The sequence below is a fragment of the Ictalurus furcatus genome, chromosome 5, assembly GCF_023375685.1.
Source record: "Ictalurus furcatus strain D&B chromosome 5, Billie_1.0, whole genome shotgun sequence".
NCBI classification, from domain to species: domain Eukaryota; kingdom Metazoa; phylum Chordata; class Actinopteri; order Siluriformes; family Ictaluridae; genus Ictalurus; species Ictalurus furcatus.
Window position 1 is genome coordinate 2398046 of NC_071259.1, and position 267500 is coordinate 2665545.

The window sequence follows — 267500 nt, forward strand, 5'->3', positions numbered from 1 at the left end:
GAGCTTTAACCCGCTAGCTGACGTTAGTTGTTCACTGAGCTGCTACGTTCCCTTCACGATCCCTTCATTGTGGCCTGATCAGTGATTCCGCACACTGACTACAGATCGATCGTAGTTGTTGCAGAAGGAGGAGGAGCTGCACAAATGGACCAAGCCATGAGGAAAAGTGCGACGTGACTTCCATCTCCTTCATCCTTCGGCCAAAGACGTTAAGATCCTTTTGCAATACGCTCCTACAGATCGTCCAACACTGACTTATATTGCATCAGTCACTGAGATCGGACCGCGCTTGGTTTATCCGCAGATAAATCCAACTCAGGGAGTGACCTAAAAAGCTGTGATCCCAGATTTCAAACTGGAGTGTAGAGGAACATTATTACCGTGTGTCCTATAAAACATTCATACTGTGATATTTTGAAATGTTCCATGTTTTTGTCTATTTAAACGTTACTGATTTAGAAGGGTCATGAAGAAACTAAGACATATATATATATATATATATAAGTATGTATATTTTCGCCCCATGCTGTAAATATTGTCGATCTCTTAAACACTGCACTTTATTTGTAAATAATTTATTTGTTTTGATTTTTGTTCATATTGGTGACTATGTAGCGTATAAGCTGCCGTATCCAGGTGTCCATTAAAAGACTTTGTTAAATTACAAATATACGGTGTCTTTTATGGCCTACCGTCAGATATATTCACACACACACACACACACACACACACACACTATAACAGAATAAACACTCAAAGACAAAGACTATTAAACAAAAAACTGTAGTGACGAGTCAAAAAGTCCAGAGCGATTGTCTCATCAGATTATCCAATCACGATGGAGAGAAGAGAAGACAATATGAGACAGTGTGAGACAAGGTGAACTCTGGCCTCCTGGTAACCGCCTTGTAACTCAATATCACATCGAAGAAAACGTGAATGTAACCATTAAAAATGTGTGTAGTAATGATACTATATCATTTACTCTTAAAAGAGTAATAGATTTGAGGGGGGGAGGGGGTTTAGCATAGAATTAACAAATACACAAAACTATCATCCGTGCTAGCGACAAGAGGACATGAAGGACATTCTAATGATTAGCGTAAAAATATATATATATATATATATTTGATTGTTTTCCATCTAGAACATCATTACAAGTAAAGAAAAGACAATGTCAGGACTTTCTTTTCTTCTTCCCATGAAATATGAATGGGGTGAAAGTGTTCAGGTGACCGCATGGGGATAAACGTTTCAAGAACGAGACGCTGAATGGATTCACCCAAGTACTGTCACGACTGAAGTGCTGTAGCTTGTGTAGGTTTTTATCCGTGTTTGAAAAGGGATTTATCGGGAACATGCGTGAAGACTTTCCTGTGGTGGAAAACCTCCCCGCTGTGACAAAGTCCGCATACCGGAGAGCTTTCGGCTTTAGAATGAATGAATGAATGAATAAATAAATAAATAACAGCACATGTTTGAATCGGTTTATAATCGGTCTTAGTTTATGCTGCCGTATAAGTCCCTGTGAAACAATAACAGGATAAAGGGAACGGGAACGACCGACCATATAAGGAATCCGAGGAGGTAAAACGGGCCAGACGGTGGGTCAGTGTGGACAGAATGAGAGCAGACATGACCCATATGAATTGTATTCACTTATAACAAGGCAAGCTCTCAGAATGAGGGGAAAAGAGCCAGGTGGAAATCTAAACTATGGCCTATTGGTGTCACTGTTTACTTTGTACAAGTTCGTCTTTAATCAACAATCCATGTTTAATACACCATCGCAGCTCTAGCTGCTATTTAGCTGGCACAACTACCCAAATTAACTCCTGCTAACATTCTATAACCCTCTGATTTCCTTCCAAAAAGAATAAATCGTTATTATATCCTGAATATTTCGCTGTGCCACACCATTACGCTCGAGATGGTGAAAGAAGAGCGGCAGAAGTAGGTAAGATTTTTCTCATTCTTATCCATCCAGGACATTCCCAGGATATTCCCAGGACATTCCTATAATCCTATACTAGGATCTAGAGGAGCTCTTACGTATGGATGGTGGGTTATCTTCTCAGTTTAAAATGCTGTGTTTTGTAGCTTCTGTGTAAAACGAGTTAGTGCAGGGCTGAGTTTCCCAAAAGTATTGCAAAGTTATAATGATGTTAACTGGGAGAGAGAGAGAGAGAGAGAGAGAGAGAGAGAGAGAGAGAGCTCAAAGTGATGCTCGCTCTACCATTTAACAATGATCTTTGTGGCCCTTTTTTAACCCACTAAAATTTGAGATTTTTTTTTCTTCCGAATAATTTAATTTGTTAATTGATTAGTTTTGAATCCATTTAAGTACGTTTTATTGGTTTGAAGTTGTTTATTTTAATTTAATTGTAACGAATTTTTTTTTTTTCATTAACATTTTTCTTTGCTTGTTTATTTGTTTGTTTGTTCAATTTTTCTTTATCGACAACAAAATCCTCATTAAAAAAAAAAAGCATCCAGAACCTTACCGAGTCGGAGAACTCTCACAGGACACGAGTCACTCTGCGGTTTGTACTGTACGTCTCAGTTCCGGTCATTTGCGTCAAGGTTGTTTTGGTCCACTAGGTGACAGAACACACCACAGATTTCCCAGCTCACGCTCTGACTCACTGAACACACCTGATTCAAACCTTCACGGGCTACATTCGGCGTCAGAAGACGGAAAACGGGAATCTCGGTACGACCGTGATCCTCCGGGACGTGCGAATCCTCACACTATCCTCTATCCGCTCGACTATCTGATCCCTGGAAGGCACGCAGCGGTCTAAAATGAACCTGAGATGCGGTACCCATGCGGGACGTCACGACACGGCACCTCTGCAGGACAAACCTCCGCAGGAACAATCGCTCATTTTTTAAAAGCTCAAAATGTTCCCGCACCACAGCCTAGGCTGTAAAATGTGTCCAGGGTTCCACATTTCCTGTGGAATCATCATCCGGGTGCTAATAATACACCACAATACATACACCACTATTCACACTAGACGTATGCAGAGCAAGCGATTTGAGATGTCAGGAGGTGTGTATTAATGGCCTTGAGATCGTTCAGCCATTTAGATGTAGATATTTACATGATTTAACCTAACAACGGATAAACAGACGAACCATCACGCTGTTATTTAGCCAAGGAACGGTATAATCAAATAACGATGCGGTGAATGGTGAGGTTTTCTGTGAGGACACGTTTCTTTAACATGTCTGGAAGGAGTCTCCAGTGTCAGTGCTTTTGTAACAGTACTACCCCCCCCCCCCATCCCGCACCCCCCACCCCCCACCCCCCATGCACAAAATTGTTCTTATTTATCTTCACAAGAGAGAAAAAAGAGGCTAGTGAGGGACTGTTCTTCCTCTTCTTCTTCTTCTTCCTCTTATTATTATTATTATTATTGTTGTTGTTGTTATTATTGTTATTATAAATGGAAATAATTTCTTGTTAAAGGTTGCTATCGTTAGAATGCGTAGATGAAGTGGGGTTGTTGTAAATTTTTCCATGTTTCATGAAGGGCTGTTTCCTCGCATATGTTCAGGGGTCTGGTTTTTTGTTTTGTTTTGTTTGTAAAAGTGAACTTGTACTCCTACTGTGTGTTCTGTGTTTATATAAAGCTCTATACTGCTTTCACCAGTCGGTCACTTTCCCAGATATACAGCGTAATGACTCCAAATGTCATTCTTTTTGTTTTTTTTGCTGCACTTATCATCCTGTTGTGTTTGACCAGATCCATGACATGTTTGTCACTTTGAAATTCCCCCACAGCGTCACCGAGCCTCCTCGGAAATTCACACAAGCCTGCATGAAGGGTCAGTGTTTTTCCCAGCAGCTCTGCCTCTGACATGCTGGTGACGTTTTGGGTAAGGGAGGTAAAAAAAATATTTAAAAATAAATAAAAATCAACTTTGGACTGATTCTGCCCTTGTGTCGGACTTTATTGTGTTTAACACACAGCAATCTAATCTGATTCGTCTCTCTAATAATAAATAGCTTCAAATAAAAAGACCATTTTCACTCGGATTTCTACTGAACTTGGTGTCAGATTGTGAATAAACACTCGGCAAGATGTCCGTCTGTTTCGTAGGAAAATGATCATGGGTTATTGTTGTTGTTTTTGTTTGTTTGTTTGTTTGTTTTTATGGCTCTTCTGATATATGTTCTGTCCCAGATTTCCAAGCAATGTTTTTCAAGTACACGTTTGGCTGATTATGACCTGCTACACCATCTTCATGTCGGTCAGTGTGACCGTGTGTTAGTTCAGTCATTCGTAAAAGAACCCTGGGATTTGTAATTACACTCAAATCCACGTTTGTGTCCCATCACTAAAACCCATCACTGAGAGACCTGGTTTGGCTAATTAATGTGTCATTATAGGATGAATCAAACGTAATAACGGTGGTGGAACTGATCTAACTCGTAGAATAGCCATGCGACAATCATGTACTTTTCTCTGAAAGTGTTGATCATTTCGAGGAAGCTGCGAAAGAAAAGCTGACTTTTTTTACTGAGTGACTGTTAAACAGTGTTACAAAGTGTTACAGGAGCATCACACGAACCTCGCGCGTGAAAAGCGTACGCTCACACAACGTTTCACACGTTCTCACATGTACCGCACGTGTGCCTTTCATACGATTCTTTTATTTTCAAGTGATTCTCTTACACGATTCATTCATTCATTTATTTATTCATTTACAAATGATTCATTTATTCAACGCGATTCATTCATTTTCACCCGATTTATTTGTTTATTTGTCTATTTGACAGATTTTTTTTTTTCATTATTCATATTCACACCGTTTTTACACATCATTTATTAATATTCACGTACTATTTTTGCCACGATTCATTTGTTTTCACGTTATTTTTTTCAGGCATGACTCGTTCATTTTCGTACGAATTATTTTTCACAAGTGATCCGTTCAGGTCGAGGGCATGTGTCGTAACGCGCTTTCGCATGTGATCGCTCATTACTCACGGCATCGCTTGGTAAAACATACGCTCACTTTTTTTTTTTTTTGCGTTCATGTCTGTGGTTTTTGTGTAACTGACTAAACGGCGAGCGAGTTTTGAAATGCTGGAGCTTGAACAGACACTTTTGACTTTCGTGCGCCTTTACACATCACTATAACGTGACTCACCGTCGGGGCGTTTCGGCCATTTTATACTTTTGTCAGCTGAAGTGAGCACTAACGCACTTCATTCTTGGAGTCCTCCACACTTCCTGCCAGATTACGAGCCGCATCCCACCAACGCGGAATGTGACCTCTGACCTTTTATGTTCTACTACTGCAAACACATCTGCTTTTTAATTTGTACAAAACACAGTGCTATCCTCTTAGTGAGCAATTCTTAATATACATTTTTATTGGGTCTGCTGTGTGTGCAGAAATAATATAATAAGAAACTGAAGTGCATTCGCTCAGAAAATTACTCCTTCGCAGCAGTTACTGTATGAATTAACTCCTGCGGTGCTGACTTAGCTATTACAGGGATGAATTATACACTACTGAACTAAACTAAGCCGTACAGTGCCGAATTAACTCTAAAGTACTGAAGTAGCTCAGACAGTGCTAAATGTAACACGTACAGTGCTGAAATAGCACAGTCGTTACACTATCTTAATGTAATTACGGAATTAACAGTGCTGAATGCACTCATACCGTACTAAATTAACACACAGCGCTGAATTAACACCTACGAAGCTGAGCGAACATGAACCGTGCTGAATTAAGTTACTGTACTTAAGTACTGAATTAACCCGTATCGAAATAAGACCTAGCGTACTGAATACCTACAGTGCTGGATGAACTTTTTAGAGTCCTGAAGTAACATCGAGAGTAAGGAATTAACTCATGCAGTCCTGAATTAACACATGGAGTACAGTGCTGAAATAAGACCTAGGGTAACATCTGAATCAACATCTAAAGGGCCAGGTTAGCTTTTTTTGAGTACTGAATTAACACTTAGAACGCCCAGTTAATGCTTAGAGTGCTGAATCAATTCTTCCAGTGCTGAACTAACACATATAGCGCTGAAGTAACTTCATGAGAACTGAATTAACAACAATCTTATACACTTGCAATCCAAATTTTTCAACCCCCCTGAATAGAATCCCTCACAACAGCACAAATATGCAAAGCAGGTGTCACACACCTGATGCAACAAATCAAGGGCTTCATTAGTTGCACCAGATGTGCTTGAGCTGGAACACATGAAATAATTGAACTGGCTAGGGGAAGAAAATTAATTAAATACCTGGACGGGGCAGAAAAAGGAAGATATCAACAGCTGCGAGCAGATTTGTGAGAAGGCAGGTTGTGAAAAACCCTCGAGTGGCTGAAAAAGACCTGCAGCGAGACTCGGTGTAACAGGCACTGAGGTTCCAGTGAGCACAGTAAGGCGCGTACTAAATGCAGAAGGTTTCCATGCCAGAACTCCAAGACGTTCACCACTACTGACCCGAAAGCACAAGAAAAGTCGCTCAAAATCATAAATAATCCACAGGAGTTTTGGGATTCTGTTCTGTGGAGCGATGAAACAACACTGGAACTTTTCAGCACGATGGATCAGCGGTACGTCTGGAGGAAGAAGAATGAAGAAAGAACACTCTGTCCACAGTCGAGCATGGTGGAGGCTCGGTGACGCTCTGGGGCTGCTCTGCATCCTCTGGCACTGGGAACCTGCAGCGTGTGGAAGGCGAGACGGATTCAGTGAAGCATCAGGAAATCCTAGGAGAAAACATCACGCCGTCTGTGAGGAAGCTGAAGCTCAGGCGTCATCGGACCTTCCAACAGGACAACGATCCCAAGCGTACCTCAAATCCCACCAGGGATTGGTTGCAGAAGAATCCTGGAAGATTCTACAGGGCCGTCACAGTCACCTGACTTGAACCCCATAGAAAATCTCTGGTGGGATTTGAAGAAGGCGGTCGCAGCACGCAAACCCAAGAATATCACTGACCTGGAGGCCGTTGCTCATGAGGAACGGGAGAAGATTCCTCAGGAACGCTGCCAGAAGCTCTGCATCTCGTTTGCAGCAGGTCATAACGGCAAGAAGGTGCTATACTAAGTACTGAAGATGCTCGCCATGAAGGGGGTGAATAATTTTGAAACTGAAGTTCTGAATGAACTCTTGCACAGCAGAATTAAACCTTACAGTGAACATAATTGAACATCGTCAGACCTAAAGAACTTCTGTATTCATTGTATTAAGAGCTCATTCAGAAATTTCAGGGGAGAAAAAAGTATTGGACTGTTATATGTTTTTGTTGTTGTTGTTGTTGTTGTTGTCCAGCACTCAAACCCCAGCCTAAAACCAATAGATCTGCATTCTAAAACTGTAAATATGACTATCTGGCAACCCACACCAACATACAATTCTCTGTTGCGGTGGATTTTGATCTCAAACTGGCCACTCAGACTAAACACAATACAACCTTGCCAATCTAGATCAAACAACGAGGATCCGTTAGAGTGATCCACCCTGGCAACCGTGATCAGATTCAATCTGATCAATCTGAGCCAATCACAAAACCAAAGTCAATCTGATCAGCCTTAAAGAATCACAAAGCGAAATTCAATCTGATCAGTCTAATGTTTCGAACCCAAACATTACATACATAACTTGCCTGATGTGCAACACTGGCAACCCGCTCTAAACTCATTATGTTGGGGTTTAATAAAATAAAAAAAAATGTAAAAAAAACTCAACACAACCAATCTGGCAACCCGAGCAAACGCGCTGATATAAACGCCGGCGCTCCGGCGCGCGCGAGACGCGGAGGAACAGAACCGGAGAAACAGGCGGATCAAACCTTAACTTCAATTAGACTTGGACCAAAAAAAAAAAAAACAACAACAACAAAAACTGAACTACTTCACGCCTCTCTCTCCATCTCTCCATCCCTCCATCTCTCCATCTCTCTGAGTGAGATTTAACCCACCACAGGCGCCTTTCTGCAACACCGGGGCATTTCTACCTAATGCACGTTCTAGTTTTTTCTCTCTGGAGGACTGAGAAACAACACTGGACTTTTCATCCAGAACCTTTTTTTTTTTTTTTTTTTGGTGACATATAATTTCCTAACAGTGGGTACATTTTCAATATTTATATATTTTGAAGAAAAACAACAACAACAACAACAAAGTCTTAAGTATAATGTGGATTGGAAATCTCTACTCATTTATACTGCAATTTATTTATGCAGATTTAGGCTTTAATTGATATTGATTGTTCATATAGAGATTTTATACTTCAAGTCTTATAACGTTATATATATAGATATATATGTGTGTGTGTGTGTGTGTGCGTGTGTGCAAGACCATTTGAATATATCCAAATTTATTAGATGCAACTGTATAGTTATGAAATACTGAAAGTCATCAGATGATGAGAACTGACAGAATGCTTTGTGAAAGGTGGCAGGCAGTACAATTCTCTCTAGTCATTACTGAGATTTTCTGAGTATGTGGCCTCAGAGAGGCAATATTATGAACATGTTTTTAATGATATTTTGTTCAATATTATAGGCTACTCTAATAGAAATATCCCATAATCATGCCTGTTTTTATAAGCGACACAACAGCAGGCGAGTCTAAAGTATAAGCCGGTTTGGGGGTGTTTTTTTTTGTTTGTTTGTTTTTAACATTGTGAAGCTTCTTTTTTTTTTTTTAAACCCAAACGGAGAAATAGCTCGAAACGACGACGACAGAAAAAAGCGGATACATCGGTTATAAATCAAACGGCTGTGATCTGTATCTTGGAGTATTTTTAGGCGTGTGGAGGAAAAGAATGGACTTACGGGGAGTAGAGGAGAGAGAGAGAAAGAAATGCAAAGTTTCCAGGATATATGAACGCACCGACGGGACACGATTTTAGCCATGATCTCCGTGTGGCTCGATTTCATCTGTGTTTGTGTGCAGAGTTGACGCTACAAAAGCCAGTACCGGTTCTCAAAAAGACTTTCGTGAAAGGGCTGAAAAGGACCGCTCTTCAGAATCACTGAGCCGAGAAGATTTACGAGCGGAGCGACGACAGTCATGGCAAACCCGGGGACTTTAGGAATGGACCAAAACGTCAGCGGAACCACAGCATTTTTTACTTCAACCTCCAATCAGAGCATGAAATCAGCCCCGTATTCTCCTGAAGCGACGGCGGCCTTCGCCACGGCGATTACTCTGATGATTGTCTTCACCATCGTGGGAAACATACTAGTCATCATCGCCGTACTGACGAGTCGGTCTCTGAGGGGGCCGCAGAATCTGTTTCTGGTCTCGCTGGCTGCGGCGGACATCCTGGTGGCTACGTTGATCATCCCGTTCTCGCTGGCTAACGAGCTGATGGGCTTCTGGTACTTCCGCTCAGTGTGGTGCGAGATCTACCTGGCACTAGATGTGCTCTTCTGCACGTCCTCCATCGTCCACCTGTGCGCCATCAGCTTGGACCGCTACATGTCCATATCCCGAGCCGTGACATACGGATCCCAGAGGACGCCACGCCGAATCAAATGCGCCATCCTGGTCGTTTGGCTCATCTCAGCTGTCATCTCTTTCCCACCGCTGCTGTCCATGAACAAGAACCAGGGGAACGCCAGCTCCTCTGATGGACCTCAGTGCCAGCTCAACGACGAGCGCTGGTATATTCTCTACTCCACCATCGGCTCCTTCTTCGCCCCCTGCCTCATCATGATTCTCGTCTACATGCGCATTTATCAGATCGCCAAGCAGCGCACAAGATGCCCACCAGGAGAGCCGAGGAAAGAGATCCCCGCCAGCGCCACAACTCCGAACGATAGAGCTCTCCAAAATGGAAGAGGAGATGGCACGAATACGCCGTCTACACCACAGAGGAATCCGACCACTCCGAGGCCTCCCACTCTCACCGTACCTCAAGCCGAGGGAAAACAACATCCGGCAAGCACCGACAACCTGCATCCACCCCTTTCTCCCTCCAAAGAGATGACTCCCAGCACTCCTACCCCTCCTCAAGTCCAATCTCCTTCCCTTTCACCGTCCATCTCCTCCATGCAAAAGAAAGACTCAGCCCCTAACAAACCCAAACAAGCCAAGAAGGAGAAAAGGAGCGGAAAGAAACCCGACAACAACAACGGAGAGAGCTCGTGCTCCGATTCAGACACGGAGCACGGAGGGGTGGGTGTCGAGATTCCCGTGACTCCAGGTGCTGAACTTGACGCTAGTGTTCACTCTCCAGCCACCATCCAGAAGTACAGAGACATGGTCACTACAGCCAAGGGTACAAAGTTGGCTTCGGTGAAGCACAAGCAGGACGGGACGCCAAACTCGGCTCGCCGCAAGGCCATGGTGAACCGGGAGAAACGCTTCACCTTCGTACTGGCGGTGGTAATCGGCGTGTTCGTCGTCTGCTGGTTCCCTTTCTTCTTTTCCTACAGCCTGCAAGCCGTGTGTCCCGAAACGTGCACGCTTCCCAAGCCGGTCTTTACGTTCTTCTTCTGGATCGGCTACTGCAACAGCTGCCTCAACCCCGTCATCTACACCATTTTCAACAAGGACTTCCGCAGAGCCTTCAAGAAGATTCTTTGCAAAAACACCAAGGGTACGTTCTTTTAATGCGCATCTGGTGGAGAAAAAAAAACAACCCCAAACTATTTAAAATAGAGAAAAAGCACAACTTCTTTGTAAGAGTGTAAATAAGAGGCTCTTTGTATAGCTGCGCGATGACGAAGCACATTATATTGTTTTTGATAAATGTTGGTCGACAGAGTCAGACTGTGAATTCATGCGGACTCTTGCGGGTTTACAGTATTCCACTGCTCCTGCCACAAATGCACAATGGACAGCAGAGGGTGAACATGATTTCATCAAGACGAGAACAAAAAAAAAAAACAACGGGAGCACGACGCAATAGTGTCGCTCTTCTTCGCCTTTCCAAGAACACCTGCCCTCAGGGATAGTAAGTGCACGAGTTTCAATCCAAACAGTCTTATTTGATCCGCACATCACTCGCTCTTACACCCTAGACAACACAGTTAGAAGATTCTCCTCCTTAAAACCTGACAAGCTTTAATCCTGCAGGGGGGAGGAGAAAAAAAAAAAGAAAAGGAAAGGGAGAAGAGAAGAGAAGAGAAGCGCTCACGTAGAACACCTTCAGATTCGGCCTAAAAGCAGATAAGTTCCAGGTGACACCGGGCGGATTTGTGATTTCCCGATCATTTTAGTAACGCAGGCACGCTCGCTTGAATCCACAGAGGGAAGCTTGGTTATCGTACAGGAGCTTGGCCTGCTTTGGTAATGCAGTGAACATGGATGCGACTGCTTTGAGGTAGATAAGGATTAGTATGTGTGCCATGGACTCTGATTAGAACTGGACCATTTTTTTCACTTTTCTCTACAAGAACTCTGCCCTAAACGGCACTACCGCACCCTGACCGTTCAGCAGGGTGATACTTTGGGACTAAGGGCTGATGGCAATGACACTTCCTGTTTTATTTGTTATTTTATTTTGGGTTTTTTTTTCCCTGTCTTATTTGATGATCAAAGTGTCATGTGTGCGTGTGCGCGTGTGGGTATGCGCGAGTGCGTGCGAGTGAGTGAGCGAGCGCATGTTGTGTGCGACTGCCCCATGTGCGAATGCGAACGCGACTGCGAGTGCGTGCTGTGGGTGAATGCGTGTGCGCGTGTGGCGTGCAGGGAGGTTTGTGTTCGTGCCGTATGAAGAAACGTTCATCCCTCATCTTCATCATTGGCACTTAATAGAAAATTTGTGTTTTGATTTTTTCAAAAACAAACAAAACAACAACAACAAAAAAAAACAACAACATTCAAGCATGCCTTCTCTGCCAGCTTGTGCCAGTGCCTCCCATCCCATCCAGCTGCTTCATCGTGCCAGCGCTGTTACACCTGTGCTTATTATCCAAACAGCACAAATGTGGATTTCGGTGTATTGCGGTTCAGTCAGGGCCCGTGAACAATTTTGCTTTTGTATTATTTATTTATTTCCATGTCTTTTTTTTTTTTGTCTTTTTAAAAAAAATATATATATATATATTCCTGGCTTGTTATCATGCATTCTTCATTTTCTCTGTAAGCTGGATGGGGGAAATACAAAAAAAAAAAAATTGTTATGTAAAAAATAATTCATCAAGTGCTATATCTGGTATTTACATTGTTTCTCTGAATAGTCTTAAGTGGTTATTGCTTTCGGTTTTCCTCTGTAAGGACACTGCGTTTGGGCTGCACTCTACAAAGCTTTTGCAAATGCATCATCCTCCAGATCTTTATCCGTGTAGTCTGTTTGATTTCCTCCACTCTTTGGAAATAAAGCCACTGAAATATGAACACCACTCCCTCAGTCGCATTCTTATGGCTATACTGGGAGAACAGCAGCATCCGCCACTACGGCAGCTATGGGAGATGATCAGCATTTCCTTTCCTTAAAAATGTGTACAGGGATGTGACCCTGACACGCATTTCTCTTCGACAGGAAGCAACCTGTTACAAAACGGCTTTGGAACGGCGCTAATAAATACGTCGGCACGTTGTTTTTAAAAGCCGTGCATTCGGCTGTCACGCTCAGGCCGGGTATGTGAGAGCTTCACGTTCACACCGTGCTGCAGTTTTGTAGACACGGCGACTCCGATTTCCATATTTATGTCCGCGTTATGGATATACTGGCAGAGTAAGTTAGGAGTTTGCAGTGTGTGTATTTAAAAATAAATAAATAAATAAATAAATAAATAAATAAATAGAAACAAGGGGGAGAGCAATCTTATGATGTTTTTTTTCCGTATGAATTAAACATGAGCAACACTTTACGGTGCAGCTGAACGCTTTAATGTTATAGGGGTGCTGCGGTGGGTCAGGAGTGCCGAATGCTTTAACAAAACAAACAAGTAAGAGCAAATCAGAAAAAAAACAACAAAACCAAACAGGAAATCAGAAAAAAATCAACAAAACCAAACAGGAAATCAGAAAAAAGCAACAAAACCAAACAGCGAATCAGAAAAAAGCAACAAAACCAAACAGCGAATCAGAAAAAAGCAACAAAACCAAACAGCGAATCAGAAAAAAGCAACAAAACCAAACAGCGAATCAGAAAAAAGCAACAAAACCAAACAGCGAATCAGAAAAAAGCAACAAAAACAAAACAGCAAATCAGAAAAAAACACAGCAAATCAGAAAAAAGCAACAAAAACAAACAGTGAATCAGAAAAAAGCAATAAAACCAAACAGCAAATCAGAAAAAAGCAACAAAAACATACAGAAAATCAGAAAAAAAACAACAAAACCAAACAGCAAATCAGAAAAAAACAAAACCAAACAGGAAATCAGAAAAAAACAACAAAACCAAACAGGAAATCAGAAAAAAAAACAACAAAACCAAACAGGAAATCAGAAAAAAACAACAAAACCAAACAGGAAATCAGAAAAAAAACAACAAACTCAAACAGGAAATCAGAAAAAAAAACAACAAAACCAAACAGGAAATCAGAAAAAAGCAATAAAACCAAACAGCGAATCAGAAAAAAGCAACAAAACCAAACAGCGAATCAGAAAAAAGCAGTAAAACCAAACAGCGAATCAGAAAAAGCAACAAAACCAAACAGCAAATCAGAAAAAAACAAACAGCAAATCAGAAAAAAGCAATAAAACCAAACAGGAAATCAGAAAAAAACAACAAAACCAAACAGCAAATCAGAAAAAAAACAACAAAACCAAACAGCAAATCAGAAAAAAGCAATAAAACCAAACAGCGAATCAGAAAAAAGCAACAAAACCAAACAGCAAATCAGAAAAAAGCAACAAAACCAAACAGCGAATCAGAAAAAAGCAATAAAACCAAACAGCGAATCAGAAAAAAGCAACAAAACCAAACAGCAAATCAGAAAAAAACAAACAGCAAATCAGAAAAAAGCAACAAAACCAAACAGCAAATCAGAAAAAAGCAATAAAACCAAACAGCAAATCAGAAAAAAGCAACAAAACCAAACAGGAAATCAGAAAAAAACAACAAAACCAAACAGGAAATCAGAAAAAAACAACAAAACCAAACAGGAAATCAGAAAACACAAAACTAAAACCAAAAAACAGCACACAAAATACAACAAGACATCATTATTAAATGACACTGGAAAGGGGAGGTGCTTATTGAACACGATGTACGACGATCACGAGGAAAAAGAATTCCAATTTTTTTGTTTGTTGTCTAGTTTCTGTAGCAAAAATAATTGAATACAAAGCTATTAGAGTGATGTTATCATGGTGATGAGTAATTCTCTCTGGTGAATAACCCGGCTAACTTCAGGCTAGTGTTTAGCACCTGCGTACTCTATTAACGTTGTGGATCGGCAAGGCCTGTGATGCTTAGTAAGGACCCTTTCTGAGGACCTCCCCGTTTCATTTCGCGTCAGTTTTGCTGTGTTTCTGACTTTCCTGTCGTGTTTTTGCTTTGTCAATATGTTTTGCACGCACAGGCCACGATTTCCGAATACTGAAATTAAGTACTGCATGAACTCTTTACAGTTCTGAATTAACTCCTACAGTGCTGAACGAACTTTTAGAGCACACGAATTAACACCTAGAGCGCTGAATTAACCTCCGATGTGTCGACGTAACTTTTAGAGTGCCGAATTAAGACCTGTGCCGAATCAAGTCTTTATAGTTCCGAATTAACGCTTATGGTACTGAACAAACTCTTAAAGTTCTGAATTGCTGAAACAAAATGAAACCACTTAAATAAACATTCTCAGGCCTAATGCTAATGCAGAGCTGATTCAGTCATTTTCCACGCTCGCCCTCTAAACTAACTAACTATCATTTTAACAGTTTTTTTTTTTTTAATCAGTATTAATATCCATAAAGGTCTACTGTAACGCAAAACTAATCCCCTGAAGAGGATTATCTTAGGCTGTGATGCATGTGGGGTCTCCCAGCCTAAAACCAAAATAATTGGAACTGTGATAATAAAAAAAATACCACAATCTAGTACCACACACGAGCCTCCTACCCAGCAGATTTTGATCACAATTGGGTGGCTCTAAACACAATATAACCTGGCTAATCTGATCAGTTAGGGTGATCCATCATGGCAACCCTGATCAAATTCGACCTGATCAACCTCAGCCAATCACAACGCAGATTCGACCCGATCAGCCTAATGTGTGATCAGTTTGGAATTCCGTCTGATCTAATTAGACCGATCAGCACCACTGTCCCCATAACTCATTAAATTGTAAATCTGGCAACCCAAGCTGATGCGCTGATATAATAAACAATAACAATAAACAATCAAACAAAAAAAATAAATAAACTAAACCTGTCTTTTTCTCTCTCTGTAATCTATACCACCAAAGGAGCCGTTCTGCAACACCGGGACATTTTTACAACACAAATTCTAGGTTTTTTTCTCCGGAGGACGTTTCATCTAGAACCTTTTTTTGGTTCCATATAATTTTCTAACAGTGGGTACATTTTCATTATTTATATATTTCGAGGGGAAAAAAAAAACCCTGTGGCTACTAATTTATAGTGCCATTTATTTATAGAGATTTAGGTTTTAATTGATACTGATTATTCGGTATAGCTAGAGATTTATATTTAAAGTCTTATAACATATTGTATGTGTTCAGCAAGACAATATTTATTATTTATTATCTGCGATTTTATACACCATATGGCTAAAAGTATGTGGAAACCTGACCATCACACACATATGTGGTTCTTCCCCAGACTGTTGCCACAAAGTTTGACGCAAACAATCGTATAGAATGTCTTTGTATGCCGTAGCGTTACAATTTCCCTTCACTGGAACTAAGAGGCTCAGACCTGTTCCAGCATGAAGACATGGTGTGCCAAGGTTGGACTGGAAGAACTCGAGTGTCCTGTACAGAGCCCTGACCTCAACCAAACTGAACACTTTTAAGATGAACTGGAACGCCGGCTGCGCCCCAGACCTCCTCGCCGAACATCAGTGCCTGACCTCACCAACGCTCTTGTGGCTGAATGAACACGAATCCCCAACACCACACACAAATCTAGTGGAAAGTCTTCCCAGAAGAGTGGAGGTTATTATAACAGGTCAAATAAATCTGGAATGCGATGTTCAGCAAGCACATATGGTTGTGATGGTCAGGTGTCCACAAACTTCTGGCCATATAGTGTAGTGTAGTGTAAAATATTGAGAATAATCACACAGTGAAAAAATCGACGACACGCTCATGGTCGTATCCACCGTTGAGGTCACCGGGGTCCGGACCTCGGGATTTTTTCCGAGCTGTATATTAAAAGTCATAAAATAACTGCCTAAGATATTACAATGCAAAGATAACCGACCTTCTCAGGTGACTTTTCGGCCAGCATCCAGAAATACAGAGACATGGATTACGTTTACACGGACAGCAGTAATCTAATTATTGATCTTATTCTGAATAAGACGATATTCTGATTAAGGTGTTTACATGAGTCGCTTTTAGAATACTCCTTTCATGTTCCCGTGTTACGTGTTATAGAACATAGATCGATTAACGGCGCACGTCATTACGTCCCCGCGCCACGCCGTCCGACGTCCCTCCAGAATTTCACGTATCGATGTACAGTTGGTCTTCGTTATGGAACCGTATACAGTTTTGGGAGTTTTTATTTGTAATTTTACGAAAGCTTTAAGTGCGGTTAATTATTTGTCGTGCTGTACGTGCAAATAGACGACTGCTTGAAGCCTTGGGCTGCGTCCCAAACCGCGTACTTACCGTCTATATAGTAGCCGAGATACATGTATTTCTCCTACTACAGGCCTATAGTAGGCAAGTACGCGGTTTGGGACGCAGCCGTGCTCTCTTGTTTGCCGTCAAACGGTCGAGCGCTGCCGTGTGAGATCGTGTCCTGTCTCACAATGCGGTGAAAACTCCCACACGACGTTAATAGTGTGATTAAGGTGGGTACGTGTCTGTGATACACGTCGATAATGCGACTAAAACAGGAAAACTCCACACGTCTTAATTCCCTTCGTGTTTACTTCGAGTGTGACTTTAATCGGATTAAGGTCATCAATAATCTCTGTTTACATGCTAGTTTCTTAATCAGAGTATCGTCTTAATCGGGTTCATATCGGATTATCGTCGTCCATGTAAACGTACTGAGTGTCACTTCAGCCAACTCGGCTCGCCGCAAGGCCATGGTGAACCGGGAGAAACGCTTCACCTTCGTACTGGCGGTGGTAATCGGCGTGTTCGTCGTCTGCTGGTTCCCTTTCTTCTTTTCCTACAGCCTGCAAGCCGTGTGTCCCGAAACGTGCACGCTTCCCAAGCCGGTCTTTACGTTCTTCTTCTGGATCGGCTACTGCAACAGCTGCCTCAACCCCGTCATCTACACCATTTTCAACAAGGACTTCCGCAGAGCCTTCAAGAAGATTCTTTGCAAAAACACCAAGGGTACGTTCTTTTAATGCGCATCTGGTGGAGAAAAAAAAACAACCCCAAACTATTTAAAATAGAGAAAAAGCACAACTTCTTTGTAAGAGTGTAAATAAGAGGCTCTTTGTATAGCTGCGCGATGACGAAGCACATTATATTGTTTTTGATAAATGTTGGTCGACAGAGTCAGACTGTGAATTCATGCGGACTCTTGCGGGTTTACAGTATTCCACTGCTCCTGCCACAAATGCACAATGGACAGCAGAGGGTGAACATGATTTCATCAAGACGAGAACAAAAAAAAAGATTGCGCACCTGTGACGATCCCATAAAAACAACGGGAGCACGACGCAATAGTGTCGCTCTTCTTCGCCTTTCCAAGAACACCTGCCCTCAGGGATAGTAAGTGCACGAGTTTCAATCCAAACAGTCTTATTTGATATTTGATGCTGTGCGATATGCGAACGAACGTGTCCTGTGGGTGAATGCGTATGAGCATGCGACGTTCAGTGAGCTTTGTATTCGTGCCTTAGGCCCCGCCCCCTGCTTTTTTCCTGTCTTTTTTTTTGTACAAAATTGTTTCATTTTTAAATTGAGGTTGCATAACTCATAAGAATGTTGTTTGGTATAAGTAGGGTATTTTTCCATGAATTTAGACTCAGGTGTATCGGGACTGGGATCCTGCAGGACCCAGCACAAAAAATCTCGAGAGCAGGCGGGACAAAAAAATGAACATGTTCGTTAACATGGGAGCATATTTGCTGCTTGTTTACAAAGTTCCTTTATTCATTCTTAGTACATTTCTTTATCCTGTTGCCATCGAAATGGCTGATTTGTTATAACTGGCAACCCACCAATTAAGGGTGGCACTCTGGTACATTGCTGCGTCAAAGCACAAAGCTTCCTGAGCTTGGATTACTGTCTTTGTGCAGTTCCACCAAGTTCCTCCCTGAACCATACCAGTAGGTGGATTGGATATGTGAAAGTGTGTGCCGTGTGATGGAGTGGCGCCCCATCCAGGGTGTATTCCCACTGCACTGACGGAGTTGCTGGAACCCTGACCAGGAGAAAGTGCTTACTCATAAAGTGGGAGCAGATGGGAGTGAGATTAAAAAAATGGTCCGATATGTATTTTTACTCCAGTGCAAGACTAACAAAACAAAAGTCGGGTCCAAAACATCCATCCATCCATCCATCCATCCATCCATCCATCCATTTTCTATACCGCTTATCCTACATAGGGTCGCAGGGGAACCTGGAGCCTATCCCAGTGGAGGTCCCAAATATATCTCGACTATATTTGGGGTAACCATAAAGGTACGTTTTGTCAATCATTGAAGTCATTTTTTATTTATTTTTAACCACAGCGTTTCTTGAAACTCAAACAAAAGGAAACATCAGGCATCCAGTCGCTGGAAGAAGTGCCGACACTGCGTTTTTACTGCTCAGTGATGGAGGGCCAGACTCTGTTGATGTGGGGTCCAAATATTTCACTGACCTTTTCGTTTTTGATTCAGAGCACTCTCATGAAAAGGTACCGTGATTAAAAAAACTAACCGACAATAAACGGGACAAATGTGGCCTTTATGTGCACTTTGCTTTTATAAACAGAGCGCTGAGCCAAACAGCTCTGAACTTGAGCCAGGGGTCGGTTGAAGAGAGAGGAAGAGAGGGAGGGCGAGTTTGGTGTTTAGTAATTGCATGAAGCATTTTCCTTTAATTATTAATGAGCACTTTGCTCGGTGCCAGTAAACAGTTCCGTGTGAATATCTCGCCTAACATTTTGTGTATATATTTTTTTTGCTTTCCACGCAGATTTAGCCTTGTAATTGCTAAGCTGTGGCCTAGAGAGAAAGTGGATCAGGGGCATGTATTTATAAATGTGGAATCATCGCTCCGTGGGGATTTGTTGTCTTACTGAGACTCATCCCTCCGAGCTAGCTTATGTAATTTTTTTTTTTCTTAAATTCTTACAGCTTTCCAGCTTCTGTAATTCTCAGCTCTAAACACTTTCGTCGCGTCTTAGAGGAAAGTTGGCGAGTTGCGCGAAAGGTGTCGAGGGTGTTACAAAGGGTGGAAGATGAAAGAAAGGAAGAAAAAGAAAAAAGAAAAACGCAAACAACATTTTCAGAGTACTCTCGTAGATTCACTTTAAAGCAAGTTAATTACAGCTTCTGTGTAAGTACAGGAGATTGAAAAGGCCCCAAGACTCTTAGTAGAACGAGGTGAAGAGGTAGCTTACGGGAGAAAAACGGCACAAGTGCACACAAGTGCAAGAACGTGTTAGAGAATAAAGATAAGGAGTAAAGAAAAAAAAAAAAAACAGTCCTTAAATTATACGATTGTTCTCTCCGTCTCGCTCTTTCTCTCGCTCCAGTCTGTATCGATGACCATGAAGACTATCAACAGGTGTCACGGTTCAAAGGTAGAGACGGAAGCAAGCGCAGATTCTCGAACATTTAATAAACAAACAAACAACAAAACAAAGACATTAAGACAACTAGGCAAAATACCGTGGCTAAGCCTAAACATAAACAATGAAACAAAACATAGTACAGGGGCAAAGGTCAAGATAGACAATACGTAAGATGAGGAAGCAGTACAAACAGTGACTATATATATATATATATATATATATATATATATATATATGTATATATATAAACAGAAACGTGATACAGGTGCAGGTGGTCATGTGACAGTGATGTAGTATGGTGCAGTGTCTGCTGGGAAATGAAGTCCAGAGTTACCTCCTTGATACATGACAAAAGGTGTCTTGATTGATTAATTCATGAAGAAATGCGGATTTGGATTTTGATATTAATAAATAATGAACATAAGAGGACTCATTAAATTAATGAAGCCATGCCACAGTGAAATATTTCACTGCAATATTTGCAATATAATACAATATTACAGCGCGATATCCTGCATTGACTCTCTTGCATTTTTACCGCTAATGTATTTATAAAAAAATATCACATTCATTCCTTGTCACTATTATACTCTTTACCTGTTTGCTACTGCAATAACTGCGATGTCCTTATTTGCTATAAACTGATCTAATCTGAATACTCAGTCAACGCATGTCAGGTTTATATTTACACCTTTTAAATGAAAAATGCTCCTATCTTCTGCACTACCTGTTATATCGGACACTCCCACACTAAAACTGTGTACTGCTCGGCGCTACACTGCCGCTTACTGTGAATATTGTCCTGTCTTAGTAGTGCTGTACTGTCCTGTGTTGTTAGCACACGTCTTCACGTGCACTTTATGTAAAAAACGTGTAGATCTCGTTTAGTTCCGTGTCGTCCCGTGTGGTTAGCGTGCTGTTTTATGTAGCACCGTGGCCCTGGAGGAACGCTGTTTCATTTCGCTGTGTACTGTACCGACTGTGTATGGTTGAAATGACAATAAAATGAACTATTAAAGGTCTAGTAAAGGTATATTCAAAGCCGAATTGAGTCGGTCCATGTTTCACAGAAACATTCACAGAGTCAGGGGTGTCACAGAGACCCGAGTTTCTCCTCCGAGCTGATGTCTTGATGGATAACGAAAGTGTCCTTGTGATTGACGTTTTCGCCAGTAGCACACACGAGGAACGGAGCAGTGGAAGATACAATATCCCGTCATCGTGATATTATCTGGCTGTTGAATGATCCTCAGCACAACAGTGACACTGATATGGTTTTGTGCGTGTATGTGTGTGTGTGTGTGTGTGTGTGTGTGTGTGTGTGTGTGTGTGTGTGGTGCGTCACTATTTTATATTTTACACCTGATAATTTGCTCCAAGTGCTGTTTTTTTGTGTTTGTTTTTTTTCAAAATCCTTCATGTAAGCAGTTTATTGTGTCATCATTACAACAATAACGTGGACTACGGGTCACATGACGCGGATTAACCAATACAAATACAGCATTCTGTATTTAATAGACTTCACACGGTGACGTGACAGTCAGTGACTGCTATGTAAAAACTGTAGATGATAAACGCGTAGAAAAGGACTGCAAAGAACATTTTGAGTAGTAACGGAGTTCTAAATGATCATAGCACGGCGCTGTTGAGTTCTCGAATCTGATTGGTCAGAAATTTGTCGGCAGGTCTGACGGTAGTTCCGGCTACTTCACATTATTAATGCCCTCGTTCTAATATGTTATCGTTTCTATAGTAACAACTCATTCCCGGGGACTTATTATGAAAAGAATAATAATCAGATAAATAAACGTTTTTTGTTGTTGTTTTTTTAAGGAGAGAGAAATGTATTCGAAGAAAGTTATTGTGTAGCTTTTTGTAAGGAAACATTTATCATTCGCCATATTTTTTTTTTTTCGGTCACTGATTCTGTCATCCCTGAGTGTTTTATTCTTTTATTTTTCATGATTATTATTTTTTTCAACGCGTCAGTCTGCCGATGAACAGTGTCGATTGTGCGAGTATCATGTTTACAATAATCGCTGTAGAGGCTGAATAAAAATGACAGCTGTGCAGTCGAAACACCGAGTTACTGTATCTCCTCCAGCCACTTCTGCGTGTCACACTCTTTAATAAGGCTGTAATACGAGGAAATGCCTGCACGCACATCCAGCGTCTAAGCCACTTAGGATTTCGATCGCTGCACGTAATCTCCTCGGTTCCCTAGATTCCTTCCTAATATTTCTCCTGCTTGTTTGTTGTTGTGTTTATGCAAAATGCATACAGTATTCGCTCAGCTCTGGAGATGAGGGAGAGATGGAGGGAGAAGAGCAGATTTTGGCAGACGCACGGGGACAGGAAGTGCAAAGCGTGTTCAGTCACGGCCTCATCACGTACCACATATCAGCATCTCGCACAGCTCGGCCGGGTCCGTCCTAATCCACTGAGGGAAGCTTGTTTTAGCACACGTCCAAACCCCATGGTATCCATTGTCCATCTGGGTGAACAGCTAGGACGGCAAAAATCCCCAGCGTTGATTTAACCCTTACCGTGTTGGATTAACTCTTACAGAAGAGTTTAAAAAAACCAAAAAACCTAAGACGTACACGATCTTCCCCTTTATCCCCAATGTAGAATTTTTGCACTGAAAGCTAACGTAGCTAATAAATAAAAAACGGATATCTACCAGCTACCAACGCTCATGCGAACTGCGTAGCTAAATCGATACAATCTCCTCAAAACACACCGGTGGGCTTCCTTTGGACTCCGCGTTACAAAAGTTACATGAGCGGAACACTTTCTGAGGTAGTTCACTCGTACAGTAGAGCTGCATTAAGGCTCTCTTAGTTACATTATGGCTGTTAAGGCTTCGGTAAGTCAAATCACTACTCTTTATAAACGTGTTGAGCTGAAAAGCATGTCAGAATGCACAGCATGTTTAACCTTGAGGGGGAGGGGCTACACCAGCGGAAGACCATACTGGGTTCCGCTTCTGTCATCCAATAGCACAGGAATCTGAGGCTACAATGGGCACAGGCTCCGGTAATCTGCACAGTCGAAGAAGGAGAACATCGCCTGTTCTGATGAATCTCATTTTCTGCTGCGACATGCAGACGGTAGGGTCGGAATCTGACATTAACAGCATGAAACCCTTAGACTCAACCTTGCCTTGTGTCAAGACTTCAGAGTGGTGGTGGTGGTGGTGGTGTAATGGTGTGGGGAATTTTTTTTCTTGGGCCGTTAATAAGTACCAATCGTAGCCTATCTGAGAATTCTTGCTGAACACATGCAAGCCTTTATTATTTACCCATCGAATAATGGATGTCGCACAGCGTAACTCGTTTCTCATTCGGAGATGCTTTTCGAATTGTGAACATTGTCCGTCCCCCCCCCCCACACACACAAACTGTTTCTTTAAACTACCTCCCAAAGCGTGCCACGCTTATCACGTTTGTCTGTGTCCGGCTGGATTTATTGAAACACCGCATGTGATAATTCCACACAGCGCGGGGATTAAATCGACTCAGTGGGTTGCCGCATGAGTCACGGAGGATTTAATGGATTTGCCTAAATCTCATAAAATGAGCAAAGACTGAGTGTTTATTCATAAAAGGTGCCCTTACTGTACGTACACCATGCTTCTGCTATAGATACACCAGGTGACGGGTAAACATAGAGCGGTGGTCCCTGTCTGTAATCCCTTTTTTATAACAAACACTGTACTAAAATAGGTTTTACACACGTACAGAACATTGCTCATTTTGATTGTACTGACACCCAGACAAGTGCTGGGTTGCTAAAACAATAGCTTTATGTGCAAGACAAACACTAGCTCCATGTCCACGACGGAACGGTATTTACGAATTTATCTATTTATTTATTTATTTATTTATTTATTTCCGAGCAAATTCTGGCGACACGAGGCGAGCTTGAACATTCGTCCGTTTCCATGTTTATTTTTTTTTTTTTTTCTTTTCTTTTTTTTTTTTTTTCGGCTGCGACTCTGGGAAGATGGAACAGAAGCTCGGAGGCCTGAAAGAATGCCAAGAGGTCCCAGATCGCTCTGATCCTCAATTAGGAAGAAGCTGTGTGCTGCTGGAGCACATGCGCTCATTACGTGGAATGTGAGTTTATTTTTATTAAAAAAAAAAAAAAGAAAAAAAAAAAGGCAAGTATATAGCATGACACGGTGCTACATATACCGTATAAGCGCCTTTCGTATTTGCCGAGAGCTTTTGATTTAGCAACTCGATTCCTGTTAATACCGCACGCTAAGGTTTGAAACCTTTTTTTTAATTCCATTAGCTTTTATTTACGAGGGCTTCACTGCTTTAGAGTGAAGTGACTGTACTGTAGCTTTCGTTCCTCATGCTGTGCAAGAGCTTTAAATAACAGCGTTGATCATATCTCCCTCTCGCCACGGCTAAAAACCTTTTATCTGATCATACGGCTCAGCGGCATCTCATTATCCAGCAGAAATCATGTAGGTACTTTCAGAGCGTGTGGAAAAAAAGGTTCATGTGAGCAGCAGTTGCTAGCACATGTTAACCTTTGCTCTTGTAAAATGGCAGCTGTGGACCAAGAGGACAGACGTACTATAAATAAATCGCTAATATGGAAGGAAGTATGTTCTTTAATAAAATCTTGCTTTTGAGCTTGATTGGTAATATGATGGATATTACACGGTGGATTGACAAACTATTTATATATACATATATATATCAGCTGCTAATCAGCTATGAGCGTTTCATGCTAATCAGATTTTGCTCTGACTTGCACATCACTTTTAAGTTAGCATAACAATGTACGCAGCGGCTGTAGTCAGGGACAGATTAGTACAAATCCTGTGTCTTTGGTCAGGAATGTACCGACTGACCAGAGTACATTCGTTGTCTGTAGGGTGAGTGTGTGCGCGATTGAGTCCTGTGATGGGTGTCCCCCATCTTGTGCCCCGAGTGCCCTTAGATAGGCTCCCGGCTCCCCTGCATCCCTGTGTCGGATAAGCAGTACAGAAAATGGATGGATGGATGGATGGATGGTCCATTTTAGTTTGGAGTTTGTTTTTAACGCGACTCATGAGGTAAAGTGAACATTCTCTGGCTTCTCTCTGGCTTGTCTATCCCCCTTAAGTTTTCTCGTTGACAAACTTACATTTACGTCTACATTTATTCGTTTAGCGGACGCGTTTATCCAAAGCGACTTACAATTGTGGAAATACAAGCGAAGCGATATATCGAGCAGAGAACAATACAAGTCGTGCTACCGTACAAGATCCATTCATTGAGTTCCAGAAGAAGCAAAGTGCGCAGAGTCGAGGTGTAAGTGCAATTTGTTTATTTATATATATATATATATATTTGTATGGGTCGGTTAGGTGTTGACGGAAGAGGTGGGTCTTTAGCTGTTTTTTGAAGATGGTGAGAGATTCTGCGGTCCGGATTGAGGTCGGAAGTTCATTCCACCACTGAGGAACTGTTAGCATGAAGGTTCTGGAAAGGGACCTTGAGCCACGCTGAGTAGGCTCTACTAAGCGTCGGTCGTTAACCGATCGCAGATTGCGTGAGGGAACGTAAGCCTTCAGGAGAGAGTTGAGGTAGGAGGGTGCTGTTCCAGACAAGGTCTTGTAGGTGAGCATCAAAGCCTTGAATTTGATACGGGCGTCTACAGGAAGCCAGTGGAGCGAGATGAAGAGCGGTGTGACATGGGTTCTCTTGGGCTGGTTGAAGACGAGGCGTGCTGCTGCATTCTGAATCATCTGAAGGGGTTTGATGGAGCTGGCCGGGAGACCCGAGAGTAGTGAGTTGCAGTAGTCCAGTTTGAGATAACAAGAGCCTGGACTAGTATCTGTGTAGCCTGTTCGGTGAGGTACGGTCTGATTTTCTTGATGCTGTACAGGATGAACCTACACGACCGTGCAGTTGTTGAGATGTGGTCTGTAACTTAACTAAACTTACTGGAAGCCAGTGTTTCACATGATCTTTTCCATCATCTGGATGTCCGAATACATGTGCATCACTTACCTGGATGGACTATGGGAAGAAGGTAAGCTGATTGAGGAAGTGTGATGCTCTGGGCAATGTTCTGCTGGGAAACCTTGGGTCCTGGACATCTGTGGGATGTCCTGGACAAACAAGTCCAGTTCAAGGAGGCCCGACCTAAAGGATGCAAAGGACGTAAAGGATCAGCTGCTAATGTCTTGGTGCCAGATACCACAGCACACCTTCACAGGTCTTGTGGAGTCCATGCCATGTGTGATTGTTCCATGATGGGTTTTGCTTGACAGTATTCCTAGACCCCTAGTGGTTAGCACATGAACCACTAGGACCCTCACACCGCCAGGGTCGGGGTTCGATTCCCGCGGCTCTGTGTGGGCGGAGTTTGCATGTTCTCCCCGTGCTGCGGGGGTTTCCTCCGGGTACTCCGGTTTCCTCCCCCAGTCCAAAGACATGCATGGTAGGCTGATTGGCGTGTCTAAAGTGTCCGTAGTGTATGAATGGATGTGTGAGCGTGTATGTGATTGTGCCCTGCGATGGACTGGCACCCTGTCCAGGGTGTACCCCGATGCTCCCTGGGATAGGCTCCAGGCTCCCCTGCGACCCTGAAAAGGAGTAAGCGGTTGAAGATGGATGGATGGATGGATGGTTTTGCATGGGAACGTTGTTATTGTGAATGAAGTTGCACTGTAACCTAAGGTAACCTTTATTTTTCTACAGCACTGTCTGAAACTTGTACCGAATTTGCTCAAGCTAATGTGCAATCTGGGTGTATTTATTGCTTTTTCCCCTCAATTTACTCATTACTTGGATGTCTTTACCCTGTAATATGCTAACGCATCAGCAATCTGCAGGGCCAAAGGCTGACCGTGCCTTCTTCAGACATCTGCCATGTTTTTCTCGAGCCACTGGATTTCCTGCCAAATATCTGTGTACATGGAGGAGAGGGCTAAACACTTTTCACTCTCCGGCTTCTTCTCTAATGCTGATGAAGTGTCTAACTAATGGGCTTTTAACCTGCGGAGGCGCAGAGCGATGCAGCACGGCTGCTGATTTAAATAGCCGCTATGGCACAGGTCACAGGAGTGATCCATCAAATTATCATACCAGACCGGCAGAGGAGGAAGAGTCGAACAGCAGAGTCGCACGGCAACCTCACGGGAAAGAAAACACAACTCACATGTGAAATTCGCTTGTGGTTTTTAGACATGTTATGATTCGCTCTTTTTCACATGCAGTGCACGTTTCTATCGCACGTGATTTGTCTTTTTGCACATGATTAATTTCACGTGTTTTTTAATGCACGTGATTTATTTATTTATCGTCACGTGATTGTTTTTGTTGCGCGTGATTGTTTTCTTTCGTGTCACGTGTGATTTTATTGCACATGATTCACTTCTTGTCACGTGAATTTTTTGCACATGATTATTTTCTTTCTCGTCGCGTGCATTTTTTTGCACACGATTATTTTCTTTCTTGTCACGTGCATTTTTTTGCACGATTATTTTCTTTCTCGTCGCGTGCATTTTTTTGCACACGATTATTTTCTTTCTCGTCACGTGCATTTTTTTGCACACGATTATTTTCTTTCTTGTCACGTGCATTTTTTTGCACACGATTATTTTCTTTCTCGTCACGTGCATTTTTTTGCACACGATTATTTTCTTTCTCGTCGCGTGCATTTTTTTGCACACGATTATTTTCTTTCTCGTCGCGTGCATTTTTTTGCACACGATTATTTTCTTTCTCGTCGCGTGCATTTTTTTGCACACGATTATTTTCTTTCTCGTCACGTGCATTTTTTTGCACACGATTATTTTCTTTCTCGTCACGTGCATTTTTTTGCACACGATTATTTTCTTTCTCGTCACGTGCATTTTTTTGCACACGATTATTTTCTTTCTCGTCGCGTGCATTTTTTTGCACACGATTATTTTCTTTCTCGTCACGTGCATTTTTTTGCACGATTATTTTCTTTCTCGTCACGTGCATTTTTTTGCACGATTATTTTCTTTCTCGTCACGTGCATTTTTTTGCACATGATTATTCTCTTTCTCGTCACGTGCATTTTTTGCACATGATTATTCTCTTTCTCGTCACGTGCATTTTTTTGCACAATTATTTTCTTTCTCGTCACGTGCATTTTTTTGCACATGATTATTTTCTTTCTCGTCACGTGCATTTTTTTGCACACGGTTATTTTCTTTCTCGTCACGTGCATTTTTTTGCACATGATTATTTTCTTTCTCGTCACGTGCATTTTTTTGCACATGGTTATTTTCTTTCTCGTCACGTGCATTTTTTTGCACATGATTATTTTCTTTCTCGTCACGTGAATTTTTTTGCACGATTATTTTCTTTCTCGTCACGTGCATTTTTTTGCACGATTATTTTCTTTCTCGTCGCGTGCATTTTTTTGCACACGATTATTTTCTTTCTCGTCGCGTGCATTTTTTTGCACACGATTATTTTCTTTCTCGTCGCGTGCATTTTTTTGCACACGATTATTTTCTTTCTCGTCGCGTGCATTTTTTTGCACATGATTATTTTCTTTCTCGTCACGTGCATTTTTTTGCACACGATTATTTTCTTTCTCGTCACGTGCATTTTTTTGCACACGATTATTTTCTTTCTCGTCGCGTGCATTTTTTTGCACACGATTATTTTCTTTCTCGTCGCGTGCATTTTTTTGCACACGATTATTTTCTTTCTCGTCGCGTGCATTTTTTTGCACATGATTATTTTCTTTCTCGTCACGTGCATTTTTTTGCACGATTATTTTCTTTCTCGTCACATGCATTTTTTTGCACATGATTATTCTCTTTCTCGTCACGTGCATTTTTTTGCACATGATTATTCTCTTTCTCGTCACGTGCATTTTTTTGCACGATTATTTTCTTTCTCGTCACGTGCATTTTTTGCACATGATTATTCTCTTTCTCGTCACGTGCATTTTTTTGCACGATTATTTTCTTTCTCGTCACGTGCATTTTTTTGCACATGATTATTTTCTTTCTCGTCACGTGCATTTTTTTGCACATGGTTATTTTCTTTCTCGTCACGTGCATTTTTTTGCACATGATTATTTTCTTTCTCGTCACGTGCATTTTTTTGCACGATTATTTTCTTTCTCGTCACGTGCATTTTTTTTGCACACGATTAATTTCTTTCTCGTCACGTCAATTTTTTTTGCACACGATTATTTTCTTTCTCGCCACGTGAATTTTTTTGCACACGATTATTTTCTTTCTCGTCACGTGCATTTTTTTGCACACGATTATTTTCTTCCTCGTCACGTGCATTTTTTTGCACACGATTATTTTCTTTCTCTTCACGTGCATTTTTTTGCACACGATTATTTTCTTTCTCGTCACGTGCATTTTTTTGCACACGATTATTTTCTTTCTCGTCACGTGCATTTTTTTGCACACGATTATTTTCTTTCTCGTCACGTGCATTTTTTTGCACACGATTATTTTCTTTCTCGTCACGCGAATTTTTTTGCACGATTATTTTCTTCCTCATCACGTGATTTTTTTTTGCACATGATTATTTTCTTTCTCGTCACGTGAATTTTTTTGCACATGATTATTTTCTTTCTCGTCACGTGAATTTTTTTGCACGATTATTTTCTTTCTCGTCGCGTGCATTTTTTTTGCACATGATTATTTTCTTTCTCGTCACGTGATTCCCCCCCCCCGTACACTTCGCATGTGACTACATTTTTACATTTATTTCTTATTTATTTTGGAAAGGCTTTTGTGTGTAAAAATTTTTTTAAGCTTTCTAAACCAACCCAGTTGAATATATTTCTGGTCTTGCCCCCTGCTCACCTGTGACGTGTACTCTGTGTGTGGATTTGCCTTGGGTTAATGGTGTCTGCCCGTTTCAGCACCTCTTCTGTGGCTTCTAATAACAAGTCCTGGAAAGGCTTCAGTAAATATCCTCTCGGTTTGCGTCCTCTCACCTCACCTCAGGTGATACACCCACGTCCTCACAGCTTGCACCGCTCCACAGGAAACTCAATTACACTTACATTCTAAAGTGGGACAAAAAAAAAAGCAAGCCAAAATAATGAACAACTATTTTCTTTAATAAATCGCGTCGCTCGCGGTGGCAGAGAGGAGTCGTAGAGAGAGGCAGAGGTTCACCTGTCAACATGTCACGGGTTCAAATCAGAGAGGTAGTTAGGAGGAATATGTACAGAGAAAAACAACACTGAAATGTCAGAGCTCATAATAACAATACAAAAACGATGACAATAATACAAATCTGCTTTATTTATAGCGCAGCTTTCATACATTTAAAACTGCAGATCGAAGCGGTTTACAGTGTGAATAAAAAACAAACAAACAAAAAAACAGAAATAAAGAAACAAAAAGTGACCCCCAAAAAATTAGGCAATATGTAATAGCAGGAACAGAAAGCAAAGGATAGTAACATAAAATCTAAAAATAGAAAAATACACATAATGAAATGCATTTTAAAAAAACTTGATCGTTGTCATTCTTTTACAATAATTAAAATAATATAACATAGGCCTACTAAATAAACAAATAATGGCAATATACAGAATATATATATATATATAGTCAGTATCTGGTGTCTCCTCCAGCTGCTTTAAGTACTACGGTGCAGCTCGTCCTCATGGACTGCACCAGATTGGTCAGTTCTTGCTCTGAGATGTTCCCTCACTCTTCCACCAAGTTCTCGATCGCGTCTGGACGGACACACGGTCGGCTGTCCTTCCTGTCTCCCTGTAGCACCGTCTTAGGCGTCTTACATTACAGACATTGCAGTTTATCGCTCTGGACACATCTGCAGTCGTCATACCTCCCTGCAGCAGGTCTATGGCATGTTCACGCAGGTGAGCGGGAACCCTAGACATCTTTCTTCTGGTGTTTTTCAGAGTCAGTAGAAAGGGCTCTTTAGTGTCCTAACTTATTGTAACTGTGACCGTCATCTCCTCCCGCCTGTAAACTGTTCATGTCTTATGGACTGTTCCACAGGTCCATGTGCAATAACTGTTTATGGTTCATCGAAAAAACCAATGACCCCTTTCCGATAAAGATCTGTAAAGCTTATTCGGATTTTATAAAATGATCGTTAAAATACAGTGTCCTGAAAAAGGGGCGTTAACGGAAGCTATCATGTTGAATGCAAATTTGAAATTGATCTCTGCCTAACAAATTCATTTTCCCTTTAAACACCTTTGTAATGACATTATATTATGTAATGTGTTGAGTACTATTTTGTCATATTATGTCAATATGTACTGTGTTGTGTAGTATTATGTCAGATTATGTAATAATTATGCATAATAATAATAATAATAATAATAATAATAATTTTCTGTAAAATAAGCAGCCTCGTATTTAAGTCTAAAGGAGACATGTTTAGTGATTGGTTGAATTGTGTTTCTGGATTAAAGACATTTAAATCTGGTTTTCGCAGGTTATTAATAACTTTTATGAGTCAATGTGACGTTCAGCACAGGAAGGAGGGCGACACGGAGAGATTTAACTGACATCACATGACTCCATCCATTAACTATATAAACACCATAAAGACCAAATATTCAGTCATGTTCTCCTTCCTCGCCTCCCCTCCTCGTCTCTCTGAGAACGCACGGGAAGGACACCAGAAACATTTCCCTGAACACGTTTGCAGAATGACACTTCCTCTCATCATTTACTTTCCTCCCCTTTTTTTTTTTCCTTTTTCATCTCTTTTTCGCTTTGCTGAGCTGAAGAATGGACGATTGAGGAGTCAAGGAGGAGAGAGGGAGAGAGAGAGAGAGCGAGAGAGAGAGAGATGTGAGGATGCTGTAAATAAAAAAAAAACTCAGAGGAGGAGAGCTGAGAAACGAGTGATTCAGGAAGAGAGTGAAGAGGAGAGAAAGAAAACAGCCAGTCAAACAGCAACAAGAGTAGCCTGGTGTAATGGTTGGGGGGGGGGGACAGGACGTGAAAGAGGGATGGGCTATGATGGCAAATACACACAGTAACGGGGAGAAAAGGAGAGCAAGAGGAAAAGTTATTAATAGTTAGGGAGAGAGGAAAAAATGAGAGTGACGGGAAAAGGAAGAAAGATGAACGTGTGTGAGAGATGTAAAGAGAGTCAAGTTAAGATAAAGAAGACACAGAGAGAGACACAGAAAGACAGAGAGCGGGAGAGAGAGATGAGACAAAGAGAGAAAAAGAGAGGGAGAGACAGACCCAGAGAGAGAGAGAGATAAAGACAGATAAAGAGAGTCAAGTTAAGATAAAGACGACACACAGAGAGAGACACAGAAAGACAGAGAGAGAGAGAGAGAGAGAGAGAGAGAGAGAGAGAGAGAGAGAGATGAGCCAAAGAGAGAAAAAGAGAGGGAGAGACAGACCCAGAGAGAGAGAGAGATAAAGACAGATAAAGAGAGTCAAGTTAAGATAAAGACGACACACAGAGAGAGACACAGAAAGACACAGAGAGAGATGAAGAGGGAGACAAAGAGAGGAAAAGAGAAGGAGAGACAGACCCAGAGAGAGAGACAGATAAAGAGAGATAGAGAGACAGAGAGAGACGTTGACGGAGAGATAGACGTATGTAGAGCAAGACATAGAGAACGACAAAGACATGGACACAGAGAGACACAGAGAGAAAGAGACAGACAGAAAGTGAGACAACGTGAGAGACACAGGGAGACAGAGAGCGAGAAAGAGAGAGAGAGAGAGAGAGAGAGAGGATGCAGCAGGAGTGACAGACTGACGGATATAAAGCTCTTTAAGTCATTGAGTCTGTGTGTCATTACAGTGGAGGATTTTACTCACAGCCACTCAGAGGCAGAGGAACAGAGGGAGAGAGAGAACTGTGGGAAAGCAGAGCAGAGATATACAGAGAGACAAACGAGGGTGGAAATAGCAATAAAAGATGGAGGGGGGTGTGAATGATGGGAAGAAAGTTAACGTAACAGTTCAGCCTACAAACCCAATTCCGAAAAAGTTGGGACGGTATAGAAAATGCTAATAAAAACAAAGAGGAGTAATTTGTAAACGTACTTTGGTGACTTCTATTTAAACAAAGAACGTATAAAGACCAGCTGTTTGATGTTTTATCGAATCAACTGCATAGTTGTTGTTGTTTTTTTTTTTTTTTAAGATAAACGTTTATTTTGAAATTAATGCATGCAACACGTTCCAAAAAAAAGTTGGGGCAATTTCGGACTGATAGCGATGCGACAAGTTGAAAAATAGAAGGTGATGTGAAACAGGTGAGGAAATCGTGTAAGCACAGTATATAAAGCGCCTCCAAAAAAGGCAAGGACGGGTCGAGGCTCGCCGATCTGCCAACGGATGCGTCAGCGAATAATAATAATAATAATAATAATAATAATCTGACACTTTGAGAAGAACATTCCCCAAAGACAAATCGGTAGCAGTGCATCAGTGCACAATATAATTAAACGATCCAAGGAATCTGGTCGAATCTCGGTGCATACAGGGCAAGGCCAAAAACCACTTCTGAAAGCAGCCAAAATAAGGCAACGGAGGCCCCGTACAGTTACACAGCTGAACAAATGCATAATAGATGCATGAGGGAAAATTCCGATCGCTAAACTTAACCAACCGGTGTCTTCACTCAGCGTCCGAACGCTTAATACGTGTTATTGAAAGAATAGGTGACGTCACACGGCGGTAAACAGTCGACTGTCCCAACTTTTTTTGGAGTGTGTTCCGGTGCAGTCATCAGATTTGAAATGAGTGTATATTTTCAAAAAGGAATTAACTTCGCAAAGTGAAACATCAAATCATGTGTTAATAATGTGTTTTTAATGTAGTACAGGGTGAACTGAATATTCAAATGACTCTTTTTGTTAGGTTTTTTTTTTTTTTTTTAATTTTTTGCATTTTACATACTGTCCCAAGTTTTTCGGAATTGGAGTTGTACATTAGAGGACAGCAAATCTGTACATTTTAATTTTAGGCTAAACTGTTCCTTTAAGAAAGGGAGAGCAGTGTGGAGAGGTGATTTAGGATGAGAGGAGAGGGGGAGAGAGCGAGAGAAAGAGAGAGAGAGAGAGAGAGAGAGTATGAAAGGTGAAGTGGAACGGAGTAAAGACGTGAGAAAGTGAGCACTATAGATAAGAAAGTGATTGAAGACAATCTGGATGAGAGAGAAAGTTTTAGAGAGAGAGAGAGAGAGAGAGAGAGAGAATGAAAGGTGAAGTGGAATGGAGTAAAGATGAGAGAAAGAGAGCACTGTATAGAAGAAAGTGATTGAAGACAATCTGGATGAGAGAGAAATTTTAGAGAGAGAGAGAGAATGAGAGAAAGAGCGAGAGCGTGAGAGAGAAAGGCAGCAAATAACGCACAACTGGATCCGAGGCATTACAGATTCGAGTGAAGAGGCTCAGCGTTACGCACCACTCAACACCAAGCGGGGGTACGCATTGTATAATGCATAGAAAGCATGTGGAACGCAGGAAAATGAGGAATTAACACTGTGTAATCAGCACACACCGTGCAAAAACACACTCTCTCGCTCTCTCAAGCGCACACACACACACACACACACACACACACACACACACACACACACACATATAAGGTGACAGAGATAAAAACAATAAGATCCTTAACTCACCTTCAACACAAATCCATGTGCACTCGACAAATATTCAAAATGGCCGACTTTAGGAATGGAGTGAGGTGTTAAGTTCAGACTCTGATAACCATACAGCTTTTAGCACGTCATAATATCTGCACACAGTGTCACGTTTTCCAACAGCATGGCATGACTTGCTCTACCGGGTTTATTTATTGTGTTAGGGAACCCTTTTAAGAACTATTTCCCTCTTAGCCGTTAGCAAACCATTCTTGGCCCTCATTACCATTATGCAAACGTTTCGATGACATTTATGAAACAAATATAAAACGTTCATTAAGGCAAATGATGTCAACGATCATTTTTAAACCACTCCCTCCGCCAGCGCTTTGCTGCTTGACTGCAAGTCCCCCCCGGAGCGGAACAAAAAAAATAAATGGGGGTGGAGTCAGCCCTGATCCAGCTCCGCCTACCCGGGTGTAACATCTAGTAACATCTTAAACAGGGACTTATACACACACACACACACACAAACACACGTATAAATGGGTTTTGTTTTTTAAAAATGTGTACGTTTGTGTGTAAAGATATGTTTAATACTTTATCGAAGGAGTCAGTGCTTTGTAACAGCCAGAGGTAAAGCTATAACTTCACATGATCCAGATGAGTTCGTGCTTTTTTGGTTTCTCTGCAGAATGATAAGCCGATAATCTGAGTCAGAGGCTGGTGAGGGAACGCATGTTTATAGCTGCTATAACGTAAGTGATAACAGGATCTAACTTGTTTCTACAAACAGATACATTTTTTTAACATGCTGATTGGCGTGTCTAAAGTGTCCGTAGTATATGAATGTGTGTGTGAATGTGTATGTGATGCCCTGCGATGGACTGGCACCTGTCCAGGGTGTACCCCGCCTCGTTCCCGATGCTCCCTGGGATAGGCTCCAGGTTCCCCGTGACCCTGAAGGAAGGATAAGCGGTATAGAAGATGGATGGTTAGTGTTGGTACATTGCGGTAAATATGAATATAACCACCTGGACACTCAGCTTAAAACACTATAATTTTGAACATATTACTTTTTTTTCTAAAACCCCCCCCCCACGCACCCTTTGCATTAGTCGGCAGGATCGCGAGCGCTTACGCTGCACGATGTGCGCTGACTGGATGTCATCCACAGTTAACGAGGAAACACCGTAGCCGACGACAAAGCGCGTTCGCTCTACCACATGCCTTCTTTTAACAACGATAATTTGGCACCTGCTACTCCGATACGTTTAACGCGGCGCAGAAGTGTGCCGTGACTCACACGCAGTCATGCATGTCAGATCTACAGCTAAAGATAGCGTGTAATTACCAGGCAGCCAAATGATAGGGTCCGTAAATTGTAGCGGTGCCTTCAGACATTGACAGCAGCCAATGATGAGGCATTTGTGTGTTACATCTCAGAGATACAGAGGGGTTTAACAGCTCACACCAGTAAAGCTGCTGTGGAGGTGGACAGGAATGCTACTTCTGTGTGCTTCTCTTCCCTAAAACAGAGATTTTCCTGCAGCAGTAGGATGACAAAAGTGAGTAGGACGTAATGGTCCGTTGTTTTCAAATAGCACGCATGAGGTCGTGGTGTCGAGTCAAGCAATTACAAGCAAAAAAAAAAAATCATTCGCGAACTACACTCGCTGTCGGCTTTATTAGCAGCACGTGTATCCTGTCAGAAAAAATGCGATCCCAGTGAACGGCGGTTCTGTGGATGGAGAGCGGCGCCATGTTGATCAGAGAGTTCAGAGATGAATGGCCAGACTTGTTCAAGCTCACAGGAAGGCTAAGGTAACTCAAATAACCACTCTTTACAACCGTGGTGAGCAGAAAAGCATCTCAGAATGCACGACATGCTGGTCCTTAAGGGGGATGGACAACACCGGCAAAAGACCACGTCGGGTTAGGGAAGAACTTCAGCTGTCCAGTTTTAGTGAGCTTGTACCCACTGTAGCCTAAGATTCCACGTGACTGCACGAATGAACAGGTGTACACGTGTCCCTAATAAAGTGGTCGGTCAACGTATGTGTCAGTGTTTATAGAACCCAAACATAATGCTGATGCTGCTGGCCTGCTCTGTTAGCAAGTAAGTGTTGGTGTGTTCAGACAGGAAGTGGTGAGTTCATGATTTCAGAATAAAAAAATAAACATGCACGTAGGTACAGTTGTACGGCTGGGGAAAACGGATGCTAATGAACTTGCCATTAAGACTGATATACATATGCACAGTGCATACCCCAGCATGTCAGGAAGCTGGGGTCAGAGTGCAGGGTCAGCCATGATACACAGGGTTAAGGGCCTTGCTCAAGGGCCCAACAGGGGCAGCTTGGCAGTGCCGGGGCTTGAACCCCCGACCTTCCGGTCAGAACCCAGAGCCTAATAATATAAATAATTTTACAGGGCAACACAAGATTTTTCAAGACATTTGACATTTTCTCTCATTTCCCATGTGTTTTCCAGGACTGGAAAATTAGTCCTCAATTTTCCAGGTTTTCCAGGACCCTGATTCCGATGTAAAATATCACTGATGATGTTTTCTGGATCAATACCGGGGACATAATGCGGAAGACACGACAGCGAATTGCCACATAGAAAACTTTGTCAGGTGTACGGAGAAAACATATCGAGATAAACGTGAGCGTGTGTACACGGCGCCATGTGATGGACTTACTCAGCGGTTTCAGAGAACTCCAGAGACTCATTTCCATTAAAAAGGGCTTCAGAGTGAAAATTCTTTGAACGAGTTCATTGTCTCCTGTCTTTGTGCTCCCGGAGACATTTGGAGGCTTAACGCGTGGTGTGCTGCGGGCCGATAGTCGATCACAGCGGTCCATCATGTGGGATGGGATTGCAAAATGACGCATTCGCAGTAGGAGCCATGGAAACTGAGAGAGAGAGAACGAGTCCACGCAGAGAACTACAAAGTCAGGCGCCTGCGAGAAAAATAACTCCGATTAGACGCATCCCTGTAGGAGAGGAGAAACGGGAGCGACAAGAAGTGAGTGGCACAGACGGAGATGTGGGAGAGGTTGAGAAGAAACGCAGAGCACATCAATGAGAGCTGAAAACTATGGAGTGCCTTCATTGTACACCGCTTAATGAATAATATTCGAGACGTCCTTCTATCTGAATACTTCAGCGCACCAGACTAGATTACAGTACAATCTGCATACTTAGGTCTGGAGCAGGTTTTAAAGATCAAGCAGATGACATCAGCGAGACCCGATGTTTCCTTGCTCCTGCTCTCCATCCATCATTAGTCGTGCTCAACTTGCATTGGCTCTCGTGAGAGGGCTTTTAAAAGCTCGAGCAGATCCTCAAATCCACACCTGGCATGTGATACCTTTCTTCCTGAGAGATCGCAAAAGTGTGTCACTTGTCATGCGAGATTAAAAAGCACTCCTCGCCGTGCTTCGAGTGAGAAGCTAAAGCTTGTACTGGTGATTGTTTCCCATAAATCATTTCCTCTAGGATAAAACATTTCTTTGAAGCCGTATTTTCTCAATTTCTGCCAGAAGTGGATTTATTCTGCAAAATATAGCCTACAGTTTTGCAAAGAAAAGCATCCGATGCCCGTATATTATTTGGAAATGTACATATTACAAATATAGGAGTCCCTTTTTAGTGTGAGGTTTAACACCTTGTACGGTGTGAGGGTGGAAAGTTGGACACAACAGCTGTTCCTAATAATAAGCAGCGCAAGAAATTCTTACGGTTAAGCCTATTACTCATATTCTAATTACCATATGTTCTACTCCTTCTGCACGTTGGCACACGATAATAAAAAATGTCAATGTTAACATTGCAATAATTGCTTAAAAGACAGGCGGCTAAAGACTTATTAGTTAAGAATGACTAGGCATAAAAGCGCTGTCACATTAACTGAAAGGAACTGACATATAATTGATGCCTAGTAAAAGGGAGTCCTGCAAGGAGACTGTTACTCTTTGATTTCAGTCGAGTTCCGTGAAATTGTTTAAAAATCATCAAAAGCGAATGTTTATATAGGAATACAAGGCCAAGTAGTTAAAAAAAAATAAAATACATATAACATGCCGTTTTGTGAAGAAGAAAAAAAGCAGACAATTCTTTCTGCAGAACAATTGCAGCATGTTTTGGAAAGCTAGGGGGAAAAGAATCAGATGTCGTGCCAGACAGGATTCGTCAATAGTAATAGATTCAAAATGACAGTATTTTTCAAAAAGATAAAAACAGATGCCTCTATTTTTGACACACTGACACCAAGAAAGGGACCTGTAATGGGGATGCGTGTTAACCGTTGACATGGTGAAGCTTTCTGGGTGGAAACATTTAATTTTGCATTTATGGAAGGATCTCCAGTGTCAGTGCTTTGGTGCTTCGTGACGATCAGATGTAAAGCTGTAACGTTAAGTTTTCAGGACAGAAGGCTTTATCGTATAAATCTTGTAACTTGCGATTTCAGAACTCCGAATAGGAAAAAAACAAACAAAACAACCCCTGAAGTAATACTCAGAAACTTGAGATGGTCCCCTGCAGGGGGTGGGGGGGTGGGGTGGTCGGTGTGGTGGGAGGGAAGAAACCCTCATAGAATTTGCAATGGTTTTAATGGTTATAATGGGTATTGTATTGGTTTTACTGTAATGAAACTCCCTGTGGTTCTCTGCTGGAAATTTGTTGCCTTGTATTGGTGGCATGTTACGTCTAGTGGATACTATTATGGACCAATAATGCTAATGTTAATGGTTTTAATGGTTATCTGATGGTTTGTAATGGTATTTGAAATGGGAAAACATTAGAATTTCTATGATGGTTTCTATTGTTTTTTTTTTTTTAAATTATTATTATTATTATTCTTTTTTAGCAGGGCCTCCTCAACCCCAAGATTCAGCAAATGACATTTAATCAACATGGCTACATGAACAGTAAACAAAGTAGCACTTCTTATTTTAAATGAGTTATGCTGTATAAGTATTTGCTTTAGATCCATCAACATACAGACAAACATGGAGGCATTTGTGTTTTTCCCCACTACTTCGTAGCTTGAATGCACAGAGGTGGAAAATGACATAATTCCAAGTTTCGACTTCCCACTGCCGAGGAAAGTCGAACGCTGGATAAACGTCAAGAAAGAGGGGAAAAAACACCCTGTGTTCCACCCCTGCTGAAAAAAACCCCCAATAGAAACCATCGCAGAAATTCTAATCGTTTCCACTACAAATACCATTACGAACCATCAGCTAAGCATTAAAACCATTACCAAATGGTTTACATTACGTAATAGGACATATTAAGGACGTAAGTCCTCAATGGTATCCACTAGACATAACATGCCACCTAGAGAATGTACGAAATTACCAGTAGAGACCCACAGGGACCATTACAGCTTCTGTTAAAACCAGTACAATTACTGTTATAACCATTAAAATTCTATGAGGGTTTCTAGTGGTTTTTCCCCCATCAGGGACAACATTAACATAACTATAAACACATAAATAGTACAGTGTGTTGTTCTTAAAAGAATAAAACATTGTAATATTCGGCAAATTGTTGTGTAAGAGAAATAAATCCTCTTCAGGATGTGCTGTTATTGGAAAACAAACGACTGTATTTGATTGTTTTCCTATAACAGCACATATGCAAGTGTTTATTCCTTATATAAGCTAACAAACCACAAAAGGACGTGTAATATTTCCCAGGGAAAAAACAACAAAAATAATAACAACAACAACAACAACAACAACAACAACAACACAATTCTCTCCTTTTTCATCATCTGTGCCATTTGATACTTTTAAAACAAATGTCTAGTGGAGTTTTGCTCCCTTTGGCTTTCCACAAATGAGGCTCTCGACTGAATGTCAGGTGCTGGACGACTTTATTCCCCACTTTTAGCCGAGTCGGAATAAGAGATAACCTCCACACTGCTGAGGTAAGGTATATAAACTTTTCTCGAATGATTTTAGAACTTAAATTGGTAAAATATCAAAGTTTTGCTAGATAATTCTTGTACTATATTATAACCAAACAGTTAGCTAACGTGTCTGCTATAACACCTGCTTGGCTAGGTTGCTAGATTAGCCAAGAAGGTTGAGCACTTTTGTTTTATGGCTGACTTTTGAAATAAAAATAACATTAGTCGCTATTTATCCACTCACTAGAAATAATGTTATTGATTTTTTTTTTTTTTTATGTTAACATTTCCCGCCTAGCTCTTTCAGGTAACGGTCTCTATTAGCACCTAGCTAACTTTACAAACTTTTCCAGACAGCTTTTGTTCACTCAAATGACACTTTTCGGCGTTTTAAAAGCCGTTGCATTCGTTCCGTTATAGTGTTAAGGTCTTTATAATGTGAAAATATTAATATTTTACTATTTGTAGAAGCAATAAAGGAATGTTCAAAGAGAATCTGGTTAAGTATAAAGCAGTATTATTGGGTGATGACGTGAGCGCCGCCATTTTGTAGCGCCGCCATTTTGTGGATTAAATTAGTATGCGCTATTAGTGCTAGTGTTTATCATGCGCTCATGCTAATAAATGATCTTTTTTTTATATAGTAACATCTAATACACATAATCTAAGCCTAATAATACACAGACTACAAAGCGTGTTGTTATTGAACAAAGAAATGTGTATTATTAATTGTCGATTTAACACTTATGGAAGGAGTCTCCAGTGTCAGCGGTTTATAACCGACGGCGTTCCGACATCGGAAAGTCTTCAGGACAGTGCAGTTTGTGCTTTCCTGTAATTCTCTGTGCGTATTTTTACGTATTCATTTTAAGAAAGAAGGGGGGAAAAAAGAGAGGATGGTGAGGGAATGTCTGTTTATAATATTGTAAGTTTTATAACAGGTATTGTAAGTTTTATAACTAACCGGTCCCTCCAGGATTTTGCAGTCGCATAAAATCATGCAAAATCGAGCAAACTTGGTTTTTTAGGCGCTTGCAGTTTTTCAAAACGACCGCATTTGGTCCGAGACGCGTCATGTGACGTCATCACAATGCGCGTTCGGCCAAGGATTCACGTACGTCGAACATGAGTACAGCTAAAAGGTCTCGTTTACCAACAAACCTCACAAAAACCCCCACAAACTCCGCAAGTTGCAAAATCGAGAAAATTTAGACGGATTAAAAAGTACTGCTGGAAATTTGCTGTGGTTATAAAAGGAATAACATACTCGAGGGCGTGTTGTTATTAAAAAAAAATAATAAAAAAAAGCGATGTGATTACGCAGAATTACTGTTATCACTCTGAAGTTTATTTTCTTGTAGCGGCTTGCCCTGAAGTGTTTCATTCCTTTTATACTACAGCATGTATGCGCTTATTAAATTGTCTATTAATCATCGAATTGATACTTTTATATAGTTACGTTTAATGTTGTGAAACGTCCACGAAACAAGCGAGTTAGTTCCAGGTGTGACTCGGATCCTTCACGTGGACCGAGAACACAAACGGTCCTGACAGGCGTTTTTGCAGGACGTGTCAAACAGGAGCTCGCACTGGTACGAACTCGATTATCCATGTATTGAAAACTCCGTTTACGTTTCCGTAATGTATTGATGCATTTCTACGATGTCTGTGTTGTAGGTTTATCACTCTATGGAGCAGTAGCGAGGAAGAAGCACAGTGTATGTAGAGATTTTTCTCTTCACATAACGCTCAGTTGCGCTTTTCTTCTTAACGTTAAAATCATGTTACTGATTAAACCCCCGTCTGCTTCTTGTTTAACGCAAATCAGATTACCCGAAGCACTTACAGGTTTTAGCGGAAATGCTCCGCTGTTTCCGAGCTGCATTCGATTAGCAATACACCGTAACATGTGGTCCATTAACCCCCCCCAGCTGTGTGTGTGTGTTTTTTTTAATTTTTATTTAATTTTTAATTAATTTTTTTATGTGGCAAATCTGAGGAGCTGATTTGCATTTTTGGTGTAATACAGCAATCAGATTTCAATCTGGCTAACCATCACTTTCCGAGCTTTATTTAACTCGAAATGTTAATTAGGAAATCCAAATTCTCAGCAGTATTTGCGATTGCATTTCCGCTATGACGGCGCATAATCAGAGACCTCATTTCAATCCCGTAGCGAAACACGTATTTGCATTTGTATTTGTTGTTTGTATGAAGTCTTGTTTAATTTCATTTTCAGCATCTTAATTGGTAAGATTTGGCCATGTGGGGGAAAAAAAAAAAAAAAAAAAAAAGAATAATAGCCGGAGCATTTCCATCTCCATTACCATTTCCTGTTGAGCTTTCTCCACAAGCTCCACAAACAAAATGTCTGTGCAATCCTGTCAGAATTGTTGGGATGTTTGAGAGCTCGTTAATGAGGACGCGCCACTCGAAACTCGTACGGCCCAGCACAGCGCGGAGCTGATTATTTCATCCAAATGTTTTTATTCCTGTTATACCACAGCAGTTTGCCTACAATTGTTGCGGAACTTCTGCGAAACATGTTCGCTCCAAGGTCTGACACTGGAGACTCTTTCTTCCTATGAATGCTAAATAAACATCTTACAGAAAACGTCAGTCAGTACGTTTACATGGACAACGATAATCCCATATGAACCCGATTAAGAAACTAGCATGTAAACAGCGATTATTGAGGACCTTAATCCGATTAAAGTCGTACTCGAAGTAAACACAAATGGAATCAAGACGTGTGGAGTATTCCTGTTTTAGTCGCATTATCGACGTGTATTACAGACGTGTACACACCTGTGTTTCTTCGCGAAGCGCCTGCCGTACAAGTTAACGTGAACGAGCTGTTACTATACAGTCCTTGCAGGATTTCGCGGTCGCAGAGATGAACTCAAAATCCAGCAAACTCGCCGATATTCGGAGGAGCTTTCAGCTTTTTAAAATTACCGCGAAGATTGCGGAGTGGGCCATGTGACGTCACGACACGCGTTCCGCTAAAGCCCTCGTCGACTCGCGCGCGTCGAACACGTGTACAGCTAGAAGGTTTCCCGATCAGTCTGATTCGAGAGTTCAGCGGCGCTGTAGGATAAACGAGTATATAAGAAAGTACCGTATGTGTTCTCGGGGCGGGATGTTCGACAGTGACACCCGGTTTGTGATTATTAATTGGGATTAAAGAAGATGCACCGTGAATGTGTGTGTGTGTGTGCGAGAGAGAGCGCGCGCGACAGACCGTGAGCCTGCTGGGTCTCGTTATGATATCAGTTTGACATTGGTGTGTTCACGCTGCTGTTGAACTTAATCCTTCCGTCGGTCATTAGAGCTCATTTACACAGCGACGTCGTTAACTACTCGGCGCTGATTGATTCCGATGCAGCGGCCATATGACTAAATTAAATCTATTAATTGCTGACTGTTGTGAACAGCTTATTGCAGAGGTCAGATGTTAATTAACTTATGATAAATTGAGTGAAGCCGTTGATGGGAGGCATCTGGATACAGCAGTGTTCTGTGTGCGTGTTAGATTTATGTACTTGGAAGTGGTGTGTGAAATTAATTGAAATGTCTCTTCATGCATATATATATGTGTGTGTGTGTGAGAGAGAGAGCGAGTGTACACTCTGTCAGTATGTGTAAGTATTTGTGATTATGCTGCGGTTTGTGAACTTAATTGAAATGTCTATTAAGCCACATGAGCGAAAGAGTGGAAGTGTGTGTGTGTGTGTGTGTATACACATGTACATATGGGCATGCATTTACCTCTCTGTAGACACCATGATGATATGAACACACACCATTTTTGACCACACGGAGCGTTGTTTTAAAACTGAAAGATAAAATGTTTTTGTCTGAGCGCTGAGGTTAGGTTTGTGTCGAAACGTCCAAACTCAAAGAGAAACGTTTCTTAAACAAATTGTCTTGGTATTCCCGTGAATACGTTTGATAAATTCCAGTCACTCGTAAACGACCAAGTACGGTCATGGCACCGGTGAGTCACTTTTAGCTCCACCCACAAATCTCCATAAAAGGTAAAGCGCATAGAAAGGCCGACGAGGACAAAACGACAACTAAACGGTGAAAGAGCGCCACCCGAACACAGTGTTTGACGAATGTTCCAGTGATACAGCTCACACACACACACACACACACGCACACACTTCCTCATATTAAAAGCCGCTATTACTTTTGTCCTAATGCAGTGGCTCGGCTTATCCGTCTTAATTTATGGATTTGCTTCGGATCTTTTTGTATTTATTAATATGACATGATTGAATTCGACGTGTAAATTTGTGCGCGGAGTTTACAGTAAGTGATTTACAGCATCGTCTTTATTTAAATGTGTATTGTTTAACAGGTTGCCATCATAATTCTCCAATACCGTCTTTAAAAAAAAAAAAAAAAAAAGCCCGACCGCGTTTATCTCAGGCCCTGCGATAATGTTTATTTACAAGCAAGCCTGAACGAACGGGCTAAAACCATGATGTATTATTCCTCATAAACTCTGCTGCAAAACAAGGCCAGAAATCTTAAGTAAGTACACTGAAATACTAAAATAACGCGTAATCGGAGTAATTAGCCGTCAGCGGTGCCGTGCGCGTCTGCGTTTTCTCAGATAACGTGACCGTTTAGTGACACGTCCGGGGCTGTAAACTTTAACGATAACAGCAGTACATGCGTATCAGATTACATCGTTTCATTACAACGTTGTATTCGGAGGCAAGTTTCCCCTGCTGTGTGCATGGTGTGTGTGGGAATGGGTTTTACTCTTGTATATGGGTTTTACACGGTGGAGATATGATTATACAGTGATGAGGAACGCTAAAATTAACATTATACCGTAGCGGTGCAGGATGATGATGATGATGATGATTCCAAACCAGGAAATTTTCATGACAAATAAAATCTTCAGAATATGTCTACTTCCTTTCTTCAGTGTGAGGAAGGCCTGTCGCCATAACTACTACTTTTGTTGGACGATATATCGTCCCCAGAAATAATTGCGATAAACGATATTATTGTCATTTTAAGACCATATTATGCCACTGATATTATGATCGCATAATAATGCAAGTACACGCTTTCAAAGAGCGTGTTTTAGTGCGTTATGGAAAGAGCGTATACGCAGCGTGACTTACCGTCGTTCTACCTAGCGCCTTGCTTAAGTTCAAGTTGTGCATTCGTGTCGTTTCGTGCAGAAAGATTTGTACGTCTGTTCTTCTGTAAAAAAAACAACAAAAAAAAAACACTCGTGAACACAATGGGCGATATCGAGGTCGGCAGAAATGATCAAGGTCATGTGCACATCGTACGATTAGTCATAACATAATTATCGTGACAGGAGTTGGTTCTTAACCGAGTCAGGAGAAAACCTAGGCACGTTCCTTCTGAAGTTCAGTGACGAGTACGCACGAAGATGCAGAGATAACGTGCTGACGAATGTCCATACGACACGCCGCGTTATTCACTCACGACGTCAACATGGACTTGGACTGAAGGTTGGAAAAGTGAGCCGTATGTAACCTCAGATCCCCGTTCTTCTGCTGTTGTAGCCCCGCCCCCTCAAGGTCGTGCGTTCTGAGACGCTTTTCTGTTCAGCACGATTGTAAAGCGTGGCCATTCAAGTAAAGTTACCCCATGAAATCATTCTCCTCTGAACTTTCTCATCAGCGAGGTGTTTTTGCATCCTGATAACTGGCAGCTCCAAGCGACTTGGGAACGTTGCATATAATCGTGTGAAATAATTCTCACACCTCTCTCTCTCGCTCACACACACATACACATAAATATTAGATACCACGTGTGTGTTGGGTGTAAATGTGACAATTCCAAACAGATTGAGTCTCAGTGTGTAGGATATTGAGTCATGGCTATCGTGTCTGTCAGTTCCATTGAAGGAGGCGTGGCTACGGTTTCTGCTGATTCAGAGCAACGTTTAAACCAAGAGCAACACTTAAAGATTGTCTTAATCGCTATTCAGATGGGATTCGGTTCACAGGCTGACACGGAGCAAGCAGCTCTGCCGTTTCCAGGTGCAGGCAGGGCTTTACACGACTGCGTAGTGAATTTATTAATAACAGCTTCTTTTAGTTAAACAGCACCATTTTCAAAGATGCTTCCTAAAAATACAGGCCACCCGGGACATGTGTAAAACAGGGCTAAGAAGGATTAGATGTGCAAAAGCCGTTTGTGTCTGCTGGGTAATGTCATCTTTGGGTTAAGTAAGTGTGTGTGTGTGGGAAATGAGAAGAAGGAAATGAGTTTGTGTGTTGAGGCATTAATGTCACTTACATGAAAAGCATTGGAAAGATCATTATACAAACATCATTTGCTACAGAAGGAGGAAGGATGGAGTGGGGGGTCATTGCGGTTATGATTGAGTTAGGTGGGGACAGGTGGGTCGGGGGTTCGCTTCCTGCCTTCACGCTGCGTATATGGAGTTTGCATGTTCTCCCCGCCCCGTGCTTCAGCGGTTTCCTCCCAGTACTTCGGTTTCTTACCCCAGTCCAAAGATCCCAGTTCCCTGGGATAGGCTCCAGGATTCCCGTGACTCTGTGCAGGGTAAGCAGTACAGAAAACGGATGGACGGATTATGAGTTTGTGTGCATTTCATTTCAAGCCGTTATTTTCCTTTCTTGTGAGTTTATGTTAATGAGTATGTCTCAGCCTGTGATTAAATCAGATTCCTTCAATCAGCATTCTCAAATAAATAAGCATTCCCTCTGATTGTCTTTATGTGAACATACAGGTCTGAAAATATACCCATGATATACAGCGTGAAATCGTTGCAAGGGTCAAAACCGCCGATATGAGCGAGACTACTCCTTAATCAGTATCTTTTTTTAGAGCAGTGTGTTTAGCTCCCGATGAAACCGAGAGCGAGTTACAACTCTGACCTTCTCCTCACTAGCCATTCCATGGAAGATCTGCGTTCAAATAAAATCCTTCTAGTAAAGTCTGTACGCTCCGTAGCCGCACTTGGCAACGCTACCAGGCAGTTATTTTCAGACATACAACACCAGGCTCGTATCCGCTTAAACGGGAAGAGACCCGTATACCAAAAGACGGATCAAGAGGATGACCTTTCACACAGCGGCGCAACAGAAAAGCGCTCGTCCTGTCGTCGAGAGCAGAACTGGCTGTGCTGTCTGGGTGGGAGGGGCTTACTCATTTTCTTCTGTCAATCACAGTGACACTAGCCAATCTGTGAGCTTATGTATGAGGAAGAGGGCGGATAGCGAGTTCCACCGAATGTGTTACACTGCCCTGTGAGGCAGCATGAGTTTTTTATGATCATTGCGGCCCAAAATGCTTGATTTTGCTGCAGCTTTTTTTTCAAAATTTGCGATGCAGCTTGCTGATTTTTTTTTTTTTTTTTTTTTTCCCGGAAAGCTACTTGAATTGGTGAAACTTTCGCAGTGATGTTTGTTGATAAATGAGATCTTTTAGATGTACTCGTATTTGACGCACCTGAATCGAAGAGGGCTTTGGCTGAATGGCGTTCTGATAACGTCACATGACGTGTCTTGACCCAAATCTGCGGAAAGTCTGTGGTGGATTTTTAAAAATTGCGAGCTCCTCCGAATATTGCAGAGTCTGCTTGATTTTGCTTTAATTTCCGCATTCGCAAAATCCTGGAGGGACCGAATGAATGAACATTTCAGCGAACGCACTCTTACAAAATGCTGATAGCCATTTCTAGTTACTCTAGTTACACTCTAGGACTCGCTGATGGAGGCTACATCCGAATATCCCCACTACCCTACGATACAGTAGGTGAAATGTGGTACGCATGTCCGAATTCACGGTATTCATAAGACAGTAGTCGAGAAATTCCCGGATGACCTACTGACTCCTCCGAGATTCTGCAGTATGGAAGCAACAGACACTGCGCTATACCATAAGGCTACGGGACTGGCGCGGAAGAGCTGTCAGAATCCAAAATGGCGGAAGGGAGCGTGTCGGCTCTGTTTAAGTTGTAGGTCACGTGACCGTGCCAACATGGCGAATGTAGCATGTCCGGATTGTATTCATGCTACACACTCGTACTGAATCAACGGCCGAGCAGTGGGTACTGAATCGAATGCGGTAGGTACTGTCACAGTACCTGATTTCGAATGCTATCGTGATGTCTATCAAGAACAATACAAGAATCCAATAAGTATCTCTGCACACGTGTAGTTTATAATATCATTTAGCTAATAAATTGTTATGGTTGTTTACAGTCCTGACTTCAGTTTTGCAGGAATTTTAAAAAAGCAACGCAGAACTAATGGAGTTCCTTTTGCTGCGTCTATTCACATTATCCTTGATTTGGAGATTTAATGATGGATGTAATGTAATCAGTAGCTGATTGTTAATTTTAAAAACACATTCATAATCATGCTATGCTGCGGGTCCCTTTGCTCTCAGCATATCAATCTGTCTTTGGTTTCATTGCATACTAAAATCCAAGACAACTCAAGACTCACCAGCCCTGTCGTTTACTGTTGTTGTTTTTTTCCTCTGTTTTCTCCCAAAATTAATATAACCTCTTGGAATTCATACTTATATTACTAGAAGTTATTGATCATTGGTATTTGATAGGGATGTTCACGTATGTATGTGTATATTCTGTATACATCACCATACTGGTCCATTTTTAATTTTATTTTGTGCAGCTTCTTTCAGTTGTTGTTTGTTTCGGAGGGGTTTCTTCATTCAGTCTCTTCTTCAGGAGGTGAAGTGCTGCTCAACTTGGTTAGGGTGTGGTGATTGACTTGGCCAGTCGAAGACCTTCCACTCCTCCTGTGTTGGCAGTGCTTTTTTTTGTGTGTCGTTGTCTTGCCACATGATGAAGTTCCTCCCAATTCGACTGGATGCATTTCTCTGTAAATTGTAAGACGGATTCAGTTTCTGTAGACTTCTGAATTCATTCTGCTGTTCCTATCGTGAGTTACATCAATCATGAATAAGGATTACTGAGCCTGTTCCAGAAGCAGCCATCCGAGCCCAGGCCATGACGCTACCTCCACCATGCTCGACTGATGAACTTGTATGCTTTGGATCATGAGCAAGCAGACCCTTTCTTTTGCCTTTTCTAACTTTGTTAGAGGTTAATCTTGGGTCCAGAGTTTTTGTGGCTCGTCTCTGTATTTCTTTGCAAATTCCAATCTGGCTTTCCGATTCTTACGGCTGACGAGTGGTTTGCATCTTGTGGTATGGCCTTTCTGAAATGCCTCCAGAAACATTTCCAAAAGTGGATTTAACAATTTGTTTTTATATACAGATCAGTTGGAAGACCATCTGGTCCTGGCCTTTTTCCTGACTTTGTGTTATCAGTGGCGTGCCCTTTCTCTTCTTTGTTCATTTCCATCCCCAGGTCTTCTTTATGTTCATCTGGGAAATGAGGTATAGGTAGTTCATCTACAAACCTATTTCAATTTTGCAAATTAATCTAAATTCTTGTATCATATAATTCTTTATAGTAGACTCTAAAGGCATCATTACTTCCTGTGGGATCCACGACAACCTTCCCATTGGTTATAACAGTTGTGATTGATGTTTTGACCTCCAATTGTTTAATCTGCCATGCTAATAATTTACCCGATTTATCTCCTTGTTCAAAGAATGATTGCGTTAGTCTCATAGGACTGGAAGCGGCTCTGAAAGCAAACAGCTTATCATATTCATCCCTCGAAATCAGTAACTCACTTTCCATTTGTGGGTCACTTTTCTCATTAACTTTTCCCTGAAGAGTCTTTCTTTCGAGTTCCAACTGTACTCTCTCCTCACGTGCCTTTTTTATTTATTTATTTTGAGCCTGCATAACTACGCCTATGTCTTCTGAGGAAAACTTTAAATGCTTCCCACTTTGTAGACGCAGAAGTTTGTGCAGTATTCATTTCAAAGAACTGCTCTCACAAGTTCTTCATCTCGTAACCATTTATGCTGAAAACGCCATCTAGCTGGGTCTTTCTGGCAGTTTTTTTTATCCAAATATTCTGTACAACATGGCGCGTGATCTGAGATCGCGATAATAGCGTAGAAACGGTTATGAATTTTGGACTGTAATTCTGGAATAATTAAAAAAAAAAATTAAAGTAGAGCTGCAGGAACTAATCTATAATAATCGATTATGAAAATCGTTGTCAACGAATCTCATTACGGATTAGTCTGTCTGCACGGCACGGGGTACGTTTACTCATTACGTTACTTGTCTTCCGAAAACGCGCTTCAGAGAGTAAATACTAAAGTTGTTACCCAAATGACGCCCTGTACACTTACACTATGCACTATGTACCCCACCGTCTAGTGTATGTATTTTAGAAAGGTAATATCATCTCAAAAGGAACACGAACAATTTTTTTTTTTTTACTACCCGAAAGCATAAGCTGCTTCCTAGTCGACGGCGCATGACGTCATACTCGCGTAACGTGACGCCGTTAGCGTTAGCAGATACCCAGAGTCACCGACAATAACTTTCTTCACTTTATTGTTTGTCAATGTTACCTTTTATAAAAAGTAATGCATAAATATTATTATATAATATAAATTTATATTGGCTTATATTATATATAAGTATTTATGCATTATTTTTAAGGATGCATAAAAAGCACTGAATTAAACTACAGTCATAAATGAATAATATATATTCTGGTGTGTGTGTGTTTGTGTGTATTGGGTTCTTTTCAGTCTTATATATTTGGACGAACAGTTGTGTAAAGTTTTAGTCTGAAGTTTATATTTGTAACACTCAGTTTGTGGATGTTATTTTAAATAAACGAAAAAGGGTACTGAAAATTTGCGGCCCCCGTCCGATTAATCGGGAAAAAATAATCGGCCGACTAATCGATTATGAAAATAATGGTTGGTTGCAGTCCTAAATTCGAGAATACGTCTTGAATATGTTTGTGTATTTGCCTCCAGGTACGGAGCTTCCAATCTAATCGGCCTAACTTTTTATTTTATTTATTTAAAAAAAGAAAGTACAGCGTGTTGCATTTCTGCTCATGAGAGCGAATACAGTCGCACAGTTTGGCCTAAACATCTGCTAGCTCAGGTGTGTAATAGATCACGGTGCAGCATTTCTCTTTAATTCATTCAGCTGCAGGGAAATGGCCTCCACCGCCGCAGGACGAGCGAGGACACAGGTTGTGGGCGAAAAGGATTTTCCACCGTTCGGATCTGCTGGGAATTCGGGGGAGTTTAATTAACAGTCGAAAGTTGTTCTAAGCCCTGCATTTGCATTGCGGTATAATAAACACAGCGGTAAGTGACAGTTTGAAGATGAGCTCAGATTAGTCGCTGAGCACACGAGATCACTGGGTCGCTTGCATAACAACAATGTACTGATCCACACGCAGATCAGAGTCTGCAGCGATGGAGAGTAATACCCAGAGAGCACTTAAAAATATCAACGCTAATGCTACGTCTAATCGGAGGGGGGGGTAACAGGCAGCACTTTTTAAACAGCGTTAACATTCCTAACATCGAGGATTAGTTTTTCTAATTTGATTAAGCTTGAAGGCCCAATGCGCGTGCCATTATTCGTTCATTTATCTTCAGTAAGCGCTTTGTCCTGGTCTCAGGGTCACGCCGGATCCGGCATCTGTCCCAGAAACCGTAGGAGGTAGAAAAGAGGAGCAGAGGTGTGATGAAAATGTTTTCACTCCACCCGGTGAGCCGAATCCCATGTATTGGACCTGAGGAAACGATATAATAACGATGATGTAATAATACAGAAGGGAAACTATAATACCGTGACACGGCTCTGGAACGTGATCGTCTGGGATCGTGTGTAAGGAACGAAGCACACGTGGAGCGTGCCGTTATCGGAAAATAATCAACGTGATACCGCGCCGAAGTTGATTATTTTCCAGTAGCGCGTTCTGAAACGTTTTATTCCACTCATACCACACCGATTTTACAATTTTTTTTTTTATTAATGAATGACACGTCATACTTTTTATCCGTTTACAGTTACGCTTACTGCTGTGGAACGTCCAGGTTCGTTCCTGTTATCACTTAGACGCCGTAAACACTCGTTTCCTTCACCAGTCTCTGTTTTTTTTTTTCCCTCTCTTGTAGGTAATAAGACCAAAAAAAAAAAAAAAAAACCACCCCACAGCACTCTACAGTACGTCGTCAAGAAACCTGGGAAGTGCCGAAGAAAAAGAAAAGAAGTGCACTAGCGACTCCTCCTTACAGAACGCTTCACCAGGTAATCAGCGAGCTCGCACGCTTTTTTTTTTTTTCTTACTTGACATTCTTTTAATCCGTTAATTATTAGTCTTAGACGCTCATGGAGAGTGTATAGAGTTATGAACGCTATACAAGTCCCTGAAACTGAGCTGTTGCTATTACAGCCAGCACGTTTGATATTAATCAGTGGTTTGAAATACTTGAAACCGTCACAGCTGCTGTTCTGGAACATCAGTCAACATCAATCTGATCTTACCCATCAGATTGGAGAATCGTAGTACAAGACGAGACTAACGAAGCGAATATATCCAGACCGTCCACCCGTCTTTGCTAATTTCTCAGTGAAATGTTTCCACCGTCGTTTTTTTTCCCTTCTCTTCTTTTATTGGTGCCATTTTTCAAACAGAGCTCATCACGTGGACGGTCGGAGACCATTAGCAGATCGACGAAGCCTCTGTGGAAGACGTTCGGAGATATTAAGAAGCGCGTTTGAACGACGAAGGCAGTGAACTAATGTGCGGAACGTTATTACAACCAATTAGGCTCGTAAGTGCATGGGGTTCACGAGGAACGCTCGTAAAAAGCCACGATTCTCGACACTCACTGACACCAGAGTAATAACCGCCACATTTTTATATGTTTCAGAATCACCACAGCGGTGCTGTTTGTCATGTATATGAATATCCGTCTTGCTGTTCCAGTTGAGACTACTGTGTTTGAGCGATGTTGCCGTTTTCTCACAGGGTTTCCTTCTGGAAGGGGAAAGAGGAGGATCATTGAGCAGCTAATGAGTGTATCCGTCAGGATATTAATTAAACTGGGATACCAGTTTAAATAAAAACGGCTCTGTCATTCTTTGTCCTGTTCACGTCTGACCTTTTAGAGCTTCTGTTTGTGCTTTTGTGTGCTGTAGGCTTTGGTTTGGTGACCACAAGTTGTTTAAAGGGTATGACTGATAACATTGATTTGAATCTCAGATCACGCTGGAAGATCGGAGAAGAGCGCACATGTTCTAAGCCTGACTGATCCTCACGAGTGCAGACGTGTAGATGAAACAAGGAAGACGAGGATATTTAATGTCTTAGGGTTCAAGGGTGGTGTCGCAATACACACACCATGTGACTATTTCTGTGAGACTTAAGATGATTATGGGGGGGGTGGAAAAACAAAACATAAACCTTTTCTGAACGTGCAGAGGTGGAGAACTCGCCAGCCCGTTGATGTAAACATGGTTTTCAGGTAACTTTGTGGAAAATAACAGCGGAAAACATGGTGGGGTTGACATCAAGATGAAGGCAAGATTAAAGTTTTTTGTTCTGAAAATGTGCATTTACAATTTAATTTGCTTTATCTATCTATCTATCTATCCATCCATCCATCCATCCATAACCACAAATTGTCATTACTGTTGCTCCTCGGTGGCGAAACAGAAAAGATGAATGATCGGACGAACGCGGTTAAACCACTGAGAATCAACCAAGATCCCTAGGGAAGGGAAATATGAACAAAAATATCATACCGTGATGCTTGAGGACGTTTCTGCGATACACTATTGCGCATCACGAAATATAATTTAGCTAACAAACTGTGTTTGATGATACTGTGACGATACTTTTCTTTAGTGCCTACGAAGATTACGTTTTGTTTTAACTGACGTCAAATCAACGGTACGTTCAGTACCGTTTCATTCGGAATGATTCAAAACGTTATATCGATATATATATATATATATATATATATATATATATATATATAATCACGCGTTATGACCGATTTAAGCTGCTTTCACACTTGCCTTCCAGAGCACACTTCTTGCTCACTCGAGGTGCACGCTGTAACCATGACAACGCACTTACAAGTCCTAGGTAGTATCTGGTAAGTCTTGCTTTCTTCTTGTTCGGATTAGGTTCATCGTCAGCAACGCAGATGAAGGTTGTTACTCTGGTGAGGTGGCTTCATTGACGCTTTGCGTACCGTTTTCGGAGATGTGGCACACCCAGAATCGGATCTTGACCCCGGACGGCGCACGTACACGCACTGCGTCCGTCAATCAAGGTGTTTTTAACCAGAAACAATGTGGTTATGGCTTCACATCTGGCGTATTCACATTCAGATCTCGCTGCTTGCTTCTCCTCCTCCTTCTTCTTCTTCATTCTTCAATCAAGGACTCGTTTTTGTTCCTGAAGGAGAAACGATTCGCCACCGTGGAAGAAAGCCAGAAAAAAATTCAGGAGGCTGTAGACATGATGACAAAAGATGAGTGCGGGAAATGTCCAGGAATGGAAGAAACGCCTGGGACAAAGCATATCGCTTCACAAGGAGAGTGCGGATTAAAGGAGGAGTGCTCTTTTATAACACTAGTTCTGGGATTCTTTGGGTCCCCCCTCGTAAATCTCCTCATATTACCTTGCTAAGATGTCCACCGTGCTTGTTTTTCTTGTTCAGCTGCCTAACTTGTAACCCGATTTGCTCAGGAGGTAAAACTTTCTCGACATCACCTGGAGCCTTTCTAAAAAAAAACGTTTTGTTTTTTTCCCCCCCTCCTCCAAATTCAGAAGTTGCACTGTGACCAGGAAAAAATTGCTGATGGCAAATTTTTATTTAAAAAGCACCTACAGTACAGTACATTCCTTCCACCTGACACTTCTTATAGGATTTCATGGGAACCCGAGCCGGTGTTTAAGTGTTAAAGCAGCCGTATAGCGTACGTACAGCAGTCCCAGTACGAGCAAGCTTCTGTGTGTTACAGCACACGAACACTAACTAGGCTCATATTCCTTGTTTTCTCACACGTGATGGACTCCGTAGAACACAGCAGCGTTTCCCTGCTGTTCGAGCTGAGAAAATGCTCAAATATGCAACACAGTGAGACTAAAGGGCTGCTTTTAAAGCAGAGCGTCTGTTGCATCACAATCAAAGCTTACTGCACAGGAAAAAAAACAACAAACATTTAAAACGGTCCCGCAGCCATCTGTTGTGTATGCTCTTCCCGATCGATACTCTTGAATAGACAACATTCCTACCATCTGGCAAAAGTACAAGCGTTTTATTATTTTTTTTCCTTCGTTTTTTTTTCTTCCAATCACGCAGCTTGATTTTAATCCGCGTCACATGGAAATGTGAAGTGTGCTCCGGCATATCTCGGTGTAATCACACCGTAACATTTTACCCACATCAGACAACACAAGTACAGAGAGAGAGAAGATGAAATGGAGAGAAAGAGACTGAAAAACGAACAAGAAGTGTCTCTACTTCAGTTACTGCTTACAAAATTGTATAAGGGATCTCGCAGTGTGGGGAGAAATGAAATGGATGTGCTTTTTCTCTCGCCAGAAATATTTGATCTGTGCTGAAGCTACGAGGGTAACGTGGCTAACAAATAAGGTAAAGCTTCTAGCCAGCAGTTTAAAATTTTGCAAGCTAAAAGGTGACGGAAATACGTTTTAGCGGGTGGTCTGGGGTTCTTTTCGGGTTACTTACTGTTTCAAGTCTGGTGATGTTAGGGAAAGGGTTGTGTTCGGCAGAGGAGAAGGAATGCCTTCGTGATCTATAAAACCAGATGTTCATAAGACTGGAGCACTGTAGTTAGCTCAGCTGCGAAAAACGTTCACTTCACTCTGACCACCTTATACAAGATTGGCTCCTTGTTTCCTTGCGCTGGGAGACCCCAAATAAATTTCTAGTCCATCGCCTTAACCATTCGGCCATCACTGCGATTGTTTTACTGTACAGTGACATGCCGTGCATCCAAAAACACTATTATTTCCCGAGTGGATCAAAGGAAAAAGCTAGCAGAAAAGTAAATAACAACTGTATGAGCCTAATCGTTTTGCGGACCTGCATGCACAGAAGTGACATATGGAATAGCACAAGGTTTGGAAGGAGTTCTTCCACGTGAAAGCAAATGAGTCCTCTCTCTAAAACGAGCCCAGAACCGGTCCCGGGTGAGGCTCCGAGTATTCAGGTCAAGCCTGAAAGCCAAGAACCTGAATCTGAGGCGAGAGTGGAGCATGGACTCTAGTCAGTTGAAGAAAAACATCACCTGGGCCACCCTTTTCCAATCTTTGGCCGTCCAGTTTGGGTGAGTCTGTGCCCTTGATAGCCTCCCGTCCTTGTCTGACGGGTGTGAAACAGGATGTGGTCTTGTGCTGCTGTAGCTCATCCGCGTCAGGGTTTGATGTGCATTCGGAGATGCTTTTCTGCTCACTACGGTTGTAAAGAGTGGCTATTTGAGTCACCGTAACTTTCCCGTGAGTGCAGAATAGTCTGGATGTTTTTTTTGTTTTACACACCATTCTGTGTAAACTCTACAGGGTGTCCCAAAAGTCTCCCTACGTTTTGGGGGACTGTTTGGCAGCACTACGTCGGTTGTGCCTTCATCAGCGGATGCTCGTGGACCAACTTCTTCTCGGTTGGTCTACAACACTTCTGCTCTTTTTGAATCCCTTAATAAGTTTGACAGCAGTGTCATGTGCGATGTGCTCGCCATGTTTCCTGTTGAAGTCCGTCCCAACCTTACGACAGCTTCCCGATCCAGCCATGAGAACGATTTCAGTACGTTCTTCTTTTGTCAGAAGTGTTCTTAAAGGCTATCTGGATATAAACTAAGTATAAAAGATCTTTGAAGACATATTGCTAAAAAGTGCTACATTTCCCCTATGTATGGAGACTTTTGGGACACCCTGTAGACCAGCAGTTTCTTAACGACTCAGTCCAGCCCTTCTGCCACCACCACAAAGTCACCAGCGTCAGTCTTTTTTGATGCAAACTTTAACCAATTAACTCTTGACCTCTTGACCTGTCTCTGCATGATGTTATTGGACAATTGCACGAATGAGCAGGTGTACCGCGGGTCCTAATAAAGTGATTGATTTGTGAGTGTATGTTCCACGGCCCGCGTTCCTTTACTCCGTTCATCATTCGTTACATGGCTCCGTTTTGAACCGACAGCTCGACACTGGCGTGCTCTAAACGCGAGACGGTGTGTTTCATACGGAATGAAAACGAGAGGAAAGGTAGACGCTTCGCTGCACCTGCGAGTGCAGTGTTCAATATTTGTACCTTAATGACAGTCGTGATATACCTGGGGAAACGTGGCGTGTCGAATATATGAAAGATGAGAGAAACGTTGCAGTTTTTATAATGAGCACTGGTGCATCCCAGTCCAACTTTTTATATCGTACAGATAGAGAGAGGAAAAGAGAAGTCGTGGGAGAGCAACGAGCTGGAAATTATAAATACATTTCGTGGGAGTGCGGCCCTGGCACGTCCAGTATAACACAATTACTGCAATAGGTAAACATTTAGAATGCTGCTCTATGGACATAGAGTGGACTGTCACGGTCTGGAGTGAACAGTAAGACTAGAAAATGACATTTTACCACTTCAAGCCTGCAGTTTGATGAGTAAAACAGTGCTCTTCTGTGTTTGTCTTGGAGGAAAAACTGTAACTTGAAGTACAAGTACCGAAGAATGTTGGCAGGTAGCACTTTTCCTTCTTTTCTTGCTAACCAAGAAGAGACAAAAATTACCCCATGTTCGTACTCGATAAGTCACTTGCAGTTTGTCTCTTGTGGACAGGTAGCCACAGTGTTGGTCAAACTTTGCAGGGGCTCGAGCCAGTTATCCCAGTTCTGCGCATCATCACGAATGAACTCATGCATCATGTTTTTAAGCGTTTGATTAAATCGTTCCACCAGCCCATCCGTTCGTGGAGGGTAAACGCTGGGATTTAATCCCCAGCAATTCGTAAGGCCTACGTAGTGTCCGTGACGTAAACAACGTGCCCTGATCCGTCAGGATCTTTTTCGGTGAACTCGACTCGGGAGTTATCACGGAAGAGGCACTGCTTCCGGGTATCACGTTGCGTAGTATACTTGCACTAACACGAAGCGATGCCCTCGTGCAGTCCGTCCTAATGGCCCGACGAGTTCCATACCTGTTCTTTCAAAGGGGACCTCGGTTAATGGTAAGGGGCGCAATGGTGCTTTTGGGCTGGCTGGCGGATTCACCAGCTGACATTCACGACATGCCCCACACCACCTGCGAACATCGCCGTGAATGCCCAGCCAATAAAAACGAGCCGTTGGACGGTTTAGTGTTTCATCCTGCCCTAAATGCCCAGACATGGGATTATAATGAGCCGCCTGGAGTAACATTTCCTAACGACTATTTGGGACCAACAATTGGGTCGTTTGAGTGTTCTGCATCACTCGATGCCTATCCTTAATAATCAAAAAATATGGGTGGGAAAGCGCAACATTAGGCTGAATTTGCTGACCAGTGCTGATTACTCTCACTTGGTCAAAGGTGTGCCTGAGGGTCTTGTTGTTGCGTGACTGCTCCAAGGGGAAATCCCAGAGGAAATCCCTGCCACAAAGGGAAGAGCGGGGCCCTCGGCACTCTCTGTACCCCCCTGACACGGAGCTGACATCAATGGGCTCGGCACTGCCTCCCCAGCCAATGCTGCACGCATTCCACTCCTTCTCTGCAGGACCCATCCACCAACATGTCTTTCTTCAGTAAGCGGGCGGCCCACTGGGACATGCTTCCGCCGCTCAAACAACTCCAGGAACACTTCCGGATCGGCTGTGGACGGTCCCATCTTCGCAACCGCGATGTACCCGCATGCCGGACCTGGCTCCGGAGCATCTGCCGGTCCTCCTCCTGGGCTTCCATAAGGGCCTGGATGCTCTGCTCCTGCTCTTTACATAGCTCGAGGAGGGCCTGACGTTGGGTCTAGGTGGAGGCTGGTGAGGGACCGGACGATCTGGGCCAGCGGTGAGGACTCCATGACGACACGCTTCCTCAATTCCCGGGTTTCGGCACCAGTGTAACACTTCACAAGTTCAGGGATAGAATGAGGAAGCTGGAGGCAGGCTTAGAACAATCCAAAAGGCTCTTTATTCTCCTACTTTCACTTTTCAGCACTTTTTATTTTGTACACATGCACACACACACACACACATTCGGTGCTGGTTGGCCTTCTCTCTCGCGCTCTCTCTCTCTCTCTCTCTCTCTCTCTCTCTCTCTCTCTCTCTCTCTCTCTCTGGCCTCTACAGGGGAGCCCTGAAAACCCAAAGAGGCACAAACAAATCAACTCTCACTAATTACACTCAGGTGAGAACCATTAAGCGCTACCTGCCGGTTTGACCTGCCGCCTCTTCGCTCCACAGACGCCGCCGCCACAATAATATTTAATAGTGTTTACATCTAGAAAATACCGCAAGCACGAATCGCTACAGCAGCACTGTTTCATCTGTACGGATGGCGTTGTTGAAAACCGATCCTCAACACAGACCCTGGCGATGTTTTCCATACCGGCTGCTTTACTATGGTCGGGTGTCCACATGTAGTGTACGACGATATGAAGGTTTAATATCAGCGTGCGCTTAATGTGTAAACACGCATACACACGCTTTAATTACAGAGCAGAAAGCGTCACTGTTTAAATAATTTCAGCACTCGCTGTTGTTTCCCTCCCGCTTTGTGTTCCACATGAAACAACCCGCCTCTCTCTTCACTCAGCAGCACGAGGGTGCCGCTTTTATCTCTGAGCGTTTTCATCTGCCAGCTCCGAGTCATATGGGCTTTTTGTAACCTAGTTATCTGAATTATCACTGGCGCGCGCGCACACACACTCGCACAATGTGACCTCGTACAACTCGAGTTCTAAGTCATACGGCGCTTCGCTCTTGCTGTAGGGTGTCAGGAGGGTTAGCCTTGTTTTCACAACGCACAAAATTCTAAAGGTTTTCAGATTTCCCTCCAAGGCTCAGAAGTGCAAAGAGCCGTTGTTGATCCGAATGAGTATAATCCTTTTTCTGTAATGTTAACCTTTACTGAGGCAATATCTGAGCTTTTTTTTTTTTATTATTTTTTAAAAAAAAAAACATGCCTTGTGTTCATATGTGTGAAGATTTTATGTTTTATGCAGCTGGTTTCCGCTGTGTGTGTGTGTGTGTGCGCTCAGCTCTCACCTTCATTTTCCTCAGTGCCCAGACCTCGACTTAAAATAAAACTGTGCGGAATTTATTATTAGCTAAAGCTCGGGAGCTCAAGGCCGGGCGTGTCCCAATTGCTTAAAAGAGCACTAGTTAAAGGAATCGTTTTGAAAAGGTGGTCAGAATTAAACAGCTCATCGAAGGTGATGTATTTAGCAAGATATCAGGTGTTCAGTCCTTTATCTCTGAGTCTTATACAGCTAGCAAGTAAGAAAGCAGGCCTGTGACTAGTGACGGTTAACTGAGTTACCATGGTAACGGCAATACCCAATCGAAAATAATTAAATCAAATAAAATTAAAAAAAGCATCACTACTGTTTCGCTCGCTGACGGTTACCACACTTACACGATACGCATCACAATATATATCATCAATATGATGACATGATTTTAGGTTTTTTTTTTGTCATCTCACCCACTTTCGGGTAAAAAATAAAAACAGCTGTGCACGTCTTTGGAGATTCTTCTGAGCTCAGGCTGTGTCGCTTGAACGATGTATTTAATAGAGAGAGTGAGCCAGCTGTCCCCCATCATACGACAGCTACTAACCAGGGAGGATGAAGGCTAACACCTGCTTTCTACAACACACCTCAGTGCCTCCAGGATTTTGCGATCTAGTAGCACAAACTCCAGCAAACTTTGCAGTATTCGGAGGAGCTTGCGATTTTTTTCATTTAATTTTATTTTTTTTTAAAAATTACAGCAGATTTTGCGGAGATTTGGGCCGAGACACGTCATGTGACCAAGCCCTCTTCGATTCACGCACGTCGAACATGAGCACAGCTGAAAGGTCTCATTTACCAACAAGCATCACTGCGAAAGAGCGCGCGGAACAATTCCGTGCAGTTGCGGTTTCGCCGATTCAAGTAGTTTTCGGCAAAAATAAAGCACAAAAAACTCGCAGATTTCGAACAAAGCCGCAACATTCGCAATCACACACTCAGAAAGCACTACGCATCGTCTTTCTCACGCGTGACCTCACGGAAGCCCATGATTGGCTGGTGTCACTGGGACCCCTCCCACCCAGAGACCATGGGCAGTTTTTTTTTTTCTTTCTTTCTTTTCCTTGGTTCCTGGGCACAGATGACCGTGTCATCATCGCGATTCAAACTCGCGGCCTCCGTAGGGCTCGTGAACCGTGTGCACACAGTGATAGTCGTGCGTGTGCAGAAACTGTCGCGTGAGAGCATTTCAGTTCAGCGAGGACGTAGACACGCGCACTTCCTTTCCTCTCGCTCACCACCATGGAGTCAGGTTTATCCAAATAAAAAGTAACAATTACACTGAAAGTCAGAGTTTCCGTGAGGGTTTCTCTGTTTCCTCTCCGCCGAACGTCCGTAAATGACGAACGCCTGTCTCGCCCGAAAACTTTCCCGTAAGTTTATACCCAGAATGTTATTACGCTTGCTTCAAACAACATTAAGATCTGTAATGTCATTTTTCAGACGAGTGTGTGCGCGGTAGACGAGAGTCCACATTTACATATTTACGAAATACAACTTCAAAGTCATCCATATAACTCGTGGCGTTCTGAGACAAATGGAAGGTGCGAGAGACTTCCATTACTACATTTAAGAAAAAAAAGAACGACGCCAAACCTGCTTCGGCTGATGAACTACATTTGAGATCAGAGGGAAAATGTATTAGTTTTTTTTTTCCACCGCTATTTTACTTTAAGGCAGGTGGCACAGTGGAGTAGCAGGTAGTATTATCGCTGCAGGGTCTACGGTTCAATCCTGAGCTCCGGTTTCTGTCTGCGGAGTTTCCAGGCGTCCTCACTGGGCCATCGATCGTTTGTTAGCAGCCTGCAGCAGTTTTTTGTTTTTTTTAGCGTTCTCCCCAGCCTTAGGCTGCACGGGGGAGAGCGAGAACGCGCTGCAGTTCAACACAAGATGGTAAAATAAAACAGTTTTGAGAAACAAATAATTTTTTTTGGACAACTCTCTTGCAGGTAGTGCAGTCTGTACATGTTTGAGCCAGGATGAAGATTTTGGAGCTCAGACACTTAAAGGGATTGGTTGGGAGGAGAATAACAACATGCAGGACGCCGGGTGACCCGTGTTTGACGCTAATCAGCTCGAGTTGGGTACGGGGGTGGGATTTGGGTGTTCTTGAGAGCATTTGATTGGACACAAATTGGACTAGTCACTTTTATTTATGTAGCACAAGAAAGAATTAAAAGCATAAAAGACAAAGAAAGGGGTGGGGGGGGGGTTTGGAAGAGCAGTCCCACTTTTTTTTTTTTTTTTTTTTTCCAATTTTGCGCCTCGCAGCTGTAATTAAAATTTAATCCAACGCAGATTTGACCCCGTGTGCCACTTACTTCTCCGAGCTCATCTGCTGGGACGATCCGAGAAGCGTCTCGGTTTGTTCAGGCATGGAAGAAAAACGATCTCGGTCTCGCAGTGCTGAACGTTTATGCGTCTGCCGTGCCACCGGGCGAAAATACCGTTCGCTGTGAAGTCATAGCACACCGCTTTCTTTCGTAAAAGGTCATCCGGAACAAACACAAACAAACAAACGCAACTGTTGATCAGCTTTCAGACGTGCAGCGAGTTCATGGTGAGTGAAGAGCAAACCGCTGTGCAGAGCTACTAAGGGACGGGACACTTTCCCCTTAACCGTGAAGTAAACCCTCCATGTGGGACTGTCGTGTGAAAATGATCAACGACAGGGCTCTGTCTCGGAGCGGCGTTCCACTCGGCGTCCTGAAGGGAGTTGTTTTCCGAGCACAGCGCTTCATGAACTGTTTTGTTCCTCGTATACGGAAGCAGTCTACCAATGCGTAAAATTTGCAATCGATTTTATCCGTTTACAGTTACGTTCGCGGAACCATATCACGCGAGCCCTTCTGCGCTGTCGTACGTTTGTTTACGTTGTTTTGTTTTGGTCCTGTCTCCACCCACGTCCCATCACTGCTCGCATCCCTGATGTATCTCGATTCTCACGGCGGTTTTCAGTTTGCCCTTTAATTAGTTTTAAACCCTCGTTTTTCTTTGTCCAAGTGCGAAGTACTGTTTAGTGTGCACCCGCTTGGCTTCGCCGAGCCGTTTTCGTTCCGTGCAGCGATATTCTCGTTATCGGCCCTGTTCCGGCTCTTGGTTCGTGTATTTTGAAGATTCCCGAGTTATCGCTGTTCGAACGTCGCCCGAACCCTGCCTGTTTCCAATTTGATTCTGACTCATGTTTTTGGATTTGTCCACCTGCCTCTCTGATAAACGCTTCAACTGCAATCGCATCCGTTTTCCGCCTCCCTTCTATACGACGCACTTGTGCTAATCAGGCGTTCCCTCACCAGCCCCCCCCCCCACACACACACACACATACTTTTCCCCCAGTTTTTCTGAAGACTTTCCCGTAGCAGAAAATGTCGAAATGGCTTTGTGGTGTTATTTACCGGAGCTACCGACCGTCACAGATGTGTCCATAAAGAAGCCTAAACTAGCACGCATTCATTCATTCATTCATTCGATATGACTCCCAGCAACATCCGAACATATCAGCACGCAAAACCCGTCTCTTTTTCAAATATTAATTTGTCAAATAATCGAGCTGAATCGAGTTTCTCTCACGAGTCCGTTTTTAGATCAAGTGACCCCGCACGTGTGACCGCGACCTGTAGTGTTTTTTTTTTTTGAAGCACCGATCTACGACGTTAGCAAAGCTTGGGTACGTTTTTAGTTTCTGCAGTTTTTATTATGAAAAGGGGTTTATTGTTTGTCAACCTCTTTTTTGTGTGTTTGCGCCACATCGCAGCAAACCTGCTGTCTTTCAGTTTGGGTGTTTTGGAAAGGTTTAAATCACACTAGCTCATCTCTCACGCTCTCTCTCTCTCTCTCTCTCTCTCTCTCTCTCTCTCTCTCACTCACACACACACATACACACACAAACATAATTACAAGAGACAAACGGTACGCACTCTCCTAAATTGCATTCCTACAACTCGCTCACACACATTCTCTCTCTCACACACACACACACACACACACACACGCACACTGTCTCTCTGTAAAACAAACTGACACTGGAGTCCCCTGAGCCTTTTAGCCCCCCCCAACCCTTTTGCCATTTTCTAATGCATTGTTCATTAGCATAATGAACAACGAGAACGACGAGAATTTCATCACCTGGATGTGTATTGTTTGTTTATTTATTTATTTATTTATTTTTTTGTCTCCAGCTCTCTATTTGTTTTCAATTCTCAAACATGCACTTCATCCTCACAGCAGCTCCTTACTAGCTCTGTAGGCGGATAGATGTGATTGCATCAACACTGTGGACGTCTGGGAATCTCACACACACACTCACACACACACACACACACACACGCATGCCGAGTGGACATCTGGGATTAGAAACTCTCACTCGGCTCTCATGTTCATATCCTGTCTTCAGCGAGCCCGCTTAGGAGTGGACTGTAAGTGGGCGTCTTCCCGTTTGTTTACTGATTGATGTGTGAAGCTTAAGACGAGAGTAAAGCAGCATTTCCCAAACCGCCAGGCCCGGATCCGCCACCCACATGCTCTCAGGCTCGAACGCGTACACTCGTCTGAATACGTGTTTCATCATGGGAAATACGAAAGCATGGTGGGAAATACGAAAGCATGGTGGGAAAATCGAGCGGCGTAAATCCCGGTCAGTGGGGGAGGAGCGCCGAGACGGGCGTTCATCCCACCGAAACCATTTTCAGTACATGACGGTGTTAATCGTATCTTCAAGAAGAAAACACGAAGCGAAAAGGAGAGCAGTGACGTTGAGTTGTCCGACCAGCGATCGTCCGGGATTCTGGATTTCTCCTGCTCTCCATAAACAATGTTTCAGTGGAAGAAACGGTGAGATTTGCCTTGTACGTGATGATATTGTGCTGCTCTGCACAATGAGATTACTGATTCTCCACAAGGCACCTGGCTGTTGATGAAAATTGCCATCCAGGACTGTCAGTGTTAATAATGTGCTCTACGTTCACGTCCTGATTGCAGAGGACGGATCACTATTGTAGAGCACAAGAGTGTCTGATTATGGATGAATGAACTGATAGACTGATACAAGTTTCTGCTAAATCATGATCCCATGATGTAAATATCATCGCGACAGCACTGGTGAATTCTCCATTCTGACTAGTCGGAAGGCGTTTATTTATTTATTTATTTATTTTTTTAGTAGGTCCAGCCTCGAGGCAAATCACATCCTAGCATATCCCAAATATCAGCTAGACACGAAACAGTCACGGAAATTAGCCATCTGTCTTCTAAAGCCAATTGTGAAAACTTCCATCTTGAAATCTTCTTCTAAAAGGCGACTCTGAAAGAGAAAAATAGCCTCCCCGTCACGGATTGTTAGCCGGGAAGATCAGTTTATCCACTTGATCTAGTTTAGAGCTGCCTTTTGGCATTTTACGTTATTGCCACCTGTGATAAACACATTTGGCGGTTGGAATGCACGAATAGGCGGCTATCCTGAAGATGTACTTGGCATCGTCGTTGCGGCGGTGGAACCACTTCACCGTCTGCATTTGCATTTTTGAGAGCGTCTGCATTATTGGCTCTTTCACAGATGGAGGAACAGATGTGGGAGCAGTTTAAACACCTGATGATTTAGAGAGAACCTAGCTGCTGATCTCCTGTGGGGTTTTTTTTGTCGTTGTTGTTTTTTTTTCTTTTCTTCCTTATACTGTGACCCAGTTTAAATTTTTTTTAAAAATTTTTTTATTGTGTCCATTCTTTCTTTAATGTACCGATAGTCGACCGGACCAACTCCATAACCAGCAGAACATCTGCAGTGGGACGTTGATATTCTTCATTAGGACAATCAAGAGAGGTTAAATTCCGCCCATCCATCCATCCATCCATCCATTTTCTGTACTGCTTACACTACACAGGGTCACGGGTAACCTGGAGCCTATACCTGGGGACTTGGGGCACAAGGTGGGGGACACCCTGGATAGGGTGCCAACCCATCACAGGGCGCAGTCGTACACTCGGACACCCATTCGCAGACAATTTGGAAATGCCACTCAGCCTACATGTATTTGGAGGAAACAGGATGGAGGCAGGAATCGAACCCTGAGCCACCCTGCCCACCGCCCCCCCCTAGTTTATTTTCAGGTTTTCTCATTTTAATTGATGTGGTGCCATGGGAAGCACCCCCCCCCCTTCCTTTGATCTACCCTTTAATCAGAAACACACCATGCTTGTATCCTCCCCTGCTTGTGTCCATGTATTTCTCCATGTGTGTATACATCCTGGAATTTGAACTGGGAATCAACAAGAGAAGCCGAAAGCTTCCTTGAGCTTTGAGAAGAAGGTATCGGGAATCACAAATATATTCCATGTGTCCCGAGTGCTGTTAAATCGGAGTTTTACAGTTTAAATTAGGCTTTTCAGGTCAGAATCCCTGCCAAGCACAGTCCGTGATGCACAGAGGTGCCAGCATTTACGGTGAACTGGGAGCTACTTGAAAACGATGCTTTTTCTGCCTTTTCAGTTAAAGCAGCAGTTAGTCCAATAAAAGCCGAATCACTGAAGGGGAAAGGACATGGAATGTGAAAGATTCATTTGCTCCCGGTAGCCATTACTTTCTCTTTGTGCGACTTCATTTAGGTGAAATTGTAGCTGTGAAGTCGTGAATCTAGAGGGTGGAGCTGTGGTCTCCGATTTGGTCAAACCCCTACGGTTGAAAGTTTTATCGTTTACACTGTTAGCACGAAGCTATCGCGTCCAGAGCTATACGTTAGGGTTTTTTGTGGTTAAATCCAGTTTGTTCAGTCTGCCTGCTAGGATTAGTAACGTTAGTAAGGTATCATTATTGGTAACTCTGCATACGACAGATGAAAAACTACTTGTCATTATAATGATACACACTTAGAAAGAACCCTTAAAGGTCTTTTTAGTTGTCGCTCTGAAGGAACCCCTAAAAGGATCAATGGGAACTCGGTGCCAGTGTTCCCTTTTATTAAATGGTTCCAAGTCGAACCATCTTTATAAGGTAAGAACCCTTAATTAACCCTTAAAGAACCCTTGAAGAAGGGTTTTTTTTTTCCTGTCCATTATCAGTGCGCTGCACTCGTGACGTATTCAAGCGCAGTCACTGGCCAGTGCCATAATTAGGAGGAAGTCATTCGATCCAGCATACTTAGTTATTGGTCACAACAACAACAACAAAAAAGAAGCGGAACTGTGGTGCTGTTTTTGGAAATGATTGCACAAGTGCACATATTGAAGAATCAACGCTGTTCTTGAACCGAATTGCATTTGGGAAACGGATTTTAAAACCATTTTTATTCCACTCTGATATATATATTTATCTATCATTTAGCTCCGAGCAGTGACATGGGCGCAGATATGACTGTAATTACGGTAGCTGATGGTTTGCTTTTCAAGATCTCCCCCCCCCCCCTGGTTTTATTTATTTATTTATTTATTTATTTTAGTGCCTCAGAGCTCCATGTGGTCGAGCTTTTTGAAGCTGTATTTCACATGTCTGCAATGCCTGAAGATGCATCTTTGAAGTCTCTTAGTGGACTCAAGGCCTTGTTTACAGGCTGCACTACTCCTTGCCATAATGGTGACGGCTTGCTTTTTCCTTGAGCACTTACTGTCTACGGCTCGAGCCACTGCAGCACACACTTTCTTCGGGAAGTAATATATTTAGAAGAGGAAGTGAATTAATTAAACTGGAACTTTTTACTATTCAGACATGCCCACGCTCATAAAAGCACTTCACTAGTTTATTCTGCTTGCTTTGTCTATATCAATAGAAGTAAATTGGTCAGGGGTTATAACTTATTATTTTTTGTGTGAGCGTGCTAGCCATGTTTCACATGATGGATAGCCCAAAGCGCTGCATGCAGATCCCCTTGTTTAATTCCAAGGTCTTCACTGTGTTCCCAGTCATATTTTCTTCCCACAGACACCGACACTCGTGCGTCCCTCTCGGATCCCGTGCGATCACTTTCCCACTACGTTCTTCAGGCAAGTAATTTGTTTGCAGGCAGGCACTGCGTGGCTTGTAGTCGTAAATGAAATGGATGGTGACACTCAAATAGTGATGCTGTGTATGACTTGACCATAAATTGCTTGGTATAGATAAAAAGTTTACTTTCTGAAATTGTACCCAGAAACTTCACGTAGACGTTGATGCACATTTGCGGAGTGAGGTTTTGTCATTTTATACCACGATCTTCCGAAACTCTGGCTGCTTCTCAGCCATTATGCTGGGATAATGTATTCAGCTAAGAATAAAAAAATGATTGCTGGATCTATCACCAGCCTCTTCTGAAGTCATATTATGGAGTCATATGCTCTCAACATCTGTGGTAAAACAATTTTAATGACTTACTGAAAGCAGTGATAGGTTGTCAACTGTCAGTAAAATTGCTCTCGCTCATTAGAATAAGTGCTCTTTTCAGAGAGAATGAATGTGTTAAATGTAAACATTGCAAAGCTAAATCCTGCAAATGACACCAGTGGTTGATTTGTTTATGGCTGGATTTGTCAGATCCAAACTAGTTTTTTATATCCAGTTATTTTTTTATAGAATAGAGTACAGTATAGAATCGAATAGAGTACAATACAGTATAGAATAGAGTACAGTATAGAATCGAAGAGAGTACAGTACAGTATAGAATAGAGTACAGTACAGTGTAGAATAGAGTACAGTATATAATCGGATAGAGTACAGTATAGAATCGGATAGAGTACAATACAGTATAGAATAGAGTACAGTATAGAATTGGATAGAGTACAATACAGTATAGAATAGAGTACAGTGTAGAATAGAGTACAGTATAGAATCGAAGAGAGTACAATACAGTATAGAATAGAGTACAGTACAGTGTAGAATAGAGTACAGTATAGAATCGGATAGAGTACAGTATAGAATCGGATAGAGTACAATACAGTGTAGAATAGAGTACAGTGTAGAATCGGATAGAGTACAGTATAGAATAGAGTACAGTATAGAATCGGATACAGTACAATACAGTATAGAATAGAGTACAGTATAGAATCGGATAGAGTACAATACAGTATAGAATAGAGTACAGTGTAGAATAGAGTACAGTATAGAATCGAATAGAGTACAATACAGTATAGAATAGAGTACAGTGTAGAATAGAGTACAGTATAGGATTGAATAGAGTACAATACAGTATAGAATAGAGTACAGTGTAGAATAGAGTACAGTGTAGAATAGAGTACAGTGTAGAATAGAGTATAGTGTAGAATTGAATAGAGTACAATACAGTATAGAATAGAGTACAGTGTAGAATAGAGTACAGTGTAGAATCGGATAGAGTACAGTATAGAATAGAGTACAGTGTAGGATCAAATAGAGTACAATACAGTGTAGAATAGAGTACAGTATAGAATCGAATAGAGTACAATACAGTGTAGAATACGGTACAGTGTAGAATAGAGTACAGTATAATACAGTGTAGAATAGAGTACAGTATAGAATCGAATAGAGTACAATACAGTATAGAATAGAGTACAGTGTAGAATAGAGTACAGTATAGAATCGAATAGAGTACAATACAGTATAGAATAGAGTACAGTGTAGAATAGAGTACAGCGTAGGATTGAATAGAGTACAGTATAGAATCGAATAGAGTACAGTGTAGAATAGAGTACAGTATAGAATCGAATAGAGTACAATACAGTATAGAATAGAGTACAGTGTAGAATAGAGTACAGTATAGAATCGAATAGAGTACAATAGTGTAGAATAGAGTACAGTGTAGAATTGAGTACAGTATAGAATCGAATAGAGTACAATACAGTGTAGAATAGAGTACAGTGTAGAATAGAGTACAGTGTAGGATTGAATAGAGTACAGTATAGAATCGAATAGAGTACAGTGTAGAATAGAGTACAGTATAGAATCGAATAGAGTACAATACAGTATAGAATAGAGTACAGTGTAGAATAGAGTACAGTATAGAATCGAATAGAGTACAATAGTGTAGAATAGAGTACAGTGTAGAATTGAGTACAGTATAGAATCGAATAGAGTACAATACAGTGTAGAATAGAGTACAGTGTAGAATAGAGTACAGTGTAGAATAGAGTACAGTGTAGAATTGAGTACAGTGTAGAATAGAGTATAGTATAATACAGTGTAGAATACAGTACAGTGTAGAATAGAGTACGGTATAGAATCGAATAGAGTACAATAGTGTAGAATAGAGTACAGTGTAGAATAGAGTACAGTGTAGAATTGAGTACAGTGTAGAATAGAGTATAGTATAATACAGTGTAGAATACAGTACAGTGTAGAATGGAGTACGGTATAGAATAGAGTGTGTGTGTGTGTGTGTGTGCTTGTGTGTGTGGACTTTCTCTAGGGACTTGGCCACTTTATAAATATCCTTTAGGGGAAGTTTCCCCCCCAGCCAACCCTGTTTGTGATTCACAAGGCCTCCGAGTATGTGTGTATATTCCAGTATTCAGTAGTGTATGTGCGTGTGTGCGTGTGTGTGAATTCTCAGAGCGGGCCAGTTTCTCTTCACACGTGCCCTCACGTTTCTGAAGGAAGCATAAGAGCGAGTCCAGAGCTGACGCACGCACAGATTTGGCGATGATCACGCAGCATTAAAATGCATCAGAGAGAACTAAATCTTTGTTTAGTTACTGAATGTACACGGAGAGTTAAAATAATGATTTATGGAATAAAGACGGTGTTTAATTGCATGTCTTTCTTTTCAGTCCGAACACTTCAAGGTCCACGTCACGTGCAGACGTTCTAGCGGCCGCTACGGGGTAGCTGGATCTCTAAAGCCGCGTGCGTGTGATCTTTAAATGCTTTAAAGGAAAAACGGATTCTCACCCACATGACCTCCCACAGCAGCTTTGAGCAGAGTTGTCGACGCTCCCAGGGAATCTCTGACGGATGACTTCTTTTTCAGGGAATACTTTCATAGTGCTGGGATGCGTTCGTTCGGACTAGTCTTTTATTTATTGTAAATACAAGATTTAAGCATTCACGATCTTTTTTTTCTGTTTTGTTTTGGCTCTTACGTCGACACGCTCTTATTGTTCTTATTACTTCCTGGTCCGGTCTCCGCCCCTGTTCTGTCATTTGCATGTCACACGATTGGTCCAGCTACTTTGCGCCAGTTTGTAATTAGTTAGTGTCTTTCTGAAGCCTCGTTCGTATTCATGTTATCATGTGCGCTTGTGTGGATTCATACTGTTTAACGGCGTATAACGGCAACCAAGTCCGTTCTGGTTTCGGGTCGTAAAGCTAGAAAATGCAGAAAAGTTCAAAACGGGGGTGAATACTTACGCACGGCACTGTATGTAGCTGTGGGCCTGTGAACAGAAGCACACGTTCTCCTTTAAATGCTCTTCGGTTTATCCCAAAATAAGGCACTTAAAAAAATAAATAAATAATAATAAAAAAAAAGCTTTTATTTCATAAACGATGCTGGCTGCCTCGGCCTCGTCCTGAATGGTCACGCCAGGCTCGATATAAACCGGGGTTCATGTATATACAGTGCTTTACGGTAACTATATTTGAGGTCATAGGGTTACATACACCTCGCAGAATCTACAAAATGTTTATAATAGAGCTGCAACAAGTAATCGGAAGCATCAATGATAAACATCGTTGTCGACGAATCCGATCAGGGATTAGACGGTCTGCGCACGGCACGGGGAACATTTACTCATCGCGTTACTGCCTTTTCAATCGACCGTCACGCTTCATTGCAAAGACCTTTTTTGGGGGGTTGTGTGTGTGTGTGTGTGTGCGCAGAAGAAAAACTTTGTGCAAGAGGATAGATATAGAAATAATGCTATAATCCGTGGGGACTTTATCACATGCATTTATCATTGCCATCATGCTTTTTGTTGTTTCTGCTTTTAGCCGTGTGTGTGTGTATGTGTGTGTGTGTGTGTGTGTGTGTGTGTGTGTGTGTGTGTGTGTGCGTGTGTGTTCTATAATGCCTGAAACAGATGCCTTTTTTTTTATTTTTTTAAAACATTTATATCGTACCCGTCCATCCATCAGTGTTTTGCCATCCCGAGTTCTGCTTTGCCTTGTTCATCACGCAGCATGTGATCACCGAGTGCGTGTTTCGGGAACATTTGTCATCGCAGTCACATAATAGGACTTCAAAACCCGATCCGCTCCTTTAATCTCTTTCCACAACAGACCCAGACGGGTGCGTCAGGACACCAGCGACCTCCGAGCGGCGTGAAAAATAATGAGGAGTTAATATAGCTAGTCTGATTTCGACATGTCGGTGATCAGTTATCCTGTACGGGGTTTTATCTTGATGTTCAACGTGTCGACGTCCCGTTCACGACAAAGCTGCCGCGAGTAGGCGCTGTTTTCAGGCTTAGCGTCTGTCCCGAGAACCAGGATGAGTCGCAGGAGAAAGGTCAAGCTCGTAATCCTGTAGTTTATTGGACGAGAGTCCCGCGAATTGTGATCAAGAGAGAGGCAGGTGAAGGAATGACAGCGCGATGCTTCTTTACCGTGAGTATTAAGCGGATGTTCCACCACGTTTAATGGACCAAAAGTGTATAATGTGCCTTTTCTTTACTTGATGAAAATCCACATCATTGTATCATCACTCCACTGATTATTTTCCTAAAAGAGCACGACCCCAAGTCTTTTATTCCTTACACGATGAACTGTAATATAGATAAAGCTGGTTAAAATGTTTGATATAATCGTGATGGAGCATTAAAGCTGCACTAGGTAAGATTAAGTTAAGTCGTCTTTTCTCTCTCAAAACGAGGCTTTTATCTTTTTGGTAGCTGGGTTTGACGTTTGAATGCTTTTTTTTTTTTCCTTCACCCTCACCGTCCATGTTCATAAAGCTCCACCTCCAGGATCTGCAGTGGCCCGTCGAGTGGAGTGTTTACAAAAAATGTCTGTCAGGACGCACATCCGAACATAAACAAGCATTCTGGACCGGATGTCAGTTTTCCAAGACGGTTTTCTCAGCAACTTCATACACTTTTGCAGAGGCCGTTGATTTAAAACTGTTTTAAAAAAAAATAAAAAATGTTTTAATCATACTCTACATATCTTCCAGGTTATTTATACAAGTAAAGAATTTTAATTATTCGCTTACTGCACCTTTAAAATCGTAAGTTTCATATGTCGTTAACTATTTAGCTGCGTGGTGCGGTTTATTTATTTACTCATTCTAAATAAATGACCACTAAATGAACGTGTAAATAACCGTATAGGGTCTGAGATGTTTACACTTGAACGTATAAAGGCTTATGTGAAGGAAAACGGCCTTTTCTGTTGATTTTTAAAAACGCTGAGCTGAAGCTTCGTCTCTCTCACGTCACCGTTCCCGTGCTGTATCTGAAACCGTCGGCCCGGGAGCTGTAAATTAAACGCTAGCTCGAACGGCCAGATGTTTTGACACGGACCTCGAAATCCCACCGGAGTTTACTTTTGCGATGTTGAAACGTCTCGCTCGTAAATCCAACGTGGCCGCTTTGACGGATTCCGTGGGTCAGTAGTACGAGTCACGACCACGTGACGGCCGAGCGAGATCCGGCTGTTCACGTTCACCGCGTGGGTTTGCGTGCGTGTGCGTGTGAATATTAATCAGGCTGTGGCGCGAGAAGAACATACAGTGCTGTGAAAAAGTATTTGTATTCCTCTGTTGTTGTGTACATCTCCTACTAAATCGTTTCAGATCTTCAAACGAAATGCAACATAAAACAGAGGCATCCTGAGTAAACACACAATACAGTTGTTATTTATTTATATTTTTTATTGAAGCCAAAAAAAAAAAAAAAAGTTTTCCAATACCTATCACCCGTGTGAAAAACTAATTGCCCCCTTAAACTTAAAATCTGTTCGTGCCACCTTTAGCAGCAATAACCACAACCGAACGCTTCCGATAATTGGAGATCAGAGACCGGACATTCTCCTTTAGGATTTTATGGTACAGAGCAGAATTCATGCTTCCCTCAATTACTGAAAGTTCCCCAGCCCCTGAAGCAGCGAAGCATCCCCACACCATCACACTACCTCCACCATGCTTGACCGTAGCTACGTTGTTCTTTTTGTGGATTTCTGTGTTTGCTTTACTAAATACAACGGGACCGCTGTCTTCCAAACAGTTCCACTTTCGACTCATCAATCCACAGAACATTCTCCCAAAAGGTTTGAGGATCGTCTCGTCGTGTTTTGGCAAAATTCAGACGAGCCTTAACGTTGTTCCGGGTTAGCAGTGGTTTTCACCTCGCCACTCTGCTCGAACAGAGCAGCTTCCAAAGCTTCAACGATCACGCGTCTCCGCCCTAACTTTGCACCTTGTAGCCGCATTTCATTCTGGGACTTTGAGTCCAGAGTTCTGCATCGACGTCTCTACTAGGTCTGCGCTGTCCTAGGTCTCCTTAATAGGACGTTGAAATGGAAAATGGTGAGTGAGAAAAGAAGAGGTGGTGTCGAGGGCAAAAATACTGCAGTGATCCATTATGTCCGAGATTGTTTACGTTCTTAAAATGACATTAAACCCGAACGTCTTGCAGGAATAACGGGAATGCAGCGACGAGCAGCACGTGTAGCACCAGAATCGCTGAAATGAAGCGTCACGAAAATTTTAATATAAATATATTTCACGTGTTTCAACACGGAGGTTTCCTTTGTGCAGACTTTCCTGTGCCTCGACATGATTATAAAGGTTTTAATTGAGTTGTCTGGCTACGCTGAGAAGCCCTGCGTGTGTGTAATGAAGCGCGAATGCAAGTTCACACCTGATGCAAGCGTGAGAGAATATTGAAATATCAAACGTGACGAGGTGCGTGTGAACTCGACACTGACAAAGCGAGAGTAAGAAATGTTGCTACAATAGAACTGCTGTAGTGATAGGGTATGTGTGTGTGTGTGTGTGTGTGTCCCCGGTGAGACAGGTCTAGGTTGTTTATGTGAAGAAGGTATTTATTGGCATGGAGGATAATGAATTAAATACACACAGTCAGGATTAGTTTAATTGGGGAAGCAGAGCGTGAGGTAGACTGACTCACTCCGCTCAGGAATTGCTCATGTGTTAATGTTTTACTCTATTTACTAAACTAAAAGCTACAAAAAGTCACACTTCCTGCCCTTTCGGAGCCGTGCGAGTGTGAGATTGCAGAATGATGGACAACGCGGCGTCTCTCCGGCAGCGTAAACAAACGAATCGTGTAAACGAGATACCGCGCGCATGATAATACCCGACAGCCTTTAGACTAACAGCGCGAAAGTCCCGTGACGCACAAAAGCATGAGGTGGTCCGTCCTACACTCGTTTCTATCTCTCACAGCAGGTGTGCGGTGGTGTTTTTGTCCTCCTGTCTTTCAGACAGTCCTTTCCCGAAAGGGCCGAGAGAGCGCTCGAGAATCCCTTCACCGGCCGAGACGCGTCAATCACCTGCGGAAAACCGCTTCACACAAGGTACCACGTTTACACGCGAGCGATCGATCCTGCTACCTTCAAACGCTCGAGGATCCTCGGTCGTACGTAATGAATTATTAAATGATGAGCACCGGCTGAGTAAAACACTTTTATCGCTGTTTGATGAATAACGAATGTGTCGATGCTCCTCGACTTTCGGACCCGACTGCGTTTCAGCACGGAACGTATGGAGTGTGTATGTTCCGTGTTTGTGTGTCAGGCTGCACGTGTAAACACATCTAACCAGCTAATCATGCACCATGCAGAGGCCAGAGCGTACAGTGCATCCCTTCCCTCGCAGCGTCGTCATCATAATAATAATAATAATAACAACAACAACAGTAATAATAATAATAAGAGGAATAGCTCTTGGGTCTAAGTATTTTTTAAAAAATGTATTATTCAAATCATTCATTAGCGATTCCTCAAGAGTAAATGCTTATTCCACTCAGTTCTTCCCTCATAGAAAAGTCCAATTACCAGCTCATCATATACAGGTGCATCTCAAAAAATCTGAACATGGTGGAAAAGTTAGTTTTTTTTCCCCCATAATTTAACTCAAAAAGTGGAACTTTCACGTACTCTACATTCCGTAAACATAAAGTGAAATATTTCGAGCCTTTTTTTTTTTTGTTTGTTTTACTCTCGATGATTACAGCATACAGCTCATGGAACTCAAAAATCCAGTATCTCAGAATATTCGAATAAAGAATTTATAATACAGAAATGTCTGATGACCTGAGAAGACTCTAATCAGCGAATTCACTCAAAACACCCGTGAAGGTTTCCCGAGCCTTTAATCTCTCAGTCTGGTTCAGTACACAAGCACAATCACGGGGAAGATGGAAGTCAATGTTGCGTTTCATTTGGAAATCAAGGTCCCAGAGTCTGGAGGAAGAGTGGAGGGGAACAGAACCTAAGCTACTTGAAGTCCAGTGTGAAGTTTCCACAGTCAGTGATGATTTGGGTTGCCGTGTCATCTGCTGCTGTTGGTCCAGTGTGTTTTCTCGAGTCGAGAGTCGATGCAGCGTCTACCAGGAGATTTTAGAGCACTTCATGCTTCCATCTGCTGACGAGCTTTATGGAGATGCTGATCTCCTTTTCCAGCAGGACTCTGCACCTGCCCACAGTGCCAAAACTTCTAGTAACTGGTTTGTAATCGTGGTGTAATCGTGCTCGATTGTCCAGCCGACTCGCCTGACCCGAACCCCATAGAGAATCTACGAGAGACACCAGACCCGACAATACGGACGAGCTGAAGACCGCCATCAAAGCAACCTGGACTTCCAGAACACCTCAGCAGTGCCACAGGCTGATCGCCTCCGTGCCACGCCGCACCGATGCAGCAATCCATGCAAAAGAATTAAAACCCCGACCAGATATCGAGTGCATAAATTAACACACTTTTCATCAGGTCGACATTTCTGTATTATAAACTCTTTACTGTAATATTTTGAGATACTGGATTTTTGATTTCCATGCCTCCCAGTATTTCACTTTATGTGTAATGACTCTGGGATATATTCAACTTCCACTTTTCGAATTAAATTACGGGAAAAAAACTCAACTTTTCCACCATATTCAAATTTTTTGAGATGCACCTGTATTCATCTAGACTGTGAAACTTGAGTTTGGATGAATGCTTTTTGAAGTTGCTTATGCAAATCTAATATTTAAATCTAATCCTACGGGAAGCAGCTGCAAGGCTTTTTAAAAAAGAGCTGACATCGACCTTTATTTTTGGTCACAGCGGAACATTCAATCCAAAGCTGAAGAAATTAACTGTACTGAAAAGCGCAGAATGGCAGCATGATTTAAAAAATTTTTTTTTTAAACTCGTGGACCAATCAGATCGCAAGTTGGGGGCGGTGCAAGTGCGGGTGAAACACTAATCTGGTTAGTGAGAGAAATTTCATTGCTTATATTGCTGCTAGTTTAAAGTGGAACTGAATACAAGATCTTGGTTGAAAGTGCGTTAGGATTCTAGCTTTAGAGAGTAGTTCTTATTTAGATTGATACCACAGCACTGTTGAATTCTCCTTTCTGATTGGTCAGAAGGTGTTTCTATAGTAACGGCTCATTCACAGGGACGCGTAAGCCGAACGTTCTACAATAAACAAAGAGTAACGTTTAATACATTTTTTGAAAAAACGTAACAACAGTCGTTTGATATGTGAGATTTATTTACCATTTATGGAAGGAGTCTCCAGTGTCAGCACTTTGTAACGGCGAGCGAGTTTTCCAACCTGTGCGAGTCTTCAGGACGGAGCGGTTTCTCCGTGACGTCACGAGCGTGTTTTCCTTCTTTCGACTTTCCTTTCGTCTTAGTAAATTCCAAGAGAGAGACACGAAAGATGACTGGAACTAACTTGCCTCATGGGCATCGGACGTAACTGCAAACGGATAAAAAGTACGGCGAGCAAGTTGCTGGGGTATCAAGGGAATAAAACACTTCGGGATGTGCCGCTATGAGAAAATAATCGACGTCGATCGATTATTTTCGTGCATCACCGCACCCCCGAGTGAGTTATTCCTTACATATTTTGCGAAGTAAGGCTTGTTGAGAAAATTAGCAAAGACAAGCTCATTCAGGACCTAGCTAATAAACGATGCTAGCTAACGATTCGTAAACTCCCGTTACGCTATCGTAGGAATGTTACGTTTCTCAGCGTGAAAACGGACATTAAAACTTAAGGGTGGAGCCGCATCACGGGTAATAGTCACATCATAATGCTGTATGAATATAAACAGGTCTTGATCGATAATTATTATTTATTTATTTATTTATTTATTTTGAAAAAGGAAGTGTTTGAGACAAAGCCTCGGTGTGCCTGGGTTCAAGAGCATCCGTCGCTCGTACCTCGTCGAGTGTTTCGTTTCAATTTGATCGAGCACGCCTTGTTAGCGAGAGGCGCCCGACGATCGCTCACGCACTCTGTGTTTGGACGATGAACCGCCGAACGGAAACAGGATCAAACGGCGAAGGAGGCGACGGCGCAGCTGCCGATGACCAAATCCATACACGGGTGATGATTAACATTCATCCGTCTCCGTTGATCTTGATGCGCTTTATATGATATTATTTATTTATTTCTGATCTTGTGCTGTGGCTCTGTTTTTGTGCTTTGATGTGTAATCAGTGGATGGATTAGTCCGGAACAACTGAAAGGAAGACAGAGACCGAGAGAGGCAGAGAGGCAGGTTCCATCAATTCAAAGCCAGCCTTGTCATTTTGCATCTATATTCCGTTTGCTCTTTTTGCCTGCGTTTTATCTGATTCATGTGCACAGATCCACCACCAAAATTTCATTATCACATCAGTTTATATTCCTCTGACAAGACCCCAGAACCGTGTGTGTGTGTGTGTGTGTGTGTGTGTGTGTGTGTGTGTTTAATCATCCATATATCTTTTGGCTCTGGAATAGTAGAGAAATTCAGAACAGGCTTTTGGTGAAAATGAATATTGTGCTTTTGAAATACACGGTAACACTTCATTCAAATCAAAATCGACGTTTCGTGGCTTTCGGTGTGAACACGGTAGCCGTAAGGCGATCGATCAGCTAGTGTGCTCCAAAACGACGACAAAACTCACGTTTGGTGTGTGTTCTACCAGTATGGATCATAAAAAAATTTTTACAAAAAATCCATTAAACAGTTACAGTTGCAATCGGAATGATTCGACCCCCGGTGCAAATCAGGTTTCAGCTGTTTGTAACGAACAAATCAAACAAAAGCAATTGAAATAGTCAATGCTAACTAAGCTAATGCTAACTAAGCGGTTCCCCCCCCACAACAGTGTGTCACGTTACTGAGAAACTGCAACGCTAAAAACGTGGCAGCGGAGTTACCGACTGTTACAACGCACTGACGCTGGAGACTCTTTCCACAGCTGTTAAATAAGTAAATGAAACATTTCTTTACTTCGTCAGTAGTCTTAGATGACGTGGAGCGTCCACATCACGAGTCCCCTGTGAATGAGCCGTTACTATAGAAACGATAACGTATTCGAACGAGCGCGTTAATCTCGAGCTGTGATTTCGTCTTGCAGCTGGAAGTACGGTCGAAGATGAATCAACTCCCCCTGACCAATCAGAAGCGAGAACCCAAGATCACCGTGGTGTCATAGTTATCATCCTCTACCTTACAGAACTCCAGACTTGTTCATTTTTGGAAACGCCTTAAACGCGCTATTAAAAATGATTCACTTTGAGGTGCCGATTCTTGGAGATACCCCGGATTCAGGCCACGTGTTGAGTTTGTGAAGGCCTTAGACATAAAATAGTGTTATTTATGTGCACTTTCGCACATGTGCCTGCACAGACACACACAGCTGGTGTTGCTTAATCTGCCACTATTTTAAGATGCTCACTTACCTAATCATGAGTGTATTTTGAGAGAGACTGGGAAAGAGAAATGCAGAACGACTGCGATAGAGAGAGACCGGGAGAGAGGCACACAAACAAATAGAGAGATGGAGACAGTGTGAGAGAGAGAGAGAGAGAGAGACAGACAGAAAGAGTGACCGAGGAAAAAATGAGAGAGCGTGACCGGGAGATGAGAGAGAGAGAGAGAGAGAGACAAGACGAGAGTAAGCGAGAGAGAAAGGAGAGGAAGAGAACCGTGGAATGAAAGTTTGTTAGGACTTGGTGCATGTAAATGAACAATAATTAAATGAAACTGAAATATGTTTAATATACAGTACACAATTAGAGCTGTGAAAAGCTTTCGAAAATCCCCCGTCACTTTATGAACCCAGTTTTAAACCGAACGCGTTCTGATGATTAATAATAAGCTGAAAGTGTCGAGTTATCAGTAATGGAATGAAATAATGCAATGAATCATCTTTTTGTTTTCCAAGGTCAACTTGAATATTTTTCGGGCTGATAGCCGCTTGTGAGAATGACAGTATGGCTCACCAAGGCCTGTTTGACTGACTCACACACACACACACACACACACACACACACGCACGCACGCACGCGCGCAGGGCTCACCTCAGTCTCGCTATCACTGACGTAAACATGGCACTTAAAGTTGAGAGGGCTTTAGATTTTCCACTACTTCACCGTGTGGTGTTGCGTAACGCAGACTCTGCTGTCTGTAATAAAATAAAATTATATCGTGTTGCAGTTTACTGCCGTATTTCAGCGTAACATCATCTAAATCGATACGTATTATTCAAGCCCTCCTAACCACCAGGGGCAGTGTGAAACACCTGAATGCCACCTTGTACATGTCTCCCAGCAGTCTTATATCTGAACATGTATCTTTTACAGGCGTTGAGGTAAATGTTTTTTGTTCACTTCTGTAAGCTGCTTCTGGGAGTTCATCGACACGGTGATGTAAGAGATTCCGGGAGTTCATTACCGTGGTGATGTAAGAGATTCTGGGAGTTCATTACCGAAGTGATGTAAGAGATTCTGGGAGTTCATCAACACGGTGATGTAAGAGATTCTGGGAGTTCATTACCGAAGTGATGTAAGAGATTCTGGGAGTTCATCAACACGGTGATGTAAGAGATTCTGGGAGTTCATCATCATGGTGATGTAAGAGATTCTGGGAGTTCATCAACACGGTGATGTAAGAGATTCTGGGAGTTCATCATCATGGTGATGTAAGAGATTCCGGGAGTTGTAGGTAGTGTGGAAGGTATTATGAGGTCAGAGATTCTGGGAGTTCAGAAGGTATTGGGAGGTCAGAGATTCTGGGAGTTCAGAAGGTATTGTGAGGTCAGAGATTCTGGGAGTTCATCATCATGGTGATGTAAGAGATTCTGGGAGTTCATTACCGTGGTGATGTAAGAGATTCTGGGAGTTCAGAAGGTATTGTGAGGTCAGAGATTCTGGGAGTTCATCATCATGGTGATGTAAGATTCTGGGAGTTCAGAAGGTATTGGGAGGTCAGAGATTCTGGGAGTTCAGAAGGTATTGTGAGGTCAGAGATTCTGGGAGTTCATCATCATGGTGATGTAAGAGATTCTGGGAGTTCATTACCGTGGTGATGTAAGAGATTCTGGGAGTTCAGAAGGTATTGTGAGGTCAGAGATTCTGGGAGTTCATCATCATGGTGATGTAAGATTCTGGGAGTTCAGAAGGTATTGGGAGGTCAGAGATTCTGGGAGTTCAGAAGGTATTGTGAGGTCAGAGATTCTGGGAGTTCATCATCATGGTGATGTAAGATTCTGGGAGTTCAGAAGGTATTGTGAGGTCAGAGATTCTGGGAGTTCAGAAGGTATTGTGAGGTCAGAGATTCTGGGAGTTCAGAAGGTATTGTGAGGTCAGAGATTCCGGGAGTTCATCATCATGGTGATGTAAGAGATTCTGGGAGTTCATTACCGTGGTGATGTAAGAGATTCTGGGAGTTCAGAAGGTATTGTGAGGTCAGAGATTCTGGGAGTTCAGAAGGTATTGTGAGGTCAGAGATTCTGGGAGTTCAGAAGGTATTGTGAGGTCAGAGATTCTGGGAGTTCATCATCATGGTGATGTAAGAGATTCTGGGAGTTCATTACCGTGGTGATGTAAGAGATTCTGGGAGTTCATTACCGTGGTGATGTAAGAGATTCTGGGAGTTCAGAAGGTATTGTGAGGTCAGAGATTCTGGGAGTTCATCATCATGGTGATGTAAGATTCTGGGAGTTCAGAAGGTATTGGGAGGTCAGAGATTCTGGGAGTTCAGAAGGTATTGTGAGGTCAGAGATTCTGGGAGTTCATCATCATGGTGATGTAAGATTCTGGGAGTTCAGAAGGTATTGTGAGGTCAGAGATTCTGGGAGTTCAGAAGGTATTGTGAGGTCAGAGATTCTGGGAGTTCAGAAGGTATTGTGAGGTCAGAGATTCCGGGAGTTCATCATCATGGTGATGTAAGAGATTCTGGGAGTTCATTACCGTGGTGATGTAAGAGATTCTGGGAGTTCAGAAGGTATTGTGAGGTCAGAGATTCTGGGAGTTCAGAAGGTATTGTGAGGTCAGAGATTCTGGGAGTTCAGAAGGTATTGTGAGGTCAGAGATTCTGGGAGTTCATCATCATGGTGATGTAAGAGATTCTGGGAGTTCATTACCGTGGTGATGTAAGAGATTCTGGGAGTTCAGAAGGTATTGTGAGGTCAGAGATTCTGGGAGTTCAGAAGGTATTGTGAGGTCAGAGATTCTGGGAGTTCAGAAGGTATTGTGAGGTCAGAGATTCTGGGAGTTCATTTGTATAAACTCTGCGGTAGAAATTTAGACAAACACCACTAGACTCGTCCTCTCAGGTGAAAAAGGTTTATTACAGAAGGTTGAACGCAGGATAGAAGATGAGAGCGCTCTGAAGCGCTCCTCTCTCACATGCCCTATATAAGTTTTAAGATAAGGAGAGCTGGACATCTGCGAGTCTCAAAAAGGGGGGTTTGAGCACGTTTGGTGGTTTTCAAGGTCTTAGCAGATGTGCAGACATTCCTGAAGACAATAACATGTTTGTGTCAGTGTAAGAGGAAAGAACGTCCTGTGCTCATCTCCATGACACGATCGCAAGTGGCATTAATGACTGATGAACATGAACAGAGCTTATTACAAAGTAAGAAATGAATCATTTCCCTCGCAACTCACTCGTCGTACATTATCACATTACATTAGCTGCCAGTTTTTAGCCTAGCCGATGTGGTTTCCAGGCAGCCAGGGATTGGTTACCTGCTGATGAATTTATGATTTGTCTCCCCCTGCACTTAATTATCTTGCCCACCAGTTGACATTTCTTTGAAATATTCAACATATCTGGTCAACGTTCTGCTGTGAACATTCTCTCTCGCCTTTTCACATTTCCCTACATCATCCGTCATCTCCCCGCGTCTACTCGGGTTTCCTAACCCTTCTCCAAAGACACGATGATCCCAGTGTTCCCGGCCCAGGCTCCGAATCCACTCGGATTCTGTCTCACGTCCGAGTTTGAGTCCGACGCCCCTGGCTTCTGAAAACAGAGTTTGACTTCGGTTTTAATCTGTGGTTGTTGGATCATTATTAGCCGTCTTGTCCTCCTGAGAAGACCTGTGTGTCACGGTGTTTGTCTTAATTATATACTTTTACTGAAACTTTTGGTTCGTTCTCAACTTTGAGCGTTCTAGCGCTCGTATATGCTAATGAATATTCGCCGAATCTGCCGAGAGTTGAGACTTCTCAGATGAGTCATTCGCAGCGAAGGGTTTCATTATGCATGCGATGCGCAATCAAGCCTATTTTTCCTCTTAAATTTTTTATTTAAAAAAGAAGCAATTTGTATTTGTTTTTTTTGTGTTTGACTTTTCAAATGGAAGAATCTTCAATTACTACCCACACAGCCCCTTTTACCACCTGCTTTGATAATGTAAGATGGATGGAGAGGAGTCTTACTTCTGCATTTCTTTACTTTTTTTTAATTTTTATTTGTTTGAACCAATTTTCTTTCTTCCGAGTTGCTCGTTGCGCAGTCTCAGCCCATTATCCACAGCGTGTGCAGAAGCTCTAATGTACAGCCCAGTCCAATTTCTGGGCTGCATCACAGAAATGGTGTTAAGGTTAGTGGTTAGCACGTTTGTCTCACACCTCCAGGGTCTATTCCCGCCACGGCCGTGTGTGTGTGTGTGTGTGTGTGTGTGTGTGTGTGTGTGTGTGTGTGTGTGTGGAGCTTTCATGTTCTCCCCGTGCTTTGGGGGCTTCCTCTGGGTACTCCGGTTTCCTCCCACCAATCCAAAGACATGCGTTGTAGGCTGATTGGCCTTTCCATAGTGTATGAATGGGTGTGTGACTGTGTGTGTGTGTGTGTGTGATTGTGCCCTGCGATGAATTGGCACAATCGTCCAGGTTGTCCTCTGTCTTATGCACCCTGGGATAGGCTCCAGGTTCCCCACGACCCAGTAAGGATAAGCGGTATAAACAATGGATGGGATGGATGCTCTTCTTCAAAGACCCAATGCTGTTTTAATGAACACGCACAAACATACGGACTGATTTCGTTTGTGGCATACAGACATCTTGCTTAGATATAACTGGAAGCCAAACGGAGACCAAAGCGAATGCTGGAGAACAGATTTTATCTTTGAATGATGGATCTGTGGCTTTTATTTGTCTCCAAAATGACAAATATTGGTTACAGCTTTTACATTTTACAAACTAGGTTTACGCCGATTATTCAACATACTATTTGTCAACACGGACGTTTTCGCCGTGGTTGCTGGGACTACGGTTACGGCGATGGCCTTGGGACTGCAATTACCACGTACAATTTTGCACTCAAGTCTCCTTTAGCGAACAGTGGACTAGTTCAACCAATCAGACTGCATATAAATTCGCACGCTTAAAATCTCTATCCTGTGTTTTAGAGCTTTCTGTAAAGCTGCTTTGAGACAACGGCCACTGTTAAAAGCGCTACACAAATAAAACGGAATTTACGTGAATAATTAACTGTTGAACTATTCATTTTTGCAGCCCTTTCTAGTTATTAAACTTCCTTGTTGTCTAGACTAATAGCTTAGAAATGAAATCTGCCTGTCCACTGTCCATGTACAGTCGGTAGCATTGAGGGTATTTTTGTAAAATCTGGCGCCTCTTGTGACAAGACTGTGACCGGGAGGCATCGTGTTCTCCATCATTCTTTCCTCACCCGCTCAAGTTTCTGTACGGAATCCATTAGCTTTGAAATAACTTTAAATTCACGTCCTCCCGTGGCTTTTACTCGGCTCTGTGCCGAGTGTGATATCTTAATAAATATTTCCATGGAGCGTGGGCAGGACTACTTTATCTGAAATTGGGTGGTGGTTGTTATTTTTTTTGGTCCCTGGGCTGCGAAAGACCACTGAACGTCCCTGTCAGCACCGTCTGAGCCGCGGCGCACAAATCTACAGTAAATTACAGCAGTAATGAGTTAATCTCGCCTTACCTGCAGTGCTCTGTCTCGGCTGTTTATTAAATTAATAGATCAATAATTTTATGCCTCAGCAGGCCTGGAGAGGACTGCAAATTGAGGTGTCGCTGATTAACAGGTGGAAAATTATTCATGAACATGGATTTATGGCGTGCAGGTTACCTCGCAGTTCGTCTCTGAAACACAGGCGGATTTTTATCGCATGTTACACCCAGAACCAGTTTGTAGGAAAGACAGGACAAGGACAATTTCTATAAGGATAGAACTTGCACCGGTACTCTGTAGGGACCGAAGGTGATTCCAGGCTTGGGGGTGCCATTTGTGTCCCACTGATATCATGTTTACAAATAACGTCAAAGATAATTCATTACGAGATGTGCCGATTTTCATCCATCGCGATTAATCAGTCACCGTTTTTGGCGGAGAAATTACCCCACAGAAGATCATTTAAAGTCGTCACGTTTCATTTCGATGGACTGTGTGGGGAAATTTATACTTCAGGATACAACCGTATTTACGTTACGACACGAGAAAAAGTGTCTCTCGGACGCTTACGGTATCTCCCGTGCTGTCTCCGTCGCGTTCGGACGATCGAGCGTGGTGTTTCCCCGCGTTTAGCCTACTGACGTATTGACGTATTTTATTTTCAGATCGACTGAGCAACGCGAGCTATTATCCCCCCCATTGAAGCGTAGTAGTATGTGGAAATGTAATGGTGACGTCCTTCAGGAGGACCTAGCCTTATTTGATCATGCTGTGCTGAAACGCTGTTTAAGAGCAGAACGGTTCAATTAGAAGAATAAAGTTGAATTTATTCATTACTACGAGGGTTAAATGGCACCACTCGGTATCTAGGGATATTACAGTATGCTCTACATTTCCCCGCAGTGACTGTGCAGCTTTCCCTGTACAAAACGTCTCGGTTTTGTTTAGCAGCAAATGGCACATGTACACAATCACTTAAATCCAATTTAGATCCGAATTCTCCACATGTTCATCCCTCCCAGGCCGAGCGTTCTCCGTAATCCATTTTGTATTTCGTCCAGCTGTAGCGTTTATTTCAGTTCCGAGAACGTTTTCAGCTTCGGGGGAGTGTTTTAAGGAAGGAATATTATTTCTGAAACTTTATTTATTTTATTTATTTATTTTTTGCAGGCAGCGAGCCCTTAAACTGTGAAATAAATTCCGCAGACTCGCTCAGCGCACTTCTTTTTACGGACCTAATCCAAATGTTCAAATTTAAAACGCGTACGGTGTTATTTAGTTTTTATTCGTGGCTTTTCCGCCAGCAGAACATGTTATAGGTGCAAGTTGACATTTGTAGGCTACATGTTTTTTTTTTTTTTTTTTTTTTTTTTTTTTTAAATGTATTAAATTTATTATTATTCAGATTTTGGATTAAACTCATGTGAGAAGTCAAAGAGGGTAAATTACCAGGGGCGTAGAATCCGCACTCTTTCTCTGGCCTTTGAAATCTTTGGTCTCTATACGTGTACGTGTCTAGAAGTCTTTACGTGACCCGACGTTGCCATGACAACCGGTCACTCGCGTCACGTGTCACGCCCACGTTCACTCCCTCGCCGAGCGCTCGGAGGCGGCGATGGAAACCATTCACTTCGAGCAGTGCAAGTGTAAGTTCTTTTGGCGCGTGGTATTCATGCTGTACGATGGCGATTAATTTGCAACATATTTCTATTTTCACTGTATTTCCATTCATGAATAATTAGCAAGATTTGCTGGTGATATTAGCCTACCCGCCGTCCCGCACTTATTCTCTAACTCTTCTGGAACGTCTTTTGTTTTTTTTGTTTTTATTACGGATGCGTTATCCGGGTCCTTCACATTATTAGAATAAGATGGCGAATTGTTAACGTCGAATTCGGATGTGCATGGCTTACGTACGTCTGGATGTCGACGCTAAATATCGGTAGAAAGATCATAGGATGGAGCACGTTTTCATTTTATAAACACAGTGACCGAGTCAGAACAGGCTGCTATAATAACTCTAATCCTTATGCGAGAGGTTTAAGTTAGGTTAGAAGTATAGGGAAAGCAGTCTGACCCTGCCATTTTTACATTACTGTATATAATTCGATAGAGAAGGGAGAGAACCGAAACAAAATCATCCATGAGATACAAGTGTATAGTATATACTGCGTGCTATGTGTACACTAAACACAGTTTACACTATTTAAATCATGCAGTGACACCGCCCCCCCCTTCACGTCTGAAACGATGGCGACGCCCATGGTAATATCTATAAGAACCGTATAACAAATATAAAGAAAATGTCTGAATTTGATCGCGTGAATGGCCGTGTTCATTTAGTTTTCAAACTTTAGCACTTTTGTTGTTGTTCTTGTCTTCGAAGCCGAGTTCCAGGCGATCGATGCCAGGATGAATAAATGATGTAGGAGTCTGTTGATATGAAACCGTCAGTCACTACGGGTTGATTCCCAAGCTCCACAACGTGAACAGGAGCTCATTAGTGTAGCTTTCTCATCGCTCCTTTCTGTTCGATCTGATCAAACGGCATACGAAATATACGTTACTATATATACCTGTACTGTAGTGGTAGTAGAAGCAGTAACACCATTACCGCAGGAGCATCTTACACTTAGCACCTATAGGACTAATTAGAGCTGTTCATATTGTAATTATCATGAGAGATCGTCCATTGTCTGAGGATATGGCAGGTTTCGTTACAACTTTTATAACCTCGGTGATCCATAATATTACAATAACAAGACGCCGGTTGAATTTATTTCTTAACATTTAATATCTTGTAAAATATTCATCTTATAACCATTAAGAATCAGTCGATGGGCCCAGATGTACCGTACGTTCCTCTACATAACTACATAACAGTTACTGTAGTGAATGCTGAATTACACTATATAACAATATACGTATCTATCTACGTGTGTGTGTGTGTGTGTATATAATTTACCCAGAACTTTAAACCTGTTTCACTTCACATCTATTTCTAACACCTTCGTAATAAAATGTGTTTTATTTATTCGCCGCCATTAGATTTTTAGCTTCTGTTCTGAGTTGCACCGTGGGCGGTCACGTCCGGAATTAGCGCTGTGTTACTCGTGAGTAATGACGAATGTTCTTTAACATGGCCCGGACACCCAGGATTAAAGGCTCCTGATGTTTAAGTTACATTTCAACAATCAAGACCCGACTGTGACCTCGTTTTCCACCGCTATCGGTAAGGAAGAGTTTCCGGCTTCCGGTATAGATAGGGAACTTAAAAGCTTAGACTTGCTCGCTGAGACGAGAACGCTACTGTCTCGATATATCAGAATCACTTCAGGGATGTATTTCAGGCACTGAATACAGTAGGCCCATTTCCTGTCTCCGCTCTTGACCATTCCACTTTTGTTCCATCGTTCGGTAAGTAATCACACAAAGGGAACATGACGTGTGCGTATGCGCCCGGAAGGTGAGTGTACGTGGGCGTACACGTTCTTGCTGTTTTTGCTGATTAGCTTAGACTTTTTTCTTCTTCTTCTTTTTTTTTTTTTTTTTTTTGCGCAGTTCAACAGTCCTCACTGGCATTATGAAATATAATGGCTCCGCAGCGTCACGCCACTTTTCATGTGTTTTCTAGTGCTCCGATCCGAAATCGTCGTTACGTCGGCTGTAGCGGTTGCTTCGCAAGCGAGCAATAATTTTCTGAAGCAGGAGGGGTTCGAGATGAGTCAACGAGTCAAAAATGGTACACGCACAATGCGGCGCTTCTTTATGATGTCCTCTGGAAAAAATGGTGCGAATTATCGCCATCGTGTAAAGAGGCCTAAAAAAGATAATGGCAGAATTGTAATTATTTCAGTGGAACATTTATTTGTAGGTTAAAAAATATATATATTATCTAACATGGGTCAGTTATATAAATATTACAGATTCATTCCAGGTTAAAATATATTCATTCATATATATATATATTTCAGATCTTTATTAACTCCCCATTTTGACATAAAAGCAAGAGAACACTCTAGAATGTATACTGATTTAACAGTATTAATTTTTCAAATATTTTTAGATTTGTGTCCATGTCGATCAGCCTTATTTCCTGAGACTGTTCAACTGTTTTATTATGCTCAGAATTTGCAATTACAGCGAGTGCCGTACTCTAAATGTTCAAGCGACTGACCTGATTAGGACTATCCTCACCAAATTTTGCATTTTAATCGTCTCTTCGATGTGCAGAAGTGATTCGTCTCATCGGTTTGTTTTTATAAGTGTCCAATACGTCGTTATAATTGAACTCGGATATAAAAAAACAAAACAAAAAAAAATCGTAAATCTCACTTGAATTGATATTTTAATTAAAATGCTGGACCGTTTCCAGATTAAAAAAAAAAAGGAAAGAAATCAATCCAGTGTTTTGGTTATTTTCTGAAGGCAGTCGTAAGCAGTTCTATTTGTCTTATTCTCCTGTTGAAAATTTAATGAAAACATAGTGAGGGATCGGCGCCTTCATATTTATCTAAAGGCTCGGTGATGGATTTGAGTTTTGGTGATTCACGAGGAGAAACTCTGTGGCTGTAGGGAAAGCTGAAAGAGCTTCACTTGATTAAATAGGTAATGGAGCTTCTTTCGAGTCAGAACTTTCTAAGCTGTCGTATTCACCTCCGTTACGCCTCGCTAGATGAGATAAAGGGCTGCTCGGTGTAGCTGGCTCATGCCCAAAACCTTAGAGTTTTCATGCTGCAATAATCAATAACAAACTTTCCCACAATCTGCCAAAGGAAAATCAGTCGGGTTAAATAGTTCAGAGTGAAAATAGTTTTAGAAATAACTTCAGTGTATTGTCTCGTCGTGCCGGCTTAATATTCATATTCTATATTCATACATCACGTCAGGTTAAATTCAGCCTATACCACAGCGCTGATGAATTCTCAGTTCTGATTGGTTCAGAAAGTTGATTCATTTTCTCCAGTTTCAAATGTGTGCGCTGTCGTTTCGGTTGTAATGGCTCATTTAAGGCGGACAATCCTTAAAGAATATTAATCAGTAGTCACGTTCACACGGACAGCAGTAATCTAATTATTGACCTTATTCTGAATAACACAATATTTTGATTAAGGTGTTTACACGGACAGCGGTAATCTAATTATTGACCTTATTCTGAGTAACACAGTATTCTGATTAAGGTGTTTACACGGACAGCGGTAATCTAATTATTGACCTTATTCTGAATAACACAGTATTCTGATTAAGGTGTTTACACGGACAGCGGTAATCTAATTATTGACCTTATTCTGAATAACACAGTATTCTGATTAAGGTGTTTACACTGACGGCAGTAATCTAATTATTGCCCTTATTCTGAATAAGTTAATATTCTGGTTAAGGTGTTTACACTGACAGCAGTAATCTAATTATTGCCCTTGTTCTGAGTAACACAATATTCTGATTAAGGTGTTTACACGGACAGCAGTAATCTAATTATTGACCTTATTCTGAATAACACAGTATTCTGATTAAGGTGTTTACACGGACAGCGGTAATCTAATTATTGACCTTATTCTGAATAACACAGTATTCTGATTAAGGTGTTTACACGGACAGCGGTAATCTAATTATTGACCTTATTCTGAATAACACAGTATTCTGATTAAGGTGTTTACACGGACAGCAGTAATCTAATTATTGACCTTATTCTGAATAACACAGTATTCTGATTAAGGTGTTTACACGGACAGCAGTAATCTAATTATTGACCTTATTCTGAATAAGTTAATATTCTGATTAAGGTGTTTACACTGACAGCAGTAATCTAATTATTGCCCTTATTCTGAGTAACACAATATTCTGATTAAGGTGTTTACACTGACAGCAGTAATCTAATTATTGCCCTTATTCTGAATAAGTTAATATTCTGCTTAAGGTGTTTACATGAATAAGTTAATATTCTGATTAAGGTGTTTACACTGACAGCAGTAATCTAATTATTGCCCTTATTCTGAGTAACACAATATTCTGATTAAGGTGTTTACACTGACAGCAGTAATCTAATTATTGCCCTTATTCTGAATAAGTTAATATTCTGCTTAAGGTGTTTACATGAATAAGTTAATATTCTGATTAAGGTGTTTACACTGACAGCAGTAATCTAATTATTGCCCTTATTCTGAATAAGTTAATATTCTGCTTAAGGTGTTTACATGAATAAGTTAATATTCTGATTAAGGTGTTTACACTGACAGCAGTAATCTAATTATTGCCCTTATTCTGAGTAACACAATATTCTGATTAAGGTGTTTACACTGACAGCAGTAATCTAATTATTGCCCTTATTCTGAATAAGTTAATATTCTGATTAAGGTGTTTACACTGACAGCAGTAATCTAATTATTGCCCTTATTCTGCGTAACACAATATTCTGATTAAGGTGTTTACACTGACAGCAGTAATCTAATTATTGCCCTTATTCTGAATAAGATAATATTCTGATTAAGGTGTTTACACTGACAGCAGTAATCTAATTATTGCCCTTATTCTGCGTAACACAATATTCTGATTAAGGTGTTTACACTGACAGCAGTAATCTAATTATTGCCCTTATTCTGAATAAGATAATATTCTGATTAAGGTGTTTACACTGACAGCAGTAATCTAATTATTGACCTTATTCTGAGTAACACAATATTCTGATTAAGGTGTTTACATCGACAGCAGTAATCTAATTATTGACCTTATTCTGAATAAGATAATATTCTGATTAAGGTGTTTACATGAGTCGCTTTTAGAATACTCCTTTCATGTTCAGGTTTTACGTGTTATAGAACATAGATCGATTAACGGCACACGTCATTACGTCCCCGCGCCACGCCGTCCGACGTTCCCTCCAGAATCATCGACATACAGTTGGTCTTCGTTATGGAACCGTATACAGTTTTGGGTGTTTCATTTTTCATTTTTACGGACGCTTTAAGTGCGGTTAATTATTTGTCACGCTGTACGTGCACCGTACGTAAGTTATAACCTGTCCTGTGGATATTCCACAAGATTCATCTCCTCTGTAAACGGATGGAAAGTCTGACGCCATTCTTTAATGGATAAAACTTTTATTGTAAATATTTCAGATTGCTGTGCGATAAGAGGAATAAAACACTTTGGGATGAGCTGGAAAACAAAACTGAGGGCAGTAACAGTAACGCGTCGTCGATTTATTTTTCCGATAACGGAATGCTCCGAAACGTTTCATCCTTTTTACTTTTTCACTTATCTGTCTAGAAGAGTTTACAATTGATGGTCTGATTTGTATTTAAACGGATAAATACACATCAGCACATCCTGAAACGGTACGATAAACCATTTGTTATAAGATTATTGTATCTGTAAACATAATTAAGTCAGGCTTGCGTAAAAATAATGATAACGACCGTGCAGATGTTATACGTGCTTGATTAACTACTAATCTACCTTCTTTTTTTTTTTTTTTTCAATTAAACGCCTCAATCATCAGAGCGGTGACGAACAACCGTGCTTGAATAAGAGGAAATGGAGTTGAAATAATACTCATATGACTGCCATTTTGGAGCCAGACTAATGAGTGTGAAACAGATGGTCATGGCAACACCAACCCTCGTTAGCATCAACAACAGCAGCACGTGTGTGCGCGTGACTCCTCTTTATTATTAGCACCGTGGTGTTATGAGACGGAACGTTCGATGTTTTGTCATTGCTCAGTATTAAGCATTTTATAGTAGAATGATTTTAAAAAGTAATGAACTATCATATATACATTCTCTCTGTGGTGTATTTCCCAAACAACATAACGCACAGGCGAACTAACCACCCACGTACGACCGTTCCCCGGCGCAACATAAACGCTCGCTTTGATACGCTATCATTTCTAACGTAACAGGGACTTGTCCGTCGGACGCTCCAGACCTTCTAAGAGTAATAATAAGTGGATTTGAAAGAAGAACGTGTTATTTAAGAGAGAATAAAGAATGCGGGGAGGTTTTCAGGACGGAGGAGTTTACTCAAGTTTATTCATCGTTTGCACAGTATGCCAGGAGATATGAACATTTGAAATGCTTGTGTCAGGCCATATGAGTGTCTCGGTGCGGAGGGAGCAGGTGAGGTCATCGGTGATGACGTCACGGACACATGGCGTCTATGGGAGCTTGTTGTCCACTCTGCGACTTCATGTAGTCCACCTGTAGTTTTGCTGAGGTTAAGAGAGTGTTACTGCGAATGCAGATTTTAATACACTGAAAAAGACACACTATTAGCATCACATATATATATAAAGGACCTTATATGGGCGTGGGCGTTGTTTCGACTCGGGACAGCTGTCATTTGCTGCTATTGTCAAGCAACAGAACAGCGCTTCGTCTTCGCGTGTCCGCTGAGAGTAGGCTAACGGTCGAGAGGCAGGAATTTGACCAATAGTTGCCACAAGCTTTTTATAATCGACCAGTTGGTGTGTGTGTGTGTGTGTGTGTGTGAGTGTGTGTGAAGGTGGGAATTACAGTGAGGGGTTAAAGCAATGCGAACATGTGCACACATCATGCAGCATTAGACCATAAGCACATCATAATGAAACTAAAGCCGAATCCCGGACGTTTCCTCAAATTTAGAACAATGTGTGTTCGTTTCTACCAAATGAACTCTTTTTTTTTTAAATTAAAATTTCTTAGCGCGTGCACCAGGAGGTTGCTCATGTGAGTCACGACAGCACTGTCAAACCGGATCAGTTCGTTTAACTCAAAAAATTTGAGGAAACGAATTACCTCAAAAATTTTTAAGTTGATAAATCAATTTCTTTAAGCCAAATACACTTAAATAGAACAAGTTTGAGTTCAGTTTTTGTTATATTTAAGTGTATTTGGATTAAAGAAATTGATTTACCAACTTAAAATTTTTGAGGTAATTAGTTTCAACAAATTTTTTGAGTTATATGAACTATCCGGGGCGCACGGTGGCTTAGTGGTCAGCACGTTCGCCTCACACCTCCAGGGTCGGGGGTTCGATTCCCACCGTGGCCCTGTGTGTGCGGAGTTCGCATGTTCTCCCCGTGCTGTGGCGGTTTCCTCCGGCTACTCTGGTTTCCTCCCCCAGTCCAAAGACATGCATGGTAGGCTGATCGGCGTGTCCGTAGTGTGTGAGTGTGTATGTGATTGTGCCCTGCGATGGACTGGCACCCTGTCCAGGGTGTACCCCGCCTTGTGCCCCATGCTCCCTGGGATAGGCTCCAGGTTCCCCCGTGACCCTGAAAAGGAGTAAGCGGTAGAGGATGGATGGATGAACTATCCGGTTTTACAATGTGGCAAGAGAGAACCAGAACTATTATGAAGCAGCTGTCTATATTGTCAAAAGATTCATTTCTTTGGTTTTAAATCGGGGAGGGGGGGGGGGGGCATGCTGTTTATTTGGCAGCTGTAGCTCCACTTGATGACACCACCTGTCGTTGATTACGTTCCGATAACAGCACGCCCTCGTGCTCGAGTCCTAGCATATTGTGGAATTTTAGGCCTTTTAGCCCACTGCTTTTATCGAACCCTCATTTCACACTGTTGTTGCTGTTTTGCAGAATTGTCTCGACATCCGGAAGTAACCTTAAATTCAGCACGTCTCATTATGTTCAATGCAGCTCAGTCCGGCTGGTTAAACAGATCCTGGTACACCCAAGGCTATTGTATATGAGTGATTGCTCGAAGAATATCATTATTCAGCCGTTTTCCAAGACAACAAACCCCACCAAGGTTTCTCATGCGCCTCGGTTCCTTTTCCTGTGAGTTATTAGATATAACTTGCGTGATGTATGACCTGCGTGCGTTCACGTGGACGCTCCTCCCGGTGCCGAATTATGAGCGCGGTGCTCGTATTATTTCCGTCCGTGTACTCGCGTGTAGTTGGGGAGCCTTTGTGCTGCTCTCCAGCACATTTGAATGAATTGCCATGAGAGCTGGGTTCGATTCATTCGGAGCTTTTGACTACTAACAAGCTGATTTAGAAGCGAGCTCGGGGAGCTGCACTGGCACCTAACGAGTCATTCTTGAGAAGGTTGAAGTTTGTTTCGAACATACTGTCGCCATATTTTCCTCCATAGCGTTGTCCGGTTGGTCAGAAGGTGTTAATCAGTTTTCTTTAACAGCAGCTCTGACTGTAGTTCCGACTGTAATCCAAATCCGTCTCTCCATCCATTTCCTGCAGCGCTTATCCTACACAGGGTCCTGGGGCCTATCCCAGGGGACTCGGGGCACATATCCTGGACCGGGTGCCAACCCATCCCAGAGCACACGCTCGCACACACTCACGGACCCATTCACACGCTACGGCAATTTAGAGATGCCAATCAGCCTACGAAGCTGAGGGGAGGAAACTAGAATAGTTTCATGATCGTCTTCTCCTCCTTCTTCTCCTCCTTCTTCTCCTCCTTCTCCATCTTCCCCTCCTACTTCTCCTCCTTCTTCTTCTCCTTCTCCTTTTTCTCCTTCTTCTCCTCCATCTTCCCCTCCTACTTCTCCTCCTTCTTCTTCTCCTCCTCCTCCTTCTCCTTTTTCTCCTTCTTCTCCTCCATCTTCCCCTCCTACTTCTCCTCCTCCTCCTCCTTCTTCTTCTTCTTCTTCTCCTCCTCCTTCCCCTTTTTCTCCTTCTTCTTCTCCTTCTCATCCTCCTCCTTCTTCTCCTCCTCCTTCTCCTACTTCTCCTCCTCCTTCTTCTCCTTCTTCTTCTTCTTCTTCTTCTCCTTCTCCTTCTCCTTCTTCTCCTCCTCCTTCTCCTTCTTCTCCTTCTTCTTCTCCTTCTCATCCTCCTCCTTCTTCTCCTCCTCCTCCTCCTTCTTCTCCTCCTTCTTCTCCTTCTCCTCCTCCTTCTTCTCCTCCTTCTTCTTCTTCTCCTCCTACTTCTCCTCCTTCTTCTCCTTCTTCTCCTCCTTCTTCTTTTTCTCCTTCTTCTTCTCCTCCTACTTCTCCTCCTTCTCGTCCTTCTCCTCCTACTTCTCCTCCTCCTGCTTCTCCTTCTTATTCTTCTTCTCCTCCTCCTCCTTTTTCTCCTTCTTCCCCTCCATCTTCCCCTCCATCTTCCCCTCCTACTTCTCCTTCTCCTTCTTCTTCTTCTCCTCCTCCTCCTTCTCCTTTTTCTCCTTCTCCTCCTCCTCCTTCTTCTCCTTCTCCTCCTCCTTCTCCTTCTCCTTTTTCTCCTCCTCCTTCTCCTCCTCCTCCTCCTTTTTCTCCTTCTTCTTCTCCACCACCACGTACCACAGTCAGTGCAATGAGGGCATGTAAAGAAGCATCTCCTTTCCTCCAGCATTAATGGAAGTGCTCCACGTTGAAGGACCATCGTTTTACAATGAATACTTCTCCCCGTGATAATTTAGTGGTGCTTATTGCACACAGCCCTCGTTTAAACAAGCAAAAAGAACCTTTCATAACATCCTAAACAGAACACTGAGAGCAATTTAACTCCTCGCGGCTCTTAACTAAAGAGCAGCCTTTTGTTTCAGCGCACCACACATACCATTACCGCTCTCGTCATTGATCAGCAGCCCTACCTGGAGTTCATCCACAGCTTTTGATGCGTTTACCAGATCCCGACCTCAATACGTGACTGTAAATAAAGGATGACGAGCGAGATGAGAGGAGGAAAAGAATACGGTGTTGTCGTGAGCGTGGAGCGTGGCATTGTTCCGCCGAGCACGTATGTCGCTAATGGGTTCGGGTGCAGAGGTGAGCTCAGTACAACAACATTGCAGAACTTTAATGGAGCCGGATGTGTCTCATTCCGCGAGCCGCGCATCAGCCTCTATTGTTTGCTGATGCGCGTGTTTTGGGATGAAAGTGTCGCACTTTACATCGAGTGGTTCACATTCAAGCGGCAGCATATATGCCATTTTCAAACAATAGCTGTATATAATGAGAAGTTTTAAAAATGAAGAGCACAGCCTCTAGGATTGCATTTACTTTGCAGCTGTTTTCTTTTTTATGCAAAGCAAGTGAAATGAGTCTTCAGTCTTACGGAACTTACAGAACGGAGCTGTCAAAGAAACCGTTGAAAAGTACTCTTTTAACTTTAGTTATGGAAACGCTATCACTAGCTTCATGTTCCCTCATTTCTTTGCTTGAGCATTTGCACGAGCTCTCGCGTGTTTGAAGTTGTGTGTGCCTTCGCATGTTGATGTCCTGTCTGTGAATAAAATTGCTATTCGAAATTTCAGCTGCTCATTTTTCACAGCCGTTTCTTCGCTTAGGAGAAATCAGTAATATCGCATTCTTGTGTGCGCACTCGCATGAGCTCTCGCATGTTTGAAATGTGGTTGTGCTCTTGCATAGCGATGCCCCGTCTGTCGGGGGTGGTGGGGGGGGAGGTGCGGGATCTTATTCGAGAATTCAGCTTTTCTGTTTTTCATAAATGCGGTCCTTTTGCTTGTCAGAAACAATTAACATACCGTTCGGATGTGTGCATTCGCGTGAGCTCTCGCGTGCTTGAAATTGTATACGCTCTCGCATGGTCGATGTCCTTGATGTAAATTGAATTTGCTGTTTAGAAATTTTCACTCGTTTCCCCCTTTCGAGTTTCCTTGTTCATGAGAGGTCATTAACATATCGTTGTTGCCGGTACATTCGCGTGAGCTCTCGCGTTTTTGAAAGTGTTCGGCGAAGTGTTTCCACCGGTTCCTTCTGTTCCCGACAGTCAAGACGGAGCTTTAATTACATCCTATCTGTGTATTTCTGTCAAATCTAAACAGCTGCTGCGAGTCAATGAGACAGAACGTCGTTAACCAGTCGACAGGACAGGAAGAATAAACGAGCTTTTGTTTCTCCAGCGGCTGATTAGCAGAGGGGACTTTCTCATCCTGTGTGAAGTTTCAGCTGATCTGCAGCGCCGGGCTCTTTTGTTTGTTCTCAAACAAAGCTGGTGCGCGAGAGTAATAAATCAGCGTCCGTAACAACGTGCTGTTCACCGGGTCGTGCTTTGTGACGTTACTGAAACAGACGTTCGTTTTCTCCCGGTTTATACCGTCGGAGCTTTTTGTCTGGAAACGGAGGCGTTTGTTTTGGATTTATCGCATTTTGTGAAATTCGCCTTGTGTCGTTCTGTGCAAAACCCCGTGCTTTCATTCTGATGGCGCTCCAGATTTGTCTCATGGATGTGTATCCGTTACCGGTGTTGCTCGTGGCCATGCACTGTCCAGATTTCCCATAAGAAGTTCCCACTAGGCAGGTTTTTTTTTTCATTTACGCACCCGTTTAAGGGTAAAATAATTCCCCAGGAGCCCCTTATACGTTATCATCAATTCATTTGAGCCATAAGAGCTTTTTTATTACAGCTGTTGTATTATTGGCAGCACTTCCTGGTTTTATTTCAATTGCAGTTAGTGTTAACGTAACCATGTTTATGTATTGTCATGTGCTTTCGCATTTTTTAATTCCTCTATGTCTTCTCTGTGTGTTCTCATGAGCTTTCTCATTTTATATCTCTATATGTGCTTTCACATTTTTTTTAAATCTCTATATGTATTGTCGTGTGCTTTCGCATTTTTGAAAAAGCTCTGTATGTATTGTCGTGCTTTCGCGTTTATCTCTATATGTATTGTGCTTTCGCATTTGTTTGATCACTACATGTATTGTCATGTGGTTTTCGCATTTTTAAAAATCTGTGTATTGTGCTTTCGCTTCTGTTTTATATCTACATGTATTGTCATGTGCTTTCGCATTTTTTAGATCTTTATATGTATTGTAAAGTGCTTTTGCAGGTTTGAAGTCCTATATATGCATTTTTCGTGTGCTTACGCGTTTTTGAAGTCCTCTGTGCTCTCATGTGCTTTCGCATTTTTGAAGTCCTCTGTGCTGTCATGCGCTTTCGCATTTTTGAAGTCCTCTGTGCTCTCATGTGCTTTCGCATTTTTGAAGTCCTCTGTGCTGTCATGCGCTTTCGCGTTTTTGAAGTCCTCTGTGCTCTCATGCGCTTTCGCAGTTTTTGAAGTCCTCTGTGCTCTCATGCGCTTTCGCATTTTTGAAGTCCTCTGTGCTGTCATGCGCTTTCGCGTTTTTGAAGTCCTCTGTGCTCTCATGCGCTTTCGCAGTTTTTGAAGTCCTCTGTGCTCTCATGCGCTTTCGCATTTTTGAAGTCCTCTGTGCTGTCATGCGCTTTCGCAGTTTTTGAAGTCCTCTGTGCTCTCATGCGCTTTCGCAGTTTTTGAAGTCCTCTATATGTATTGTCCTGTGCTCCTGGGTTTATGTAGTCCTGTATATGTATTTCGTATGCGCTCTCGCATGTTTGAAATTCTTTCCGCGTATTGTTCTCGCATGTTTGAAGTCGCGCCTGTGCTGTCGCATGTTTTGAAATCCGGTGCGTGTTTTCGCATTGTTTGAAGTCGCACCCGTGCATTCACACGCTTTCGCACGTTTGATGCCGTGTACATTTGTTCTCTCGCGTAGCTCAGATCCTGTGTATTCGCCGCCGTTGCACGATTCGCATGAGCTCGCGCATGTTTTTGAAATGGTGTATACTCTCGCATGGCTGCTGAATAAAATGACTGAATATAAATTGAATTATTAGGAAATTTGCAGGAGTCATAACTGTGGTTTGCTGATAAAAAAAAATTGTTCTCAAGCTGACTTTCTGGTTTAGTAGTCGGGTGTGTGTGTGTGTGTGTGTGTGTGTGTGTGTGCGTGCGCGTGTTTGGCTGTTAATTGTTGTGTGAACTGCTTTTGGAGTTACCCCAAGTGTGTGCGGCCCTGATAATGAAATTCGGCATCACAGTGCCAACACAGTGATGAACCGCCAATCATCTCTGCATGCTTGATTTCACCCTGACTGGCTAAAGCTGTTTTATGCGTTTGGGCATGTGTGCGTTTGTGTTTGTTTCAGAAAAACCCTTCACATAGTGAAATTTGGACGTTTCCTACTGTAAGAACTACAGACTTTCCTGAACGGAAACAAGTTTAGTTTAAGCTCTGGTTATCTGATTACTGAAAAAAAAAATAGACACATTTTCCCCCCAATAAAGATGACGAATCGAAACTCTCCGATATGAGCTGACCCGCTGGGAGCCCCGCCCCCTCCGCCCGTCTCAGATAAGTAATAACTCGGCCGGTGCTCTTGTCTCATCAGTTTTCCCGCTTGAAATATGTGGCCTTGCTTTTTCTTTTTTTTTTGCTCATGAAGGGGGCTGACTGGGGGAGCGTTTATTATTATCCGTGTATTAAAAAGGCAAAACAAAATGAAACATAACGGAGACTTGGCTGCTTTCCACACTCACGCCACGGCCCCACTGACTGAGGGAGAGGGGGGGAGAGAGAGAGAGAGGGGGAGAACATGTTAAATATCCAGTTACAAATAATAAGGTTTGGTGCATTCATTTGCTCACTCCTGCTAAACCACGCCCCTTCCCCCCCGCCACAGTGAAATAAAGTCTATTAATATGTGTGACTTTCCTAACGTTAGACAAATAATCTAATTAACTGACACACGTTTGTCTATCGTTACCCAAATCGAACGTACCCGGATATATTTTAGCTAACGTAAGACTAATAATATCGTTAATTGACACGTTCTTGTCTAACGGTAGTCGAGGTCGTAAGTTTACGTACGCCTCGCACAATCTGCAAAATGTTAATGATAGCTGTTCATGAGTCCCACTGTTCATCTAGTACCGCCCTTCAGGAGCTACATAAGATAGTTACATGTTTCCCAGAAGACAAAATAATAATTCATCCTGTTCAAAAGTTTACCCCCCCCCCCCCTCCTTTTTTTTTTTTTTGGTCCAAAAGAAGCAATGTATTTGGTTGAAAGATTGTAACTTCTTTTTACCAGAACAGGAGGAAAGAAAGTGTGCATGTTTTCATGTTTCAGGTTTTTTCCTCCCATGCGCCTGATGGTTACTGTAAAACCTCGTATTTACGCGCAGTCTGATTTCTACATCAGACGAGTCATTTGTGAGAAGACTATACTGAAAACTTTATTATTATTATTATTTTTTAAAGGGTTCCTCCCACGTTCTTCGACAGGCTACACGTTATTCCTCACTCGCCGGACTTTGTATTGAAGCTGTACAGTAGTCGTATGCAGTGTTTTAAGGGACTTGCCGAGGACATGAAAAATGTAGCTGTCCTTTTTTTAATCGTGTGAGCGCAGCGTGTGTCGGGATCGTTCACACTCCGACTGCTACAGCTGGACAAAAGTGCAGTTCTTAATCAAGCTCTGTTTAGACTTTAAAAACGGCTAACTTAAAAATAATGAAGAGGAGGAAGAATGTAGCGTCGAGGTCGACTTTAGGCCCCGACCCGGAGAGGAATTGATGGTATTGAATTATTGATTATGCCTGGTGAAGGTAGGGGGATGTGTGACTACAAGGTAAGTAGATGATTACTGATCTTATTTCTGCCCCTCACACACACGCGCACACACACACACACACACGGACACTTCGGTGTGGCGTAATTGGTGTTGAGGTGAGGCCAGCTCACGTTTCCTCGCCTCGCGCCGATTCTTGGTAGAGAAGATTTAATCAGGCTTTGTCTCCTTCATTGAGCAGAAGACAATTCTAGCGTGGTCTCAGGCCCTCCGGTGAACACGCTGTTTCTCATTACTCTAATTGTGATTCTGCGAGCACTCGAGTCCGGCGAGTGTCATCAAGTTAGCGAGGCTGTCCGTGTGCAGCGGAGAAGGCAGCCGGACGTGATCAGAGGCAGAAAGAGACAAGTAGCTGTTTAATTTTCTGACTGTCCGCACCTCCTCTTTTAAATGCCACCTTTAGAAGTGTGTGTGTGTGTGTGTGTGTGTGTGTGTGTGGTGAGATGGTGTCAGGACAGAATTATAAGAGAGTCTGGCAGCCCGACAGAGAAACCGTGTAGTATATTTTAGCATTAGTGTTGTCTCGCCCATTCGAATGACAGATTCACTTCTTGTTAAATGAGCTTTATTTTTCCTGGCGAAAGGGGGCGTGGCCTCGGTGTCTGAATCAACTCACTGAAGGAGGTGTGTCCACAATGTGTGTCTGTCTATCTCAGTGAAGGAGGTGTGGCCTCTGTGTCTCAGTCTCAGTGAAGGAGGTGCGGCCTCTGTGTCTGTCTCAGTGAAGGAGGTGTGGCCTCTGTGTCTCAGTCTCAGTGAAGGAGGTGTGGCCTCTGTCTCAGTCTCAGTGAAGGAGGTGTGGCCTCTGCGTCTCAGTCTCAGTGAAGGAGGTGTGGCCTCTGTGTCTCAGTCTCAGTGAAGGAGGTGTGGCCTCTGAGTCTCAGTCTCAGTGAAGGAGGTGTGGCCTCTGTGTCTCAGTGAAGGAGGTGTGGCCTCTGTGTCTCAGTGAAGGAGGTGTGGCCTCTGTCTCAGTCTCAGTGAAGGAGGAGTGGCCTCTGTGTCTCAGTCTCAGTGAAGGAGGAGTGGCCTCTGTGTCTCAGTCTCAGTGAAGGAGGTGTGGCCTCTGGGTCTCAGTGAAGGAGGTGTGGCCTCTGTGTCTCGGTGAAGGAGGTGTGGCCTCTGTGTCTCAGTGAAGGAGGTGTGGCCTCTGTCTCAGTCTCAGTGAAGGAGGTGTGGCCTCTGTGTCTCAGTCTCAGTGAAGGAGGTGTGGCCTCTGTGTCTCAGTCTCAGTGAAGGAGGTGTGGCCTCTGTGTCTCAGTCTCAGTGAAGGAGGTGTGGCCTCTGTGTCTCAGTCTCAGTGAAGGAGGTGTGGCCTCTGTGTCTCAGTCTCAGTGAAGGAGGTGTGGCCTCTGTCTCAGTCTCAGTGAAGGAGGAGTGGCCTCTGTGTCTCAGTCTCAGTGAAGGAGGTGTGGCCTCTGTGTCTCAGTCTCACTGAAGGAGGTGTGGCCTCTGTGTCTCAGTCTTGTGCTCTCGTCAACACATTTTCTCATTATCATAATCAGTTGATTATATAATCAACATGGTTAAATTGCTTTAATTGCATCTTGCACGTCTCAGATGTTCAGATCTACTGGACGCACAAGTGACTGTTCCTCATCAAGCACTAATCCGTTTGTGAAATCATCAGGCCCTTCATCTGTCCCGTCTCTTATTATGAGCAGCTTTTATTGCTGAAGTCAATAATTTTCAATAGAACTCAATAACTTTTCATTGCGGTAACTCAATATTTGTAAGCGTTAATAATACGCGTCGTTCTGGTTTTAATGATGGATGAGGTTCATAGCCGCTGCAGCCCCAGAGTTCAGCAGCGTCTCCTGCTTATAGTGGTAATGAGACCGATGGCTGAGAAGACACTTTATTACGCCTCAGTGGGATCTCGTTTAAAAAATGACACGGGCAAAGGAACCATTAGTATTTTATTAAAGCATCAAGGGAAGTAAAGTGGATTTTATTGTCATTCCTCCATGTAACTCGTATACATTCTTCAGCGCCGTGGTGCAGCACACAGTACAGCAGCACGGTACACAGGACTAAAGCGCAAATATATATATTTATATATTTATAAAATGTAAACTTGGGATTGTAAAGTGTCCATTTTTTTGTTTTTGTATCAAATGTTATTTGGATCATCTTTTCGTCCTCTCCTTTCGCCGTTACAACGCTCAGTCCATTCAGACTGAGCTCCGCCCCCCGGACCACAGCCAATGGGATGATTGCGTTATAAAACAGCGCCACCTTCAAGCACCTACGACTGTTATAAACATGCGAACAATCGCTTTTTCACATAAACACGTTAGTCTGTTCACAGTTTGCATTTGTATTCCGCTTCAGGTTTTTGTTTTTAAGCATTATTGCTTTCTTTCTTCCTCTTCCCCAAAGCTCTTGCTTCGTGATAGCAGTGCACAGTTTAATTAATAAGACCTACATATACTGTTAATACCCATTTATCATTTCTCAAGTGGGACAGATGCACTAGGCCACAAGAGAAGCCCACTACCGCTTTCTAACTCGGCTATGATTCATTCCCTCTGTGATTCATTATGAGAGAGCGGTATAAAGGAGTAGATAAAGAAATAGCAGTCGTTTTTGAAAAATTCTAAGGCGGATTAATCTGAACTTTATTCACCGAAGGGTCTCATCAGATCATTCAGTGGTCCATTAGACACCTGAAGCTTTAATAACTCTGAGGCGTGAATATGAGTATGTCAAAGTCTGTCACTTCTAATTAAAAAAAAAAACAAAAAAAAAACAGTAACCCTGAAGCAAACCATCCACGTAATCCGTTATTGTCCCTGCTTGGGTTAAAATGGCGTCTCCCGGCTCGTTGTGAAGAATCCGAACGAATGAATGAACGTGACCTTTAGCAGTGGCACTTCTCAGTGATTTGCACCCCAGAATACAGCAGCGGAATAATTAACGTAATAAATTCAACACACTGTAATCGCCGACTCCTTCGGCAGCCAGGCGAACAAACGAGTCGATTCCTTAGCGAACACACTTAAACGGAATCATGCGCTGCTTGTATATTAGGATATTGTAGCGTCGCGGTGCTGTGTTCATGCATTTTAATTTTTAGGAGCAGTGTTCACTTTCACATCGAGTCCTGTCTGCGTGGTGGTGGTGGGTTTTTTTTTTGTTTTTTTAAATTGTTCAAATTATTCTTATGATTTAAATCATCTAGCTTAACTCGGTACTTGGATTTTATTTGATTTCACATGAAAGAAAAGTTACAAACACCTGCACACGTTAAATATTCATACACTCGTCTCATCAAGTATGGAAGTACCTTCCCGCGGTACCGTTGCCGAGCCGCATGACTCGACGGAACGTTTTTTCAAACGAACAAACAAAAAACATCACGCTGAAATGGATGACTCGATTCAGCCGATGCTTCATTCGCGAAATGGTGTTTATTTTCTTGACGTAACCGGTGGAAACGTCTGACGTGACGGCGTTCTGATTAACCGCGCGCACGTGCAGCGTTTAGCTCGAGTCTAACGAACGTCTCGGCGGATGAAAGATTCCTACAGTGTGTTTTTCTTTGTTTACGTTCACGACTGAGTGATTACACCGCGGTCTATTCTTCTCTTTCTACTTCTTTTCCTTGGGGTTTTTTTTTTTTCTTTTTCTTTTCAAAAAATGCACCTTGTGGGAAATCCGAACACGCCAGCGTTGGAAAATTACATCGAGTTTTATGTTCCGGACCAGTTTGTGATGACCAAACAGAAACATCGGCAGGGATGTTAAAAAAATAAATAAATAAAAAGCCTGTTTCGCTGTACACTATACAGGATTAAAACTACATCCGTCGGGCTCTTCCCTTCATAAATTACCGAGCGGAGGCTTTCGGGTTCTAAAATACATTGAGATTGAACGCCGAGTTAACGGCAGCGTGTCCGGAAATGGATCTGTGCAGGACACACTTTGCCAAAAGCAGCACAGAGATGTACGAGATGAAATGAACAAGAAGAATTGCAACGTTCAGTCTTCTGTTGCCTCAACAACTAATCTGTACTGTACAGTTTCAGGCTTGAGGTTGAAAGGATTTTTTTTTTTTTTTACGACCAGGTCGTGGCAGACTAAATGAAACACCATCAACCATCGTGTCACCGGGAAAACGCTTCATGTGGTGAAAATTTCTATTATATATATATATAGAGAGAGAGAGAGAGAGAGAGAGTTCGTTCTGAAAACTACATGCTCTTCACAAGCAGAACGACTGTTAAAGCACCCCCCAACCCCATTTCCTCAAATTTGATTATCTGACCATTTTCACCCACTACCTACACCTTATATCCAAAAGTATGTGGACACCTGACCATCACACCCGCATGTGGATGACACAAGCGTATCCCTTGACTAGAACTAAGAGGCCCAAACCTGTGCACAAAGCGAGCTCCGTGAAAACATGGTGCGTCGAGGTTGGTGTAGAAGAGCTCGAGTGTCCTGCACAGAACCCTGACCTCAACCCCATCGAACATCTTTGGGATGAACCCTAAATGTGTGGGCCTGAGCTCAATTATGCTCTTGTGGCATGATGAGCACAAATCCCCGCAGCCACGCTTCAAACTGTAGTGGAAAGCCTTCTGAGAAGGGTGCAGGTTATTATAAGAGCAAAGGGGGAACTATTAAATATACGAGTGCGACGGTAAGGTGTCCACAAAACCCGTTGGCCATATTGTGTAGTTCTATATCATACGACGCCTACCCACTGGAGAGGGTGAACGTTAACTGCGAGATGCTTGATGCCAGCCAGTCGCGTCTTTTCAAACTGCCGCGTCACGGGGCTGAGGAAAGTGCTAGCCATCCTTTTCGACGTACGTGAGCTCGCAGGTGCCCGTGATTACCTAGTGTCGCTCTGATGGACTGGAGACAGAGTAATGCCGACGTTATCGGAGGAAAGCAAGACCCGCGGTTCCTCAGACGTCCGTCCGGTATTTTTTTTTTTGCGAGTCCTCAATGCGCACGCCGGTAGGCCGCCCACGTCTGGGAAGATTCAGCACTGTTCCAAGTTTCTCAGTTTTGGAGATCATCGCTCTCACTGTGGTTTGCTGGAGTCTTCGAGCATTAGAAATGGCTTCCCAGCGTAATCTGTTTCTGCAACCAACTTTCTCATCTCTTCAAGATGAGATTTTTTTGGATCGCGGCGTATGGAGATCTTTTAACTTGCTCCACATTGCTGGAAAGGGTCTATATAAGGGCTGGCAGTAATCAAGCCTGGGTGTGTCTGGTCTAATTGAACCCATTTAATCAATTAAATTTGCTTAATTGGTTGATTTGGAAGTAACTAAGTGGCCGGTTACTTTCTCCACACAGGACCAGTTGGTCTTGCCTTTCTAACGTTTGCCTTTAATGGATGAAATGAGCGTCTAAAAGCACTACTTTATGTTTACTCAGTTCTCTTCGTCTTTAAATCTACAACTAAATGCGATGAGTATGCAGAAATAGAAGAAATACTTTTTCCACAGCACTGCATTAGGATAATATTGTAAACCTTTTATTTTTTTTTTTTAATGCAGATGTAGAGTTATTGTACTTGAACACAAAACCCGGCTCGAATTGAAACGGAACCGTTGCCATCATGACTGTGTTCTGAATGCTTTACGGCTTTGCTCCGGCGTTATTTACATATCTATTGGAGAGAAACACAATGGACTCACAGCTCGTCCCTCCGTCTCCGGAGACCAAAGATAACTAGCCAAAGTAACATCCTGTCAGGTTTAATACTTCACTGCGTATCCTTTGCAAGCCATTCAGCTCATGCCTCACTAGTGTCTTGAATACATTTCTCTTCCTATAGCTTCATTCACACTGAGCATAGCTTCATAACTTCACATAGTAAACCGTCACGGGGGGAAAAATTCAGAGCGGATTATTTTAAATACCCCAGTGAATTAAAAAAAAAAAAGAAGCTGCAAATCAAAGTGATGGGGATCAGAAATGGTACATTCTTATCAAGAATAAGAGTGAGTAGGCTGGATATGTCCCCAGGCTAAATGTTTACCCAAAAACAAGCGCTCGATTTTGAACGGCGTATCGCCGCCGCCTTTCGTTCCACCCCGATGCGTCGTCTTTCGTTATCGCTCCCGGTCGTCGATCCGTGAGATTTTTCTTTTCTCTCTGCCGCACGTCAAGCAGGCCACGCAGCAGAAACGCGTAGCTGTACGTTACGATTCACGCTGAGGCCGGTGCTCCGCCGCTCTGCCGCTCTGCTCAAGGCTAAAGTGATAAAACGGTGATGGAGATATTGCAATAAAGGTATCGCTGAAGAAAGCTGATATAATCCTGTACTTCTTCAGAGAGCTGGAGAACAGCGTGTATGAGGAAAAACTTATGAAATTAAAGACTTTTATTTTCCGTGGGCCGGCAGTGAAGTACCGCAGAGTCATCACTACAAGTAGATTTTATAGTTTAATCCGTTTTATATTTAGGTTTTCTGTATTACGGGGTAGTCTTAAGATTTTGCAGTATTGAAGAATTCACAAATGTTTTGCATTGGGGTTTTTTTTTTACATCCATTACGGTTGACGGTTTTCCTTGTTGCGTTCCTGCCGTCTTTCTCCAAACCTTCTCCTTTCACAGATCCAGCGAGAGTGCGCGTCGTTAACGGCTGACGTTAACGAAAGGCGTATTAGTGTGCTTACCGTCGATTGTATTCCGAGGTCTCGGTGCGTGATGAGCTTTCACACACATGGCCCATGAGATATGGGGAAGCCATGCCATGCCAAGCCAAACAACAAACAGACCATCATTGCATTTTCTCCCCACAGAATCTTTAATACTCACGTGACGTAATCCTCTTTGATTGTATTCCGTATTAGTCATATTAGTAAACAGTACGCAAGAGGCTGAATTGAATTTAAAAATGAGTAATGGGGGGAGAAAAAAAAAAAAGAAGGATCCCAGAGGGGCTGAGCAGAAACACCGAGGGGGGAGGGGGGGTGGATTGAGAAAGAGGCTCGGACAGAAAGATTGAAAGTGAAGGACCGGGAATGAAGAGTGCATAGAGAGCGAAAAAGACTGCAAGAGATAATTAATGGAAGAAATAAGACTCTCGGCAGCAGAGGAAATATTACCAGTATCAATCTAAGTGTGTAGTGGCAGTGCAGCCGCCAGCGGAGGGTTTATGATATCCATCTACACCTTAAAGGGATAGTTTAACATTGTGGCATGTGGAACCTTTTTTTTAATTTTTTTTTTTTCTTACCCCAAGTCAAATGAATTCTTTGATGCCTTTCCTCCGTGCGTCGTGAAGTGTGTGTGTGTGTGGGAGCTACTTAGCATAATGAATGGAAGTGTATAGAAACGGCTCAGCTCGATCCTTTCAAGGCAGGAAATCTAAATAGCCTTCCTGCTCACTCAAAAGAAGGGCGCGTTCAGTCATTTTTCGGAGGTTATGAAGGAGTTTTGATAGCGTAATTAATTTCAGCCCTTCCTGCTGGCAGCCAGAGAGAGAGACTAATCGGAAATAACCTGGATGTCCCAGACGTAGACGAGTACTCGGCGGCTGCAAGTAATGAAGAGTCTTAGTGAGGCGCAGGCATGTGACTACTCAATATTAAAATTTCATTATTACAATTTCCAATCCTTTCTTCATGACTTGCTATATCGTGTATATATATATATAAAAAAAAAGACAGCGCCGTTATTATAAAATCGTGTTGATTAAAGCTGATCATAACGTACTGTATGGATAAAACTCATAATCCACTCTGCGGATGAGGTTAGAATTTGTTAGCGCTTTCGTTAAATCGATGCTTCAGAAGCGTGGTAGAGACGCGTCACGTGCAGCGTACGGTGGCGCTTGAAAGTTCCCGAACCCTTTCGAACGTTCTATATATCCGCATGAGTATATCCTAAGACGGGCCGCTCGGACGCGCCTGCTTGTCATCACGTTGACTGAAAACACCCGACCCTAATTTCGCCTTCAGATCAACTGCGGATCCTAGAGGAACTGAATTTGTGGCCAGAGTATCGAATGTGGCTTTTCATGAGACGTTTACGCTTTCAGAGTTTTCTCCACCGTTCTGGCACAAACCCCAACGTGTGGGCGGGGCTTAACAGCGATTTGCTCTCATTGGCTAGTGAGATTTGGATCCACGGCTCCCCGATCTGGAAGTAGAGACTTCGGCGGTGCGGATTTTGGAGAGCGTTCTGGATGCGGTTCTCTGTATAGTTCTAGTGACTGCACGTTGTAGTGGAAATCACTCGCTCGCGTAGTCAGTATGTTAGTTTGTAATTAATATCGGAGGCTTGGGGAGTCTCATACCACTGGTGTGTTTTTTTTTTTTCCGAGATGAGCGCTCAGGAGCGGCCCGGAGCGTCGTCGTCCTCCTCCTCCTCCTCCTCCTCCTCCTCCTCAGCTGGACCCTCGAGCTGTCGATCCAAACCTCACTAGCCAATGAGAGGAAATCGCTGTTAAGCCCCGCCTACACGTGAGATTTGTGAACGTAAACTCGGAAGACCGAGTGAAAACCCGAAACACCTGATTTGTGTCCAAGACTTTTAACGGAGTTATTAGTACTGGGCGTTTATTAGAAATGTCTCTCTGAGCCGCCCACTCCAGTGCGAAAGGGGAACGAGGAGTGGTACGAGTGCACTGTAGTGTAAGTGCTTTGATCAAAACGCTTTGCTCACATCATGACACTTGCTGAGGCGGCTTTCCTTTTTCAGGCTTTCTCCCGGACGAGTACCCGAGGAATCCTGGTATAGAGATACACATTCGTTCATCTTCAGTGATGGCTTTATCCTGGTCGGGGTCGCCGCGAGTCAGGAGTCTGTCCCGGGAACACCGGGTGCGAGGCGGGAATGCAGCCTGTTTAGCACGTGTATATATTTATTTATCTGATGTAGATTCAATGAGACGAGAGATTTTAACTTCCTGTTTACGTCCATACTGATGCCACACACACACACAAACACACAGAGTGAACAAGCTGATGTGCATCCCAGCCCCTGAAGCTCTATGACTCATTCATTAACCCTCTGACGTCATTTCCACACACACACACACACAGACACACACACACACACACACACACACACTGATGCTGGATCCACAGAATAAAAACTTCCAACAGGCAGACAGTGATGCCATTCCTTTTATCTTTTTTTTTTTTCCACCTCTCTCTCTTTCTCTGTCTTTCCAAGATCTGTTTATTTTCCCTGGTTCTCTCTCGCTCTCTCTCTCTCTCTCTCTCTCTCTCTCCCCCCCTCTCACGCACTCTTTCTCTCTCACACTCTGAATGTCTTTCTTTACGCTCCTCTGGCTTTTTGTGCATCTCAGTCTGTTGCTGTGGTTTTTGTCTCTCCTCTCCTTGTCTCTCTGTCTCGCTCGTGTCTCTGTATGTCTATCTTTGCCCTGTGTGCTTTCTTTATCTCTCTCTCTCTCTCTCTCTCTCGCAGAGATTAGGGTGATTCTCTCAGCCTTGGCCGTTGCAGCTAATCTTCTCACTTTCATTTCTCCGCTCTACGATCTCTTTCTACGCTCATTGTGAATCTGAACTCCTGAGTTGTTTGCTCTGATATGACAAAACTAAATCGAGCAGGGATCAGACAGTTCCTGCTAATGATGTCTGACTAGGTCTTTTCCCAAACAAGCCTCACACATCATCATCATCATCATCATCATCATCATCAGGGCTGTGATTGGATTACATCACGTTCACCTTCCACGCCGAACACAATCCGTCAGCCCACACCGTGATCGCTTTAGCTTCGAAGCTAAGAGGTTAATATATTGATAACGTATGGATGCTAGTGGAGCCGCGTGTCTCGTACGGACTTGTTGATGTCGTATCGGCCAGCTCTCCCCGATCATCCGACCGTTTCAAGCCAGAGGATGACGGTTAACACGTGCTTCCTCTGCTGCTCATGCCGCATCACAGAGCAGCGTAACGCACTCGGAGGAACGCGCTATCCGCCCTCTTCTACATACATGACACACACGATTGACTAGTGATTGACAGGAGAGAGACCGTATGCCCCTCCCACCCAGAAAGCATGGCAGATTTTGCTTTCTATACAGGTCTATACACTTTCATGCGTTATTAAAAATGATGTACGTATTATAACGTTTATATAACCGTTTTCCCTGATGTCAGATGTTACAGCATTGTAAGCAGATGCTTAACTGACACTCACCCTCGACACTAGCCCTCGACTGAAACGCACGTCTGTCTTCATTAGCCATTGCTTGATGTGCACAAGCACAGAGGAGGACGGCGTGGGATAATGGCTCCGTTTCATCACTAGCCCAGGCGTGTTCTCTCTGAGGGAATCAACTCAAAACCCATCTCAGGGGTCGTTTCAGTTCTCCGTTTCGTAAGCGCCGGCGTAATGCAGTCTCCATTCACGAGCTGAAGAAACCAGGCTACATCACTGTCGACGTCAGAGCTACAGACCGTCCCAAAGATCACATCAGACCGTCATATTTTCCATATTATAACAGTTCAGGAATCTGTTTACAAAAAAAAAAAAACCCCACAGACTTCCGCCAGGGGTGTGAGTGAAAATGCCAGGGTAAAACTGTTCATGTCGGGCTGCACGGTTCAACACTTTTTAAATGATGATTGAATGATGATGAAGTGAATTAATGTGCAATATCGGTGAGCTTCATATACCAGGATCAACAATCATATTATAACCCATGTTTATGTGAAATATTTAAAGATGCACTGAATTAATGTGAGTCGTATTTGGATATAGACCCGCTTTCGTCCCCCAGGCCAAAGACACGCGCTGTAGGTTGATTGACGTTTCCAAAATGTCCATAGCGTGTGCGATTGTGCCCTGCGATGGGTCGGTACCCCGTCCAGGGTGTCCCCTGCCTTGTGCCCCGAGTCCTCTGGGAAAGACTCCAGGCTCCCTGCGACCCTGTGTAGGATAAGTGGTACATAAGATGGATGTTTTGTAGATTGCCTGATATATCGGGTTGTTGTTGATCATGGATGTGTGATCTCGTCAGCCGTTTCCAGACGTTGTAGCGGAAAAGAGAACGCTGTAACGGCTCGGGTTACGAGCGGAACATAAACACCACGGGGTTCTTTGGTTGCTGGAGTGTTAATATCTTCCCGAGGACTGAATTGTGAAAGAGATGATTTTGAGATGATGTTATGTATTCAGCTCTTTTCAGAGTGAAGCGAGACAGAGAGCTGACACGGGCTGTGAGGCAGAGATATACCACTTTCTCCTGATGGACTGAACTGAAGGGTAGAACTGACGAGAAATTTCAGCCGAACGGTTCGGCCTTCACCAACCAAGACCTTGGCTTAAACGGCCTTGGATTTATTTTGTTAGTATAAAGGGAGCCCCGACTATGAAGACTTGTCTGTCTTATTAGTTTAACTCTGGCGTCTGCCGTATAAATCCGCTATACAAAAGCACTAGTTAGTGACGTCAGATGGTTTGAACGGTCTTGATTCTCTAGCGACCCTACAGCGATACGAGCACGTCTAACATAGAAGACATTGCTCAAAATGTACATCAAAGCGAAGACGATCAGAGAGGTGAGGAGGCGAGAGCGGGGCAAAATCCACGGCGTCCGCGTAGCGACTGCACGTCTGTGCTAACCGAGAGCGTTTGTTGTTCGAGGTCAGCGTATGGATTAAACTATCGTTTTATAAGGACGAAACGTATTCTAATGTCAGTCGTTTCAGAGACTATCCTGTTCAAAATCCGACGGCCCGCCAGTGCACCCTCACCAAATCTATGCCGTCCTGTGTACGAAGGCACTCGTATCTTCTAAAGATAAAGATTCTTGTGATTCGATCGACGTAAACGGTTTTGAGATACAATCAACGTCTCTGTCAGACCACCAACATACAAACAAACACTTACGAAACAGAGGTAACACGCCTCATGGTAATCCAGAGATCCGTAACATCTCGTTACACCGCCAAAGGTCCAAACGTAACCATGCACGTACTCCGAACGGTTCAGGGACAGCTTTAATTTGACTTTGGGTATGCCTTGGTTAGGCGTTCGAGGCTAGTTTTACAGGAGCTTCACGTTATGAGAACATACAGAAAAAACTCAGTAACAAGATGCTTACGGGTTTGAATATATTTACAGATATCCCCTGTATCACAGCACACAACAACTAGAAATTCTCTCTCTCTCTCTCTCTCTCTTTTTAAACATTTTTTTTTTTAATTTAAAGTGAGGAACGTATTTCACAGCGTATTTCAGTAGGAGAGGGCGATTATTGCGTGTTAAGGCCTACAAGCCTTCATAGTCGGGGTTCCTTTTAAGGCTTTTATTATGAGCTCGTGTCCTGTCTCGCGACTCGTTTTGGTGATGTCATTTCGGTTTAATTACAGAATCGTTCTTCTAATCTGTTTGAGAGTATCATTCAGCTTCAGGCACGTCGTTTGTTTGGTTGTTAACGCTCTTCCCCTCGCCTTTTTTCTTTCAAATCGGGGGGAAAAAATGCACTGTGCTCTCATATTATCTGGATGTGCGTGCATAATTAGATTGCGATTCTTTATGAGAATCATTAGTGTGATAGGTGCAGGATTGTTATGGCTTTATTTTATGCCCGTGATCCCGGGAGAGAGTCGGCGCTAATGCAAAAGAAATGAGACGATCACTCAAGCCCGGTCTCGGCCCTCTGCAGAGAACTGATGCCTTTTGTTTTTTGGTGGGTTTATTTATTTTATTGTATTTTTTTCCCCCTCTAAATGAAAATGGAATAAACAGATGATTGAAGAGATAAGCAAGTAAATGGATGGGTGAGTGGACAGAGTGAAATGTCAGATTGGGGTTTTGTATATATCAGTCGTCCTCATGGTTACAGGAAGACGTCGTGGACGTTGTGTTCGAAGCTAAAGGATCTTCTCTGGATGGCTCGGAAGCTCTTGATTCGATTCCGAATATCGACGCATTTCCTGTCCAAACAGGAAATCCTTTTGTCATGGTGACTTATTTACACAAAATAGCACACACCCCAGACAAATCTTACACTTGACATGAGCATAGTGAACTAGCTGAATGTGGAGAACAGCGAGGAGTTTAACGGCTGGTCCCCGAGAATCCCCGATGTTCTGTGAAGACTATTATATAAAGAAATTGCTTCCAGTTCTCAAACAAGCCATGTTTGGAAAAGGGACTAGCTTTCTGGACACCGCTACACCGTAGCATCTAATTACCAACACCTGTGGTGGTGTTTTTGTTTTGTCCGAGAGCCACGCCCAAGTACAGGACGCGTCATCAACGTTTTTAATCATTTTCAAACTAAACAAGTGTCAAAGTATATAATTAAAATGGGAACATCTCCAGTGTTGTTGTTGTTGTTGTTGTTTTCTTCTTATAGATATATCACATTTCTGTCCGTAACACTAAGGGACACGTACAAAACGTTCTCAATCGCCAGCTTTGATTTCTGGGCCACTTTCATTCATTAGAATGCTGCCTCTATACTTTGAGGTGGGGGTGGGGGGAGCGGTCGAATGAATTCATGAGAATCGAGACTTGTTTTGATTGAACGTTGTTCGCGTTATTTCCACCGAATCTGACGTTAGCTAGCGTGCTTCTTATTCCAGATACATCTTGTATAACGCTACTAACATTACCGTTTGGCCAACGAATACAACTTTAGTTGAGCGCTACTATACTACACTGGACTGTCATATAACCACAACGTAATTAAACAGATTCACACACACACACACGCACAGTCGGTATGAATATTAAATCTAGGCGAATTTCGGAGCACCTGCACATTTCTGGCTGACTTCAACACAACCGTCGCTAAGCGATAAATAAAGGCGCGCTGGTTTGTTTGCTTTGAAGGGAATAGTGCAGACCCAAGAAACGTAAACCCAGTGTGAAGAGGAAAGAAGCACCTAGCAATGACGAAGCACATCTGCCGGTTTTGAACAGACCCTGGCCTATCCTGTCTGTCTGTACTTTTTATGAGACCACCGGTTTGCTTTGTTCGAGGTGGTGTTTGATTTGCTTTGAATTTATTTGTCCACCTCAAAGGGCCCAGCTCTACACACTCTCCACTATTCTTTTTATTATTTCCAGTGCCCTGAACTGATGTCCCGTTACATTACTTTCTTACATCATTTCCTCTATATTATAACCTTACATTAAAGGGGATGAGCGGGGTTGAGTTTGCATCCCTGCTTTATATTCAGTTACATTGAAAACAGCTTTATTTATGCCGCAGAGCAATTTTGACAGCCCTTTGTAAAACAAACACTCAAGATAAACAGAGAGAGAGGGGGAGAGAGAGAGAGAGGGGGGGAGAGAGAGGGGGAGAGAGGGGGAGAAGGCCGCCAGTATGGCATAATAATACCTGGAGGTGCTCACAGTCTAATAAATATATTCACTTGTATATTCACTAAGCGTTTGCTGGATGAGAGAAATGTCATTAAGTAGCATTTACATCTAGTCCCAGTCTTTAAACTTAGGCTCTATTAGTTCCAGTCTTTAGTTCTTGGTCTCTGTTAGTTCCAGTCTTTAAACTTAGGCTCTATTAGTTCCAGTCTTTAGTTCTTGGTCTCTGTTAGTTCCAGTCTTTAGTTCTTGGTCTCTGTTAGTTCCAGTCTTTAGTTCTTGGTCTCTGTTAGTCCCAGTCTTTAAACTTAGGCTCTATTAGTTCCAGTCTTTAGTTCTTGGTCTCTGTTAGTCCCAGTCTTTAAACTTAGGCTCTATTAGTTCCAGTCTTTAGTTCTTGGTCTCTGTTAGTCCCAGTCTTTAAACTTAGGCTCTATTAGTTCCAGTCTTTAGTTCTTGGTCTCTGTTAGTCCCAGTCTTTAGTTCTTAGACTCTGTTAGTCCCAGTCTTTAGCTCTTGGTCTCTGTTAGTCCCAGTTGTTATACTGTAGCTTTAGCTCTGTTAGTTCCAGTCTTTAGTTCTTGGTCTCTGTTAGTTCCAGTCTTTAGTTCTTGGTCTCTGTTAGTTCCAGTCTTTAGTTCTTGGTCTCTATTAGTTCCAGTCTTTAGTTCTTGGTCTCTGTTAGTTCCAGTCTTTAGTTCTTGGTCTCTGTTAGTCCCAGTCTTTAGCTCTTGGTCTCTGTTAGTCCCAGTCTTTAGCTCTTGGTCTCTGTTAGTCCCAGTTGTTATACTGTAGCTTTAGCTCTGTTAGTCCCAGTCTTTAGTTCTTGGTCTCTGTTAGTCCCAGTCTTTAGTTCTTGGTCTCTGTTAGTTCCAGTCTTTAGTTCTTGGTCTCTGTTAGTCCCAGTCTTTAGCTCTTGGTCTCTGTTAGTCCCAGTCTTTAGTTCTTGGTCTCTGTTAGTTCCAGTCTTTAGTTCTTGGTCTCTGTTAGTCCCAGTCTTTAGTTCTTGGTCTCTGTTAGTCCCAGTCTTTAGTTCTTGGTCTCTGTTAGTTCCAGTCTTTAGTTCTTGGTCTCTGTTAGTCCCAGTCTTTAGTTCTTGGTCTCTGTTAGTTCCAGTCTTTAGTTCTTGGTCTCTGTTAGTCCCAGTCTTTAGCTCTTGGTCTCTGTTAGTCCCAGTCTTTAGTTCTTGGTCTCTGTTAGTCCCAGTCTTTAGTTCTTGGTCTCTGTTAGTCCCAGTCTTTAGTTCTTGGTCTCTGTTAGTTCCAGTCTTTAGTTCTTGGTCTCTGTTAGTCCCAGTCTTTAGCTCTTGGTCTCTGTTAGTCCCAGTCTTTAGTTCTTGGTCTCTGTTAGTTCCAGTCTTTAGTTCTTGGTCTCTGTTAGTCCCAGTCTTTAGTGCTTAGCCTCTGTTCGTTCCAGTCTTTAGTTCTTGGTCTCTGTTAGTTCCAGTCTTTAGTTCTTGGTCTCTGTTAGTTCCAGTCTTTAGTTCTTGGTCTCTGTTAGTCCCAGTCTTTAGTTCTTGGTCTCTGTTAGTCCCAGTCTTTAGCTCTTGGTCTCTGTTAGTCCCAGTCTTTAGCTCTTGGTCTCTGTTAGTCCCAGTCTTTAGTTCTTGGTCTCTGTTAGTTCCAGTCTTTAGTTCTTGGTCTCTGTTAGTCCCAGTCTTTAGTTCTTGGTCTCTGTTAGTTCCAGTCTTTAGTTCTTGGTCTCTGTTAGTTCCAGTCTTTAGTTCTTGGTCTCTGTTAGTTCCAGTTGTTATACTGTAGCTTTAGCTCTGTTCGTTCCAGTCTTCAGAGCTTAGGCCATGTTAATCCCAGTTGTTATAGCTTATCATTAGGCATTAGGTGTCTGATTCTCGGTTAGTCCAAGTCTGAAGGAGTCCTGAACACTCTAGGATTACTTCCTAGTAAGTGCTCGTTTTTCTTCTTCATTTGGATATTCAGATTCCGATCATGTTTTTCGTACGGTCGGTGTTAAACTCTAATAACTGTGCTGCTGTGAGATGGCGTTAGTGCTTTGTTGTGAAGCTGTGTGTTTGATAAGTCTCCTGTTGTTTAACAGTGTTATATCGGAGACAGCAGACACTTTGCTCTCTCTCTTTTTTTTTCCCCCCTCTTTGGTTTGACTGCTTGCCTTCACTCCGTAAAGGTTATTCTGTCTTGGCCCTCATGCTCTTTCATGTTGGCACAGCAGTCACACCTTTTCTCTGTATTCTTTCTCTTTCTAGTTTCTGAATGTGCCTTTCTTCTAAAAGGCTTACGGTCCCTCCCCTCTTGTTTCCACTGTAAGAGAATGACTGAAAGGTTAACAGCAGCCTATTAGACTGTAATAGACTCCATACCGGCTCCTTACGTAAGACACATGCACACAAGAGCTGTTCACATTTTATTTATGGTATGTTTGGTGTTTTTCAGGGCGCCGTGGCATACGGATTCCGTGGTCCACGAGACCAGTTTGATATTTCTTTACTTGTCCTTGAAGCTCTTCAGAGAGAGGCTGGCTGAATTATGGAGAATAATTCAAGCGGAGTTTGGATAAGTCTTCCTCATTTCTTTTAGTTATAACCTGTGGGAGTTGGGTCTAGACTCCCACACATTAAGAAGAAAAAAAAATAGCCTGGCTAAATATTTTGTAACTGTTAGCTGTTGGGATAAATTATGTGTATTTACTTTACAAAAAGGCCTTTAGGCTTTAGATTCAGAATCATATCGGATCGATTCTTTACCAGAAGAACTAAACGGACGTTGGACATTTGAAAAGAATGTAAAAAAGGTAAAGGAGGCGTGTCCTCTCTGCCTGTCAGTCCCTGTGAAGGAGGCGTGTCGTCTGTGCCGGTCAGTCCCGGTGAAGGAGGCGTGTCCTCTCTGCCTGTCAGTCCTGGTGAAGGAGGCGTGTCGTCTGTGCCGGTCAGTCCCGGTGAAGGAGGCGTGTCGTCTGTGCCGGTCAGTCCCGGTGAAGGAGGCGTGTCCTCTCTGCCTGTCAGTCCCGGTGAAGGAGGCGTGTCCTCTCTGCCTGTCAGTCCCGGTGAAGGAGGCGTGTCGTCTGTGCCGGTCAGTCCCGGTGAAGGAGGCGTGTCGTCTGTGCCGGTCAGTCCCGGTGAAGGAGGCGTGTCCTCTCTGCCTGACAGTCCCGGTGAAGGAGGCGTGTCGTCTGTGCCGGTCAGTCCCGGTGAAGGAGGCGTGTCCTCTCTGCCTGTCAGTCCTGGTGAAGGAGGCGTGTCGTCTGTGCCGGTCAGTCCTGGTGAAGGAGGCGTGTCCTCTCTGCCTGTCAGTCCTGGTGAAGGAGGCGTGTCGTCTGTGCCGGTCAGTCCGGGTAAAGGAGGCGTGTCCTCTCTGCCTGTCAGTCCCGGTGAAGGAGGCGTGTCGTCTGTGCCGGTCAGTCCCGGTGAAGGAGGCGTGTCGTCTGTGCCGGTCAGTCCGGGTGAAGGAGGCGTGTCGTCTGTGCCGGTCAGTCCCGGTGAAGGAGGCGTGTCGTCTGTGCCGGTCAGTCCCGGTGAAGGAGGCGTGTCGTCTGTGCCGGTCAGTCCCGGTGAAGGAGGCGTGTCCTCTCTGCCGGTCAGTCCCGGTGAAGGAGGCGTGTCCTCTCTGCCGGTCAGTCCCGGTGAAGGAGGCGTGTCGTCTGTGCCGGTCAGTCCCGGTGAAGGAGGCGTGTCGTCTGTGCCGGTCAGTCCCGGTGAAGGAGGCGTGTCGTCTGTGCCGGTCAGTCCCGGTGAAGGAGGCGTGTCCTCTCTGCCGGTCAGTCCCGGTGAAGGAGGCGTGTCGTCTGTGCCGTTCAGTCCCGGTGAAGAGGTGCAGCCTCCTACTCCGAAAAAAGCCCATGACATTAGAGCAAGTGAGGAATGTTGACGGGCCTCTTCATCAGTTATTTTTGCTGCCCGTTGAAGCAAAATTAAAGACTAAAAGCTGAATCTGAGCTACAAACACAAGCAGGCCTTTATTTGTTTGTGCATGGTTTTTCATCTCAACTTTGTAGATGAAATATGAAAAAGTAATGATGCCTGGTTGAAGTCCGACACTTTCAGACCGTCGAAAGTGTTACGCATTACAGCTTTTCTCCGCATACCCACGCAAAAGCTGAACCGTCCTTTATTTTGTAACCCTTGGGTTTCGTTTCAGCGTCTCATCTTTGAAGATGATCGATATTGAAAATAACGTTACCTCAGCAACCTTAAAGTAGCGCCAAAAGTTGCTCTCATTAAATCTCCGTTTGGAGTCGCTGCCTCGGTACTGTGCGAGAGGGGTTGGATGGATTGATCTGATGTGTGCTTATTATGAAAACGTGTCCATTTTTCACGGCAGCGAGGTGCTCGTAATGTGCGCCGGCAGTGAAATGGAGGGCATCCTGGGCCAATCGGTCTTTTAACAAGTCCAGAAACCAGTGTGGAAAGGTGAAGATCCATGCAGACAGGAAGTGAAAAATGGGAGGCAGCCAAATCAGTCCTTCTTCCTCTGCACTACTACGTACATCAATAACATCAAGAGAGGTGATTACGGAGAGGGAGAGAGAGAAGCCGAAGCCGGGGGAACCTGAATAACCGAACGCCGTGAGAAACGCTGAAAGGCTGCCGGCAAATATGTTGAAATAGAAACGTTGATGGAGCGTGAAGACAAGTGAGATGAGGGACTAAAGACATGAATGCGTGAGTTCTTCTTAAATGTCTTGCTTTAACGTTGTACAGATACAGGTTTAAAAATCGCTATAGCGCGTATACATTAATCCTTCTTTTTTGTTTTTTTTCCTGGAAACATCCAGTTTGAATTCCAGAACCAAGGGCACGGCGGCTTAGTGTTTTTAGAATGTTTGCCTCGCACCTGCGGGGTCGAGGATTCGAGTCCCGCCTCCGCCCTGTGTGCGCGGGTTTGCGCGTTCTCCCCGTGCTTCGGGGGTTCCCTCTGGGTACTCCGGTTTCCTTCCCCAGTCCACAGACGTGTCGCAGGCGGATTCGGCATTTCCAAATCGTCCGTAGCGTGTGCGATCGTACCCTGCAGTGGGTTCCAGGGTGTCGCTCACCTTGTACCACGAGTTGCCTGAGGTCTGGAGGCTCCAGGTCTCGCGTGACCCTGTGGAGGATAAACGGTGTGGAAAACGGAGGGAATTTGAAACATTCTGCGTTTACCCTGACAGAAAGCAAGGCCACACCAGTGCTGTCTTTCAAGTGGATAAATCAAGCTGACCCAGTAGGTTACTAATGTAAGATGAAGGAAGGAGGGGGGGCTTCCAAAGAGTGTCTGTTACCTGTTACCTGTCAGTCATTCCAGATGCATATCTCAATTGGCTCGGCTGCCGGTATTTTTGCATCTCACCAACGTAGTCCCATAAATATGAATTTTTTTTTGGTATTTTCTTTTCATCTCACCCCTCACCTGCACCCCGTACAATTCCCAGAAATCTTCTGGCTTAGTCTACGGCCCTCACGTCAATGCCGGTGTGTGCCAACTCGACCGTAACGGATTTTGAAGTTATGTGAAAACCTAACGTGTAAAACGGAATCCTTAATTTATTGTATGCAACATTTAAAACGCTAAAAAAAAGTCTCAGCCACCATTCAGTATGTGACTAACTCTTCAAAAATCTTCTTAAAATCTCACTTCTTTCCATCTTAAAGCCGACATTTACGGAAGGACACCTGCAAAGGGATGCAGTGTAATTAAGCTGAACTGCCTGGAGCGTAGAGTACTTAACAAAAGTGATGTGCTTTGATAAGCGATTCTTTAAACCTCTGTACTCTGCCTTCTCCACGCCTCCAGACGTTCTTTTTAATCATGTTTTCTAGGCGAAGACGCATTTTTAATCTTACAGGTTGGCTTTATAATGTTTGCATGCCTAAGATCCTTATATCAATTGCTCATTTTAATCGTGCGGACTTACAAACAATAAGGAAATAATCACTTGGGACCGTGCTGTCATGGGGAAGATGATCCATAACGAGGTGGTGTGATGCAGCGGGATGTGAAGTACCTCCCCGAAATGGAGTATCTTCCTGTAATAAGAGCACGTCTCATAAATAGGTGTTTTATTCCCCTTATACCACAACGATTTGCTCGATCGATCACAAGGTTGTATTTCATAACGAACGATATGCACTTTTTATCCGTTTATACTTACATTTGATCTTGAGGAACATGTGAAAAACAAGTTCGTTCCTGTTATTACTTATGTTTGAGCAGCTGTTAACGGTCTCCTTTCTCTGTCTCGCTCTCTCTTTGTCTCTTTCTCTTATAAGTCAAGTTAATAAGACAAAAAAAAAGTAGTTACGTAATTTATATAAAGACACACCCATGACTGAAAACACCGGAGTCTCCGTCCACAAATGTTAAAGCGCACCTATTATGGTTTTGAAACGTGCCTAATTTTGTCTTAGAGGTCTCGTGCAATAGACTTGCACGCATCCGAGGTCACAAAAACACTTTAACGTGCTCATCATTTAAACTGCAGGATTACCTTTTTCCCCCCACAGCGTCACAAACGACTCGTTAAATGATTCGTTCGAAACGATTCGTTCTAAACTCCTCCTTTCGGAGAGCATACTCTGCTCTGATCGGTCAGACGTCCCAGTCTGTCGTGATTGGTCTACCGTGTGCCGAAAAGGAAACGCCCACTATCGTAACGGGTTTCGGCTCCGTCTGTCAGCGAGCAGCCGATGAAGACGAGAGGCGGGGCTTTTTGTTTCAAACCTACGTAGGTCTGTACAGGAAGTAAAGTCTGGAATCACTAACGACTCGATTCAGCCGTTCAGAATCGGTTCCTTGTTTTGGGAGTCGACGACTCCGTTTGTCGTGCGCTTTGATTTTTAAAACCTTGCGGCCTTTTTACATTCACAAACAGCTCTGTATATAACACGCTTTAAGTAAACATCCCCTTAAAGAAATCTGATCATACACTGTATCACCGATTTAATATTTTTCTTTGTTGTCAGAACACTGATATACACTACGTTTGTTTTTTGTTTTTTTATGATAGAATTTCATTTGTTTCTTTTCTCTGCCTGAGCACGCATAATTACGCTCCAGCATAACTTAAGCCACTCGTACGTGCTCATAAAAGTTTCCCCACAGGCTCAGCGGCACACCCGCACCTCCTCGGTTGGTGCATTTTACAAATGTATTCGCTGGAGGTTATTCGTAATGGATGAGAGATCAGATGAGACATGGATCGAGGTTGGAGGAACACAGTGAGTTTTTCCCCAAACAGCACAAAATCCATGTTTCGAACACGGCATCGTAATGGGCTTTTTGATCCAAGACCGTAATCATGTTGACGTATAGATATAGATGAATATATTAGAGCTGAGCGAAGCGTAGGTCAAAACGCTGAGAGAATGAGAAATGCCGCCGCAGGATTTATGCTCCAGGTTTGCATGCGATGAAGAAAACAGTGCCACGTTGATTTAAAAACTTTTGATTAAAAGTATCTGCTTGGTTCAGTAAGTACAGTCCCCTCCGAAAGTATTGGAACAGCAAAGACGCATTCTTTTTTTTTCTTTTTTGGATCACGTGGAGGAAAAATGGGTGTGTTCAAACAAAATGTGCCATGTTCTAAATTGTAACACTTTGTAACATATTTATCTTTTGCCCTCAAACCCAAACGTCTTCACTATATATATGTGTGTGTATGGCGAAAACAATAGAATTGGCCTTTGCTGTTCCAATACTTTTGGAAGGGGCCGTAGATATTCATTTAAAAAAAATTTTTTTGCACCGGTCTCTACTTCAGCCCAGGAGTGCAATGAAATTAAAGACACACTCGTTTTTGATTCGGCGGAAAGAATGTTCCGTTTGGAACGGAGAGAATTATTTCTGTCTGTCTGTGTGTCTCATTTTTAAAATACGGGTTGGATATGAACGTGATTCCCTGCCAGCTTTGAGACACGTGCTTAGAACATCGTATTAACCAAAAGCTCTACCTTATTAGTTTCTGAAAGCTGTAATTTATTAGAGGATGTCTTTTTTGGAGAGCACTGGGCATGACATAGGAAATTGAGCTGGGGGATGTGACAAAAATACCATATATATATATACACACAGTATCTCACAAAAGTGAGTACACCCCTCACATTTTTGTAAATATTTGATGATATCTTTTCATGTGACAACACTGAAGGAATGACACTTTGCTGCAATGTAAAGTAGTGAGTGTACAGCTTGTGTAACAGTGTATAACTCAACACACAGCCATTAATGTCTAAACCGCTGGCAACAAATGTGAGTACACCCCTAAGTGAAAATGTCCAAATTTGGACCCAAAGTGTCAATATTTTGTGTGGCCACGGTTATTTTCCAGCACTGCCTTAACCCTCTTGGGCATGGAGTTCACCAGAGCTTCACAGGTTGCCACTGGAGTCCTCTTCCACTCCTCCATGATGACATCACGGAGCTGGTGGATGTTAGAGACCTTGTGCCGCTCCACCTTCCGTTTGAGGATGCCCCACAGATGCTCAATAGGGTTTAGATCTGGAGACATGCTCGGCCAGTCCATCACCTTCACCCTCAGCATCTTTAGCAAGGCAGTGGTCGTCTTGAAGGTGCGTTTGGGGTCGTTATCATGCTGGAATACTGTGAGGCAGCAGCGCTACCCATGGTACCTTGTGCCATACTTTCACACCTTATTTATTTATTTATTTTCTTGGAAACGAATGGCAATTCTCAAGCTTCGAGAAACAGAAAAATCTCATTTTGAGAATCTTCTTCTTCCCCCGGCCTTTTAATTCCTACCGTCTTTTGCGTTTCACTTCTTTTCACTCTCCTTCTTTTTCAGTTCCATTGTAACAAAGGACCCTTGATGTTTTTTTGATTCTGCAGCTTCAAACATCTCTTCTTCTTTTTTTTTTTTTTTTTGTGCTTTCCCTAATCCCTTTCCAGATGAAGCTTGGTGTGGAGGTATCCCGCTTTAATTAATCATCCATTTGACACAGACGCACGTCGCTCCATGGTGTGATGCAGATGTTACGACCAGGTCATTTAGCATGTGCCGCGAAAACCTTTTGAAAACTTCTCGTCTGTCAGTGAAACTTCTATTAAAGCAAGCGCACTGTCGTGGAGGGCCAGAGATCAGCACAGGTTACTGCTTTTATTTCTGCTTTAAAGCACCTTCTAAACCTGATAAGTAGTGAGCGTTCATAATGAATTAAACCCGTCAGCTCGCGTATAAGCTTATATACTGTACTAATATCCTCATCCTTAACTATGTATAGATGCAGCAGGAACGGGTGATAACATTGGACACGGGGTGCGATCCATCATTTTGTCGTTATGGTTACGCCGTGCATTAGGTTAGTTCTTCAAGAGAAAACGCGAGACAGTTGTTTAAAAGGATAGCAGTTAGCTGGAGAACCAGACCAGAACCAGCCACCAGCTCCTGCAGTCGGGGAAATTGTGGTGTTACTGATCTTTCTCCGTCTCGCTTGGTTCCTCTAAAGGCTGGAAATATTAATGAACACACCAAGTCTTATCGAGGGAACTGAACTTGCGCCATCTTGTCCCTCTTTTCCATGGACAGAGAGAGAGAGGAAAGAAAGAGACTAACCACTCAAGTTACGTCGGCGGTGAGCAGAAAAGCATCCCAACAGCATGTAGAACCTTGAGGCCAGTGTGCTATAACAGCACAGGACCACATCTGAGGATACAGTGGGCACAGGATCAACAAAACTGGACAGTTGAAGATTAGGAAAAGTCCAGGTAATGTGTCCCCGTCCCCCCCCCAGTTTGGGTGAGTCTGTGGCCATGATAGCCTCAGATTCCCGTTCTTGGCTGACAGGAGTAGAACCCGATGTGGTCTTCTGCTGTCGTAGCTCATCCACCTCAAGCCGAGATGATTTTCTGCGCAGCACGGCTGTAAAGAGCGCTTTATTTGAGTCACTGTAGACTTCCTGTCAGATCAGACCAGTCTGATCATTCTCCTCTGATCTCTCTCAACAACCTGGTGTTTCAGCCTGCAGACCCTCTGCTCAGGATGCTTTTTGCACCATTATGTGTAAACTCCAGAGACACGTGATCGTGCGTGTGAAAATCCTAGGAGATCAGCAGTTTATCAAATACTCCAGTCAGCCCATCTCTGTACCAACACCCGTGCCGTTTTTTTCTTCATTCTGATGTTTGATTACCTGAAGTTCTTGAACTGTGTCTGCATGATTATTATTATTATTATTTTATTACATTTTTTTGCGTTGCGCTGCTACCACATGATTGGCTGATGTAGAGAACGCCATGAACGTACAGGTGTTCCTAATAAAGTGGACGGTGGAAGAACCACTAGCAGCATGTTCATGCTAAACGGCCAGGGCCGTATCTGCCTGCAGTTCTCGCCTGGTTTCACATCGACGCTAAGCAGCATCGACTCCGGTCAGGACCTGGACGATAGACCTCCTGGGGAAAGCTAAGGTTGCTGCTTGGAGTGGTATTATTGAGGCCAGCAGGGGGCGCTCACCTTGTGATCTCTGTGGCGCTTAATGCCCCAGTATAGTGACGGGGACACTGTACTGTAAAAACAACACCGTCTTTCGGATGAGACGTTAAACCGAGGTCCTGACTCTCTGCGGTCATTAAAAATGCAATATGGCTGCCGTCACATCCTCCAGGCGGACGCCACACACTAGTTGTTGTAGAGGAGGCCCATCCCCATACAACGTAAAGCACTTTAAGTGTCTAGAAAAGCGCTATATAAATGCAACTCTAACTAACTAAACCCATTTTAAAGACGAAAAACGCACGTCTTAACGTTCTCCGCTGCACATTTTTCCACGCTTGTCCCCCACAGTAACGCTCTAATACAATAACAAACCTTCTGAAATGCATTATCTCGCGCACGCCACGATCTCTTTTCCTACAGTTCCTCCACGTCCTCAGCTTCTGTGTCCGTATGTCAGCGGTGTGATTTATCACCAGACCCTACAAGACGACGTGATCCAGGTCGCCACTGGCTATCGTTGTTTGGTCGGCAGCCAGTTCTTTATGGGTTTCCCCCCCTTTAATACGGCTGACTGCACAGAACCTACGCTCCATCAGTCATCTGCTAATTGGCCGCAAACAGCAGTTTGCAATTCAAAACCTCAGCGAGCAGAGAGACTGTGTGTGTGTGTGTGTGTGTGTGTTTTGGATCGTAAGATGAAGGTTGATGTTAGTTGATGAGACGCATGCTCAGAGCATGTATTACTCCATGACTGTTGTTGTTGTTGTTGTTGTTTATTCCGTCCTGTTCTTTGACAGCTGCCTTACACTAGTTTGTCGTCTTGCGGTGTCGGCGTCAGATTGGGTTTTGCCGTATAAATCAACATGATATAGATGTGATATAAATCTCCAGCACTGTGTAGGTTTATCCAGCCAAACTGTGAACCATGCCCGTTCTCGATTTTAAAGCGAGGAACTAAACACAGTCCGACCTGAACTAATTTCAGTTAGACGTTTATATAATTGGCTGAAATGGGCAAATTGACCAACTGGAACGATTCTGCGCCGATTCGATTGACTTTTTTAAGTTGAGATTGAGATTTAAGTACGGATTGTTATGTTAAAAACTCTGTTTTGTGCCACTCGCTGCCAATTTTCCAAAAGTTTCCCCTTGTCAAGTGCACCGGGCTCATGAATCGACCCCACGTTCCAGAGACGTCATCAGATACGACAAGAACACTTTCGCTCGTCAGCGAAACAGTGTCCCGTTCCCGTTTGACCCTTCGGCCCGGATCGATATTTAGCGACGAGGCAGCGAACGCCTCGGGATATCGGCAAAGAAATCAAACTACAGCTCCGCTTCGACTTAATCACACCACAGCAGGCGCTAAAAAATATATATATATATAAAAATATTCCAACCAGAGCACCATAAGCAACAGGGATCAATAATTAATTATATGTAAAAAAAAAAAAAAAAAACTTTAAAGCCTCCCCAGAATACACTGGAAACTCTTGAACTGAAAAAAATAAAATACAACGTGTCCGTAGACTTTGCCATACAGAATTTATAGCGTGAAGGCGTTCCTGACCAGACTGGTTCGGGCTAGACGGACGAAGATTGGAAAAAGATGATCTGGTCTTGCTGGATTTTTTATTTCCCATCCGCCTGTACCGTGTTGTGCGCTCTCGAGATGCTTTTCCGCTCACCGCGGTGGTAGAGAGAGGTTATTCGAGTTACAGCAGCCTTGGAGACACAAACTGTGGAAGTGCGAGCCAATAGACGAGGAGACGGACGGCTGTAGTCTATCCGTCGTTCCATCCGATGCTGATTATTATTAAAGCTCACACTAGATCTTTGTGTTTTCCTAATGTCGCTTAAGAAAAGTCACTCTCATGAACACGAGGACCTGCCACAGTCCACTGATGATGGGCGTCGCCCAAACGGATAAAACATCGATGCACTGTTCTTTATAATGCTGCAGTAGCAGCAGCGGCTGCAGGGTGTTCTGGTATCGGTGCGCACTGAAATGGTGATTATTTATATCTGTATTCATAGGGCACTCTGCTGTAACCACCATTCTCTCTCTCTCTCTCTCTCTCTCTCTCTCTTTATCTCTCTCCCTCTCTCTCTATCTCTCTCTCTCTCTCTCTCTCTCTCTCTCTCTCTCTCTCTTTATCTCTCTCTCTCTCTCTCTATCTCTCTCTCTCTCTCTCTCTTTATCTCTCTCCCTCTCTCTCTATCTCTCTCTCTCTCTATCTCTCTCTATCTCTCTCTCTCTCTCTCTTTATCTCTCTCTCTTTATCTCTCTCTCTCTATCTCTCTCTCTCTCTCTTTATCTCTCTCTCTCTCTCTCTCTCCCTCTCTCTCTATCTCTCTCTATCTCTCTCTATCTCTCTCTCCCTCTCTCTTTATCTCTCTCTCTCTTTATCTCTCTCTCTCTCTCTCTTTCTCTCTCTCTCTTTATCTCTCTCTCTCTATCTCTCTCTCTGTCTCTCTCTCTCTCTATCTCTCTCTCTCCCTCTCTCTTTATCTCTCTCTCTCTCTTTATCTCTCTCTCCCCTTATCTCTCTCTTTATCTCTCTCTCCCTCTCTCTTTATCTCTTTCTCTCTCTCTCCCTCTCTCTCTCTCTCTCTCCTTATCTCTCACTCTCTCTCTCCCTCTCTCTCTCTCTCGCTCTCCCTCTCTCTCTCTTTATCTCTCTCTCTCTCTCGCTCTCCCTCTCTCTCCCCCTCACTCGCTCTCCCTCTTTCTCTCTCTCCCTCTCCCTCTCTCTCTTTATTTCTCTCACTCTCTCTCTCCTTTCTCTTTATCTCTCTCCCTCTCTCTCTTTCTCGCTCTCCCTCTCTCTCTTTAGCTCTCTCTCCCTCTCTCTCTCCCTCACTCGCTCTCCCTCTTTCTCTCTCACTCTCTCTCTCCTTTCTCTCTCGCTCTCCCTCTCTCTCTCTCATCTCTCTCTCACTCTCTCTCTCCTTTCTCTCTCCCTCTCTCACGCTCTCGCTCCCTCTCTCTCTCGCTCTCCCTCTCTCCCTCTCTTTATCTCTCTCTCACTCTCTCTCTCCTTCTCTTTCTCTCTCGCTCCCGCTCTCTCTGTTTCAGTTGTTTTTTCTTCTTTTTCTGTTTGTTTCCATGTGCTGTATTGGCACATTAAAGCACATTTCATTGTACATTCGTATTGCTAAATCCAGTACAACAGAGTGGTAGTGTCTTTTTAGGGCCGATAGCGCTGCGTCTGTACTCTGTTGTCGTGTTTGGGTTTCATTCGTATTGTAATTCGGTCTAATCTGGTGTGTTTGACCTTGTCGTCGTCTGAAGCGTCGGCGTGGTGGGGGTTAGTAGGTGTTGATGTTTCAGGGCCGAAGCTTCGGACCAGCTGAGAGAGGGAACTGTTTGCTCTGATCAGCTTTTGGTATTGTAGGGCTCTCTCTCTCTCTCTCTCTCTCTCTCTCTCTCTCGCACACACACACACACGTTCTATCGAATGCTGTGCTGAACAGTGGCGACCGCATGCAGGAGTTCTCTCCTGATCCACCATCATCATTAATGAACGGTTGTTAATCGTCTCTTTTTATGACTGATTTTAAGCTTGGCTCCAAGCAGCAGGTGCACACAGAGAAAATGACGGCAGCGAGTCAACAGTCTCGTATTTCTAGCACGGAATACGCAGACGCTGGATTTTTTATTTTTTTCTTCACATTAATCGCTGAGGAAGATATCTGAAAGCTAGTAACGTGCTGAAATCGGGGGAAACGTAGTGAACAAGCGACTCGATTTCACATTAAAAAAAGAAGGAATCCAGAACCAGGACCGGGATTGGGAATCATCTGAAATTCTTTGGTACTGATCCGATACCGTGAATTTGATACGATACTGTATTTTTTCGATACCTTTCTTTTTTGAGACTCTACGATGATGTGTAGTCGCGAAACGTTTCAGTGGGATGCCTCCTTAAAATTCCTTTTTAAGGTGTAACCTTCATCTGAAAAAAAGAAAAAAACAACCCAGTCACTTAGAAAAACGAACGAACACACACACACTGTTGTGATAAGTGATAATCAACGTGCGTGACGATCTAACACTGACGATCTAGCTTGTTAGCTTGTGTACGTACAGTAACACGCTGCTTTGAAGTGAAGATCAGACCGCTCCGTGATGATTTACCTAATTACCTCCAACAACATGGAACATCTAACATCCTCTTCCTGTCTCATTAATGTTTACTCCTGTGTTTAGTTTGATGTTTTAACGTCCTCCGAACAAACCCTGTATTGCCGGTGTAAACAATAAGGTGAACCTTGAACCGTTGTACGTTTTATTCAGTATTTTAGTCTCGAGGTATCACGCACAAACGACGGTATCACACGGTATCACGCCGCGTGTGCGGCGTCGTAGGACAGCAGTCGAGGGCGGGGTGGTGCGGCGTGGCACAACGCGACGCGGACTCACCGGAACAGCACCGAAGTCGATTATTTGCCAGTAACAACGCGTTACAAAAGTGTCGCGCTGTCGTCTTTCCTGACGTCAGTCCAATCCAGCCCTATGCTGTACGTCTAGCCGGTTTCTTCCTAAACTGCCCCTGCCTTCTTCCTTTTCCTTTCCTTTTATATTTGCAGTGAACCTTAGAGCATCCTTTCGCGTGCCAAGCAGGTAAACCTATTTTCCACCTGGCACAAATCCATCTAATCTTCCTGATCGCTCAGCCGCTTCCTTATTCACTCGCTCGCTCCGACTCGTTCCGTTCCGCTCAGTCCTCACACCGAAGACCGAGCGCGAGTTATTTTCTACGTTTGTGTTCACGCCTTTTCAGCGCGGGGGCAACTGGCATGGGCTGGGCTTGACCTGGCCTGGCTTTCCTTCGCTTATTGAGCGTTTACTGAAGAGCCATGCTGATTCCCCGTCCACCCTCCGCCTTCATCTCCAACCCACCCCCCCCCCCCTCTCTCTCTCTCTCTCAGGGATATATTTATCTCTTGTTTGGTACCTCTGTTTAATGTTTGTGACTGCGGTGGATGAGACTCACATGTCTTGTTTGGCCTAATGGAGAATTATCAGGGTTTATAGGGCAAATCATGAGACCTGAAAGCCCAAGCTGACACGGAACGCACGACACGTCGATGTTCCACTAATTTTAGCCAAGCGTCCGATTCTACGATGGGCAAAGATGGGGAGAAATGACACCTGGAGTTTGTTTTTCTCTGACGTTTAGCTATCCAGGAATAAAGCGGGTTTAGCAGGTGCTGTGATCGCATCGCGGTGGTCAGGATGAATCAGTTCTCTTTAACGTCCTGAGGCGTCACACCACCGTAGCTGAATATTTCCCCATAACTGCACGTCCCGAAGTGTTTCACTCCTCACTTACGAAACGTCCCGTCTCATTCGGATCGGTCCTCACTCGCCGTTTTCATCGTCGGAAAGCTTCGTAAGAACGCCCCAGGGCGTGAGACGGCCGCGCGTTCCGAAAGGAAGACGCACGGAAAGCATGTGATGCGTTCTCTTTCGACCTCCAGCCATAACCGTTGGTGTGTTGGGATCTTTTGATGAAGTGTGACTCGGAAAGCGGAGATAAAATAAATTTAAAAATGGTTTCCGTGAAAAGTTTCTTTGTGTGTGTGTGTGGTGGAACAAGACAATCGTGCCTCTTCATGCACCACTCTTCTATCGCAGCTCATTATGCCGCTTTTCTTCTGAAGATGAATTTTAAGAGGATGTTTCTGTGGGGTTTTTTGTTCCCCCCCCCGTCCATGAAATCCAGCACAAATTGGTTCTAATTTGCAAGCTCTAAAGCGGCTTCTTGTTCCATAATGTGCATGATGAGCCCTGCTCGCCTCGGTAGCGACAGCAAACAAACCGATATTTTTAGCTCGGTGGATACTCTTAGCACAGAGCTGACGAACGCTAGAGAAGTCCTCATCTCCCTTTTCTCTATGGCGTAAAAGTGACGAGCGCGTTAAGGTGTAAGCATCCGCTCGGCCCGCGGCGCTTCTGGCAGATTTCTATAAACGAACGGATTTAAAGAGAGCACAGAGGCGTCCTCGTCGACGCTAGGACTTTCAGATACTTGGTCTCTCGCGGAATTTGATTGCGCCTCAGTGAAGAGGTGCAAATTCCAGAAATTTCCCTAATTCCCCAGCCGTCCTGTCACATGTCTACGCTTTGATGGCGCTCGGAAAAGAACTCTTAATCCAGTCGGGTGGAAACAAACCCACTCGGGTGGATTAGCGGAGTGGACAGACCTGGATGACCTCGTGTGACTCTTGTAATGATGAGAGAATAGATTTTCACCAGAGGATCGTGGTAGGATTCGTGTAGCAGACGCGGTGTGAATACAGCTCCGGGTCGCTCCGGGTCGTATTCAGAAAGACCCGTCGACAAAATACACCGGTCAGCCGTAACGTTAAAGAAACTGACGGGTGAAGCGAGTAACGTTTGATTATCTCGTTACAGCGGCACCGGTCAAGGCGTGGGATTTATTCATCAGGCAGCAAGTGAGCAGTCGGTTCTCGAAGTTGACGTGCTGGAAGCAGGGAAAATGGGTACGTTTGAGGATCCGAGCGACTCTGATAAGAGATAAATTGTGATGGCTGGACGACGGGTCAGAGCTTCTCCGAAACGTCGGATCTTGTGGGGTGTTCCTGATATACAGTGGTTAGTACCTATCTAAAGTGGTCCAAGGAAGGAGAACCGGTGAACTTTCGACAGGGTCACGGGCGCCCAAGGCTCATCGGAGTCCCTCACTGGTGCGAAGGTTAGCCCGTCTGGTCCGAGCCAACGGAAGATCTACTGTAGCACAAATAGCTGGAAAGGTCAACGCTGGCTCTGATGGAAAGATGTCAGAACACACAGTGCATCACAGCTTCACATCACAGGAGCGTAGACCGGTCAGAGTGTCCATGCTGACCCCGTCCACCGCCAAAAGCACCTACAGTCAAACCTACCAATGGACCATGGAGCACTGGAAGAAGGTGGCCGGGTCTGATGAATCGCGCTTACTTTTACATCATGTGGACGACCGAGTGTGTGTGTGTGTGCGTGTGTGTGTGGATTACCTGGAGAAGATATGGCACTATGGGAAGAAGGCGAGCCGGTGGAGGAAGTGTGACGGTCTGGGCGATGTTCTGCTGGGAAACCTTGTGTCCTGGCATTCATGTGGATGTTACGTTAGCACGTACCACCTACCTAAACACTGCCGCAGACCAAATACACCTCTTCATGGCAACGGCGTTCCCTCAACACGGTGGCCTCTTGCAGCAGGAGAATTCATTATTCATATTGAGCGTCGATTATATAGCGATACGAGCGCTTCAGATCATCGGTCGTGTAGAGAGACGTGCGTCGTACATCATACACGGAGGTGAGACGGAAGCCTCTACCGGAGCTGTCCGCTGCCTCACGCCAGTCGTTTCCCAGCATGACGATCCCACGATGCGAGCACGGACGGAGTAAATCGATGTCAAACGAACAGAGGCGAGAAGACGTATGGATTAAAGCGGCTTACTGTAGAGAGACGGGATTTCTCTCTAAATCTTATCGTCAAGTCAGTTATACCGAGTTCCAGCACCGTGTGTGTGTGTGTGTGTGTTTATACAGCTATATATCCAGCGCTCTGTGTGACAGGTGCGTATGAGCTCTGTGTTTGCCGGTGATGCACTGCGAAATGCGCAGTGCAGTGAGGAGACGTATAGCCCGCCAGCTCCGGTGAAAGAGTGCCTTCTCAAATTCATCATTCACGGCAAGCGCCAAAGTCAAGCTCCAGTGAGATTGTAGTCAGAACTGAAATCGACTGTGAGTGGCCTCAGTGAACTCTGAACCCAATCATCATAATAATAGTCGTAGGAATATACTCCTTTTGTAAAGTCCCACTGCTTTGGGACACCAGGTGTGCAGTTTTCAGCTCCGGGGTCGGGTCGGTACTGCCGAACTCGCGTTAAAACGTCCGCTCGAGCCACATTCCATCTGTTTTACGTGCTGTTGTAGTTTTTTCTCTCATGTTTCTCTCACACACACAATTCCTCTCGGGGGGGGGGGTGCCTTTTCCCCTCGAGTAATTTAACTGTCGTGTTAATGAACAGACAGGGAAACGACAGCGGTCTAGACCATTTTACGATGAACAGCTCCACTGGAATCTCACCGGGCTGCAAACTGCGCGCCGTGAAAATCTCCAGAGGAGAAACTCCGGCACTTTCCCACGATACGACCCTGAAGGTACGTCCACGCGTACGGCGACCGGAGGACGTTCGTTTTCAACGAGCGTGACACAGAGTGGGCGTGTCCGGATGCAGCGACCACCAACGAGAGTGAAGACGGACGTGATCGCTGATCCGCCACGCCGCCCGAGAGTCGTCACGTGGATCCAGACAGACGCCGTAATGGCAAAGAGCTCACGCTGCTTCTCCTTCATCTCGTAGGATGCGATGCATGTATATTCACACGATAGTGAATTGTATACACAAACGCGACCTGCAGTGATGAGAGCTATTTACACAGCTATTTAAATGATATCAGGAAGTAACTTACTTTCCGGAACGGTTCACGCCGTGATAAAAAAAAAAAAAAGGTCTCGTCAAGTTCACTCCGGACTTGTTATTCGCCTCCAAGATCGTCGTGTGAGAAATCGTACCGATGTTTCTGACCGCAATCCCGCTAATCCTCCACGCCATCGATCGTGTCAGTATGTTTATTAGGGATTAGTACGATCTAGATCTCTCGACTCACATCTCTCTCTCTCTGACTTACCTTCCTTTCTCTCCCACACACACACCGCACATTCTCTTTCAAACAGATGATGTGTGTGTTTATATTTTATCTTTGATCTCTCCCCCCCCCCCTGCCTGCTCTAACCTGAAACGATTAAAGTCCTGACCTGAAGTGTGACCCGTCTCCAGAAGGACTCACGCTGAACAGATTAACGCCGAACCGATGTGTCGAACCGGAGTAACTGTGCGATCGGAGCGCGGTCAATCACGGTCATGCTTCTAAAAGTTTCCCCGCAGCATAACTTCCGTCGGCGCTTCACTTTTGGCTGTACGCTAACCCCGTACCGCTCAACCCCCAACGAAATCGTTCTCTCTGTACGCGTTCCAGCCCACAGCTGTTAGCCAGCCTACGCGTCGATCATACACATGCTACGTACAGTATTTATAGCCCACTGGAGTTGGTTATATGATAATGGACTTGCATAAGCATCTTTTGCGGTTCGATTTCTGCGCTGCTCCAGGTGATGAAGCAGTTATGTCACCAGGAACTATTACTAAAACCCTCCCCAAGTACATGTTCGAGCCTTTACGAGACGCTCCCAGTCTGAATCAAGAGTTACCGTCGTAACGTTGCGTTTTATTCCTCTTCATACCGCGGCAGTTCTCCGACAGATCTGGCCACTTTTTTTTTTTTTATTCATTAAAGGATGGCAAGGCTCGACCTCTTTACCCATTTGTCCTGCGTTCACACTAGCGCGCGACGACGCGGCAGATCGTTTTCTACATTGGCTGCAGATTCATCAACAGCACGACAACTTTATGCTAATTAGGTATTATAATTAGGTAATTAGGTAAGTACGTTATAAATGTAGGGAATATTCCCAGAAATCCATTTGTTCTGACCTGACATCATTTTTTTTTTTTTCTTTTTTCCAATCCAGATGCATTCACAACGTCTTCACAGAATAACAGAGCAATTCTTCAGCGGCGTCATCCCCCAGTCACGTACGTCTGTTCGGTTGCCTGGTTACAGAGTGAAGCCTCGCACGTTATTAACGCACGATTCCCACCCTGAAATATTACCGCAGCGAGATCAAGGAGAATTTATCGATCTCGCCCGGCGCTGTGAGCTCTTCAGTGATGAGTACACATGGCGATGATGATGATGATGATGATGAATATTCATAAACGCAGAGTTTTGTTTGTTTGTTTGTTCATTTATTTATTTATTTCACCCTTTGCGCCACGGAAGCGATGTACGGCGCATGGAAATAGATCTTCGAGTCACGGTGTGTAATTCGACACTAGCGTTTTAACTCGACGCGGCATTAGCGACGCTCGTTTAAAAGCAACAGAGTTGACTCGAGTGCTTCGCAAACCAGAAACACCAAAGCACACCCACTCACACACCCACATACACACATCAACAGCACTACAAACTCCAACACAAGCTGCATATACAAAATCACAACGCACACCTCCAGTACTCAGGGGTCCCATCCCCCCCCCCGCCCCCCACCCCCAATTCACACGCCAAATTATAACAAAGCTGAGATTTAAACATCTCCTCCGATGGGGACAAGCGAATATAAAGAGGGGAAGATCGTTCCGTAATTTAGGAGCGAGTACAGAGAATCACCGCTCGGCTTTTGATTCGATCGAGGTACGGCCAATGACGTTTGATTTGTCAGACCTCAAAGGCCTTGATGAACTGTAAAGGTTTAGGAGATCTGTGATGTCACGTGGAGCCGAATTATCTCCAACGAGAAGTAATAAAATCTTCAAATCAATCCTGAATTGCAGCTGGCAGCCAGCCAGTGAAGAGACGATGACACGAGAGTAATACGCTCGCTCTTGGTATTCATCCTGTATAACGAGGATGGCCGTCGTCCAGTCTAGATGTAATAAAAACATGAAGAATTATGTCTCCATTTTTAAAACTAAGGAAAGGTTTTAGCTTAGAAATCACCCCGAGCCGACGGAAGCTACCTTTAACAGCAGAATTGATCCGTTTATCAAAGCGAAGGGTCGAGTCCGTTACGGCGTCCGAGATTTCTCACACTGTCTTTCGCAGTTATGGCGAAAGGAGCAAGAATACTGGCTGTCTTCTGTGTGTTTTGGTGGACCAAATATAATCGTCTCTGACTTTCTTTCATTTAGTGGTCAGACAGCCAGTTTTTCACAGCTTCTGAACGGTCCATCTGGGACTTTAGAGACCGACCGTTCGCAATTTTCCCAGGGAGATAGAACCGCGTGTCGTCTGCAGACGCGTGACGATAAACGCATAGGGAACGCGTGTATAACGAAAACGGAATAGGACCCAGAATAGAACCCTGAGGAAGACCATATTTGAAGGTGACCGTAGAGGAAGAATAGTTTCCAGTGTTCATGGAAAATAAGAATCGCACCATTTCAGTACGCTCCTTCGAATGCCGACTTCATACTCCACACGGTCTACGAGAATCCAGCCATCGACCGAGTGTCGAATGTGGCGGATCATTTACAACTTTTGTTGCCTGCGTGTAGAGACTCGGCGCAACAGTGCAGCAGCCGACGAAAGGGATGCAAGTCACGAGGATGACCAGATAATCTCTCTTGGATAAATCCTATTCCGATAAATGTCCATCATCATCGGATTTAGACGTCCTCAGGACCGTTTCCCCTTGTGCTAACGAATCCGCCCCTTCATATTTTGCCCTGACACCGTCTCCGTTCGGAGATCGGACTTTTCGAGATGAAAGGAGGTTCGCTAATACGATTAGCACGTTTCTTGTGTTTAGTCTCGTGAAACGTTTTAATGTCGAGCACCGATGCTGAGGACCTCTGGGAAATCGTTTCAGCCCAGTTTGGGTCGCGGCGTTCCGTCGGATAAAATCAGTTCAAACGGGACCTTTTTCGTTTCATCATGGCAGGTTCTCCGTGCTCGCAAAAAGTAACAAAGAACAAAGGCTTAGTACTGCACCGAGACTCACTAGTACATGAGCGGCATTTCTCAGAAAGAGTCCTTGCTTGTTCTTGCTCTTTTTTTTGTGCCAAGTGTAGAGCCAGCGCTGAAGAAAGGAAGGGGTAAAATACCCAGAAGTGTTCTTGGTTCTACGTTTATATCAAGGGTACATCTGTTGGTGCCTGGAGTACGAATGGAAAAAAAAATCCCGTAATCCAATGTAACGACGTGGCGATAGAATACGAAGTGTCTCGTAACGCTTTAATCAAATGCGTTAACATTTTGAACAAAGAGAGACCGTGCCAGAAATGGACCCTCCATCCAAAGAACGTTGGTTCAGAATCAGTCTGGAAGCCCGGGTTGGCAAAGTCGGGAACCTGTTCGAGCACTTTCAGGTAGCTAGCGTCGTCATTGAGCGAAATGTCAGCCAAAGCAGGAACCAATCATCTAACATAACTCGGCACATCCTAGACTGTTACAGGGACGTTCTCCGTCATCATTTCCTTGCAAGTTCATATACACGGTGGCTTGCGTAAATATTCACCACCCCCCCCCCCCTTCCTTGAGTAGACAGTGAGCAGAGTCCAACAATTTGTGGATTTGTGTGCGCTCTTGATGCCAGGAATGTTTCAAAATCCACAAATGAGTTGTGTTTGTGACATTTATTTGCAAATCTCATTTCATTTAATATCATTTTGTGAAACATATATATAATATAATATATAATATAATGTGGAGCTCATTCAGTGCATTTGTGAATTTGTTGAATGTTTGTAAATCTCCTTACGTTTATTCGTGGGTGGTGATGTATTTCTTGGGAATTATGAAACAGTCCGAACCCCCCCCGGTACGTCTGGCGCCAACAACCTCGCCGAAGTCAGTCTTCTATTTTATCCCTTAATCCACTTGACTGATTTGCTTTCATTTAATCTGTCTCACAGGAAAACTCATTTGTCTACGGTTCATTTCATCTCGGGGGGGGGCGGGAGGAGGGGGGGGAACATCAGACGTAAGCAGACGTGTTGGTAAATCCTTCTGATGTCCTCTGTTAAGGATTATGACTTTCTTTTTTTTAGTACTTTTGAAATTCATCATGTAGAGAAAAGATTGTTTTTTGTTGTGTTTTTTGTGGAAAGGCAAGCATGATTTATTTAAAGCCCTCAGTGTCTGAGTCACAGTAAATAAGTAAGTTCTCATCAGATGAAAGGAACGCTGGATGATGTAGAAAAGTTCACGAGTGATATCGGAGTAGCCCGATGCCGATCACGGGTTAGCGGAGGGAACTCGTGAGCGGTGTTCCGTACGCAAACGTGACTCCTGACTTAGTTCATGCGGGCGTATGAATTTTTTAAGACGACCCGCCGCGTGAACCCGTCAGTGCTTTTCATGTGCTGCGGGCGTGGACCGTCAGAACCGGGAGACGTGTCCGTGTGCCGCAGTGGAGAAGAGCAGGTGATGATGGCTCGGCCTGCGTGTGATGTCATTTTGGTTAAGCTAGTGTTCGCTGGATAGCTGGATTGATTTGTGTTGCCAGGAGCAGTGAGCGACTTTGAGGAAACGGTGGACTGTTGGAGTAAATGTTGGCGTACAGTCAGAAGGTCTCTGTCAGCTGCTTTAACAACAAACAGACTTCATGCTAAAACCACAATGGACTTTCTTTTACTTTCACACTCTCCGTCGTTACCTTTTTGAGTCCGGTTCCTCTCGAGGTTTCTTCCTCGTATCATCTCAGGGAGTTTTTCCTCATCACCGTCTCCACCGGCTCGCTCGATACGGATAAATTCACACGCTTCAAATCTCTACCCCGTGTTTATATGTTTCTGTAAAGCTGCTCTGAGACAACGACCATTGTTAAAAGCGCTACACAAATAAAGCTGGATTAACTACTAAACTCACTTTCTTATAGCCAGTGTGTACACGCAGACTCTCAGAATCTCTCTCTCTCTCTCTCTCTCTCTCTCTCTCTCTCTCTCTGTCTCTTTCTCTCTCTCTCTCCGTTTCTTTCTCTCTCTCTCTGTCTCTTTCTCTCTTTCTTTCTCTCTCTCTGTCTCTTTCTCTCTCTCTCTCTGTCTCTTTCTCTCTTTCTTTCTCTCTGTCTCTTTCTTTCTCTTTCTTTCTCTCTCTCTTTCTCTCCCTCTCTCTCTCTCTCTGTCTTTTTCTCTTTCTTTCTCTCCTTCTCTTTCTCTCCCTCTCTCTCTCTCGCCCTCTGTCTCTTTCTCTCTCTTTCTTTCTCTCTCTCTCTGTCTCTTTCTCTCTCTTTCTTTCTCTCCCTCTCTTTCTCTCCCTCTCTCTCTCTCGCCCTCTGTCTCTTTCTCTTTCTTTCTCTCTCTCGCCCTCTGTCTCTTTCTCTCTCTCTTTCTTTCTCTCTCTATCTCTCTCTCGCCCTCTCTATCTCTTTCTCTCTCTCTCTGTGTCTCTCTCTCTCTCTCTCTCTCTCTCTCTCTCTCTCTCTCATAACTTTCAGTCCGACTCCTCCCAGAGAAGCTTGATTATGTAGAGGAAAGCAGCAGTTCTGTCTATGATAAAATGCCCTGCCGAAATATACGAACATTATCCGTAATCCATAAATAGTTTATTATTATTATTATTATTATTATGATTATTATTATTATTATTATTGGTCGGTTGTTTTTTCCCCCGAAAAGGCAAGTTGTCCCCAGACGTTTGAAAAGCAGTGTATAGGAGTTAAATGCAGTCGTAGCACCCAGGTTTTATCATCCTGTTAAGAATGTCACTTTAAGGCATTATGTATAATTTATATTTCCGTGGAAAAGATGTCCTAGTCAGGGTTTGGCAGTGGCGGGGAAGGATATTAGGGGGGAAATGATTGCGTCAGCATGTGAAAATGCTGAAAATTGAAAAATAAAGTAGCAGTCAGAAGTTTGTACTGTTTTCTACTGGTTTAGAATAACAATGAAGATCTTAACACGTTTAAAAGTGACCCAGGAAAAGTGTTAAAGAAATTCAGACTGTTCTAGATTTTCGCGTAGGATTGTTTTTCTGTTTTTTGGTTAGTGGCTACTGTTTTCTTTTTTATTATTATTATTATTATTATTATTAATAATATTTTGGTTGAAGAGCTGAGGTCTGTGATGTCACCAGTGAGACCTTAAATATTGTTTAGTTATTTACAACAATTTACACATTGCCTAAGAATGAACAGATTAATTGGCGTAGATGTTTACTTTAAATCGGCGCAAAGAAAGATCGCAAAAATCCACTTTTAGCCTCGTAGCATAAACTAAAGATTTTTTTACAGTATTGGATTATAAACAAGGACGCCACGAATGTTTCTGAGCTTTTTACACAGTGTACTAAAGCCTTATTTGTGCTGGGGAAGAAATGTGTGTGTATATATATATATATGTATGTATGTATAAAACATAAATCTCTTTGAAATAGAGGCGATAGCCGCTTAGTCACGCACGTGCGAGTCACCCAGGGCCTGTGCGCGCTCGCCCGTGTGTGTCCATCCTGTCTGGCATCCCTAATAATCCAAAACTCTGCAGCGAGGATCAGTACATGCTCCAGATCAACCGGCCGTGTAACGCCTCTGCTCATCCAGCTTCACTGGCTTCCTGCTGCCTATCGAATTCAGTTCAAAACTCTGCTTCTCACATTTAACGCCCTACGTAATCCTGCTCCCACTTACCTCACTGACCTCTCGGAGAACTACACCCCTCCCCGCTTACCGCCATCCTCCTCAGCGGGTCTGAACTTTAGCACCACGGGTGGAAGAACCTTTAGTCACATCGCCCCTCAGCTCTGGAATTCCCTTCCCCATCACATCCGCAACTGTGAATCCATTTCAAGACTCAGAAGTTCTTTAAAAACTCGTCTCGTCAGGCTCGCGTATTCTCTGCGACACGGTTACGTCGTACGTAATGACAATGCGTTTGAGTGTTTTGTGAGTCGTATCTGTGAAGTGACCTTTGGTGTCATGAAAGTGTACTATTATTATTATTATTATTATTATTATTATTATTATTATTATTATTATTATCATCATCTAATGCTCTCTTCACTTCCCATATTCTGAAAGGTCAGACGTCTCATTGCTCAGAGGCCACGCCCACTCGAAGTTTAGATTCAGACATGGACGTTAAACAGTCCCATCCGCATACACTGAAGGTGAACCGTTACTTCTGATGGCGATTTGATTTACTATCTGAAACGCGCCGCGTTCAGCAGATGCTCGGTTCCAGATAATTGTGATCAGATCGTTGCTTTCCAGTCGCGTCACGGCGGAGCTGCTTTTACACGACGACGCCAGACATCCAGATGACAAATGACTGCGAGACGATAGATCAGAATTTCAGCTTTCATTTTGCTCACGTTTACAGCTAGATGTTTTAAACAAACTAAAACGTAGAACCTTTTGTATCGGACGACCTGATTTTTCGGTGAGCAAAAGTATAGGAACAGATAAGAAGTAAATGAGAGTAAATAACACTTAATATTTGGCTGCGTATCAATTGCATGCGGTGACTGTATCAAGCCTGCGACTCACTGACATCACCAAACTGTTGGTTTCTTCTTTCGTGAAGCTTTTCCAGGGTTTTACTGAAGCTTCTTTCGGGTTCTTGTTTGTTTTTGGGGCGGGGTGGGGGGGGTTCTCCCTTCAGTCTCCTGTTCAGGAGGTGAAATGCTGCTCATTCGGGTTAAGGTTGGCAGCGTGTTTTGGATCGTTGATGAAGTTCCTCCTTATTAATTTAAATGCATTTCTCTGTAAATTGCCACACAATGTTCCTGTGAACTTCTGAATTCATTCTGCTGCTACCATCATGAGTCACCACATCAATGAAGATCAGTGAGAATGTTCCAGAAGCAGCCGTGCAAGCCCAAGCCATGACGCTACCTCCACCATGTCTCACAGATGAGCTCGCATGTTTTAGATCCCCTTAAAAAGCGGGGCTTCCTTTCCGAAAAGAGTTCACGTACAACCCCATTAGGACGCTAGAAGCCGGAACCCGCTCGTCTCGCTTTATTCCCACTCTGCGCTGCGGCTTCCGACGTGACCCGTCTCGTCAGTTTAAAGAGAAAAACTCCCCGTTCGGATTGTAAATGTTGACTCGGGGTAGGACTGAGAAAAACATCTGCTCTTTGAGAACGCATCTCCTGTGTCGGGAGAGTGAACTCGAATAGTGAGGGAAGAAAAACAAGGCGGAGGACAACAAATTAACCTAATAATCGTTTCTGAGAAGCGTGTGTGTGTGTGTGTGTGTGTGTGTGTGTGTGTGTGTGTGAGATGTAGAGCGTATAAAACTCAGGAGAAGAGAGACAGAGGATGACAAGGCCACTGATGATGAAGGATATTCTTTTGTAAGGTGGAAAGGATGAGGGTCAATGGGCCGACTTGCATTCATGTCGAGTTCAGTAATTGGAGAGAGAAAGTACATCCTCGCGAGTCTCATGCCGCTGTTGTTGGTGGCGTTTTGTAGATCCTTCTAAAGAGAACAGCACGAACTGAACAGAGAACAGAGCTACTGATACCGAGGCTTAATCCGTCTGTCTCACAGCTGTCAGAGGTGTCCGTATCCTTACAGTGCTGTGAAAAAGTATTTGCCCCCATCCTGATTTCCTCTGTTCCTCTCAGTCATCCAATACCAGCTGGGCCTGTGCGAAAATGTATTTGCCCTCTTAGTTACTAATTCCTCAAATCTATGAGACTGCATTCATAACGGGGTTCAGCTGGGGACTAGACGCAAGCAGGCCTGATTACTGCAAACCAGGTTCAATCAAATCAACACTTCAATAGAACTCCTGCTTAAAAGTTGGTTAAAAGGTCTTACACAGTAACACACGCTGTGCCAAAGTTGAAAGAAATTCCAGAAACGATGAGGAAGAAGGTGACTGAAATACATCAGTCTGGGAAGGGTTACGAAGCTATTTCAGAGGCTCTGGGACTCCACAGGACCACAGTGAGAGCCGTTATCTCCAAATGGAAAAACCTGGCACTGTAGTGAACCTTCCCAGAATGACGACCTTCCAAAATTCCTCCAAGAGCACAGTGACGACTCGTCCAGGCAGTCACAAGAGAGTCAAGGACAACATCAAAGGAACTACAGGCCTCTCTTGCATCAATAAAGGTCACTGTTCGTGACTCCACTATCAGAAAGACGCGGGGCAAAAATGGCATCCATGGAAGAGTGGTGAGGTGAAAACCACTGCTAACCCAGAAGAACATTAAGGCTCGTCTGAATTTTGCCAAAACACAGCTTGATGATCCTCAAAACCTTTTGGGAGAACGTTCTGTGGATTGATGAGTTGAAAGTGGAACTGTTTGGAAGACAGGTGTCGCGTTACATCTGGCGTAAACCAAACACAGAATTCCACAAAAAGATCATCATAGCTACAGTCAAGCATGGTGGAGGCAGAGTGATGGTGTGGGGATGCTTTTCTGCTTCAGGACCTGGACAACTTGCAATAACTGAGGGAAACATGAATTCTGTTCTGTACCAGAAAATCCTAAAGGAGAATGTCCGGTCTCCAGTCCCAACGTTGAAATTGAAGCGCGGCTGGATTATGCAGCAAAACAACGATCCAAAGCACAGGAGGAAGTCCACCTCTGAATAGGTCAACAAAAGATAAATTAAAGTTTTGGAGTGACTTCATCAAAGTCCTGATTTGAACCAATTGAGATGCTGTGGCAGGTTCCTTAAACGCTCCAGTGCGGCTGAACTAAAGCAGTTCTGCAAAGAAGAGTGGGACAGAATTCCACCACCGCACCGTGAAAGACGGATCCCCGGTTATCGGAAGCGTTCGGTTGCAGCTATTGCTGCTAAATCGACGCAACCAGATTTTAAGTTCAAGGAGGCGATTAGTTTTTCACACGGGTGATTGTGATGTGTTGGATAACTTTTTTTTTTTTGCTTAAATAAAAAAATGAATAAATAAAAACTGTATTGTGTGTTCACTCAGATTTTTCTGGGTTTGTTTTTATAACCAAGTTTGAATTGCGCATCTAAAGCACCGTTCTTTCTTTCTTTTTTTTTCCCCAGACTCCTGTGTCGCGTAAACATGACTGAAGGGAACGGCGACCATTCCCGAGATGATTTCACTCCTCAGCCTCAACGTCCTGCTGTAAGTCCACTCTCCTTCCTGACTCGATGTTTCATTTCAGGAGAGCCGTTGGCTCTTCTGTACAGTGCCTTCTGGAGGTCGTCTTTAAGGGAACACTCTGCGCAACGTGCACTGTTATATCAGACCGACATGAGCACTGGCTCAGACCGATGTGCCGTACACAAACGTTTTAAAATCACAGTGAACGTGAGACCGCATTATAAACACAAACTGCACAGTCTAAAATAGATAACGTCCCAGTTACACCCACCGTTAAAGCAACGGTACTTTCCGGTATTCCGGAAATGAACAGTAAGTTAGACAGAGGGTGAAAATGAGAAGAACAGCAGGGTCCAGGTGAGGGTTTTTTAATAACTGCTGCAGTTTTAAGTGCTAGAGGGAGAGAAGCAGAAGCTACAGATCTGTTTATGAAGGGAGAAATAGGTGCGGGAATGACAGCGTGACCGCGTTTGAGGAGAAATGTAGGAGCAGGATCAAGGTGGGAAGATGAAGAACAGGATTTCGGGATTAATTAAACGACAGGAGGGGTTCGTAGGAGTAAAACTAGACAACCGTTGACGACAGTGTTCAGGCAGAGGCCTTGCCTATAGAGCACTGGCAGCCAGCATTCAACTTTTCCTGGTAGTAATTCAGGAAAGAGCTGCAGAACTCTTCAGATACATGGGGGTTGGGTGAGCTTATTTACCGTGTCAAACAAAACCTTAGGCCTATCGCTTGCTTTATTGATCATCATGGAAACATCGTTAGTTCAGATTGTGATGTCTTGTTGTGATCAATGAGAGCTAGATGGTAAGCGGTAAGACCAGTCTTCCTATAGAGCCGCTCGAACCGTCTACCGACGACTTATTTTAAGGCCCCGAGCTCAGGGGTATACCAGGGGGAAGTGTGGGAGGACGGGACAGGCCTGGTCTTAATAGGAGCGTGCTTATTTTGAGAGTGGTATCTTGAGAGTATCTTTGAAGATACAGGAGAAATCAAAAACCTCAGCAATTGTAGAGGAAGCGACGGAAGCACAGAGTAATGTGGCATCAGCAGATTTAAGGTCCCGATAGGACATCATCGTGTTACCGCGTGACTTTTGAGCAGGTAGACCGAGCGTAAATTCGATGAGCTTATGAGCAGAGATGCCGGTGTCAAAAGAGGAGATTGAAGCAATATCAAACCCAGATGCGCAGATTGAATCAAGAGTATGACCGTGGGTGTTTAGAAGTTCACTGATCGGCTACGTGGGAAATACGAATCTCCGCCTGCCACCTGTCTGACAGGTCCTGTCAGGGTTATGGCCTGATCTGTTTTTACTGGCTATGCTATGATTTATGTATAAATCAACATTTAAAACGTTTTACCATCACGTTTTAGGTGTATTAAACAATGAAGGAGGTTTGTTTTTGTTTTTTTTTTGACCTTTTCTCACCAGGCTTTGCTGGGGGCACTTGATCTCATCAACCCCGCAGTCAAGACCCAAACAACTTTTAGGTTACTTACGTAACCCCGGTCCCTCTGATAACATGAGTGAGCGGATGTTTGAACGAAAACCAAGTTAACCATGTAACAAGATGAAAAAGTACACAACTAGAGGATAAAATACCTTCATCTGCCACTTTAAGCGTTTTTTTTGTTTGTTTGTTTGGGGGGGGTGTTTACTAAAATTGACACCGTTACTATGGCAACGTTCACACGGCTAGACGCCACCATCGGTCACGGTCTTCAATCGAGAGACATCCCGTCTCCATCATAACAGTAGTCGGTGGAGGATTTCGTCTTCGGCGACGTCTGCGAGGCGTTTCGAGAGGAGATCTACGCCGCGGGGTTGGAGAGTCCTCTTTTAGAGCGTGCTCGTTTCACACCCGTGATCTCTACTGGATTTTTCTCCCTGTCCCGCTACACGTTTCTCGAGAGGAAGTCGTCTATATAACGGGTTACAATGTAACCGCGGTTGTACGTTTCCATTTTTGAGCCTCCGATTGACTGCAGGTAGGAACTAAAGTTGCGAGTGGTGTCCTGAAGACACGGCAGACCACACAGGAGGACCGAGCCAAGCTTTCGGATTCGTCGCCTGATTCCAGACCTGATTCGCTCGTTGCTTGCTAGCGTGAGTCAGCTGTGTATCATGCACCCTTACTCCGGCTTTATCTAAAGAAAGCACCGCGTCTGTTGTTCGTAGAGAAGAGCCATATAATTCTGCAAATCTCCACCGTTGTTCCTGTTCGAGTTGGCCAGAGAGTTGGCACATCAAACCCGTCCTCCGTTTACTTCATTCACTTACTACAAAACTAAGCACTAATCCATGGATTTGGTCCTGCGTGAGCGTATTACTCGTCGTACCACATGTTCCCCATGAATGTTTTGGCGAGTCTGATCACGATCGGCTTTTAGTGACACATTTGCACTATCCTAGGGGGAAAAAAACACGTGTTTTTGATTGGTTTTGTTGAGTTATAAGTCGATTATCATTGTGACCTTCGCTGAGTCCAATTAAAACTGAAGCACATGACAAACACACACACACACACAGACTTAGAGAGATCAGCTTTGTTTAATGGCAGTCAATTGGAAAATAGTGTGCTTTCTGTTGTCCACTCGGATTAGTGCTCTCTGTCCGTTTCCGCACGCCCTGGGACGGTCAATTTGAAGTGGACTGAGAGGCGTATTGGGAACTCTTGTAAAAAGTCCGGATGTAGTCCAGAGGATTAGTAGGGGATAATAAATATCCTGGACGAATTAATTATTTCCTAATAAATGCTGCATTCAGGACGAGGCCTCGGGGGGGAAAACAAGGGCTACAAGAATTTCCATGATGTTATTCAGTGTGGCATTATTCAGGATTCTTCCTAGTTATATAATAAATAAGGGTTATTTGTTGGGGGGGGGGTGCTGTTTCAGGAAAATATCCAACAGCAGGCCAGGCTTGTGCGATGAAGCAGAGTCACTGCTGAAACCACACAGTTGATTCTTTTCCAATAACTGCAGGTCCTGAAGTGTTTTATTCCTCTTATACCACAGCCGTGATGACAAACTTTTATTTTCCTCCATCAGCCTTTCTTTCTTTCTTTCTTTTTTTTCTTTTTTCTTCCTTCCCCGCTTTCTTGAAGTTCATAAAGCAAGCAGATAAAAAAAAAAAACTCCCTCCGTCACGAAGACTTTTCCATGGTGGAAACCCCACTCGCCGACACTGGAGACTCCTTCCGTCTTCACGTTAGGTTAGATGTGTCGCGTTCACTGTGTAAGTCGTTGCCATAGATACGGTAACGGGTTAAACCGAGCGCTTTGATGCGTCATTAAACCCGTGATTCGTTCGCCGCCGTTTATAGAAAACGAACCGGCCGCTTCTGACCAATCAGAACGGAGAATATAACAGTATAAATAATAATAATGATAATTGATCCTTGTCGTTTGAAGTACCAAAACATTCAACATATAAAAATGTAATGCTGTATTTGTCGTACAAAATGGATCGATAGATATTTTATCTTTCATGTCTGTATGGAATACGCCTCCAGCTGTAATGACGATTTGTAAAACGATTCCAGACGAAGTAATTATAATCAGACTAATCCCGCACAGTGACGGCACGTGGACACGGAGCTGTCGTTTTTGCGTTGTCATTGTGTTTGATGCCTGAGAGGGCTATCTTTCAGAACATCGTTTAAAAAAAAAACAAAAAAACTGGATTTCAGCGGTGAGAGATATTAAAAGAAAGGGTCTCATAGATCCTCATGCATTATGCACTCTTTTTGAATAATTGAGTACCATGATTGGAATTTCCCACACAGATTATCTGAAATGGCGTAACGCTGTCAGCTCCAGAGACGTTTCCAAAACGATAAATCAGCCCTGTCGTCTCCAGGCCAGCGTCGTCTGTGTCTGCACCCTAATGTGGAGATCGATATCAGCTCGAATCGATGGCATCCTGAATTGAAATTTGGCACAGGAAATGATACGGTGTGACGTGGCCTTCTCCCAGCGTGAGACCACTCTACACCCGAGGCTAATTTCTTCTGATTCGGTATTATCGTCGCCCGCTGTATTGACTCACGGGCGGGATGAGGAAGGAGCCGAGGACACGGATGATGGAGAGAGAGAAATGGAAGTCATTGTGCTTCAGTAAAGATCGCTGACTGCTCATTGCTTTGAGCGATGCATTTGATCTCTGACTGAAAAGTTTAGCAGTAAAGCCTGACCGAATCACATCAGTGCACCCGATTTCCATATTTACCATCAGCAAGCACCAGGGAGTGTGTGGCACGAGATGTGAGGTTAAATTGAAAAGAGGGGAAGTTGAAGATTGGAGGTTAAATTCACATGTGCAAGTGCTTGCACATGCCTCTAGATGCTGTGGCCTCTGTGTCTGTAAATCTCAGTGAGGGAGGCGTGGCATCTGTGTCTGTAAATTTCAGTGAGGGAGGCGTGGCATCTGTGTCTGTAAATTTCAGTGAGGGAGGCGTGGCATCTGTGTCTAAATCTCAGTGAGGGAGGGGTGGCATCTGTGTCCGTAAATTTCAGTGAGGGAGGCGTAGCTTCTGTGTCTGTAAATCTCAGTGAGGGAGGCGTGGCCTCTGTGTCTGTAAATCTCAGTGAGGGAGGCGTGGCCCTCTGTGTCTAAATGTCAGTGAGGGAGGCGTGGCATCTGTGTCCGTAAATTTTAGTGAGGGAGGCGTAGCTTCTGTGTCTGTAAATTTCAGTGAGGGAGGCGTGGCCTCTACCGGTCAGTCCCAGAGAAGGAGGCCTCCTACTTCTGAAAGCTAACACTTTGTTTTAAAGGAAGTTTTTGCTCAACACTGAACCGTATCATATGAAACAACTCAAAACGCAGCCACGTTGCTTCTCTATGGTAAGCGTGTATGTTGTACCCTGTAATACACCTCGTACACACTGGATTATTGCTCATGTTTCAAGATGCACATCGTATCGTCTCTGAAGCGGAAACGCACAGCACTACTTGACACGAGATTTTGACAGTTTTAGTTCACACTTCCTGTGTCATGTTCAGCGCGTAAAGTCATCACAGCTTTTATCCATCGCTGGCACTCGGGAAATTCTGACATGAGACGAGTGTCTGATGTTTATGTTTACATGTGTGTGTCTCTGTGTGTCTCTGTGTGTGTGTGTGTGTGTGTGTGTGTGTGTGTGTGTGTGTGTGTGTGTGTGTATAGGTATCCTGGGGAGTGAAGATCAGGAAGAAGCTGAAGCCCATGGCTCCGTTTCTTGGCACATTCAGGCCTCTGGTGGGACAGAGCTGCCATCAGTGCGCCCCGGAGAGTGTGGTGAGTGTGTGTGTGTGTGTGTGTGTGTTTGGTTGTTTGTCTCTCCTAAAAGCCAAAGAACTATTGATTACGAGTGCATTACGACGCCAAGGTTTGGCTCGATTATTCCGGCCGCAGGTTTTACGACGCGTCTTCGAGGGAGGATCTAAAAGAGATTTTGAACACAGTTCTAAGTGAGAGCAGCAGTTACAGGAGAAGGAAATAACATCACACACTCCGGAGGTTCACTGTCTCACTCGAGCGTGAAGGAGCAGATGACTAAGCTCAATTCTAGGAGCTTCAAATCCCAACGCAGGCATCACATATGTGCCGCTAGGAAGTGTAGGTAATGGAGCTGGAATTAGGTGGTTATTGGTTCAAATCCCCAGGTATGCGAGTGTTTTAATCGGAGCGAGCCGAGCACAGCTGGGGGATCTGAATTCTATCCCGGCCAGCACGTGTACCGGCTCCCGTTTACAGCCTCTAGTATCAGATTGGTTCCATGAAAAACAGCTGGTCCCTTCGGTTGGTCCCGAACATGTGGTCCTCATGACGGCCTGATGAAGAGGGCGAGTTGAGTTGAAGCCAGACGTGAATCTGAAATGAGCACACAGTGCCGTGATTGTGTGTGACCTTGATGTTTAACTCCTGATTTTTCAGGGTCGTCAGCTGCTGAAGAGCGCTCCGTTACTCGGCTTCCGGAACCTTCTGTTAGTGAAGGAAACACACACCAGGTAAGATCAACAGGCATGGGGCAAAATAAGCTCTAGACATAATTACAGTAAGCTTCAGTAGAGTTTCCGGCCATCACAAAAACATTGATATATCTAAGAACCTTATTGTTCTTAATGTTATTTCGTAACGTAAGGGGGTAGGATACGGATGCGAGTGCAGTTAAACAGTTTTATTAAAGGAGACAAAGGCAGACGAGTCCAAATCGTAATCCAAAAACGTAGTCAAGACAGGCAAAGGGTCAGGCGATCGGCAAACAGGCCAACGCTGGGCAAAGCGGAAATCACAACGAGGAAACGAGAAACAAGGTCATACACATGGGACATGAAACAAGAAACTAAGACTGGGAACTGGGAACTGGGAGCGGAAAACACCAGCGTGGGCAAAGTGAACTAATCTAACGTTAACCTAAATAATCTTTAGAACTCTTATCTAATACTCCGCGAGGTGTACAGGGAAGCGAGCGGCATATATCCCGAACATAATCAGCGTTAAGTGCTGGCAGCTGTTAACAATGAAGCCACACCCTCGAACAACAACAACCAATGACAAAACAATGAGGAGACAGAACAGAAACAAAACAATCGCACGTGTCCACAGTAAACAACGTCACGGTTATCAACATCCGAAGAGCACGCGCTCGCTGAGCTCTCGTGCACGTAGCTCGTGCATGCATGCGCGCCCTCCGTCTCTCCGAGCGCGCTGCCAGAAGGGGAGATCGTGACAGTGTGTGTGTGTGTGTGTGTGTACTATGTGTCCATCTATACAGATGACCTCATGTAGTTTAATCACTCATTATTAAAAAAAGAAGAAGAAGAATATTAAAAAAAGCCAAATATTTGCCGTTCCTGTTAGGAAATTTTCCCTGTGAATTCTGTTAGGACTCGTCTATCTCAGTGATTCTACGCGTGTGATGTTCTCTGTTTTTGTCACCGTTACTACGGAAACCTGGGTTCGACCGGAGCGTCTCTCTCGCAGCGGAGTGCGCCGACTTCATGCGCTCCATTAAAGAGGATTAATAAGATTTAGCTGCCGAACATCTGGACAAGAGGCTCTTTTTGTGCTGGATGTTTAATTTCTTCTCCGTTTCATTTCCTCTCCCTCGCTCTCCTCAAAGCTTGGAGAACTTTCATTTTCACGCCGCTTCACTGGCCCTCGTACCGTTCGGACGAGAGAGCTTCCTTCAAAAGCCTGTCTTGAAACACTTAATTTCTCACCCGGGTTCATTTTCACACCACTTCACAAAGCTCTTCTTAAACGTCCTGTCCAGGCTTGCTGATGTGATCTGACTTCAAAGGGGCCGATAGAACATTCGTTCATTTTCCGGTACTACAGACGGAACCGCTTCAGAGCTGCTCGTCGTCGACTCTACCAGTCTTCAGAAATGTACTCATGGGAAGTTTTCTAATTTCTTTTAGAAAGTATTGTCTGTCTAAAATGGCTTTTCAAGTATTTTTTTTTTCTGATTGCTTTTACATCCTTGTTATTCTCATCAAAACATTCAGCGAGGTCTTGCGCGGTGAGGGTGAGGGTGTGGGCGGGGTCTTCCTAAAGAGACCACGCCCATCCGGTAGAAATATCAACAAAGGTTGTTGGTGAAAAGAACTGCAGTGTTGATTTCCCGTGACGCACCTCTCATAGGGAACCAGCGGACCCAAACAACACCAGCAAACATAAATAAATGCCCCCCTACTTTCCCTTAATTTGTCACACACTTGTAGTTAATATTGCAAAAATAAAACCACAACTGCGAAATGATTTGTGCTACTTTCGCACGTTAGGCATGTTCTTCCGTGTGTGTGTGTGTGTGTGTGTGTATTTGTGTTGTAGGTACCGAGGATGGCTGGTAAGAAGAGTGTGTTGTGTGCTGTTTATCTGCGGCCGGAAGGTCGACTCGGGTCCTGCTGGAGACAGACTGCTTCGGATCTGCGGCACAGACGGGTAAAGAGAGGAATCTGCAGCCCCACGCCGGCTCTGTCTCCACTCTCGTGACACCATAAACAGACACTTGCTCGAAAACAAAGATAGCTTGGGCGTACAGAAAAGTCCACCAGGAGACTACGAGTTCGAAGCCAAGAGAGGACAGTCGTGTTGTGAGTGGGCGGGGCATGCATATTAGCGTGTGCTAAATGAATCAGCGTTAAACGTATGCGGAAGAGGACGGCTAGCGCTTTTGTCCAGGTGTGTTACGCTGCCCTGTGACGCAGTTCAACAGGGAAAATTATGGCCACGTGAAAACATTCCGCACTTTCTACAAGGGAGTATATCTATCTGAAATTTTCGTTATTCCTCTTTGGGGTTGGCAGGCCTGCTTTTGCCAACATTTTTTCGAACACACCTGCAGCTTGTTGTTTTTCCTCTGAGGTCCCGAAGCTGCCTCGATTAATGTCCGGCAGGTGAAAGTCGACTGGGCGTGTTGATTCGGTGTGTTAATTTGGGAGATGAAGCGAATGAGCTGGCAGTAAAAAGCCCTAGTGAATGGAGCATTTGGGACATTTTAAGTCCCATCGCTGTCCTTTCTTTTGTGTTTTTCCTAGCTCAGTTTTCCCAGGACATCGCCTCCTCTCCTTCCTCCTTTTTGCCGTAGGCCCTGACTTAATTTGTTCCTTAACATTTTACTAACCTTTCATACTCTGAAACAGTATTCTCACTTTGCAGTGTTGCTTCCTTCGAGGCCAGCAGCTGAGCTTCTTCGGGACACTGAGCGTGTTTGTGATGCTGCGCCCGAAAACAACGGGGCTTTGTGTGCAGAGCAGGCTGCTGTCCTGTGACTGTGTGTGTGTGTGTGTGTGTGTGTGTGTGTGTGTGTACAGGGTGAAGCGGGTCCTGACTCCACAGAGCGGTGCGGAAGAGTGTGGAGAAGACACCCGAGGCATTCTGGCTCTCGCTGAGGCATCTCAATCTCCGTCCTTGATCCGGTCTGAACATCCACACGAAACAATTAAAAACTCAATACAGCACAACGCATACAGTTTTAAAAAAGAGAGCGATTTGTTTCTCTCTCTCGTTCAGTATATTTACCCCACGAATGTCGGTTTACTTACAGAGTGATTTAGTTAGTGAACAGGCCAGTTTTAGGATTATATTATTATTTTATCCATTTAAAGACTGTAATGTGTTGCTTGAAAGCAGCCTTATAGTTGCCCTCACCCTGGGCAGTTTATCAGCTACACCTACTATACAGGTCACTTTCTAGGTGTACAGTTGCCGACTAAAATTCAGTAACTGTGTCGTTTCCCCTGATGGACTGCTCAGTAAGTGTAGTGTAGAGTCTTCGGGGTTTTGGCCGAGCTCGATTCGTTGCCTTCTCTCTCTCTCTCGGTCAGGTTGGTTGGCTGGTTGCTCTTGCGGATCTTCTCTCTGATGTTCTGCAGCGTGCAGGTGAACCTCAGACAGATGGTCGCTCTCCATCGAGCCACACAGCAGGTGAGCTTCTCATCACACTCCTCCCTTCACCCCTTTTCTCTCGTTTCTCCCCGTTCAGACCCGTATTCGGAGTCGGCGACTTAAGTTTAAAAGACATCTCCAGTCTCACGCTGACTAGAGAAAGAAATAGCATTTTTATTTCTTGGCTGTGAAATGTAATATGACGTAATGTATAGAGGTATGATGTAACGATCTAAGAGTTTAGTATATCGCCAGTTGGTTGCCGCATACAACACAATTTGGTTTGAAGGATAAGCTGACCAAGCACTCGTCTGCCACGCGTTAAGTATATTCGTCATTTTATCTGTAAATGATTTGCTGTACGAGATCGACATACTGTCAGACATATGGTGTCTCCTCCAATATGAGCAGAATGTAGAATATGAGCAGTATTTTTGTATTAGTTTGTGTTAGTGAAGTGTGTCTGGGGTGGAGATAGACGAAGCGATCGTGTGTTGGAGGGGGGGAGGGGGGGGGGGTCACTGCACTCGAGGACACACTCGGGTGAAACTCAAGTGCGCAGCCTGAGAGTCGCACTTCTCTATGCTCTTTGTTGCTTTTGAGTCCTTTTCATCTGTCCAGGTGCAGCACACTGAATTGTGATTTTGAAGTTCACAAGGAGGACTTTCTGTCCTCCAGACTTCTAGCAGTCAGATCTTACATCGTTATCATCATCGCATCCAGTGCTGTCACTCAAACTTTACCTGTTGAACCGTGTAAGACCGTGAACACGTCTTACTGGTGTTGCGCGGAGAGTCAGCGCATAAGCATGTGCCCATTGTCCGTTTTATCCAATCAGCGAATCGTGCGGAAGCATGCAGATTACAGGTCTTGAGTTAATGTTCACATTAAATATCACACTGGGGGAAATTGCGATCCTCGACCGTTGCATGGTGGCTGATTTGAGTAGTTCGGAAACCCCTTATTGATGAGAGCGGTCAGAGGACTGGTTTGACCTGACAGGACGGCTATCGGAGTTCACGTTGCCAGAGATGTATTCTCTGTAGTTCTCTGTAGTTCTCGCCTGGTTTCCCGCTGAAGCTAAGCAGGGTTGAGCCTGGACAGGACCTGGCTGGGAGACCTCATGGGGAAAAGGTAAGGTTGCTGAGGTGGTACTAGTGAGGCCAGCAGGGGGCGCTCACCCTGTGGGTGTTTGGGGCCTACTGAAACTCGAGTTCACTGTAAAAACAGCACCGTCTTTCAGATGAGACATTAAACCCAGGACCTGACTCTCTGAGGGCATTAAAAATCCGAAATTGGCCCTTCTCTATCATGGTAGCCATCCCTGAATTGGCTACATCACACTCCTCCAATACTATAGCGCTTTGAGTGTCTAGAACAGCGCTATATAAATGTAACTGAAAAGCATCTCAGAATGCAGGACATGTTGAACCTTGAGTCGGATAGGCTACAGAAGACCCCATGGGGTTCAACTCCTGTCAGCCAAGAACAGCCATCTGTGGCACTGAAACTGGGCGACCAGGAGACATTTGATCATCAAGTAGTGCTATTCCTTACTGTACATGATATGATGGATAGATAAACAGATCGGGTGTCACATCTGTGTTTATTTATCTGTCCCTCTGTCTCTCTATCTATCAATCAGACATCTCCAAACGAACTGTAAAAACATGTCTGCTGTTGTCCGTGCAGTTTGAAGTGTGTTTTTGAATGTGTACGTTCATCTACAGAGCTCTCACACTCAGCTATCAAGTGCCATTCGTGTGTGTGTGTGTGTGTGTGTGTGTGTTTTTGTGTGTGTGTGTGTGTGTGTGTGTGTGTGTGTTGCAGAACATCCCGCTGGTGTATGTGTACATTCGCCAGGGTGCTGTTGATCAGGCTTTGATCTCTCTGACTCTTCTCTGTCAAAACCTGAAAGTCCCTTACAGCGTCTATCCAGCTCGAGTTCACAACAGATTGATGAGGTAAACATTCTCTCGCGCTCTCTCTCTCTCTCTCTCTCTCTCTCTCTCTCTCTCTCGCGCACTCTCTCTCTGGCTTCACCATTTCACAAGGTATGTTGTGATAAAATGTGATAAAGTCCACATCACTCAAGAACTCAGGGAATGGGGAGTTTCTGGAGGGAAGGAAGGAATGATGGACAGATAGACAGTTAGATAAACAGACAAGGTAAGCAGGATTACCTCGGGTAAATATATGGACTGATGGATCGGTCAACGATCATGTTAGATAAGCAGGATTACGATATATGAACAGAAGAAGAACGAGAGAAAGAAGGAAAGTAAAAAAAATGGGAAATGTCTGGAGAGGACTAGATTAGCCATGTTAGAAAAAAAGATCTGTACATCTGTCTGTAGGTCTGTTTGTCCCTCCATCCATCTATCCATCTTTCTCTCTGTCTATCTATCTATCTGTGTTTCTATCTGTGTTATCTGCTCGTCCGTTTGTCTGTACATCCATCTAGTCGTCTCTGTCTGCCCAGCCTGTCCTCCCGTGATAGTGAGCTACCCACAGTGCATCATGGGTAATAATCACACTGCCTGAGAAAAATACCTTGTGTGTACTCAAAACCATTCGTCCAAAAGTCTCGGTACAGTGTATTCTACGCACTAAACCCACACATTAGGCTTTGTGCCATACGCGAGTCTTATATCGTCTCCCTTAGTGTAGAAACTAAAACTTTTATCACCTTACAGTCTCTGACCGTCTGAAAACGACTCGGGTAACCCGTTTGCAGGCCGTATCGTATTGGCAGCCACATCGGACAAGTCCGACTCAGCAAAGTTGTTCATTTCAGTGTGTTTGACTAAGAGCTCTCACGTCGAGCCAGTCAGGAGAACTGCACCAGCGTGCATTACTTTGCATATAAAACAGTGCACCGGTGTGTAAGGAGATAAAAGGAGGATGAAACATAAAGCGTGCGTGTTTATTGTAGGTTGTAAATGAGGGCCAGCTGCAGGGAGAAAGGAAGATGGAATGTGCTTTATTACACGAGGTCATAAGATTAATTAATAGCTACTTATTCAGATTGTACTGCGGAGAGTTCTTAACATATTTACAGTCTCAAAGGTGATGCGTAAACTTGGCTTAATGTGGTGCTCCTGTTGAGTCCACACACACACACACACACACACACACAGCGTGCGCTACAAGATATGTATGATCATCGAGCACTGATTACATAGAAGGCAGATTATAGCAGCGGACATGCATCAGTAATGAAGGCTTCATATACGTAATGTCCATAAAAGTCCAAAGTGTGTAAAGAGAGCTCTTAACCTTCAGTCTGTGAACACAGAGAGATGGGATAATTGGGTGAATGGATCACGTCAATAGACAAAGAGACGGAGAGAGATAGACCGGTGGACAAACAGACACGTAAGCAGGGTTATCTCTGATGGGTAAATATATGGACAGATGGAGTGGTAGATGTCTGATTAATAGACCGTTAAGTCAGGTAGATAAATAGGCAAATAGATGCACAGGTAGCTGGATGGATGGACAAGCAGACAGTGAAAACAGAGTTTAAACAGACAGAGGAAGAGAAGTTGTTCAATTAATGGACATCTATACAGGGGTAGACACATGATGGGTAGATGGAAGGATAGAAAGAGATCTGGGGATGGGCATGTGTTAAATTGATAGATGATGGATGGATTTATGGATTGGTATATATAAGATGGTTGGGTGGATGGGGATGAATGAATATATAAAATGGATGGATGGGGATGAATATATAAAATGGATGGGGATAAATGAATATATAAAACGGATGGATGGGGACGAATATATAAAATGGATGGGGATGAATGAATATATAAAATGGATGGATGGATGGGGATGAATGAATATATAAAATGGATGGATGGGGATGAATGAATATATAAATTGGATGGATGGGGATGAATGAATATATAAATTGGATGGATGGGGATGAATGAATATATAAATTGGATGGATGGATGGGGATGAATGAATATATAAAATGGATGGATGGGGATGAATGAATATATAAAATGGATGGATGGATGGATGGGGTTAAATGAATATATAAATTGGATGGATGGATGGATGGGGATGAATGAATATATAAATTGGATGGATGGATGGGGATGAATGAATATATAAATTGGATGGATGGATGGGGATGAATGAATATATAAAATGGATGGATGGATGGGGATGAATGAATATATAAAATGGATGGATGGATGAAAATATTGGACAAATGAGCTGATGGATGGTTATTTAAGATGGATAGATGGATTGATGAATATATAGGATGGATGGATTGCTGGAGTGATGGGTAGATGGATGAATAAATAAGATGGATGAATAGAGTGTATTGCTGGAGGGGGGATGGATGAATATATGAGAGTGATAAATGTTATATAGGCTATGTATGCTGGATTGATGAGAGATGAGAGGAACTCCGTGTCCTTGATATGAAGCAGTCTTGAAGAACAGAAGCATATCGTCATGTCATCAATTGTTAAGCGCGGTGTCAGTTTGCTTGACAGCACACTGCTGTAACTCTGCTTCTTCAGGGTCATCCTGCAGAAACTCGGCGTCATTTCTCTCCCTGATCACGCAGCCACGGAGCAGGAGGCAGAAACCCACAGCGTGTACTCTCCCGTCATGACCTCGGTAAGTCCTACAGACTCTACTCTGGCTAGGAAGCATCACGTCTCACCTGCAGCAGACGTTTTTGACAGTTGAGTGACCGACCGTGAAGGCCGAGGCCATACAAACACAACTACTTTTACCAAACTGGAGGTTAGCAAAAAAAAAACAAAAAAACCCTGCCTAGTTCTTTCTGCTGTTTCACAAACCGTGAATGGCGAATTTTGTTGATTGATGCTTTTCAAGGTGAGAAAGGCTTGCTGTTTGGGATCAGTGAATTGTAAAGAACAGCAAGTCGATGTTCAAGTTCGGCATGCCCTCACCTGCATCCCTGCAATACTTAATAATTAAATATATACGGAAAATAAACTCAAGCTTGAGCACATTAGGTATTATAGGCACTGGTCTGTTATCTTTAAAAGAGAATTGTTTTTAAAGAAAAGAACAACTCGCCCCAACTCAACTGACTTAATATTTACATTCATTCATTTATTCATTTTCGGTTTTCTGGTAGGGGATGTGCTGGTAATTAAATGTGAGAAGGTCACCCCAGATTTCTTTACCCCCCCCCAACCCCGAGCATATCCCAGGCATTCCCAAGCCAACTGTGAGATCCAGTCTCTCCAGTTGGTTCCTGAGATTTCCCCAGGCTCTCCACACACTCAGACATGTTCTACCATTAGCCAATCGTGAGGTCTCCTTGCGAGGTGCTCAAATCACCTCAGTGCGTCCCATCTCTATTCAGCGATGCAGCAGTTGTACTCCAAGGCGCTCCCGGTCTGTCAAGCTCCTCACCCGATCACCGAGAGTAAACCCAGCAACTCTGCAGAGGAACCTCGTTTCCGTCGCCTGTACGTGCGACCTTATGCTTTTGGTCACTACGCACAGCTCGTGACTAGAGATGACGATAGAGGTGTAGATCAGTAAACACAGAGCGTCGTCTGAAAACTCGCTTCCTTCTTCACCACCACAGAATAATACAGAGACTGTAACGCTGCTGCTGCTGCTGCTGCTGACACGACCCCAGGGTTCATACCAGGTGCTTGAATTTGGCTTTGTGAAATTGAAGTACTGGAAAACCTTGTAAATAGCCATTTTCTCTCTAGTGGTGCTTAAAAAGTGCTTGAATGATAAAAAGTCAATAAATGCAACATCGCTAAGAACTTTTTTTTTTTTTTTTTTTTTTTTTTTTTTTTTTTTTTTTTAAGTGTTTATTTTCGGTAGAACACGAATACAGTCCTTTCACTCATTAGATGAGTCCCCGCTGCAGCTCCGCCTCCTCATTTCCTCCCGCTATTCGCTTACACGTTTTGACAGAGACAGCGCCGGCCCACTTTTCAGTCCCTTTTAGCGACTTTTAGGGCAAACCTCAGCTACGTTCCGTAGAAGAGAGTGGCCAGTACTATGTTGGGTGGGGGCGAGCGCGAGGCCCTGCTTTCCCACCACAGGTACACCTGTTCAGTGACTGTCAGAGAGAGAGAGAGATAGTAGCACATTTAGTGTGAGAGAAGAAAAAAAAAACACGAAAAACATTCCGTCACTGCTAACATTCTCTCCGAGTGATTATTTTACATGTAAACATGGCCGACACCCAGTGTTTGGGAGTAGCTAAGTAAACGTAGCGACGCTACTAACTTAACTCCATTCGTCAGTGTCGTGACAATAGTGGTCATCTGTTGGACACGTAACGCGACCAACCGCAGTTTGATACGTGACGTTTGGGGCGGGTAAACGATAATACCGTAATAAATGAACGCTAGAGTGTATTTTCTGATACAGAGAATATTACTGGCGCTTTGTTGTTAATAAGCAACACGACACAGTGTTTACATCATTCAGTCAGTTGATCAGTGCCTGCCGAGGGAGTTCTTTTATGTTTCTGAATTTGACTGTATTCCTCAACGTCTCGTTTAAGGGAGCAGCAAGAGACATTTAGCGGCCTTCCGTTGAAAGTTGTTGGTATACTGACGTTATGGTGAAGACGAAGCAATGCAAATTTATAGTCCGCTTATACTTATAGCGCTTTTTTATTTATTTATTTATTTTAACCTTAGCGGTTCTACCAAGCACTTCACACTGTTTCTCATTCACACACACACACTCACACACACACCAATGGTAACAGAGCTGCCATGCAAGGCACTAGCTTGCCATCAGGAGCAACTCTGGGTGCTTTCCCAAGGACACTTCAGCATGTGGAGTCACGTGGGCCGGGAATCGAACCGCCGACCCTACGATTAGCGGACAACCCGCTCTACCACCGCCCAGTTTAGTTCAGCATGACTGGAAAAGGTGCCATATTGAAAATTCGTTGTGTTTTTTATTTATATTCATTTTATTTTGGAATTTTCAAAGTAGAACTAAACAATATGTTTGAATGACATCTCTTGTATAGTCCTTAAAAACAAAAAGAAAAAGTAGTGCTTGAAAAGTCCTGGAATTTTATTATGGAGCATGTGTACGAACCGTGTGACCTGTGTTGCACGTACACTCGATTTTCCCATCAATAATTATTAAGACCCCAAGATGAAAAAAAACTCCACCATCGCTGGAAGGTCTCTCCACTTACCTGAAGGAAGCGTCATACTCTCCGGGAGGGAAGCAGAGCTTCGGACTTGGAGGCACTGATTTTCATCCCATCTGTTTGAAACTCGGCATCAAAACATTGAAGCGCATGCAGGAGGTCTGGTTCGGGTGGTGTCGGGATCAATGTCTGCGAATAACAGCGGCGTCACCTCTACCCCCTCACGCTGGCTGTGTCCTGATTTCCTTTCCATGAAAACTACAAACAGGAATGGATTCAAGACGCACCCTTGACCGAGTCCTCCACCTTCAACGGTTTCAGCCTCATGCCAAGCAAGCCAACGCAACCCGTACAGAGACCGGATCACCGCCGGATACCCCGTACTCCTGGAGTACCTCCGACAACAAATGCCGAGCCACAAGATCAAACACCTTCTCCAAATCCACAGGACATGCAGACTGGATTAGCATACTCCCATGAGCCCTCACAAAGCTGTGCAAGACTGAAGAACTCACCTAAATCCTCTTCTCGAATCCTAGATCAGACGGCGTGTCCTCTCCAGGGGTCTCATTTATACAAGCGCGCACAGAACAAGCTCTAATTCGGAGACGGTGGACGTCGACGGATCCCACAGGTTCTAAAATTGCTCAGTGGCCTGCTTTCGATACTGCTCGTTGCAGACAGCACGGAGCATGACCGAAGGTCTGAGAAAATAACACTTGGCCGTGATGCAGTAGAGATGCTCTTGCACGAAGTACGGCGAAGCCGAAGCGGTTTATTTGACACTTTTATGAGCAGTTAATCTAAGAAATAATTACGACGTGACATAAGCCAGGCATCTCCGGTACCACCTCGCTGAAGACGGAGTGCTGTTCTGTACCGTGGAAGAGTCGTGGGTTTCACTGGGCCATGTTCAGCATGCAGTGCTTAGCATTTGATTCTGACCGAGAGAAGCGGGTTTAGCATCCGTAACATGGGGAAAAGGCAGGAATGCAAAGCACAACACAGAACATGACTGACAAGTTCCCTGTGTGTGTGTGTGTGTGTGTGTGTGTGTGTGTGTGAAAATTAGTTAACATGCTGAACAGCAGGAGTGTCTGCTGTTGTGCCTGTGTTCAGTTTTGGTTGCTGATTGATTCACACTACAGAACACAGATGGAGGCAGGACTTGACAGGGAGGATGTGTGTGTGTGTGTGTGTGTGTGTGTGAGAGAGAGAGAGAGAGAGTACCAAACAGTACTTGAGCTTATCGGCCTCTTAAAGATGGATTTAGGCAACATCTCACCGCACTACATGCGCACGTGTGTGTGCGCGCGCATATATTTTTGAGCACCAGATGGTGTTACCAGACTGATGATGCTTTTTGGTTGCGGTTTGTGTTTTGTTTTCCAGATTTGAATATGGATATTAGTTTCTTTCTCTCTCTCTCTCTCATCCCCGAGGAGACGAGAAACGGTTATGTTCATACCGGTCACGTTTACATGCGAAGATTTCCACCGTCCTGTATAAACTCATTCGGATGTTCCATCTCGACCTGCACATTCTTCACAGAAAAGCGTGCACGTCATTTGATGACCCGGTTACGCGCATGGGTGGAGCGAGGTTTTATGTCGGCGCTCAGAGCGTTTTAATTGTGCTGCTTGTGCTTTTAATGACTTTTAAATTATTTCCGGCAAGAGTCACCCGAGTGTGATTATTGAACGGACGGCGAGGTGAAGAACTTGCGACCGCGATGACGTTTCTCGGCGTTTCATTTTCGCCCCCAGATTCAGGAGCAGTAACACTCTGGTTGTCGAAAATAACATCAAATGCACGCATGTTGTGATACTGTTTGATGATGTATTTAGAAATGTAACATGTTTACATCATGTAAAATACCGATACAGCTAGCTCACCTACTAGCGTTCTTGTATCAGGTTTAGGCTAGTGAAAACTTTGCAGACTTAATCTTCTCATCGTAAAATGAACATTCATTGGTCCGTATGTTGTTTTTTTTTAATATATTTATTTTGATAAATATTCCATGAATTAGTTTATATGTAGCTAAATGTGATGCTGTTAAAAACTGTGAGCCTGAGAAACGGGATTTCTAGCTACATGGCTTCACATTAGATAGGAAAAAAATAGGAAAATAAAGAAAAAATAGCTTGTACATTTTTTTTCAAAATTCTTTTATGAAATGAAAACTCTGGAAAAACAAAATAATAATGCGGCATCTAGCCTTGCTGGCTGTAGCGATCTAAAAACTCTGTGAAACACATGAGGGAAGAGAATTCCTGTGTGAATGATGCTTCATTTTGAGTTCCACTTCCAGCAGCACCATCTCTACTGTAACACTTAGATGGGTAACACTGGGGAAGTACATCTCAGGGATGAGAACTGTAGCCAGACGCTCCTTATTCCCCTGTTCTCTGTGTGTTCCTCCATTCAACAGACTGTAAGCTTTCTGGGTTCTGTACTTGTAGCTCGGAGTCCACAAAGCTGTCGATGTAATTACGGCAAGCTTGTGAGGCTTTTTGTACACCGGGAGTGTGCTCGTGCATTCAGTAAAGAAACTCCGAAGCCCCCTTTGTCCTCTACCGTTATACCATTATCTATTTCATTATCTCCCTCTCTCTTGCACAATCATTTCCAGATCTTAATCTACTTTTTATGTCATGACCCTGAGTTATAAATGGGGGTGGTAACATAAAAGTGTAGATACCTAGAAAGGAACCTAGAAAGTACCAGTAAAGCGAGGAACTAAATGATACAGGCTCATCCTGCTCTCTTAGCTATCCATGTTAGGTGATGTTGGAGATGAGCGGTAACTAGTGGCAGTAACTGTGTGGCAGTAGCTATGTTGTAGTGGCAGTAACTAAGTGGCGTGGCAGGAAATAAGTGGCAGTAACTAGTGGCCATAACTAAGTAGCAGTGACAGTAAATAAGTGGCAGTAACTAAGTCGCAGTGACAGTACATAATGGCAGTAAATAAGTGGCAGTAACTAAGTGGCAGTGACAGTAAATAGGTGTCAGTAATTAAGTGGCAGTGACCATAAATAGGTGGCAGTAACTAAGTGGCAGTGACAGTAAATAGGTGGCAGTAATTAAGTGGCAGTGACCATAAATAGGTGGCAGTAAATAAGTGGCAGTGGCAGTAAATAAGTGGCAGTGACCGTAAATAAGTGGCAGTAAATAAGTGGCAGTGACCGTAAATAAGTGGCAGTGACAGTAAATAGTGGCAGTAAATAAGTGGCAGTGAATATAAATAGGTGGCAGTAATTAAGTGGCAGTGACCGTAAATACTGGCAGTGGCAATAAATAAGTGGCAGTGACCGTAAATAAGTGGCAGTGACAGTAAATAGTGGCAGTAAATAAGTGGCAGTGAATATAAATAGGTGGCAGTAATTAAGTGGCAGTGACAGTAAATAGGTGGCAGTAATTAAGTGGCAGTGACCGTAAATACTGGCAGTGGCAATAAATAAGTGGCAGTGACAGTAAATAAGTGGCAGTGACAATAAATAGTGGCAGTAACTAAGTGGCAATGACAGTAAATAGGTGGCAGTAATTAAGTGGCAGTGACAGTAAATAGTGGCAGTAACTAAGTGGCAGTGACTGTAAATAGGTGGCAGTAATTAAGTGGCAGTAACTAAGTGACAGTGATGGTAACTAAGTGGCAATGGCAGAAACAGAATGATAGTGGCAGTAACTGGTAGTAATAACCCAGTGTCAGTGGCAGTAACTACTGACAAAAACTCAGTGGCAGTAGATTTCAAAATGGGAACCTCATTGCCTACAGGAGGGCAGCAAGTGTAACCAATCATTGGTATATATTTTCAGTTGCCAGCAGAAAGGGGCATGACCGAGAACTAAGGCATACACATGGCAGGGTCTCTGGCACATGATTTTATAGGACTTACAGGTACTCCGCTGTAAATCTGCTGTAAATCCCATTGCCATCATAAAGCCTTCAAAATCCCTCACCTTTTATATCACTGCCTCCGGTTTAGTTCACTTTATTGCACTTAAACTTTCTCTTTTTTTTTTTTCTTTTTTTTTGTTTGTCTGTAGCTGGTTGGCGAGCTGCTGATGTCAGGGGAGAGTCTCAGCGTGGGTGTGTGTGAGGAGAGTGGTTATGGAGGGCAGTGGCTGGCACGGATTCGTCAGGCTGTGGCTGAGGGCCTGGTGCCAGACGTGAACGTGGTGCCAGTCGGAATCTCCTACGACTGTCCTCCTTCATGCCAGTCCACACGCCCTGGGGTACACATAAAGCCATCAATTATTTAGTTGGTTAATTTGGCCGTTTGTTAGTTAGTTTTGGGTGCTGAAAAAAAGCAAAACCCCCGATGTAACAAATTTTAATTTATTTATTTATTTTTGAGGGGTGTGGTTTGTTGTTTTTTTGTTTTTTGTTTTTTTTCGACACCCAAGATTTGCAAAAGAAAAAAATTAAAGCAGACAAAGTAGTACATACAGTCCAGCATGAATAATGCATACCCCAGGATGAAAAATCTAACTAAGAGATATATGCTAATGGGTATTAATTGTGTGGTGAATTTCTAGCAGCCAGGGGCACTTCAAACAGGGCAAAGACGAGAACGCTTCGTAGCCCTTTCAAATGATTCTGCCAAAATAGTACATGCAAACTGTACACACAGATCACGGTGCAGGCGTCTGTACTATCACACATTTTCTAGTTCATGAATAATCCAGCGCACGGTAGGTGAATTATAACAGGGAGTCTGTGCTTTTGATACACATCCACCACACTAAATCAGATGTTTAATGCTTAGACAAATGTGAGCTTATTAAAAGCAGTGCCCCGGCAGGACCAAGGCAAAGCAATAATAATTTCCATTCTGTCTGAGTGGCCATTATCCAGATCTGCTATCGACGAAAACATGATAGATGGCCATGTTCCTGTAGCCAATAACAGCGGCTACAGTAATTAAAACGGTATCATTTGTAGAGACGGAGATGTCGATATCTAAAGGAAGCAAGCACTTGCGTCTCAGCGACACCTCGTCTGCTCAGTCCGTCAGTGTAAAGCAGATGCTATTTGAGCCGTGGACCTTTTTTTAATCACGGAACCAACGATGACAGGTTGCTGGTACATCACCTGACCTGGGGGCATGCTGTTATAGTCATGAGTCATGTGATGCAGCTCAGCACAAAGCGCCGACACTGGAGACTCCTTCCAAAAGGCCGTTACGTTCACATCAAAGAATCCTTCGCCGATCAAAAATGATACGTTTTTTTCCTTTGTAAAATATCGACGCGTTTATTTTTTTATCCGTTTATATGGCGGGTCTTACCGTGCAAATCCTCGTGTACGCTGTTACCGTAGAAACGGTAACACGGTAGAACAAGCGCGTTGATGTAAGCGTTGGGTTTGAATTATAGCCAGAACTACGCTCGTATCTGCTGTTATCGAGAAGGAATCGACGCCTCCTGACCAATAAGAATGGAGATTTGTCCAACATGGTTTTCTCAACATGGTCAAGTCTCGATATGCGGTCCAAAGAGGTGTCGATGCAAGTGAAGGAGGCCATGGTTAGGCTGGAAAAACACAACGGTCCTGTCGGAGAGACGGCAGAAACTTTGCGGGAGTGGCCAAATCGACAATTTGGTACATTTTTAACTAGAAGGAAAGCAACATTGACAAAAATATCTAGCCAATTCAAGAACCTTCTGCAGGAGGTATGGGTAAAATACGTGTCTAGTCAGCAGACTCGTTCATAGCGTTGAGAGCTTGGTGCAGGCTCTGCGAGAAGCGGCCAGGACAGAGCTCTGGTGCTGTGACGGAAATGCACGTGGAAATCATTTCTAATCCAGTCTGCGTGAGATACTTTTTAACTGTCCGGCGCGACGAATCAATACGCCAACACCTCCCACCTCTCGACCTCAAACGAGTCATAATATGCGCAAATGTGTCAATGTGTTTAGCCCCGCCCCCTCCCTCCCTCCCTCCCTCCCCACACCAACGCGATCTAAAGTCTATACAACACTGCCGTATAGAGCGCTAACCATTTCTCCGTAGCCAAATTTAGTCCCGATTCTAATATCAGCCCTCGCAGATCTCTTAACCCAGGGAAAGTGCATGTAAACAGAAATAAACGCTCACTCGTACGCTAGCGCGCTGCGTTACATCTTGGATCGGGATTTAAATAACCCTCGAGCGCGTCATCGATTCATTCCGTGGTCGTTTTAACCAAGTCCGGTAGCCAGAGTTTGCAAACCAGGTTGCTGGAGGAAAGAAGAGAGGAAATAAAAGAACTTCTGAAACGGTCTCTGTGTTTCTCGGGGTCGAGCTCGCTCGTATTTTCCCGCCCACAGCCTCTCGTTGAAGATGAATAGGGGGCGAGTGATGATGACCTCTCGACTCAAAAGCTCTTTATAGTTCCGAAAATATAGTAATTAATTCCTAAATAAACAACGTTCAGAGCTATAATGTACAATTCCGTCTGCCTTTTGGAAATGACTGTTCTGGCTGTGTTTATTTTTCATTGAGTGTGTGTGTGTGTGTGAGAGAGCCTCAAACTGTCCTAATGTTCCTGGCTAATACAGTCAATGTCAGTTATTATGATGATTACACTCACTAATTTCTCCACTAATGGCTGCTCACCATTAGAGCCTTGTGAAGAATTGTTTTCTCTGAGCTCAGACTGAATAATCTGCCCCCTCTGTGTGTGTGTGTGTGTGTGTGTGTGTGTGTGTGTGTGTGTGTGTGTGTGTGTGTGCGCGCGCGCACTCGTGCACAGCCTGGCGTGCTGTCTGTACTGCGGTTTGTGCTTTCCCTTCTGAGTGCTGATGAAAGAGGAGGTGTGAGGATCCATTTCGCTCAGGCTTTCTCTCTGAAGGTATGACTCACACAGAAACACACACACACACACCACATAATCTCTCTCGTGTGCGCACACACACACACGCACGCACGCACGCGCGTTCACTCGCTCCCTCACACAGGCACGTATGTGTACACACTTTCACATGTAAACTGTTAGGTCCGGGTGCGAAGTGTGCAGGAGACTACTGGGATTTTAAAAAAAAAAAAAAGTTTTTCTTCTCTCGGTCTATCTCTTTTTTCCCTCCCCCTTCTCTTTCTCTCTCTTTCTCAGTCCCTCTGTCTCTCAGACACACACACACTCACTGGTCAGCCAGAACATTAATACCTCCTGCATAATATTGTGTAGGTCCTCCTTGCGCTGCTGAAACAGCTCGGACCCGTCGAGGCCTGGACTCCACGAGACCTCTGAAGGTGTGCTGTGGTATCAGGCACCAAGATGCTAGCTGCAGATCCTTTACGTCCTGTAAGATGTGAGGCGGGGCCTCCATGGATCGGACTTGTTTGTCCAGCACATCCCACAGACGCTCGATCGGATTGAGATCTGGGGAATTTGGAGGCCGAGTCAACACCTTGAACTCTTCATGTTCCTCAAACCGTTCCTGACGCATTCTCCTGCTGCAAGAGGCCACCGCATTAAGGGGACGCCGTTGCCATGAAGAGGTGTATTTGGTCTGCAGCAGTGTTTAGGTAGGTGGTACGTGCTAACGTAACATCCACATGAATGCCAGGACACAAGGTTTCCCAGCAGAACATCACCCAGACCGTCACACTTCCTCCACCGGCTCGCCTTCTTCCCATAGTGCCATATCTTCTCCAGGTAATCCACACACACGCGCACACACACACACTCGGTCGTCCACATGATGTAAAAGTAAGCGTGATTCATCAGACCCGGCCACCTTCTTCCAGTGCTCCATGGTCCATTGGTAGGTTTGACTGTAGGTGCTTTTGGCGGTGGACGGGGTCAGCATGGACACTCTGACCGGTCTACGCTCCTGTGATGTGAAGCTGTGATGCACTGTGTGTTCTGACATCTTTCCATCAGAGCCAGCGTTAACCTTTCCAGCTATTTGTGCTACAGTAGATCTTCCGTTGGCTCGGACCAGACGGGCTAACCTTCGCACCAGTGAGGGACTCCGATGAGCCTTGGGCGCCCGTGACCCTGTCGAAAGTTCACCGGTTCTCCTTCCTTGGACCACTTTAGATAGGTACTACCCACTGTATATCAGGAACACCCCACAAGATCTGACGTTTCGGAGAAGCTCTGACCCGGTCGTCCAGCCATCACAATTTATCCCTTGTCAGAGTCGCTCGGATCCTCAAACGTACCCATTTTCCCTGCTTCCAGCACGTCAACTTCGAGACCCGACTGCTCACTTGCTGCCTGATGAATAAATCCCACGCCTTGACCGGTGCCGCTGTAACGAGATAATCAAACGTTACTCGCTTCACCCGTCAGTGGTTTTAATGTTACAGATTTCTTAATGTTTTAATGCAGAATTATTTAGATGACAACCCGGACGTTCTGCTCTGAGCTGTGTGAGATGATCATGTGGATAGCTGCAAAATTACAGGACAGTACTACTACAGTTCAGTGTGTGTGTGTGTGTGTGTGTGTGTGTGTGTGTGTCAGTCCAGACTCTGAGTACTGAGGAGTCTGATGGCTTGGGGGAAGAAGCCGTTACACAGTCTGGCCATGAGGGCCCGGACGCTCCGGTACCTTTTTGTTCTGCTGCAGAGTTCACATCAGTTTTGTTAGCCTTGAATTGTTTTGGAATCTATTGACTCGGTTGCTGAGTGCTTTGAAGTGTGCTCTGAGAGTTTCTAGAGATTCTCTGATTAGTTTGGATTTGAGCTTTTTTCCGTGGTCAGGGTGTGAGATGGCTGGGCCGCCGAGGTCGCGCTCCTCTGCTGAAGAACGTTTGTCTGTTGTCAGTCGATTGCTTTGTTCTTGAAGGTTCTGATGGGAAGTTGTTGGACCGGCCGGCTCTCCAGATGTCCGGATGAATTTTTAATTATATAAGCTACTCTCAGACTATTGGCATCTTTATGGGCCACGAAGTCCTTTGTTTGGCCTAGAAGGCATCACGCTTTCCTCTTCACACCTCCGGAGAGAGGCGGTTGTTGTTGAGAAGGCAGGGACGCCTGGGTAGATCGGACTCGTATTATTGAAGATGTTTTTAGTAGTGAGAGAAGTCGTGATTAGTGGTCATTTTCTTCTGAAAGGTGCTGACTGTACACTGATACCAGTCTCTCTCTCTCTCTCTCTCTCTCTCTCTCTCTCTCTCTCTCTGCCGCCCCCCTCTCCACCGCCTCTCTGCCCCCTCTCCCCCCCATCTGTCCCCCGGCCCCCCGTCCCTTCTCTCTTCCCCCTCTCTGTTCCCCCCATCTTTCTTTCCCTCCCTGTCTCTCTCCCCCTCCTCTCTCTCTCTCTTCCCCCTCTCTGTTCCCCCTTCTCTTTCTCTTTCCCTTCCTCTCTCTGTCCCCCCCTCTCCCCCCCTCCGTTCCCCCCTTATCTCTCTCTCTCTTTCCCTCCCCACCTCTCTCCCCCCTCCCCCCCTCTCTGTTCCCCCCTTATCTCTCTCTCTCTTTCCCTCCCCGTCTCTCTCCCCCCTCCCCCTCCTCTCTGTTCCCCCCTTATCTCTCTCTCTCTTTCCCTCCCCGTCTCTCTCCCCCCTCTCCACTCTCTCTGTTCCCCCCTTATCTCCCTCTCTCTCTTTCCCTCCCCATCTCTCCCCCCCCCCTCTCTCTTCACCCTCTCTGTTCCCCCCTTCTCCCCCCCATAGGAGATGTGTGACAGTGGGAAATGGCGTGTGGACGGACGATGCCCCCTACAGGACCTCCTGCTGCCAACTGTCCTTCACAACAGGTTCGCCCTCTTTCTCTCAGTCCGTCCCTCTGAAGTCACGACTCTTGACTTCATCTCTTCATCTTTTTTTTTGTCTCCTGTTGACAGTCTTTTCCTCTTCCTCTTTCCTTTCCCTGTCTGCTTCATTAACCCGTGTCTTTCCTTCCCTCTCTCTGTGTGTTACTTTCTCTTACTTTTGATTTATGACTCTATTTCTCTAAAGTCTCTCTACCCTCTCTTTTCATCTGGCTCTCGCTATTCTCATTCTCTCCCTTCTTCCTTCTTTTCTCCCTGTCTCTCTCCTCTTATCTCTTTGTCTATTCATGCTTCTCACATCTCACTCTCTCTCGCTCTCTCTCTCTCTCACTCACTCACTCCCACACTGTCTGTCCTCCTGTCCCACCTCTCCGATCTCACTCCATCATGCCCTCCATCTTTTTCTCCTGTACTTTCTCTCTTTTTTTCCTCTCCATTTTTGCCTCACACTTCACCCATCTTCCTCTCTTTTTCATGATTTTTCCTCCTCTCTCTCTCACACTCTCTCTTTCTCTCATTACTCTCTTGTCTCTCTCCCTCGTCTTTTCCAGTTTCAGTCAATTTATGTCTTCATTTTGTCCCATCCCTCCTTCTCTTTCTTTTTTTTTTGTCTTTTCTGTTTGACAGCTAAATTTCTTTTCAGTCATCGCTCACCACATCTCATCTCATCTCTCCGTCTCTGTTTCTCTCCAAAATGCTATTAAAAATGATTCGCTCCATTTACACACACAACATTGTCTCTGACTGACTCTGTGCCTGTCATGCACTTTTCTCTCCCTCTCTCTCTCTCTCTCTCTCTCTCTCTCTCTCTCTCTCTCTGGCTGTCTGTCATACAGCTTCAGCTGCGGGAAAAGATCGAGCCTCACACACACACCTCATTTCTGCACACTAATATATATGTGTGTGTGTGTGTGTGTGTGTGGCTCTTTTGCGAGCTCGATCTTTTCCCGCAGCTGAAGCTGTCAGTCAGCTTTAGAACTCGGCTTTCAGGCGGAATGTCACGGAGAAAGGTCACGGTCCCCCCACAGCACCTCCGTCCCTGCCCCTCTCAGGCCCTGGAGCTGTGTGTGTCTGCGTGTGTGTGTCTGCGTGTGTGTGTGTGTGAGAAAGAGAAAAACTCCTGAGCTTTCAGAGTGTGTCTGAGGACCTCAGGCTTTTCTATTTAAACACACATCGACAATGCATCATTCTTAAACAGAGTTTGAGGGCGAAACACAGATGACCCTCTGAGATGATCAGTTTCAGCTTGGGTGTGAATTATAGTTGGAACAGTGTGATCAGTTCACACGGTGATAACCAATCAAATATCACAGCTTTTCTGTATATCACACTATCTGCCACTACTATTAGAAAAGAGAGAGAAAAAAGAATATATATATATATACACACACACATACAGTATCTCACAAAAGTGAGTACACCCCTCACATTTTTGTAAATATTTGATGATACCTTTTCATGTGACAGCACTGAAGGAATGACACTTTGCTACAATGTAAAGTATTGAGTGTACAGCTTGTGTAACACTGTAAATTCGCCGTCCCCTCAAAATAACTCAACACACAGCCATTAATGTCTAAACCGCTGGCAACGAAAGTGAGTACACCCCTAAGAGAAAATGTCCAGAGGGAAATCCACCTATTACATCAGCACAGAGAGTTAGAAGTGTACGAAAAGTGATTTAACATTATAAATGAAACAAATAAGAATAAATATGCACGTGTGTGTGTGTGTGTGTGTGTGTGTGAGAGAGAGAGAGAGAGAGTGGGGCCCTTTTGAAGTAGATGTATGACCGCATCATGGACACATACCTGTTGGCTTGTAAGCAAACTCGAGGGAGTCCAGAAAAGACTTGAGGTCTTAGAAGGAACAGCACCAGAGGTTCTGGAGGCGCCCACGCAGGGGGGTGAAGGGGGTAGGAAGAGATGTGAGTACTCTGAAGGAGGCTGTGTGTGTGATGGGTGGGGTGAATGATTGTGAGATGAGCAGGGAAGAATTGGGAAGAAGAGTGGTGGTGCAGAAGGGTAATGTGAGAGGGCCTCGTGCTAGACCTATTGAAGAACAAATTCAGCTCACTGGCGCGTTCTAGATTATCCCCCCCACCCCAAACAGGTTGTGGTTTTGCCTTGATGCCGGTGATCTGCCTTCGACTCCTTCTGCACCCTCCTCACATGTCCCCTGTCCTTCTTCCTGAAAGCCTGCTTCTTTCTGGTCAGTAGTTCCTTCAGGTCCTTGGTGATCCAGGGTTTCTTATTAGGAAATACATCATTATCTGTGTACGTTAGCTAGGTTAGCAGTGTTTTTAGTTGTAAAATCGGCTACATTAGTTATATCTTTTCCCTGTCTGCTATATATATTTATATAGAGAGAATAAGAGGTGTAGAAAGTGGATGGATGTATAGTCTGAAATATTTCTTTGAGACTAAAAAAGTACATTTAGCTGCGTTCTTACTGTCTCATCACGTTGCCCAGCCCTGTACGTGTCAGCTGTTATGGTGGGTCATTACTGCGTTAGAAAGGTCTTTGTTTCCTTCGTGTCTCACAGGAAGCACACCACATTTGGGCAAAAAGATGTTTCCTGGCTCCTTCCACCGACTTTTCTGCCTGAACTGTCCCACAGTGAGAGGCAGCTGAGCGCCGCTTTGACACTGCACCTGATGCATTGTGAGTCTCACACACACACACACACACACGGTTGTTCTACTGTCCTTGTGAGGACCGTCCATCGACATAATTATTAATGTCGCTAATTAATGCTATGCTGCATCATAATCTAACTCTAAGAAAACTTTAGTAATTTGCTCAATCGTAGTAGAAACATTATTAAAAAAGCTGGAATGTGACATCATCTAGCAGACATTTCTGTGTCTGAACAGGCCACGGCCGTGATGCCACAGTTTGTCGTCCACGGATAAACCCTTGATAAGCCTGTGGATTGTGCCGTGCAGCTGCACTTTGTACTTGGTGAGGCTTTAGCCCTTGATTTCCGTACCGCTCCGTGTGATATTTCAAACCAGGCGTGTACCAGACGTTAATTCGGAATATTCTCCCACCGTCACACGTCTCCTCCTGACCGCTGTCGAGAGAAACGAACAACCAGATTCATTCTTGTCCAGTTTTGGTTCGGTCATGTCAGAGAAACAGTGTTTCTCATTTTTGTTTAGCCATTTGTTTATTTACTTAATTATTTACATACTTTCATACTTTTATTTCATTTTTTTCTTACTTCATTTTTCTCTTTCTTTCTTTACGTACGTACGTTATTTACTTTTTGTGTATATACAGGTATACCTTCTTTTTATTTACAGTGCTTTGCAAAAGTATTCGGACCCCTTCAGACCCCCTTTTTTTCACATTTTGGTATGTAGCAGTCTAATGCTGAAATGCTTTTCTTTTTCTTTTCCATATCACTCTATACCCCATATTGACAAAGCATTAACCAGATTTTTTATAACTTTATTCATTCATTTTATTCAGCTTTATTCATTTATTAAAAAAGAAAAAACTGAAATATCACATTGCATACGTATTGAGTTGCTACGACGCTCGGGTGCATGCCATTTCTCTGGATCATCTCTGAGATGTTTCTACACTTTGATTGGAGTCGACCTGTGACAGATTCTATTGGTTGGGCGTGATTTGGAAAGGCACACTCTTGTGTATGTATATATAAGGTCTAACAGCTGAAAATGCGTATCAGACAAAAACCAAGCCGTGAGGTCAAAGGATCTGCCCGCAGAGCTCGGAGACAGGACTGTGTCGAGGCACAGAAGGCTACAGAAAGATTTCTGCTGCGTTGAAGGTTCCCAGGAGCACAGTGGCCTCCATAATTATTAAATGGAAGAGGTTTGGAACAACCAGGTCTCTTCTTAGTGCCGGATGCCCGGCCAAACTGAGCAATCAGGGGAGAAGGGCCTTGGTAAGAGAGATGGCCGAGAACCTGATGGTCACTCTGGTTGAGCTCGAGAGATCATGTGTGGAGATGGGAGAAACTTGCAGAAGGACAACCATCACTGCGACACTCCACGGATCTGGGCTTTATGGCAGAGTGGCCAGATAGAGGCCTTTCCTCAGTGCAAGACACAAAAGCTTGCTTGGAATTTGCACACACACACACACACACAAAAAACAAACAAACACCTAAAGGACTGTCAGATGGTGAGAAACAACATTCTCTGGTCTGATGAACCTCAGTTCCAAGCATCATATGTAGAGGAAACCAGGCACTGCGTAATCACCTGCATAATACCATCCCAACGGTGATGCGTGGTGGTGGTGGTGGTGGTTCTGTGGGGGTGTTTTTCAGCGGCAGGCAGTGGGGCACCGGTCAGGGTTAGAAGGTAAGCTGAACGCAGCAAAATGCAAAGATATCCATAATGAAAATTGGTCCATAACGCTCAGGACCTCAGACCGGGCCGAAGGTTCACCTTCCAACAGGACGATGACCCTAAGCACAAAGCTAGGACAATGCAAGAGTGACTCTGTGGATGTCCTTGAGCGGCCCAGCCAGAACCCGGACTTGAACCCAATCGAACATCTCTGGAGAGACCTGAAAATGGCTGTCCACCGACGGTCCCCATCCAACCTGACCGAGATCGAGAGGATCTGCAGAGAAGAATGGCAGAACATCCCCACGTCCAGGTGTGCAAACCCAGAAAGACTCGAGGCTGTAATCACTGCCGAAGGTGCTTCAACTACGCGCTGAGTTAAGGGTCTGAGTACTTCTCAATGTGATATTGCAGAATTTACTTTTTAATAAATTTGCAAATCTGTTTTTTGCGTCATTATTATGAGGTATGGCGCGTAGACTGATGTGAAAATAAACATCATTTAAAGCATTGTAGCATACGGCTGCGAGTGTGGGAGAAATGAGGGGGTCTGAATTCTTTCACAAGGCACCGTATTTATTTACTTACTTGCTTGCTTACTGAAATTTTTGTTTGTTTTTGTTGTTATTTAGTTTATGTACGTACTTTATTTGCGTACATAATTTTTGCTCGTATACATTTTTTTTTTATTATTTACTTGCAGGCTTACTTACTTTATTGACTTACTTAATTGCTTTGCTTACCTATATACGTTCTCATTTTACTGATCTGTTTGAATTTTACTTTGACAGATTCTCGGCTATTTCATAAACGTTTCCGGTTATCGTGTCAGTCTTCAGTAATTCGTGAGTTGGACGTAATTGGTCCGAAGCTGCGGAGGTTGTTTAGTGACATCACTCAGTGAGCTCGTGCGTAACTCCTCCTTCGTTCGGTTTTATACAGAAGTGCCGAGATAAATCCGCTGTTCTAAATTCACAAAGGATTACCAAAAAACAACACGTTTTTCACTGTAGGATTTTATTTGAATGTTAATAAGAGCGCATGGCAGATGTGTTATTTGTGTGTTGTTGTTGTTGTTGTTGTTTTTAAATTGCCTCTCAGCGGTGACCAGCAGCATGGCCGTGATGTCTACCGGTGTCATGTCCTGTTTGCTCCTCCATAAACACCGCAGGGTGAGGAAACACAGCTGAACACATTTATATCACACTGACTCTGTTTTTATGGATCTCTTAACGCCCCACATGCCTCATTGTGTTGCGTCTTAAATGATGCATTTATTGATCTGTTTAAAGCCCAGAACGCTTACACACGCGCACACACGCACGCACGCATGCAAACACACACTCGCGCACACACGCACAGTGTGGATAAACAAATATGATACAAATGGGATTTAGGAGATATCAAAGGTAAAGATGTACAATAACACGTGATGGATAGTCAGATAACACACACTTCTCCTTGTGGTTTAATTTATCCACTGTTCATATTTACTCTCTTTGTTTCTCTCTCTCTCTCTCTCTCTCTCTCTCTCTCTCTCTCTCTCTCTCCCATCCTTCCTTTCCTCTATTTCTCTGTGTGTGTGTGTGTCAGGGGGTGCGTATGTCTGTGTTGTGTAGAGATTTTTGTTGGCTGTTGGAGGAGCTGTTGATCAGGCGCTATGATGCTGGTTTTGGAGGCACTCTGCTCAGTGTGGTGTACCACGCTCTCTGTGTGCTGCGTCCCCACCTGCTGATTGCTACAGTGCCCGCTTTAGGAGAGCTGGTGGTGATAGCTCGGCCCGACCCACACACACTGCTCACACTTGGCCGGCACAGCCAGCAACTCACACACGTCTTCATCACAGAGGCTGTGGGAGGTCGGTTTAATAAACATGTACATCATACTATAGGCTGTGTGTGTGTGTGTGTGTGTGTGTGTGTGTGTGTGTGTGTGTGTGTGTTGGAATATTTTTTTCAAAATATTTTATTTTTGCCACCTCCTTCACTATGACTGAGACACAGAGACCACGCCTCCTTCACTATGACTGAGACAGAGACCACGCCTCCTTCACTATGACTGAGACACAGAGGCCACGCCTCCTTCACTATGATTGAGACAGAGGCCATGCCTCCTTCACTATGACTGAGACACAAAGATCACGCCTCCTTCACTATGACTGAGACACAGAGATCACGCCTCCTTCACTATGACTGAGACACAGAGATCACGCCTCCTTCACTATGACTGAGACACAGAGGCCACGCCTCCTTCACTATGACTGAGACACAGAGATCACGCCTCCTTCACTATGACTGCAACAAAGGTCACGCCTCCTTCACTATGACTGAGACACAGAGACCACGCCTCCTTCACTATGACTGAGACACAGAGGCCACGCCTCCTTCACTATGATTGAGACAGAGGCCATGCCTCCTTCACTATGACTGAGACACAGAGACCACGCCTCCTTCACTATGACTGAGACACAGAGGCCACGCCTCCTTCACTATGATTGAGACAGAGGCCATGCCTCCTTCACTATGACTGCAACAAAGGTCACGCCTCCTTCACTATGACTGAGACACAGAGGCCACGCCTCCTTCAGTATGACTGAGACACAGAGACCACGCCTCTTTCACTATGACTGCAACAAAGGCCGTGCCTCCTTCACTATGACTAAGACACAGGCCGTGCCTCCTTCACTATGACTGCAACAAAGGCCACGCCTCTTTCACTATGACCGAAATACAGAGACCACGCCTCCTTCACTATGACTGCAACAGAGGCCACGCCTCCTTCACTGGGACTGACTCATAAGCCACACCCCCTTCACTGGGAATGAGGGATGAACAGTGGTAAAGGAGTCATATTTGATAATGTAAGTAGTAATAATCAGAAGTGTGTGTGTGTGTGTGTGTGTGTGTGTGCGCGTGCAGCCTGTGCGGTCTCTGCCTTGCTGTGTGAGGTGGCAGGATGTGGAGGAAGAGAGATGGAGTTTGATGTTGCACTTGGTCAAGAGGAGCTGACTGAAAAAAGCCTACAGCTTACACACCTACTGCCAGCTGGGTATATACCGGTGAGTCAGACCGGGAGCTCCAAAAATATTGGCACCCATCGTGCAAATGCACACCACTTATTAAATCGTGTCATGATCTTAAACATATGGGGATTCTGTATAAAACAGTATTTTTCTTAAGGAGTGCTTTATTTCCTGCAAACGTATCGGCTCCACTACAGATAATATTAGTCAGGCCCAAAGCATCACTTTACAGATTTCACAATGGCTATCAGGTGCTTTTCCTCATATACAGTCCCCTTTTTTGATGATTTTCAAGGCTGTAAAGTTTAAACGGCCCACGGTGTACTTAATGCTGTTTTAAACTGCTTATCTAGCGTTCCTTCCGAAACTATTGGAACAGCCGATTCATTTGTTTGTGCTATACACCAGAAACATTTGGGTTTGAGATCAAACGATGGATATGAGACGAAAGTTCAGCTTTTATTTCCCGGTACCTACATCTAGATGTATTCAACAACATCAAATGTAGAACCTTTTGTGTCAGACCACCCAATTTTTAGGTGAGCAAAAGTATAGGAACAGATAAGTCTTGAAGTAAGTTAAAGTAAATAACACTTAATATTTGATGCATATCCCTTGCCTGCAGTAACTGCATCAAGTGGTATATGGCCTCTGTGTTTCTGCTCTCAGAGTCTTCGTGAGACCTTCACCCCTACCCTGTGGAGGCTGTTGATGATGTCACTAACTGTTGTTTTGTTGGGCTTCTTCACAGCTCTCACAATGTTTCTGTCATCAGCTGCTGCTGTTTTCCTTGGCCGATCCATTCGGTGTCTGCTGCTCAGTACACCAGGGGTTTCTTTCTTTTTCAGGATATTCCAAATTGTTGTAGAGGCTATGCTCCAGTGTTTGTACAATGACTCTGATTGGTTTTCCCTCTTTTCCCAGCTTCATTATGACTCGCTTTTCTCCCATAGACAGCTCTCTGATCTTCATGTCGGCTTATCCTTTTTAACAACAGATGCAGTCTTCACAGGTGAAACTGAAGGCCAAAACCAAAACCAAGAGCAGATGTTCAGTGCTATTTATTGTTTAAACACTCAATCTAACAGGACACACCTGGATAACAAGAAACACTTGTCAGTCGCATGTTCCAGTATTTTTGCTCGCCTCCAAATTGGCTGGTGTGATAGAAAACGTGTCATGTTCTATGTCGGTTATCACATCTACATGTGAATACCAGGGAATAAAAGCTGAAACTCTCTTCTCATATTCATCTTTTGATCTCAAACTCAAATGTCTTCAGTCTACAGCAAAAAAAAAAAAAGAAAGAAAGAATTAGCCTCGTCGTTCCAGTAGTTTCGGAGGGGAGTGTGTCTTTCTGTCCATTTAAAAGTTGTTCGTTAATAAGAATCTTTCTCGTTCGAGCAATGCCAAACAGTTCTGTAACAGTTCCACCGCTTCAGCAGTGGTGCTCTGATGGACGGGTTAGTCCGAGGGTGACGCGCTGCGTATACAAACAGATGAGCTACAGCGAGCGAGTGTAGCTGTACCTGTAAATCTACTCTGAAGAGCTGTTCACCGGAGAACAGTGTGTGTAATTACAGCCAACAAATCAACATCTGCAGGAAATGTCAACAAGAACAAACCACTCCACACACGGTTCCTCAGCTAATTCTCTCGCTCTCTTTCTCTCCCTCTTGCGTTCCCGCTCTCGTTCTCTCTCTCTTGCGTTCTCGCTCTCGTTCTCTCTTTCTCTCTCTTGTGCTCTCGCTTTCTCTTTTGCTCTCTCACTCTCTCTCTCTCATTCTCTCTTGCATTCTTGCTCTCACTCTCTCTCGCTCTTGTTCTCTCTCTCTCTCTCTTGTGCTCTCTCTCTCACTTTCTCTCGTGCTCTCTCATTCTCTTTCTCTCTTTCTCTCTCTTGCTGGTTGGCTGTGTGTGTGCATGTATGATTTTATATATATATATATATAAAACATACATACATACATACATACACACACACACACACGTCTCTCTACCTGTCTGTCTCTCAATCTCTGTCTCCATCTATGTGACTCTCTCTCTCTCTCTCTCTCTCTCTCTCAGCCATGCCAAACGGCGAACAGTTTTGCTCTGGATGCAGTGGACAGCATGGTGCGCTGTGGGATTCTTGTCATGGAGGAGGTGAGATCTAATATCTCTCTCTCACACACACACACACACACACACACTCTCATATCTCTCAGAGGTTCTTGGATTAAAATACAGCTGAAATAAAGCTTTTTTCCCTTCGTTTGTACTCCGTGTCCACTCCGAGCCCGAGTGGCGATACAAGTGTGTGTCCCCCTGCATAAGAACGAAGGGCGGGCCTTTGTGCTGGGATTTTTGCGCATGTGCCTCCACGGTGTTCATATTAATCGTCACCTCGATGTGTGTGTATTGGAAAGTAAAAGTTAGAGTTGTACTGGTGTAAAATGTGAACAGATGGTGTGAATAGAACAGTGCTGAGGATGGAGCAGAGCAGGAGGGACACGGTGGAGAACAGAACAGAAAAACAGTGCAGACTGGCTCCTAAAGTGCTTACACTGCAGATTAGTCTGCGCTGCAGCAGTGTTCAGCCCTGTGTGTGTGTGTGTGTGTGTGTGTGTGTGTGTGTGTGTGTGTGTGTGTGTGTGAGGAACGAGAATGAAACACCTCCATTTACAAACGTATCACACTCTGATTTTCCTGCACTTTGGTTTTTACTGATGGAATAAAACTAGTGAAGCGTTTAGGGTTCTAACACATAGGAGAAGATTAATGTTAATGTAACCTTGGTGTGTTTCAATAGAGTTACTGTGTGTGTGTGTGTGTGTGTGTGTGTGTGTGTAGGTGCAGCGGGATACTCCCCTGTGTGATTTCTGGAAAAAGCAGGGTGTTTTCTCATTTACTTCTTCAGATGACCCTGAACACTGCAGTGACTCAGAGTGTGAGGAACAGGACACACGCTCATACAAGGTACACACACACACACATATATATACTAGGGATGTAACTGATTACACGTACAATATTCGGATCGATCAGGAAGCTTGCCTGAGAGGTTCAGAGGGCATCTGGTTTTGAATAAGGCTCTGGGACGCAGCGAAAACTTGTGCGAGCAAGAGGTTTTCAGTTTGTAGACACGAGCTTGAAGGACGCAAACGTGGAGCTCACAGGACGAAAACCACGTTCATCGTCACGGTACAACTAGAAGGAGCGTTCTTAGTGTTTTGGTTTGTATCCCCATTATGTGTCCCAGCACCACTTCTCGGTTGTACCTCCGTCAGCGAACCTCCACTTCTCGGTTGGTCCGCATCACGTCCGGTCATTCTGAATTAGTTAAAGCACGCCTGTTATGGTTTTGAAACGTGCCTAATTTTGTCTTAAAGGTCTCATACAATAGACTTACACGCATCCGAGGTCACAAAAACAGTTTAACGTGCTCATCATGTAAACTGCAGGATTGGTGAGGGTGAGGAGTTGTATAAGATCCGGAGTTGAGTGAAGTGATGTTGTGCAAATGGCTATTTGGGTGTTATAACTTTTTTTCAGTGTCTTCCGGTAGAGTTAAATATCAGATAGAGATAGCGGCGTTGTGTTACAACACGAAGATACACACACACTCTCACAATTATGGTGTTTGAAGCTGAAACTGTGTTCTCCTTCTCTGTCTCCGTGTGTGTGTGTGTGTGTGTGTGTGTGTGTGTGTGTGTGTGTGTGTGTGTGTGTGTGTGTGTATAGCTGGGTCAGCCGTCTCAGTGTCCCGAGCTGTTGTTCTTTCTCTGTAGTTTACTGAGTGTCCAGCTGAGGGCGCTCTGCTGGGCTATAGAGAGCATGGACCTGCTGCCCTTTCCCCTCACAGGTTACTGCACACACACACACACACATTAATTTTGCACAGATGAGGTAAATCTAACTCGTACGGGTATCACCACAGGAAAATGAGTGGCTTTATGCTCTCCTGCCTCTACGCCAGTTCACTGCGCGTGTGTAATTAGTAGTGGAGGAGAGCGAGACGGCGGAGTCTGCGCTGACGGAGTGAACGGCTTTGTGTTGTTTTTGTGTCGTGTTTGTCGTATAGAGACGGCGTGTGTGACTCAACTCCACGCTCACCTGAGAAACAAAGCTCAGCTGGACAAAGTGCACCACGGTCAGACCCCCACACGCACACACACACACACACACACACACACACACACACACACACACACGACACATTGAGCTCTTCTCTAGTTAGTTCCGTTAGAACAAGACATTAAGCTGAGGCTATATATGGCTGGTTATCTCTCCCCGCTGACTCGGTGACATTTTACAGGACGGTTCTATAAATGAAAATTGGCATGGAGAAACGGTTTGGCTCGGGGACTAGCATCGCTGCTTTAAGCTGTTTAGCAACACTGATCAGCTGCACTAAGACTTAAGTTTGTCAGACGCTACAGAACACCACTCGCTGGTGCTTTCAAATTCCATTTCATAACACACACACACACACACACACACACACACACACACACATATATAGTGACTGACGAGCACAAAGAAGCATTGAGAGATTGACAGTGAGAGGAAAACTTGGCTAAAGGAAGTGCTTGTGATAACATTTCTGAATAAACCTTCACATGAACTTTTCACTGTAAATAATGCGCCTCTTAAGCTGAACCGTGTGTGTGTGTGTGTGTGTCTCATAGAGAGCTCCTCGATAAAGCTGGTGAGAACGGCCCTGCGAACCCTGACTGATTGTGGCGTGAGTTTTTATATTTATATATATATATATGTGACAAAGTGAAATTCACCTCTTCTCTCTCACTCTGTTTCTCTCTCTGCATCTCTGTCTTTCTGTTTAACTTTATTTTTTATCCAATTAATTGTCCAAATACTTTATGGGGCCACTGTGTGTGTGTATGTATGTATGTATGTATATATATATATATATATATATATATATATGAAGGCACCAGTGATAAAACGATCAGAGTCACATTGTGCTTGAATTCCGTAATTTGAATTTCTGATGTCATAATAGTTGAGAGCAGGGACAATCTTGATGATATGTTCTCTAGACCTGTTCATAGTCTTTATGAAGACACCAAAAGTTATCAGCCATCCTTGTTCACATCATGTTCATCGAAGCATGAGAAAATGCCCGCGCGGACTCGGATCTTTCCTTCGTGGCTATTCGCAGTAATGCAGTCATGGACTTGTACTAATTTATTCAACGGAGCATCATCGACATCACTTAAATACTGAAAACTCCCAGAGTATACATGATGCATCAGTCTCAGCTGGAATATTATTCATGATTATTATATTAATATTAGAGCAGGTACTAACGAGACGCGTTGAGGAAATTTGACAGTAGGTTAACGATGAAATTCACTCCGCTGGGCGTCCGCCGTCACTCGAAGCCTATTGGCTGATCTCGGTCATGTGACAGGACTGTGGTCATTTTTCCATAGCGTGGCTTTATATTAAATTGGAAAATTCCGTGACCCCGATCTTTCTATCATCCAGGTACATTTATGAGATCGTTCTTCAATGCTCAATCAACAGCCGTGGATGCAAACAAAACTCCAAAAATACGGTTTTGTGACTCGGATCATTTTTCCATTGTGGTCTTCATATACATATATATATATATATATGGGGGTGTGTGGAAGGTTTATATAAATATCTAATTATATAAATATCTCGGACTTCCAACCCACAAGCAGACAAAACATTTGATCAGTTCAAAAGAAGTCTGAGGCAAAACAGACTAACAGAGCAGGCATCACTGCAGTGTCGTGACGTCGTTTTGTCTCAGAGGTTTCTCAGAACCGCGGCGTTCCCCCCAACGCAGTGCAGAGGGCCCTACAAAAAATGTAAACTCAATTCTTTGTGTATACTGACGACTGAGTGTTCTTCAGACTGTTTTCCTCATTATTTAAGTGCATTTCCTAAGTATTCACCCCCCTTTCAACTTTCCGACATCCCCGCACTCTCCCCCAGCCCCCCCCCACACACACGTACACAGTTTGTAGTGCTACCACCACCATGCTTCACGATGGGGATGTTGTCCTCAGGGTGTTGGGTTTCTGCCAAATGGAGGACTTTGTCCCAATGTCAGAAAAGCTTTCCTCACACGTCTTCGAGTAAACTTCGCACAGGATATCGTACAAGTGTGCCATAAATATGTTTATCCTGTGAACAGCTCCTTCCACGGTTCCATTTTGCGATCTCAGAAACGAACGCAGAATCGAGCAGACGCCGCAACATTCGGAGCAGCTTGCAACGTTTCAAACTGACCGCAGATTTTCATCCATTTTCTGCAAACCTCGGCCAAGATTTCCTCTCCGGTTCACGTCCGTCGACACGAGTAACCGCTAAGAGGTCTCGCTTACCAACGAAAATCACCGCGAAAGAGCGCGCAAAACGGTCGCGCGCGAAAAACGTCGTCGATTTGAAAAAAGCCGCCGCAAAATCTTTGTGGCATTTTTGGCCGCAACAATCCCCAAAAGAATATATACATCAATATAAAAACCCTCTGAAATCCTGTACGGGCCGGGTTACAGCGTGTTTCTCTTGTACCAGGTGCTGACGGAGGACCGGCAGAGCGAGGCGGTGTACCTAGAGATCAGTCCTCTTTTCCTCCAGGCCGAGAACAAACGCAAGCTCTTCCAGTTCGTCTCGCGGTTCCTCAAGGGCTGACGCAGGAGAAGCGCACGTCTCTGCACCGCTCCAGGTTTAGTTTAGTTACAAAATATCGGTGTTTCTGGTAATCCGCTTGGAGCAAGATGTGGACTTGAACGTGGACCTTTTAAAAACTGCATTCGGTTTCTCTCTTACTTATAAATATGTAGTTTGGAAATGTTTGTTGTGGTTTTCAGTTTTGCACTGAAGCAGTGAGCCTGATGTGCTGTAGCTAACAAGTAAAGCTCATCTCTAGCAGTTTAGCATCATGACACCTAGAGCATTTAATCCTTTATTTGTACAGATAGATTACTAAACCAGGCACGTGTGTGACGATTTAAGCGTTCAGTTTCCACACTGCTGACAGTTTAGAGCCTCGTAGCTCTAGTGCAAAACTGAAGCCTGAGCCCTGAGCTACATGCTGTGTGTTGTGTGTGTTCGTGTCATTCGATATGATGCTGCTAGTAGGCTGTGAGTGAAAATATTAGTAGGATTTTGAGTTGAAAATTGTTGCTTTGTTTGATTTGAAGAAAGGAATACAGGTTTTTGTTTTGCACCGTCGCTCAATCCGGATCTTTCTTTTTCCACGTTCTCATACATGACGCTGTTAACGATGAGTGACGGAGCTCGTGACCCTCCAGTCAGCCCCTGATTCTCCGCTGTTTATGTCGCCAGTCCTCTCGGGACACCCTAGCAATCCCATAACCCCCTTCTTTCACCTCATACACGTACGTATATAGACAGACTCTTTACGCACGCGGCACGGCGAGAGAGAGAGAGAGATGCTGACGGACAGGGCTGATCGCTGTAGTGCACCAGGTGCTGAGTAAGATCTCAAGAGACACACACACACGCACAGGTGAACTGCACAGGGACCTCCTGCGCACTCACGGAGAAGGCGATCGATAATGTCGAGAGGGATTCGCAGATGAACAGAGGAGGAGAAGAAACGAGGTGAATACTTAAACAGGCAGGAAAGCCGAGAGGAGTAAGCGCAGCACTTTTTAGAAGAAGCAGTTGGGCTTTGAACGCGGAGCGCGCCGCAGTCTCGCACCGCGATAGATCACCTGCTTGGCAGGTTTACGCTCCCCCCGGCTCGTAAAACTCGGGTCAGTGAACTGACGGAGCAGATCCGGAGTGGTCTCGATGAAATAATGGACGTTCAGTCAGTTCTCTGATTTTAGTTACGCGATGCTATTTCAGTATTTTAATAGTTTCTCTGATAAGAAAACGTTATGTTTTATGGTCCATGCGCTGGTGCAGTGGAACTATAGGAAAACATTTTAGGAAAGCATACAGATATTTTCTGCATGGAATGAAGGTTCTGCGTCACGGTTATTAGACTTTCCATTGTCTTCCACACTAAAGCAGTCTCCCTAAAGGCATTTCATCACGCAGTCCGTTTTGAAAGATATTTAAAATGAACAACAAACAAGAACAATGAAAAATTCTGGGGGGGAAAAAATGTTTTATTTCACACGGGTGGGTGGGGCAGGGGGGATTGACAACCCACTAATACAGTAGTGTTTCTCCCTGAACATAATCAACAGAGCTCCATCTCCTGGAAGATCACAGCACCTGCACTGTGGACCAATCATTTCTAGTGCACACGACTCGGATTAGGATTTCAGAAACATCTAGACATTGAAGCATTTCAACGGTGGAAGTGATTTATTCTTTATTCATTTTTTTTCCATCCACCTAGCTCAGATAAAAGTCAGCCAGCCGTGCAGGAGTCACACCACTGTGTTTCGGATGGACCCGATCCCCTCGATCTGACACTCCAAGACGTCTCTTTTCAGTAACTCGGCATGGCTCAGATCGTTACAAAGCAATACTACTCTCTCAAATAGTTACATGAATTACGTGAAGGCTAAATCTGAACGATAATTAAGCTTGCGATTTTACGCACAAGACACAGCAGGGGGGAGAAAATTTACTTCAAATACTAGTCATGTTAGTGATGTAATTAAAACTGATTCGGGGGGGGTGTACTGAAATAATCAGCACTCACTGCATTTTGATGCGACTTAATTAGAATTGATTCATTTCTAATATTCGTTATGTATCACCGTACTTTTAAGAGCGTGGTCGTTATGTGCATTTCGGATTTCAGTGAACAGAACTATTAAAAACTACAATTCCCAGCTGAACAGCACGAGCTCTTTTGTGAAGGCTTTGTGAAGTGATCGTGGTTGCACCCCACGAAGGCTTACAGAGAACCCTGAAGGATCCCCTTCCGTAGAGGTCTAAAATAACGCACCGAGTCTTGAACAAGTAATCCTTTTCCCCTGCCATTTTCTCTCTTATTAGGTCCCACCGACCAGCCACCAGCCAGGGAGGGTGAAGGAGGACACGCGCTTCCTCCGAGACACGTGAAGCCAGCCGAGCGCATCTTTCCGAACTGCAAATCATGTAAGCTCACAGATGCCCGCAATGAAAAATCCCCCGTGCTTGTTATCAGATGCGTTTAATTTACAAACGCACAAACCGCACATTACTTGCAAACGCACACACCGAACACACAGCGCTAGGTTTAAGTTTGCTACTACAGAATGCTATGTTGATGTTTTCGTACTTGAACTTCGCAGGTGTTTATACAGAATCTCACCAGTTGCGATGGCGGTTTTAACAGCACAAAGAAACTTGGAAAGGAAAAGTGTCCACTTCATGTTTGGAATGGATCTATAAACGGTTGCCGTGGGCGTTTCCTCTTCAAGGTGCACTACGTAGGCTTCGGAGCGGATTTCAGAAGAGCAAAATGGTCTATCTGGGGGCGGAGCTGTGAGTCATCCGCATGTGTGTGGGTGTTGGTTGTGCATTGTTTTGGCTGGTCTGTAAGCTTGTGTTCCATCTTTAGTTCTCCGTTTACACCTTAGTTTATTAATCGTGGCTTATCGAAGGTTATCCAGCCTGTTTTCAGAAGGCAGATAATGTCACGTCGGTCTAGAAATAAATGCTTAAAAGTAGAAACATTATCTGCCAGTAGAACATGCTTTTATAATAGAACATATGTGGTTCTTCTCCAAACTGTTGCCGCACAGTTGGAAGCACACAACTGTATAGGACGTCTCTGTGTGCTGTAGGGTTATCATTTCCCTTCAGTGGAACCGAGAGGCTCAAACCTGTTCCAGTATGACGGTGCACCTGTTCACAAAGCGAGCTCCATGAAGACATGCTTTATGAAGGTTGGACTGGAAGAACTCGAGTGTCCTGGACAGAGCCCTGACCTCAACCCCACTGAACACCTCCGGGATGAACTGGAACGCCGACTGCAATCCAGACGTCCTCGCCTAACATCACTCACTAATGCACTTGTAACTGCGTGATCACAAACACCCCCCCCCCCCAGCCACGCTCCGAAATCCAGTGAAAAGCCTTCCCAGAAGAGTGGAGGTTGGGGGGGGGAGTTGGGGGACGACTCTAAATCTGGATTGGGATGTTCAAAAAGAACATACGGGTATGATGGTCAGGTGTCCACATACATTTGGCCACATAGTGTAGATAAATTTGAACTATATTCAAGATCTTTTCACTTAAAAAATGTCAGGGTCTAAACAAACTGAAATGCTCCGAGGCACATCAGTACTTTAATAGCAGTAATGTGGCATAATTTTAATTGGATTTTTAAGCGACACTGGGCTGTGCCTCAAGCGTGGTTTACAGTTGGCAGACGCTCTTATCCAGAGTGTTACCGGTCTTGCCAAAAGGCCCAGCGGTGGCAGGTTGGCAGTGACCTCATGCCCCGATCAGTAATTCACTCTCTTAACCACTGAGCCACCGCTTCCTATTTGTTAATCAGTTAAAATGAGTGGAGCACAGGATCGAACCCTGATGCATACCACAACAAACTCGCCAACTTTGATTATTCCTCAGCAGATGTTTTGTCTGTGATGAAAATCGCACACCGTAAAATAATTAATTGGTCGAGAGTCGTGATGCGATCACATATCTGTGCAGACATCCCATGGAGGATCAAAGCTCCTCACAAGGAAAATGTGTAACTGGTGTTAATAAGGTCTATAATTATACGTGAAGACCATTTTATAAGTCTTTGTTAAAATAGTTGTCCGTTAAAATGTCACCGTTGCCTTTCGTTTATGTCTGCAAGCCGCGTGTGATGATAGAGCTTCCGGTTTTTATTACGTCTACCACTTTTCCAAATAGAAAACTATTTCAGCTACTTTTCATAAACACTTGTGGCTTTTCAAGTGCTAGCTTTATGAGTAGAGATAAAACATGCTAATTGAACACATTCTTTAGTCATGTGCTCAAAATATAACTCTTGGGGCCTCACCGAAAATAATTTGCGCTTCACTGTTGTGTAAATTACGTTCCTAATGACTTGCGATTGATGTCAAAGTCATTTCGCAACAAGAAAATATCCGTTGCAAATGAAACATGCCACACGGTGGCTGCCTGCCACTCGAGCGAGCGTGTGCCAAGTCTCCACGGTGCTGAACGACAGCCAATGTTAAGAGCATCTAATTGGGGGAAATTAGTAGCGTGATGAAGGTTTGAATTTAATCACAGAGGAGGGACAGAACAGAAGCTGCTGTTCTCCCTTCAGGCTACGCTGCTGCATACCAATCTACTGTTAGAGACGAGAGAAGCAATCACGCTTTAGAATCCATCCACTATGCACTAGTACCAGTCTCGCAACGTGTTCGGTTTAGCTCTTCACTTTGTGTCCAACGCTGCAATTATTTCTCAATTTATCAGTGCTGTGCCAATTTATCTGTAATGCACATGTAGGATTAAAACACACCAGAGTTAAATTATCAAGTGTGCAAGATAACAAAGCTGCGCAGTACCTGTCGATAACCCATTAATCAAGCGGTAGTTTAAAACATTTCTACTGAATGAAAACCTAACACACACACACTGCTGCACTTTATTATGAAAATGTACTGCATTTTTAAAAACAAAAGTAAATATTAATATATTATATTAAAGTAAATAAAAGATACACATCCAAATCGAACCAAAAAGTAACACCCCAAATAACACAAAAAAAAAGACGTCCAAAATGAATCAAATAGCATAACAAAATTTGTCAGTGATAGTTTTTAATTTCGCCTCTAGAGGCCGCTCTCGTACTCGTACCGTATAACGACAAGAACAATTCGCAAAGCGGGTTTTCAGTGCCGATCAATCGGTCGACCTTTAATATAAAGCATGTTTTCCCATTTGGAGGCACTGCAACTTGAACCGATAGGAATATTTTATGGTTTTCGTGAAAGTACAATATTAGTATATGTAGCTTTGTGTGTGTGTTCATTTTTAAACAGTAGGTGTGCTGCTCCATGTAATAAATTAACACTACTGTGATCAGTGAATTTATAATCCCAAATACTGCATTATAGCAGTCTGCATAACGTCTGAATACCGTATTTTCTGAATTATTAAAAATCCCCCCCCCACCCCACACACACATTTGCAGGCGTTGACTTCTACTTGTAGGGACCTGTTTATTTTGGTTTTAGCCAAGCAGGTGTCTGATGGGTCATGTTTTAGAAGCAGTACAAAGAACTAATCAACTTTAGCACTCAGGTGTAGTCATGAGGTTTGTTTTGATGCCACATTTTATTCAAAAGCTAATTAATTAGAATTTCATGCAAAACATTACTTTTTTTTCGTGGGGAGGGGGGGTTTGTTGGCTTAAAAGAAATTAGCACTAAGGTGTGTTCAAATGTTGGTTATAAAAGGAACACTTCAGCCGGCAGGATGAAGATGCTAAGAGAAGAGCGAGTGTAATTAACTTCTGTTCATGTAGATGAGCATTTGAAATCTGAACTTGGACCCAAATTAATGAGAAACATAAGCACATGATTATGATTAACACATCGGTGTAAACACCAACACACTGTAAACACTCGTGGAACACTGCAAGGCCACGGACCTTAAAATCAACACGTTTTCGATGTGGCGCGTTAACGATGACGCCTAACCGAAAAGCTTTCTGACTTCGTATTAATTTTGAAGAATGTGCTGTACTTTGTTTCTCCTCTCTCCAAAAGTAATCTCAAAGGATACGTCTGTACAGATGTTCCTGCCTCAGTGGGAGATAACTCCGGAGCTGTTTTCTGACTCATTTCTGTAATCGCTTAGTTCCGCACGCTTTGGAACGTCATCAAACGCCAGACGTGATCAATGACTTTCTAAACCAGTCATCACCAAGGGCACCTCTTAATGTTACCGAGGATTTCGGCTCACCGAAACTTATCACACCCGTCTTTTATGTATATTTACTCAGGGGATTAAATAAGCCATGGTGTTTCTCTATCACCGTGACCAGGTCATATTAGTCTTTTAGAGATTCACAGGATTGGAAAATGGAGAACAAACCTACGCAGTGTAAGAAACTGGAAACTGCCATGGAGTGTCTAAAGGAAGGCATATTTTCATTATCTTCTGATGTCTGGTTGTTTGGAGCTACACTCTGAGATCCTGACACGCTGTGACCATCATCAAAGTCCACCTGTGGTCAGAAACCATTCCCCACCTCGATCTCTTCATGTTTTTTAATAATAATAATTGTGGAGAGCATTTGTTGTATATTATGCTTGTGTATAATATCTACTGAATAGTGTAATAATTGTTCACAATTTGATGTACTTGCTGTAGAAATATGTCGAGATGACAGGGAGGAACGTACCAGGTCACTTAATTATAAAAAAAATTGATCACCCTGTTGGAGGAAAACGGGCACTGGCTGTGCCCTCGCCCTCAAGGACTGTCCAGAGGAGGTAGTGTGAAACATTCAAATCACCGAAGCCTACTCTACTTATCATCTAAACACTGTACTAATTTAATGTCTTGCGCTAAATGTAGGTGTACGTGCTGATGGAGCAGTGCTGGGACCTCACACCGCAGCAGCGTCCAACATTTGAGTCCCTGGCCAAGGCTTGGGAGGAAATATTTTAGTCCTAACTAGTTTCTTAATCAAAGTATGGACTTAATCGGGTTAAGAGTAGATGTTTTTTGTCCATGTAAACGCAGCTAATGTTAAGTTGAATTGACCCAGAATGTATTGAAATGAGACTGTTCATTCTAGTTAAGACAATTCTGTCTACAGTATACTGTACTGAGGTTCCAGTAGAAACATTTCTTTTTTTCCTATAACAGCATGCCTGGAAGTGTCGTGTTCTTTACTTCACTGTAGATTATTTTCATTTTGTTGCATTACATCATATCATTGTATGATAGAACAATTTAAACAGTAAATATATTAAGTGTGCTAAATATACACCAATTCAGTTCCGTATGGAGTTTCACAAAAAGTCTGAGCCCCTGAAAGTCACACAAACACAGTATTAAATAAATACTAAGTATTAAAAACTACTAAGATATAAAAACATTTCAATCCACTGGAAAGAGAAGGTACCTGTGTTGGCAGATGATGAAAATGTGAGAAGGTTTACTAAAACGTGAAGTCTCTTCATGTTGCCTGTGTGCTCGTAACACTGAGAAGCTCTACAAAAAAAAAAAAGATTTGTTTTTGCTTTTGGGGGTTTCCCCCCCCCCCCACCGCAAATGCGGAAGGTGCATCAGTGCTGCAATCCAGGATGGTCAAAATTCCCCAGGTTTAGTCACTAGTAATGTCTTAACACTGATAATGCTGAAAATATTATTCTTTATAATAACACTTCCTTTACCATATATGAAACACTGCCATTTCAGATGTGTTATGATGGACCGTGTAATTTTACTACAATGCCAACCAGACGCTAATGTCTATTATGATCTAAAATGGAATTTGGCCAGACAAACAGACAATCAGAGCAGCTTCTGTTCAGGTCTGACAGGTTTAGTGGCAGGATCAGGTTAAGATGTTAACTTTAAAATCCAACACAATGGGTTAAGCAGGTAGCACAAAGACATGGCACATATTCGTCATCGGAAGTGGATTCTGAATTATCACACTTTTTTTTTTTGCCCTCTAGCAGGTGCAGTGACAGTGTGGTTAGATGGGGCAGGACTCAACGTGTGTTTTGTTAACGAAAAATCCAAGAATCGTTGTCAAAGTCCGTAGGTCAGAAAAACAGAAAACGAAAAAAAGAGCAAGAGTCAAAAGCAGGAAACACAAAAGAAGTGAAATGTGAGATAAGACTTGGCAAAAAATTATAAACAAACTAATCCAAGGCTTAACAGAGAACAGGTGAACACCTTAGGGTAACCAACCAATAGCAGGACAGGATGGAGACAGGGCTAGAATAGAAACAAAAGGCAGAGAGATAGGGAAATTTGTAACAGGTTCATTGGATAATTAAGGGTTCTTAGCTTCCAAAGAAGGCTGAGGATCTGAGTGACTTTGACAAGGGCCAAATTGTGATGGTTAGACAACTGGGTCAGAGCATCTCCAAAGCGACAGGTCTTGTGGGGCGTTCCCGTTATGCAGTGGTTATTACCTACCAAAAGAGCTCCAAGGAAAGACAACCAGTGAACCGGTGCAAAAGTTAATGCTGGCTATGACAGAAAGGTGTCAGAACACACAGTGCGCGTAGCCAGAGACCAGTCAGAGTGCCCATGCTGACCCCTGTCCATCACCGAAAGCAACTACAATGGTCACGTGAGCATCAGAACTAGACCGTGGAGCAATGAAAGAGGAAGGCCTGGTCTGATGATTCACGTTTTCTTTTATATAATGTTGACAGTCATATGTGCGTCACTTACCTGAGGAAGCCATAGCACCAGGATGCACTATAGGAAGAAGACAGTATGATGCTCTGGACAGTATTCTGTTGAGAAAACGTGGGTCCTGGTATTCACGTGGATGTTACTTTGTTACTTCGTACCACCTACATAAACATTGCAGACAGAGTACATGTCACGGTTTCCCCTTTTAGCAGCGCGCTGGAGAGCATGTGGGCGCGTGCACGAGCACCTGCTTCTCGTTTGGTGACAATCGTGACATTGGACACGTGCATTTTTGTTGTGTTTCAGTTATGTCTCCTCCCTGTTCTGGCTGTTATTTCACATGTGTCTAGATTGGTGTCAGCCATCAGCAATTAACACGCTGATTATGTTTGCATATATACTGCCATCTCCCAGCACACGGCGCGGAATATTAAAATAGATTAGATACGATAGTTTACCTCAATCATAGTCATGGTGTTTATCCATGTTATGTTCCATGTTAGTTTAGTTCATTGCTGGTTTTTCTGCTCCCAGTTCCTAGTCATTGTTTATGTTTCGTTTCTCGACCCTGTTTTCCGTGACCTTGAGTCCTGCTTTGCCCCGTTTATGCTGGTTTGCCGATCGCCTGACCTTTTGCATGTTTTGGATTATGTTTATGGATTACAATTTGGATTTATCTACCTGTGTCCCTCTTCAATAAAACTGTTGAACTGCACAGGCATCCATCCCTATCTGCGTTACGTCTCGAGACGTGACAGCACAGCCCTTCATGGCAACAGTATTCCCTAATGGCAGTGATCTCTTAAAGCAGGATAATGTCCCCTGCCACACTGTTCAGGAACAGTTTGAGGAACATAATATTTTGTTTATTTTATTTATTTAAATTTTATTTAGTCATTTATTTTTATCTTCTTTTTGTTTTATTGGGTATGCACGAATGTATGTTCTAATCGGTACAAAAAACAAGTTTGGCTCCCGATTTGTTGATTCACTGAGCTATACAAAATAATCTCCGTAACTTTTTTCTCCTTTTATAAATGTGGTCGTCAGTGTACTGAAGTAAGTTTGTTTTTTTCCAATGTGCCATGTCTTTCAATAAAAAAAGAAGAGAATTGAGTGTGTTTTGTCTAAAATGTTCAACATTACTGGTTGTGACCTGGCTCTTGTTTGGCAGGTGGATGTCATCGTAGGGGCCCGTGATGGAGGAGGGGAACTTGCTGAAGATGATGGGCTCAGTGGGGATGGGGGCGCTCTGCTCCAGGCAGTGGTCTCTGTAGTTCATACCCACACACACCACCTTGTCCAGGCTCTGAAACGGAGAAGCAGCTATGGAGTTAGAATCATGCCATTAGAGATCTGAATGTAAAAACACTTAAGGGTGTACAAGTGAATATTCGTGAACCTACAGGAGAGAAATACACCAAGCCTGTACACACCTGTGTGAGCGAGTGCATGTCTTGTGTTGCTGATGGCCGATAGTCGTTGTTTTTTTTTTAAGTTAAAAAAAAATCAGATACATATCCTGATATACAATAATTATAAGGTCAAAAATTGAACAGACGTTAACAGGTTTAATTAATGAGGATTTTTTTTTTTTTACTGTCAAAAGCTGAATCATCAATATAAATAAACATAAAAACTACTTATGAGACTTAAGTCGTCGAGACTTTTAACCAGAAGCAGATTTTACACTTTGCTGTAAAATTTTCACCTGTTCGTCAACAAATCGCAAGTTGTAGGCTGCCAAAAGTTGTTTTACACAAATAACCCACTTCCTGTGAGCGATTGGCTCCCTCTAGTGGCTCACTGTGGGTTTAGAGACATTACCAGTGTTTTAAAAGCATGATTTCCACCAATGCCAAGAACATTTTGTTGGCCAGCTGATATTGATTACTGGAGGTAAATTTTAACAGATAATATTGATCTTTAGAAAACAGGACAATGTTTTATCATGTTTTAGTCATTTAGTTGTTCGTTATAGACCAAATTTAATCAGCTAAACTTGATCTAAACCTTAAGGACTGAATTCTCAGTTTTGGATATCAGCCAAAAGATTACATATAAGTGACTCCATGAAGTCTGCCCCACCTCTGAGCACACTCTATACCCTTCTCTCCCAGCTCCAAGAACTCTCTCATGGTGGACGGGACGGTCTGATCAAACGCCTTCAGGTCGACGACGCCGTTCGCACTCTCCACACCAACCCTCGCACTTCCCTCGGCTCCCCGTCGGCAGAACTGGACCAGGCGCATGCTGGCTGAGGTGAGGGTGCGTGTGCCTGAGCCTACAGAAAACACATGACCGAGTCTCCTCAAACTGAGCCACGAGCCTTACACCACTCTCGTCTCCTCTCTCTCTCTCTCACACACACAGGGGTGAAGGGTCAGAGAGAGAAACAAGAGGACATTAGGGTCAGAAAAAAACAGAGAAAGATTTGAGACTTAGAAGTGTATAAACGATGTTTTGGATAAATAATTCTGTCATATTATCAATTTTTTATTCTAATCTTTTGAGATACTGGATCTTTGATTTCCAAGAGCTGTAAGCCGTATTAATCAAGATTAAAACAAAAAGGCTTACAATATTTCTAATAATAATCCTTACGATTACAATATGGTTTCAACCCTTCGGGCTGGAATCACTACTCTTGGATGTTCACCTGTTTTTTTTGGGGTTTTTTTACTCCGTAGCAAATAAACAATCACAGATATGACAAAACATTTTTTGTTTAATCTATTAGACAGTAGATATGCCTTTGGGGTAGAACATGATTTGGGGACAATTTGGAAACACGGGATCTTCCTGATGAGTTCAGGAACACACATAGCCCACCCCAAACTAGTCTCTGAGCTGCTGGACGCAGTCCTACCTGTAAAGCTATTGCAGTATGCAAATGTAATGCACACACTAACAAATTAGACCGTTTCCCTAGGTCACGCCCGAGCGGACCATGCAGCGAAACAAAAGCAGGCGGCGACAATGACATCCTTAACAGCACTACTCTGTGTACTATCCTCTGAGAAAATAATCACTCCTTCTTCACAGCTTTTAAACCTCCAAGCATGAGCTACGGTGGAGGAAAAGGTTGTGTGGCGCAAAGCAGGCTGCACGGTTGTTGAAGGAGTTTGGCGATGCCCCCAGGGCTGTCCTTGTCTTCAAAGCTGACGCATGGCAGGGACCAGGCATCAAAAGATAGCTGCAATAACAAAGCATTGGTTTCTCTAATTACTCTAAAAATAAAAATAAAAATTGTGGTTTACGCACAACTCATAACGTGGGTTGAGGTTTGAAGGTAGAGAAGGCCGTGTCCCTATGTCCAAACAGGACTCGGACGCGGTAGCAAAGGCGTTGCTTAGAAAAGTAATTCCTAGATGGGGAATTCCCACAAAAAATCTCCAGTGATAATGGCACACCTTTTGTGAGCCATGCCCTTAAGCAGGTGGGTGAATATTTGGGTATTGACTTAAAGCAGCACAGTGCATATCATCCAGCTAGTGGTGGGGTGGTAGAGAGAGAAAATGGGACACTAAAAAACAGATTGAGCAAATGCTGTTCTGAAACAGGCTTAGGATGGGCTTAGACTCTTTGGGATAGTGTTTGGGAGATCTCCACACACAGGAATTGGACCTGTGACGGCTCCTCTTCCCGACGCTGCAGCATGTGATGTAATGTTAAATTACTGTGCAGCCCTGTCCTCTGCTCTGCACTCTATCCACAAGCAGGTAAAGGCAGCACTTCCAGCCCCAGCCACGGGTCCGCTGCATGATCTGAAGCCTGGAGAGAGTCGTGATCAAGGACTTCCACAGGACCAGGTGGAACAAGCCACGGTGGTCTGGGCCATTCCAGGTTCTCGTTGTCACTCATTCAGCAGTGAAAGTCAACCAGAAAGCCACATGTGTGCATGCGAGCCACTGAAGGAGAGTGCCAGAGCTGAGCAATGAGCTGAAGAAGACAGGACTTCAATAGGAGAACAAGACCATAATCAAGAGGCCTCTAGGAGGACCTACGTTCACGAGCAACGAACTGCATATACACACCCACACACACGTGACACACTGCACGCAAACACCCATTCTCACACCAGTTCCTTGTGGTTACACAACACAAGATACCAAGTGGTATCTAGTAACCTGCGAAATCACGGACATGTAGTTTTTGGAGGAAATGTTGATGACACGGAAACTGTACTCTTAGGAGGACTGAACTTCATTAGTGCGTACTATATAGCCACGTGACCAGGACAGAGGTTAGACGACGTGACTTTGCTACCTCACCTCTTACGCCCCAAAGCTCCCTGACCACAGACTACTGTTGCAGACTAGACACAAATCATTAGATGTCGACCTGCACATCCACTCATACATACAAACCTATTCCTAATCGTACACCCTTCTCCTGGTATAGGTGGTATCTGTTAGCAAGTTCGGTCACAGAAATAAACTCACAAATCACTGGGACCGTTCCCGACAACACTGGGGGTCCAGGGGTAGACCCTTAAGCTAGAACGATAAACCAAAGCGCGATATTGAAGTTTATTGGGTGGAAGACTTAATGACCAATCACGCCAATCACATCGTTGCAGCAGAAAGAGTGCATGAAGCACACACTTTTACCCAAATTTGGTATTTAGCTGATGCGTCAAATCTGTTTTACCGAGATGTGTCGAGTCTCACACGTAATCTTCGCCCATGGCCTTGATGGACTGCATGAACTGAGGCACTTCGTAGTCGACTACTTGCAGCAGCATGCCGTCGCCCACGCCGTCTCGGTACACCACGATGCGTGACTGCAAACATTTGTTGTATTTGAAGAAGGCCTTCAGCGCAGCTGAGGAAAAGAAATCAAAACAAAAAGGGATGTCTTAATACACTTCTTAACTGAAGCGACAATTCTAAAATTGCTCGCTTTTTGTACCACGTTCCATCAGACTGCAGTGTCAGGATTTAATCCTGAGAGTAAAGTCGGAATTCAAAGAGACTGCAGTGTAACGAGGTCATTTATGAGCATGATGTTCCTCGCAGAGTGCATTACATACCCTGCACACTTTGAAAACCACCTGAGAGAAGGACGGTACTCTGTCATCGTTACAGAGCAGCGGCAAATACGCAATCGTATTTATCCTTACGGTTGGTCGACAGGATCACAACCACCTTACACACATGATTTAAAGTGAGTGCTTGAGAACAAGAAGTAATGGTAATCTGCAGACTGAGGCTGTTAATCTTAAATATTCCTATCCCGTATGCTTAGACCCATAAAAGGATATACTGTGACAAAAATCACATAGCAGCAGTTGCACTATACTGCGTGCGTCACATCACAAAAGGTGAAAGGACTTTAACAAAGAAGATCAAACAGCAATATCCTTAAACACTCTCTTTTTTTAAAAAATAAAGTTTCATTTGACTTATTTATTAGAAGTGTCATGATACTAGCTTTTATTTTCCTTAATCGAAACCTTGAGTATCAGCTGATAACCATCTGATATTGTTTTCTTTAATATCTACAACGCTCATTATTTTAACTGAAGCACTCGGTTTACCATTAAACTTTCATACAAAAAAAAAACCATACGTAAAGTATGAATATAATAAATTCAATCCTAGCGAAAGAACAGTCAAGTCTCTTTTACATGCATCAGTTATATGATTTGATTTCTGTTTTCTCTGATAGCTGATCCACCGTTTTTTTGTTTTTTTTTTGCTGCCATCAGGTTCTGGATCAGTGCCATCTATATTATTTACCCATATTAATGTGGGGTTTTTTTCTTCTACCCCCTCTTTTATTTTATTTTTTAATCAAAGTCGTTTCAATCATATATTTCATATCACATTCAAGCAGTTATCTAAATCAGCCAATCATGTGCCAGCAGCACATTGCATAAAATCATGCAGGTACAGGTCAAGAGCTTGGTGATTGGTACCAAATGGGCTGGTTTGAGTATTTCAGAAATAAGGCGTTTCCATCCACACACAACTGTTGCTCACTCAATGCTTTTCGCACCATTCTTAGTAAACTCTACAGACTGTTCTGCGTGAAAAGCCCAGGAGATCAGCAATTTCTGAAATACTCAAACCAGCCCATCTGATACAAACAACCATGCCACAGTAAAGGTCACAGAGATCACAATTTTCACCCATTGTGATGCTTCGTGCTGCTGCCCCATGATTCAACAACTACATGAATCTGAGGGTGTTTCTAATAAAATGGACAGCGAGTGCATTACCTATTCATTCAAATAATGAATATAATGTTCGTTACATTACTAGTTACATGTATGGTTTTTCTAAGCAATACAATACATTTTCTATACCTTAACTCCTAAAAAGTACAGATGCTAAACTGAACATTTCAGCATAATAATATACACAAACAAATCTACAACAAACATCACGCTTGATTCTACCCAGTGTGCGAGACCCACCATCTGAACCTGTTGCTCCACGTTCTGCTGCAGAGCTCTCAGCAGAGCCTCCTGTCGATCATCGTACTCGATCCTGCATACAGGAAGAAAAAAAATGAAGTGGGGGAGGGGATAAAAATTGTTAATGCTGCAATTAAGACATGATCCTTGCTCAACATCGCTTTGGTTAAAATAAAAAACACTACGCACAGTAACAACGGCCTTCCGCTATGAATGAAAGAAAAGCTGTCAAGTTGCTCTTCATTTTAGCGCGTGCAGTTCGGAAAACACGTTTGTTTGCCGAGACCATTGAAACGTTTGTGCCTAGCTGATCAACTGCAGCTGAATACAGACAATATTAGAGCAAAGTTGTACTCGTACCACACATACACACAAACTCGACTCAGCAAGAGTGCGACACATGTCACGTACAGTTCTGTTTTCTCTGTGTGTTCTGTGGTCCCCCGGTCCCCCTTACTGCTCTCGCTCCCTGTAGGATCCTTGGTGCAGATGTCAACAAAGCGTTGGTCTCCACACTGATGTCTCAGTTTGCCCATGAAGTCGAGAACAGTCTCGCTGCGCAAAACCTTATGGCTCACGTCAACACAGCATGATGCCGGACTCGTACTGCAGGATGCTGGTCACAAAGCCAGGCCAGATGGACAACCTGCAATGAAAAAAAACAGAATACGGGTCAAATGCTTCATACGTCCACATACACTCGTTTAAAAATATATATCATCATCAGTTTTGCCCCAGTGTTATTCTGCAACAACTACTTATTCCTGTTACAATACCCATTGTACACCCTGTGTTAAACCTGCAGGAGTGGAACTCCTGTATACACACACACAAAGAGCAAGTACTTGTGCTGAGGGATGTTCAGGGGTCCCCGGGGTTGTAGTAATGACAGCCGATCTGCTGCATGTTTAGAATCTTCAGAATCCTGAAAACAGCAGCTGAAGTTGAACAACCGGGGTGAAGGAAATAATCAGCTAAATTTACTGCTTAATAGAAGTATCTCCTCATACCTCTCGAAGACAATGTTGTAGAACTGCAGGCATACGGGAGAGGATGGAGGCAGTTCGTTGGTCAGCGTGACCGTGATCTGGATTTTCTCTCCCTTGTTGCTCTCAGTCCACAGCACCATCTCCTAGCGCAGGGGTTCCCAAACTTTTCAGTGTAAGGCCCCCCCAAATGGCATTAACATTTGACTGAGGCCCCCCTTTTGCAAGATGTCTTTAAAACACATTAAAAATACAGACTTCTGAATATATCCCCCTTATATAACATGTCATAGTAATAAAAATAACGTTATAGTAGTGCGCACATGTATATATATATACACGTACATACATTTCATTCATATATAGGTATTTATTTAATTTTTACACCAAATGGTTGAGGCCCCCCGGGCGCCCCCCAAGAGTGTCGCGGCCCCCACTTTGAAAACCACTATCCTAGAGAAACACTACTATCGTTAGCTCTCTAAACAAGTAGAGATCTCAAAGTAACGCCACAGCATTTTCTCTATCCGCTTGACGTGTATTTGTGATTACCGTGGACAGTAATGAACATGTTTCCCTGTACCAAAAACAGCAAAAACCCCTTTGACCTAAAAATTTGTCTAGAATGTTAAAAGTCTTAGCATGAAAATGTCTAAGTCTGTTCTTATGTATGGTAACGTTAATGTGCCACAATATAACAAGTAGGCATGAGAAAACTTGTGCTTAATGTAAAATTGATATTAAGTGCAACCCATAGTAATTAAACATTATTTCATCCATTCATCTTCTATACTGCTTATCCTTTTCAGGGTCACGGGGGGAACCTGGAGCCTATCCCAGGGAGCATCGGGCACAAGGCGGGGTACACCCTGGACAGGGTGCCAATCCATCGCAGGGCACACTCACACACCCACTCATACACTACGGACACTTTAGACATGCCAATCAGCCTACCATGCATTTAAGTAGATCTAGTTATTGTTAAATAGAGAATTGATTTGAATATTTTCTTTTACTGTAACAACTTTCCTTCTTTGATAAACAATCTCTTGAAAGTTGAGATTCTATAAAAAGACAAACTGTTGTTTAATGTAGTTAGAAAAATAGACAACTTTTAATTAGATGAATTGTGCATCCTCACCGTGCCTGGAGCTCCAACCTCTTGGCCATGTGCTCTGCCACGGGATCTGGATTGTCCAGACATGATGTCTACTTAATTCCACCCAAACTATAAATGAATACAAGATATATATCTACAAATATATACACTAAAAAAACAACAACAATGAATACAAACTTGTCCCAATATGTGCAGATCAAACACTAAGCACCCACATACCGGGCACGTGCTCCACACCTGACTGCCTCATACCGAGCACGTGCTCCACACCTGACTGCCCCGTGCAGTGACTGTTAGCGCTTTTTCTTGTTAACAAAAACATTGTTTTTAAATAAATTAGTGTCGATTAAATAGTATTTTTTGCATAAAGAAGAGTTAAGCTCGTCTTGGGAATACATTAAGAAGATTGAATACAAAAAGTTTGCCCAATATTGTGTGTGTTAAGACAAAAAAAATACATTATGACCTTTAAACCTTTATGCTAATCATGATGGGGGCGAAAAAAACGATTAGACTAGGCGTTTACGACCAAAAGGGTTGTTTTTTTAACGTAATTCATATAATTTCCATACTCAAAGCACTTTTAATACTTGTTTTTCTGTACAAAACTTGAACAAAAATTTTCTTCGAGTATTGTAATTTAGAGTAGGACGCAACGGCTAATTATCTGACTAAAACTGGCTGGCATTTGCTCGTTACTTACTACAAACTAGTTAACTAGCATTAGTTTAAAAACAAGAACACAATTCTAAATATAACTATTAAAATAAACACCATATTTGGCTTAAACATCCTTACCGTGACTGTACACTCCTGACGAGCAGTTCAATTGAACCGTCCGCCTCGCGCTGTCCTCGTCACCAACATGTATCAATCCGCGCCACGTTTATCACGTTTATTTTAACATCTAAATTATATATATTATTTATAGTTCCTGTTTTTTATTCTTTGTTTTGGTCATTATTCCATATTATATGGACTGATATTTAAAAAACAAAAGTCAAATTTTTTTTCAACATAAAACAAGGTACTATTTTCACTGGAAGAATACAAGTTCAATTTGGGTAGTGCGATGAACATCGGCACTACTTTTTGCTCGTTGACCTCAATTACAAGATGGCGGACGGAGTTTCAATTCAAAATGGCGTCTGTTCACCAGACGACGCCCAAACACAGACAAATACAGTATAAACATTTGTTATTGTGAATATTCTGGGGGAAAAAATGTTCACTATTATCACGCTGACGTTAAGTGATCCTGTTGGGGAAAAAGGAGAAAAAGAAACGGGCTGTTATGGGAATTGTCTTAATGGCTTCCAGTACATGGTACTTTTCATCAGATTCTTGAAGTTTGGTGATGAGCTCCTATTATAATGTCTGTTTGGAGTTTCCCATGTTTTCCCCAGCAGTTATGGAGGAACTCTACTAATACTCTAATACTTTTTCTAATAATTTCCCATGATAAATGAATTAATCCAAAGCGCTTTACACTGTGTCTCATTCACCCATTCACACACACACACAGGATCTAAGATCCTCTAGACAATATATTTTTATCTCCATCAGAAGATGCAGTAGGCCTAATCACAGGCCAGATAGATGTCATCTAGTCCAGATACCTTCTTGCACCAGTGACTTATGGTGAGGAGGGAGGGGAGGAGGGAGGTGAGCTGCCTTAGTGCCTTAGGTGGCTTGCTCAGTTGGGATAAATTCACACCTTTAATATCTGTATACCATGTTGATATTTCTGTAAAGCTGCTGTGAGACAATGTCTATTGTAAAAAACGCTATACAAATAAAATTGAATTGAATTTAACTTAGTTGTTTTCGTTTAAACGAACAAACAAGTAAACAAATACATAATATTTTATATTAATTTAAAATCTGTTGCACTTTTATTCATATCATTATATTATTCAACTGTTGGTTAATGGTGCAAAAAAGGAATCCACAATGCAATTAATAATTCATCAGTTTAAATCTAATACATTTATTTTCTAGTATTTCCCCCCACAGAATTTTTATGTAAACATAAATATAAATAAAAGCTTCTCATTGTTGCCAGATTGAACAATCGAGTGCAATTTGAAACATGTTTATTTTTCTCTTCTGTGGATTTATACTGTAGCCTATTAGTTCATTAATAATGAATTTAGTCACAGTTTGCTATGATTTATTACTAAAATATTTAACTCTTGCTTAAAGGAGGAAAAAATTTTTAAATCCAGTAGGCAATGATGTCAATAATTAATACATTTAACCTGGATAAAACTATTTTGTTGTTTTTTTCCCCGCAGATATTGTACAGTTTTTTTTTTTTAATGTAAAATAAACTGGGGAGGTTTTTTGTGTGGATGAACAGTCTACTGCAGAGGATTGACACCAGACAGAAGAGACACCAGCAGAGCTCCTGGAACCCCTCTTCCTTGAATCACTTGAGCAAGATTTCCCGAATCAGGGAATGGCGAGCCACCCAAACAATTGCATGCAGAAGATTTGAACATCTCAATCAGGATACCCGCCTATGCAGCAGTACTGACACGACTTGTGGGTAGGATTTGAAACAGAAAGAACCCTTTTGTAAGAAAACCAGAAAACTGTAAATCCATTTATTTCATTTACAGTTTAATGTGACTCTGTAGTATACTTTAATCAATAGTTCGTAAGTAAAGCCGGCTACTTAACTGTACTTACCTTGTTCGCTGGTCTCAATCCATTTAGTTAGTTATCAATACACCTCCCTCTGAATCTAGTACTGGTCCTCTCTCTCTCTCTCTCTCTCTCTCTCTCTATATATATATGTGTGTGTGTGTGTGTGTGTGTGTGTGGTTAACTGGTATCAAGGCTTGTTACATTTTACTTAACACACATATGTACAGTATTCACATACGTACTAGAAAATAATGTATGGATGACTTTTTAATGAATTTAGGGACGGATGGGGGAAAATATGTTTTAGTTACATTTGTTTCTGACAGGAGTTGGAAGGATCTAGTCATCAGTTATTTAGTTAACAGCTGGATGCATGTTGTCTAATGACTTCTTACTGATAGGTGGCATCTTCGAGCTAACAAAGTACACCCTGAAGTTGTTGCTCTTTCTGAAATACGCCTTTTTCTTCTCAGGAAAATGAAGTTTAGCCAAAACCAAAACTAGCCAGACTGAGTACATTTTACACCCGGTTTACCTCAGGAGTCAGATTGAGTATACTGACAGGAAACCCCTTGAAAATGAAACCCAGCCCAAATAGTTATTTTCAAGTTCAAGTCCAAGTTCAAGTGGTTTTATTGTCATTTCAGCCATATACAGTTGATACTGTACACAGTGAAACGAAACAACGTTCCTCTAGGACCATGGTGCCTACATAAAACAACACACTAACCACACGAGACACAGAACTAATAAGATCCACAAACATTCTACATAAAGTGCACGTGCAGACGTGTGCTAACAACACAGGACAGTACAGTACTACTAAGACAGGACAATAGGTACAGTAAGTGACAGTGTAATGCCGAGCAGTACACAGTTTTAGTGAGGAAGTGTCCGATATAACAGGTAGTGCAAAAGATAGGTGCCAAGGAGTAACAATATAACGTAAAAATGGTATAAATGTAAACATAACATGCTATGACTGAGTATTTAGCAAATTAGCTTATACCAAATATGAACATAGCAGTTATAGTGGTAGCAGCCAGGTAAAGTGTAAATAAAGTGTTTATAGTGACAATAAATTAGATACTATATTTTTAGAATACAGTAGCAGCAAAAAATGCAACAGTGTCAATGCAGGAATGGGCAAATATTTCAGTGGGAGTTGGATGGTGTTCCGTTCAGTGTGTGTGTTAGTATTAATGTTAGTATGAGGTCAAGAGTGTGACCACCATTATGAGTAGACCCGATTACGTTCTGATCGACGCCGATTATGATTACGATCCGATTACGTTCTGATCGACTGAATCTAAGATGGACACAACCGCTGTTCTCAGAGGGTCTTCTGGGTTCTCAAAATGAATATTAAAATCACCAACGATTAATGCTTTATCTACAGAAACAGCCAGGTTTGAGATAAAGTCTGCAAATTCACTAAGGAATTCAGTATATGGTCCTGGGGGTCTGTAAATAATAATTAGAGGAATTGACTTATTTTTTCTGGCTACATAAGTTATACTGGTATAAAGAACTTCAAAAGAGTTCAATTTATGATTAGGTTTTTGTGTCACGCCTAGATTGTGACTATGGATGAGACCAACACCTCCTCCTCTACCAGTTAAACCAGGCTGATGTACAGAACTGGTGTGAGAATGGGTGTTTGCGTGCAGTGTGTCACGTGTGTGTGGGTGTGTATATGCAGTTCGTTGCTCGCGAGCGTAGGTCCTCCTAGAGACCTCTTGATTACGGTCTAGTTCTCCTATTGAAGTCCCGTCTTCTTCAGCTCATTGCTCAGCTCTGGCACTCTACTGCAGTGGCTCGCATGCACACATGTGGCTTTCTGGTTGACTCACACTGCTGAATGAGTGACAACGAGAACCTGGAATGGCCCAGACCACCGTGGCTTGTTCCACCTGGTCCTGTGGAAGTCCTTGATCACGACTCTCTCCAGGCTTCAGATCATGCAGCGGACCCGTGGCTGGGGCTGGAAGTGCTGCCTTTACCTGCTTGTGGATAGAGTGCAGAGCAGAGGACAGGGCTGCACAGTAATTTAACATTACATCACATGCTGCAGCGTCGGGAAGAGGAGCTGTCACAGGTCCAATTCCTGTGTGTGGAGATCTCCCAAACACTATCCCAAAGTCTAAGCCCATCCTAAGCCTGTTTCAGAACAGCATTTGCTCAATGTGTTTTTTAGTGTCCCATTTTCTCTCTCTACTGCCCCACCACTAGCTGGATGATATGCACAGTGCTGCTTTAAGTCAATACCCCAATATTCACCCACCTGCTTAAGGGCATGGCTCACAAAAGGTGTGCCATTATCACTGGAGATTTTTTGTGGGAATTACTTTTCTAAGCAACGCCTTTGCTACCACGTCTGAGTCCTCTTTGGACGTAGGGACACGGCCTTCTCTACCTTCAAACCTCAACCCACGTTATGAGTTGTGCGTAAACAACAGCGTAAACAACAAAAAATTTTTTTTTAGAGTAATTAGAGAAACCAGTGCTTTGTTATTGCGGCTATCATTCCCCTTTTTGACGCCTGGTCCCTGCCATGCATCAACTTTGAAGACAAGGACAGCCCTAGGGGCATCACCAAACTCTGTCAACAAACGTTCAGCCTGCTTTGCGCCACACAGCCTTTTCCTCCACCGTAGCTCGTGCTTGGAGGTTTAAAAGCTGTGAAGGAGTGATTATTTTCTCAGATGATAGTATACAGAGGTATGGGACTGTAGATGCAGCTGCTTGCTTTGCCGCTCGAGCATTTCCTAGGGAAACAGGATCTAATTTGTTAGTGTGTGCATCACATTTGCATACTGCAATAGCTTTGGGGAGCAGGACAGCACCAACAACTCTGAGACTAGCTTGTGGTGGGCTATGTGTGTTCCTGAGCTCATCAGGAAGTTCCTATGTTTCCAAATTGTCCCAAAATCATGTTCTACCCCAAAAGCATATGCGATATCGCGTAATCTCTAGATAAAGGTGATTACTGCAGTTCCCTTTTCATTGATTTATCAAAGGCGTTCGACACAGTGGACCATGAAATATTGCCGCATAGATTAGAGTGTTGGTCTATCGAATCATTTAAAAATGATTGAAGTAATCTCAGACAGACTATTCAGGTTAAGTAAAGGTTAAATAAATAAAATATAAAATTGCTCTTTCCACAGGTGATCGCTAATTCCCTGTGTTTCTTGTAATACTTGATTTAATCTCGCACCCATTCACTTTTTTAATCCTAGTATAATGTACTTCTCTAATCAAAGGAATAACACTTCTGTAAAGGTGTCTTCTACTCTCATGTTTAGTTAATCTGTCAAAGAGTTCTAGTCTGTTGTCTGCAAAAATACAACCCCAAGCGGCAAAGATTCATTCTTCTCCATTCCTGAATTCCTTTCTTAATATCCTGTTGGTGAATGAAAAAAAATCCTTTAGTCTAGAACTATTTGTGATGCACCCTAACCTAACATGTTAATATCCCATCTATGCTAACGAGTGATAATCCCAATTGTAGTGCGGTACCGTACTGATGGGGTTTGGGCGCTGTCAAGTATCATTTATAATTTGGACATCAGTCAGTGAACGACACACAGTAGGCTACTCAAAATTCTCACAAAATAAGATTATTATTTCCAATTCTTGCACCAAATGTAAGAAAATACAGATCTCTTTTCATTTATAGAAACTGAAATAATAAAAATAAACAGGTTCCCATACGGGGGATTAATAGATGAAACGATAAGGAAACAAGCCTCTGTTCATAAAAGAAAAAATGCACACACAAAAGGCAGTAAAAAAAAAACAAACAAAAACTAGTTAACCCCAAAATAATTCTTAACCAAAGCAAAAAAGTTGTTCCCTTTACATTGAATGTGTAGAATTACACAAAAGGAAATGTACACCTGATGTAGCTGTCTACTTGTGAGTACTTTCCCTTTTAATTGTCATGATGTCATTGGTCTGTGCAATTTCCTGTTTTGGCTCCTCCTCTTCCGTTTCATGTTGTAATTGAATGGGAGAGAGCATAGTGTGAGGGACACAACGCAGACTACAACCAGTTCCACTTGCTGCAGGTCCATATTTGGTGTAGCTGTGTGGATCTCATTTCGGCCTGGGTTTGTGACGTCACAGTCAGGCCTCGGATAGAGTTAAGGCACTCAGTGCCTGAGGAGAAAAACAAACAAACATTTTGGTGGTTAAATAACTTAGGATGCTCTGGCTGTACTGTATTGTTTGATGTTTACTTATTTATTTTTTTAAACTATCTTTATAATGGTATGTGTGATGGCGATGAGAACATAACATCAGATGGTGTACTAGCAGCTAGCTAGCTAATTTAGTTATGTTAATGATACGTATAAGAGGCAGGAGGATGTGAAAACTGCCCAAATTGTGTATTCATTCATGCAGTAGTAGCTGATTTATTTATTGATTGATTGATTGATTGATTTTATTTGTACCTCAGGGTAGCTAACATGCTAATCCTCGAGCAGAAATGCTAAAGCAGCCGCAGTTCCTCAAGCCATTAGCATCCAGGTCCCTCCGTGCTAATGAAGTGTCCTTGACTGCTTCGGTGTCAGGCTGCTTTCTCTCTGTTCTGATTCTTTTCCCCCATGAATGTCTGGCTAGAACTTTCTGGAACTTGGTATCCACTAGACATAACATGCCACCAAAGCAACAAATTACCAGTAGAGACCGACAGGGACCATTACAGTTTCCATTAAAACCAATACAATTCCCATTTTTACCATTACAAATTCTATGATGGTTTCTGTTGTGTTTGGGGGTTTTTTTTTCAGTAGGGAAATTCCTGTTTCCCTTTTGGGAATAAATCAGAGCAAAGTGTAACCAAATTAATGAACTAATATAAATTATGTGTATATATATATATATATATATATATATATATATATATATATATATATATATATATATATTCCAATTTGCATTCAGTCTCTCAATCTGGCAACACTGAGAAGCTGTGTTTTTTTTCTTTGTTTATTTTACATTTTTTTTTAAAAAAAGTGTACAATATCTGCGGGGAAAAAAATACTACAAAACACTTTTATTCGATATAAATGTATTAATTATTGACATCATTGCCTACTGGATTTCTTTTTTTTCCTCCTTTAAGCAACAGTTGAATATTTTAGTAATAAATCATAGCAAACTGTGACTAAATTCAATATTAATGTACTAATAGGCTACAGTATAAATCCTCAGAAGAGAGAAAAAAAACATGTTTCAAAATGCACTTGATTGTTCAATCTGGCAACAGTGAGAAGCTTTTGTTTATATTTATGTTTACATAAAAATTCTGTGGGGGAAATACTAGAAAATAAATGTATTAGATTTAAATTGATTGATGATTAATTGCATTGTGGATTCCTTTTTTTGCACCTTTAACCAACAGTTGAATAAAATAATGATATGAATAAAAGTGCAACAGATTTTAAATTAATATAAAATATTGTTTGTTTGTTTGTTTAAGCGAAAACAACTAATGGCAGCTCACCTCCCTCCTCCCCTCCCTCCTCACCATAAGTCAACGGTGCAAGAAGGTATCTGGACTAGATGACATCTATCTGGCCTGTGATTAGGCCTACTGCATCTTCTGATGGAGATGAAAAATATATTGTATTGTTTAATTTGCACAGGAGGAACTTGGATCACACTTTAATTTGACTCATGGGATGGATTAGAACATTACATCTAAAGAAAACGATGTTGCTAAAACTGTCTGGAATTCATCAGACCCCTGCTGAAAAAAAAGCATTAAAGATTTCCAGTGGTTTCTTAAAAAAAAAAAAAAAGTAAAAAGAGTAACTCTGTACATCATCTGCTTCTCGCAACACTCTAATCTCGCAAACTGCCATCTTTTATTGATCCTGCAAAATGACCTGCACCTGCTCGTGTAGACACAGCGGTAAATGGATAATAATTTTAACGCTACAAGGTGGGTTTTAATTCAAACTTCTTTATTAAATAATTCCTCACCAATCATAATCAAGAGTAGCAACTGTAAAATAAAAAAGTGTACAGATGATGAAGTGACCACTAGGTGGTGGCATTACACACCAGCAGAGAGATATCTGTGATTTTGCCAGCTAAAGTGTGAATTATGCATCACACAACTGATATTCCATGGAATTGATCAATCTTCTGGATAGAGAACCAGCATGCATATTAGGGCAGCGGGAGCTCAGTGTTTAAGGCACTGGGCTACTGAGCCAAAGGATGTGTGTTCAAATCCCAGCGCGGCACCCAGCACCAGGTCCTTGGGCTTCGATTGCTCGGCTGTATCCTGTCTCAGTTGTAAGTCACTTTGGATAAAATGAGGTAAACGCATGTGGGGTGTTTACTCTTAGTGCTTTCAGAACTGTGTACATAACAGAGCCATAAGCTGTGTATATAAAAAATGAAATCATATCATATGTGCAAGCCTGAGGTTTACAATTTGTGCTGTGGGTAATGCTGGAAACCAGTAGCCAAAGTAAAACTAGACCAGAGAGAAGTTCATTAGAGAGACGCCACTGAGGATCACATGCAAATTCAGATTAATACACCAGGTGTTCAGGGTTCTTCTTTAAAACTCTACTCTACCAGGATTCTTAAAGGTAACTCGTTTAAAATGATTATCTGATCCTCATCTCTAGTTAATGGCATCCGAATTAGTCAGGATGCATGGAACCAGCATCTCTACTAGGACTTGTCTGAAACGCTAAATAAATGAATGAGCAGAAGGAATAAACTATGGAGATATTTTGTGGGTTATGGAAAGCTGTGATTGAGCATTTTCTTGATTATGCGTTCATCATGGTTGTAACTTTTGTTTACTTCTCAGGTATGCCATAGAGTGTCTAAAGGAAGGCATATTTTCATTTTCTTCTGATGTCTGGTCGTTTGGAGTGACGCTCTATGAGATCCTGACACGCTGTGACCATCGTCAAAGTCCACCTGTGGTCAGAAACCATTCCCCACCTCGGTCTCCATGTTTTTTTAATAATAATAATAATTGTGTATACAATGTATATTTTTTATAATTGTGGAGAGCATTTGTTGTATATTATGCTTGTGTATAATATCTACTGAATAGTGTAATAATTGTTCACAATTTGATGTACTTGCTATAGAAATATGTCGAGATGATGGGGATGGTAACAAGTCATTTGATTTTGGTTAAATTAATCAGCCTCTTGGAGGAAAACCGGTGGCTGCTGTGCCCTCGAGACTGTCCAGAGGAGGTAGTGTGAGACATTCAAATCACAGAAGCCTACTCTGCTTATCATCCCAAACACTGTACTAATTTAATGTCTTGCGCTAAATGTAGGTGTACGTGCTGATGGAGCAGTGCTGGGACCTCACACCGGTGCAGCGTCCAACATTCGAGTCCCTGGAAGAGTCTTCGGAGGAAATTCGGCGTAAGTACGAGTAACCTGCTGTGCGGCTTGCTCGTTAACCATCACTGACCACTTTTACAAATATATACCACTTCCTGCTGATGTGACCCCGTTGGCTGCATTGTTTATTAAAACAGATGTTGCTTCACTTTTACAGTAACAAATCGATCCACTCTGCTCCTCAAGTGCTCTTTGTTGCTATGTTTGTGTTAAAGACTTATTAACTAAAGTAAGAAAAGCGATGGGACTTTATTTCTTGGTCTGATTAAGTGTATTGTAAATAGATGTGTTGTTGGAATTTTACAAGTGCAAGTTTCATTATTTCACTGCTCGGCCATGAACATATTCAGTATTTACAGAATGCATTTTCCTTCTGGTTTTATTACTTTGTTGTCCTTCCCCTTTCTTTCATTTTTTTTATTTATTAGAAATGAAATGACTAGCAAATGTAAACCAGAGTCAGTTCTGAAAGGGCTTAATCTGCACCTTACTAGTTAGGAACTTGTAAAAATGTTAAACTATCCATGCATATTTTTAAAAATTGTATTTATTTATTTATTTTTTTATTTATTTATTTTTTTTTTAAATGAAATGTGTAATTCTACCCTTAATACTCAAAGGACTCAAGCATTAAATAGAATGCCCAGAGATTCATTTTGATGAATGAGAATGTAATTTTAGATGGATGGATGGATGGATGAATCCAGGGCTGTGGCGTACGCCCCAACAATGGCTTTAATAAAAATGTGTGCTTCAAACCATTGAAAACTTCAAGTTGTTTCCAGTCATGTATCTTATAACCCCATATGCATCATATTTGAACTATTTTTAAATACCATTTCAGGTTACTATTTTAGTCTGACCTGAAATCATCGATCGTACTTATCCAATAAATATAGTCATTGATATGCATTTCTCTTCAAAATTCATTAAAGACTAGGTCAAATCAAGCCTGATTACACTTTGGGACATCGTTTATTTTTTTTTTTACAGATATTTTTTTTTTTACTCAGTTAAAAGTGGAAGTATCGGGCCAAAAATATACTCCGGTATTAATCAGTAAATGTTTTTAACTGATGAAATCTCATGTTTTCGTGTGAAAAGTACTTGTCTAATATTGTTTGATTTTTTTGTTCTGTAGCAATGATGTCGTTTTTGCCTAAAAACCATCATTCAAATAAGTTTGCAATATTTACCACTAACTAGAATTGCCTTGCTGCCTAGTAGCTACTGGAATTGATGCTAATCTAACCTGGCATTAGCGAAATAAATTAGATAAACTTTCATCAACATGCTTTTTCAAATTCGATGGAGGTCAAGCCTTATCTTCCTTATACAGAGGAAAAGGAGATGCCTCATTTTATACAAATCTTAGCTTACTCCAGCATACTGAGACATTTTACTGGGGTTGGGCCAGTAGGGAGTCTGTTAAAAAAAAAAAAAAAAAAAAAAAGCAGACAGAAAAGCTAAGTGTAAATGAAATGAGAATGCTGAGATGGTCTGCAGGAGTGACACTCCTAGATTAGGTTCCAAACCGATATATCAGGGGCAGATTTAAAGTCCGATCACTACCTGAAAAATTGACTGAAGCACGGCTACGATGGTACGGACATGTGACGAGAAGACCAGAATACCACATGAGCAGAAAAGTGTTGGAGCTTGGTAGAGGAAAGAGAAGCCGTGGAAGACCTCGCCTAATGTGGATGGATGTTATAAATAAAGACCTCGCTAGAGACAATATAGACCCAACGACGACCCAGAACAGAGCAATCTGGAGACAAAAGATTAGGAGAGCCGACCCAAAGTAAATACGGTAAAAGGCCGGACAAAGAAGAGGGCCAGAGACACGCATCCAAAAGTTCCACACTGCAGTCTGGTGGATTATCTGTCTTCACCTGCTGAAAAACCAACACAATAGAAACGTTCATAAAATTTGTAATGGTTTTAATGGTAATTGTAATGGTCCCTGTGGGTCTCTACTGGTAATTTTTGTTGCCTTCTGTTGGTGGCAGGTTATGTCTAATTACCAATAATGGTAATGGTTTGTAACTGTATTTACTGTGGAAACCATTAGAATTTCTGTAATAGTTTCTATTATTTTTTCAACAAGGCAAACACACATGGATAGCAATAGTGCAAACTACTTTGTGTAGGTCACAACAAATGATGAATTGGAATGATTTTTCTTTAAATCATTTTATTCTACACTGATGAACTTTGGATGCTAAGTGATTAGATGCTAAACTAGGCACCATTTTACTGATGTTTAGCGTACTGTCACTGGCTGTATGAAAGAAGAAGAGGCCGTTGTGATTAGTACTCTTGAAAGTCTAAATAAAAAGGTAAGGAGTAAAACAGTTTTTTTTCTTGGAATTGTAACCGAGTAAAAGTATTCAATTTCAATAAAACTCTAAATCTATAAATGCATCAAAATATCCTGCTGGAACCTGCCAACCCTCGTAGAATTTGTAATGGTTTTAGTGGTTATAATGGGAATTGTATTAGTTCGCCTTGGTGATTTGTTGCCTTCTATAATTGGCATGTTATGTCTAGTGAATACCATTAAGGACCGGTAATGGTTTTACTGGTTAGCTAATGGTTTGTAATGGTACAGCGGGGGAAATAAGTATTGGACACGTCAACATTGTTTTCAGTAAATATATTTCCAATGAGGTTATTCACATGAAATTTTCACCAGACATCTGTATTAACTCAAGAAATCTGCACATATAAAGAATTCACAACACTAAAGTCCATAAATAAAGTTATGTGTAATAAAGTGGAATGACACGGGAAAAAAGTGTTAAACACGCTAAGAAAAAGCTGTTTTCCAAGGCAAGGTAAGGCAAGGAACGAGCTGAAATCCGTAAGTAATTATACCCCCTAACTGTGCAAATTAATATCAGCTGGGTTAGTGCATTGATGGTCTATAAAAAGGCTTTTCGTTAACAAGGTGTCACACAAGAAACATCTCATGATGGGTAAAAGCAAAGAGCTCTCCCAAGACCTCTTCGCGCAACATATTGATGGAATCAGATTCAGACGTATTTCAAAACTTCTGAGTCCTCCAGTAAGCACCATCAGGGTCATTATCCGCAAGTGGAAACAACATCACTCTGTCGTCAACCGGCCATGCACAGGAGCTCCTCGCAAGATTTCTGACCAGGGAGTCAGAAGAATAGTCAGAAGAGTAGCTCAAGAGCCAAGTACCAGTCGGAAAGAGCTCCAGAAACACTTGGAGGCAGCAGGTACCTGCTCTGCTGGTGTCTCTTCTATCTGGTGTCAATCCTCTGCAGTAGACTGTTTATCCACACAAAAAACCTCCCCAGTTTATTTTAGTTTAAAAAAAAAAAAAAGTGTACAATATCTGGGGGGAAAAATACTACAAAACAGTTTTATTCGATTTAAATGTATTAATTATTGACATCATTGCCTACTGGATTTCCTTTTTTTTCCTCCTTTAAGCAACAGTTGAATATTTTAGTAATAAATCATAGCAAACTGTGACTAAATTCATTATTAATGAACTAATAGGCTACAGTATAAATCCACAGAAGAGAGAAAAAAACATGTTTCAAAATGCACTCGATTGTTCAATCTGGCAACAATGAGAAGCTTTTATTTATATTTATGTTTACATAAAACAATTCTGTGGGGGAAATACTAGAAAATAAATGTATTAGATTTAAATTGATTGATGATTAATTGCATTGTGGATTCCTTTTTTTTTGGCACCTTTAACCAACAGTTGAATAATATAATGATATGAATAAAAGTGCAACAGATTTTAAATGAATATAAAATATGATGTATTTGTTTACTTGTTTGTTTGTTTAAACGAAAACAACTAACGGCAGCTCCACCTCCCTCCTCCCCTCCCTCCCTCCCTCCCGCCTCCCTACTCCGCGCGCTCATTCCGCCTTGCTCGCGTGAGCGGAGGTGTGTGTGCGGCGCGCGCTCACTCTGCCGGCAGGAAACATCACCGAGGCCGTTACTTTACATTTTACTGACTCCCTTTCGGAGTAACTGCGTCTTATAACGTTTTCCTGACTTTTATTTTCCCTTCTTCTTCTTCTTCTTTATTGATCTCCTGTCCGCCTGTTGATGAGTCACTCGGAGTCGGGATGGACTCGGGTGTTGTTATGGAAACAGACCGGAACTTCTTATTAGCAGGAAGATAACTTTTGTTCATTCAGAGTTTATTTTAAAAATGCGGGACCGTCTGGCTGAACTGAAATCTGTAAGTAGAGTAAGTTTGATCATAAATGCAACAGGGTAGTGTGTGTGTGTGTGTGTGTGTGTGTGTGTGTGTTTTCTAGCCCGGCTGTTAAACTGTTATTTCAGATGCTAACCTCAGGTCAGATAAATTGCGGGTGAAGTGTAAACGCGGTCATTTTGGATGTGTAGTGCACTAAGTAGTGTACACAGAGCGCTGTGTCCGTGCGTGGTGGACCGCGGTTATGTAGGAGTCAGAGAGGGGTTTGGGATTTGGACTTGGGTGTGTTCGAGTAGCGCGGCGTTTGCGCAGATCAGCGCAGCGCGTGCTTTACGCAGGTCTCAGCGAGGTCAACGACCTGTTTCACTACATGGGGGTTAAGTGACACACCCACATTTTCACATGCACGCTCGAAGAAGAGAGTTTTGTGCTCTGGTGATCTTGTTTGTACTTTATAGATTTGTATGTTTGTCTCCGCTCATTCTGTGACAACACTAAATGTTATGATTTGGATTGGGGTAAAATACTTTTCTCAAGTCCAAATGAATGACTGACCTACTGGCTGAATTTCTGACTGACTTTCCAACCGACTGACTGACTATTTCTCTGATCAGCTGAATTTCTGATTGAATTTCTGAATGTCTGACTGATTATCTCTCTGACCGACTGACTGACTGACTAGCAGACTGACTAACTGTCTGACTAACAGACTGACTGACTGACTGTCTGACTAACAGACTGACTGACTGACTGTCTGACTAACAGACTGACTGTCTGACTAACTGACTAACTGACTGTCTGACTAACAGACTGACTGTCTGACTAACAGACTGACTAACAGACTGACTGACTGACTGTCTGACTAACTGACTGTCTGACTAACTGACCAACTGACTGTCTGACTAACAGACTGACTAACAGACTGACTGACTGTCTAACAGACTGACTAACTGACTGTCTGAATGTCTGACTAACAGACTGACTGACTGTCCGACTAACTGACCAGCTGACTGTCTGACTAACTGACCAACTGACTGTCTGACTAACAGACTGACTAACTGACTGTCTGAATGTCTGACTAACAGACTGACTGACTGTCTGACTAACAGACTGACTGTCTGTCTAACTGACTGACTGACTGACCGACACTCTGACTAACAGCTTCACCGAATAGTTTATTTAGATTAGTTATTGCGAACGATTAAAAAAACCCATATTGCCACTATTTTTGTCTTGTTCGTTAGAAAAGTTCTCTTTTTAATAATGAAACGTTTTCATTTTATTTGAATACAACAGTAGTGTATTCCATATTTCCTGGATTTAGGGGAGGCCCAGCGATGAGGAAGATGGCAGCGTCGCGGTTCTTGTGGATCGAGGCGGCTTTATGGAGGGCTTTTTCAGAAAGGTACGTGTCTGACACTCCTTCATACGCATCTATCGCTAAAGACTCCTGCTCTGACCCTGCGTGTGTTTCAGGTAGAGGAGGTCAGGAGCATCGTTGATAAGATCTCCTCGCAGGTGAACGAGGTGAAGAAGAAGCACAGCATGATCCTCTCAGCTCCCAACCCTGACGAAAGTGCGTACACAATCAATCATACACCAAACACACACACACAGCACACACCGAACTCCATCTGACGTAGGTGTCTCTGGTCCCAGATCAGTTTGAATTGATTGAATATTCTTTGAAAAGCTTTGCACTGGAGCTAAAAATTATTAGTTTTTTTAATTGATGTTACGAGATTCAGACTTCTTGATTATTTCATGTCACCCGTAAGAACACCCACACAATCTCTGGAAATAATTCATTACATTCAGAACACCTGCTTGTTTGTGGACACGGCACTTTGTGTCGCGCTAGCTAATGCACGACACTCATTTTGCGTCACGGCGCTGGCTGAAGTCATTGTTTCAAATGCGCGCACACACACATGCACACTTGCGCAGCTCAGGCTAAATATAACACTGTCCTTGTGTACTGAGCACAGTAAAAGCAGGAAATCACACACACACACACACACTTCTACTGCATCCTCCAGGAAACACGCGAAGGAAACCTCACCTTTTCCGGCTTCAAATACACTCATTCATCTGCTTTAAATACACTTTTTTTTTCTTTTCTACACATCCTCAATTCACAGCACCTGTTAATTCTTTATTTCCTTTTTTCTACATCACTCACTCTCTCTCTTCCACTCTCTCTCTCTCTCTCTCTCTCTCTCTCTCTCTCTCTCTCTCTCTCTACTAAACTAATTATACACAACCTCAGCTCACCGTTAAGATATAACCGTTAAGTAAAAATTTCCTTCAGCCATCAGAACAATACATTAACTCTGACGTGTTTGACTGATAGCATTTCGCTTCCGTTCTTGCGGTTTTGTAAACGTCGGGTATACGGACGGTCCGATCGCAGGCTTGATGTCGTATAGCTCGTTCGTATACGCGCTTGGCCAAGTTGGCACGTGCGCTACACGGTGAACGAAACCTCCACTCGACTAGCGGCTCATTTCCGAGACCACAACCGAACAGAGCGTGCTGAATGTGAACGCACCTTATCGTGTATTCTGTTCAGCTAGCTAGCAAGCAAAATAGCTGACCTCGCTGCTTAACAACATTTGTTAGTCATGTTTGTTTATTTATTTTTCTTCTTTTGTTTATTGTTCCCTAGCAAGTAGTTTGTGTGCGTGCTTGTGCTATATTTAGATCTGTACAACAATGCTGGTGAATTCTCAATACTGATTGGCTCAGTTTTCTCGAACGGCAGCTCTGATAGTAGTTCCGGCTGCAAGGCGAATCCCAGGTTTACGTTAACGCGTGTGTCCGAATGGGTTATCGTTTCTATAGCAACAGCTCATTCACAGGGACTTGTATGGAGGACATGAACACAATCTAAGACTAATAACAAATGGGTTTTTGAAAAAGGCGTTATTTAACGGGGATACGGTTTCCCGTAGATAGATGTTTATTTAAAAGTTGCGGAAGGAGTCTCCAGTGTCAGCGGTAAAGCTGAAACGTTAAAGTTTTCAGACACGGCTCATTAACTTCAAGATAGAGGGAAAGAAGAGAGGTGGTGGAAAGACTGTTTATAGCTGCTGTAACGTAAGGGAAGACAGGAACTAACTTGTTTCATAGTTGTTCTGCACTGACTAAACTCTGATTTCTTCAATTAGGGACCAAAGAGGAGCTCGAGCAGCTGACGGTCGAAATCAAGAAAAATGCCAATGTGGTGCGGACCAAACTCAAATGTGAGTGTATGAGGGAGAGAGAGAGTGTGAGAGTGAGTGAGTGTGTGAGAGTGAGTGAGTGTGTGTGTGTGTGTGTGAGAGAGAGAGTGTGTGTGTGTGTGAGAGAGAGTGTGTGTGTGTGTGAGAGAGAGAGTGTGTGTGTGAGAGAGAGAGAGTGTGTGTGTGTGAGAGAGAGAGAGTGTGTGTGAGTGTGTGTGAGGGAGCGAGAGAGTGTGTGAGAGCGAGAGAGTGTGAGAGAGAGTGTGAGAGAGTGTGTGTGAGAGAGAGAGAGGGGAGAGAAAGAGAGATTGACAGAGTGTAAGAGAGAGGGGAGAGAGAGGCAGAGGGGGATAGAGGGAGAGAAAGAGAGACAGGAGGGGGAGAGGAAGAGAGAGAGACAGGGAGAGAGAGTGTGTGTGTGAGAGACAGGGGGAGAGGGGGGAGAGAGAGAGTGTGTGTGTGTGAGAGAGAGAGAGAGATGGGGAGAGAGAGAGACAGGGGGAGAGAGAGAGTGAGAGAGACAGAGGGGGAGAGAGTGAGAGAGAGATAGAGGGAGAGAGAGAAAGAGCTGTAACACAACCAGGGTTCAATAGAGGGAGAGAGCGAGGGAGAGAGAGAGAGAGAGAGAGAGAGAGAGCTGTAACACAACCAGGGTTCAAATCCATTCTTTGGAGTTTATCCACACAGTGAGTGTAGATCCATTCGAGAAGTCTTTCACGTCACTGACGCTGCCACAGGAGTCCATTAGACAGCTCCACAAGCCTAATGTGTGTTTCCTACAAATTGTGGGTGATGTTATTATTTCTCCTCTCTTCGTCCTCAGCTATGCAGCAGAGCTTGCCTCCCGAAGACCAAGCCAACCGTGCCTCAGTGGACGAGCGCATCCAGAGAACGCAGGTGGAGATCTTCTCAGAAGCGTTTTGGATCGGTTTTGTTTTTTAAGGTCCAAGAAACAGGGACTTGAGTTTAGGTCCTTGATTTGCTATTAATTAATCCCAGAACTCGGCTAATAAGAACGGTGGAAAACAAGAACGTCCGAGTTCAGTCCGTACAGGATTTCACACTACAGGAGTTTTTTTTTTTATATTGTTACGGCCAAAAATGCTCGATTTGGCTGCGGCTTTTTTTTCCCCCAGAATTTTGCAGTGATGTTTGTTGGCAAATGAGACCTTTTAGCTGTACTCATGTTCGACACACACGAATCAAAGAGGCTGCAAAGCGACGGACGGGCAGCACGGTGGGCCGAGACGGGTCATGTGACGTCATCATGTCGCGTCTCGGCCCACCTTGCTGCTCGTCCGTCGCTTTGGCTAAACGTAAAATATACTGTAGGTTTCCACTTCCTGAAAATATACAGGTCGGTGGAGTAGCTATGCTAAATTGCCCCTAGGTGTGAATATGTGTGTGTGTGGTGCCTTGCAATGGACTGGCGTCCCGTCCCGGGTGGGAGAGAGAGTATATATACTGGCGTCCCGTCCAGGGTGGGAGAGAGAGTATATATACTGGCGTCACGTCCAGGGTCTGAGAGAGAGTATATATACTGGCGTCCCGTCCAGGGTCTGAGAGAGAGTATATATACTGGCGTCCCGTCCAGGGTGGGAGAGAGAGTGTATATATACTGGCGTCCCGTCCAGGGTGGGAGAGAGAGTATATATACTGGCGTCCCGTCCAGGGTGGGAGAGAGAGTATATATACTGGCGTCCCGTCCAGGGTCTGAGAGAGAGTATATATACTGGCGTCCCGTCCAGGGTGGGAGAGAGAGTATATATACTGGCGTCCCGTCCAGGGTGGGAGAGAGAGTATATATACTGGCGTCACGTCCAGGGTGGGAGAGAGAGTATATATACTGGCGTCCCGTCCAGGGTGGGAGAGAGAGTATATATACTGGCGTCCCGTCCAGGGTCTGAGAGAGAGTATATATACTGGCGTCCCGTCCAGGGTGGGAGAGAGAGTATATATACTGGCGTCCCGTCCAGGGTGGGAGAGAGAGTATATATACTGGCGTCCCGTCCAGGGTCTGAGAGAGAGTATATATACTGGCGTCCCGTCCAGGGTGGGAGAGAGAGTATATATACTGGCGTCCCGTCCAGGGTCTGAGAGAGAGTATATATACTGGCGTCCCGTCCAGGGTGGGAGAGAGAGTATATATACTGGCGTCCCGTCCAGGGTGGGAGAGAGAGTATATATACTGGCGTCACGTCCAGGGTGGGAGAGAGAGTATATATACTGGCGTCCCGTCCAGGGTGGGAGAGAGAGTATATATACTGGCGTCCCGTCCAGGGTCTGAGAGAGAGTATATATACTGGCGTCCCGTCCAGGGTCTGAGAGAGAGTATATATACTGGCGTCCCGTCCAGGGTGGGAGAGAGAGTATATATACTGGCGTCCCGTCCAGGGTGGGAGAGAGAGTATATATACTGGCGTCCCGTCCAGGGTGTAATCCCCATGCCTTGTCCCCAGTGATGCAGAGATTCCGGATCCACCGCGAACCTGACCGGGATAAAGCGCTGGTTGAAGATGAATGAATAAATGAATATTGAAATGAAAGGGTTTTTCTGTAAAGCAATACCATCTGTTTCAGTGCTTATTTTGGTATGAACCTGAATGTGTTGTGTTTCGCACTCTCTCTCTCTCTCTCTCTCTCTCTCTCTCTCTCTCTCTCTCTCTCTAGTATTCAGTCTTGTCTCGGAAGTTTGTGGAGGTCATGACCGAGTACAACGACACGCAGGTCTCCTTCAGAGAGCGGAGCAAGGGCAGGATCCAGAGACAGCTGGAGATCAGTGAGATATATATATATATATATATATATATATATATATATATACACACGCACACACACACACGCATCCACACACACATTCTCTCCGAAGAGGTTATGATCTCACTCACATGCATGTACTTGTAACATTTTTCCTCATCAGGCATACCAACAATGTGTGTTGGTGTGTCTAAAGCTAGTAGCAATTGATGTGTATATATATGTATGTGTGTGTGTGTGTGTCTGTGTCTCTCTCTGTCTGTCTCCTCAAGCACATGCACATGCTTGAATTACTTCTCAAGTATTTATCATATTTCTCACTGTAAGTGCACACACACACACACACACACTCACAAAACTCATCACTGATTACTAGCATTAGCTGTTGATCAGCTTAGTAGACAGAGTATGTTAAAGACGGGATCGGCACTTACAAAGTCGATCCCGACCATGCCAGGAATCCGAAAAAGCAAAATTAGCTGTGCTTTCTTGGTGGGAGGGGCATACTCTGTCTCCCCTGTCAATCACAGCGACACTAGCCAATGGTCATGTATGAGGAAGAGGACCGATGGCGCTTTCTTCCGCGCGTTCAGCTGCCCTGTGAGTCAGCGCGAGCAGCCGTTTGAAAAGACAGTGAACCGCAGGCTTCACACGATACGATACGTTTCATAAACCACCGAATCTGTCACGGTACGATTAGATCGATACGTTGGCCTACTATTAATATTCAAATGATAATAGCATAGAGAAGGTCTAAGAGCATCATAGTTATGTGGGAAATGGCTTTGCTAGTGTATTCGACTATTTACACATCAGTGTAACCTCCTATAACTCGTTTTTTTTAAAAATACTGATTTTCAATATATTCATTTCAGACGATAAAATCTGAAAGTCAGTTGACTGACTATGAAGACGGGTCGACACAGGGACTACTTGTGAGTCAGTTGATGCGCGTGTCCCAGCAGGAGCTGCTTAATTAGGTCCTCGTTCGGCATGCGACACATGAGACTAGCCTCTCTGTCACCAGAGACCGTGTTGTAGGCGTTTCCTTGGTAACGCAAGACCGCCACAACGGGCCGAGAGAGGGGTTATGTGACTCAGGCTGTACTCATGCTCTAGGTCAGGTGTGTTGATTAATGCCAGATCCGTGAATACAGTATTGATCCTATAAGGTAAACTGCATTGTTATAGCAGATGAATTATATAATTCAAATCTACACGCAGCTGATGTGTAGTCGATATTCAGTCATTTGTGTGAACAATATACATATGACTTTTTTTTTATTATTATTCATTTTTTGGTGACACTTTTTTTTTTTTTTTTTTAAACCTCCCCCCAAAAAAAAAGACACTAAGTTTTGCTAAGTCTCGTGAAGTTGATGTGAAACCGGTATTTCCCGGTTGCCTAGCAACAGTGAACTCATGACGTGAACGGCGTCCCCGAGTTGAAAAGTGCAGCGTTTATGCTAGTCGTGCAAAGCTCAGGCTTCCCCGCGATACGATACGATACAAGTTCAATTCGTAACGTTTCACGGTACCACTGACTCTCTTGCGATACGATACGATTCGATTAGTAGCCTTTGATCGATATGTCGGCCTACTATCGATATTCAGATGTTTCAGACACCAGTATTCTGTTCAGTATTCAATATTATAATGATTTTTTTTTTTTAATCCAAATTTCTCCCAATTTAGTGAGTCAGTTTGCTACCCGTTAGCTAGGTGGTCTCTGTCACACGACAGATCCCCGTCACGGAGGTGAACGCCGGGACGTCCTATTGTCAAGAAGCCTTTTTTCAGATCAGGGTGTGTTCACCCTGTATATTTGGGGATGATGAGAAGGGGGGAGTTCATTGCTAAGTGACTTTTGTGAAATGATAAAATTTGGAATAACAAACTACTTCTGCAGTTGATCACCCAAAACTGTTGGATATCACAGGATGGTGTGTGTGTTATGTAGGTAAACAGGAGCTGTGAGCATCCTGGTCCCTCATGTCCCCACTGTTTCTCCCTGGAGTCCTCTCTCCCTCATTTCTCTTCCGTCCCTGGAGTGTAACAGAAAGCCTTCCCAGCAGGAGCAGTACGGAGCTTTAGCAAATAGTGTGTGTGTGTGTGTGTGCGTGTGCACATGGTCGTATACATACAGGTTTCAGTCATGCTATTGTTCTACCTCTTGACTTTCTGCTTCTCCCAGCTGAATAAACACGATTCCTGCAGGGTCATGTTTCTCTCTCTCTCTCTCACACACACACACACACACACACACACACACACATACAAAAATGAATATAAACATCAGCAGCACAATAGTATTACGTACGTTTTATATCACTTCGTTCTAAACACACAATGTGCATAAATATCAGAGATGGCATATAAATAAAATAGAGTTGTTATTGTGTGTGTTCTTGCAGCTGGAAAGAGGACCACCAATGAGGAACTGGAGGACATGCTGGAGAGCGGGAACCCCTCCATTTTTACCTCGGATGTGAGTCTGACTCAGTGTCCCGAGTAATCTTATAACAGACTCACGGCCATAAAATAATTCATTTGTTTATACGGATTGGAAATGTCCGATTAAGTCGAGTAAAACACCGAAAGGGTTTTAAAGTTTATGGAAGGAGTCTCCAGTGTCAGTGCTTTGTCAAGCTGGGAACTAACTCGTCTCACAGACGTAAAATCGAACGAGAAATGGATTAAAAAGACAATGCGACAAATTGTTGTAGTGTAAGACGAGTGATACACTTCAGAATATGCTTGTATAGGAAAATAATCAACCTGGGGACGGGGGGGGGACGGGGGGGACGGGGGTCTTCACACCACCCCGCCTCCATATTGTTAAGCTCAGTGTGCTTTTTTTTTTATTCCTGAGTTTACTGATACACCTCCTGTCTGTCCTCAGATCATCTTGGACTCGCAGATCACGCGGCAGGCGCTGAACGAGATCGAGTCACGTCACAGAGACATCATCCGCCTCGAGTCCAGCATCAAAGAGCTCCACGACATGTTCGTGGACATGGCTATGCTCGTCGAGACGCAGGTGGAGCCCCTGTTTAATCAGCGAAGATGCATGTTGATGTATTTATGTTTGTTTATCGATCCTGCCGTTTTTGAAGTACACAAAGCTCCGCCCTCAAAACTTATGGCGGTTCGACTAGAGTTAGCATGCTAACCAGAGTTACCATTAGCAACGACACTCGGACCTTCTGCTACTTCAGAACCAAGGGTGTGTCTCAACCAGCTCGGTTGTGTGTATTAAATGTCACAAGGTGTAATTTAAGGAACGTGTGTAACATCATGTGGCTAAACGTGTAGTATAGGTGGATTTTTGTTTTCTTTTTTTTTTTTTTGCGTTTAAACATCGTTACATTTTAATAACGTTCGTTCTGTGTTCTCTCTCTGTCTCTCGCACAAACACACACACACACACACACACACACGTGTCCTTACAGGGTGAGATGATCGACAACATAGAGAACAACGTGAGGAACGCCGTGGAGTATGTAGGCAAAGCTAATGAGGAGGTGAAGAAAGCTGTGAGGTACCAGAAGAGCGCCCGCCGGGTACGAAAACATAAACACACACACACACACACACACACACACACGTTCCCCTTCACTTCACAGTGCTTTCTGCTAATCTTTAATCACACAGGTTTAAACATGTCTGAACATACCTGCAGGCTGGCTTTTATTATCGTTTTTAACCTGCACTTAAACTGCCTTTACCTTCTTCTCCTCAGTTTAAAGCAAAAACGTATCAAAGATCACTGACTGGGCATGTGCTGTTAATCGTTTCTAACACACACACACACACTTATCACGGGCATAAGGTGGACAAACATGGAGGCTGAAATTCATATAATCCCATAATTCTATTCTTCAGATGAGTGCTGAACCATTGGGGTCTGTGTGCAGAGCTCAGACTCCAGAAAAGCCCATATATGGAAATGCTGCCTTGTCTCTGAGTCTGTATATGGAAATGTCAGTGGGCGTGGTCATGAACAGGGATGTGGGCGTGTCTTTGGATCCATATATGGAAGTCTTAGAATAAAAAGAAGGCATTCCTGTGTGTGTACATCTGCGCATTTGACAGCTAGCTAATATGCGCTAACCTGACAAAATTTAATAATTAAAGAATTCATGAATTTTAGGTAATAAATATTTATTATCCTTTCCTTCTAATGCTAACCAGCTAGCTAGGGTCTTTTTTTTTTTTTTTAAATTAAAGATATTTAAGTCATGCATGTTGATTAATCCTCACCGCCTGCATTTGCTTGCTAGCTAACATGAGCGAACCTGACAGACTTCCATAACTGAATAACATGTTTACATCTTATTCATAAATGTTCATAATCCTGACCGCTAATGCTGGTCAGCTAGCTAACCTGAGCAGAACCTGACAGGATTTCTGAACCATTTTGAGTCGTGTTCATGAACGCTGCTAATGCTAGCAAGCTAACATGTGGCGAGATGTCATGCTTAAAGAAGATTTTTAGGAAGTCATATGAAGTCATTATGAAGTGTTCATAATCCCCACCGCTAATGCGCGACAGCTCGCTAATAAAATGTAACCTGACAGGATTTCATAACTAATCTTCACAGCTAATGCTAGCTCGCTTGCTAACCCGACAGGATTTGTAAAATAACTTCGTATTGTCGTATTTATAAATGTGTACTCAGCTTTTACTGCTAACGCTTGAGAGCTGGATAACAAAACCTGACGGGATTTCTGTATGGTTTTTTTTAAAAACAAAAAAGTAACATACTGTTCATAAATTTAATGATCTTCACTGCTAACGCTAGCTAGCTAGTCAGCACGAGTATAGCTAATTATAGAGCATGTGTGAAAGATGTCATACAGCGCTTGTTGAGAAATATTAAAAGAGCGTGTTAGGCTATTTTAAATATGGACTTAAAGACACAACCATCCGTCGCAGTGAAGGACACGCCCACTGGTCTCCTAAACGGAATAATATCGTTTTTATTATCATGATAAGGAAATGTAATCGGCACATGCGTTCAGGCAGTGGAGACATCTTGTTGTTCTGTGTTCTGGACAGAAATACATCATTCTGGCTGTGATCCTGCTGGTGATAATCGGTGTCCTCGCGCTAATCATCGGCCTTTCCGTGGGCCTGTCGTCTAAATCGACTATAACCCCCGCCTCCTCCATTACTACATCGACTAATCCCGCTTAAGCGTGCCTCCATGTACTAAACCCACTGACCAATCAGAGTATGTATTTCATCGTGTAAGTTCATAATAATACCTGATTCACGGATGACTTATTTACAGCCTTTTCTCTTTCTCTCTCTCTTTTTTTTTTTCATCAGAAAATTGTGTACGTTGCCATTTGCGGATCGGTGTGCCTTCTTCTACTGCTCATCATTATCGTCGGAGTGTTTGCTAGTTAGCCGCCAAGACTCCAACCAAACTCCAACCAAGTCCAGAGCCTGAACTAAACGCTTTGTATTTGTATGAGTTGTTTTGCTACTACTGCGATTTTTTTCTAATCTTATGGCTCGTGTTTGTAGAGTTTCAAAAGTCGAAAAAGAAATATTCCACGTTTCTCCAGGAGCTGAGATTGAGCACTTTTGCTACCGACACTCGTGGCCAGGTTTGATTCTTCCTCTTCCTATGAAGAGATGAAAATATAAAGCTTTTCGTGAACTCTGGATTCCCGAAAAAGGCTACGTTGACGTTTCCTTGTCATCACCATAGACCGATCAGAATCCGCTCTCATCTCATCTCATCTCAGAATCTGCTCATCATGGGTTAAAAACAACATTTTGGCCAAAAATAAAACGGACACAATGTACACGAAGGTAGTCGATCAACCAAGACGTATTTGGTGGCTGAAGATTACTACGATCTAATGAAGCTTATAGCTGCCAGCTCCATATGAGCATCGGAGAAAGCCCGATGTTTGAAGGTATAATCATATACTTCAGCAGATGAAAATATACTGTACTTCCAGGTGTGTCAGTAAGGTGTTGGGCCGCCACAAGCCACCAGAACAGCTTCAGTGCTCCTTGGTATCGATTCTTCAAGTCTCCGGAACTCTACAGGAGCGATGAACACCAGATCATGGTGGAGAGCGCCGTTGCTTTCGAACCCGTCGGTCCAAAATGCTCAATGGGTCGAGATCTGATGAGTGTGAAGGCCATGGCATGTGATTTTAAATCCTCTTCAATCCATTCAGTCAGCCCTCATGCCTTGTGGATGTGGGCGGAGTCATCCTGGAAAAGGTCACACCCATCAGGAAAGAAACATCATTAAAGGGTCAGCGTGATCGGTCAGAAGAAGTTGATTTGCTTTCCTTGCCAAGTGGTCAAGTGGAGCCAAACCACTTGGCAAGGAAAATAAATAAATAAATGCCCCCCCCACAGCATAACAGAACCCTTGAGTCTGTCATACAATTTGTTACATGATTTCCCTCCCTAATATCTTGCACAGCTGGTGTCTGTAAACTTCCTGGAAAGATTCTCTGGAAACTTTGTGTAATTCGCCTCAAATTTTCTCGATTTAGTCTTGCACTTGCACTCTGTGCTAAACTTGTACCTGTAACCCTTTCTTTACCTGCTAACTACATTAGCAATTTAGCTCCAAAAAAATAAAAATAATGAAGGAAATTTCAGACACTTAAACCTTTCGGTAAGATCATATTTAGCCAGAACTATCAGTTTAACACTTTTTTTTGTGTGTGTGTGTGTGTCTTTTTATACTTAATGTAGCTTCCTGAAAGAAAAGAAACTTAAGATACTTAGCTCCTATAATAATTCCCTGTTCATGGAAACGTAATTGGTTTGCCTCTTCATCCTTCATCAAGTGAAACTCTGGCTAGTTTTGTCAAGCCTTCACTATTGTGATTTGTCGCGAAGTCTTGATCTTGGCGTCCGGTTTACATCTGCATCACGCTCATGAAGCTGAGCCATAATTGACTGCTTTGTGCATCTTCTATACACTGAATCCATGTCACGACCTCTGAACTCTGGATTCCCCATAAGGGTTCACGTGTTTACATTCTGTCCACTGTTCAACGTTTGCCTCTTGCCCTTCACGTGCGATGTCATCGACAACAGATGCGCGCTTCTCGTCGTCGCCGGTTGTCCTCACGTCACGTACGTCATCTCTTCTGCCTGAGAGTTGCACAGATGAGTAGCGTTCTTGCTCCGCAGCACTACGATGTGTAACGTCGCTCGCCGCCTTGTGAGGTCTGACCGAAGATGGCAGACGCCGATGCAATCCCGACAAGTGCACTTAATACTGTAGCACAGAATACACACATCAAGTGCACTTAATGTTCAGCCAAATGTTTAAGAAATAAGCCAGTGATCTAAAAAATAAATGAATATACTGCTTATCATGTCACTGCCCTTAACGATGAGATAAGTCACAGCTCACTTTAATTAATGCTGCCGTGTTGTAGCAGGTGTAGGAGATTTTCGTTTATTATCTGTTGTACACGTCAGATCAGGAGGGAAAATGGAAATTTTGGTAATGTAATGTCACTGACTGCTGGGTGTTTCAGGGATGGAAGGCTGATATCAGACCTTTTGAACATGTTTTGTTTGTCAGAATTTACTGAACGCTCCTATAACCATGTATGTAAAAGTACATTTCTGTAATTAAAATGGAATTGCGCAATATGTGTATTCGGTTCTTATATCAAAAACGAACGTCCACTAAATCATTATATACACTTGAGGTCATAAGTTTACATACGCCTTGCCGAAGCTGCGAAATGTTAATCATTTTAAATAGTAATAATAATAATAAGAGGGATTATTAAAAGTGCATTTTTTCAAATTTATTTACTAGTCCTGCCGTGAGGAAGCCATTTCACATGACAAATGTTTACATCTAGTCCACAAGACACATTGATAATAATAACATGAATTTACACACATGAACCTGCTCAAAAGTTTACACACGCTTGAGTATTAATCCCGTGTGTCGTTACGTGGATGATCACCGACATGATGTGTGTATGTTTTGTGAGAGTTCTTCACCAGTCCCTTGTTTGTCCTGAGCGGTTAAACCGCCCGCTGTTCTTCAGAAAAATCCTCCAGGTCCTGCACGTTCTTTGCTTTTCCAGAATCTTCTGCATATTCGAGCCCTTTCCAACAGCGGCTATATGATATTATCATGGGGGGGGGGGGTAAACTTTTTAACAGGATGATCGGTTTAAATTGTTATTATTTTGTTTAAAGATCTTCTTTTTTTCCATTTAGTACTGTCCTACGCAGGCTACATGATATATATACATTTTTCCCAGAAAACAAAATATGAATTTATGTACAAATTTATTATGATGAGCAACTCAGTGAGTGTGACAAAATGGAGGCAGGTGCAGGAACACATGAGGAACTCTCTGTCTCGCTGTCTCACACACAAACATGGCAGGATAAACACACACACACACACACACACACAGAACTCACCTGACCCATAAAGCTGATGGGAGAGCTGATGAGGCGTAAACAGGCGGCGCGGTTCCATCAGGACAGAGCACTTATACAACGTGAGTGAAATATTCTCGTACCTTCTTACTATTCCTAAGTACTCCAAAGCTTATATCTGTCATTTATAATGTATAAAGTGTGAACAGTGAGGGATGTGTAGATGGTGAAGGAATGTGTTGGTGGAAAACGGATATGCCTATCTTGTGGCATCTCTCCCAGCCCAGTACTGGACGTCTCACTCGAAAATTCTCTCAGGATTTCCCATTAACATAACGCACAGGACTCATAAGTATCGTTCATTCGCCTTATCCCTGGTCAAGATCACGGTGGCTTCGGAGCCTATCCCGGGAACACTGGACCGTGAGATGGGAACACGTTCACACGTGTCCCCGATCACACCTGGGAGCAATTTAGAATCTCCGATACACCCAACGGCATGTTTTCAGGAGGTGTGAGGAAACCGGAGAACCCAGAGGAAACCCGCATAGACGTAGATTTTACGTCGATGCAGGTTTTACAGGATCGTCGCAGCGTGATCGACTTTCCCTCTGTGTGTGTACTGCCATCTCATGGTCATGACCAAAATTTCAAGCTCTGTCTCATGACCGTTTCCCCTGCCTCCATCTTAAGCGTTGATTCATCACTTTACAGCTCTTACAGCGACGAAGTGAACAAAACTGCAGAGAACAGGAGAAGAATTTACCCAGAAGGCATTACAGCGAATATACATCACTGATGTAATGAGCGCACACATCCTGGTACACGATTCTCCAGCGTTTCTAAGATGTCTTAGGATATCTAGGAAAGACTACCGTTGTAGCCGTACTCAAGACTTCAAATTAGATCTGGACCAAAAGGGAAAGACCGAATCAAAGACCCACTTGAACCTCTTTTTATGGTATGACCTTTGGGAATCCCTGACACTGATCCATCTCTTCATGGGAAAACTACTTATTATGTGTTTTATTATCCCTGATTAGCGTCCTCCATTAGAGTCTATCGCCATTTTAGGAACCATAAAAGAATCCCTGCTGCCATTTTAAAGAGTTTAATACTTCAGCTCAGATGATCATCAGAATTAAGACATTTTATTATTTATTTATTTTTTTAAAGTAAAGGCACACATCAGGACCAGAATTTACCCAGAAGGCATTGCAGACAATGCAACAGTTTGGGCCAAGATTGTTTGCGCTAGAATACTTTTGCTGAGGTTGTCTCAGGCTAGTTTACTAGCAGTTAGCTAGCTAGCCTAGCTACTTCAAATGATGTTATCATCAAAGGTTAAATTTGTGCTTTTCCAAGTTGCCTATTCGTGCTTATTTATTGAAATAACAACGAGACATGTTCCTACATGTTTACATACAGTACATTATTTTAATATAGTTTTGTCAACCACCAAAAAAAAAAAGTATATGTTGCCATATTGAGTTGCTAGCATGGTAACTACTGCATACATTCTTAGCATGCTTAATAGCTACTCTGATAACAAGCTAGCAAATATTGTCAGTTGCCATAGAACAGTCAGCTAAATAAAACCAATTTTGGACAAAAAAAATGTTATATTTCTGAGAAATTCAACATTCTGTGGAATCATGAGATGTGGCATTAATGTCTATGGAATCCCTCTGGCCTCTATGGGCTCGTCTAACAAACTTCACTTGACCTAATAAAATATCTGCCTCGCCCTTAAAACCACACCGAGAGTCCTCCCGTGGGTAAATGGTAAAGGGAAGTCGATATGGGTGTGTGTAAAACAATCTTGCAACCCAGCCTTAATCTACATTCTTGATAGCCAGTGTAACCCAGCGTCCATACTTGCATAACAGCAAGGAAGTGCGGGGATTAATAATCTCACCCCCCTGTCATGTCGATGTTTCTCCACGACACACTACCCTCATGGACCCCCCTGTCCGTGGGGGTAGTCTAATGTGGGGATACATCAACGGATGGAGTTTGTCCGGTATCTGTCTGGAGCACAGTGAGAGAATAAGTATAGATTAAATGTAGGTTATGGATTAATGTACACATTGCTGCAGCACTCATCTGTGAGGATTAAGATTGTGTGTCGATTACAGGATTATGTTTCGAATGTATGACTTTGCTGTACGGTGTATGACGAGGGATGGTTTAAGGTTCGAGGACGCAGAGTGTTTTGTATTTCTTATTCGAATTATTTTTATTAATGCTTTCCAAAACGATTACAGCTAACGCTAGAAAATAGTCGGTATGTAGTCTGTCAGAATGCTGGATTAGACGCGTAACTATCTACCATGTGTAGTTTTTAATTCTTGTATTAGCTGGATCGCTTGTAATCAGTTAATTGCTCCTAATGTAGAAATATCTGTTTTTAAAGCTAGAGCTTGAACTGCATTCTGAAAGCAGAAGTAATTCCCAAATTCAGAACTTCTGGTCATGGCTCGGGCTATATGTCTAGGTCGCAGCTTAACCCTCATTGAAGTCGATCCCAGTCCAGAGGGAAAGCACCAGGAACTTAAAGAACTAGATTTCACCCACAGTGGAAATGAGGCTAGTTAGGAATGAACATGTGACTTCATGCAAGATGATGCTTCAGCTCTGGGTTTCTCCGAGTGAATGAAGTGTGTCTCGATGTTGCAGGAGATGATGGGGGCTGACAGACAGTCTAAAGTGGAGCTGATGCTTAAACAGTCGCAAAAGGAGCTACGCTGGATCCAGAAGCAGCTGTCACTCATCGCTAATGGGAGAAATGGACCAGTGAGGACAAACGAGAAGGTGAAGGTGGATCGCTACACGGAATACGTACAGAATGCAGGAAACATTTCCGGTATCAGGAGGTCCCTGACTGGCACTGCTTTTTAAAATCACATGACACTGGTGGAGATTAGGATCAACATGTGCCAGTGCTGTTATGGTTTATTATTTCATTAGAATAGTTGTAAGATCACTTGACTGGTTACTTGAAAAGAAAAGGGGTGCATCTGAAACTCAGTAATGTTACCTGCAATTATAATAAAACATTTTAAAGTGTGGAAATGTTTTCGAGGAAAAACGCTCGAAATATATAAGACAATAGAAAAACAGTGGATTTTTTTAATGCTAAGTGCTGTACATGTTGTTCGTGTGCAATACCAAATACAGCCACAAGGGTGCAGCAGCGTGTCGCGTGACTACTGCGGGTTTGTTGGGAAACCCGGAAGTTGACAAATAACCTCGTTAATACAGCGCAGCATCCGTGGCCTCTGATTGGACAGCTGCGCTCTCTCTCTCTCTCTCTCTCTCTCTCTCTCTCTCTCTCTCTGTGCGTGTGTGTGTGTGTGTGTGTGTGAGTGTGTGTGTTTTCTCCATATTTATATTTATATTGGTAACCATTTCAAAACTCAAGTGAAGAGATGAAAAGAACCGCAGGAGAGATGGATGGATGGATGGATAAATGAGTGGATGTTTGACGGTCGGATGAACAGAAGTATAGATAGATGGATGGAAAGATGGATTAATTGATCAATGAATATTTTAGATGGTTTGATGGATGGATAGATGGATGGACAAGTGCATGGACGGAAAGAGGGCAAGATGGAGAAATGGATGTATGGATAGAGGAACGGAGAGATGGATGGAAGAGTGCACTGAGGATGAATGGAAAGCTGGACATATAGATAGATTCATATAGGCCTATTGGATGGATGGATGGATGGATGGATGGACAAGTGCATGGATGGAGAAATGGATGGATTAGTGGATGGGTGGATGAATGGAGGGATGGGGGATAAATGATGGATGAATGGAAAGATGGACAGATAGATGGATGAACATAATTGGGTGGAGGAATGGATGGATAGATGATTGGATTAACGGATGGATGGATGGATGGATGGATTCTGAGGTGTGTAAGTAGAGAGAGAGACCCCCCCAAAAAAACAGCCCACGCGACCTTGTCAACTCCAATCACAGAGAGGAGAGAGAGAGAGAGAGAGAGAGAGATGGGGGCGCAATCTAGCGGCAGCAGCAGAGTGTCAGAGAGCGCGAGTGACCGAGACGCTGTGCGCTCTCTCTCTTTCTCTCTCTCGCTCTCTCTCTCTTTCTCTCTCTCTCGCGCGCGCGCTCTTCTCTCCTCCGCTCTCCGGTCCTCTCTGTGTCTCGTGCGCTCTCTCATTGGATCTCCTGCGTCTCGCGCTCACTGTTTCTGAGGCGCTGCTCCCAAAACCGACCAAACGACCAGCGGATATTTGCCCTTTTCCCTTCTACAACAACAATAACAACAACAAGAACAACAGGAGCGACAACATCCCAGTCCGGCGGCGCAGCAGGATACAGCAGCGCTCACGCGGAAAGGGGAGGTCGGGGGCCGCCGTTATTAACGGAGGAAGCCGCCGAGCAGACAGGTACGGCTACTTGGACGCGGACCGCATCCTACCGTACTAACCAGTATGGTAGAATAGTACCCTTGACACGGATAGGTTGGAAAACAGCACACTTCCGTACTAGATAGCGTGTCACATAGTATGAGTACTAATAACACGCGCGCTACCAATCCGGTGACAGCTATTTCCGGTCCGCTGCTGATTACTGACGGGTTTTAGAAGCTAGTTGATCATGTCCTCTGTCAACTTGTTTTTTTAAAAAAAAATTTTATTATTGTTTTTGTTGTGTGTGTGTGTGTGTGTGTGTTTTTTAAAAATATATAAATCAGTTGTTATTTATTGTGTAAATGTCGCCGAAGTTAGCATAACAAAAAAAAATGTTTGTGCTGCTATTACGTTGTCATGGTAACGTTGTGTACACGTCACGGCGTTAGGTACGACGTTAATTATATTAATTGGGTGATTTGATATTCTGTGTGTGTTTCCATGCAGTGTGTTGATGTGGTGTGTAGCCTTTTAACCCCGTCTGCACTCTCTCTCTCTGTGTGTGTGTGTGTGTGTGTGTGTGTGTGTGTGTGTGTGTGTGAGAGAGAGAGAGAGAGAGAGAGAGAGAGAGAACTCTAATAGCTATATACACGGTTAGTTAGGCCATCTTGTCAAACCAAAGCCATCTTTGCTGTGTGTGTGTGTGTGTGTGTGTGTGTGATATTATATGTGGAATCACTGCAGCTTTTTTGATGTGTCGCTGTGTCACACAGTTCGGAGAAATTACAGGCTTTTAGCTCTGCTCTTGTGTGTGTGTGTGTGTGTGTGTGTGTGTGTGTGTGTGTGTGTGTGTATGGGTGTGAGAGATGCTTTCTGCTGATCTTTGCTCAAGGTGGCGAGTTTTCAGCCTGTGTTGTACATGGCAGTGTATGTATCACATCCCATCATCTTCTGTGACACACACACACACACACACACACACACATCTCACTAGGTGGATTACCCCTTACTTTTACTGCAGAACCATTTTCTTTGGGGCGGAGTCAGACTTGATCTAAGTCCTCCCACATTGTGTTTTTTCATTGGTCTGTGTTTGTTTGTTTTTTGTGCTGTTTCTGCTGTACGCTGCTATTAGCTTTCACGATTAACGCAGATCTCATCACAGTTGTAAAAACAACATTTTCAACCCGGCACTAACAGTACCGTACCTTGTTGATACCCTTGAGTGTGCACTCTTAGTACCAGAAACGTGGCTATATTGCACCTTTTGCGGCCGTGATTAGTTTTTAGAGTAAACCGTGAAAGGCGCACCTGCATCCACGTTTCCAGGTAGAAATAAAGGTATGAATGGTGTACGCTTGACGGTACCACCCCAGCAGCAAGGAAGGGTACCGTTTTAGTACTCCTTTTTTTTTTTCAGAGCATTAACAAATCCTATAATTTCATCAGCTGTGATTCCACGAACACGTCTTAAGTCGATGGCGCAAACTCGTTGTTCATTGTTCAGGTTTTGAAAACGGGGGTCGGATACAGTCTGACCAATGAAAATACAGCATGAAGGATCACAGCTGTCCAATCAAACCGCTACCTTTTTGGCCTTTGTCCTAATTGTCATTTGTCCATCTGTCACCAGAGTTTGTCTTTGAACATGAATAACTTGTCCTGACCTGCTTTCATTCTGAAGCGTTCATACGAGCGGTGCTGTTTTTATGGTCGTCCTGATACTCCAGCACATACAGGAAGTAGATCTAAATCAGGGAAACACAAGGGAAACACTTATAAAGCGAAGTACAAGGCTTTAACGTCAAACATCGCAGATATTTTCCATTCCTTGGAGAAGGAACTAAGTGTGCAAGGAAACACTGTGTTTTGTATTTTTTTTCCCAGGAGTTATTATAACAAATGTAGTTGGCTCTGAAGTTCAATCCACGCTGTACTATATTGAGAACACAATATTAGATGTTTTACTTTGTTTAATATACACTCATTTCAAATCTGATGACTGCAACACATTCCAAAAAAGTTGGGACAGTCGACTGTTTACGACTGTGTATCGCCAGCTTTTCTTTCCATAACACGTATCAGGCGTTTGGACGCTGAGTGAAGACACCAGTTGGTTCAGATTAGTGAGTCGAATTTTCCCCCCATTCATCCATTATGCATTTCTTCAGCTGCACAATTGTACGGGGCCTTCGTCGTCTTATTTTGCGCTTCATAATGCGCTATACGTTCTTAATCGGAGACGGGTCAGGACTGCAGCAGGCCATGCTCGCACCCGAACTCTCTGCTTACGCAACCATGCGCTTGTAATCCGTGCAGAACGTGGTTTGGCGTTGTCTTTCTCTGGATGGCAGCGTATGTTGCTCCAAAATGTGTACTATCTTTCTGCGTTAATGCTGCCCTCACAGATGTGCAAGTTACCCATGACATGTGCACTGACACGCCACCATACCATGACAGACGCTGGCTTTTGGACCTGACACTGATAACAGCTCGGACGGTCCTTTTCCTCTTTAGTCCGGAGAACACGACGGCTGTTTTGTCCGAAAACTATTGAAATGTCGACTCGTCGGACCACGAAACACGATTTCACTGTGCGACTGTCCATCTCGGATGAGGCCGAGACCCAGAGAAGTGGGTGGAGCTTCTGGACAGTGTCGATGTACGGCTTCTGCTTTGCATAGTAAAGCCTTAACTTGCATCTGTGGATGCAGCGGCGAATGGTGTCGAGTGACAACATTTTACGGAAGTATTCCCGACCCCATGTCAGGATCTCCATTACAGACTCGTGACTGTTTTTATAACAAACGTGGTTGGTTCTGTGTTACAAAATATTACCAAAAGTGTCGTTTAAAATCGCACTGACCCCAAATACGCACTACACTCTATACGCTCTCATGGTAAAGCTAAGCATTTTATACATTTATACTCCTTTTGGCCTTCTCATGTTGTGTTTTGTTTTGTTTTGTTTCTTTTCTTCTTCTTCCCTCCAGCAAAAATACGGCGATGGGACGTTCGGTGTTTGGTTCAAAAGCTCAAACAAGAAAAACGCAAAGAAAATCGAAATTAACTTCCGTCTTGAAAATCAAAACCTCTGTGGAGTGCTCGTGTATAATCTAGACCATTTTTTTTTTTTTTTTTATAAATAAAAGTGGATTTCTGATTTCAAGCAAAACCAAATGATAGATGATAATAAATAGATTGTAAACTAGTTTTGTTCGTTCTGTAATATCCAGGACCTTGGATTGCGTCGTGTGTTATTAGTATGTGGGATCGTGAGGTGCTTTAGTGAAATAATAACGATAATGAGGATGATGCCATGTAGCGGTGGGATTTTAGTTTAGTGCATTATTCGGCTTAAGCAGGATTAGTTTTATTTACGGTTTATCCTGTGAGGCTAAATGGTAATAACCAGCGCTAGGAAGGACACGGCAGTGGTCTTTTCTTTGATCGGACTCTCTCTCCTCGTGTCCCTGTGACGAGCACGATGCTTTATAATTGGTTATTAGTATTATATATTAATGTTTAGCACAGAGCTCACACTTTAGGATGGGAGCGACTTTATAAACGATTCCTCAGTCGAGCATCACATCTTCTCCGCCCTCTTATTTTTTCAAATGGTCACGGTCTGGTGAACGGGATTATGGGATTTCCTCCACCCAGAGGAAAGACACGCTTTTTAAAAAAAAAAATTCGTCCAAAGTAAGGTCGCTTGGGCCACCTCTTAACGTGCTGTTATTGGAAAATAATCAGCGACGGAACGGTGGGATGAAGCGGAGTTACCGTCACCACCCTGACGTTGATTAGTTTCCACTAACAGCACGTCCCGGAAGTGTTTCATTCCTCTTACACCACAGCGATTTGTCAACGCGAATAAATATTTTCTTTTTACTACAGGCCTGTTTCGGGCGTGTCCGTGCTCAGCGCTCAGCGATGTCCTGCTCCATAGTAGTGGTTAATAGCTCGTATGAAAGTAGACCCTCAGGGCTTTAAGTATTTTCAGACTCCTAGCCCTGTATACGGTGTTTTATTATCAAAAGCTTAGTCGCACGTCCGTTTTATCTCTGTACCAGTGTTATTGTGGAGGTGTGTGAATTGTTTGCCCAGTAGGGGGCTCACACCCCTCGCCTCTCACATCGCCCTGCTCACCTGCAGCTACACAAAGAGGCCCTGTTTACATTAGTGCGTTTTGGTTTTAAAACAAAAACGATCCTCGTCCACGCTGGCGTTTCCGCCGCGTTTCAGAAACGATCTCCGTTCACGCTACACGACCGAAAACGCATGTCACGTGACCATTCGTGCACACCGGGAATATGCGGGCATACAAGCGTAAACAGGACGTCGGTTGCGAGTCCGAACCGGCGTTCCGTGTAGGGCTTACGCCGCTCGGAACGAGATTTGTCGGCGATCGTTCTAATCGTAGCTCGCCTCTCGCGCATGTAGACAGCCGCAGTGTTATAAAATCCAGAACTGAACGGCACAACGGCTGCTAAGAATGACGACAAAGCCGGCAAAGCTTGCGGTTCGGTCTCCGGGTCGTCGCGTATACGATGGAGGAAGCGTAACGCTCGTACGGTAGAGGTTTGACGGATCAGGGAAGGATACGCGATGATCCAGAAGACCCGATCCGGGAGCGAATGTGGGCGGAGCCACGCCTTCGTTTTCAAAAGCCCTCGTTTTGGTCCGTTTACACCGAAACCCGAGCTCAAGAGTTTTCAAACTAAAACGGGGTCTTTCGGCGTCTCCAAAAGTCCGATTCTCGAGAACGCCGGAGTAGCGTAGACGACAGGCGTAACCGTAGCAACAGTTATGCGTTTTAAAAACGAAAACGCAACTAGTGTAAACAGGGCCTGAGTCGCGATACTCTACACACATTAACCCAACAGTGTCCTGACTGATCTTATAACAGACTTGCGGCGATAAAATAATTAATTTGTTTATACGGATCGAAAACGTCCGATAAGCCGACCGGATGGAACGCCGGTGTACTGCGAGAAACACGTGTATCATCATATATATATATTTTTTTTTAAACACACACAAAAACAGTGGCTGATGTATACGTATATAAAATTGTCAAATGTATTTTTTTTTTTACAGAATTTCTTACTGCTCCTCTTTTTCTGTTTTATATCATTTATGTTTGTACATATGAATTCAAATTCAATAAAATAAAAAACAAAAAAACCTTTTTTGCTGGCAGTTTATTAACAAAAACCTACACGTACGTTATATTGTAGGAATGCCTTTAAGTGTCATGATATCATTTTTGTTTATGCAAGATCACAGGAAGTAATAATCTTCCTTTATTTGCAAATGCGACGCTAAAGAAAGAAAGACGCGAAACATCCAGACGCCAAACGTGTCCCGGCTGACGCTCTACGTCTGGGGTTATTCCAATTCCAAGCGCTGTTTTCGGTTGAAGTATTGCTTCGACAAGCAATCCCAAGAGAGATTTATAATATTATAAGAACGATAAAGCTGCTGAGATGTAAAAAAAAAAAAAAACCCCAAAATGAAATAAAATCTATGCTAGCAGTAAATACCCTCACGGACGCTGTAGTTAGCTTATATGTGAGGTCATAATCAGATATTATGATTGTATTGATGTTAGGGTTGTACAGTCATCATTCCAGCACAGCAAGGTTACTGTGTGAGTGTTTGTAAATGTGTGTGTGTGTGTGTGTGTAAGTGTGTGTGTAAGTGTGTGTGGTTGTCTGAATGACTTACATGTTAAGACAGCATGCCTGCTTTGGCATTAATTCAATAGCGCAGTGCTCTAACACTCTGTATTGAAGCCAGGTCTCTGCAGTGCACAGATGTGTGTGTGTGTGTGTGTGTGTGAGAGAGAGAGAGAAAGAGACTGCACTGTAGTAACATCTGGAGTCATGGCTGATGATGCGTTGTGTTGTGACCGGCTGAACAGGACACGCGTTTCTCTCTCTTTTTTTTTTTTTTTTTTTTTCCTCCCTCCATCGCTCCATCGCTGCACAGCTTCAGCTTCAGTAACAGAAACAGCTGAGGGCTAGCCGAGCGTCCGGATTATGTAACAGGACCTCCCTTGTTCCCCTCCTCCACTCCTCCCTTCCCCTCTTCCTCCCTTCAGCCTTCTCAGTCACAGAGTGTTGATGTGTAGGAGAGACGGGCGTGTTGAACATCATCATCATCATCATCATCATCGTTGTCTTAGCGCTGAAGCCATGTGTGACCACGCAAGTCTGACAAGGCAGATGATCTTTCTCACTGTGTGTGTGTGAGTGTGTGTTTCGTGATTTCTCCGATTCGAGTAGTTTTCCTCAAAAAAAACAAAAAAACTCTGCGAAATCCAGTACGGACTGATTTTATATATAAACCTGTTCTATTCTCTGTTGTCAAAGCTGCTGTTGTAGAAAATGAATCAGTAGCTCCTGACCAATCGGAATCGAGAATTCAATTCAACAGCGAATTCAGCAGCATCTCGGGATCAATCTCGCAGCAACTCTGTTTCCCGCAGTGCTTGACCGCCCAACAGTATTGACCTACTCTGGTATTTTTTGGTTAGAAGTCAGGATTTGGTGAGAGATGAGATCAGAACAGAACGACGGGAACCTAGAAACCAGCATGGAGCGAAAAGAACCTGACCTCGCAAAGCTTCGATTTCTGCTGCTAACTGGTAACTTGTAAACAAACAAACAAACAAAAATGACGTAATAGATCTCACACAAACATTTCCTAACCCATCCCAGCATCGCCCGAACCACAACTCCACCATTCCTCTGTCACACCCAATCCTAATCCCGGTTTATACCACAACCCCAGAACCCATGGGAAACCCTGTGCGGTCTGCGTAGAAATGAGATCCCACTGAAACCTAACACGAAATTGGAAAAGAACTTTACAGTTCCATGATTAATAAATCATGAGTCATCACTGGAAAAATACACTCTCTGACCATTATATGAAGAACGCCTGCTCATTCCTGCGCTCATGCAATCAGCCAGTCGCTATGGAAACCCAAATAACAACGCTTTACGACCGTGCCGAGCAGAAAAGCAGAAATCTTTAACGGTCCGTCTTCAGACTCCAGTTCTTGGCTGACAGGAGTGGACCTGGATGTGTTGTTCTGCTGCCGTAGCTCATCTGCCTCAAGGTTTCGACACGTGTGTTCTGAGATGCTTTTCCACTGGGTGATTGAGGGATTATTACAGCTCCATGATAAAAACGAAAAAGCCGTCACCACCATATGCATGACATCTCAAAAATGGAACCTAATTTATCCCAGTAGTGATATTCCATAGTGATATCACACAGCGCTAGTCTATTTCCGATTCATTGTTTAATACCGGACGTCATCTGATGCATTTTCAGAACTGTATCATATCCTCCTTGCAGTGAAGTGATGTGACACCCAGTCCTAGCGACTCTGCGCACAGGTGTGAAGACGATCTGTTTGCGTGTGTGTGTGTGTGTGTGTGTGTGTGTGTTTCCTTTCAGACAGTTTAATCAGACCGTAATTGGAACAAACCGAGCGCCCACACACCTAGCTTCTGACGCTCTGGTAGCGAGCAGATGCTTTTTATCGATCATTTAAATCGGCGTGCGGCGAAATGAACCGGAGGTTAAAATCAACTCGTGGATAAATAACGAGCGGCACGAGCGAACAGACTCTCTCTGCAAGCAGCTTGAAAGCAAGGATTCTTGGATAATTAAAAAGGAGTAGTCTGAAAATGCCTCGGAAAGAGAGATATATATCTCGACGCATGTATACGTGTATATAGTAGACACCGAGAATCAACAAAACACAGCTGAAGACTGGGAAGACATCACCTTCCGGTCTCCCGCTGCGTCAGGTTCTTGTCTGCCTGACAAGAGCGGGACCCGGTGTGACGATCTGCTGATGGAGCCCATCCACCTCAAGATTCGAGGATGTTCCGAGATGTTTTTCTGCGAGTGGTTATTTGAGTTTCTGTACTCTTCGTGTCAACTCGAACCCTCCCTCATCAACATGGCATCACTGGGTGTTTTTTTGTTTTTCGCACCATCCCGTGCCAACTCTAGAGAGTTGTATTTTTGTATAATTGCAACGGTCAAAGTCACGGATTTTCTGATGTTTGATGAGAACACATGATCGGCTGATTATACGATTGCGTAAATGTACAGGGGTACCGGTGTTCCTATTAAAGTGGCCAGTGAGTAAGTAAGCATAGAGACTTAAACGATGCTTTTATTTGAAGTCTACTAAATGATATTTAAAACAGAAAAGTGAGGAAAATGTAAAAAAAATAAAATAAAAAAAATTACTGACTTATTCCTTTACCCACGGTTGTCCATACAGTGCTAAAAAGTATTTACCCCCATCCTGATTTCTTCTGTTTTTGTGTATATGTCAAATGAACTGTTACAGAAACTGAAACAAAATCTAAGATAAAAAGGAAGACGACCAGAGTAAACACAAAATGCAGTTTTTAAATGATAGTTATTTATCGAAGCAAAAAAGTTATCCAATACCAGCTGGGCCTGTGTGAAAATGTATTTGCTCCCATAGTTACTAATTCCCCAAATGCATAATGGGGTTCAGCTGGACTATACGCAACCCCTGTTGGATCAAATCAACACTTAAATAGAACTTTTTCAACAGCAGGAAGTGGGTTAAAAGGTCTTACTCAGTAACACTCTATGCTAAAGCTTGAAAAACATTAAGGCTCGTCTGAGTTTTGGCAGTAACACTCCTTTTGGGAGAATGGCGATTGATGAGTCGAAAGTGGAACTGTTTGGAAGACGGGTCCCGTCACATCTGGAGTAAACCGAACACCGAATTCCACAAAAAGAACATCATACCTACGGTGAAGCATGGTGGAGGAAGTGTGATGCTGTGGGGATGCTTGGCTATGTCAGGTCCTGGGCAACTTGGAATAATATAATTGAGGGGAAACATGAATTCTGCTCTCTATCAGAAAATCCTAAAGGAGAACCTCCGGTTTTCAGTCCGTAAGCTGAAACTTTTTTTTTTTTTTTTTTTTTTTGCAGCAAGACAATGATCCAAAGCACAGGAGCAAGTCCTAGTCCTAGAAGTAAGTGAAAGACTGATCTCCAGTTATCAGAAGCATTCGGTTGCGGTTATTGCTGCTGAATGTGGCACAACCAGATTTTAAGTTTAAGGGGGTGATTAGTTTTTCACATGATAGGTGATAGGTGTTGGATACATTTTTTTGGCTTCAATAAAATAATAATAATAAAAACTGTGTAGCGTGTTTACTCGGGTTGCCTTTGTTTCATGTAGTATTTCATTTGAAGATCTAAAAGTATTTAGTATGAGATGTACACAACAACAGAAGAAATCAGGAAATGTTTATAGGCTGCTGTATTTCTATTCGCCTATAAAAGGCCTCTTTTGTGAAACGGATGGGAGAAACACGTTGATGTTCGGCGTGTTTCTTATCGCAGGATTTTTTTCGAGCGTCGTGCCAGACGGGATTTTGATCTCAGTGGGATTGCTAATGACCCGGGCATAGCGAGCGTGGGAGGCTTGTTGATCCAATCATGTAGGATTGCCATCACACTCCAATGGCGAAATTAACACCGCTCGTTCTGCTCGTGCTCGGGAACACGGCCCTGTTCATCGACGCCGGTGTTCCTGTTTTCGTATCACGTTTTCACGCGTTTAGGAACGGTCATCCAAGATACACGTACAGCACTAGTGTGTAGTGTTGTGTATAATACGAAGCGGCGCAAAATATCTCCTTAAAATATCACCTCATCATGGCCTGGTCATAGGAAATGACTTATTACACTTGAGGTATACGTTTACATACACCTTGCAGAATTTGCAAGATGCTAATAATTAAAAAAAAAATATTATCATAAAAATAGCATTTAGTTGTAAATTTAGTACTACCCCGCAGAAGCTACTTCACATAACAGATGTTTACATTGTAGTCCACGAGACACAATAATAATAACAGAATTTATACAAATCAACCCGCTCAAAAGTTTACACACGCTCGAGTATTTATCCCGTGTGCCGTGACCCGGATGATCACCGGCATGACGTGTGTATGTTTTGTGAGAGTTATTCACGAGTCCCCGGTTTGTCCTGAGCGGTTAAACCGCCCGCTGTTCTTCAGAAAAATCCTCCAGGTCCGGCACGTTCTTTACTTTCCCAGCATCTTCTACATATTCGAGCCCTTTCCGACTGCGACTATGATGTTATCGAGATCCGTCTTTTCACCCCGAGGACGACCGGGGGACTCGAACACGACTATTACAAAAGGCGCGAACGTTCACCGATGCTCGAGAACGCAACACGATGCGTTTAAATTGGGGCGGGGGGGTAAACTTTTGAACATGATGATCGGTGTAAATTGTTATTATTAGATAGTAGATTTCGCACAAACACAGACAGTCGCTATGGAAGCGCAAATAACAACTCTTTACAACGGTGGTGAGCAGAAAAGCAGAAAGCTGAGCAGAAAGCGCAGATGAGTGAAGTGTTTTAATTCTAACCTTATATAATCACCATACATTTGTACTTTGTAATTAGACCATGCTTGTTTCTGATTGGCCCACCTGAATTTCATCCTATTTTAATTGCTCCTGATGCTAACGCTGTGGATGCTAAGCGCAATTACAGTGTAAATCTAGAGTATGTTCTTAGTAATTTACCCACACATCCGAGTGGAACGTTGATATCCTGGGCAGGGTTGTCAAGGTTCATTTCTGCCGTCATAAGATGTTTTTGCTACGTAACGGCTAACTAAACGTTAGTCGTAGCCATTAGCTACAGTAGTTCGTGTTCGTCGGCTATATTTCCTTGAGCAAGCGTGCTGTGTTTGGCTGTGCATGACTAAAGCACGAATTCACATTCCATTGCAACACGCTAATTCGAAAAAATGTTGAACTGTAACCACAACAATTAGCTAAAAAGGTATATAAAACATTTACTGGGTTTTATTTATCGTAGAATATTAGCAAAGCGTGTGATGCGCTATCTATCTATCTCTATCTATCTATCTGTGTATTAAAAAAAGCTGTCTTAATATTCGCTTGTGTAAATATTGGCAGGGAAAAGCAGACCTCTGTTCAGCATGAAGGCTGCTGGAAGAGAGAAACCAAACCTGCGCTGTGTTTCTCTGGACCCTGAGGGGGAAAACAGTTAATGTCTCAGGTGGTTTGGGTTCTTTATTATTGTTTTGGACTCGTCGTAGGTGTCTATGCCGTTGACAGCCAGGAAAGCGGTACAGATGAGACGTGCGCTGAATATACTGGAAATATTTATGAGGTTTTAGTAGCATAATATCAGTGTGCGGAGATTATACGGCTATGATACCAGTTATAATAGCTGTAGTGGTACAGGTAATGCAGAAAAGTGTCCCAAGTAAGGATTAAAACACTTGGGGGCGGGGCATGCAGTGATAGGATAATAATGATCAACGATGGGGTGGCGTGACGTGTCCCGAAATTTCAATTCCAGTATATCCAGAAGAGTTTTATTCCTGTTATACCGCAGCACTTTGCTATAGACCTTAGACTTCTCCTTGGTGAAGGAGGTGTGGCCTGTTTTCTTCTACATAGTGAAGGAGGTGTGGCTTGTGTTCTTTTATATAGTGAAGGAGGTGTGGCTTGTGTTCTATATAGTGAAGGAGGTGTGGCTTGTGTTCTTCTACATAGTGAAGGAGGTGTGGCTTGTGTTCTTTTACATAGTGAAGGAGGTGTGGCTTGTGTTCTTCTATATAGTGAAGGAGGTGTGGCTTGTGTTCTATATAGTGAAGGAAGTGTGGCTTGTGTTCTTCATAGTGAAGGAGGTGTGGCTTGTGTTCTTCATAGTGAAGGAGGTGTGGCTTGTGTTCTTTTATATAGTGAAGGAAGTGTGGCTTGTGTTCTTTTATATAGTGAAGGAGGTGTGGCTTGTGTTCTTCTATATAGTGAAGGAGGTGTGGCTTGTGTTCTTCTACATAGTGAAGGAGGTGTGGCTTGTGTTCTTCTACATAGTGAAGGAGGTGTGGTTTGTGTTCTTCTACATAGTGAAGGAGGTGTGGCTTGTGTTCTTTTACATAGTGAAGGAGGTGTGGCTTGTGTTCTTCTACATAGTGAAAGAGGTGTGGCTTGTGTTCTTCATAGTGAAGGAGGTGTGGCTTGTGTTCTTTTACATAGTGAAGGAGGTGTGGTTTGTGTTCTTTTACATAGTGAAGGAGGTGTGGCTTGTGTTCTTCATAGTGAAGGAGGTGTGGCTTGTGTTCTTTTACATAGTGAAGGAGGTCTGGTTTGTGTTCTTTTACATAGTGAAGGAGGTGTGGCTTGTGTTCTTCTACATAGCGAAGGAGGTGTGGCTTGTGTTCTTCTATGTAGTGAAGGAGGTGTGGTTTGTGTTGTTCTACATAGTGAAGGAGGTGTGGCTTGTGTTCTTCTACATAGTGAAGGAGGTGTGGCTTGTGTTCTTCTACATAGTAAAGGAGGTGTGGCTTGTGTTCTTGGCAACTCAAATAACCACTCTTTACAACCATGCTGAGCAGAAAAGCATCATCATAAATGTTAAATAAATGTTACATTTCCATACAGAAAACTTCACCGTATCAGCGATTTTTTTTTTTCTTTGTTAAATAACATAGCATTTTTTATATAATTGTTAACCGTTAACTGACGATGGACGCATGTTCAGTGCTGAAAAGGGTGGACTGAGTTTCATCTGGAGTGTTTGTGTAACATTATATGTGTGTGTGTGGGTGGGTGACTTTGCTCTGGGCCATGGGTCCTGGCCTTTCTCCAGCACTGCCGTGATTACACCCCGGATTTAGCTTTGGATTGTGATGAAAAAAAAAGCTCATCAGTCCTCGGGTTTTTCAGCCGAGCGTCTGCTGCCTGGTCCGAAGTCTACTCTCGGCTACAATCTGCGCCCTCTCAAGTGCTCATCACGTCCCCTGAGAAGGCTAGTGAGAAAGCGTGCGAGTGAATCATTTTGACGCTTGTGCCACAATAGCTGTTTCTGGAATGCCATCCTTCTTCATTTTTTAGTTTATATCGCAGGTTTTTTTTGTCCATTTGTCAAGTTTTTTTTTTTTTTCCATTACAGCCAGCTTTCCTATTTTTGTGTCTGTGAATTTGATGATGAGCTCTTGGCTTGTTTGTTTGTTTATTTATTTATTTATTTTGACACACACACCATATGTCGTTGCAGGCTCGTTTGGTTCCTGCCAGTCTGAACGCCATGACACCGTCTGAGAGAGTGTTGCTTTGCGTGAAGGCTTCGGAAGTCGGGGCACCTCTGATTTCTCTAGTGATCAGACACAGACGAGGAACAGATGTTCAGAAGTTTGCTGAACCATGGTATCATAAGCTGAGTGACTGATAACACGATGTACGTGTCATCTTAAAAATATTCGGTGTAGAATGATTAATATGGTTAATATGGTTTTTAAGTCTCAAGATGCAGTGAAAATGGCCTTGTAATGTCTCTGTACATCTATTATCATAATATAGCCTCATGGTTCTTCTCCATAGTGAAGGAGGTGTGGCTTGTGTTCTTCTCTTAATGAAGGAGGTGTGGCTTGTGTTCTTCTCCATTGTGAAGGAGGTGTGGCTTGTGTTCTCCATATTTAAGGAGGTGTGGCTTATGTTCTTCTCCATATTTAAGAAGGTGTGGCTTGTGTTCTTCTCCATATTTAAGGAGGTGTGGCTTGTGTTCTTCTCCACATTTAAGAAGGTGTGGCTTGTGTTCTTCTCCATATTTAAGAAGGTGTGGCTTGTGTTCTTCTCCATATTTAAGAAGGTGTGGCTTGTGTTCTATATAGTGAAGGAGGTGTGGCTTGTGTTCTTCTCCATATTTAAGGAGGTGTGGCTTGTGTTCTTCTCCATATTTAAGAAGGTGTGGCTTGTGTTCTTCTCCATATTTAAGAAGGTGTGGCTTGTGTTCTTCTCCACATTTAAGAAGGTGTGGCTTGTGTTCTTCTCCATATTTAAGGAGGTGTGGCTTGTGTTCTTCTCCACATTTAAGAAGGTGTGGCTTGTGTTCTTCTCCATATTTAAGAAGGTGTGGCTTGTGTTCTTCTCCATATTTAAGGAGGTGTGGCTTGTGTTCTATATAGTGAAGGAGGTGTGGCTTGTGTTCTTCTCCATATTTAAGGAGGTGTGGCTTGTGTTCTTCTCCACATTTAAGAAGGTGTGGCTTGTGTTCTTCTCCATATTTAAGAAGGTGTGGGTTGTGTTCTTCTCCATATTTAAGGAGGTGTGGCTTGTGTTCTATATAGTGAAGGAGGTGTGGCTTGTGTTCTTTTACATAGTGAAGGAGGTGTGGCTTGTGTTCTTCTACATAGTGAAGGAGGTGTGGTTTGTGTTCTTCTACATTGTGAAGGAGGTGTGGCTTGTGTTCTTCTCCATATTTAAGAAGGTGTGGCTTGTGTTCTTCTCCATTGTGCAGGAGGTGTGGCCTGTGTTCTCCATATTTAAGGAGGTGTGGCTTGTGTTCTCCATTTTGAAGGAGGTTTGGCTTGCGTTCTTCTCCATATTTAAGGAGGTGTGGCTTGTGTTCTTCTCCATATTTAAGGAGGTGTGGCTTGTGTTCTTCTCCATATTTAAGGAGGTGTGGCTTGTGTTCTCCTCCATAGTGAAGGAGGTGTGGCTTGTGTTCTTCTCCATAGTGAAGGAGGTGTGGCTTGTGTTCTTCTCCATAGTGAAGGAGGTTGTGGCTTGTGTTCTTCTCCATAGTGAAGGAGGTGTGGCTTGTGTTCTTCTCCACTGTGAAGGACGTGTGGCATCTGCTCTCTATAGTGAAGGTGTGGCCTCTGTTCTTCTCTATAGTAAAGGAGGTGTGGCCTCTGTTCTTCTCTATAGTAAAGGAGGTGTGGCCTCTGTTCTTCTCTATAGTAAAGGAGGTGTGGCCTCTGTTCTTCTCTATAGTAAAGGAGGTGTGGCCTCTGTTCTTCTCTATAGTAAAGGAGGTGTGGCCTCTGTTCTTCTCTATAGTAAAGGAGGTGTGGCCTCTGTTTCCCAATGAAGGAGGTGTTTGTCTCTGTATCTATCAGTCCTAGTGAAGAAGGTGTGGCCGCTGTATTTCTCCATCATAATGAAAGAGGTGCAGCTTGTGTGTCTCTCCATCCCAGTAAAGGACTGTGTCCTTAGTGCCTCTTCTTCCCAGTGAAAAAGACGTGGCTTCTTTATCTGTTCGTCACAGTGAAGGAGGTGTAATTGTGAATTTGTGCTGTTCTGAAAAGGGTGATATTGGGCTGTACCGTTATTAACCCTGAATTTTTCACACCTCTCCTCTGGTCCAAAGAGTTAGGTAGTAAAGCGTTTGATTATTTCCTGTACGCAGGATAAACACAAGTTTTCATTCCATTGCATCATTTTCTTTCCCTCTGTTTTAGCTCTGTCTGGTCAGAGAGCAGTGAGGGCCTGAGTTTATGATTAAAATCTTACCGTTTCATCCCCGGGGCTAATTGATTCTCACGGCCGCTCTGATCAATCTCATTTCACATATCATTATGTCAGAATAAATATTGTCCCTCTGCGCCTCTAGAGAAGCGCATCTCGTTTTCTCACGTAAGCTTTTTCTTTTTTTTGGGTCTTGACCCGAGCCTCCTCTGCTGTTTGTCCTTGCAGCTTCACTCGGCTGCTACAGGGACTACAGCGTTAATGAGTCAGCCTTGTTTCCTCCTCTGCACATTTGACTTTATCTCCACTCGCCGCTGTTTGTCTTTATGCACGTCGTCCACAATGCACTGCTGCCGTATTTTTGAATATCATTCTCTTTGTCTCAGGGTCTCTGTTCTTTCCCTGCATCTCCATCTCTTTCTTCCAGATCACCCAGAGTAATAGAGACTAATCAAGTAGTGTAATCATAATGGGCCAGATTTAATTGACCCTGGCCTGATATTAAAAGCAATTAGGATGGAAAGACGAGCACACACTCCGTTCGAGTTTCTGGACGAAGAAATTTGACGTATGTTAAATCAGTGGATGGACAGAATATCAAATTGATACCTGATGTACTCGATCAGCCAGGACATGTTTGGTGATTTTTTCTTTTTTTCTTTTTTCATTTCTTTTTTTTTTTTTAAACAGTTTTGTCACTGGAGCTACTCGATAGTGGAAGTACATTCTCATCAGCATCACTCTCGGAAAGATTGCACCTTCAAACTTAGGAAGGGCCAGAAATAATTGTTGTATTGTCTGTATTGTTTGTGTTGCACTGTATTATTTGTATCGTTTAAAATATTTGCATTTGCGTTAGGGTTTTGTCTTATTTATATATTTATATATTTGTCAAGCTTTGCTACATCAACTCTACTGAGAGAAATTCGTAGTACATGCAAGTGTCCCTGGCCAATAAAGTGATTCTGATTCTTTTGATTCTGTTTTATCTATAATTTTGTTTCTGTTTTTTTTCATATTTTGTTTTAATTCTGATTCTGATCTGATTCTGTTTTTAGTCTGATTTTGTTTCTGTTCTGAATCGGTTTTGATTCTGTTCAGAATCAGATTCGATTCTGATTCTTATTCTGTTTTGATTCTGATTCTGTTCTGAATCAGATTCGATTCTGATTCTTCTGTTCTGATTCATATTCTGTTCTGAATCAGATTCGATTCTGATTCTTATTCTGTTTTGATTCTGATTCTGTTCTGAATCAGATTCGATTCTGATTCTTCTTCTGTTCTGATTCTTATTCTGTTAGATTCGATTCTGATTCTTCTAGTTTTGATTCTGGTTCTGTTCGGAATCAGATTCGATTCTGATTCTTATTCTGTTTTGATTCTTATTCTGTTTTGTTCTTATTCTGTTTCGATCCTTATTCTGTTCTTATTCTCTATTCTTCTGATTCTTATTTAGTTTTATTCTTAACCTGATCCTTATTCTGTTTTGATTCTGAGTCTGTTTTTTGTTTTTTATTCTGTTCTGAATCTGATTCTGGTTTTGTCCTTAATCTGTTTTGATTTTGATTGTTTACATTTTTACATTGTTAGTATGCTGTTTTTGGGGCTGTGCAATTTAATTGTCCAAAAACGTAGTGCAGAACATCCAGTGCACACTTTCAGTCTCATAACTCAATTGCTTTATTGTCCTTAGGCCTGATACCAAAATGATCACGTGGAAAGTGAGTTAGTGCTGTTTGAGCAACGGAGTGTGACTCCTGCCGCAGAGTGATTAGTAAAAACACATGTACGCTAATGCTTTGTAAATTGAATATTTTGAAATGATTCACTTCGTACACTAAGGCCTATTTAACACAGGTAACCCTGCAAACACGTTTTTGCTCATTCCCTCTGTCTCCATCCACCAAGAACACATCTTTGTCAAACTGATGTTTGATTATCATGTAACGACGATGTATAAATTCTTTTTTTTTATATATATACCTTTTTTTTTCGCTAAACAATTCCTTCAAGTGCGCACGTCTTTATCTGTTGGATCAGGTGGACTAGGAAGGAGTGACATTAACACTCTGCTTGTTTTCATGGTGGATCTCTTTCTCTCTCTTTTCTTCCCTCTTGCCTTCTCTTCCTCTTTGATCACTCAGGATGGCCCGTATCCAGACATCAGTTGGCACTGAGGACGTTAGAATGTTTACCAGGCTTCATGGGCTTGCTGGTGCTAATTGCCCCAAGGCAGGAGGGGGGGTGTGGAAATGTGCAGCTGGGGGCGGAGCAAGCTATAAATATCTTTCTGGGTTTCTCTCGAGGCCAGAAGCAGTACAGTGCTCCAGCATGCGGCTTCTCGATGCTTACACACACATACACACCTCCTGCTTTCTTTATTCAAAAGCACTCAAGGTTATCATCGCATGTCACACGGTTTCTCAAAAAATGTGAGCAACTTCAAGTGGATGTTTTTGAAACAGACATTAAGAAGACAAACGCACACGCACAAAAAGTTTGGAAAACCCTGACATCTGAAGAAGCAGCTCTTCCATCATCCATTGGAGAAGTATGGGAGAATCCGTCTACAGGAGACACACAGAGGTGGAGGTCAATCCACCTCTGGATTGACCAGAGGTGGATTGAAGAACAAAGGTCACAGATAGCAACCATGTGGTTGCAAATCCACCTGGATGGTAGAGGAAGAGCAGGATTAGATATCTAACAAACATCAATCCCTAGTGAGAAAGGTTCCTCCGATCACAGGGGTTAGATCGCGTCGCTCTTTTTCAGCGAACTCGTATAACATTCGTGTGTGAAACGCATCAGGAAATTTTTCTGGAAGGAGACATTCGTGTACCATTTATGGAAGGAGTCTCCAGCGTCAGCGCTTTGAAACCGCTCGGACTTTTCTCTAAGTTTTCCGGCATCTTCAGAGAAGTTCTCCTTTTGGTTTCTTGCTAATAAGCTGCATTTGTCTTCACACAGTGCACGCTGTGTTCACACAGCATTACATGTAACTATAATTGGATATAAAAAAAAAGTCCAATTTTCAAGTCCTAAAAGTAGACAAAGAGGAAAATGATCCGATATATCTGCATAATATCTGTGAGTGGAAAAAGTATGCGAACCTTTGGTTTCGTAATCTGTTGTGACCCTGTCTTTTGCCGTAATAACTGCATTCATCCATCCATCCATGTATTCTACCATCCGTCCATTCATTTATTCAACCATCCATCCATCCATGTATTCTACCATCCGTCCATTCATTTATTCAACCATCCATCCATCCATGTATTCAACCATCCATCCATCCATGTATTCATCCATCCATCCATTCATTTATTCAACCATCCATCCATTCATTTATTCATCCATCAATCCATGTATTCATCCATCCATCCATGTATTCAACCATCCATCCATCCATGTATTCAACCATCCATCCATCCATGTATTCATCCATCCATCCATGTATTCATCCATCCATCCATGTATTCAACCATCCATCCATCCATGTATTCATCCATCCATCCACCCATGTATTCAACCATCCATCCAGCCATGTATTCATCCATCCATCCATTCATTTATTCAACCATCCATCCATCCATGTATTCATCCATCCATCCATCCATGTATTCAACCATCCATCCATCCATGTATTCATCCATCCATTCATGTATTCACCCATCCATCCATCCATGTATTCATCCATCCATCCATGTATTCATCCATCCATCCATCCATGTATTCATCCATCCATCCATGTATTCAACCATCCATCCATCCATGTATTCAACCATCCATCCATCCATGTATTCATCCATCCATCCATTCATTTATTCAACCATCCATCCATCCATGTATTCATCCATCCATCCATCCATGTATTCAACCATCCATCCATCCATGTATTCATCCATCCATTCATGTATTCACCCATCCATCCATCCATGTATTCATCCATCCATCCATGTATTCATCCATCCATCCATCCATGTATTCATCCATCCATCCATGTATTCAACCATCCATCCATCCATGTATTCATCCATCCATCCACCCATGTATTCAACCATCCATCCAGCCATGTATTCATCCATCCATCCATTCATTTATTCAACCATCCATCCATCCATGTATTCATCCATCCATCCATCCATGTATTCAACCATCCATCCATCCATGTATTCATCCATCCATTCATGTATTCACCCATCCATCCATCCATGTATTCATCCATCCATCCATGTATTCATCCATCCATCCATCCATGTATTCATCCATCCATCCATGTATTCAACCATCCATCCATCCATGTATTCAACCATCCATCCATCCATGTATTCATCCATCCATCCATTCATTTATTCAACCATCCATCCATCCATGTATTCATCCATCCATCCATGTATTCAACCATCCATCCATTCATTTATTCACCCATCCATCCATCCATGTATTCACCCATCCATCCATCCCACCCATCCATCTGTCCATCCATTCACCCATTTAGTCATCTATCCATCCATTGGCCTGGCTACCCGACTGCCTGTCAGTTCATGCACCTGTCTGATTCTCTATCCATCCATCCATCCATTCATCTATCCATTTTTTTTAACCTATCTATCCAGGAAAAACAACAGAACAGGAAAAGCTGTTAATTTTCCAATAACTAACAGTCACATAAGCAGATAGGGTGAAGTGAGTGTACATAAATGACCTTGTTTGTGACCGCGTGTGTGTGTGTGTGTGTGTGTGTGTGTGTGTGTGTGTGTGTGTGTGTGTGAGTGTGCTGCTTTGTTGTTGATCTACTGAACTCACAGCCTTTGGACATTAGAGAGGAAGCTTCATGCAAGGGGGCAGGGTTTCCCTCTGCCCTCACACACAGATGGGGTTTTAGCTGATGAGAAATGACACACACACACACACACACACACACACACACACACACACACACACACACACACATTCACCACAATGTACAGAAGGGCTCAAAAGTCTGACTCTATTACCAACTGGTTTTATTCAGTCAGTCCTTAAAAAAATATTTATTTAATTATTTAATTATTTATTATTTAAGAATCAAAACGTTATTTTAAACTGATATAATACCTTTTTTTTTTTTTCTTTAAATCTTTGTGAAATGATAATCTCTCCGAATGTTTTGTTCACACACTATTCGCTTCATTTTTTTTTTTTTTCTCCACGCGAAGGCAGACATTTACCAACTTACAGCTTTTATTAACATTTGCATTTGCAAATCTTTCACTTGGTAATAATCTGCATGAGAGCTCTGTCATAATGAAAAAGTTTCATTCCATTTAGCATCACGTGACCGGTCATATTCGGATGATGATGATGTGTGAAATGAAATGCGAAGGAGTTATCATTGAAAATAGAGGGTTTTTTTTAGATACAGGTATCGATAACGATACTGAAATGAGTAACCTACTTAGCATTAGTTTATCAGTTAAAAGAAATAAGTATAGACTTTAGATTAACGTCACATTTTGGCACACTGAGTTGAATTCAAATTCAATCCCAACTCTTTTAAGACATATAGATCATGCAACCGGTTATAGAAACACATAAAGCATGTTGACTCAATACTGTTAACGCACGCTGTTCAACGTACACGCGCACGATGCCATTAAACACATGTACGTTTGCACAAGCGTACATTATCCACGCCCCTCACATGCGCTGGTCTAATTTTAGCCGTGCTGAAGTGATGAGTGTGTCTCTGCAGTGTAGCGTTTCCGAGGCCAATCAGCAACACAAAGCCTCTCCCCGGTTCCACATGAGTGCTGCTATGAATTAATAAGCGCTTCTTTTGCTCTTCCTGCTTCCTGTGCTCAGGCAAACAGGCCTAAGACCTAACCGAGTGGACAGTGTTTGGTTTTACGTGGCATGTTTATTATCATGTAACGGAGCAGGAAATAATCCCGCTATTGGTTCATATCGTTTTAGAAAGGAACAGTTGGACAAAAGTGTCTTACGTTTTTTTTTGTTTTTTTTCCCCCCGCTTATCCCTAATGTAGATATCAGTCATGTCATGTAGGGTGTCTAATGTTTAGTGTTCTTCTTTATCATTGAGCTGTGAAACTAAAGTAAGTCATGGAAGTCATCCGAAAACCTTTCCCATGACTCTATATATGTATAAATCATATACGGGACTCTGTTCCTTTATTATAATCCATTATACCACGGGGCTGTGGATTATCAACTCTAATTGGCTGACTAGCTAAATCACAGGTTAGTAAATGGTTTAGAAACTTGTTATTTAAGAAAGAAAAATGTCAGAATAAGAAAAGCTGTTCGTTTTTTCCCCCGCGACAATAAGAGGAACTTGCTACAGAGAAGATTTTCCGTCTGAGTCGGTAAAGGTGTATCGTCTCCTAGAGGAAAGACAACACCATCCATCCATCCATCCATCCATCCATCAATCCGTCCATCCATTTATTCACCAATCTATCCATCCATCCATTGGCCTTCCTGGCTGACTGCCTGTCTATTCATCCAACTGTCTATCTGTCTATCCATCGATCAGTCCATTCATTTATTTAACCATCCATCTATTCATCCATCCGTTTATTCATCCATCCATCCATCCATTGGCCTGCCTACTACTGCCTCTCAATTCATCCACCCATCTGTTTCTCTACCCATCCATCCATCCATCCATCCATTCATCCATTTATTCATCCATCCATCCATTGGCCTGCCTACCCTATTGCCTCTCAATTCATCCACCCATCTGTTTCTCCATCCATCCATCCATTCATCCATTTATTCATCCATCCATCCATTGGCCTGCCTACCCTATTGCCTCTCAATTCATCCACCCATCTGTTTCTCTATCCATCCATCCATTCATCCATTTATTCATTCATCCATCCATTGGCCTGCCTACCCTACTGCCTCTCAATTCATCCACCCATCTGTTTCTCCATCCATCCATCCATCCATTTATTCACCTATCTATCCAAGAAAAATGTCAGAACAGGAAAAGCTGTTACTTTCTCCAGCTAGAATAAGAGGAACGTGCTCTTTGCGCTGTCTCTACTCTGACAACCTGCGTTTTTTTTTTTTTTTGCCTTATTAACTTGAAGACAGAGGAAAAAAAAGAGAGTCTGCTGATGGAACTGCTTGTAACTGCTATAATGTAAGCGATGACTTGTTTCACAGACATCATTAACTGTAACTATAAATATACTATAACTATAAATAACTATAAATTGATAAATAGTACAATGTATTGCCTTTTGATTGTTGTTTAAAAAAATAAAATGAATCTTTGGCAAATTGCTGTGGTATAATATAAGTAACACACTTCAGGACATGCTTTGAGATGTCCTGCATCACATATGTGCCATTTTTGATTATTTTCCTATAACAGCATGCTTCGAAGTGTGTGCTTCAAAAACAAAACAAAAACCCCAGCATTGATGCTGCATTCCATTTAAAAGGAAGCAGGAGGTAACGAGCACTTTTAGGCAGCGTCTGTCTCATTTTTTTTTTTTTTTTTTTTTTTTTTTAAGTATCACAGCATCTTTTCCTTCTTTGTAAACCATAATAAAAGGTTAGGTAATTACTACGATATAAAAATATGATTTAGGCACATGCCTAACGGTAGTTGCTCGGTAATTGAGCGTAGTCATGTGGGTGTGACTGAATGAGTTTATTCTAGTAATAGAGTTAAAGAGACGAAATCAGCTGGGTAGGGCTGCACTCGGATTCTAATCATAATAAAGATGATTTTATTATTAGGTAACTAAGCTTATGGATTAATAGAGATGACGTGTTTACATGAAGCACTACTTCGACGTTGTGCGTTGTGCTACGGTGTCGGCGTGTGGTTTAGATGATTCTGGCAACAAGCTGAACTTCATGAACAGCATTAAGTTTCACAGACATGGAGAGCATCTGGTGTGCACCGTCTCCCGCATTCATAACATCGTCAGCCATTCCAGAGCCATTATAGCCCTGCGTGTGTGTGTGTGTGTGTGTGTGTGTGTGTGTGTATTTACAGATATTGTTAGAATGTAAATGTTGAAAATATTTACAGACCGATTATAATCCAGAACATTGCAGAAGATCTCATGCAGAAACACACAAAAAGTGTAAATCACTAAAGCGTGTGTGTGTGTGTGTGTGTTGCAGAAGCTAAGGAACGACGGGCTCCTGCTGCACAGAACAGATTTTCAGCCTCAGCACGTAAAGGCATATCGTCTCCTAGAGGAAAGACAATACTTCCCTCTCCTACAGCAGCACAGCCTACAGGTCTGTCTCTTTTTATTTATTCTTCCTCTGATCTGACTGTTCATCCATCTATCCATCCATCTGCTCGTCGGTCTCTCCGTCCATCTATCTGTCCACCCATCCATCTATTCATCCTCCAATATCTCTATATTTCCATTCAACCATCCATCCATCCATCCATGTACTCACACAACTGACCGACCGCCCATGCATCCATCCATCCATCCATCTATCCATTCATCTGCGTGTCTGTCTATCCGTTTGCCAGTCTACCCATCCATACATCCAGCAATATCTCCATTCCTCCATCCATCCATCCACCCATACATCCATACATCTATTCAGCTACCAATAACGCCATCCATCCATCCATGCATCCGATCATAATATGCTGTTGTTTTCATTGAGTTCAACATTGATTTTGCATGAATGAGGTATATTACAGATAGATCCAATATGTACTATTTTAAAAAATGACATTTTATTTGTTAGATATTTTTTTTTTACAATTATTTTATTAATTACAATTAATTATAATTATTTAATGTATTTTCAATTTTTAACGTGTCATGTCAACGCTGGAATTGGCGTTGCTTCACACAGAGGAGCCTACAAACATGGCCACGGACTACAACTCCCAGAACTGAGAGAGGCCTACAAACATGGCCGCAGATGACTACAACATCCAACAGCCATCACAAACTCTGTCACGATCACAATCACCATCGTACTGATTACACACACCTGGACTCACTTACACTGTCACACCAGCAGTATATAAGGACTCTCATTCCAACACCACAGTGTTACACCACAGTATACGCTCACTCAGGTGTTCCTTACCTGTCGATACCAAGTCTTTATCTTGCCATAGAGTTTTCTGGTTACAATTCCTGTTCTGGTTAGTTGGATTATGTCTTTGTCCTTTGCCCTGGTTACTCTGATCGCACATCGCCTGACTACTGACTGTATCTTGACTTTGATCTTGCCTTAAGCTTTGGATTTGTGCCTGTTGTTGCCTGTTGGATTTGTTCACCAGCACATGGAGGCAGCAGAATTTCAAGAGTTGCGACAGGCAGTGGTCTCCCATGATCAACGCCCAGCTAGCGCATCTCTCCAACACGCTAATACCTACACGGGCGACTATGGTGGAACCCTCTCGATCTGCTCCGTCCCTGATCGCTCGCCCTGACAAATATCCAGGTGAACCCACTTCAAGCAAAGATGCAAAGACAAGGCAACCAGAGTTCCACCGAGTTCCATTTGACTGCCGTACCCTCACCACTGGCAGTGGCTGGAACAAGGCAGCCTAACAGCAGGGATTGGATGCTGACATTCTAACAAAACTGGATTGCTGTGATGATTAATCGTCCCTCAACTACCTCAGCGATCTCTCCATCCAACTTGATCACTTACTAAAGAATCACAGGAGCGCGCCACAGATAACTTCCATGATGGAAACCTCCGAGCCAGAAACCATGCAACTCGGACAAGCTAAGTTGACAGATGTGGATTACTGCGGCAGACCTCAGCACTCAGTGTCTTCATGCCCAGTCCGACACAAACCCAGGCCTTCTCCGAACTGCACAGAACGAGAAAACCAGCCTTCTCACGCCAACACCGTGTCCCCAACATTATTACTCAATAACATTTTGTCATACCTGTGCAGATAGGCTTCAGTGCTGATCGACTCTGGAGCAGCTGGCAACTTCATTGACAGTTTTCTCATTACGAAACTGAACTTACCTAAACAACCACTCTGCAATCCCCTGCACATCCAAGCCCTTGTTAGGGGGCCTATAAGAGGGGGTTCCATAACCCATTGTACTATATCCCTTCTTCTCAGAGCCAGCACCCTCCATCAGGAACAAATCTCTCCCCTTGTCACAGTCCCCAAGACCTTTCCTATCGTGCTGGGGTTCCCCTGGATGCACACCCATGACCCACAGATCTCCTGGTCCGAGAGATCCTCCACTGGTCCCCACACTATTTCAACTACTGTCTGCAGGCCTCTAAGCTCCTGGTAGTATCTACTTCAGTTGAGATTCCTGAAGCAGACTCTAACATGGAAATACCACCAGAGAATCTGGACCTCAAGGAAGTCCAAAGCTAGCGGCCTCCCTCCTCATCAACCTTATGACTGCACCATTGAGCTCATGGCCGATGCTTTGTCCGAATCCATTGTCTGGATCCAGGAAGGGGATCTGTGGAAAACGGCCTTCAGCACCGCCACTGGCCACTTCGAGTACTGCGTCATGCCATATGGGCTATATAGCGGGCTGCCGTGTTCTAGTGCCTCATAAATGACATCCTCTGGGACATGATCTGAAAGTTTGTCATTGCAGACATTCTCATCTACTCCCCTTCCAAAGAGGAACATGTCACGCATGTCAGGAAGGCTTTTGTACTGCTCTTGGAGAACCAGTTATGTGTAAAAGGGGAGAAATGTAAGTTCTGTTTTACCACAATATAATTTCTCGGCTACATCATCACTCAAGAGGGTGTTTTTATGGACCAGTATAAAGTCACTGCCATCACCAAGTGGCTGACCCTTACGACAGTAAAGGAGCTACAGTGGTTGCTGGGGTTTGCCAACTTCTACCACCGATTCATCATAGGGTTCAGTTCTATCACCTTGCACCTCATGTCAGAAAGGGCCCAAAAAGCTACAATGGAACCCCTCAGCAGACCAAGCATTTCAAAGGCTCAAGAAAACTTTTATGTCAGCCCCATCATGAAACACCCAGCCCCTTCCAAGCCATTCCTCATGGACATTTCAGAGCAAAGGGGTGGTGTTGTCACCGAGGTTTGGAGAGAAACCTAAGCTTCACCCAGTGGCGTTGTTCTCAAAGAAACTGTCACCATTATGTCACAATTACGACTTTCACAACCGAGATTGCCTGGCAATAAAACTAGTCATGGAGGAGTGGCATCACTGGTTGGCGGGGGTTCATCTCTTTATGTACCGTTTGTGTACAGTCCAAGGTAAACAGAACACTACCCACTGGTAAAATCCTTCTGCTCCCAATACCACAATGACCATGGTCTCATCTTGCCATAGACTTCTTCACAGATTTACTATGTTCCCAAGGTAACACAGTCATCATGGTGGTTTTCAACAGATTCTCCAAGTCTCTACGTCTGATTCACCTCCCTAGTCTCTCCTCAGCCTTCGAAATGTCAGAGCTCATATTCACTCACTTATTCTGGCATTACGGGATTCCAGAAGACACTGTGAGTGATCAGGGAGCCCATTTCATCTCCCAGGTGTGGAGCAGCTTTATGGAGAAATTAGGTGTATCAGTCAGTCTCACATCTGGTTACCATCCCCAAGTCAATGTCCAGCTCGAAATGGGCCAATCAAGAAATAAGCCGGTTTCTGCGAGCTTATTGTGCCGACATCCAGGAGTACTGGGCCCAGTTCCTGTCATGGGCTGAACTTGCTACATCATTCAGGTATGAAACTAACCCTGTACCAGTGTGTCCTAGGTCACCAACCTCTCATGTTTCCTTGGAATGCCAACCTCTCCAGCTTCTCTGCCATTGATAACTGGTGCAGCAGAAGTGAACAAGTGTGGGAGGTTGCACATCAACACCTAGAACAAGCAACCCAGTAAAACAAGGAGCTTGTAGACAGACTTTGCAATTCACTCCATAGTAGGAACCCAGAGACAGAGTACGGCTGTCCATCAAGGACATCAAGGTCACACACGGTTGCTGGAAACTCACCACTGCTACATAGGCTCCTTCAAACTTCTACAGAGACTCAATGAAGTCACTTACAAACTTGACCTACCACGCTACTGCCGTCTTGCACCCACATTCCATTTATCTAAGCTCAAGCCAGTCAAACCAGAACCCCTAGCTGAAAATGTCCCCCCTTCTACACCCCCAGTTCCCCAGACGTTGAGGGACAACACCGGCATACATAGTTAAGGAGATCTTGGACTCTTATACAGGGCCAACTGCAATACCTCATAGACTGGGAGGCTATAGACCAGAAGAGGTGCTGAATCCCGGCCCAGGACATTCTTGACCCGCTGTTCATCATAACAAATCTCCTGACATACCAGTACCACACCCCATGGAGAGACCCAGGAAGAACACTGCTCCTGTAGTGGGCATCACATCTAACAGCCATCAAGAACTCAATCACGTTCACCTTCAATATAATGAGTCTTTATTGGTCACAGCACAGAGAAATTCTTTTCTTCGCATACCCCAGGGTATCAGGAAGTTGGGGTCAGAGCACAGGGTCAGCCATGATACAGCGCCCCTGGAACAGAGAGGATTAAGGAGTGGCAACAGTGGCAGCTTGGCCTTCTGATCAGTAACCCAGAGACAGGCAGTGCTGGGGCTTGAACCCCCAACCTTCTGATCAGTAACCCAGAGCCTTAACCGCCAAGCCACCACTGCCTCTATATCCTACTGATTACATACACTTGGACTCACTTATGCGATCACGCCAACAGTATATAAGGTGGTACTTTCATTCCACACCACATTGCGAAGTATACGTTCAGTGTTTCTTACCTGTCGGTACCAAGCCTTTATCTTGCCATAGTGTTTTCTGGTTACAATTCCTGTTCTAGTTATTTGGTTTATGTCTTTGTCTTTAGCCCTAGTTACTCTGATCGCACATCGCCCAACTACTGCCTGTATCCTGACTTTGATCATGCTTTACGTTTTGGATTTGTTTGCTTGTTGTTTTAATAAAACTCTGAACCTGCAACTGTCACCGTCTCTGCCGCCTGGAATAATATTTCTTTCTATTTTTTTTTTTTAAATTTGAAGCTATTTTCATATTACCCAAGAAAACAAGCAGAATATTTGTGTATAAAATAAACATTCCACTGGTTTATATTTCCTACTCAGACATTTTCAGAAGTGTGTCTCAAAAGTATTGACACCCCTAAAGAATATTTAAAATACGCAAACAAATAACGGTCTCTTAAAAATTTTACTTAGTACAGTGTTATGAGTATTTTACCTAGCCAGAGTGCAAACAAATATAGAATGCTCTCGAGCTGTATGTTGCAGTCAAATCGGACATATATACACAGTGCATTATGAGTATAACATACAGTCCCACCATATAAATGACTATCAGGATGTCTCATTAGAATACATTTGATATGTTTTAGCGTTTAGTGGGAATTTTGTAAAATGGCTGGTGTTCATGTCAAGTAAATTTGAGCTTGAGTGTTGAAGCGTGTTATGCACATGGGTGAAAACTGTCAGCACTCAGCTCATTTCCATGTATGGTGTCAAATAGATTTATCACACACACTTGTAAATCTGTAGGCTTCCCCTCGGCGTGCTATGTCTGATGTAAATGAAGGACATTGATCACACACACACACACACACAAATACTGCACACTCTACGGCAACTTCTTAGAACAGTAACTCTACAGATGGATATTTTATGATGTTTACCACACCGGTAAAAATGTATTGAGAGGGTGAATGACATGGAACCCAGAGAAAAATTATGGGTAATTCTGTGCAAATGTCAGCGTTATGCTAATTTAAAAAAGGTGGGTTGTGTCTTCTGATAGCTCCGGGTTTGGTTAGTGGTCAGTGTATTTACAGTGATATTTTAGCTGCATGGAGTGCAGTCACATCAGCAGTCACTCATCCTTCCTTTTCTCTGTATAAACGACCTAATGCGTGAATACGTGCTAGCTAGGAATTTTATCGTACTGTACAGTAACACCACAGTAACTGTTTAAGGTGCAACGTTGAAGCAATAAACAAGGCTAAAGCTCCCTTACGAATGTTTTACAAAACAAACTCGTGGGTGTCCTTCCATCCATCCATCCATTCGTCCAATCATCCATCCATTTATTCATCCGCCCACCCATCCATTTGTTTATCTGTCCATCCGTTTATTCACCCATGCACGCATCCATCCATCTATTCACTATGTTTGCTCACCCATCCATTTGTTTACCCATCAATCCATCCATCCATCTTTTCACTATCTGATTGTTCACCCATCCTTCCATTCATCCAATACATCCATCCATCTATCCATCTGTTGATTCACCCATCCATCCATCCATCCATTCATCCATCCATCTATTCACTATATAATTATTCACCCATCCTTCCATTCATCCAATCCATCCATCAATCTGTCCATCTGTTTATTCACCCATCCATTCATCCATCCATCTATCCACCCATCCATTCATTTTTTTCACTCTCTGCTTAGTCACACATCCATTTGTTATATGTTTTGCTTTCTTATAACTGAAAGCTATAACATTAGCACCTCGCTGACATTTTATTTATCTGATTTTCCAGTTTCCCCACGTATCAATATGTTACTGTTGGAAGTGTGTTGCTATGGTTACATCTGCTTGCTTTATTACTGTTGATGTAATATTAATAATTGCTGTGTATTTGACCATATATATATATATATATATGTGTGTGTGTGTGTGTGTATATATATATATATATATATATATATATATATATATATATATATATATATATATATATATATATATATATATATATATAGGCTATAATTCAAGTCTGTGCAAGAATAGTTGAATTTAATGACCATGGTGAAATGTAAACAGCAGCCTTGATGTTAGTTGTTTGTTGCCATGGTTACATTCTAACATCGTAAAATATGGTACTTTCGACCGGTTTCCAACGTTCACTGTGTTTATAAGAGGTTTCTACAAGAAATTCGTCTCACACGTGATGTTACTCACAGAAGTTTGCTTAGCAGTTGATGCTGTGTGTGATTAAAGTGTCGTTTTAGCAATACGTTGTCTTTTCTTAGTAATTTATTTACAAATCTGAGAGAAATCTCGATATTTCCTGTAGCTCTGTTGCGTTTCCGCCATCACGCCGTATTTACATCCTTACTAACGTCTTAATAGCTATGTTCCAGCTAGCTAAAGTGTCCGCCTTACCAACTGCAGCATGTTTCTCAGTTGCCTAGCAACAGTGTTTTTATGACTTCACGATGAGCACATGATTTTGGCATATACTACTTTTTAATACAATATTATATACCTTAGCCAATCAGAAATGAATATTTTCTCTCTCTCTCTCTCTGTCTCTGTCTTTCACGCATATGTTGACAGTTACACCATTTCTTACCTGTTTAGTTGCTAGGTAACCGGCATTTCAGCAACCGGCCAACTTTCATCTCATTAAGCTCTCTGTGTTTCATTTCTTTATAGCTCAGTCACCGGAAAAAATGTGTGCGCATGCATGGTTATGTGTGTGTGTGTGCATTGTTGTGTGTGTGTGTGTGTGTGTGTGTGTGTGTACACACACAATGTAGCGAGTCATCAGGTTCTCATGTAATTGTTTTGGCAACACTGGCCCGTGCTGTTGCTCATGTGTGAAAGGAATGAAGTGTTAATGGAAAATTGGCAGTGCGGAGTCTGATAACCAGCACGGTCTGCTCCAAGCACTCTGTGTCTGTGTGTGTGTGTGTGTGTGTGTGTGTGTGAGTGCCAAGAGAGTTACGTTGTTATTATTATGTTATTATAAGGCATTGTGTCTATCACGGTCTTTGGCTTGCTGCTCAAATGAAATGTATATGTTCGATTGTTCTCTCTTTAACATGGCCGTTCTTCTGAACTAAACAGCGTCCAGCTTGTTAGAAGAAGGATATACAGAGTTCCCACGTGTCTCCATAACACCTGGAAATCCAGAACCCTCTGTACTCTGTATGTTTCTGATCGTATAACAGTACCTGTGAAAGTGGGAGGAGTTCTCTGGAGGTGGACCTGACACTTTTAAACTACTGAGCACAAGACCCTTTAATCTTAGTAAAATAAATAAAGCTGTGTCTCTCTCTCCTTTTGTCTCTCTCTTTTCTCACTATTTCTCTCTCGCACTCTCTCTCTCACCATCTCTCTCGCTTTCTGTTTCTCTTTCTCGCCTTTTCTCTTCCACTCTTGCCATTTCTCTCTCTCTCTCTCTCTCTCTCTCTCTC

At 43.1% G+C, this 267500-nt stretch overlaps 8 protein-coding genes and 2 long non-coding RNA genes across 26 annotated transcripts in view; 7 read left to right on the forward strand and 3 right to left on the reverse strand.

Annotated features, from left to right (window-relative positions):
* The window catches only part of dusp2 (dual specificity phosphatase 2), an 8581-nt gene extending 7866 nt beyond the window's left edge, over positions 1–715 (forward strand). Inside the window, exon 4 of the mRNA XM_053624149.1 lies at positions 1–715. This exon is cut by the window's left edge and continues 1108 nt beyond it. The gene's annotated coding sequence lies outside the window, so the exon portion shown is untranslated.
* Positions 716–7126: 6411 nt separating this feature from the next.
* adra2b (adrenoceptor alpha 2B) lies at positions 7127–13870 on the forward strand. The gene has a single exon (XM_053624150.1). The coding sequence runs from the start codon at positions 9064–9066 to the stop codon at positions 10609–10611; it is 1548 nt and encodes a 515-aa protein (XP_053480125.1). The 5' UTR covers positions 7127–9063; the 3' UTR covers positions 10612–13870.
* Positions 13871–15085: 1215 nt separating this feature from the next.
* LOC128607323 (alpha-2B adrenergic receptor-like) lies at positions 15086–17692 on the forward strand. The gene is made up of 2 exons (XM_053624057.1): positions 15086–15159; positions 17104–17692. Exons 1-2 carry the CDS (start codon positions 15086–15088, stop codon positions 17438–17440), a joined length of 411 nt encoding a protein of 136 aa, XP_053480032.1. The 3' UTR covers positions 17441–17692.
* Positions 17693–40064: 22372 nt separating this feature from the next.
* On the forward strand, positions 40065–186287 carry gpat2 (glycerol-3-phosphate acyltransferase 2, mitochondrial). 15 transcript variants are annotated; one of them, XM_053624155.1, is made up of 25 exons: positions 40067–40341; positions 52402–52534; positions 136186–136330; positions 136421–136484; positions 145425–145506; positions 150660–150770; positions 151410–151483; positions 153312–153422; positions 154295–154399; positions 154808–154907; positions 156699–156832; positions 159416–159515; positions 166066–166254; positions 168756–168854; positions 171628–171710; positions 174271–174389; positions 177155–177225; positions 177647–177911; positions 178972–179111; positions 181143–181220; positions 181908–182033; positions 182799–182919; positions 183139–183207; positions 183746–183801; positions 185628–186287. In XM_053624155.1, the coding sequence occupies exons 5-25, from the start codon at positions 145444–145446 to the stop codon at positions 185742–185744; spliced, it is 2331 nt and encodes a 776-aa protein (XP_053480130.1). In that variant the 5' UTR covers positions 40067–40341; positions 52402–52534; positions 136186–136330; positions 136421–136484; positions 145425–145443; the 3' UTR covers positions 185745–186287. The 15 variants fall into 15 exon arrangements, with proteins under 15 accessions (XP_053480140.1, XP_053480137.1, XP_053480130.1 ...); XM_053624157.1 differs by having other exon boundaries at positions 136186–136309; XM_053624154.1 differs by lacking the exons at positions 136186–136330; positions 136421–136484 and adding an exon at positions 42001–42041.
* A 3742-nt stretch (positions 186288–190029) lies between these two features.
* LOC128607383 (uncharacterized) lies at positions 190030–192670 on the forward strand. The gene is made up of 3 exons (XR_008385856.1): positions 190030–192212; positions 192354–192475; positions 192561–192670. It is a non-coding gene; the product is annotated as an uncharacterized LOC128607383 (long non-coding RNA).
* Positions 192671–192872: 202 nt separating this feature from the next.
* fahd2a (fumarylacetoacetate hydrolase domain containing 2A) lies at positions 192873–196160 on the reverse strand. The gene is made up of 5 exons (XM_053624167.1): positions 196078–196160; positions 195803–195831; positions 195523–195675; positions 193114–193202; positions 192873–193019 (listed from the first exon to the last, which is right to left on the reverse strand). The coding sequence occupies exons 2-5, from the start codon at positions 195818–195820 to the stop codon at positions 193001–193003; spliced, it is 279 nt and encodes a 92-aa protein (XP_053480142.1). The 5' UTR covers positions 195821–195831; positions 196078–196160; the 3' UTR covers positions 192873–193000.
* An 861-nt stretch (positions 196161–197021) lies between these two features.
* piwil1 (piwi-like RNA-mediated gene silencing 1) lies at positions 197022–201922 on the reverse strand. Of its 2 annotated transcripts, XR_008385855.1 has the most exons (6): positions 201801–201922; positions 201636–201715; positions 201202–201436; positions 200791–200863; positions 199020–199193; positions 197022–197562 (listed from the first exon to the last, which is right to left on the reverse strand). XR_008385855.1 is itself a non-coding variant. In XM_053624169.1 (5 exons), exons 3-5 carry the CDS (start codon positions 201324–201326, stop codon positions 199451–199453), a joined length of 264 nt encoding a protein of 87 aa, XP_053480144.1. In that variant the 5' UTR covers positions 201327–201436; positions 201636–201715; positions 201801–201922; the 3' UTR covers positions 199210–199450. The 2 variants fall into 2 exon arrangements, 1 of the variants encoding a protein (XP_053480144.1); XM_053624169.1 differs by lacking the exons at positions 197022–197562; positions 199020–199193 and adding an exon at positions 199210–199516.
* Positions 201923–217080: 15158 nt separating this feature from the next.
* Positions 217081–230832, forward strand: stx2b (syntaxin 2b). Of its 2 annotated transcripts, XM_053624170.1 has the most exons (11): positions 217081–217188; positions 218489–218569; positions 218641–218740; positions 220335–220409; positions 221212–221285; positions 223059–223167; positions 225560–225633; positions 226048–226185; positions 226598–226708; positions 228208–228382; positions 228481–230832. In XM_053624170.1, the coding sequence occupies exons 1-10, from the start codon at positions 217159–217161 to the stop codon at positions 228343–228345; spliced, it is 930 nt and encodes a 309-aa protein (XP_053480145.1). In that variant the 5' UTR covers positions 217081–217158; the 3' UTR covers positions 228346–228382; positions 228481–230832. The 2 variants fall into 2 exon arrangements, with proteins under 2 accessions (XP_053480145.1, XP_053480147.1); XM_053624172.1 differs by lacking the exon at positions 228208–228382.
* A 16400-nt stretch (positions 230833–247232) lies between these two features.
* On the forward strand, positions 247233–250510 carry LOC128607339 (uncharacterized). Its single transcript, XM_053624082.1, has 4 exons — positions 247233–247265; positions 247433–248332; positions 250162–250397; positions 250483–250510. The coding sequence occupies exons 1-4, from the start codon at positions 247233–247235 to the stop codon at positions 250508–250510; spliced, it is 1197 nt and encodes a 398-aa protein (XP_053480057.1).
* A 53-nt stretch (positions 250511–250563) lies between these two features.
* On the reverse strand, positions 250564–267440 carry LOC128607387 (uncharacterized). Its single transcript, XR_008385857.1, has 4 exons — positions 266654–267440; positions 256086–256164; positions 254119–254278; positions 250564–253947 (listed from the first exon to the last, which is right to left on the reverse strand). It is a non-coding gene; the product is annotated as an uncharacterized LOC128607387 (long non-coding RNA).
* Between the last annotated feature and the right edge of the window lie 60 nt (positions 267441–267500).

Excerpts from the sequence above, each read along its gene's own strand:
- piwil1 (XM_053624169.1), bottom strand. The coding sequence starts at position 201,326 with ATGGGCAAACTGAGACATCAGTGTGGAGACCAACGCTTTGTTGACATC. Across the intron at positions 200,864-201,201 it reads CACACAGAGAAAACAGAACT|GATCGAGTACGATGATCGAC; the intron begins GTACGTGACATG and ends TCCTGTATGCAG. Across the intron at positions 199,517-200,790 it reads TGGAGCAACAGGTTCAGATG|GTGGTTGTGATCCTGTCGAC; the intron begins GTGGGTCTCGCA and ends CATGTGTGTAAG.
- fahd2a (XM_053624167.1), bottom strand. Across the intron at positions 193,203-195,522 it reads ACCTGCCAAACAAGAGCCAG|AGCTTCTCAGTGTTACGAGC; the intron begins GTCACAACCAGT and ends TTTTTTTTGTAG.
- stx2b (XM_053624170.1), top strand. The coding sequence starts at position 217,159 with ATGCGGGACCGTCTGGCTGAACTGAAATCT. Across the intron at positions 217,189-218,488 it reads GTCTGGCTGAACTGAAATCT|GGGAGGCCCAGCGATGAGGA; the intron begins GTAAGTAGAGTA and ends TCCTGGATTTAG. Across the intron at positions 221,286-223,058 it reads AGCGCATCCAGAGAACGCAG|TATTCAGTCTTGTCTCGGAA; the intron begins GTGGAGATCTTC and ends CTCTCTCTCTAG.
- LOC128607323 (XM_053624057.1), top strand. The coding sequence starts at position 15,086 with ATGGCAACCCTGATCAAATTCGACCTGATCAACCTCAGCCAATCACAA. Across the intron at positions 15,160-17,103 it reads TTCGACCCGATCAGCCTAAT|TCGGATTATCGTCGTCCATG; the intron begins GTGTGATCAGTT and ends ATCGGGTTCATA.
- LOC128607339 (XM_053624082.1), top strand. The coding sequence starts at position 247,233 with ATGATACCAGTTATAATAGCTGTAGTGGTACAG. Across the intron at positions 248,333-250,161 it reads TCTTCTACATAGTGAAGGAG|GTGTGGCTTGTGTTCTTTTA; the intron begins GTGTGGCTTGTG and ends ATAGTGAAGGAG. Across the intron at positions 250,398-250,482 it reads TTGAAGGAGGTTTGGCTTGC|GAGGTGTGGCTTGTGTTCTC; the intron begins GTTCTTCTCCAT and ends TCCATATTTAAG.
- adra2b (XM_053624150.1), top strand. The coding sequence starts at position 9,064 with ATGGCAAACCCGGGGACTTTAGGAATGGACCAAAACGTCAGCGGAACC.
- gpat2 (XM_053624154.1), top strand. The coding sequence starts at position 145,444 with ATGACTGAAGGGAACGGCGACCATTCCCGAGATGATTTCACTCCTCAG. Across the intron at positions 153,423-154,294 it reads CGGATCTGCGGCACAGACGG|GGTGAAGCGGGTCCTGACTC; the intron begins GTAAAGAGAGGA and ends GTGTGTGTACAG. Across the intron at positions 183,208-183,745 it reads GCTGGACAAAGTGCACCACG|AGAGCTCCTCGATAAAGCTG; the intron begins GTCAGACCCCCA and ends TGTGTCTCATAG.